The sequence below is a fragment of the Dryobates pubescens genome, chromosome 1, assembly GCF_014839835.1.
Source record: "Dryobates pubescens isolate bDryPub1 chromosome 1, bDryPub1.pri, whole genome shotgun sequence".
NCBI classification, from domain to species: Eukaryota; Metazoa; Chordata; class Aves; order Piciformes; family Picidae; genus Dryobates; species Dryobates pubescens.
The window spans coordinates 45,177,482-45,465,839 of NC_071612.1; the positions used below are offsets into that span (position 1 = coordinate 45,177,482).

The 288,358-nt window shown below is 48.6% G+C and overlaps 1 protein-coding gene across 9 annotated transcripts; it reads right to left on the minus strand.

The window, feature by feature from the left end:
• Positions 1-6,580: 6,580 nt before the first annotated feature.
• On the minus strand, positions 6,581-224,983 carry EPHA5 (EPH receptor A5). Of its 9 annotated transcripts, none has more exons than XM_054164822.1 (18): positions 224,794-224,983; positions 207,487-207,551; positions 179,599-180,262; positions 110,059-110,214; positions 104,119-104,454; positions 71,590-71,714; positions 69,350-69,509; positions 63,308-63,410; positions 50,483-50,551; positions 42,845-42,912; positions 40,186-40,311; positions 38,905-39,090; positions 34,504-34,565; positions 32,673-32,882; positions 27,342-27,491; positions 20,738-20,931; positions 15,196-15,351; positions 6,581-7,301 (listed from the first exon to the last, which is right to left on the minus strand). In XM_054164822.1, the coding sequence occupies exons 1-18, from the start codon at positions 224,918-224,920 to the stop codon at positions 7,196-7,198; spliced, it is 3,063 nt and encodes a 1,020-aa protein (XP_054020797.1). In that variant the 5' UTR covers positions 224,921-224,983; the 3' UTR covers positions 6,581-7,195. The 9 variants fall into 9 exon arrangements, with proteins under 9 accessions (XP_054020797.1, XP_054020794.1, XP_054020816.1 ...); XM_054164819.1 differs by having other exon boundaries at positions 63,308-63,413; XM_054164841.1 differs by lacking the exon at positions 104,119-104,454 and having other exon boundaries at positions 63,308-63,413.
• Between the last annotated feature and the right edge of the window lie 63,375 nt (positions 224,984-288,358).

Sequence of the window (288,358 nt, forward strand, 5' to 3'; positions counted from 1 at the left end):
GACTGCTCTCAATATTATCATCTCCCAGCCTGGACTGGTATTGAGGGTTGCCCCAACTCTCCCTTGTCTCAGAGGTTCCTCTGTCCCTCAGGAAGCACAAGATCAGCACCAAGGTCTGCATTTAGGAGAGAGGGGGGAAAAAAGAAAAATACAAGAATTGATTTCCTTTCCAAGGGGAAAATCCTGAGGCTTTGTGGAAGGGTGAGGGGTGTGTATGTGATCCACAGCTGGATGTCACTGATAGTCAAAGGCTTTTAATTTTATTAAAAAATAGACATTTTCAGCATCTTGCACTACAAAGCCAAAGAGAACTGAAAAGAAAAGCAAAAAGAAGCCCAGCCATGTGCACAAACAAAATGCACAGAGAGCACCCAAAGAGGAGTGAGATGGAGGGAGGTGGAAGGGGAGAAATAAATACAGCAAGGCTACAGTCTCCGAGGAGTTAAAAACAGGCAGCACCAAGCTCCAGCCCTACCTGCCCTAAGCCACTGCAATAAAGGATTGAGAAGCAAGCATGAGACTGCTGCTGGCATCCTGAATCTGCCTTAGCAATTAATTTTAAGATGACAGCCATCCAAGGAGTCGCAATTCCCTGATCACTGGGACTTTCAACAGTATCCTCAACACTGAATACAAATATTTACCTTCATTTCCACACCCTTCAACAAAAAAAAATTAACTTCATTTTCATGCCCTGCCCCCCCCCAAAAAAAAAAAAACCAACCCCAAAAAATTATCTTCACTTTCATACCCCCCAGAAACTTTCCCTTCATTTTCATATCCCCTCAAGAAACATACCTTCACTTTTTGGTTCTTCCTGGTAACACAGAAGGAACCCCAATAACTTTTCAAACTGATTTTGGGGGTGTTTTGGGGTTTTTTCAGTCATTCCTTTGTATGCTCAGGTAATTTATTTGTTTTCCTGATGGCAGCTACACAACAAAAAGTGTCCATCTCCACCAGTCATGCTTGGGAAAAACCTTCTTCCACAATGAAAAGCCTTTTTATCTCCTAGATCTTTTGGAATACCTTCCTCATCATGAGCAGCAAAATATACCAGGAAAAAAAATATATCATTTTTGTTTGGCCAGCTACAACACACTGGAAAAGCAAAGACCTAGGCCTGACCCGAGGCAGGAAAGCCACCTACAGTGCTTACAGAGGATAGCCAGTAAAAGATCACTGTCCCCTCATTCTGCTGCACCTCAAGATAGCTATGATCATGGAACCATAGAATGGTTAGGGTTGGAATGGGACCTCCAAAGGTTATCCAGTCCAACCCCCCTGCACTCAGCAGGGACAGCCTCCACTAGATCAGGTTGCTCAGAGCCTTGTCCAGCCTCACCTTGAATGTCTCCAGGGATGGGGCCTCAAGTACCTCCCAGGGCAGCCTGTTGCAGTGTTCCAGCACCCTCCTGGTGCACAACTTGTTCCTAACATCCAATTTAAATCTGCTTTTCTCTCATTTCAAACCATTGTCCCTCATCCTGTCACTGCAGGCCTTTGGAAACAGTCTCTCTGCAGCCCTCTTGTAGCCCCTTCAGGTACTGGAAGGCTGCTCTAAGGTCTCCCTGGAGCCTTCTCGTCTCCAGGCTGATCAACCTCAGCCTGTCCTCATAGCAGAGGTGCTCCACCCCTCTGATCATTTTCATGGCCTCCCCTCCAGCAGGCTGATGTCCTTCCTGTGTTGAAGGCTCCAGATCTGGACACAGCACTGCAGGTGAGTTCTCACCAGAGCAGAGCAGAGGGGCTGAATCACCTCTCTCCATCTCTGGCTACACTGCTTCTGATATAGCCCAGGGTGCCATTGGCCTTCCAGACCAGAAGTGCTCACTGCTGTCTCATGTGCAGCTTCTCATACACCAGCACCTTCAAGTTCCCTTCTGCAGGGCTGCTCTCAATCTCGTCATCCCCCAGCCTGGATTGATACTGAGGGTTGCCCTGACCTAGGTGCAGGACTTTGCCTTGTTGAACCTAATGAGACTCTCCTCAGCCCACCTCTCCACCTGTCCAGGTCTCTCTGGATGGCACCCATCCCATCCTTGAGTCTTATCAACTATACCACTCAGCTTGATAACATCTGCAAATTTGCTGAGGATGCCTCAGTCTCACCCAAAATATTTGCAGTTCGGGGGTGGGAATCATAAAACCCCTCTCCATTGTCTCTGGAATTTGCTTGTGGACATAGACACTGTTAACTTTTGGACCCTACTGGTTAAAACCCCATTTCATTTCAGTTGTAGCTGGGAGCCATTATGGCCTATTACACAGAGCCCTGTGGCAATAACAGCTCTTGAGGTAAATAGAAAAAGGTCTTTATTTGTTCATTGGAGGAACTGGGAGGAGGTGCCCTATTTACAAACACAGAACACTTTGCTTTCCATTAGTTCATCCTCTTTGGATGTTGCTCTAGCATCTGCTGTGCATCCCAGACAGAGCTCATACACCTTTACAATCCCACAAATGCTGAAAAATGCAAAAAAGGGGTTTTTTTGGCTGTTGTAACCCCATAAGAAAGGGCCAAATCCAACTCTTCCAGCAGAGATGAGGGGCAGGAAGTGCAGTGTGTTTGCTCCTAACATCTCTCTGGGTGTAGCCAATGGGTGTGGCTGGCAACCCAAGGGTTCCTCTTGATGAAATGAGTAGAATAGAATAGAATAGAATAGAATAGAATAGAATAGAATAGAATAGAATAGAATAGAATAGAATAGAATAGACCAGACCAGACCAGACCAGGTTGGAAGAGACCTTCAAGATCATTGTGTCCAACCTATCATCCAACACCACCTAATCAACTAACCCATGGCACCAAGCACCCTATATCAAGTCTCCTCCTGAATGCCTCCAGTGATGGTGACTCCACCACCTGCCCGGGCAGCCCCTTCCAATGGGCAATCACTCTCTCTGTATAGAACTTCCTCCTATCCACCAGCCTAAACCTTCCCTGGTGCAGCCTGAGACTGTGTCTTCTTGTTCTGGTGCTGTTGCCTGGGAGAAGAGACCAACCCCCACCTGGCTACAACCTCCCTTCAGGTAGCTGTAGAGAGCAATAAGGTCACCCCTGAGCCTCCTCTTCTCCAGGCTAAGCAACCCCAGCTCCCTCAGCCTCTCCTCACAGGGCTTGTGCTCCAAACCCCTCACCAACTTCGTTGCCCTTCTCTCGACTTGTTCCAGCAAGTCAACCTCCTTCCTAAACTGAGGGGCCCAGAACTGGACACAGTACTCGAGGTGCGGCCTAACCAGTGCAGTGTACAGGGGCAGAATGACCTCCCTGCTCCTGCTGGCCACACTGTTCCTGATGCAGGCCAGGATGCCATTGGCCCTCTTGGCTGCCTGGGCACACTGCAGGCTCATGTTCAGCCTACCATCCACCAGTACCCCCAGGTCCCTCTCTGCCTGGCCGCTCTCCAGCCACTCTGACCCCAGCACTGCATGAGTTGTTCCTGTCTTCCCAGGGGCTCTCTTCCCCAGTGCTGCATGAAGGGAGGCAATCCCAACAATCCCAAGCCATTCTGCTGACAGCTCTAATAATCTTATTTATTGGATGGCAAATCTCTTCTTAGGCAGCTGAAATTGTGCTGCCTTGATTCCTCCCTGCCTTTTGTGGTCCAGGGAGTGCCGATAGGAAGTGACAGGATGAGAAACCACACCGTCAGACCTCACTGTGGCTCCTCTTCCTCCCATTTCTTCCCATTTCCCAAGGAGTCTGGAAGCAGCTTACAGAGGAGGAGGTCATTTCAGATCAGGCAAATATTGCTTGAAGAAGCCCTGCTGAAATCAAGTCAGCCCTGCTGCTGAGGACAAAACCCCACCCAACCTTCCTCTTTCCCTTCCTCTTTAGAAACAGCTCTGCATCAAATCTCATTCAAAGGCTTGGGGTAAATGGAACAAAGACCTTTGCAAGAGCTGAATGTGGCATTCAACACTTGCTTCTGCAAGGTGTGAAGGACTGGATGAGCTCCTCAGGCTCAGCTCTGCAGCACCAGGAATGAAGGAAGCCACAGGCAAAGTTACCACTAAGAAAGGAGGCTACAAGACGCTTCCCAAGCTCTAAGGAAGCAATGTACCTACAAACCCAGCAAACACCTGCCAGTCAGTTTTAAACCCTTATCTTCACCAAAGCCTTCCTGCAAAAAAAGTTCAAGCTGTGAATCACAGGATCAGTCACAGAAGGTTAGAGGGTGGAAGTGACCTCGAAAGGACAGCCCCAAGCAGTTGCTTGGTGAGTTTTTTCAGGGGATCAGGCTGTCCTCAGATCTCTCTGAAAACAGCATGAGCTTTAATTCACACATACAATCTCAGCTCCAACCAAGTCCTGATCTCAGCCCATGTCAGTCCCAGACAGATGGAACCTGTCTCCCATGGGATGCCATTGATGTGACCACGTTGGGCTGCATTGCTCTTACCTCATCTCTGTGTTCTGTGGTTCATATCCAAACTGAAAAATGCCCAGAGAGACAACCTGGAACAGCACAGTACCCTAAAAAAATCCCACCACCACTTTGGAGGAGTTGCTGCAAAATCTCCGTGCCAGGTGGCCATGACCTCACCTCCACACTGCACCCCAGGACTTAACTCCTGTAATGAGAAGAGGAACAGCAGGATCCCTTCCTTCCAGCTAAAACCATCTTGTGGTTTCTCTCCTGGGCAGGTGGTGAGGGCTGCACCGGGTGGTGGCTACCAGGCTGGAACACTATTCATAGAATCAGAGAATAGTAGTAAGGGATGTAAGGGTAAGGGTAAGTAAGGGTAGTAAGGGATGTCAGAGATCATCTACTCCAAGCCCCTGCCATGGGCAGGGATGCTGCTCAACTAGACTCAGATGCTCAAGGCCTCATCCAGTCTGGCCTTGAACACCCCCAGGGATGAGATACCCACAACCTCCCTGGGCAGCCTATTCCAGCGTCTCACTGTTCTCATACTGAAGAACTTCTTCCTAAGGTCCAGTCTAACCCTGCTCTGCCTCTGCTTCAAACCATTCCCCCTTGTCCAGTCTCTAGATACCCTCATGAATATGTCCCTCTGCAGCCTTCCTGTAGGATCCTTTCAGGTATTGGAAGGCAAGGTCCCCTCAGAGTGTTCTCTAGGCTGGACAACCCCAGCCCCCTCAGCCTGTCCTAATAGCAGAGGTGCCCTTGGATCATCTTTGTGGCCCTCCTCTGGACTTACTCCAATAGTTCCATGTCCTGTTTCCAGGTGCAGGAGGCAATCCCATGCTGTCTTTGAGCAGGACTCATACAGGTGGAAATTGATGTCACATTGTCACTGGAAGCCACTGAGAGCCAAGTGCTTTATTTTTCTTCTTCTAGGTGTCTTCAAGTCCATGGTGGAAAGGAAGATGGGAGCAACATCTTTTAATTAAGCAGACTCCTTCTACCTGTTCTGTAGGACAAAAGCCACTTCTGAAAATGGTCTACATGCCTTTGGCCAAATAAGAGAATCTGCTTGGTTGTGGTCTCACACCAGGCTAATGAGAGAGGAAGCAGAAATTAAAGGTATGGATTTCAAAGGGGCAAACCCTTGCTGTATTCCTAGTCTGGGGCACTTAACATCTTCTGTTTAGCCCACAGACCTGTGTGGAACAGGCTGCTCAGGGAGGTAGTTGAGACCCCATTCCTGGAGATACTCAAGGTGAGGCTGGACAAGGCTCTGAGCAACCTGATCTAGTGGAGAATGCCCCTGCTCACTGCAGCGGGGTGGGACTGGATGACCTTTGGAGGTTCCTTCCAAACCAAACCATTCTATGGTTCTATGATTCTGTGCTGTGTCAGGGCCTCTGTGATCTTTAGCTTTGCAATTAGCCCTGTCTCTTGCTCTGATGAGATGCTGGATGCAGGTCCCCCATCCCAAGTGTCTGTGTGGGTTGGTGGGTTGCTTTCTGGCATCTCCCACCCCGAGGAGAAGCTGCCATGTTTTTCCATGTCTGTGCTGTCTTCTCAGGGAGGTGGTGGAAGGGACCTTAAAGATCATCCAGTTCCAACCCCCCTGCCATGGGCAGGGACACTTCCCCCTAGACCAGGTTGCTCAAGGCCTCATTCAAACTGGCCTTGAACACTTCCAGGGAGGGGGCATAGAGGCCTCTTCCAACCGAAACAATTCCATGATTCCACCTGATCCATGGAACCAAACCTCCTGCAGGCTTCAGACGTTGCTTAAAGCAAACTGCAGAGAAAACAAAAAATAATATAACAAAACAGCCCAAACCAAATCAAAATAAACAGAGCATGGCAGTAACACAAAAGAGAGACAAACCAAAGAGAAGGGGACCAAAAGAAAAAGAAATATATAAGCCAAACCAAGGAAAGAGCCCAGGACTTATAGTTGATGTGTAGGAAACTGTACAGTATATACATCTTCACCATGAATGTCCTCCCAGAAAAGCAAACACAGGGCAGGGGGGAGTGTGTGCAAAAAACCCCAAACAAAACCAACCAACCAACCAAAAAACCCCAACCCTATATTAGCTTTGCCACCCTGGAGCAAGCAACATGTTTACACACCAGCCTCTGGAACTTCATGCTGTGTAACAGCATTTATTATTATTTTCCATCCCTCCCCCCCCTCCCCACCCCCCCTCCTCTTTCCTTTACATTTACAAAACAACATCTCTATGGAGAAATACTCTAATCAATATTGCTCTTCAAGACACTCCTGGAGACACCTCTGACTCCAAGCTGAAACTCCAGTAAACTGCAGCTTGTGTTGGAGCCTGGCGGGTGGATGGCCACAAAACTCCTCTGCTCGAGGCAGTCCTTGGAAGCATGACCGTGTGCTGCTGCAGTTCAGGATGGAAAGGTGCTATGCATATTTATAGCTCTCTCTCTCTCCCTCTTGATACAGCTATCTCCCAGCTCGTGGTGGGAAGGCTTCTGGTTGTCCTTGCTGAAGCTTAAGAGATGGGTTCACCTCACGGGACAGCAGATTCGTTTCCATGTTCCATGCATCTTACATCAACGTCAGGAAAATGAGGACACAAAGAAGGAGGAAAAAAAAGGGAAACCTTTTTGAAGTCAAACACTGCTTTAGAAACACTGAGGCAGAAGCCAAGGTCTTTCTTTCAGTTGTAGAAAGCACTGCATTTCCCTTTTTTTCTCTTTTTTTTTCTCTTATTTTTTTTTTCTAGTCAAAATAAATCTCAGGGCTAGTGTACAAAGTGCAGGACCGACCCACGCCAGGAAGTGACTTTAAAACCCAGTTACAACGGCACCATCCCATTCACCAACTGGACCTTCATCTCTTGAAGGCTGCTCATTATCTTCTTCTGGTGACCAACAAGTGTCACTCCCAGCCGCCTCAAATCCCTGTGGGAGAAAGCAGACGTTGGTTCCAGGGCCTGCCCGGGCAGACGCCACCGCGCACACCGCTGCTGGCGCCGCCGCCGCTGCCAGCGCCTACCTCTGGCCACCGGCAGCTCCCAGGAAGGCTGCAGAGGGACTGCTCATCAGGGTGTCTAGAGACAGGACAAGGGGGAATGGGTTGAAGCTGAGGGAGAGCAGGGTTAGGCTGGAGCTTAGGAAGAAGTTCTTCAGCACGAGGATGGTGAGGCTCTGGAACAGGTTGCCCGGGGAGGTTGTGGGTGCCTCCTCCCTGGAGGTCTTTAAGGCCAGGTTGGATGAGGCCTTGAGCAGCCAAAGTCTAGCTGAGAGGTGTTCCCTGCCCAGGGTGAGGAGGTTGGAGTAGATGGTCCCTGAGGTCCCTTCCAACCTAAGCCATTCCATGAACCTATGAAATTTAATTTCCCCCATATTTTCGTGGGGTTTTTTCTTAATGCTTGACACCATCTCAGGTAGGTGACATGATCTGGCTGAGATCACTGGCCAAGGAGACAAGCTGGGCAGCAAAGTGTCAGCATCACCTTTGGCCAAGGACTCTGCTAGGTGTAATAAGTCCTATTTCCAAGAGAAAAAGCCACCTAAGAAAGGCTGTGTTACAGTTCTCTTCTCCTGGGAGAGGCTGGTGGTTGATCTCAGATATGAGTAAGTGAGGGGTGAGGTCAATCCATGCTTCCTGCCTTTTCAGACTAGGCAAAGGCAAAAGGCACACAAAGAGCAATTCAAGAGCCAGCTCCTAGAGAGAGTTCTACAGCAAAGACCTCCAGCATGGGCCACCACCCCAATGACCCCCTCAAGCCAACAAGAATTGGCAATATTCCCTCTAGGTCTTTGCAAATCTTCCTGTAAACCCACATTTGATGTTATTATTTTTCAGGGGGGTGTGAATTACCCAAGTCAAAGGCATTTGTGTTGAGTCTGTCTACTGGGCTGCCACAAGGGAAATCTGCTGCCCTGTGTACACGACTTTAGGAGCAAGGTCTCCACTGCAAGCCAGCAGGACGTGGCCTCCTCAAGCACAGAGCTGCTTTTTGGAGCTCTCAGAACGAGGATGGTGCATGCAAGGGCTGACAATCAATAGCAACACCCAGGAGCACAACCGTCATCTAAGACACAATGGAAACCTGGCCTAAGCTCACAGTAGGGCTGCACACTGGGCTGGAGGTGGACAGGTGCAATGACCACCAAAGCACTTTCACAGGCTCACAGACTGCTTTGGTTTGGAAGAGACCTTCAAAGGTCCTCTTGTCCAACCCCCCTGCACTCTGCAGGGACACCCCCAACTAGAGCAGGCTGACCAGGGACACATCAAGTCTGATCTTGAATGTCTCCAGGGATGGGGCCTCAACCACATCCCTGGGCAGCCTCTTCCAGTATTTCACCACTCCCATCGTGCAGAACTTCCTCCTGATGTCCAAACTAAGTCTCCCCTGCTCCAGTTTCTAACCATTGCCCCTCATCCTATCACCACAGGCCCTTCTAAACAGTCCCTCCCCAGCCTTTCTGTAGGTCCCCTTCAGATATTGAAATGTAGCTCTAAGGTCTCCCCAAAGCCTTCTCTTTTCCAGGCTAAATAACACCAGCTCTCCCAGCCTGTCCTCATAGCAGAGGTTCTCCAGCCCTCTGATCATCTTTATGGGCTCCTCTGGACCCTTTCCACCAAGTCCATGTCTCTCTTGTTCTGGGGGCCCCATAGCTGGACACAGCACTGCAGGTGAGGTCTTACCAGAGTAGAGCAGAGGGGCAGAATCACCTCTCTCCATCTGCTGGCCACACTGCTTTTGATACATCCCAGGCTACCATTTGCATTCTGGGCTGCAAGTCCCCATTGCTGGCTCATGTCCAGCTTCTCACTCACCAGCACCCCCAAGTCCTTCTCTGCAGGGCTGCTCTCAATCTCACCATCCCCCAGCCTGGATTGATATCAACAACTTTGCACTTTGCCTTATTGAACCTCATGAAATGAGGTTCATGTAATATTTTCCATGAGGTTTCATGCAGGTGCTTCTCTCTCAGCAGCTTCATGTTCTGGACAGAGACTGCTGTGTGAATAGAATCAACTGCCCCTGTCCCTAAACCACACTGTTCTGAATAAAAAGCAATCCTGAGCCAATATTGATAGGTTGACATGTAAGCCAGAGGAAGTCAGAAGTTAGACCTGTTGTCCTCCAAGGACTGTCACCTTTTCAGCCTTTTGATTTGGAAAGCAGCAGATTTTCTGCCTCAGGCTGAACCCTTCATTTCCTCATCACTCCCTTTTTCAGGGAAGTACCTCATCAGAGGGGAAATCACAACAGAAGGGGAACAGAGCAAGGGAGGTCAGCCAGACACAGCAGCAATGCTCCTTACCTGGCTACTGCAGCTGCAGAAGGTGGCTACCTTCTCAGGAGGGGACACACACTTTCATTTCTGCCTCCACTGACTTGTGAAACTACTTCAGCAAGCCACCTTAATAATGACAGCAAATGTGGTGCTGCTGTTGTTACATGCAATTTATTTTATGTACACAGCACAGCTGGAAGTTCACGCCAAAGAAAACCACAGAACAACCCCAGAACCCCAACCCAGTACAGGACCTAATTTTCAGAAGAGCCAACATCCATCTTCCCCCTGCTGAGTGCTGCTCTGCTGGCATTTTCTTTCTGAAAATTCAGCTTTTTTTAACTCTCTGGGTTTTTTTTAATCCCCCTTCCTTTTCTCCAGATATTGAAAAGTGCAAGCTGAGCTCTTTGGAAAACTCAGCACCACAGACTTGGCCCAGATGGATCATTTCTGATACACTTACATGTTATGCCCACCAAAAAAAAAATAAATAGCCTGAAACCACGAGAAAGGCATCACACACAGCTCCACCAGGCTAATAAAAACTCCTCTTCTCACTGCACAGCTCTTTTCTGCCTCTGAGTAGCTCCCTCAACTCAATAGCGTGGAGGAGCAGCTCATTGATTTACAAGAGAGCAAGAAGAAAAAGGAGTTTCTGGTTTCAATCCATTAGCTGCTCGCCAGGGGATCCAGTCTATTACTACTTTTTTAATATAAAATCTTCTCCAGTGTGGAGCTGCCAGCCAAAAGCACAGGGACTCCCCAAAGAGGGGGACAAAAACCCTACCATGGGGGTCTTTCACCTCCACAGACAGACCAGAAGACAGCAGCACCTGTACGCTCACCTAGTATGCAATACGCAGCTTTAATCCAAAGCTGCCCTGCACATTGCAAAAGGCAGCAAGAAGAACTCCCAAAGCCCTCCCATGGAATGCTGGAGGTTTAAGTCCCATTTTCCAAGTGTGACTTGAAGCACATTGCATGGTCCCACACATCCAGCACTGAAGGGCATAAGCCAAACCAGGTGTACAGACCAGCCCCTTTAAGCACAAAACCCCCCCAGAATAAATCAACCCCTGTGCCAAAGGGCTGCTAAACCACTGTTCTGCACCTCCAGTCCAGAGCTGCCTGGCTCATGTCACTGCAGCCAACTAGTCATGTCACTGTGCTTAGCTCCACAGAGGAGCTCTGTGTGGCCATCTACTGGGGCTTTGCAAAGCAAAAGAAATCAGACAGAAATGCTTCTCAATGATGATCAATATCTAAAGGGTGAAGGTCAAAAGCATAGGTCCAGGCTCTTTCCAGTGGTGGCCAGTGACAGGACAAGGGGCACAAACTGGACCCAATAGGTTCCACTTGAACCTCAGAATAAAACTTCTTCATTTTGAGGGTGCCAGAGCCCTGGACCAGGCTGCCCAGGGAGGCTGTGGAGTCTCCTTCACTGGAGACTTTCAAAACCCAGCTGGACACATCCCTGTGCAACCTGATCTAGGCGAGCCTGCTTCAGCAGGGGTGTTGAACTGGATGATCTCTGGAGGTCTCTTCCAACCCCTACCATGCTGAGATTCTTTGATTTTTGCAATTTCCTGCAAGAAAAGGCACAGCTAAGAGCTGGGGTGGTGAGGGCAAGACACCTGTGATCAGGATCCAGGCTGCACCTTGCAGTGTAAGTGACCTGCTCCCTCAGTGCTGGGTGTTGTGTGCATGCTTGTGGCAGCAGCACAGGAGCTCCCCTGGGCCATGCAGTTATGTGCAGCCGTGTGCTGTCTCCCTGCTTCAAAACACTTGACCCCCTCTGGCAGTAAACCCCCTCTGCTTTTCATTTCAGGGAGAAGTCTCCCCTTTTCCATTCTCTTTCATTCACCCAGGGCTCAGGGTGGAAGCAGGCAGGACTGTGAGTCATTTGCCACCACAGTGCTAGGAGGCTGATGAAAGCTGACAACAAAGTCCAGGAAGTAAAGGGGAAAATTGGAGTGGGCTCCCCCCAGACATCCTGTGCACAGCTGCAGCATGCTGCTCCCTTACCGCCGCCTCGCACGAGAGCCAACTGCAATGTGCCAAGGACAGCCAGGTATCCCCCTCTTCCCTGCAGCCTCCTCCATTCATAAGGCTTGAATTCAGGGTCTCCATGTTGCAAGAAGTAGGTTTAAAACATTTTATTTACAAACAGAGCTACTTACACACCATGGACCAGTTTGTCACACACAGTGTCGACTCGGACTGGATTGCCACATAAGACGCAGACCCCACCCGCACAAGTCATGCAAGCAAAAGGGTTAGGGTCCTGAAAGACCTCCAGGGCTGGCAGCCATCAGCCTACCACAGATAGTGTGCATTTCAGCTCCCATCCAGGTCAGATTTCACCACTCTTCTTCACGTGGTGGAACTCTACAAATGACCTATGCAGACTGGGACTACTCAGAGAGTTAGTTAGTTGTCAGTTTGAACGAGGGGAAAGAAGAAGAATGAACTCAAAAGACCTTCAGAAGATGCCAAAGGGAGAGGAATGCCCTTGCCAGGGACTTCTGCATAAAATGAAGACCTGGTAAAAAATATTTGTTAAGAGTTGACCTGCTCTCATTCATTATTCCCACCCTACTTGGCCCTAAGAATTGGCTTGTTGAACAGCAAACAGAGTATTCCAATCTCAGGACTGAGATTTCAGGTTCAGAATAAGCATCCAGAGCAGGTGAACTCTTAAACTGCTCTGCATCCAGTGCCAGCTTACAATAAATAAATATTTTATTTTAGAAGAAGAAGGGAGGGGGGGAGGGAGTACAATGCAAAGCAACACAGCACAGAGTATTACAAATATTCAGAGCTCTTCATCTAAGAACAAACAACAGGGGCTCCTGAGATTCACTGAGTACAGAGCTTTCAAAAGGTGTGTAAGTCCACATGGTTAGGAAGTGGTCCAGCCAAGGTTCAGACTGGAACTCATGTCATGGATCTAACTATTCTGCAGTATTGTCCTGGTATGGTTTTTCTTGCAGTGGATTGAAAGAGCTCCAGACACACTCAAAGTCACTAGGTGGTCCACAAGTTTAAAGAGCAGGTCTGGTCCACTGGAAAAGTTGCCTTCAAGTCTGATATCCAGTTGGAAAGAGGGGGTGGAGGGTGAGGCTCCACTTTTCACAGGGTGATTCATCCCTTTGCAAGAATTACAGCTAAAGGTAGACATCACTGAATACACACACACACACACACATTTTCTGCAGGACGTTTGCTAAAGCAGGCAGAGCTTGGGGCAAGTATATATTCACTGACCTGGGGAAAATCTTCACTGATCTGGGGCAAATCTTCACTGACTTGGGGAAAACATTGACAGATCTGGGGCTATATTCCCTGACTTGCAGCAAATATACACTGGTTTTAGCTTTTTTAAGCTATTTTCATTCCAAAATCCATTCACTAACACCACTCTTGTCTGCAATAACACATGAAGCCATTCAGTGAAGGCAGCAGAGTGCTGTGAGCAGGATTTTCCTGTGGGTGCCAAAGTTGGGGGAATTAAAAGAGCCCCTGCCAATGCTGAACATCTACCACCTCAGCTAGGTCCACAAGATGGGTGCCCACAGCCACCAGTCGCATCAGCATGATGCCAATCCCTCCTACAGCACCACCAATTTTTTTTTTCCTAGTAGATTTTAGGAATTCTTTACATTCATAGAATCAGAGAACATCTCATGCTGGAAGGGACCTCAGAAATCATCTACTTCAACTCCCCTGCCATGGCCAGGAACGCCTCTCAACTGGACTCTGCTGCTCAAGGCCTCATCCAACCTGGCCTTGAACACCTCCAGGGACAAGACATCCACAACCTCCCTGGGCAACCTGTTCCAGACTCTCACCACCCTCCTACTGAAGAACTTCTTCCTAAGATCCAGTCTAACCCTGCTCTGCCTCAGCTTCAAACCATTCCCTCTTATCCTGCCTCTAGACACCCTGATGAAAAGTCCCTCTGCAACCTTCCTGGAGGATCCCTTCAGGTATTGGCAGGCAGCTCTAATGTCCCCCTGGAGGCTTCTCTTCTCCAGGCTGAATTATCCCAGCTCCCTCAGCCTGTCCCCATAGCAGAGGTGCTCCAGCCCTTGGATCATCTTTGTGGCCCTCCTCTGGACTCTCTCCAACAGCTCTGTGTCCTCCTTATGCTGGGGACACCAGAACTGGACACAATACTCAAGGTGGGGTCTCACATCATTGGTCTAAATGAAGCCCTGAAAGCTGGTGCTTCTGGGCATTGCCATATCAGAGTAGATGAGGAACCATGGAGTCCTCAAAAGCCAAAGTAACATGGCATGTCATTGCAGGACTTGGCTGGGACATCATATGTAAGGGTCCCAGGCACCCAAGAAAGCATCTAGGTGGGAATTCATGCACTCTGACTACCTTGACAGCTGCTGGAGGGGATTGAATCCCTAGCTCATGGTTTTCATGTTAATGTCTGAAGATAGACTGGATGAGTCCAGGTGTAAGGGACAGATATTGGTGGTGTGAATGGAGCAAATAAAACCTGAGTGAAAGCAGATAACACACCTGGACTCCCTCCATGCATGTAACACAAAACTGAACTCCATGGAGATGCCACTGACCTGCAGCAGGTGCAGAGGATAAGCTCCAGAGCAAGCCCTGAAGCAGGCAGGAGAAATGCTGCAGCTCTGGGGGGATTTCTCTTGTTTCATCCCTAATGCTGAGGACCAGTTCTGTATGTGCACTGATGATCTGTGTGTGGTTGGATGAGCCACAGCCTTCTCCAAAGCGTCACCTGCTCTAATGCCTGCAGTAAACCAAGCTCAGACTAACCCATCTAGAAAGGCAGGCTTGAGGCAACTCAGAGTAAGTAGCAGAAGAACAACCATAATTACACAAGCAAGGAAGGCAATTAAAGGTGGAGCAGAGCAGATCAGCAGCCTCCAAGGCCTTTACCACGTCATCTGAGCACTGTCACCCCAACTGCAGTCACAGCCATGTGCAAAAAACCAAGGGCACCTTCAGAAGGAAGACACTCAGCCAGGAAGCCTGTCCCCTGGACCTCTGTGGTTTGCTGCTGCTCTTCTGCTGCCATCAGCTGTACCTAAGCTGGTTTTTGTTCATGTTGAATGATACTTCCAGGCCTTACTGGGCTTGGTTGTGTCCAGATCAACTGGGACCCCAGCTGATCTGGTGTCCAGCTGGTATAACTCAGTGGGGACTCCAGCTCTTAACACATTTAGCGGTAGGGTGAGGGTTTCTTTTACTTGTTGGCAACCCCAAATAATCAAATGCTCTTAGAGAGATGATGGCCTGACAATTATTCCAACTCAAGCATGAATTTCTACAAGGAGAGGAGCCAATGTCCTGGCTGCCCACGCAGCGACCCTGGGTTTTAGTCTTGCCTGCTCTTGGTATCAATACAGAAGCAAGAAGAGAAACTGCTGACTGCAAACACAGGGCCATGGTTTCCCCTTCTGCAGCCTCACCCCTCTGAATTTTTTGCATGGTTTGTCTTCCTCCACTCTGCAATTCCAACCAACCAGGTGAAAATGATCCAGGCACTACTCACTCTAGGGTCACCTGAGCCACAGCGTCCATGGAACTGTATCCGTTCTCCATGAAGATCTCCGTGTACCGGCCCATTTTGATGGCTTCCAGCCACTCTCCCACCGACCTGTAGGCACTGCTCCCCACTGGACTGTGCTCTACCAGCAGATTGGACACCCTAAAGGCAAGCAGAGACACAGAAGGTGTCGAGTCATACTCAAAGGGACTCAGTTGCCCACACTTTTAGAAGGTGGAGCTGATTCTCTCACTGTGTTTTCAGTGACTGATGCAGCCTAAAAGCCTCCCAGGAGGCTTGGTGGGGAACTTCAACATCTCTGCTATGAGGAAAGGCTGAGAGACCTGGGGCTGTTTGGTCTGGAGAGGGGAAGGCTGAGAGGGGATGTTATCAATGTCTACAAACACCTGAGGAAGACAAGAAGGGGCTCTTTTCAGTGGTGTCCTGTGATAAGACAAGGGACAAAAGGTACACGTTGCAACACAGAAGGTTCCACCTCAACATGAGTAGAAACTTCTTTGGTGTGAGGGTTTGGAACCCTGGAGCAGGCTGCCCAGAGAGGTTGTGGAGTCTCACTCTGGAGACTTTCAAGACCTATCTGGATGTGTTCCTGTGTGACCTGCTCTAGGTGATCCTGCTTTGGCAGGGAGGCTGGACTGGAGGAACTCTTGAGGTCCCTTCCAACCCCTACCATTCTATGATTCTATACCACCTTGCCTGTAACTTCACTCACTTTTGAGCTAGTTCCTGGTATTTCTGATCCTTACTGCAAGCAGAAGAGGACTACTGCCTGTTCTCATTAGCAGGCTCCTCTTCCATCAGGTTCCCCAGTTAGTCTTACTTCAAAGCCTTTGGTTTCACTTCTCCTGCCTTGTTTTCCACCTCCTCCTTTAAAGCTCCTAATTAACTTAGGACAGTCCAAAGCCCAAATTGCATTTCCCAGCAGAGGCCATCAATGTCAGGCTGTTGCCAATACTTCAGGAGCCAACTGGATGGGGATTTTGAATTACAGACTCATAGCAGAATTGAATTACAGAGTCATAGCTCAGGCTGGAAGGGACCTCAGAGACCAACTACTCCAACCCCCCTGCCGTGGACAGGGACACCTCTCAACTGGACTCTACTGCTCAAGACCTCATCCAACCTGCCCTTGAACACCCACAGGGAGGAAGGATCCAACAAACTCTCTGGGCAGCCTATTAAGTGTCACCACCCTTGTACTGAAGAACTTCTTCCTAAGATCCAGTCTAACCCTGTTCTCCCTCAGCTGCAAACCATTCCCCCTTGTCCTGTCTCTAGACACCCTGATGAAAAGTCCCTCTGCAGCCTTCCTGGAGGATCCCTTCAGGTTTTGGAAGGCAGCTCTAAGGTCCCCCCAGAGTCTTCTTTTCTCCAGGCAGAACAACCCCAGCTTCCTCAGCCTGTCCTCTTAGCAAAGGTGCTCCAGCCCTTGGATCATCTTTGTGGCCTCCCCTGTACTCACTCCAACAGCTCTGTGTCCTTCTTATGCTGGGGACTCTAGAAATGCATCACAGAATCATAGAATCATACTATCATAGAATCACAGAATCATAGAATGCAGTCTTAGATGCAATATTGGAGATGAGGTCTCAGCAGAGCAGAGTAAAGGGGCAGAATCCCCTCTCTCACCCTGCTGGCCACACTCCTCTTGCTGCAGCCCAGCCCCCAGCTGCCTTCTGGGCTGCATGAGGGCACTGCTGGCTTTTTTTTTTTTGGTTGGTTATTTTTTGGCCATGTGGGCAGCATCTGGAGAGCCCTGCAGAGAGCAGCAACGCTCTAAACACTCCATCGTTGAAACCAGAGGTAGAGTCCAGCTCCCACATCCTGGTTCAAGCCCTTGCAGCCTCAATTGCTACCTGCTCAGTGATGCCATGCACGGAAGCAGCAGCTCAGGGAAATAATAACCCTTCAGCACAGCAGAAACACCACTGCAGTGCCTGGCACAAGCAACTTGAGCCACAGACAGGTCTACCACCCTACTAATGATGTGCAAAGAGCAAAGGGGGCCTGTGCAAGGTCAGCACAAGAAAAGAAAAGAAGTTTGTCCTTTCCTTTGTAAATCACAACATGCAACACACATAAGCCTTGCATAAAAATTACTACCACAGGTTAACCACCCCCCTGTTTTCTAGATTAGCTTCTGATGGTAAGGATCACATCTGAAAGACTTCCTACAGCACTGAGAGCTTTGAACTGCTGGAGTAGTCCAGAGGAGGTCACAAAGGTGATCAGAGGGCTGGACCACCTCCCCTATGGGGACAGGCTGGGAGAGTTGGGGCTGTTCAGCCTGGAGAAGAAAGGGCTCCAGCAGGACCTTAGAGCAGCCTTCCAGTACCTGAAGTGGGCTACAGGAGAGCTGGGGAGGGACTCTTGACAAGGGATCGCAGCGGCAGGACAAGGGGCAATGGCTTTGAGCTGGAAGAGGGGAGACTGAGGCTGGAGATTAGGAAGAAATTCTTTCCAGTGAGGGTGGTGAGACACTGGAACCAGTTGCCCAGGGAGGTTGTGGATACCTCCTCCGTGGAGGTGTTCAAGATCAGGTTGGCTGAGGCCTTGGGCAACCTGGTTTAGAGGAAGGTGTCCCTGCCCATGGCAGGGGGGTTGGAACCAGATGATCTTTAAGGTCCCTTCCAACCCAAACCATCCAATGAATCTATGATTCTATAGCACTTTAAGAATCTTCATATGTTTTATGAGCACATTAGGATTATTTGTTTATTTAATGGCAAGGCTGAAGGGCCCAATAAAATGTGAATACTTGCAGTACCCAGCAGATAATGGCTTCCCATAACATTTTATACACATGAGGAATTCAAAACTCCTAAGTAATCATAATAAGAAGTGGATTTTCCATCACTGATGTCAGGAGGCACCTACTGATATGCAGAAGCTGTAATGTAGAGAGTGACTTTTTCCCTTATTTGCATTAATGAGAATTTCCATAAAGAACACATTAGACAGAACCCTTCCATCCTTTACAGCTGCTCTGCACTCAAATTATGACTCCTTTAGAATTGCTGTGGTCTGTGCAGGGCAATCCATGATGCCTAGAAACACTGTCCCAAAGCCTGTCAGTTCAGCTGCTCCATCCATATGGAAAACACCCACAGCAGCTCTGAATTGCCTGAGCCTGTTGGTAGAATAAAACATCAGCAAAGTGCTCAGCTGCTCACAGAAGTGGTTTGCTGCCTGCTTTTCTCTTTTCTCTAGAATCCAGGCTGGGGGATGAGGAGACTGCAAGCAGCCCTGTAGAGAAGGACTTTGGCAGTGCTGATGGGTCAGAAGCTGCACATGAGCCAGCAATGGGCATTTGCAGCTCTGGAAGCCAATGGCAGCCTAAGCTGCATCAAAAGTTGGTGGAGAGAGATGATTCTGTCCTTCTGTTCTGCTCTGGTGAGTCCTAACCTGCAGTGCTGTGTCCAGCTCTGGGCTCACCAACACAGGAGACATGGATGTGCTGGAGTGGGTCCAGAGGAGGCCATAAAGATGAGCAGCAGACTGGAGCACCTCTGCTCTGTTCTGCTCTGGCGAGTCCTAACCTGCAGTGCTGTGTCCAGCTCTGGGCTCACCAACACAGGAGACATGGATGTGCTGGAGTGGGTCCAGAGGAGGCCATAAAGATGAGCAGCAGACTGGAGCACCTCTGCTATGAAGACAGGGGGATGTTCACCAAATTAGAAAGAAGGCTCTGGGGGGACCTACAGGAAGGCTGGGGAGAGGCTGTAGCAATAGGATGAGGGGCAATGGTTTGAAACTGGAGCAGGGTAGATTTAGGTTGGACCTCAGGAGGGTGGTGAAACACTGGAACATGATGCCCAGGGATGTGGTTGAGGCTCTCTCCCTAGAGACATTCAAAATCAGGATCAATGTGGCCTCTTCTAGTTGGAGGTGCTTGCAGGGGCACTGGACAAGGTGACCTTTGAGAATCCCTTCCAACCCAATACAATTTGTGCAGCTCTGAAAGAGTGCATGAAACTGCCAGATAAAAAGCCTGGAAAAGGCCTCTTCTGAGATGAAAGTAAAAGAGAACCATCCCATATTTCTTGCTATCATCAACCTTCTCCTGCAGGTTTGCTGGACTGACGTTACATCTGATTGCTAATAGAAGTCATTTGTTGTTCTTCAGATGGGAAATGAGGCATAGAAAATAGTCTGAGGAGTCAGATCTGTCTTGTATTTGAAAACCAACAGAGATCTGATCTTTCTGCACAAGGACAGGCCAGCACAGGGATGTGAGGTCCTGCTGCAAGATGGGGTGAGATGGCTCACATGAGGCTGTGCAAGACTCACTTGGAAAGTGTGGAGATCATAGCACCACAGAATGGTTTGGGTTGGAAGGGATCTTGAAAATCATCCAGTTACAACCACCCTACCATGGGCAGGGGCACCTCCCACTACACCAGGGTGCTCAAGGCCTCATCCAACCTGGCCTTGAACACCGCCAGGGAGGGGGCATCCACAAACCAAACTGGGCAACCTGTTCCAGAGTCTCACCACCCTCACTGGAAAGAATTTCTTCCTAATCTCCAGTCTAAATGTACCTTTCTGCTTTGGTCCACAGCACCAGTCTAACTTCAACTTACATTCCTCTCAATCCTGTCCAAGGAAAACAAAGTGCCTTGCTTTGACTCCTCTGAGAATAACCTCCTCTAAAGCACCTCTTTCTGTGTTAGTTGTGGAATATAGAATCATAGAATGGTTTGAGTTGGAAGGGACCTCCAAAGTTCATCCCTCAGCCTGTCCTCCACTGCCATCAGTGGAGCACTGATGATTTATATTCTTCTGTCATTCATGATCTTACAGAGACTGAGTGACCCCAACACTAGAACTCACTAAAATAATAAAGCCCCTGTACTTGGCACTAGTGAGGCCACACCTTGAGTCCTGGGTTCAGTTTTGGGCCCCTCACTCCGGGAAGGACATTGAGGGGCTGGAGAAGCTCCAGAGAAGGGCAAGGAAGCTGGGGAAGGGTCTGGAGAACAGGTCTGGTGAGCAGCAGCTGAGAGACCTGGGGGTATTTAGTATGGAGAGGAGGAGGCTGAGGGAAGACCTCATTGCTCTCCACAACTGCCTGAAAGGAGGTTGGAGTGACATGGGGGTTGGTCTCTTCTCCCTAGTATCAGTATCGGGTTATAGAAGGAGAGGAAATGGCCTGAAATTGTGCCAGGGGAGGTTTAGGTTGGAGATTAGGGAAAATTTCTTTGCTGCAAGAGTGGTCAGGCATTGAAACAGGCTGCCCAGGGAGTCACCACCTCTGGAGGTGCTCAAGAAAGGTGTGGATACGGCACTTTGGGACATGGTTTAATGGCCATGGTGGTGTTGGGTTGATGGTTGGACTGGATGATCTTAGAGGGCTTTTCCAGCCCCCACAATTCCACGATTCTCTGGTTCCGTGACATAACAAAGCTGGAGGAACATCCACCCCCAGAGGTGCATGGGCTAAATAACAAGCAGTCACTGGCCCTCAGGGCTGGGTTACTCAGACACCAATCTGACTTGGAGAGCTGTCTGTGGCCCCAGTGCGTACCTGCTGGACGCATTCACCAAGGTCTTCAGGCTGCTGGGGTTCCGGATGAGCTTGTCCAGCATGCTGACGATGTCGTCGAACTTGGGCCGGCTGTTGCGGTCCTTCTGCCAGCAGTCGAGCATCAGCTGGTAGAGAGCAGCAGGGCAGTCCATGGGACTCGGCAGGCGGTAGCCTTCCTCCACAGCTTTAATCACCTACAGGACACAAAACACCATTCTGATGCATTCCTCTCAGCTTGTCTTCCAAATGCAAACTGGCTTCAACAGAGAGCTGTGTGACCAGCAAGGAGATCCCACCACCCCCCCAGCTCAGCACGCAGGCGGCAAAGCAAGTCGAGCCCCACTGTCTTTTGTAGTTTCTACAGGATGGGTGGAATACGTGAAGTTTCAGTGCTGCAAAATGACTCCAGCCAGCCAAGGCACTGCTGCAACCACAGGGGACAAGACTACCAGCATGCACCTAATCAAAGCTCAGCTGAGGTCTGTAGGTTATCACAAAATGGTGAGGGTTGGAAGGGACCTTTGAAGATCATCAAGTCTAAGCCCCTGCTGCCAAGGCAGGGTCACCTAAAGAAGGTCATACAGGAATACATCCTGGTGGGTTTTGAATGTCTCCAGAGATAGAAACTCCACCACCTCTCTGGGCAGCCTGCTCCAGGGCTCCACCACCCTTAAATTAAAGAAGCTCCTCCTCATCTTTAGATGGAACTTCTTATATTCAAGTTAGTGCCCATTACCCCTTGTTCTGTCACTGGGCACCACTGAACAAAGCTTGGTCCCACCCTCCTGACACCCACCCTTGAAGTACTGATCAGCGTTGATAAGATCCCCCCTCAGGCTGTTCTTCTCCAGACTCAAAAGCCCAAATTCTCTCAGTCTTTCCTCATCAGAGAGATGTTCCTGTCCTCTCAGCATCTTTGTTGACCTTTTCCATACCCTCTCCAGCAGGTCCCTGTCCTTCTTGAACTGGGGAGTCCAGAACTGGACACAATACTCCAGATGTGGTCTCACCAGGGCAGAGTAAAGGGTGAGGATGGATTGAATACATAAATTTTTGGTCACTGCAAAATGATTCTGGCCAGCCAAGGCACTGCTGCAATGAGCTTGCACTTAAAGCTCAGCTGAGGTCTGTAAGTTGTCACAGAATGGCAAGGGTTGGAAGGGACCTCTGGAGATCCAATCCCCCTGCTAAAGCAAAGACACCTAGATCAGGTTGCCCAGGAATGCATCCAGGTGGGTTTTGAAAGTCTCCAGGAAAAAAAAACTCCACAGCCTCTCTGGGCAGCCTGCTCCAGGGCTCTGGCTCCCTCACAGCATGGCAGTTTTCCTTATGTTTAAGTGAATATAGAGAGAAGGAAACTCCTCAGCCCACAGAAAGTGGCCTACAGGGTTTTCTGGTATCTTCTTTCAGCTCACTAGTTTTGTTTATTCAGAAGTTGGCTTCTTTTTAAATGAAAAGGCGTGTGCTAGACCACAAATTTGTATTATAGTAATCAAAGCCTGCCTGCATTTCAGAGGGGCCTCTGAGCACTAATTGATGGATTGCTTCAAGGCAGAAGCAGAGGAACCAGCTCATATATCATTCAGTACTGTCTGGGGCCTGGCGCTCCTTAGCGTGGCCACATTTCTGCCAGGAATTGGAAACATCAGCCCAAGAAGATGGAAATTAAAACCAAGGCAGGTTTTGGCACTGCTTCCAAATCAAAACCATCCATGGGTCTATATCCAAAATGAATGGTATGCTGACATGCTGCCTGCCCTCTTAGAATCATGGAATGCTAGTGGTTGGAAGGGACCACCACAGACCATCCAGTCCAACACCCCTTCCAGAGCAGGATCACCCCTGCAGGGCAGGTCACACAGGGATGCATCCAGTCTTGAAAGTCTCCAGTGAAGGAGACTCCACAACCTCCCTGGGCAGCCTGCTTCAGGGTTCCAGCACCCGCACTGTAAAGAAGTTTCTCCTGATATTAAGGTGGAACCTCCTGGGTTCCAGTTTCAGCCCTTTGCCCATTGTCCTATCACAGGACACTACTGAAAAGAGCCTGGCCCCTTCTTGGCACCCACCCTTCAGACATTTGTAAACATTGATCAGATCCCCTCTCAGCCTTCTCTTCTCCAGGCTAATCAGCCCCAGGTCTCTCAGCCTTTCCTCACCACACAGATGTTCCAGTCCTTTCAGCATCCTCGTAGCCTCCACTGGACTCTTTCCAATATTTCCCTGTCCCTGTGGGACTGGGCATCCCAGAACTGGACACAATGCTCTAGGTGTGCCTCACCAGGGCAGAGTATAGGAGAAAGAGAACCTCCCTAGACCTGCTGAACACACATCTCTTGATACACACCAGGATGCCATTGGACCTCTTGGCCAGGATGGCAGATGGCCAAGCCATGGATAAATTCTTGTTCACCAGGACTCCAAAGTCCTTCACCATGGAGCTCTTGAAATGCAGAAATTAATAAACAGGGGCAGAATTGAAGGGAGCAACTTGTCTGAGGCAGATTTACAGCAAGGCACCAAGCCCAGCAGCTGCCATTTTGAACCATTACATTTTCCAGGAGAAGGTAGCTTGAGTTTCAAGCCACATGGGGATGTGCCTGTGCCAAGAGACTCTCAGCAGCACATCTTCACACACTCCACTCCCAAGACTCCTTGACCAAAAGGAGCTGGAAGCAGTTATTTGCTTTGTGGAAAACCACAGCATTTCACTCTTGGGAGTCCCAAGGATCTGCTCAGATGCCTTTCATTCTGAGCAGTGTCTGTGGCCAACACAGAAGTGGTTTTCTAGATCTTTAGTTCCTAGATGAGCAGTAAAGGAAGAACTACGTCAGCCTGGAGCTGCATTTCAGAAGGCTCCAAAATGCAGGGCTACACAGGTCCCTTTCAGATTGTCACCCACTTTTTGCCAAGTGCAAGACTCCCAGGAAACAGAATGGTTTGTGTTGAGAGAGACCTTAAAGATCATCTAGTTCCAACTTCCCTCCCATAGGCAGGGACACCTCCTACAAGACCAAGCTGCTCAAGGGTCCTTCCAACCTGACCTTGAACACTTTCAGGACCTCCATGTCTCTGGGCAACCTGTTCAAGTGCCTCACCACCCTCAGGGGCAAGATGTCCAATCTAAACATAGCTTCTTCCAGTTTGAAGCCATCACCCCTCATCCTGTCATTCCATGCCTTTGTCAAAAGTTCCTCCCCAGCTCTCCTGTAGCCCCCTTCAGGTACTGAAGGGCTGCTCTAATGTCTCAGAGCCTTCTCTTCTCCAGGCTGAACAGCCCCAACTCTCTCAGCCTGTCCCCACAGGAGGGTTTCTCCAGCCTCTGATCATCTTTCTGGCCTCCCCTGGACCTGTTCCAACATGTCCCTCTTGTGTTGGGCTGGACACAGCACTGCAGGTGGGGCCTCAGCACAGTGGGGTAGAGGGGCCGAATCCCCTCCCTCCACCTGCTGCCCATGCTGCTTTGGATACATCCCAGGACATGGTTGTTTTCTGGGCTGGTGGTGCACACTGCTGACTTATGTTGGGCTTCTCATCACCCAGCAGCTCCAGGTCCTTCTCCTCAGCACTACTTTCTATCTATTCTCCACCCTGCTTGGATCTGTGCTTGGGATTGCCCCAACCCAGATTCATTGTTTTGCACTTGGCTTTGTTGAACTTCACGAGGTTGGCACTGGCCCACTTCTCAGCAGTAGCAGGAACCTCAAACTCCCTAAAGATGTATGGGGTAGAGAAGAGGCTAGGCAAGGCTTTGTAATCCTCTCTAAGGGCAGCAAGCATATCTGAAGATCTGTCCCACAAGACCTGCAGTCCTTTGGAACCCATGTGAGATCTCATCTGTTGGTGGAGCACTTGCACTTCTCTCCACCTAACCTGTGCTTGCAAGGTACAGCCTGGATTTTTGCTCTCAGCATAAAAAACCCAGCCCCACCAGGCTATGCTACCTCCAATTTCTGTTGTTCACATCATGAATTTCAGATCAAATTTGCAGCTGTCCTATGAGAAAATAAGCAAACAAATAACAACAAGAAAACCCCAAACAACAAAGCAAGAAAAAGCCCCAGTGTGGCACAGCCAGGAGAACAACATTTGCCATGTCCACGTCTGTATTTATAACAACAATGGATCATCCTCCAGCTGTAGAAGCAAGAAAATAGGAGCAAGACGAGGAGCAGACCATCTGGCACCAGCTCAGAATATCTGAACTCCATCTGCAGTGGGGTTATGGATGTTTGATATTCCTGGCAGTAACATCACAATCAATAGTGTTAACTCAATTTACAGGATGTTCTTCGTTCTGGCCATCCAAGGTAAATGGTATCATAACATTCTGACGAGCTGGGGGGCTGAAACACCCTCTGAAGGTGCCTTCTGGGGTCTGGCAATAAGAGGAGCAAAAAAGCTTTCACTGAAAGGGTTCTTAAAGACAGGAGCAGGCTGCCCAGGGAGGCGGTTGAATCCCCGTCCCTGGAGGTGTTTCAGAGAGGCAGAGATGTGGTGCTGAGGACCATGGTTTAGCACCAGCCTTGGGAAAGTTAGGTAACCATAGAATCATAGAATGGCTTAGGTTGGAAGGGACCTCAGAGACTCATGGAGTTACAGATTGCATTGGGTTGAAAGGGACCCTCAGAGATCATCTTGTCCAACCACCCTGCCATGGGCAGGGACTCCTCTCAACTAGACTTGGTTGCCCAAGGCCTCATCCATCCTGGCCTTGAACACCTCCAGGAAGGAGGCAGCCACAACCTCCCTGGGCAGCCTATTTCAGAGTCTCACTCTGGGCAAGAGATCCTAACTCCTTCTGGCCTCAAAGCTGAGGTCAGGACGGAGACTGTCCCTTCAGGCATCTGTGCTACAAAGGATGGCCTTGGGGTGGGGGACTCAGGCAAACACTGGTGCCCAGGAGCAAGGGGACACAACTCAAAGGGTGCTGTACAAACAAAGTGTGAGAGCTCGCCTTGGCACAGGCTTACAAGATGCTCACGGCAGGAGCAAAATGATGCTCCTGAGGTCAGCAATGAAGAGCAACCAAGAGGCAGCTCTCTGGACTGCTGTCACTAGATCAAACCACCCAGCTTTTGTGCAGGGAGAACAAAGCCCCTGCCATTGCTCCCCTGAGTTTCTGCAGGGGTTTGAACATGCAATTGAAATGCTGCCAGCTGATCAGCATCTATTCCCTGGCAGCCCTTGGTCATTAAGCAGAGGAGGAACAGGCTCCAGCTCTAACAACATTAGTGAAGCTCCAGCAGCCTGGGAAAGAGGGAAGCAGCTTGCCTCCATGCAGACACATTTCCCCCTGTGCACAACCTGTTCTGGGCTGCTGCTGCAAACACCAGAGCAGCAAATAGGAGGATTGTTTGTGCCTGGCATGGGGGAGACAAAGTCATGTTTTCTACAGTGGCTCCCCCTGCCTTGCCCCATCCCTGCCTCACAGAATCACAGAATGTTAGGTGTTGGAAGGGACCTCCAGAGGTCATTGAGTCCCTGCCAGAGTAGGATCACCCAGGACATGTCACACAGGAACACATCAAGGTGGGTTTTGTGGGTTTCTCCAGAGAAGGAGACTCCACAACCTCTCTGTGCAGCCTGTTCCAGGGCTCCAGCACCCTCACACCAAAGACGTTTCCCCTCATGTTGAGGTGGATCCTCCTGTGCTCCAGCTTGTACCTGTTGTTCTTTGTCCTATCACTGGACACCACTGAAAAGAGCCTGGCCTTCTTGTTGCCACTCACCACTCAGATATTTATAGACATGATAAGATCTCTTCTCAGCCTTCTCCAGGCTAAACAGCCCCAGGTCTCTCAGCCTCTCCTCATCAGGCAGATGTTCCAGTCCCTTCAGCATCCTTGTAGCTGTCCATTTGACTCTCTCCAACAGATCCCTATCTCTTTTGAACTGGGGAGCCCAGAACTGGACACAGTATTTCAGGTGTGGCCTCACCAGGGCAAAGTATAGCGAGAGGATAACCTCCCTAGACCTGTTGGACGCTTTTCTTGATGTACCCCAGGATGCCATTGGCCCTCTTGGCCACAAGGGCACATTGCTGTCCCATAGAGAATTTGCTGTCCACCAGGACTCTAAGGTCCTTCTCCATGGAGCTGCTTTCCAGCAGGACAACCCCTAACCTGTACTGATGCCTGCTGTTGTTCCTTCCCAGCTGCAGGACTCTGCACTTGTCGTTGTTGAACCTCATGAGGTTCTCCTTCACCCAGCTCTCCAGCCTGTCCAGGTCTCACTGGAGGGCAGGACAGCCTGACAGGGTGTTAGCCACCAAACCCAGTTTGGTACCATCAGTGAACTTGCTGAGAGTCCACTCAATGCCCTCATCCAGGTTATTGATGAAGATACTGAACAAAACTGGGCTCAGCACTGGTCCCTGGGGAACAATGTTGGCCACAGGCCTTCAACTGGACTCTACACACAACCCTCTGAGCTCTGTTGTTGAGCCAGTTTCCAACCCACCGAAGGGTCCAATCATCTAACCCGCTGGTCTTGAGGTCACCTACAGTGAGGTTTATAGGAGCCAGCATCAAAAGCCTCCCTGGCTGCAGAAATTCTCCAAGTGTTCCCAAGTCCCCTCAGGCAACAGCTCCCCTAACATGCTTACATCTTGGTTTGTCATCTCCCAGTAGGGCCTCTCTCCGTAGGACATCACCTCCCACATCACAATGCCATAGCTCCAGACGTCGCTGGCTGAGGTGAACTTGCGGAAGGCAATAGCTTCGGGTGCTGTCCATCGGATTGGGATCTTCCCTCCCTAAAAGGAGAGGAAAAAGAAGAGTAACATAAATCAAACCCAAAACCAGATTGCAGAGGAAGGGAGACAATCAGGGAATCACAGATCGGTTTTAGTTGGAAAAGGTCTCTAAGACCATCAAGTCCAACCACTGACCTAACACCACCATTAAACCATGTTCCAAAGTGCCATGTCCAAACATTTCTTGAACATCATATAAGAGTTTGGGTTGGAAGAGACCTTTAAAAGTCATCTAGCCCACCCATCCCATAGTCAGCAGGGCCATGGAATCATAGACATGGAATCATAAAATGGCTTGGGCTGGAAGGGACCTGCAAGATCATCTTGTTTGAAACCCCCTGCCATGGGCAGGGACACCTCCCTCTAGACCAGGTTGCTCAAGGCCTTGAACACCTCAGGGAATGGGCATCCACAATGTCCCTAATATGCAATTCCCCCTGCAATTCCATTAACATCCTCAGGAGCTATCTTCCTGCATCACTCTGCAAGGTTTTTGATGAAGACACTCAAGTGTCCTCATGTGTGTCAGCCCACCTCATGAGAGCGAACATCACTCCACCAACAGAGGCCTTCTCGTGGGCACACAGTTAAAGGAGATGCTGTGTGGCTACCTGCTCAACTCCAGACAAGCCATTTGTCACTTTTCATGTCCAATCATCCTCCCCTTTCAGGAAAACTTCTGCAATTAAGAACAAACACCTCAGTTTGTGCAAACATGACATCCTGGTCACCAAACTGGAAAAGCATGAATTTGAGGGGTGACCACTGGCTGGATAAGGAATTGGCTGGATGGCTGCACTCAGAGAGCTGTTGTCAATGGCTCGATGTCCAAAGGGAAACCAGTGATGAGTGGCATCCTTCAGGGAGCAATTCTGTTTAACATCTCTGTTAGAGACATGGGCAGTGGGGTTGAGGCATTCTCAGCAGGTCTGAGATGCCATCAAGCTGTGAGAAGTGGTTGACACACTGGAGGGAAGTGGACTTGGAGAGGATTGAGAGCTGGGCCCATGAATTCCATCAAGGCCAAGTGCAAGGTCCTGCACCTGGATCAGAGCTATCCCAAGCACAAATCCAGGCTTGATGAGGAGTGGCTCGAGAGCAATCTGGAGGAGAAGGACTTGGGGGTGTCAGTTGGTGTCAAACTCACCATGAGCCAGCAATGGTCACTGGCAGCCCAGGAGGCAGCCCTGTGTTGGGCTGCATCCAAAGCAGTGAGAGCAGCAGGGCAGGGAGGGGATTCTGCCCCTCTGCTCTGCTGAGACCCCACCTGCAGCAGTGTCCAGTTCTGGTGCCCACAAGAAGCACAAGAAGGACATGTAGCTGAGTCTGGACTGGAGTGGGTCCAGAGGAGGCCACAAAAAGCATCAGTGTGTGTTCTTCAAACAGCTAAGTTTGCTCAGAGCCCCATCTAACTTGACCTGGAATGTTTCCAGGGATTGGGCATATACCACCTCTCTGGGCAACCTGTGCCAGGGTCTCACCACCATGGAAATGAGAACAAACCATCACCCTTAAGGGCACATAAGGACGTGACTGTTTGAAAGGGCTTGTGATGATAGGATGAGGGGAAGTGGTTCGAAACTGGAGCAGGGGAGATTTAGGTTGGACATCAGGAGGAAGCTCAGCACAATGGGACTGGTGAAATACACATTATTTGAGGCCCCCAGCCCTGGAGACATTCAAGATCAGACTGGATGTGTCCCTGGGCAGCCTGCTCTAGTTGGAGGTGTCCCTGCTGCCTGCAGGAGGTTGGACAAGATGACCTCTGAGGGTCCCTTCCAACTCAGTGCAATCTGTGAAGCTGTGAATGTGTGGATTTTCAGTCTGGAAAGAGACGTTGGATTCTGAAGTAAATCTGGTTGACAGCACAGGGGCCCTTTCCACATTAGCTCAGCCCATAAGCATTTGTAGGCTGCCTACTAATTGGCTGTCCTGAAGGTTTATCGCTGGAATGCTGGGGCATGTGTAGGATCAACATCTCAATTACGTGGCAGGGATTGGTAAGGGAATACATTTCCTGCATCCTGGAGAGCCAGCGGGGGAGGCACAGACAGCTCTGCAGCTGAGGAAGGCTTTGATCTGAGGAGGGGCTCATGCAAATTGCTGCAAAAGTAATGCTCCTTTCTTGTTCCTTTTACACTGAATGCAGTCCTGATTATGGATTCACAGAATGGTTTGGGTTGGAAGGGACCTTCAAAATCATCCAGTTCCACCCCCCACAACATGGGCAGGAGGGACCTTTCACTAGACCAGGTTGCTTAATGCCTCAGCCAACTTGGTCCTGAACACCTTCAGGGAGGGGGCATCCACAGCCTCCCTGGGCAACCTGTTCCAGTGTCTCACTACCTTCACTCTCAAGAATTTCTTCCTAATCTCCAGTCTCAATCTTCCCTCTTCCAGCTCAAAGCCATTGCCTCTCATCCTGTCACTCCAAGCCCTTGTCAAAAGTCCATCGCCAGCTTTCCTGTAGTCCTCTTCAGGCACTGGAAGGTTGCTCTAAGGTCTCCCTAGAGCCTTCTCTTCTCCAGGCTGAACAGCCCAAACACTCTCAGCCTGTCCTATGGGGGTAGGTTCTCCACCTCTCTGATCCTTTTTGTGGCCTCCTCTGGACCTGCTTCAGCAGCTCCATGTCCTTCCTGTGCTGGGGGCACCAGAACTGGATACAGTGCTGCAGGTGGGGTCTCCACAGAGCAGAGCAGACTGGGCTGCCAGTGACCATTGCTGGCTCATGGTGAGTTTGTCATCAGCTGACACCCCCATGTCCTTCTCCTCCAGACTGCTCTCGAGCGACTCCTTGCCCAGCCTGGCTTGGGATAGCACTGACCCAGGTGCAAGACCTCACATTTGGCCTTGTTGAATTTCATGAGGTTGGCCTGGGCCCAGCTCTCATTCCTCTCCAAGTCCCTCCTCACCCAGCCTATAGATCCTGCAGAGAGCTCTGCAGAGCAGGCACATAAATCTGGGGGTGTAAGCACCATCCTGCTTGGCTTCTGCTGTGGGACTGGAAACGATGCCACAGCTGTCAAATGTGCTTTGCTGTCCTGCTTCTTCCTTTCCCCTCTTTTCTACCATTTCAGAAATTAAACTTCAGACCAGCTCTGAGAAGGAAGAGGGGAGGGAAAAGGGAGTTTGGATGAAGGAATACTTTTCTCACTGGCTTCAAAGAGTTGTCTCCCTTGATTTGTATCAGAATACATTTCCCTGTGATGTCCCTTTCCTCTCAGCACTGAGCTAAATATTGGAAGGTCTCCCTTAGTGCCCCCTGACAGTGTTTGTTATGGGGGAAAAGGCAGCATTTGGAACTCATTTTCAAAGCAAAGTGGAAAAGGTGCCATCTCCCAGGAATTATTTCTTCACAGGCTTATCAGCACATGCCTTAAGTGAGGAGCCAGATCCTCAGCAGTGCCAATTAGGAGATAGCAGTCTGCTGCAGCAGGGATGGCCAAGAGCCCTCCAGCCAGCAGGGTGGTTCTGCTCCGGCTGTGTGCCGAGTCCCATCACAGGGCTGTGACTGCCAAGAGCTGAAAGGGCCTTCCCAGACCTCCACAGGAACTGGGAAGGCAACCCAGAGAGCTCCTGTTACCAGTAAAACAATGCTCTTGGACAAACACACTAACAGGACACGTCGAGGCATGCCAATCACTGTCATGAAGAGTGAAGGCACTCTTTGAGCCTGTGCTGCCGAGTAGGGCTCCTGCCCAGCTGTTCTCCACAGTGCTGGGGTCATGCTGGGCATGAAGGCTGACTCCAAGGAATGGACCAAGGATGGAAAGGGGCAGAGCACTGAGGCTGGAGCTGCTCTTTCTCAGGCTGGTGGAAATTACTTTCAACAGTGTCATTTGCAAGGGGCACTACACACTTACCCATGGTTTAAAGGGGTCCAAGTGTCCAGAAGACCGTGGCTTAGATCTCTGCATGGGTGCATAAACAAAGGTGAGAGGAAAAGGGCTTAAGCTGTGCCAGGAGCCATTTAGAATGGACATTAGGTAAAACTTCGCTGCAATAGTGGTCAAGCATTGGAATAGGCTGGCCAGGGAGGTGGTGGAACCACCATCCTTGGAGGTGCTCAAGAAGCATGTGGATGTGGCACTTCAGGATATAGTTTAATGGTTATGGTAACTGGGTTATGGTTAGACTCCATGATCTTACAGGTCTTTTCCAACCTTAATGATTCTGTGATTCCATGATTCTAAGATTCTATGATTCTCTTTCCTCCCTTTGGTTTAATCTAAAAGGACAGAATAGATAGAGTTTGGAGTGTGGCACCTTTGCCAAGTTTGCTATTTTGGCTCAAGTGTCCGAAATGAACTTGGTTTGAGAGCAGCCCTGAAGACTTGGGGGTGTTGGTTGATGAGAAGCTCACCATGAGCCAGCAGTGCCCCTCAGGCAGCCATGGGCCGGAGTGCATCAAGAGGAGTGTGGCCAGCAGGGCAAGAGAGGGGATTCAGCCCCTTTGCTCTGTTCTGCTGAGACTTCAATACTGCATCCAGCTCTGGTGTCCCCAGCAGAAGGACACAGAGCTGTTGGAGTGAGTCCAGAGGGGGTCACAAAGATGATCCAAGGGCTGGAGCACCTCTGCTGGAGAAGAGAAGACTCTGGGGAGAACTTAGAGCTGCCTGCCACTACCTGAAGGGATTCTACAGGAAGGCTGCAGAGGGACTTTTCCTCATGGTGTCTAGAGACAGGACAAGAGGGAATGGTTTGAAGCTGAGGGAGAATAGGGTTAGACTGGATCTTAGGAAGAAGTTCTTCTGTACAAGGGTGGTGAGACCCTGGAACAGGTTTCCCAGGGAGGTTGGAGATGCCTCCTCCCTGGAGGTGTTCAAAACCAGGTTGGATGAAGCCTTGAACAGCCAAGTCTAGTTGACAGGCTCCCTGCTCACAGCAGAGGGGGGGGGAAGTAGGTGATCTCTGAGGCCCTTTCCAACCTGAGCCATGTTATGATTCTATGATTCTCTGAACACAGAAGTTGCTAGTTAAATTCAGTCTTATTTGGCCACCCACACCCCAAACCACCACTGGCAAAATGAATGTGACAATGGCTAACTGCTAACTCCCCTTGTGCAATGTTTATTGGTTCTGGACTTGCAGAAGTCTCTTTGCTAGGGAGTCTGAATACCCAAATGTAGGAGGGAATATGGATTTCTCGAGCTCAGTCAGATCAGCAAGCTCAGAACTCACCCTGGTTGTGTAGGCCGCTTCGGGGTCATCTTCTAGCACTCTGGAGAGGCCAAAGTCTGACACCTTGCAGACTAAGTTGCTGTTGATGAGGATATTCCTGGCAGCCAGGTCCCTGTGCACGTAGCCCATGTCAGACAGGTACTTCATTCCCGACGCAATGCCTCGCAGCATCCCCACCAGCTGGATGACCGTGAACTGTCCGTCGTTCTTCTGCGGAGGGAAGCAGGCATTTCATCAGCAGGGACTCAGCACCAGCAGCACTGCCTCTGCAGGAATCCAAGTGCAAAGGCAAGTCTCCAGGTAAGGAAACTAGGGACATTAATCATTCATTACCCTCCTGCTCTGGCTGTGAAGCTTTGCAAAGTTTCGCTGCTTAGATGAGGATCTCAAGAGAGAAGGCTAAGGAAATACGCTACTGGAGATCAAGGAGTGAGCTGTGTTCTACTGGTGACTGAGCTATGTGCCTGGGGCTCAACACCTGGAGGCATCTCTATAAAGAGATTGGGGTGGGATGGCTCTGAGTCACCTAACTGCATGGCACCAAGTTGCGTAGAAATCATTGATTCATAGAATGGTTTATATTGGAAGGGACCTTCAAGATCATCCAGTTCCAACTCCCCTGCCATGGGCAGGGACACCTTTCACTAGACCAAGCTGCTCAAGGCCTCATCCAACCTGGTCTTGAACACCTCCCACAAGGGGACATCCACAACCTCCCTGAGCAACCTGTTCCAGCATCTCACCACGCCCACTGGAAAGAATTTCCCCCTAAACCCTTCCTGCAGGGGTCTACATGTCAATATTTGGTAGCAGAGGTTCTCCATGCTGCCATACTGCATTAGTGTGATCAGCAGGACCAGGGAAATGACTGTGCCCCTGTACTCAGCGCTGGTGATGTCACACCCTGAGACCTGGCCTCACTACAATAAGGGCATTGAGATGCTGGAGCAGGTCCATAGAAGGGCAACAAATCTGGTGAAGGGTCTGGAGAACAGGGATAGTGAGCAGCAGCTGAGGGAACTGGGGGTGTTTAGTCTGGAGAAGAGGAGGCTGAGAGGAGACCTCACTGGTCTCCACAGCTCCCTGAAAGGAGGTTGCAGTGAGGTGGGGTTTGGTCTCTTCTCCCTAGCATCAGCTGATCAGAGAAGAAATCAACTGAAATTATGCCAAGGGAGGTTTAGGCTGCATATTGGAATAAACTTCTTGGCTGAAAGGGTTCTCAAAGCCTGGAACAGGCTGCCCAGGGAGATGGTTGAACTCCCCCATCCCTGAAGGTGTTTCAAAGAGGCAGAGATGTGGTGCTGAGGGCCATGGTCTAGCACCAGCCTTGGTAGAGTTAGAGAATGGTTGGACTGGATGATCTGAAAGGTCTTTCTCAACCAAAGTGATTCTATGGTTCTATGATTTCTAACCACTTCCCTTATTCTCCCTTCACTTAGGTTTCCTGGAAAGACTCTGACAAGTCTGCTGTTTGCCATGATCAATGTGGGTATGCTCTTGAGACACACCAGAGTTTGCAGGTTCAGTTAATCATTTTCATGCTCCAGATTGCCTTCTAAAAGAACCATCATCCTCTCCAATTTATTCTTATCTCTTTGTACCAGTGCACGCACCAGGTCCTGCTCAGTGCACACACCAGGTCCTGCTCAGTGCATGCACCAGGTCCCTCATGACACTGTATAAACACAGATCAGACAGCTGAGCTACTCCTGCCTCCAGACAGCATCAACAGCTGGAGCAGAACCCAGCAACCATTTTTATTGACGTTAAGCATGTGCAAAGAACTCCAAAGTGTAACCAAGGTCCTCTGGCAGAGGGGTCTGAGTGTTACCTTTAAAAATGTATCCAGAGAGCCATTCTCCATGTACTCAGTCACTATCATTACTGGTTTGCCTGGAAGAGGAAAAGTGTACAAGTTTGTTAGCAATTTACATCAAACCCATGAGCAATAAACAAGTCTTTTCATACTGCATCTGAATGGCAAGAGGCAGCCCTGGAAGAGGACACGTACTCCAAGATGCTGCTGTACCAGAAGATGACCATGGGGTTTGCCAAAATAGACAGAGGGGAATTGAGGAGGAGGAGATGAAACAGTAAGCCTGTATTATGGGCAGTGTTCCAAGCCTGAGAGTGTTTAGGTGATGTTTGAGGAAGAGATTGCAAGTTGAACCCAGGCAACCTCTCTGCTCTGTTAAGACCTCATCTGGAGTGCTGTGTCCAGCTCTGGAGCCTTCAACACAGGGAGGACATGGACCTTATGGAGTGGGTCCAGAGGAGGGCCATGAAAATGATCAGGGGGTTGGAGCACCTCTAATATGAGGACAGGTTGAGGGAGCTGGGGTTGTTCAGCTTGGAGAGGAGAAAGCTCTGGGAAGGCCTAATAGCAGCCTTCCAGTACCTGAAGGGGGCTACAAGAAGGTTGCAAAGGGATTGCTCCCAAAAGCCTGCAGTGACAAGATGAGGAGCAATGTTTTGAAATGACAGAAGAGGAGATTTAGATTGAATGTTAGGAATGAGTTCTGCACCATGAGGGTGGTGGAGTACTGGAACAGGTTGCCCAGGGAAATTGTGGATGCCCCCCTCCCTGTAGGTGTTCAAGTCCAGGCTGGAAAAGCCTTGAGCAATGTGGTTTAGTGGAAAGTGTCCCTGTCCATGGCAAGGTGGTTGGAACTAGATGATCTTCTAGGTCCCTTCCAACCTAAACCATTCTATGAGCCTATGAATTTACAAACAGGAGAAACTGAGGTGATCTGAAATATATGCCTCAGTGGTAGCCATCAAACCCAAGACCAGGAAAGGATGGGATCACAGAATCACAGAATCACCAAGGTTGGAAGAGATCTCAAAGATCATCAAGTCCAACCTGTCACCACAGACCTCATGGCTAAACCATGGCACCAAGTGCCACGTCCAATCCCCTCTTGAACACCTCCAGGGATGGTGACTCCACCACCTCCCTGGGCAGCACATTCCAATGGCCAATAACTCTCTCAGTGAAGAACTTTCTCCTCACCTCGAGATTACGTCCCTTGTAATTCAAGTAATCCCATGAGACTACTCCTGTAAGAACATATGGAAGGAAGAAAAGGAGTTGTTCAGCCTGGAGAAAAGGAGGCTGATGGGAGACCTTCTCACTCTCTACAAGAGAGTACCTAGTACCAGGTGATAAGAGGAAAGGAAATGTGCTCAAGTTGCACGAGGGGAGATTTAGTTTGGACATTAGAAAGAAATTCTTAACTTAAGGGTTCTCAAAGACTGAAACAGGATGCCCAGAGAGGTGACTGAACCCCTCATCCCTGGAGGTGCTTCAAAGAGAGGCAGAGATGTGGTGCTGAGAGCCATATCACAGTACAAAGGTATGTTAAATGTGGGATGAGCATGAGGTGGAAATCCAAAAAACATTCTCAGGAGAAGACCTGGTCTCCTATTGTTGACAGGGATAATCATGGGTTTTTTTTTTCCAAATACATTTGATTAATTTTCATGCCTGACTCATTTTGGTGGTAATTATATGGAGTTTTTGGTGGGGTTTTAGATCTAATTTCTCGCTAGCTTGCCACAGTGACACAGCAATAATTAACGCGGTGCGCTCCAGCCCTTGCAAATTCAATCAAATCTTAGAACAACATGCAAATTATTCTTTATTTAAAGCAATTTCCATGAGCTGGCACCAAGCACCGACAGAAGAGGAGCTGTCAATTATTTGTGAGGGGCACTATCAACGTCTTTTGTAGACAGGATCGACGAGAGCTGCCACGTGGTGGAACACGCATGTGGAGGTAACTGCTCCTCAGCTTGGCACATGTTCTGCCATTTAGATTGATCTTCATCTGCCCACTTTCCCCTTATTTTAACTATTCACCTAATTTACTGCTTAATTGCCTATATAACGAAGATAATTGTAAACTTGCCAATCAAAACACTGATTGCTGTGCAGACACTACCTTTGCAGTGAGAGGGACCTGCACTGCTCCTGCACTTAAAGTATCGTAGCTACCACCGGGGCCAAAGCTTGCCACAAGCGTTGCTTTTGATAGGAGACATGCACCTTGGGGACAGGAAATACAGCACTGAGCCCTAAAGAAAATAATGAGCCCTATCTTTAAGGATGACAGCCATCTGTTTGCACACAACATGGGCTGTATGCAGGAGAAAGGAGTTCAGGTAATATCAATATAGGTTAGCAAACACAGAATCATAGAACTGTTTGGCTTGGAAAACACTTCCAAGATCATTGAGTCTAACCATCAACCCACCACCACCACAGCCATTAAACCATGTTCCCAAGTGCCTTGGCCACATGGTTCTTGAACACCTCCAAGGATGGTGACTCCACCACCTCCCTGGGCAGCTTGTTCCAATGCCTGACCACTCTTGTAGGAAAAAATCTTTCCTAATCTCCAACCTAACCCTCCCCTGGCATGTCAGTGGATAGGCAGGGAAAGGAAATCCCAGGTATATCTCTTTTTTCCTTTTATTTTTTTTTTGCTAATACCCACTAAACCTCCTCTGTAGCACAGGGCCCCTTATCTCTGACACTTCAAGGCAGTGCTGCAGCAAGACTGGCATCTCATTATGCCACCACTGTGGGGAACCCCCTTCAGAGTCCTGCTTTTCATTGCGGGAGGGGAGGGAAAATGAGGGAAGATGTCCCTGCCCATGGCAGAGAGTTTAGATGATCCTTGACATCCCTTCCAACCCAAACCATTCTGTGATTCTGTGAAAAGCAAACCAGATTTCTGGCACTTGTGTTTCATTATCCAGCTGCTGCAGGCTGGCAGCCATTGTGAAATAAATTAGCCCCCTATCCAAGAACATGGAAATAAAGACACCAATAGAGCAGCTTTCAGCAAAGTAAATTAAAAGGAAACCTTAGGTCTTCTGAAGCACTGGGTTGATTCTCCCTGTCAGCAGGGCTTCCTCCTGCTGGTATCACAGGGCCATAAAACATGTGTAGGTGTCATTCATATCAATGTGCCAATGCAACATGCATGCTTATCAGTGCAACCAAGGGGGATGTGACAGCCTTGGGGGTCTGGCAATAGGAGAAGGAAAAAAAGCTCCTTTCACTGAAGGGGCTCTCAAAGCCTGGAACAGGCTGCCCAGGGAGGTAGTTGAATCTCCATCCCTGGAGGTGTTTCAAAGAGGCAGAGATGTGGTGCTGAGGGCCATGGCCTAGCACCAGCCTTTGCAGAGTTAGAGAATGGTCGGACTGGATGATCTGGAAGGGCTTTTCCAGCCAAAAACTATCTTATGAGTCTATGAAGACAGGAGTGTCCTTACCTTTGTAAAGCAGAAATAGCCAAGGGCTTGTCTGAACAGGGACAATGAAGACAATTAATCTAAATTAACTGAGGTGTGCCTTTGAAGTAGGGTAGTTAAATGATATGAAGCCCCAGTGCGGATCTTCTCCTTCAGAATTAAAAATGGCCTAATTGAATTTAGCTTAATTTACTTCCAAAGTAGAATTATGATTCAGCAAGCACATTTTGCCCTAAAGATGTGAAACTACAGGAGGTTGGTGACTAAAACACTGAAGAGAAGAAGCTAAACAAGACTTCAAGACAGCAGCAGAGTTTGGGAGTCATAAAGGTTGTTTCATAGAATGGTTTGGGTTGGAAGGAACCTTGAAGATAATCCAGTTCCAAACCCCTGCCATGGGCAGGGGCACCTCCCATTAGACCAGGTTGCTAAAGGCCTCTTCCAACTTGGCCTTGAACACCTCCAGGAAGGAGGCATCCACAGCCTTCCTGAGCAAACTCTTCCAGTACCTCATCACCCTCACTGGGAAGAATTCCTTCCTAATCTCCAGTCTAAATCTCACCTCTCCCAGCTCAAAGCCACTGCCTCTTGTCCTGTCACTACAAGCCTTTGTAAATTATCCCTTGCCAGCTTTCTTGTAGGCCCCCTTCAGGTACTGGAAGGCGGCTCCAAGGTCTCCCTGGAGCTTTCTCTTCTCCATGCTGAACACCCCCAACTCTCATAGTCTGAGCCCCAGCTGGAGATATTCAAGGTGAGACTCGACAGGGCAACCTGATCTAGTTGAGGATGCCCCTTCTTACTGCAGAGGAAGTTGGACTAGATGACTTTTGGGGGTTCCTTCCAACCCAGACCACTCTATGATTCTGTAACTCTCAGCATGAACATCTCATGGTCTCATTCCCCAAGTCTTCCTCCCCTAACCAATTCTCCCATCATCCAAGGTCAGAAGTCCACAGCAGCTTGTACTTACTTTTTGTGACAACACCTTCCAGGTGGATGATGTTGGGGTGGTCAAACTGCCCCATGATGCTTGCCTCTCCCAAGAAATCTCTCCTCTGTTTCTCTGTGTAGCCCACCTTCAGGGTTTTGATAGCCACAGGGAACTCACGCTTCCCCTGCAGCTTCAGCCGCCCGCTGCAGACCTCTCCAAATTCACCTGCAGAGAAAAATGAGACAGCAGAAGATGACAGCACCTCAAAAGCACACATTGCACATAGTCACCTACAGAGTGCAGCCCAGACCCTAGACATAGGTGACCAAAAGCACACAGGGCTGTCCCACACTCATGCATGGGGAAAGTTGAACATCACAAGATCAGACTTGATGTGACCCTGGGCAGCCTGATCTAGGTGGAGGCACCCCAGCTGACCACAGGGGGGTTGGACAAGATGACCTTTAAGGGTTCATTCCAACCCAATGCAATCTGTGAACCATCTCAAGCAACCAGCCTACAACAAGCTAAGCAATTCCTAAGCACAAGAAAAGTAGGAGGAAAAGTGTAATTTTCCCAGATTCAAAGAGCTCTCCTCTAGATTCCATAGGACTGCTTACTCATTTCACGTTTTTGTCTACTGGAAGAATGAGTTCTGGCACATCACCTACAAGGCTGCAGAGAGGCTGTTTCCAAAGGCCTGCAGTGACAGGATGAGGGGCAGAGGTTTGAAATGAGGGAAGAGCAGATTTAGATTAGATGTTAGGAACAAGTTCTGCACTATGAGTGTACTGGAACACTTCAGCAGGGTGCCAGGGAGGTAGTTTAGGCCCCATCCTTGGAGATATTCAAGGTGAGGCTGGACGAGGCTCTGAACAACCTGATCTGGTGGAGTATGCTCCTTGTGACTGCAGGGATATTGGACTGCATGATCTTTGGAGGTGCCTTCCAATCCCAACCATCCTGTGATTCTAGGATGATATAATTTAGACTGGATATTAGAAAGGAATTCTTGACAGTGAGGGTGGTGAGACACTGGAACAGGTTGCCCAGGGAGGTTGTGGATTCCCCCTCCCTGGAGGTGTTCAAGGCCAGGCTGGACAAGGCTTTGGGCAACCTGGTCTAGGGGAAGGTGTCCCTGCCCATGGCAGCAGGGTTGGAACTGGATGATCTTCAATGTTGCTTCCAACCTAAACCATTCCATGAATCTATGACTTGCACAGTTCTATCCCTTGAAGGTTACCTAACAGCACAAACATTGCACAGCCCTGAAGTGTTAGGAAAGCCAACACCCCATGCTGATGCGCTGCATTTCCATACCAGCTCCAATAACTCTCTCAATGGTGATGCATGACGCTTCAATCTCCTTCGCAAACTCGTGGACAGCTTGGTTAGGGTCCTCATAGGTGTGGGGATCGATATAAGTCCTCACTCCTGGCAGCTTAACTGCAAACACAAATGAAGACAGTTACAGGCAGGCGGCATGAGAGAAGATGGGCAGCACACGCTCCTATCCCTTGCACTCCACTTTGCTGGGAAACACAGCAGCAGGGAAAGCCAGTCTGGTGGGAACAAACGAGGAGTGTTCTTGGGCAGTGATGTTTAGTTTCTGTGACACCAGTCATTGTATTCAGGAAAGCAAACAAGGAAACTGAAAACCCTCTTGGTGCTACCTTATGGGCCGGGCCAGGGTCTTGTTTCTCTTCAACATCAGGAGAAACTTCTTCACAGGGAGGGTGCTGGAGCCCTGGAGCAGGCTGCCCAGAGAGGCTGTGGAGTCTCCTTCTCTGGAGACTTTCAGGACCCCTCTGGATGTGTTCCTATGTGACCTGCCCTGGGTCATCCTGCTCTGGCAGGGGGAGTTGAACTAGATGATCCTTGGAAGTCCCTTCCAACCCCTACCATTCAGTGAGTGATTACAGGTTGTGCAAAAGGATTTCTTTCCAGATCTGGAAAGGGTACAGCAGGAGGCAAAGCACAAAAAGCCAAATGTTAAAAGAATAGTTTACAAGTCAAGCTGGATGGGCAGGGGGAAGGAGGGTGATGGAGAGCTGCAACAAATTATACCCTAGCAGTCCTGCATCAGATAATCACTCAGCCACATTATTGCAGAACCAGCGACTGAGATGTAAATGAACTCTGGGGAGACTTCAGGGCTACATTTCAGTATCTGAATGGGACCTACTGGAAGGCTGGGGAGGGACTGTTTAGAAGGGCCTGTGGTGATAGGATGAGGGGTAATGGTTTGAAACTGGAGCAGGGGAGATTTAGGTTGGACATCAGGAGGAAGCTCTTTACAATGAGAGTGATGAAATACTGCAACAGGTTACCCAGGGATGTGATTGAGGCCCCATCCCTGGAGACATCCAAGATCAGACTGAATATATCCCTGGTCAGCCTGCTCTAGTTAGAGGTGTCCCTGCTGAGTGCAGAGGGGTTGGACAAGATGCCCTTTGAGGCTCCCTTCCAATCTGATGCAATACATGAACCTTTGGAGTACAAAGCCTGTGGGTTGTATCAGTGGAAATATATAACACTAGGCTTTGCCTCCAGGACTTGAGAGAGGAAAAAGTATTTTCATTATCCCTGTTCTAAGTTTGTTTTGACAATGATTAAGGCTACTCCCAGCAAGAACTGCTCATCAGTCTAACGAGACAGGGACATTACAATGTCTCTTAATTGATTTGCTTCCTGCTGCCTTCATTACACTGCAGTAATGGAAATTTCAGTGTCACTGAAGATGTGTTTGCTTTCTCCACCCCTTTCCATCCTGGACTGGATTAGCAATAGTGCAACTAGCAGAACCAGGGAAGTGATTGTCCCCCTACACTCAGCACTGGGGAGGTCACAACTTGAGTCCTGGGGTCAGTTGTGGGGCCCTCACTATAAGAACATTGAGGTGCTGGAGCAGGTCCAGAGAAGGGTAATGAAGCTGGTGAAGTGTCTGGAGAACAGGGCTGTTAAGGAGCAGCTGAGGGAACTGGGGTTGTTTAGTCTGGAGAAGAGGAGCCTGAGGGGAAACCTTATTGCTCTCTACAACTCCCTGAAAGGAGGTTGAAGTCAGGGCAGTTTTGGTCCCATCTCCCTAGGAACAAGTGAAGAAGGAGAGGAAATGGCCTCAAATTGCACCAGGTAAGGTTCAGGTTGGATCTTAGAAGAAGCTTCTTGACTGGAAGGGTTCTCAAAAGTCTGGCACAGGCTGCCCAGAGAGGTGGTTGAATCCCTGTCCCTTCAGGTGTTTCAGAGAGGTAGAGATGTGATGCTGAGGGCCTTGGTAGAGTTAGAGAGTAGTTGGACTAGATGATTTTAAAAGTCTTTTCCAACCACAACCATTTCATTATTCAAAAGGCACCTGACTGCTACCCATCCCCAGATCTCACAGCACTTAATGAAGGCAGGCTTTTCAATCAGTGGCTCTGGATGTACTGGAAGACTGGTAGTGACCATAAGATGGATTTTCTAGCACCCTTGCAGAGGGTTTTTTTGTCTGTGAGGGCATTAACACAACATTTCTGAAAGCTTCCTGAGGAGCATTCCTCACACTTCTGCAGAGATATCCAAGACAAAGAGCAGCTGTGAGCTCGGTCCGCAAAGCTGGCTGGAGTGGAGCAAGGATTTCCAATGTGTATTCTGGACAGGAAAACACAGAGTCTTTGTGGCCATCCAGGCAAAATTGATGGCACTTTGGGTCACACAGCAAAGCAGAGGGACAGAACCCAATGGCTCACTAGAGAGATCTGCTCCAAGCATATAGGTGTGGAGAGCTGCTGACAAAGGAGGGCTGGTCCAAGGCTCAGTTCTCCATAGGGCTTAGAGCAGGGGCAGCTGGACACTTTTGAATGACAGAACAAGCAATTTTTTGGGAATTAGCAGCAAAGCAACACACATTTATTTATTTATGTATTCAACCTCCTCTCAGTTGTGTTTCTCATTACCACAGGGAGCCAAAACCACCCCAACATGCTGGATCTTTACTCACTGTGGCCATTATGAAAATGCATCTTTTCTTCTTCTGGATCTTGCTTAGCCTTGCTATAGCCACATCGCCTGGAACAAGAGAAAATCCAGAACGGTGTTTGTGTCTCTGCTGGGGCAGAAGCCCTGCTCTTCCCTTCCAGTCACACACAGCCCCAGAGCAGCCACGAAGCCACCCTCTCCAGTGGCTCTGTCGCTGCTGTCCCAGTTTTAGCTCATCAAACCACTTGCAATTTCCATAAGGGGATTTGGGGCCTAAGGCCCAACTGAGTTGCAATTGGTCTTGTGCCACCAAATCCCACAGATGCTGCTCAACAACTCCACTCTCCCACAGAGCTAATTCAGCAGTCACTAAGAACAAAAAAATTAAAGCAAGGACAGGAAGGATGATGGAAGGGGAATGGGATGGAGCATTGGAAAGGCAGAAGCAAGGCCTCTTGGGCCACAGAGCTTTTGCAGGCACTGTTGTATGGGTTGCATGCTCCCCTTCTTCCACTGGGCATTTGCACAGGACTTTACATTTGGATACTTTAGAAACAGTCTTGGGTAAGCACCAGGCCACACCTTGAGTCCTGGGTTCAGTTTTGGGGCCCTCACTACAAGACAGAGCTCTAGGGGCTGGAGCGGGTCCTGAGAAGGGCCAGGAAGATGGTGGTGGGTCTGGAGAACAAGGCTGGTGAGGAGCAGATGAGGGAACTGGGTTTGTTTAGCCTGGAGAAGAGGAGCCTGAGGTGGGGAGAGACAACATTGGTCTCTACGGCTTCTTGAAAGGAGGTTGGAGCCAGGTGAGGGTTGATCTCTTCTCCCTAGTATCAGGTGATAGAAGGAGAAAAGGGCCTGAAAATGTGCCAGGGGAGGTTCAAGTCAGAGATTAGGAAAAATTTCTTTGCTGCAAGAGTGGCCAGGCATTGGAACAGGCTGCCCAGGGATCAGGGCACCATCCCTGGTCACCAGCCCTGGAGGTGTTCAAGAAATCATGTTGTAGACATGGCACTATGGGACATGGTTTAATGGCCATGGTAGTGCTGGACAGCTGGACTTGATGATCATAGAGGTCTTTTCCAACCCTAATGATTCCATGACTTACACATTACACACATGCAAAATAATGGCTTATAAGACCCCCAAACCTGCTGCCTTCAAGGGTCTCTTCTGTGCATTCCTGGCTCTGGTGGGGTTTCCTGCACACCTTCTGTCTTTACACAAGGGAGCTAGCTTAACTGCAATCCCCTCTGCTCAGCAGCCACAGACTTCAAGAATCCTTCTGAAGCCTAACATGGAATTGCAACCACAGAGGTGGGAGTTACATCTGCCCCAGGGCATCTTCCCACTAGTCTTGGGCTGCTCTTCCCTGACTCCTCTCTCATTCTTGTCTCTGTTTTTCTAGGTGATTCCTCCTTGGAGGTGTTTAAGGCCAGGTTGGATGAGGCCTTGAGCAACCTGATCTAGTGGAAGGTGTCCCTGCCCATGGCAGGAGGTTGGAACTAGATGATCTTGAAGATCCCTTCCAACCTTCCATTAACTAGCTGATCCAGAGGCACTTCTGAGTCCAGCTTCCCTTACACGATGATGTAAGAAGCAGCAGGGTGACTGCACAGGCAAAGAAAACCGCTATGTTCACACACAGACACATGGAAAAATATGGGGTGAGGTATGCAGGAGGCACATGTATATGTCAGTCTGTCCAAGGGGCCTCCAGAATAGCTGGAGAGGGACTTTTTACAAAGTCATGGAGTGACGGGACGAGAGGCAATGGCTTCAAACTGGAAGGAGCTTGATTGAGATTAGACCTTTGGAAGAAATTCTTCACCATGAAGGTGGTAAGGCACAGGAACAGGTTGTGCAGAGAAGTTGTGGAGTCTCCAAGCCTGGAAGTGTTCAGAGCCAGGTTGGACAGGGCCTTGAACAACATGGTCTAGTAGGAGGTGTGGGTTAGAACTAGATGATCTTTAAGGCCCCTTCTAACCCAAGCCATTCTGATTCTACAACAGTCTACAATAAGTGGATACAGGAACTGGCTCACCCTTCAAGCTAACTGCATGGACTTGAGACAGAGAGACACTGCTTGGTAGAGTGCAAACACTGCAAGAGACACTTGCAAGGCAGCCAGTGCACAGCGGGATCAGCAGCCAGCACACCTCAAAGAAAGCCCTGGGTTGCCAAGAAGCCACTAAAAGCTGAGAAACTTGGGAGTCTTCTCTTTTCCTTGCCCACGACCTTTGAGATGGGGGTGGGGTGAGCACTCCAGTCTCACTCGCAGCAAGGCGCAGCGCACAATTAGCAGAAACAAAACTGCAGTTAGGAGGAGGCACTAACAGGCATCTGCATGAAACATGCCCTCAGCGTGAAGTCCTATTAGAGGGAACTGCTGTCTGCCTGCATGCAAGGGGCCAAGCAGCCTTTTGGCTAGAGGATTTTGGCATTCAGATTGTGAAACACTCACGAGCACAAACAAATGCCCCAATGCAATGGGGTGGACACTCTGCTGCAGAGCTGGCCACCAGAGGGGTGAGGAGGGGAAGAGCAAAGAAGAGCTCCCAGGGCTGCTGTGAGGAAGGGGAACAGGAATGGAAGCTTACCTTGGGGAGAAGGTGTGACCTGTGCCAAGAGGAGAGGAGGAAAAAAAGCAGACTGCAAAGGTTGTGCAAGTGCAGGAGAATGGACCAAGACAAGGTGCAGAAGACAAGGTGGGGAGGGTTGACAGGCAGTGTTGGGGGACAAGCAGGGAGATAAATGGGTTGCACTTAATAAACAGCCAGGTTGTCCATTCAGGGCTTGATAGCAACAACAACTAAGCTGGGACCACCACACCTCAAATGTGAAACGCACAAAGGTGGCAGCAAGGTGCCCAAAGACATGGCTCAGTTATCTGCCTGTTTCTTGCTTTGCTCTAGCAGCACAGTAACCCCCCCCACCCCCGCCACCGAGATGAGATCCTGCCTAATTCACTCAAACACTAAGCACTGTGTACACAGAAAGCTTGAGAGAAAGATTCTTTGCAAGGCACATTTTTGGTGTTCACCATATTTGGGGGAAAATGGATCCTTCTCTTTCTTTATCACACTGCCCTCCCGCCCCCTGGTAGGTATATCAGATAGAGGTATGAGCACCAGCACCAGTTTCCACTTCTGGCAGTTCCATGGTGGTTTTTTCTGCTGGAAGTTGTCCAAAGACACAGCAGTTTTCTGCAGCAGTCATTGTCTGGGCTTGAGGCACAGAGAGGTTTGAATTCATCCTTCTGCCAAAGGCAGGCACACTCAAGGGGCCCATGCAAACCCTTTGGCACCAGCTGTCACCCCTCTCTCAAACGTGCTAACCACATGCAGCACCACCTCACATCAGCAGACAACACCAGGATCTGGGACCCCAAAGCATCATTAAACCAAGCCTAGATGAGACAAGCCACAGTGAAATGACAGCTAGTGGGCTTCAGCTGTCAAGCCACAGGTGGTGTCAGCAGCAAAGCTTGCTGTGAATCCTTGCCTGTTGCAACCAGTTGTGCCCTTTGCACATTTACTGCCTTAAGGTGCCCAGAGAAACCAGCCACATACACAATGACTTGAACCAAACCACACTTCTTCCTTTCTTGATCTTCTGGTGCTTCAACACACACAAGCAGTTCTTTCTCCTTTCTTCCCAAACTACACTTAAAGAGCAGGTCCAGAGGAGGGCCACAAAAATGATCAGAGGGTTGAAGCACCTCTCCTACAAAGACAGAGTTGGGGCTGTTCAGACTGCAGAAGAAAAGGCTCCAGGGAGTCCTTAGAACAGCCTTCCAGTACTTGAAGGGGACCTACAGGAGAGCTGGAAAGGGACTGTTTAGAATGGGTTGTAGGGAGAGGATGAAGGGCAATGGTTTCAAACTGGAGCATTAAAGATTGAGGATGGACATCAGGAAGAAGTTCTTTACCATGAAGGTGGTGGAGCACTGCAAGAGGCTGCCCAGGGAGATGGTGGAGGCCCCATCCCTGGAGACATTCAAGGTCAGGCTTGATAGGGCTCTGAGCAGCCTGATCTAGTTGGGGATGTCCCTGTTTATTGCAGGGGTGTTGGACAAGAGGACCTCTAGAGGTCCCTTCCAACCCAGCGCATCCTATGATTCTCTTCTATATCCCACAATAATCTGCAATTCCAGGTTAACAGCCCTGACTCAATACAGAAACCTTCCTGGCAGATACAATGATCTAAATATTGTGGCTTTGCAAGACATCTTGAAAGAAATAGCTCCCACTGCTTTGTGAAATCATCCAGTTCTGTCAGTGCATTTGCTCTTTATATTTGGTGGAAAAGCTGTGAGTCAGAAGCCTCCTGATGGAAGAGTTCTCCTCCAGTCCATTGTCATTTCACAAGCCATAGATTTCCCCTCTCTTTTCTGTATCATCAACAGCATAAATATCCTGATGTTCACTTCATCTCCCACTGAGCTGGAGACACTCAGCCAGTGAGTTAATTCAGCAACGGAACACCTGAATCTCAACTCATTTACTCCTGGTATGGATTAGTCCCACTTTCTCCCTTGTGAGAAAAGGCTGAGGGAGCTGGGGATCTTTAGTTTGGAGCAGAGGGGTGACCTCATTCATGTTTATAAAGATGTGAAGAGCAGTATTGGGAGGATGGAGCCAGGCTCTGCTCAGTGATGTCCAATCATAGGACAAGGGACAATATGCGCAAGCTGGAGCAGAAAAGGTTCCACATGAACACAAAGACAAACTTTTTGCACTGTGAGGGTGACAGAGCCCTGGAGCAGGCTGCCCAGAGAGGTTGTAGAGTCTCCTTCTCTGAAGATATTCAAAATCCACCTGAATGTGCTCCTGTGTGACCTGCCCTGGGTGCTCCCACTCTAGCAGGGAGGTTGGACTGGATGATCTCTGGAGGTCCCTTCCAACCCCTACCATTCTGTGACTCTGTATCTAGAAGGCAGTTCTCTTCCTTGCACACCTCTTCCAACAGAAGAATCAAGAGAAGGGAAAAAATAGATGCCATTAAACACTCTTAAGGCATCATGTCTTATTTAACAACTACTTGCAGATTGGCAGGCAGCTGGTAAAATATTGATGGGGCAGATTATAAAAGTGAAGTTGTAAAATGATCCCTATATAGCTTTATAAAATATACAAAGGACAGGTGGGAAGATGAAGAATCCAGCTGGGAAAGAGATGTGGGCTGCCTGGCATGGCAGAAAGCAATTCATGAAGAAAAACCCTTCAGAAAATGAGGCAAAAGAAGCAGCTCACTCCCCATGGGCCATGGAGATCTTCGTGGCTGACCCTGTACCTTGCAGTGCCCTTGGTGGGTGGGGTGTGGTCTCTTGGCCACACAAGGCATCCCCAAAACCCACAGAGTGCCCAAGAGAAGGAGTTTTCATCTCCCTAATTGAGGCCACCACTCTGGTCACAACCTAGGCAGGACACAGTTGGGGGACTTACAACACAGGAGAGACATGGACCTGCTGGAGTGGGTCCAGAGGAGGCCACAAAGATGATCAGAGGGCTGGAAAACCTATCCTATGAAGACAGGCTGAAGGAAGTGGGGCTGTTCAGCCTGGAGAAGAGAAGGCTCCAGGGAGACCTTAGATTCTTCTGTCTGCTCTCCAAACCTTATAACCGAGAGAAAGAGATCAAAAGAGATGTAAAAGTTCTTGAGACCAGAAGCTAAGATCTCCAGCTCAGTGAGAGATACACTAGACAGCTGGCCCCAGAGGAAGCAGGGCAGCTTTCCTTACAAGGGTTGCAGGCTCACTGTCTTCTCAGATGCTTTCCCAGTCTCTTGCTGTCCCACTCCACATGGTGTGACCTTGCCTTTGACCTCTGATGAATTTGGACACCTTACAAAGGAAGTTTCCCAGTTCCATTGGAGGTATTTTTAGCCTTTAGTCTTTCCCTGCCTTGGCTCTGCATGGTTCCCTGCTTTCCTAAACAACCTCCAGAACAATTAAAAATAATTTAAACAAGAAAGCATTTCCCCCTCCTGCAGGAAGCTCCCTCTCAAGTGATCTCCATAAATCTCTCTAAAGAGCTTGTCGTGCCTTCCCACAGCACAGCTGATGGTGTCCATGCTTCAAAGTCAGTTTTCTCACATCCCCCTCCCTGCTTGCTGCCCCATTTGTCTCTCACAGTTCAGGAGGACACTTGCAGAGGGTGTTTGCCAGATCAGCCAAGTTTACCCTATGCACCTCTCATCTCCGTAGCCATCCAGTCCATCCCCTGCCTCCTCTGAGAAGCATTTTCTATTGTTGCCACTCTCTGCTTGGGAGCCTGGCTGAGGATATTTGAAGAATGACTCCCAGTAAGGGACTACTTGTGCACTGGTGGCACAGGCAGAACAGAAGCACCAGGAAGCTTTCTTTTAGTGCACTCATTGATGAACTGATGGCTCACAGGAATGACCACACATACCTGAAGAACATCCTGCAGCCCAACACTTTGCTTTTAAGGACTCTAAAGTCACCAAAATGGATATATTCAAGGTCAGGCTGGATAAGGCTCTGTGCAACCTGATCTGCTGGAGGATGTCCCTGCTGACTGCAGGGGGTTGCACTGGATGACCTTTGGAGGTCCCTTCCAACCTAAACCATTCTAGGATTCTACAAAAATCAATCTTAAAATGCTCCAGCAGGAAGAAAACCAAAAGCCTTCTCCTTTAGGGCCTTTGGGCTTCTATCAGAGCAAAAATCCAGCACTAGAGGACCCCAAAGCGGTCAATCTTGGTGACTGCTCCTGTCTCACAGCCAGGAACTGCACCGTGGCCTAGCTGCCACTATGCAAGACCTCAGCATCCCTCAAATAACATTGCAAAGGAGTTTCACACCTTGTGCCAGGCTATGCCTCAAAACCTTCCCAGTTTAACAACAACATCTCAGTGCTCCAAGAGTCTCAAGCAGCCATCTGAACAGGGTGGTGATTTCATGAGTCTCCTAGGAGCCCTAGGAAGATCTTTGTCTGCACATATTACAGCTGAACCACCTTCCCTTCCAGCAGCAACTCAGCTGGTGTCCAGTCAACCCAACAGACATGAGAATGACCCTTCCTTAGGTGAGCTAGAAAGAGAGGGGAGTGCACCAGAGAGCAGTAACTGGTGAGGCAACCCAGGCGGTGGCAGAATAGGGCAGCATGCAGCATGGCTGTACAGCTCTTGAGGCCCACAGAGATATGTCCACTGCTGGTGGAGCATATCATTGGCAATCAGCATGGTGTCATTGCCTGGTGTGTCACACATGGGGATGTATGGCGATGACACAGCTCATTTCACTGACATGCAGCTCACATGCCACCAGACACCCTGCCACTCACAGGTCCTTCCTTGGGACAAATGCCCTCTCCCAGCCCCTTTTGGAGACGAGAAACAGAGTCTGATGTTCAGCACACTTGATGTTTTGACACCGTGACATGGCTGGGGTGGTGTCTGCATGGATCACTGCACAGCACGGCGGGGCTGGGTTTTGCCCCTGGGACTCCTGCTTTTGCTGGAGACGAACTCTGCTTTGGGTCATGCTATCTCCCCGTGTTGAGATAGACAAGCTTGGAGGAGAGGTCAGATGAGAAAACAATCTCCAAGCCAAGCAGGGGAGGGGGAGGCAGACTGTGCACAGAAAACATGGAGGAAGGACACAAAAATAGGTGCCAGCACAGGTGGGAACACTGACCATGTAAGGCTCGGATAGGCAACAGCACGCAGAGAAGAAGAAACCCACCCACAGCCATGATCGCAGCAACTGAAAAGTAGAACAAAAAGGCCCAGGATAAGGAATAATCCCACTGCCCTGGCAAGGTGCAAGCACATTTCAACATTTTTATATCCACTTCTTCCTTCTTACTTATTTCTTACTCCTAAAGCCGGGTTGGCTGAGGTCTTGAGCAACCTGGTGTAGTAGAAGGTGTCCCTGCCCATGGCAGGGGGGTTAGGACCAGATGATCTTCAAGGTCCCTTCCAACCCAAACCATTCTGTGATTCTATGAATCTACTGTAATTATTTTCTTGTACCTTATCACCCTGAGCTGCAAGAATTTCATGGCATGTGCTACCTTTGGAGATGTTCAAGGCCAGGTTGGATGAGATGTTGAGCAGCCTGGTCCAGTGGAAGGTGTCTCTGCCCATGGCAGGATGGTTAGAACTAGATGATCTTCCAACCTAAACCTTTCTATGAATCTATAAAAAAGCACCCTGGGGAGAGCATACAGATCCTGGTCCTGCAAAGCAATCAACCATGTTGCACCAGGGGAGGTTTAGGTTGGGCATTAAAAGAAACTTCTTGACTGAAAGGGCTCTCAACAGGGAGGCGGTTGAATCCCCATCCCTTGAGGAGTTTCAGAGTTGCAGAGATGTGGTGCTGAGGGCCATGGTTTAGCACCAGCTTTGGCAGAGTTTGATAACAGTTTGTGTGTGGTACAGTTACAATTTCCTTTCAATCAAAATAAAAGCACTGGCTGAAGGCAAGCCAGGCCTTTGCAGACCCTTGTGCATGTATCCAACTCCCCCATCTGTTTCTGGGTCTCCTTGTGTCAGTGAAGCCCTGCACATTCAGTGCACATCTGCAGAAGCAGGACTTCAGGAGTCATGGGAGAATATTCAGCCTAAATGAATTCAAAGTGTGGCACTGAGTGTCTGCACAGCTCACTGTGAAGGCTGCAGAGGTTTGAAATGAGGGAAGAGCAGATTTAGATTGGATGTTAGGAAGATGCTCTGCACCATGAGGATGCTGAGACACTGCAACAGGTTTCCCAGGGAGGTGGTTGAGGCTCCATCCCTGGAGACAATCATGGTCAGGCTCTGAGAAACCTGATCTGGTGGAGGATGACTGAAGGGGATTTGGACTGGATGGGCTTTGGAGGCCCCTTCCAACCCAACCTATTCTATGATTAGTCTAATCAGGGAAGGGGTTCACCTGCAATGAGTTTGCAACCCAAAGCTGGCTGTGCCTCAGTAACCACCCTTCCTCCTTGTCAGAGAACTTACATGGACAATTTTAATGTTATCAAACCTGCAGCTTAAGTCACCCTGAAAAAGAACACAGTGCAGAAGAAACAACAGGGAAGAACTTCAGGACCATCTAGAAGGGGCCCACCAATGCAGACATACTCCAGTTAAAGTCAGCTTCAGATCTCACTCATCATTTCTTCTCAAATCATCATAATCTGTCATCCTTACCAACAAAAATAATAATAAAACAGCCTATTTAGAGAAAATTAACATTCTGCAACTGCACTGCCTGAAATTCTTGATGTGAAATAACTTCAGGCATGCAATGATCTCCAGAATTACAGCTTGGATTATGTGCTTACTTAAATTAGAACCCATGAAGAATGTCTCCATAAGCTCCTTTCCCACCAGCAAAACAACTTGCTAACACTTGCTAAACACTGATGCCAATTTTTCTTTATGTTCTTTTAACATAATTAACAATATTTTGTGTTTTCATCATGTCCCATTTGGTGCAGTCCAACTGAAGCAGCTCAGCCTTCACTAAGCCTCTGCTTTGTACTCCCCAGAGCTCAGTGCAGGGGCCAGTTCTCTTTCAGGTCTTTAGCAATGCTCTGCGTGAGGGGATTGAGGCACCCTCAGTGATATTGCAGGTGACACTAAGCTGGGTGGCTATGTCAATCTGCTGGAGGGTAGGAAGGCTCTGCAGAGTGATCTGGACAGGCTGGATCAATGGACCAAGGCCACTGGGATGAATAGAACAGAATAGAATAGACCAGATCAGGTTGGAAGAGACCTTCAAGAACATCGTGTCCAACCTATCATCCAACACCACCTAATCAACTAAACCATGCAACCAAGCACCTTATCAAGTCTCCTCCTAAACACCTCCAGTGATGGTGACTCCAGAACCTCCCCGGGCAGCCCATTCCAATGGGCAATCACTCTCTCTATGAAGAACTTCTTCCTAACATCCAGTCTGAACCTCCCCTGGTGCAGCTTGAGACTGTGTCCTCTTGTTCTGGTGCTGGTTGTCTGGGAGAAGAGACAAGCCCCTACCTGTCTACAACCTCCCTTCAGGTAGCTGTAGAGAGCAATAAGGTCTCCCCTGAGCCTCCTCTTCTCCAGACTAAGCAACCCCAGCTCCCTAAGCCTCTCCTCATAGGGCTTGTGCTCCAAACCCCTCCCCTGCTTTGTTGCCCTTCTCTGGACTCGTTCCAGCAAGTCAACATCTTTCCTAAACTGAGGGGCCCAGAACTGGACACAGGACTCAAGGTGTGGCCTAACCAGTGCAGTGTACAGGGGCAGAATGACCTCCCTGCTCCTGCTGGCCACACTGTTCCTGATACAGGCCAGCATGTCACTGGCCCTCTTGGCCACCCTGGCACACTGCAGGCTCATGTTCAGCCTACTATCCACCAGTACCCCCAGGTCCCTCTCTGCCTGGCCGCTCTCCAGCAACTCTGACCCCAGCCTGTAGTGCTGCATGAGTTGTTCCTGTCTTCTCAGGGGCTCTCTTCCCCAGTGCTGCAGGCACTCATCCCAACAATCCCAAGCTATTCTGCAGTGTACAGGGGCAGAATGACCTCCCTGCTCCTGCTGGCCACACTGAGATACAAGACCAAGTACTGGGTCATGCACTTGGGTTACAACAACCCCATGAATGATCCAGGCTTGGGACAGAGCAGCTGCAAAGCTGCTCAGTAATGGAGGACCTGGAGGACTTTCAGCAGCTGGCTGAAGATGAGCCAGGGTGTGCCCAGGTGGCCAAGAAGAACGTGAGCATCCTGGCCTGGATCAGTGATGCCCCTGCACTCAGCACTGGTGAGGCCATACCTTGAGTCCTAGGTTCAGTTTTGGGCTCCTCACTACAAAAAGGACATTGAGGGACTGGAGCAGGTCCAGAGAAGGGCAGCGAAGCTGGTGAATAGGGCTGATGAGGAGAAGCTGAGGGAACTAGGGCTGTTTAGTCTGGGGAACAGGAGCCTGAGGGTAGAGAGCGATGAGGTCTCCAAATGCCTAAGAGGAAGTTGGAGTGTTAGGAGAGGAAATGGCCTCAAGTTGCACTAGGAGAGGTTTAGATTGGCTATGAGAAGAAGCTTCTTAACTGAAAAGGTTCTCAAAGACTGGAACAGGCTGTGCACAAAGGTGACTGAATCACCATCCCTTGAGATGTTTCAGTGAGGCAGAGATGTAGTGCTGAGGGCCATGGTTTAGCATCAGACCTGGCAGAGTTAGAGAATGGTTGGACTGGATGATCTCAAAGCTCTTTTCCAAATAAAATGATTCTATAATTCTACCAATTCAATTTAATCTTGGAGGTCCAAACCCCAAAAGCACAGAAAGGGAACCCAAGCATTATAGATTTGGAAAGAATTTTCCTATTTGGGGTTTACACTTGCAGGATTTGTTTCCAGGGAACTGTTACATCTCCAGAAGATCCCTGTTGCTCCAACTGCTCTGCTTACATTTTAGCTATCAGGCCCTTTTCCCCAAGAAATTTCCTAACAGTTGTTGCCACCAGACCTTCCCACATTGCCCATCATGCATAGTAAAGGCTTTGGAAACAGCAGGTCAATTAACCTGACACCAAACCACTTCCTTACAATAAAGAGAGCTTCTTGTTTTGTACAACAGAGTCTTTTAAACACCTCACCAGCAACTGGGCTGCTTCAAGACCAAATCAGTTCCCTGCACTGAATCACAGAGTTTTTTTGGGTCAGAAAAGACTTCTAAGATCATCAAGGCCAACCATCAACCCAACACCAACATGGCCATGAAACCATGTCCCAAAGTGCCATGCCCACAAAGTTTCTTGAACACCCTCAGGGATGGTGACTCCACCACCTTCCTGGGCAGCCTGTTCCAATCCCTGACCACTCTGGAAGCAAAGGAATTTTTCTTAATCTCCAATCTACCCCTCCCCTGGCACAATGTCAGGCCATTTCCCCTCCTTCTATCACCTAATACTAGAGAGACCAAACCCCATCTCACTGCAACCTCCTTTCAAGGACTTGTAGAGAGCAATGATATTGCCTCTCAGATCTTGCTTGTTGCCTTGATAGTGCAAGTAAAATCTGCCCCAATGCAGCCATGCTCCTGCACGCCCATCACATAATGCTGTTGAAAATACCCCAAGCTGGAACATTAGGGGAAATTCAAAGCTCTTAGAAACAAACTTAACTGAATCAGCAGACAACCATATTTACTTTCCAGTCCCAGGAACACTTGGAGAGGGAAAGGAATGGACTACTTGGTCTGAACACTTAGGACAAAGGAATATTCAGCACTGCTTCTTAAAAGGATGGCTTGATTAGGCAGGTAAACCTCAGAACATCAGAGAATGGCAGGGGTTGGAAGGGACCACTGGAGATCACCCAGTCTAATCCCTGACACCAAAGCAGGATCACCCCTGCAGGGCAGGTCACACAGGGATGCATCCAGTCTTGAGAGTGTCCAGAGAAGGAGACTCTACAAGCTCTCTGGACAGCCTGCTTCAGGGCTCCAGCACCCTCAGTGTAAAGAAGTTTCTCCTGATCTGGAGGTGGAACCTCTTTTGCCCCTTGTCCTGTCACATTAAAAAGAGCCTGGCCCCTTCTTCTTGGCACCCACCCTTCAGATGTTTGTAAACATTGAGCAGATCCCCTCTAAGCCTTCTCTTCTCCCAACTAAACAGCCCCAGGTCTCTCAGTCTTTCTCCACAGGAGAGACATTCAAGAACACCTTTCAAGCCAAGCTGGCTTGAAACGAGATGTGACTTCTGCTTTGAGCTCTGGCCCAAAGAAAGCCCACCTGAACATAGTCCTGTGCAACCTGATATAGGCATACCTCTGTTGGACTAGATGATCACCAGAGGTCCTTTCTAACCCCTGCCATTCTGTGATTTTGTGAAAGGGCTGCAGATGGCCAGAGGCAATGCAGAGGAGCCTGGAGCTTCAGCAGCATCTCCTGGACCTTCCTGGTCTGCTGGCACTGCCCTGCTTCTTAGCTAGACCAACTCTACTGCTTTTGGTTATCTCAGGGACACAAATCCAGCACTCCTCCAGTTGTGGCAGAGGTGACCCCCACAATGTCTCTGTGGTTTCCAAACCCAAATATATGGAGAGTAAAGTTCAATACAGCTTGGCTCAGAGGCCTTACCAACACCCTTGGCATGGGTTCAAACCCTACAGGCTCTTAATGAAATGAGTATCTCTATGATGGGCCCCAACAACTGTGCCTGCAATCAAGGTAATTAATTGACCACAAGCCTGCAGATGACCCAGAGAGCATTTGGAATTCAACTCCATTTCTGGTGGCTAGATGGATCTTGGAAGAGGCTCTGCCAAATATAGCTGTGGCTTTTAAGAGTTTTCTCTTGAAGACTTCTGGAGTCTTGATAAATGAAAGGCTCGTTTGCTGCTTTTAATAAGCTGCTCTAATGGGATGTTCTTCAGAGGCTTGCAATTACAGGCTGAAATACTTGAGGGTGCCTGGGAAGATGTTTCTAATCCTTCACACAGCCTTGTGTGATGGCAACAGTTGCTTCCTTCATCTCCAGGTCGGGAGGCCAGCACTACACTAAGCATTTTGTAAGTCAACAGGCTTCCTACAGACATCAGAGCAGCAGCACTCCACACTGTGAACTGCTAGCAGTGAGTTCCTTCTTTGCCCAGCAATTTATAATATGTAAGGAGTTACCTGCTCTAGCTGAGGAGCTACACCTATGTCAGGCATTACAGCATCTCCCTGTGCTGCTGGAAAAGAACTGGGCATGCAGAAGCCCAAGCAGACCTTATAGAATCACAGAATGGTTTGGGTAGGAAGGGACCTCCAAAGGTCATCCAGTCCAACCTCCCTGCAGTCCACAGGGACATCCTCCACTAGATCAGGTTGCTCAGAGCCTTGTCCAGCATGACTTTGAATATCTCCAGGAATGGGGCCTCAACTCCCTCTTTGTTCAACCTGTTGCAGTGTTCCAGCACCTTCATGGTGTTCCAGCACCCTCATGGTGCACAACTTGTTCCTAACATCCAACCTAAATCTGCTCTTCTCTCATTTCAAACCATTGCCCCCCATCCTATAATTGCAGGCCTTTGGAAACAGTCCCTCTGCAGCCTTCTTGTACCCTTCAGGTAATGGAAGGCCTCTCTTGGGTTATCTGTACAAGCCCTAAGAGGAGGGAGAGCAACGCTTCCAGGGACACTAGCTGCACTGAGAATGAGCTCTGAGGTCATACCTTGCTATGTCTAAGCTGTAAGTGTAGCAGTGCAGCTAACACTACTGGCTGGGAAAAGGAGCCCTGAAGGAACAGAGAGGCTGTTAGCAGAGAGGAGGTCACAGCAACCTTGACCCAAACTCACAACAGGACTAGACCCTGCCTGCTCTTGGCAGCTGGTAATTTGGACTTGGCTTGGCTACTCGTGGGGAATATTTGGCAGCGGGGCAGCATCATAAAGTGGCTCTAAATCATGGGAGACAATGTCCTGTAGGAAGAAGGAAGAGCAGGCAAGAACACAGAGATAAAAATCCTTTAAAAAGCAACAACACAAACCAGTGACTCAGGCTAGAAAAATGCTCTATGAAAAATGTTATCTCCAAGCTGTCTTCCGTTTCCTACGGAAATATCCCCAGAAGCCTGCTTTGTAAAGCCCTGACACATCTTGGAACAGAGCATGAGAGGGAGCTGGTGGAAAAAATTCATTCATTTTAACCTTTCACATCATAGCAGGTTGCAAACACTGGCTCAGGACCTAGGCTGTACACTGCTTTCTGCTCCCTTTTTAACATGATGCAATTCTTTGCGGGCAGAAAGGAGCTCTCTGCCACCACAGGGGCCGGCAGTTAAAAGTCTAAAGCAGCTAAGGTCAGGGATGGATACCCTGGTGCAGAAGCATCTAATTGCCACCACCCAGGTGGCAAGGTTTGTCTTTGGTTTGTCTTTTGAAGGCTCCTTCCTTGCCAGAAAAGAGATTTTCTATGCAAGCATGACACAGGGCAAGGGGCAGTGTTTTGTTGCTTCATAACTTGGTTGTCTTTTTTTTTTCCCCCTTCTATCAAAAGCTCCCTCTGGTTCTTTGGAAGATCACTTGAGATGGAAAGGTCATCCATCTGATGATGGGTAGCCGGCCATAAACGCAGATGCTCAGTACACTTCCTAGTTATTCTGAGCATCTTTTGCAAACATGGACAGCATTGGCATAGCAGCATCCTCATTTGACTCTTTTGGAAGCCCAGGGCTTTGGTTTAGTGCTAATGCTCCAGGGAATGGAGAAACCTGAAGTTTCTTCACACTCACCCTAAGACCATGCCTGCATCAGAATTTCAAACAGGGCTTAGGTTGAAGGACAGAAGAGGGAGAACTGCTCTTGAGCAGTGGCTCTTCTTTCCAGGCTGGTGCAAACATGGCTTCCTACCTCTGTTTGCAGGATGTCATGGGATGACTGCAGCACATCATTGCTCCTTGCAAGACTAAGGTACCTGGCATTGTTCAGCCTGGAGAGGAGCAGGATCTGGGGAGACCTTAGAGCAGCCTTCCAGTACCTGAAGGGAGCTGGGGAGAGACTTTTGACAAGGACTGGTAGTCATATGGTTGGGGAAATGGCTTTGAGCTGGAAGAGGGCAGATTGAGACTGGAGATTAGGAAGAACTTCTTGAAAGTGAGAGTGGTGAGACACTGGAACAGGTTGCCCAGGCTGTGGATGCCCCCTCCCTGGAGGTGCAAGGCCTTGTGCAACCTGCTCTAATGGGAGGTATCCCTGCCCATGGCAAGGGTTTGGAACTAGATGATCTTTAAAGTCCCTTCTGTCCCAACCCACCCCATGATTCTATGGTTGTTTGGCACAGGCTCCACATCAAAGGTCCGTCAGGGTTTTAGATCAATATATCCTTCAATCAGGAGCAGTGATGCTAAGTGGCAGTGAGCTGATCTAAGTTGGAGGTGTCCCTGCTGTGTGCAGGGGGGATTTGACAAAATGACCTTTGAGGGTCTCTTCCAGCCCAGTACAATCTGTGACTCTGTGAATTGAAGCACTGCTGGGAAAGCAAAATTTCCAGCCTTGCTTTATCTGTTGAAGGCATCGTGCTTGCAGGAAGAACACATAACCCTAACAACATACAGACAGTAACAACTCCCTGCTCTTTAATTCAGTGCTTGCAGCTGGTTTAATAATAGATTTTCAATCCACTTCTCTCTTTTATATTTTTTTTCTGTTGATTTAGTGACCCCCTTTGATTTGCAGTCCTGATGGCTATATTATTAATATTGCCCTTGCTGCAAAGAGGGAGGGAACTTTAAAAAGCCATCAGCTATTTTGCCTGGCATCGATGACCTTGTTCAGAGGACACTCTTCAGAGGAAGAGTTTTCTGGAGCATCTGCAAGTAAATCAGCTCTGCAGCACAGCTTAATTGTTTAGGGCAAAGCTTGCTTGTTTTGAAATTCCCAGGAACTTCCAGCTTCAGACAGAAAGCACACTGCCACAGATGGACGCTGGTGTGTGGAAATGCCACTGTGACTACTGCTCAGTTGACCTTTGCTTGAGGGCCAGCTGCCAACGGGAGATGCCAATCTGTTACTTGCAGAGAAAACTGCAGAGATGCTTGAAAGCAAAAAAAAAGGGGGGGAAAGAAAAAAAAAAAAAAAAAAGGAAAAGGCCTGGAAACTTTGGCCTCCAGGGACCTAATGGAAAATAGAAAGCCTACAGAGCCCAGCAAAATTCCCAGTCCTATGAGCACAAGAGGACATCCCCCTCTCACTGCAGGGCTGCTCACAAGCTCCTGCTTGCCTTAGCCTGGCACTTGGCAGCAGAGCCACAAAGAAATGCCATACAGCATCCTAGTGAGCAATACCATCATTCTGGGGTGGCCAGGGCTTCCCAGGGAGCCTGGAAACAGCACAGAGCCAACAGCAAGAAGCCTGTCTGCAGGAGCTGGCCACGCTACATCCTTCCTGTCATGGTTGGATTCAATGATCTTAAAGCAGCCCCCAACACAAGAGAGACATGGACCTGCTGGAGCTGGTCCAGATGAGGCCACGAAGATGATCAGAGAACTAGAGCAGCTCTCCTATGGAGACAGGCTGAAAGAGATGGGGCTGTTCAGCCTATGGAAGAAAAGGCTCCAGGGAGACCTTAGAGCTGCATTTCAATATCTGAAGGGGACCTACAAGAAGGCTGGGAGGGACTGTTTAGAAGGGCCTGTGGGATTTAGGTTGGAGATCAGGAGGAAGTTCTGCATGATGAGAGTGGTGAAACACTAGAAGAGGCTGCCCAGGGATGTGGTTGAGGCCCCATCCCTGAAGACATTCAAGATCAGCCTTGATGTGTTCCTGGGCAGCCTGCTCTAGTTGGAGGTATCCCTGTTGCCTGCAGGGGGGTTGGACATGACAACCTTTGAGGTCCTTTCCAACTGGATGCAATCTGTGACTCCTTGAATTTGTCTTTTCCATCCAAAATGAGTCAGAGCAAGAGTAAAAGGGCTTTTCTCCTTAGCTGTGCTACCAGGCAGTACATGCTCCCCTGCCCTAGCAGAAAGACAGAGTCTGGCCTTTGCATGGCTTGCTTGGTGTGTAAAGCAGTGGTGGTTCCAACTGGAGCAACTCCCGCAGCTCAAAATGTCTGATTATCTGATAGCAAGACTTGAGAAGCATTAGGAAAGGAAATATAACCCTCTGGAACAACATTAACTGCTCCAAAGATGGAGGAAAGCATCTTCCAGGAGCAGGCTAACAGCTTCAGAAAAGGATTATCCCACAACTTGGAATGTGTTTATCACCCCTGCAGCGTCACAGCAGGAGGCTCACTCCAGGAATTGTCTCAAAATCATATCCAAGGCAAAATAGTGAGTGACAAATTTCAGCATCATCTCTGCTTCTTCCCAACAGGAGCTATTTTTTTTGTTTTGCTTTGTTTAATTTCAAATTGGCTGTCAGCTTTCCAGGCTTCTGGGATTTATTTTACTCTTCTCAGGAGTCACTCAGCACATTAGACAGGCTTAAAATTCAGAGGACGTCAAAGCCACCTAGAAGCTTTGTGGTTTTGAAGACAATCCCTTAATGATGGACCACACCTCAGCACTGGCATCTTTTCCACCACCTCCATCTAGTTGAGGGTCTTGGCTCTTGCCAGTTTAGGAGAAGGGTTGAAAAGATAAAAATGGACCAAGAGCTCAGCTCCCTGTGCCTGCCCCTTCCTGTACATCCACCATGGAGAAGCTCCTGGGACTAGATGATCCCCAGAGGTCCCTTCCAACCCTTAGCATTCTGTGATTCTGTAACCTGCAGCTGCCCTGGTGTTCACACAGAGAGGTGTGATTAGAGCAGCAGCAGAGGTGGCAACAAAGCTCTGGCCAAAGGAGACAAGGGCTTTTATAAACACACCAAAAGACAGAGCCAAGAGGAAACACATCCTGGAAAGCCTACTAGGGCAAAGGATAGAAGGGTGTAACTAATGAGAACTGCTGACAAATGGCTCAGGCTTTGCAACCACTTGCTTTGACCAGAGAGGAATATATGTCCCTTTACCAGTGATTCAACATCATCCCCTACTCCCCCAGAATCCGTCTTGCAGAGGTGCCAGGCTACATCCATAGGTTCTCTATAGCCACACATGCATCCATACAAGTGTGCACCCAGGTTGGTGGGGGCCAAGCTCCACATCCGCCTGCTCTGCTCAGGAAGGCTTTGACTCAACACCTTCAGCCTTTAACCAGAGACTTGAACTCTTGCCTGCCAGAGACTTGAACTCAGAGCCAAGTCTCAGCTACAGCTTTCCTGTAGCCCCTGGTGTGAATGGCCCACAGCCATTCAACCTGACCACACCTCTGCATGCTTCTCCTGCATTTATTTTTCCATTTTTCAGCCAAACAAGTCACTCAAAGCAGATGACAGGAGCTCCAACAACTGAGCTAGAAGAGACAGCCAGTCTCAGACCCTGAGCAGAGCTGAACCTGGCAGCACACTTACCTTTTAAGACAGCAAATAACTGTGCCACTCCATGGATGCCTTATGTCTGGGGATGGAGCTGCTCAGCTCTGTGTTTGCAGGTTGGTAGCCTACCTCCTCTGGGAAATAAGATCCTCAGCCAATATGTTCAGTATCAGTGCAGTTCCTCAAGCTCCTCAGCCAATATGTTCAGTATCAGTGCAGTTCCTCAAGCCCCTCAGCCAATACGCTCAGTATCAGCAGAGTTCCTCAAGCCCCTCAGCCAACATGCTCAGTATCAGCAGAGTTCCTCAACCTGTGACACAACACCCTGTCACTTACAGCCACCTTGCTAGACATGAGTGTAAGAGTGACCTGCATCATGAAAGGAGCAGTGGGCTGATGGGTACCTCAGGAGGGTACATGTTTATTCTGCACTGACAACAAATTCAGCCTGATCAACTGATGCACCTCACATTGCTTTGCATAAGGGATGCTGCATCGTTTGACTACTGCTATTAAAAGTAGTAGATGAAAAAAAAGGCACTTTGTGTGCTGGCTGCTACCCAAATCCAGTGCTGCAGGGTAAAGTGATCTTGATCCAAGACAGACTTTCCCCCACTACCACAATCCCTTGTTCCCCACCAACTTCCATCAGCTTCCATTAAGAGTTGTCAAAGATGCTACAGCCCAGGCTTTCATCACTTGCCTATGTTTAAGCACATGAGAAGTCCATGGGATTGCTTGATGGTTTGAAGCTGAGAGTCTCCCACAATGGTGGGAACTCACTAGCATGTGGGGAAGACATTAGTCTCCTACACATGAAAAATGAAATCCAGACTTGACCAAAACTTGGGATGTTTTTAGCCATTCTGGGTTTCTTCTCCTTGTCTTTCCAAGTGTTTTCCTGAAGTCAGGTTTCCTCTGAGAGAAAAGGCTGTTGTGAGCAATGAGTGCAAAGATATGGGCTGCTGGATATTTCCGCCTGGAGAAGAAAAGGCTTCAGTGAGACTTTAGAGCAGCCTTCTAGTACCTGAAGGGGCTACAGGAGAGCTGGGGAGGGACTTTTGACAAGGGCTTGTAGTGATAGGACAAGAAGGAATGGATTTGAGCTTGAACAAGGGAGACTTAGACTGGAGATAAGGAAGAAGCTCTTGACAGTGAGGGTGGTAAGACACTGGAACAGGTTGCCCAGGGAGGTTGTGGATATCCCCTCCGTGGAGGTGTTGAAGGCCAGGTTGGGTGAGGCCTTGAGCAACCTGGTCTACTGGGAGGTGTCCCTGCCCATGGCAGGGTGGTCAGAACTGGATGATCTTTAAGATCCTTTCCAACCCAATCCATTGTTTGAATCCTCTGTGATTTTTTTCCCTGCAATAACACATTCTGCTGAATTTTTTTAAAGGGAAGTGTGAAAATACCCCTGTGAGAAGCAGGTTGAATCAGCAGGGTCAGTCCATACAGAGCTGTAAACCATCAGGAAGTGAACTACACCTGGGAGCAAGCCTCTGCCATTCCTGCCTGTCCAGACAGATCAATCGGCCCATAGCTTCCTCCACAGGCTGCTTTGGCCTCAGTCATGTTCATCAGCTGGTCATCAGAGGAAAGTTCTGGCAGAAGTTGGAGAAGTATAAACACACATCTGCTCCCCTTACCTGCCACTGAGGAGGAAGCCAAGCACCACCGCCAGCAGAATGACTCCCACTGTTACAGACACAACAATTATGGGGATCTGGCTCTGGTCACTGGATGCAGCCACTGCTGAGATGAGGAACAGAAAAATGCAGATTAAAACAAGAGGCAGCACTCACAGGAGTCTTTTGAGCGAGGCTGCCAGAGAGGTTTCAAGTCTTACCAGCCGGTCGCTCCTTTTACAGTTTGTGCTTTCCCCACTTTGCTGTCTGCTTCCAGTTTGGAAAGGAAACGAGTGGAAAGAAACCAAGAACACAGGCAAAATCCAGCCCCAAACCCAACAAAATCCCATCTCACCACTGAATTCAGAAGCCAAAACACTGCAGCCTTTTGGGTTTGCAAAGCCAGGTTTATCACCCTCTGCTCAGTCCTAGTTAGACCACAGCTGGAAGGCAGTTGGAGTAGATGATCTCTGAGGTCCCTTCCAACCTAAGCCATTCTATGATTCTATGGAATATTGTGTCCAGCTCTGGGCTCCCCAATTCAAGAGGGACAGGGTACTATTGGAGACAGTTCAATGGAGGTTGTGAGGATGATGAAAGGACTGCAACATGTGTCTGAGGAGGAAAGGTTGAGAGACCTGAAGCTGTTAAGCCTGGAGAAGAGAAGACTCAGGGGATCTGATTGGTGCCTACAAATATCTGAAGTGTGGCTGTCAGGAGGATGGTGCCAGTCTGCTCTCCATGATATTCAGTGATAGGACAAAGGGCAATGGACATAAACTCAACCACAGGAAATTCTACCTCAACATGAGGAGAATCTTCTTTGGTGGGAGGGTTCTGGAGCCCTGGAGCAGGCTGCCCAGAGAGGTTGTGGAGTCTCCTTCTGTGGAGACTTTCGGACTCATCTGGATGTATTCCTGTGTGACCTGCCCTGAGCAATCCTGCTTTGCAAGGGGGTTGGATTGGATGATCTCCACACCCCCATCCATACTATGACACTATAAACAGTTAAACCTATCTCCTTGTGACACCTGTACAGCATGGCCAGAAGGTGACTTCTGCAAAACAGGAATATGCTAAGACACCTACACTGGTTGGTCTTTGCATGGGTCATGGGAAGCAGAATTCTCCTAGCCCATGCCTTGTAAAAAGCCCTCCTGCCAAGAACAGGAGACAAGTCCTGGGATAAACATGCTAGCAGAAAGGTCATTAAAACTGTTTGAGAACTGAGTTTTGGCAGTGAGCGGGTGAATAAACTCCTGCAGCCTGCAAAATGGAGATGCTAATACCACTTGTTTTAGCTGCTTTGCACTGCATAGGGAAGGAGCCCATCTCTCCCCAAGGCTTTTTCATGGAGTCCCAAAATTCCAGGTTGTAAGGGACCCCAAGGACCATCTGGTCCAACCTTTCTAGGTTATAGTAGAATTGAAATGAGCTGACCCAGCACCCTGTCTTCAAACTATCCAACAGAGAAGAATCCACCACTTCCCCTGGGAGATGATTCCAATGTCCAACTGTTCCCAGGGAAAAACATTTTCTTCTGGAGTCCAATGGGAATCTCCCCAGCAGTAACTTGTCCCCATCACCTCTTGTCTTCTCCACGGGACTCCTTGTAAAAAGGGAGTCTCCATCCTCCTGGCAGCCACCCTTTATGTCTTGGTCCATGATGATAAGGTCTCCCCTCTGCCTTCTCTTCTCCAGGCTGAACAAACCCAGCTGTTTCAGCCTCTCCTCGCATGCAGAGCTCCCAGGCTCTGATCATTCTCTTGGGCCTTCTCTGGACACTTTCTAGCCTCTCCACATCTTTTTGTTTTTTTACAGCAGGGACCAAAACTGCAGGCAGTGCTTCAGGTGTGATCTGACCATCACTGAGCAGAGGGGGACAATGACATCTTTATCCCTGCTGGGGATGCCTGTGTTCATGAAAAACATCCTTTTGGCTTTCTTTGCCCCTGCAAAGACCCCACCAAGACCCCAACATTTTTTCATATGTAGGGTTCCCCAAGTCAGAAATGAGGCCTCCTTCCCCTGCCCTCTCCTCTGCCAGCTTGTTTAGTTGTGTGTATTATTCCTAATCTCCAGTGGGGCAGGGGACAAATCTGGCTCCCTCCCTGCAACAGCATCTCCCTGGCACAGGTGCTGATGCTCCATGGGTTAAAGCCTACAGCTCCTGCCCTTGTGCCAGCTCTGGATGAAGCTTCATCCATCCCAGGGAGCAGCAGGAATCGATTGCACGCTGAAGAAGCCTTTAGCCAAACGACTGAAGTAAAAATGGGTCCTTAGCAGAGGATTAATTTTATGGAGGCTATAAAATAATGGAATATAGCCCCATATTAATTGTTTAAAAGAAATAAAGACCAAAAGGTATGGCATTAAACATTGATCTGTGCTGCACTTCAAGTAGCTCTTTGTACAGGAGCTCTGTAGCCTGCACCACCATTTCAGCTTTAAATATTTAATGTTTAACTTCTCCAAACCCAGTGCCAGCATCCAGAGATGTTTTTTTTTATTAACCTCATGGATTTATGGAAGCTCTTCAAGATGATGCTTGATTGCTGTCTTGAAAAAGTAATTACAAACAAAAACATTTAAAGGAGAACTCTATGCTGTGACTGGTGGGTAGAGAGGGTTTTTTTTTTGTGCAGACTAAGGGATGGTGAATTGAGATAAATCTTGGTGTGATCCATGGCAGCTAAATAGCCTAAACTTGTGAGCCAGGCTGGGACCTTGGTGCCATTACAAAGGCATGGAATGACAGGACATGGGGTGATGGCATCAAACTGGAAGAAGCTGGATGTAGATTAGACATTAGGAAGAAATTCTTCCCCATGAGGGTGGTGAGAAACAGGCTGCCCAGAGAGGTTGTGGAGTATTTGAGCCTAGAAGTACTGAATCCCAGGCTGGATGGAGCCTGGAGCTACCTGGTCTAATAGGAGATGTCCCAGCCTATGGTGGGGGTTGGAACAAGATAATGTTAAAGGTCCCTTCCAACCCATTCTATGTGTCTATGATTTAAAGGCAATGAGGGACCTGCATGACTTGTCCTCAACTATGAGATGTTTCCCTTCATGCTTAGCTGATCAGCTGCATTAGTTCACCAATTCAAGCTGAAAACAAGGCCTTGTAGAGCCAGGACAAGAGGGAGTGCATTGAAGGTGGAAAAGGGGAGATTTAGACTGGAGATTAGGAAGAAATTCTTTTCAGTGATGGTGGTGAGACTCTGGAACAGGTTGCCCAGGGAGGTTGTGGATGCCCCCTCCCTTGAGGTGTTCAAGGCCAGGCTGGATGAGGGCTTGAGCAACCTGGTCTAGTGGAAAGCGCCCATGCCCATGACAGGAGGGTTGGAACTGGGTAATCTTTAAGGTCTCTTCTAACCCAACCCATTCTCTGATTCCATGAAAACCATCTTTTGGCAAGGTTAGTCTGATTAAGGATGGAAAAATTCAGTGGCACTAATAAATGCAGTCCTGCCTACACTGTGATGCTTTGCACAACTGCAGAAGCAGGATGTGAAAGCAGCAGGACAGAACCAAACAGCAGAACATAAACCAACCCCAAAATCTGGAGAAAAAAAAAACAACTGAGCAAAATAAGTTCCACCTTCCCCCCTCCATTGCACTTCTCAGGCTGTTTTAGATTTTCTTCAAGTGTATTAAATATAGCTTTAAAGAAATTGGAAGCAAAACCTATTCTTTGGGCCAAATGGCTTTGGAGGTTAGTTGGTTTTTTTTAACTCTCACAACAGCCACGGCAAGGTTTTCATTTGTGCTTGAATCAAAACAATTTGCTTTGGCTCTGAACAAGAGGTTCAGATCAGAACTGCAGTGGGGCAGTGAGATTTCAATCTGTGCTTGCTGTCAGATTCTCCAGGCTGTGCAGAAACGCAGTGGGTGGCTGGTCACAGTCCTGGCACCAAAACTGACTTTGTACAGGGCCTCAGAAAAAGCAAATAAATCACTTTGTAAAGGGTCTGAAATGTCAAACTGAGGTGGTTTTTTGCATTTGCAAGATACTAAGCCTTGTGCTGTATTCAATTCTACCAAGCATTTAAACATCTGGTTATGTCCTGCTTCAGGCAGAGCTCAACTCCAACAGAGGAACAGTTCCCAGCTACCAAACCAAGAACCATGCAGTGGTTGGACCAGATGCTTCTTTCTAGCCTGGCATTCTGTGATTCTGTGATTCAGTGAGTATCCCACCTGCCCTAACTGGTCCCTTGATGAACTCTATGATCTCTAAAGGCTCCTCCCAACCCCTAGCATTTTGTGATTCTGTGACTACACTGGCAGCTCCTTACTATCAGAGAAGTATCTCTTACCCAGCTTTTACAATGCAGAAAAGTCTTGGGTAGAGGTGTGACTAAATGACCCAAGGGCCTTAAAAGTGTTTCAAGGTATCACCAGTTGATGTCCTCAAAAAGTCCTGATTAACACAGTAATTTCCCCCTCTACTCTGCTATTTCCACCTCTGCTCTGCTGAGACCCCCTACCTGCAGCACTGCATCCAGTTCTGGTGCCCCCAGATAAGAAGGACATAGAACTGTTGGAGTGGGTGCAGAGGAGGCCACAAACATGATCAGAAGAATAGAGAACCTCCCCTATTGGGACAGGCTGAGAGAGACTCCAGGGAGACCTTAGAGCAGCCCTCCATTGACTGAAGGCTACAGGAAAGCTGGGGAGGGACTTTTGACAAGGGTTTGGAGTGACAGGATGAGGGGCAATGGCTTTGAGCTGGAAGAGGGGAGACTGAGACAGGAGATTAGGAAGAAATTCTTTCCAGTAAGGGTGGTGAGACAGTGGAACAGGTTACCCAGGGAAGTTGTGGATGTTCCCTCCCTGGAGGTATTCAAGGCCAGGCTGGATGAGGCCTTGAGCAACCTGGTCTAGTGGGAAGTGTCCCTGCCTATGACAGGGAAGTGGAACTAGCTGATCTTTAAGCTCACTTCCAAGCCAACCCATTCCATGATTCTATGATGATTTACACAATGGGCTTTATGCAAGTGCCATTGTTGTCTGGTAGCTACCAACAGCACTGGATGAAATGTGCAGGTATCCATCTATTCCTCATTAATAGCCTGGAACACTATTACTCTAATGACTCTAAACTAGAAACTTTCCATCTGCAAGCAAAATTTCCTTTGTTATAATCTAGGATAATTTCTAGCTTAACAAGATCTTGTTGCTACTTATAGAGCATGATTAATGGCTAATATAATAAGAAATACATTAAATAGCCCATTCTTAGCCCATTAATGTTTGCACCAGGATGCAATTTGCACTCTATTAGCTCAGTCACTTGGCTCCACAGCTACATCTGCATGTGGATAATGCTTCCCTTAAAAATCTATTACAGCTTCAAAGGTAACAGGCATTGAGAAGAAGACTTGGCAGCTTCTGCTCCAAGATGATCAGGGGGCTGGAGCACCTCTGCTATGGAGACAAGCTGAGGGGGCTGTGGTTGTTCAGCCTGGGGAAGAGAAGGCTCCAGGGAGACCTTAGAGCTGCATTTTAAGACCTGAAGGCCTCCTGACTTTATGTCCCACCTAAGTAAACAGGTTGAAGAAGCAAGCCTATCCTTAAGCCACCTCACCTGGAGCTCCAGGGAGACCTTAGAGCTGCAATTCGATATTCGAAGGGGACCTACAGGAAGACTGGGGCTGTTTAGAAGGGCCTGTGGGGATAGGATGAGGGGCAGTGGTTTGAAACTGGAGCAGGTGAGATTTAGGTTGGAGATCAGGAGGAAGTTCTGCAAAGTGGTGAAACACTGGAACAGGCGGCCCAGGAATGTGGTTGGGGCCCCGTCACTGGAGACATTTGAGATCAGACTGGATGTGGCCCTGAGCAGCCTGCTCTAGTTGGAGGTGTCCCTGCTGCCTGCAGAGGGGTTGGACAAGACGCCCTTTGAGGGTCCCTTTCAATCGACTGCAATCTGTGACTCTAGGTATTTTCAAAATCAAGAGATGAAGTCAGGACAAGGAAGAGCTCTTTCCCAAAATATCGATCTGCTGACTTGCTTCTGGCACACACTGCAAAGCCATGGGTGACAGGAATTAACAGGACTTACAGACAGGGCTGGTTTCAAACTCAAATCTTCGGCTGAAGCCACCGTAGCCAGCAGCCGTCCGGGCGCGGATCTGGAAGACGTAGGCTGAGCCTGGCTTGAGGCCATCCGCCGTGATCACCGTCTCCTTGGATCTGATGATGGTGTAGCTCGTCTCCTGGTCCTATTCCCACCCACCCCACCAAGAAACACAAACACACAACAGTGATTCTCAGAGAGGACAACAAGAGACTCTTAACACCCCACACAGCTACATTACAAAGCATGACCGAAACGTGCACTTTGCAGGATCTCCTCCTTACACCACCCCTCTGAAGGCCCTTTCTGCTGTACAGGATTGGGGCTGGAACATCTCTCTTACAAGGAAAAGCTGAGACACTTCGGGGGTGTTTAGCCTTAAGAGAAGGCTGTGAGGGGATTGTATGAATGTTTCTAAATATCTGAGGGGTGGGTGTCAAGAAGAAGGGGCCAGGCTCTTTACAGTAGTGTCCTGTAGGGGCCTGAAGAGGCAAAGGACTCAAACTGGAACACAGCAAGTTCCACCTCAACAGGAGTAGAAACTTCTTTGGTGTGAGGGTTTGGAGCCCTGGTGCAGGCTGCCCAGAGAGGTTGTGGAGTCTCCTTCTCTGGAGACTTTCCAAACCCACCTGGATGTCTTCCTGTGTGACCTGCCCTAGGTGATCCTGCTTTGGCAGGGGGCTTGGACTCTTTATGATCTCTGGAGGTACCTTCCAACCCCTACTATTCTATGGTTCTAAATATAATTTATTATAAGAGACAAAATCAGATCTCACAGAACTGTAGAAGGTATGAAACAGAGGGACTATCCACCCAAAATGACAATAGGGCGACCAAACTGGCACCTGCAGTAGGAATAGCTTTTAGGATGTACATGGCCCAGTGCAATGGAAATTGGCAGGGGTGCTGGACTCTGTGATCTCTGGAGGTCCCTTCCAAGTCCTCAGATTCTGTGATTCTGTGATCCTACAAAGATCAATCCCAAGGCAGGGGGAAGGGGGAAAAAGCCCCATCACCTTAGGAAGGAACTTTAATTTATAACAAAAGGTAATTATGCCTAAAGGAGGTAAATACACTATGCAATTTGGCATTGCCAGAACCAGAAATTAAACCTTGGGAAAGGAAGGACAACCTACAACTCCAGAAGAACACTGAATTTTGCATTGTTCTTCTGAAGCAAGGAAGTAGGAAGAAAAATTGCTGAAATAAATCTTCATTTGCATCAGTGTGTAATGTGAAAGAGCCTCAGTGCTTTGATTAACATTTCCCTCAAATGCTTGGTAATTACTCTTGGAATTATTTACTGTAACACAATCCAGACAAGAGCTCATAAATTAAGGTCTAGAAATTTGGAAACTGCTTTTCATTTGCTATTCTCTCTCAGACCCAAATTATGATGTGGAAATGGGTAGTGGTCAATGGCTCGATGTCCAGATGGAGACGGGGGACAAGTGGTGTCCATGAATGGCCTGTACAGGGACTAGTGCTGTTCAATATCTTCATCAATGATACAGACATTGAGATACCCTCAGCAAGTGTGCAGATGGCACCAAGCTGAGTGCTGTGGATAAGACTGAAGGACAGAATGGGACCTGAACAGGCTGGAGAGGTGGGCTGAGGAGAATCTCATGAGGTCCATTAAGGCGAAGGGCAAGGTCCTGCACCTATCTTGGGGCAATGCTAGTTATCAGTCCAGGAGGTTCCACATGAACATAAGGAGAAACTTTTTCACTGTGAGGGTGCTGGAGCCCTGGAACAGACTGCCCAGAGAGGTTGGGGAGTGTCCTTCTCTGAAAACATTCAAAACCTGCCTGGATGTGTTCCTGTGTGACCTGCCCTAGGTGACCCTGCTCTGTAAGGGTGTTTGGACTGGATGATCTCTAGAGGTCCCTACCAATCTGTGAAGGAATAGCCAGATGTTTCTGGGAAGGGACATATGCTCCATCCCCAACCTCTCTTATTTTTAGCAGGCTCTCCCTTAATGTGCTATGGCCAGAGAGAAATCTGCCAGGCAGATTTAATGCACTCATCCAAGAGCAGTGGCACGCTGATGGAAAACAACACCCTCATTTCAAGTCTTCCTAATCATTTACTGCAAAATCAATCTGACATTGATTTATGCATAAAAGTGGCTCCATTCCCTTCCCTGACTCAAACAATTCTAAGAAAGAGAATAGGACATAAAGAGAAGGCACTTGGGGTGCTCAGCAATTGCCCTGCCGCACCTTTTCAAAGTACTTGATTTCGTATTCCAGGATGATGCCGTTGGGTCGCTCTGGCTCCTGCCAGGAAAGGGAGATGCTATTTTTAGTGATCTTCCCCTTTTTCACACTACTGACTGGAGAAGGTGCTGCAAGACAGGGAAAGGAAAAAAAACAACCAAACAAAAAATACCAAAAACAACAAACCAACAGAAACAGAAAAGAGACAGAAGGCATGGTTAGTAAAGAGTCAACCTGTGCTGAGGTCAGACCCCACAGTGCACCCTCAAACGCCAGGCAGCTTTCAGCCCCTCCAGGTCTGCTTTCACCTCTGTGCTGTTTGCACATTTTCAGCTAGGCTCACACAGATTTTCATCAGCTGAGGATCTAAACCAACACCACCCACACCCCAGCAAGCTAACAACATCAACTCGTTGGAGTGAATCCAGAGGAGGGCCACAAGGATGATCCAAGGGCTGGAGATCCTCTGCTATGAGATTAGGCTGAGGGAGCTGGGGTTGTTCAGCCTGGAGAAGACTCCAGGGGTGCCTTAGAGCTGTTTTCCAATACCTGAAGGGATCCTACAGAGAGGCTGGAGAGGGACTTTTCTTCAGGGTATCTAGAGACAGGACAAGGGGGAATGGTATGAAGCTGAGGCAGAACAAGGTTAGACTGGAGCTTAGGAAGTTCTTCAGTACAAGGGTGGTTAGAATCTGGAACAGGTTGCCCAGGGAAGTTGTGGATACCTCCTCCCTGGGGGTGTTCAAGGCCAGGTTGGATGAGGCCTTGGACAACCAAGTCTAGTTGAGAGACATCCCTGCCCATAGCAGTAGATGATCTCTGAGGTCCCTTCCAAGCTAAGGCACTCCAGGATTCTATGAACTACCATCAGCAGCTTACACATCAACCTTGTCTTTTCAAGCATTTGTCAAGCCCACCTACGCCACAACCTTGCCTTGTCAAATCTGCCAAATCTGTCAAATCCCTATCAGAATTATGCACTGGTTACCCACTGCTCTCTTTCAGCTCTTTTGAAGGCATGTGTTTATCAGGAGACCTTAGATTATGTGGGTTCCTCAACTATGTCCTTTTTAGCTTGTGCACTAGTTACAGGCCAGGCATCTCTCAGCCCCCTCCTTCCAGAAGCAAGGAGCAGAGTGGCTGAGACCATTACAACATTTCTAATTCAATTGCTCTCCGTAAATATCACCAGGGTGTTGCAGCTCACAGAGTGATGCTAATTTCCTTGCAAATGGCAACTGTAAATATTTTAATGGCAATCAGGGGTTGGGAAGTTCGTGGTGTGCTGGAGGAAGCCACAGCATGAGGGCACCTCCAGCAGCTCAGCTTAGTATTTTAAGATGCAGCCCTGAAAGGTTATCTGCCCTTTGCAGAGCACCACAAACAGGCTTGATCCTTTGTTTTCAGGCTGATATCTGCAGAGACCTTCCCAAGTTGTGGTTGCTACCACTCCTGTCAGTTCCCTAGCAAAAAGTTGCTATGGGCAATGCAACCCTAACACCCCCAGGTATTTCACAAAAAAGAATAGGGAAAAACAAAGTGGAAAAAAAAAAAGGCTTAAGCCTAAGGAGCAGAGATTTAGACAGGAGATTAGGAAGAAGTTCTTTAGAGTGAGGGTGGTGAAGCACTGGAACAGGTTGCCCAGGGAGGCTGGGGATGCCCCTTCCCTGGAGGTGTTCAAGGCCAGGCTGGATGAGGCCTTAAGCAACCTGGGCTAGTATAAGGTGCTCCTGCCCATGGCAGGGTGGTTGGAACTGGATGATTTTCAAGGTCCCTTCCAACCCAAACCATGATTCCATGAACTCCATGAAACAGGGGAGAAATTAATTTTTTAATTTATCGGGCCATGAGCAGCTTCTCCAGAGGAAATCCAGCCCACACTTGGCCTTTCAATCACTCTCTGGACATGTTCATTGTTGGCAAGGATTACAGAGGGGCTGAGGAGACCCACAGAAGAGACCTTTGTGGCCATATGGGGCACTGAGCGCAAGCAGCAATAGCAAATGGCCACTTTTGATCTTCCACAATGTACTGGAAACTAGAAAGACCACAAAGATTTCTGCTACACACAGGACTAGCTGATTACCATAATACTAAAAATATAACCTACCTCACGAAGTAAAATAAAGACAACAAACAAATTAATCTTGCCAGGTTTGAACTTCAGCCAAAGAAAGAGCAAGGGAAGAGCTCCAGACAATTATCCCTGGACTGAAGGCTAGCAGCAAGCCTCCTCTTAAAGCAAACTCCCGCATCTCAGACCCCTTTCAGCCTGTTTATCTCCCTCCTGCTTTACGAATCTTTCCTCTCCTTGACTCTTGGAGGATACTGAAAAGTGTTGGCCATTTCCATATTGCTTTTTGCTGGAGAGCTGGCATCAAGCTGCACATGCAATGCATGCTTTTGAGCTGTGAATCCACCACTGTGCTCACAACTGCTCCACTGAAGCAAGTAAAAACCACCTTGGTGTGAATGATGATTGTGTTATTTATGCAGGCACCACGCTGTGATCACCAGCAATTTCTCATCCTCAAAAGTCACCTTACCCTTGGCTGATGTCCTCCACAAATGCTTGGGCTATGGTTTTGGGCAAATTTTTAAGCTGTCTGGAGAAGAGGAAGCTAAGGGGAGACTTAATTGCTTTCTACAGCAATCTGAAAGGAGGTTGGAGCCAGGTGGGTGTTGGTCTCTTTTCCCTAGTATCAGGTGATAGAAGAAGAGGAAGCAGCCCGAAATCGTACCAGAGGAGGGTTAGGTTGGACGTGAGTAACAATTTCTCTCCTGAAAGAATGGTCAGGGATTGAAACAGGCTGCCCAGGGAGGTGGTGGAGTCACCATCCCTCGAGGCGTTCAAGAAACATGTGGCCATGGCACTTTGGGACAGGTTTTAATGGCCATGGTGGTGCTGGGTTCATGGTTGGACTGGATGACCTTAGCAAGGTTTTCCTACTGAAACAATTCTGAGATTCTATGATACTGAATAACAACTTAGACTCAAATGGCTCTTCTGATGTAGGACTTCCCACTAATTCATCCAGGTTCCTAAATATGCCTTGTGTGTGTGAAACGCGTGGGCATGCAAGTCAGAGCTGAGCATTAAACCTTTCTAAGCTGTTCTTAGCAAAAGCAAACTTGGGAAGTGAAACAAGGGGAGACCTCCACGCTCCCTGGTATTGAGCAGCTCTCAGGAAGGTGAAAACCTTGCAACTCTCAGTGTCAAGATTGCCTGAACAAATAATGGACTTCTTACCCCCCTTACTGGGGCTTCCTGAAGCGTTTAAGTATGGAGCCTCACAAGAGAACAATGAAAGTGCTCCTGAATTCTGCTGCTAAACCTTTCCCTGGGAGGTTCAATGGAGCTTAGCTTTCATTCAATCCAGAGAAGAGCAGGCTCCAGGGAGACCTCAGAGCAGCCTTCCAGTACCTGGGTAGGGCTAAAAGAGAGCTGAGGAGGGACTCTTGACAAGGAATTGGAGTGACAGAATGAGGGGCAATGGCTTTGAGTGGGATAGAGGAGAATTAGACTGGAGATTAGGAAGCAATTATTTACAGTGAGGGTGGTGAGGCACTGGAACAGGTTGCTCTGGGAGGTTGGGGATGCTCCCTTCCCTGGAGGTGTTCAATGCCAGGCTGCATGAGCCCTTGAGCAACCTGGTCTAATGGGAGGTGTCTCTGCCCATGGTAGGGTGGTTGGAACTGGATGATCTTTGAGGTCCCTTCCAGCCTAAACCATTCTATGGTTCTACGTATGAATCTCTTCATGCAGTTTCCCACCACGTTCTGCAGTGGCTCTGCAGAATGCTCTGTTCTACTGGGGATAGAAAAAGGAGGAAAAATAAGACAAGGTGTAACTCAGCTCTGGAAGGAAATGAGCAAAGGAGTCACTGTACCCTTTCTGAATGTCCTTTCAAAGAAGCATTAAAGTGTAACCAGGAGATAAGGGCCAATTAAAGTCACCTCAATAAATCCCAGTGGTGCTGGGCAGGTGGGGCAGCTGCTCTGCATCCTTAGCACACAGAGATTGCCATGCTCTGAGGGAAGGAGGGCAGGAAGGGAGAAGTCTTTTAGAGTTTTCTTTGTCAAACCAAAGGTAATCCAAGCCAGGCCAATGGACAAAGCCTGCAATCATTCCATCTTAAAAGCCTGCAACTGGATACTGTGCTATGTGATCCCAGGAAAAGCAAAGGATGACTTGAGGCTTGCTTTGCAAAGGTCACTGTTTCTGCAAGGGCAGCATCTCTTAAACAGAAGCCAAGCCATGCAGTGCCTCCCACGTGGAGAAAAAATACATTCACATCAGAGTCAAGGTACACAGAGCTGTAATCTGATGTGTTCTTCATGCAAGCAGGCAGAAGCCTTGCTCAGATCCCTGCCTTGCCACCCCAAAGGGTGGATGCACATCCTGAGCTCTCTGCCTGTTGCTTTACAAGGAAGCCTGCACAGATGCACTATTTCTCAGCCAGATACTCCAAAATCCAGGAGGGGCATGACATCACTGCTGGAGAGGTTTGCCATTCTTGAAAGCAGCCAGGAATGTGATTCACAGATTCACTGGTTGGAAGGGACCTCAAAGATCATCCAGTTCCAACCAACCTACTATGGCAGGGACACCTTCCACTATGATCAGGCTGCTCAAGGCCTCATCCAACCCTGCCTTGAACTCCTCCAGGGAGGGGGCATCCACAGTCTCCCAGGGTAACCTGTTTCAGTGTCTCACCACCCTCACAGGAAAAAATTTCTTCCTAATCTCCAGCCTCAAGCTCCCCTCTTCCAGCTCAAAGGCTTTGCCCCTCATCCTGTCACTCTAAGCCCTTGTCAAAAGACCCTCCCCAGCTCTCCTGTAGCCCCCTTCAGATACTGGAAAGCTGCTCTAAGATCTCCCTGGAGCCTTCTCTTCTCCAGGCTGAACAGCCCCAGCTCTCCCAGCCTGTCCCCATAGGGGAGGTACTCCAAAACCCTTGGATCATCCTTAAGGCCCTCCTCTGGACCTGCTCCAGCAGTTCTATGTCCCTCTTATGCTGGAGGCACCAGAACTGGACACAGTGCTGCAGGCGGGGTCTCAGCAGAGCAGAGGAGCAGAATCTCCTTCCTCACCTTGCTGGTCTTCCAAGTGACGCAATTGTATGATTCGATTCTGTGATATTGCACTTGAGACAGAAGTTTGAGTCTAAGTCACAGCTTGACTTTTGCCCTTTAAGTTTAGTGCCACCAAATGTTCTACAGTTTGCCTGATAATGGGTTTCAAAACTTTCTGTGCCCTGAGGACAAGCAGTTGCAAAGCATGCCTGGCTAGGGAGGTGTCAACCCATGGCAGGAGGTAAACAGGTTGGACCTCAATTTGCAGGTGCTTGTAGATGCTTCTGAAACTGTGTCCAGGGAATGGCAGGTCCTTGGACCACATAGAATTAAATGACTTTTCATTGAATTCTATCTTACTTATTGCAGAGAGGTACATTTTAGCCCCAGGATTAACTCCAAACACCTTGCCAACCTTGTCCAACCCTACCCCACGGTTCATAAGTGGAGATCAGCTGCTTTTGAATTATTTTTTCCAAGGTATTTCTTGAGCAGCTGGGAACTTCCCGCTGGTCCTTTTCACACATCAAACATCAAAACCAGAACACAATCTTCACATTTCCTTGGCAACAAATATCTAGTGTTTCTTCACGTCTTCTACCTCCCAAGATGAACACCTGAGGCAAATGCCAGCTCTTAAACCAATTTACAGTCTCTGTTACCTACCTCCACTCTGAATACCTCTGAAACCTGAGCTGCCTTGATCTGTGCCTTGCAACAAAGAGGTCACACACGAGAGGAACTCAAGTCAAGCAGTCAGTGGTCCCATCAGAAGGCAGGGCCTCATCTGTGTAACATGAGTCCATGGCTAACACAAGCAATCAGATTGATCTCCTATGAAAAGTGGTGACCTTTCAGGTGGTTCCCTGCCCAGTCCCTAAACGATTAAATCCTTGAGCTCGTCAGCAGAACATGACTTGAAGCCCAACATGGTCACAGAGCCAAGGTGCTCCTAGACCTTGCTGCCTCCCAGCTGGACACAGGGTAGGCTTTGTGCAAGGTGAAACCCAGTCTGATGCCTAATTCTCATGGAGAGAAACTGTTACTTGAAAAAGCTTCCCTCAGATAACTTATGGATGCCATCTGTCTGGAATTCTGCAAGGCCTCTGACATGGTCCCCTACAACACCCTTCTTGCCAAGCTGAAGACATATGGATGTGATGAGTGGATAAGGAATTGGCTGGATGGTCACATCCAGAGGGTTGTGGTGAATGGCTCTAAGTCCAGATGGAAGTGGGTAACAAGTGGTGTCCCTCAGCGGTCCTCATCAATGACATCGGCAGTAGGATTGGGTGCACCCTCAGCAAGTGTGCAGATGACACCAAGCTGAGTGGTGTGGTTGACAAGATTAAAAGATGGGATGGGTGCCATCCAGAGGGACCTGGACAGACAGGAGAAGTGGGCCCAGCTGAACCTCATGAGGTTCAACAAGACCAAATTCAGAGTCCTGCACCTGGGTCAGAACAATCCTCATTATGAATCCAGGCTGGGGGATGGTGAGACTGAGAGCAGCCCTGCAGAAAAGAACCTTGTGGTGCTGGTGGGTGAGAAGCTGTACATGAGCCAGCAATGGGAACTTGCAGCCCAGAAGGCCAAGAGCAGCCTGGGCTACATCAGAAGCAGTGTGGCCAGCAGATGGGGAGAGCTGATTCTGCTCCTCTGCTCTGGTGAGACCTCACCTGCACTGCTGTGTCCAGTGATGCCCCCAATACAGGAGAGACATGGACCTGATGGAGAGGGTCCAGAGGAAGGACACAAAAATGATCACAGAGATGGAGCACCTCAGCTATGAGGACAGGGTGAGAGAGTTGGTGTTGTTGAGCCTGGAGAAGATTCCAGGGAGACCTAATAGCAGCCTTCCAGTACCCAAAGGGGCTACAAGAAGGCTGCAGAGGGGCTGTTTTCAAAGGCCTGCAGTGACAGGACAAGGGGCAGTGGTTTGAAATGAGAGAAGAGCAGATTTAGATTGGATGTTAGGAACAAGTTGTGCACCAGGAGGGTGCTGGAACACTGCAACAGGCTGCCCTGGGAGGTACTTGAGGCCCCATCCCTGGAGATATTCAAGGTGAGGCTGGACAAGGCTCTGAGCAACCTGATCTTGTGGAGGATGTCCCTGCTGACCGCAAGGGGATTGGACTGGATGACCTTTGGAGGTCCCTTCCAACCCAAACCATTCTATGATCACCAGCAGCCCTACTGCAGAGAAGTGCTCATGACAAGATGACACCAAACAGAACAAACCCTTCAATTCATCTCTGGTAGAGAGATAAGAGAAGTGATCTACAGGCAGTTTGCATTAGAAGGGGCACAATGGTTCAGCAGTCATTTCTGCCCTCTGTAACAGCTCAGCAGATACACCTGTTTGAGTCTGGATCCAGAGTGGACTCCAGGATCTGAAAGGTCTTTTCCAACTGAAAAAATTTCATAATTCTATGATCTATCACTGCCAACTTCTGCTCCAGCAATCCCAGCTGCTTCTTGTGCTGGGCACACTGGAACTGGGTGCAGTGCTGCAGGTGGGGTCTCAGCAGAGCAGAGCAGAGGGGCAGAACCCCCTCCCTGTCCTGCTGCTCTCAGTGCTTCCTTCTGGGCTGCCAGTGACCATTTCCAGATCATTTCTTGGAAGGCCTGTCACAGACAGCTGTGGAATACCAAGCACATTCACCTAGAGCAAAGGGAAGTCTGGCTTCCAGATTCTTCACCCGCCAAACACGTTGGGTGCCTTACCAAGAACATCAGTGCAAGAGGATCTTAAGGACTCTCTATATGAGGAGGCTACCAAGGGCACCACTCTCTGAATGCCTGCAAACACTCACCTGTATTTTGCAGAGACTCCAAAGCCAGAGTCACAGACCCCAAGGTGCAAAATCCCCTTCATTAAGCTACAGAATGTTAATAAACCCCATAAATTAAAATAAATAAATCACAGGCCTGGTAAGACTGCCCACAGCCATGGTCCACTGCTCAGGAAACTTCTTTCCAGTGGCCAGGCTGAGCTCACATGCACCCACACCTCCAGCAGCATCAGCCCTCAGTCCTGCTCAGGCAATTCCTGGTAGGCTGTCACTTGTCACAAAATCACAGAATGGTTTGGGTTGGAAGACCTTAAAGATCACCCAGTTCCAACCCCCTGCCATGGACAGGGAGACCTTCCATAAGACCTTCTCCAACCTTGCCTTGAACACCTCCAGGGAGGGGGCATCCAAAATGCACAGATCTTTATCCAGATCCTGCGAAGGGTCAGAGAGGCAGGCTGCCCAGAGAGGTAGTGGAGTCTCCTTCTTTGGAGTATTTTGAAATCTGCCTGGATGCCAACCTATGCAACTGCCCTAGGTGACCCTGATCTAGCAGGGGGGGTGGGACTTGGTGATCTCAAGAAGTCCCTTCCAACCCCTACCATTGTGTGATTCTGTGATATTAGGGCATCAGGCTTTTCCTGAGCTCAAGCCTTCATCCAAGGCTGAAGCCTAACTGAGATGAAGTGTTGGAGAAGCATGGAAGAGAAGCATCAACAACTATCTCTAAGAGGGACATGGAGCTGCTGGATTGGGTCCAGAGCAGGGCCATGAAGATGATCAGAGGGATGGAGAACCTCCCCTATGGGGACAGGCTGGGAGAGTGAGGGCTGTTCAGTGTGGAGAAGGGAAGGCTCCAGGGAGACCATAGAGCAGCTTTCCAGTACCTAACTGGAGCTACAGAAGAGCTGGGGAAGGACTTTTGACAAGAACTTGTAGGATGAGGGGCAATGGGCTTGAGCTGAATGATGGGAGATTGAGACTGGAGATTAGGAAGAAACTCTTTAGAGTGAGGGTGGTGAGACACTGAACAGGTTGCCCAGGGAGGTTGTGGATGTCCCTTCCCTGGAGGTGTTCAAGGCAAGGCTGAATGAGGCCTTGAGCAGCCTGGTCTAGTGGGAGGTGTCCCTGCCCATGGTAGGGGAGTTGGAACTAGACAACCTTCAAGGTCTCTTCCAACCTAAACCATTCTATGAATCATCCTACAGGGCACAGATTCACAGGGAACTGTATTTTCTAGGGCCTCTGGGAATCAAGACAGGAAGTTATTCTCAAAGCTGGGGAACAGTTTGTGGTGAAGACCAGCACCAGATTCTTTCACACCACAGAAGAGCTGTGATTTCCCTCTGTTCCATTAGTGGTTTAGTTGTGAAGCCTAAGAATAAACACTCTTGACACACGAGGCTCTCATTACCCATTCACTCCCATCAAGGTGATAAGGACTCCAGCTCTGATCCATCAATGTGCTTGGGGAAAATGGACTACCACTGCTGTCAGCACTTTGCTGCATTATAGCCACAGGGCTCAGCATTTTGCAGTAGAATCTCCTCATTATTGACTGCATTTATCAGGTTAGCTTCCAGTACATCTCACCAGCATCCCTCCCATCATTAGGAACTTAATATCTCATCTGCATGTAAGCAAAAGCTTCCTTCTAAACCCCACAGGTCATTAAAACCAAAACTAGAGCTACTGAAGAATCACAGGATTCTAGAATGGTTTGGGCTGGAAGGGACCTCCAAAGGACATCCAGTCCAATCCCCTTGCAGTCACCATCCCTGGAGGTGTTCAAGAGGGGACTGGATGTGGCACTTGAAGCCATGGCTTAGTTAGTCATGAGGTGTCGGGTGACAGGTTGGACTTGATGATCTCTGAGGGCTTTTCCAACCTTATTCATTCTATAATTAGATCAGGTTGTTCAGTGCCTTGTCCAGCTTCATCTTGAATATCTCCAGGGATAGAGCCTCAGCTCCCTCCCTGGGCAACCTGTTGCAGTGTTCCAGCATCCTCATGGTGTACAACTTGTTCCTAAAATCCAATCTAAATCTACTCTTCTCTCATTTCAAACCACTGTCCCTCATCCTGTCACTGCAGGCCTTTGGAAACAGTCTCTCTGCAGCCCTCTTTTAGCTCCCATCAGGTACTGGAAGGCTGCTCTAAGGTCTCCCTGGAAACTTCTCTTCTCCAGGTTGAACAAGCCCAGCTCCCTCAGCCTGTCCCCATGGCAGAGGTTCTCCAGCCCTCTGACCATTTTTGTGGCACAAAACCTGCATCTTTCTGCTCTCCTGCCACAACTCACCTTCTTAATTCCCCTGTTGGCTCCTTTTCTGACACCATCCTTGCTGTATCATTCTTCCAGCTGCTAGCAAACCCTATACACAGGAAATTCATGACCCATTTTTAAACTGTGTGGGAAATTCCCTTCCCTGCGCAGGCTGCCACGCTGGGTGAAGGACCATTCAGTCCTGCTGATGAATTCCAATATTAAAGCCAAATTACTAAAAACTCAGTGAAATCACAGGTGGCCAGATCAATTCCTGCTGTTTTCACTTTAGGAACAGCTACTGAAGAACTGCAGCATGGGGAAAATGGGCAAAGTCCTTCATTCCAGTGGTAGCTAGTTTGAGATTTCCTGTGGTACCTGGTTCCTCCTACCACTGTTCTCTCATACATAGAAGAAAAGCATGAGCCTGTCATAGGATCATAGAATGGCTTGGGTTGGAAGGGACCTCCAAAGGCCATCTAATCCAACCCCTATGTAGTGAGCAGGGTTATCCTCCACTAGATCAGGTTGTTCAGAGCCCTGACCAGCCTGGTCTTTGGCAGGACACTGAGCTGGCCACAGCTTTGCCCAGCCACACTCCATACCTTTTCCCCAGTGAAGATCAGAAAGCTTGAAACTATGAACTCATGGAATGGTTGGATTGAAAGGGACCTTGAAGATCATCCAGTTCCAACCCCCTGCCATGGGCAGGGACACCTTCTACTATACCAGGTTGCTCAAGGCCTCATCCAGCCTGACCTTGAACACCTCCAGCAAAAAGGCATCCACAACCTTCCTGGGCAACCTGTTCCAGGGTCTCACCACCCTCACTGGAAAGAATTTCTTCCTAATCTCCAGTCTCAATTATTAAAAATAATACTGATAATTTTTAAAAACCCAAAAAACCACAAACAACAAAAAAAACATACACAAAGAAAGAAGCAGGTTCTGTTGGAACAACCCCCCAGAACAGTAACAACTCCAAGTGACTAAAACTGAGTTGAAAGGTTTCCAGTGACCCAAAAGCCCACTGCCACCCTCAGTTTCAGCCTGACAGGATGATCCTCAGTCACCTAGGCTGTGGGAGGCTCCCACTGTTTTTAAAGGAAAATGGAGGCAAGAGCTCCCAGATCTCATCCTGGCTGCCAATCCAGACATCCTGCATGGGTTTGTGGTGCTGAAGTGTGACTGTGGGTACCCATCTGCCCTAAAATCTCAGGTTGGCCAAGGTCAGTTGTAGGAGGTTCAACAAGGCCAAGTGCTGGGTGCTGCACTTGGGTCACAATAACCCCATGAATACTCCAGGCTTGGGGCAGAGTGGCTGGAGGCTACCCAGCAGAGAAGGACCTGAGAGTGCTGGCTGACAATGTTGGATTGCTGGTTGGACTCAATGATGACAGAGGTCTTCTCTAACCTGCATGATTCTATGTGTCTGTGTTCCAAGCACTGAAATGAAGCTAACCAGAAAATCTGGCCCAGAACAAAGTGCACTGCAGGTGCTTGGGAAAACATCTCCTGATAGTTCAGCTCCCTGAAGGGTAATCTTCAGAGTGTGAAACACTAGAACAAGGAAGGGAAAGGAAAGTGGAAAAGAGGGAAAGAGGGAGAGGGGGAGAGGGGGAGAGGGGGAGAGGGGGAGAGGGGGAGAGGGGGAGAGGGGGAGAGGGGGAGAGGGGGAGAGGGGGAGAGGGGGAGAGGGGGAGAGGGGGAGAGGGGGAGAGGGGGAGGGGGGGAGAGGGGAAGAGGGGAAGAGGGGAAGAGGGGAAGAGGGGGAGGGGGGGAGAGGGGGAGGGGGGGAGGGGGGGAGGGGGGGAGGGGGGGAGGGAAGAAAGGAAAGAGACAGGCAGAAAGGAAAGGAAAGGAAGGCAGGAAGGAAGGGCTGCAGCTTGAACAGGGGATTTCCCAGGAGGCAGAGAAGTGATTGCTTGGGTCACTGGGGAAAAGCAGAAAGTGCTTGAGGGAGCTGGTGGCTCCCTGCTGTGCCCCATTTCCAATGTCAGGAAAAATACTGTGCATTTTGAAGGAATCCAAAAGGGAACTGGAAAACAGGCATGAGCTGAGAAAGCTATAAGCAGAGATCAAAATGAGCAGAGCTGTTCAGTCCTGGGGAAAAGCAGAGTGAAAGAGAACACGAGTCTCTAAGCAAGTAAAAGATTGTCATATTTGGAGCAAGACAAGCACAGAACTGAATTTTGGAACAGCTTTCTAAGCTGAAAAAATGAAGAAGCACCAGGGAAAAGCATCTGGTGAACCTGTGGCATCTGCAACCTTTGGAGGTCAGGTAGAACATAGAATCACAGAGTGGTTTGGGTTGGAAGGGATCTTAAAGATCATCTAGTTCCTATGGCCATGCCATGGATAGGAACACCTTCCTTAGTCAAGGACTTGCCAAAGAATCACAAAATCACAGAATCACCCAGTGGTAGGGGTTGGAAGGCACCTCCAGAGATCATCCAGTTCAACTCCTCTGCCAGAGCAGGATCACCCAGGGTAGATCACATAGTGGGTCTTGAATCTCTCCAGAGAAGGAGGCTCCACAAACTCTCTAGGCAAGAAAAGATAATATTTTGCTTTCTGGCTCTGCCAGAGACTTGCAGCATGACCATGGACAAGTACTCACTTCACCTGTGCCTGCTGTTACCTCTGCAATAAAGACCCTGGTAATTCCTGTATCTGTTTTGACTCGAGGGGTAGGAGCTAACTATTCAGCTGCTGCCAGCAGAGTCTTTGCTGTGGCCTGCAGGCACTGCTGCAAGGCAAATGAAGAAAAGAAAAATACCTGCAAGCACTACTGCTGGCAGCCAGATCCTTCTGGTTAAATCACAAGCAACTGGGCGACACCACACGGAGCTCAGACGCAGAACAAAAACCCTACGTGAGCAATAGAAAGGAAAAGGACAGGGAAAGTGGTGGGAAAGGCTTCTTTCCATAATTTAATAACTCTCTCCAGCTTCTGTTTCCAAATGGAAGTGCTGGGGGTGTGCTCCAAGAGCAGTGCTGTGAAGCTGCAGAGATCACAGCCCAGCAGCACAAAGCCCAGGATGAACAGCCCCACGGATGCTCCAGACTGGTCCTGCACTTGCATCACAACAGCCACATGAATGCTGCAGGCTTGGGGCAGAGTAGCTGGAAACTCTTCAGGACCTCGTGGTGCTTGTTGACAGCCAGCTGAAGACAAGCTAATGTGTGCTCAGGTGGACAAGAAGGCCACCAGCAACCTGGTCTGTATCACAAAAAGTGTGGCCAGCAGGACCAGGGCAGGGATTGTCCCCCTGTACTCATCACTGGTAAGGTCACACCTTGAGTTGCAAGATCCATTTTGGGGCCCTCACTACAAGAAGAACATTGAGGGGCTGGAGTAGGTCCAGAGAAGGGCAACACAGCTGGTGAAGGGTCTGGAGAACAGGGCTGGTGAGGAGCAGCTGAGGGAACTGGGGGTGTTTAGTCTGGAGAAGAGACCTTAGAGCAGCCTGCCAGTATTTGAAGTGGGCTACAGCAGCGCTGTGGAGGGCCTTTTAACAAGGGCAGGAAGTGATAGGACGAGGGATGGTAAGACACAGGTAAAGGCTGCCCAGAGAAGCTGTGGAGGCTCCAAGTCTAGAAGTGTTTGAAGCCAGGCTGGATGGGGCCTTGAGCAGCTGGGTCTAGTACAAGGTGTCCCTGGCCCATGGCAAGGTGGGTGGAACTAGATGATCTTCAAGGGTCCTTCCAACCCAAACCATCCTATGTTGTTCCTAACACCCAATCTAAATCTGCTCTCCTCTCATTTCAAACCATTGTCCCGTGTCCTATCACTGCAGACCGCTGCAAAATGTCCCTCTGCAGCCTTCTTGCAGCCCCCTTCAGGTACTGGAAGGCCACTATTAGATCTCCCCAGAGCCTTTTCTTCTCCAGGCTGAACTCTCTCAGCCTGTCCTTGCAGCAGAGGTGCTCCAGACCCCTGATTATTTCTGTGGCCCTCCTCTGGACCTGCTCCATCAGATCCATGTTTTTCTTGTGTTGAGGGCTCCAGAGCTGGATGCAGAACTGCAGGGGAAGTCTCAGCAGAATGGAGGGACAGAATCACCTCTCTCCATCAACAAGCTGTACAACACCTTATCTGCATAGGGCCAGGGCTCAGACTACTTAGGCTGAAGAGACAGAAACTGAACCCTTTGGGTTTCTCCACTATCCTACTCCCCAGGACGTTGCCTATCAGGATGACTTTTCTCTCCTTAAAACGTGGCCTGCATAGCTGTGAGCTGCTAACATGATGTGGCATTAAGAAGGTGAATGATGGATGCTGTGCATCAGGCAGGATGATTAAGGAAGTATGTGGTAGATGCTGGGGTATATTAGCTTCTCTGCCTCCTGACATGAGAATTGATCACCCCTAATCCATGGCAGAAACAAACCAGAGGTTAGCTCCTCTCCAACAATTCAGCTCCTGTTCTCCTTTGTTTACACCACCTCCACCCCCTCCCCTCTGTAGAGCAAAGCCCATTAACTAGCACTGGTTTTAATTGAAATGAGATCCTAGCAAGGTGCAGAATTGATCCTGTTTTGACAGGGCTGCCTTCCAAAGGGGAGCAAAGGTGAAGCATTCCCATTATCAAGGGCACAAGAAGAACAAAGGCTTAAGTTTGCAACAGGATTCAATAGCACTGAAGTATTCAAATGGTGCTAAGCTGGAGAGATGGGTAAAGAGAAGCCTCATGCAGTTCAACAAGGATAGGTATAGGTTGTTCGTGCCCTGCATCTGGGGACAACAACCCTCTGCACCAGTACAGATTAGGGGGAGACCTGGAAACCAGCTCCATGCAGAAGAACCTTGGAATCCTGGTGGACAAGAAGTTATCCATAGGGCATAATGTGCCCTTGTGGCCAAGAAGGCTAATGGAGCCCTGGGGTGTATTAAGAAGACTGTGGCCAGCAGCTAAAGAAAAGTTCTCCTCCCCCTCTACTCTGCCCTGGTGAGTCCACATCTGGAATATTGTGTCCAGTTCTGGGCTCCCCAGTTCAAGAGGGACAGGGATATACTAGAGAGTGTCCAACAGACATAACAGGATGATGAAGGGATGGATTATCTGCGTGCCAAGGTAAGGCTGAGAGAGCTGAGGCCATTCGGTCTGGAGAAGGGAAGGCTGAGAGGGGATCTGATCAATGTTTATAAATACCTGAGGGCTGGGTGTCAAGAAGAGAAGTTGTGGAGTCTCCTGCTCTGGAGACTTTCAGGACCCATCTGGATGTGTTCCTGTGTGACTTGCCCTGGGTGACCCTGCTTTGGCAGGTGGGTGGGACTTCCAACCCCTACCATTCTGTGATTCTATGACTGTACCTCCCCAAAACGTGAAATCCTCTCAGAGTGCTACATGGTTCGGCAGCTTCAGCAGAAAGAACAAGATTCCAAATGGTTTAGACTCTGTATAACGAACACTGGCCTCAACCCAAACCTATTTTATGCTCATTTAACGTGAATTTGCAAATTTTTAGGCAGCAGGTAAAGCAAGGTAATCCATTTCAAATCAATCTTCGCAGACTTGAAGGCCAGAAGAGGTAATTTAGCCCTCCCACAAAACACCACTGAGTTTTCATCTTCCTTTCAATCAATACTGATCCTCCCCTGGGGACACATGACCAGCCTGCACCATGCACTGACCTGCTGCCCATCTTGCCCTGGCTCATTCATTACAAAGCCACATTTGTATATCCTAGGAAAGTCTACCTGAGTGAAGGAAGCACAGGGTTTGGAAAAGGGAGCAAACTTGGTTGGAAGAGGGTAAGAATGACCACTTGCAGCCCAGAAGGCCACTCACAAAGCAGTGTGGTCAGCAGAGAGAGAGGTGATCCTGCCACTCTGCTCTGGTGAGCACCTGCAGTGCTTTTCCAGCTGTTATGCCTTCAACACAAGAGAGACATGGAGCTGTTGGAGTTGGTCCAGAGGAGGGCATGAAGGTGATCAGAGGGCTGGAGTACCTCTGCTATGAAGGCAGGCTGAGAGTTGGGGCTGTTCAGCCTGGAGAAGAGAAGGCTCCAGGGAGAGATTAGAGCAGCATTTCAGTATCTGAAGGGGACCTACAGAAAGGCTGGGGAGGGATTGTTTAGAGGGGCCTGTGGTGGCAGGACAAGGGGCAATGATTTGAAACCAGCACAGGGGAGATTTAGGTTAGACATCAGGAGGAGGTTCTGCACAATGAAGGTGGTGAAACACTGGAACACTGCCTAGGGATGTGGTTAAGGCCTCATCTCTGGAGACATCCAAGGTCAGACTTGATGTGGCCCTAAGTAGCATGACCTAGTTGGGGACGTCCCTGCTGCCTGCAGGGGGGTTGGAGAAGATGACCTTTGAAGGTCCCTTCCAACCCAATGCAATCTATGAAGTCTCTACAATTCCCTGAAAGGATGCTGGAGTGGGGTGGGTGCTGGTCTCGTTTCCCTAAGAACAAATGATAGGAGGAGAGGAAACGGTCTCAAGTTGCATCAGGAAAGGTTTAGCTTGGATATGAAAATCAACTTCTTGGCTGAATGGGTTCTCAGAGACAGGAACAGGCTACAGAAGGAGCTGGTTGAATCCCCATCCCTGGAGGTGTTTCAGAGAGGCAGAGATGTGGTGCTGAGGGCTATGGTTTAGCCCCAGCCTTGGTAGAAGTAGAGAATGGCTGGACTGGATGATCTAGAAGGGCTTTTCCAACCCAAATGGTTCAATGACAACTGAAGCCAAGGGATTACTCTACACTGCTCTAGAAATTAGTACTGAAGACAAGAAGTTTGAAAACCCACAGAAATCACTACAAGAGACACTTGCTGAGAATCTGAAAGACAAAGCAGCAAAGGACTCTTGAAATACAGACATAGGCACATGCACACTTCCATGAGTCATCCAGAAGAAAATCAAGAAGAGCCTTAAGCAAGGCTGCACTGCTTCAAGTGTGCTTTTTAAAGCAGAATGTCCCCTGAAGCCTGCCAGTGCATTTCCAAGCAATTTGGCAACATTTAGCAGTCTATATAAATGATGAAACCAGCCTGATTTTACACAGCCTGCAGATACTGAGCTGCCTGAACTACCACATCTGAGCAGGGCAAACTGTCCACCCATGGTATTTGTGCTATGGAGCACCACAGAATTCAGCTCCATGGATTAGCTACAGATGGGCCTTTGTCTACCAGTGATGACTGCATCTGAGACAAGCAGAAATACATTTTTCTCAGTGTTCTCATCTATTCAAAATGTTACACAGCTAAGAAAACAAATGCAAATCCCAGCCAGTTGTAGAGCTGCCAGGCAACTGCTTGTAAAGACCTTAGAGCAGCCTTCCAGTACCTGAAGGGGGTCTACAAGGAAGCCAAGAAGGGACTTTTGACAAGGGATTGTAGTGACAGGACAAGAGGCAATGGCTTTGAGCTAGAAGATGTATTCAGATATTGAAATACAGCTTTAATGTCACCCCAGAGCCTTCTATTGCCCAGGCTGAACAGCCCCAACTCTCTCAGCCTGTCCCCATAAGAGAGGTTCTCCAGCCCTCTGCTCATCTTGGTGGCCCTCCTCTATAGCCATTCTAGCAGCCCCGTGTCTTTCTTATGTTGAGGGCATCAGAGCTAGACACAGCACAGCAGGTGAGGTCTCAGCTGAGCAGAGGGGCAGAATCAGCTCTCTCCATCTACTGGCCACATTGTTTTGGATGCAACCCAGGCTGCCATTGGTCTTGAGTCTTGTATATGCTGTACAAATAAGGCCCACAGGTTCCCCCCAGCATTATTGGGGTGCTGCTCATTCTAAAGCTGGTGAAGCAAGCTGCGCCCTCTTGTTTACTGTGAGACCATGGACTCTGGAGTCTGGCTGTGACATTTAAAAGGGCCATTAAATGCTCCCTCCTGTCTCGAGCATGAATCTTGTCTAACACACAGTGTATTAGAATCTCAGTGATCTAATTTTCAACATCATCTCTTTCCTGACAAGACCCTGGATGGTCACTATGATAAAGCTCCAGGAACTCAAGAAAAAAAAAAACTTTCACTGGCTCAGTAATAAATCTACTTCTCTCTGCTCCATCTTTTCCTCAGTCAGACACTGACATCCTGCGCCGTGACTATGGACTGAATGACTGAAGTGTAAGCTCCGGCAGCTGGGGAAGTGCAACCCCATGGACCAGTAAAGGCTGGGACTGACCTGTTGGAGAGCAGCTTAGGGAAAAGGGATTGGGGGTCAGGAGCCAGAAATGTTCCCTTGAGACCAAGAAGGCCAAGCACATCCTGGGGTGTATTAGAAGGGCTGTAGTGAGTAGGTCGAGAGAGGTCCTCTTCCCTCTCTCCTCTGCCCTGGTGAGATCATATCTGGAACATTGTGCTCAGTCCTGGGCCCCTCAGTTCAAGAAGGACCTCAAGGAACTGCATGAGAGAGTCCAGTACAAAGCCCTCCAAGGAGGGGGCGTCCACAACCTCCCTCTTTCAGTGTCTCACCACCATCACTACAAAGAATTTCTTCCTAAGCTCCAGCCTCAATCTCCCCTCTTCCAGCTCAAAACCATTGCCCCTCATCTTGTCACTCAAGCCCTTGTCAAAAGTCCCTCCCCAGCTCTCCTGTAGCTCCCTTCAGGTACTGGAAAGCTTCTCCAAGATCTCCCTGGAGCCTTCTCTTCTCCAGGCTGAACAGCCCCAGCTCCCTCAGCCTGTCCCCATAGGGGAGGTTCTCCATCCCTCTGATCATCGTTGTGGCTTCCTGTGGACTCACTCCAATAGCTTCTTGTCCTTCTTGTGCTGGGGGTACCAGAAATGGATGCAGTACACCAGGTGGGGTCTCAGCAAAGCAGAGCAGAGGGGCAGAATCATTGTCATGCTTTCCAGGGTGGGGGGGGGTGGGGGTAGGGGGTGGGGGGGTGTGTGTGATGAGGCCCTGGAACAGGAGGTTGTGGATGCCCCCTCCCTGAAGGTGTCCAAGACCAGTTTGGATGAGGCCTTGAGTAACCTGGTCTAGTGGGAAGTGTCTCTGTCCAAGGCAGGAGGTTGGAATTGGGTTGGAACTGGGTGATCTTTAAGGTCCCTTCCAACCCAAACCATTGTGTGATAAAGATCAGAGACCCCCAATGTTATTTTAACAGGGCTGTGGAAAACATCTGGTGCCTCTCCAAGCACTCTGCCACCACCTGACAGGACAACTGCTCAGATGATAGGAGCATCTCGCTGGCAGGCTCTTAAGTCCCCTAAACTAGATTAATCTCCATGCAGCACAGAGCAAAGCTACAGATACTGCCCATAATGGTCTGAAGTGGCAGCTCCTATGATAGATACCTGCATCCTACCTGCAATTATGGCTGTCTCTTAATAGCATTAAGATGACTGCAAGATACTAATTACCAAAGAAGCATTTTGCCATTGCACTCCATCATCCCTTACTCCTGACAAAGTCACTTTTAAATAAACAGGGATTTGGGGGTTGATGTCACCAAAGGAAAAAGAGTTTTGGTTTTTTTTCCATCTGCTTTCACTCTCCAAGTGTGGTGGAACAACAATTCCCCATTTGTTGCAGCCCTGTCAGGGCTTCACTGCAGCCATTTCACTGCTGTTGAGAAACATTTTAGCAATCAGTGGGAGGAAGCACAGGATCATAAGATAATTTTGGTTGGAAAAGCCCTTTCAGATCATCCAGTCCAGCCATCATCTACCTCTGCCAGGGCTGGTGCTAACCCATGGCACTCAGCAGCACAGCTCTGCTTCTTTGAAACACCTCCAGGGATGGGGATGCAATCACCTCCTGGAGAACCTGTTCCTGTCTTGGAGAATCCTTTCAGTCGAGAATTTCCTTTGAACATCCAACCAAAACCTCCCTTGAAGCCACTTCCTCTTGTCCTATCACTTGTTCCTAGGGAGAAGAGACAAAGCTCTCCTTTCAGGGAGCTGTAGAGAGCAATGAGGTCTCCCCTCAGCCTCCTCTTCTCCAGACTAAAGAACCTCTCTTCCCTCAGCATGGTGTCATGACCTGTTTGCAGACTCACCTCTACTTAAGAGTACCAGCAGATCCAAGCTGTTCCCTGTGCCTCACGCTGATGTCATTAGATAAAAACTCTAACTCCCATTTCCTGTAGAGATACTGATGAACAACAAAAGTTGATAACTGGACCCTGACCCTAAATGTGTCCCTGTCCCTACACCTGACCATGGAAGATGAAAAGCTTCTTTCCAAGCAGACATGTGAGAGGGATCCAATGAGAGAGTTGCACCAGGACACGGAAGGACATCAACAAGACCCTGTCTGGCTGCAGCAGGAAAAGAATGAAGCCAGTGAGAAGCAACTTCTGCCTCTCCCCTTCCAGTGTTACCTCCTGACATTAAAATAAGCAGACCACACCAATTCTGGTGCCCCCAGCACAAGAAGGACATGGAACTGCTGGAGCAGGTCCAGAGGAGGCCACAAAGATGATCAGAGGGCTGGAGAACCTCCCCTATGGGAACAGGCTGGGAGAGCTGAGGCTGTTAAGACTGGAGAGAAGGCTACAGACCTTAGAGCAGCCTTCCAGCACCCAAAGGGGCTCCAGGAGAGCCAGGGAGGGACTTTTGATAAGGGCTTGTGGTGACAGGATGAGGGGCAATGGCTTTGAGCTGTGGAAGAGGGGAGAGTGGAGATTAGGAAGAAATCACCATAGTGAGGGTGGTGAGACACCAGAACTGGTTGTCTAGGGAAATAGCAAACACCCCCTCCCTGGAGATGTTCAAAGCCAGGTTGGATGAGGCCTTGAGCAACCTGGTCTAGAGGAAGGTGTCCCTGCCCATGGCAGGGGGTTGGAACTGGATGATCTTTAAGGTCCCTTCCAGCCCAAATGAATCTACAGTATTGCAAGCCCAGTCCACACCATAGCATGATTCCCTGAGTGGGATCCTGCAGCACTGCAGGCCCCAGGAAAGGTACAGTAATGGCACAGATATTTTTCCACTGTTCACACTAACACAGAGACAAATGTTGGGTCTGCCTCTGCCTGCCTGTTTCTGCAGGGCTGTTTTATGACACAGTTAATGGTTTGGCATTAACAAAACAGCAGCCATAGCCTCATGCTGCAGCAATTGCAAATGATCCTTCCCTTCCCTCTTGGAAAATGAGGAAGGGAGGCCTCTGGGTGACCCCTTTAGAAGCATTTTATTTGTCATGGTGGGGAGGGATGCTGGAATAAAGACCTCAAAGTATAAGTGTGCAGATGATGTCATGATGGACAGCTACCTTGTTTAGCATCAACCTATGTCACAGATTTATGACTGTGCTCTTAACAGATGCTCTTCATCTTCCCTCTTCCCCCCACCATTTCCTTCTAATTGGAGCTCAGTCTGTGAGCTGTAATTAAAGCTCTCAGAAATGCTGCCAGCCACTGCACCTTTTTTTTCTTCCTTCTAAGTTACTACCAGCATCTTCAGGAAGACCTCATCAACCTCTGATAAAATACAGACTAATGAACTGCTGGATGATCAGAGGGCTGGAGAACCTCCCTTATGGGAACAGGCTGAGAGAGTTTGGACTGTTCAGGCTGGAGAAGAGAAAGCTCCAGGAAGACCTCAGAGCAGCCTTCCAGTACCTGAAGGGGGCTACAGCAGAGCTGGGGAGGGACTTTTGATAAGGGATTATGGTGACAGGACAAGGGTCGATGGCTTTGAGCTGAAAGAGGATATATTGAGACTGGAGATCAGGAAAAAGTTCTTGAGAGTGAGGGTGGTGAGACACTGGAACAGGTTGCCCAGGGAGCTTGGGGATGCCCCCTCCCTGGAGGTGTTCAAGGCTGGATTGGCTGAGGTGTTAAACAACCTGGTCTAGTGGGAGGTGTCCCTGCCCACAGTAGGAAGGATGGAACTGCCTGATCTTGAAGGTTCCTTGCAGCCCAAACATGTAATCACACAGAATCACAGAATACATCTGGTTGGAAGAGACCTTTAAGATCATGCAGTGCAACCCTTGACCCAGCATTGAAGGGTCAACACTAAGCTATGTCCCTAAGCACCAGGTCCACATGCTGCTTAGACACCCCCAGGGATGGTGACTCCACCACTGCCCTGGGCAGATCATTCTAATGTTTGAGAAGCCTTTCAGTGAATTAGTATTTCCTAATATCCAGCCTGAATCTCCCTTGGTGGAGCTTGCAACCATTTCCTCTGGCCCTGTTGCTCACCAGCAGGGAGGAGCAGCAGCCCCCTCCTCACTGCAACCTCCCAGTCTATCAATCCATGAATCTTCTCCCACACCCTCCTCAGGATGGGCAGAGTCAATCTTCCCACCTTCCACATAATTAAAGTCACCCTCATGATGTGCTTTCCCTTCACCACTCCCTCTTTCCCGACACAGGCATCACCTTGTCATAAGCTCTGCTCCTTCTAGCTGATTTATTCTGTTCCTAATGGCTAAGCAGCCCCAGCTTCGGGGAAGAGCTGCAGCAGTCCTAGGCACATCTCTGCACCAGGCTGCCTTTTGCTTGCCTCCTCCCATATGACATTAAAAAGCAGCACTGCAAACTCTCAGAGAGTCCCAGATTGCTTTGGGCTGAAAGAGACCCTCAAAGGTCATTTTGTCCAACCACCCCTGCAGGTAGAAGCAATATCTCCAACTAGAGCAGGCTGCCCAGAGCCTGATCTTAAATGTGTCCAGGGACAGGGCCTCAAACACATCCCTGGGTAGCTTCTTCCAGTATTTCACCAGCCTTGTTGTGCAGAACTTCCTGCCAATGGCCAACCTAAATTTACCCTGCTCCAATTTCAAACCATCATCAAGTTCAAGCATAACCTACGAAGTCAAATGGGTTAGGAGCCATGTACAGGCCCCCTTCCCAGAAGCACATCAGTACTTCCATGAGGCAGGAGACTTGAGAGCCCCATACTGCAGATATTTGAATATTCTCCCACCAAACCACCATTGCAACCCTTTGGGCACCTTCCTGGGACTCAGCCATAGGGACCTAAGAGCAGAGAGAGGGCTGTGTGACCATGGACCACAGCATCCCAGGGGAAGAGAGCCTGACACAGCCCCAACAGCCACCCCTGGCTTGGAGGCAGCCTCCTCACCAGCACTTGCCAGATCATAAAAGTGCTTGGGTTGGAGAAGACCTCTAAGATCATTGAGACCAAGCAATGAACCAACAGCACCATGGCCATTAAACCATGCCCCAGAGTGCCAGGACCACATGTTTTTTGAACACCTCCAGGGATGGTGACCCCACTACCTGCCTGGGCAGCCTTTTCCAATGCCTGACCACTCCTGCAGCAAAGAAAGTTTTTCTAATCTTCAACCTAATCCTCACCTGGCACAATTTCAGGCCATTTCATCTCCTCCTACCATCTGAGACCAGGGAGAAGAGGCCAAACTACACCTCACTCCAGCTTCCTTTCAAGGAGCTGTAGAGAGCAATGAGGTCTCCCCTCAGTCTCCTCTTCTCCAGACTAAACACCCCCAGTTCCCTCAGCTGCTCCTCACCAGACCTGCTCTCCAGACCCTTCACCAGCTTCCTTGCCCTAAATGAGATGCTGTGTCATGATCAGGGTTCCAAAGTTAAGAGAGGCAGAGAAACCAGGAGGAGTTGAAATCTTTGCTAAGCTCTCAAGAGAATAAACAAAATGTCAACATCTTTAGCACTTCATTACTGCCATGGCTTGATTTTGTTAAGAGCTTCTTTTGGACCCTCATCAGCAAATGGTTGCCAAGCCACTCCAAATACTGCCAAAGGCCAAATAAAACCAAACTTATTGACTGAAGAGGTAGCATTTGCTGTCCTCCTTCATAAGAATGCAAGAGGATAGGGATTTGAGTCCCATTCCATCACCTGGGCAACTGGAATTTGCAGCCACTTGGAAAGGACACTGTCACAATGTGAACAGCTCTGGTTTCAGCAGATAAACCACAGGTCATCAACCAAAGGTACTGAAGGCAATGCCTTGCTCTCAGCTGGATTTGGATCAAAGATGAGCTCTCCTGACTGATGATAGAAGAGAGGGAAGAAGGGGACTGTCACGGTTGCAGATATGATTGGGGACCCTACTTCTGCTCACTGAACACTTCGGATAAACACGCTGCTGACTGACATTTCTGTTTCTCGTGGTGAATTGAAAAAGGAACCACAGGAACTACAGAATGTTGGGGGTTGGAAGGGACCTCCAAAAATTACCCAGTCCAAACTCCCCTGACAGAACAGGGTCACCCAGGGCAGGTCACACAGGAACACATCCTGGTGGGTTTTCAATGTCTCCAGAGAAGGAGACTCCACAACCTCTCTGGGCAGCCTGCTCCAGGGCTCCAGCACCCTCTCAAAGTTTCTCCTTCTGTCCCTGTGAAACCTCCTCTGCTCCAGCTCGCACCCATTGCCCCTTGTCCTATCATTGGGCATCACTGAGCAGAGCCTGGCTCCATCCTCCCAACACTGCCCTTTACATCTTTATAAACATGAATGAGGTAACCCCTCAGGCTCCTTTGCTCCAGGCTAAAGAGACTCAGCTCCCTCAGGCTTTCCTCAGGAGGGAAATGTTCCACTGCCATCATCATCTTTGTGGCTCTGTGCTGGACTCTCTTAAGCAGTTCCCTGAGGTCCTTCTTGACCTGAAGGGCCCAGAACTGGACACAATGTTCCAGATGTGGCCTCACCAGGGCAGAGTAGAGGGAGAGGACAGCCTCTCTTACCTACTCACCACACCCTTTCTATCCACCCCAGGATGCCCTTGGCCTTCTCGGCCACAAGGGCACATTGCTGGCTCATGAGCATCCTTCTGTCCACCAGGACCCTTTCTCCTATGCTACTCTCCAACAGGTCAGTCCCCAGATTACACTGGGGTTACTCTTCCCCAGATGCAAAACTCTACATTTGGCATTGTTGGATTTCATTCAGTTTCTCCATACCCTACTCAGCAGCCTGTCTAGGTCTGTCTGAATGGCAGCATAGACTGAGTGGGTGTCACCACTCCTCCCAGTTTGGTGCCATCAGCAAACTTGCTGGCAGTGTTCTCTGTGCCCTCATCCAGGTCATTGATGAATATATTGAATAGGGCTGGTGCCAGTACCAACCCCTGAGGGACCTCACTAGACACAGACCTCAGCAGACTGCTGAAACTAAATCAGAAAAAAAAACTCACCACTCAAACTGTGTCCAGTTCTGGGCCCCTCAGTTTAGGAAGGAGGTTGACTTGCTGGAACGAGTCCAGAGAAGAGCAACAAAGTTGGTGAGGGGTTTGGAACATAAGCCCTACGAGGAGAGGCTGAGGGAGCTGGGGTTGCTTAGCCTGGAGAGGAGGAGGCTCAGGGGTGACCTTATTGCTCTCTACAACTACCTGAAGGGAGGTTGTAGACAGGCAGAGGTTGGTCTCTTCTCCCAGGTGGCCAGTACCAGAACAAGAGGACACAGTCTCAGGCTGCGCCAGGGGAGGTTCAGGCTGGATGTTAGGAAAAAGTTCTATATACAGAGAGAGTGATTGCCCATTGGAATGGGCTGCCTGGGGAGGTGGTGGAGTTGCCATCACTGCAGGTTTTCAGGAGAAGACTTGATGGGGTGCTTGGTGCCATGGGTTAGTTGTTTGGGTGGTGTTGGATTGGTTGATGGGTTGGACGCGATGATCTTGAAGGTCTCTTCCAACCTGGTTTATTCTATGTATTCTATGTATTATTATTCTAACCCATCTCTGGTGGCCTCCCATAAGGTCAATTTGGTGAATAGGTTAGAAAATATCTCCAATGCAGCTCAAAGGCTCAGCATGGGCAGAGCCTGCAGCAGAAAGAATCTCAGCCCTGCTCTGTGTCTTCTGGCTGGTCACAGCATGTCTCTGTGCCTCAGCTTCCCATAACCAAACCCAGATGCCTGACCTACCTCCCTGATGAAGGCCAGTGCAGGAGCTGTTGGCAATGAAACAGCAATTTCCCACCACTAGACAGCCCCTCCAATGGTGCTGTACCCAGCAGGTCTGGGGAGCAGAAAGCTGAGCCAACTTGCATTTATTTACTGCACTCATCTGCATAATGACCATGCATTTCCCTTCCACTCCTTGTCCTAAATGCATAAGTGGACACTCTGCAAGCTGCATTTAAAGCAGCAGTCACTCATTAAGATACAGGAGGAGTGTGAGGCCACGACAGACACCCAGTTTTTATCCAAGCACAAGCAACACCTATCAACTGCCTGACTAGTTTATGACCACTTGCTTTGGTTTGTTAGAGAGGTTCTGCAGAAGCTGCAAATGGCACTTGAAGCTCTAGCAAGGCTATCCTGACTCTTGGTTTGAAACTGGAGCAGGGGTGATTCAGGCTGGATATCAGGAGGAAGTTCTGCACAATGAGAGCAGTGAAATACTGGAACAGGCTTTCCGGGGATGTGGTTGAGGACCCATCCCTGGAGACATTCAAGGTCAGACTTGATGTGTTGCTGGGCAGCCTGATCTAGTTGAAGGTGCCCCTGCTGCCTGCAGGGGGGGTTGGACAAGATGACCTTTGAGGGTCCCTTCCAACCCAGTGCAATCTGTGAAGCTGTAAAACTTCCTGTGCTCCAGGCTGCACATGGTAGTTGCACGGACAAAGAGGAGCTCTGCACCCTGAGCTGTGTTCCTACAGCACAGCTCCCTCCCTGCACCATTATTCAACCACAAATGCTTCAAACTGCTCTGGGTCCTCTGCTTAACTGTGGAGGAAGATTACTACCAAGAGCTTACTTGGTAGAGTCAGAGAGGCAAGTGGGACGTTTATTAACTGCCTACAAAATTCCCCTGCCATTTCTCTAAGTAGATTTTAGCCTTTTTTTTTTTTGGCTATTTTTGTGTCCTGGCTGTCTTAAGAGCACTTTCAGAAATACCATCTCCACAGAGTGTAGGAAAATGTGAAATTAATTTTAATGCTACAATTAGAAAGAACTGATCAGACAAAAGAATGATCAGCTTGCAGGCAGAGGAAAGAGCTGAACAGGATTTTACTAGCAGGAAAAAAAAATCTGAAGCTGCATTGATGGAGAGGGGAAAAAAAAAGAGAGAGAGAGAGAGAAAAATCTATACATTGATGTCATCTGGGCAGTGAAACCATTTGAGATGCTTTACTTCTGCTCTCTGCCAAGTACTGTGCTCAGCACAATCCAAAAGAGAGCTCCTTGGCCCCAAAGACTGTTTGAAGGTGATTAGGATGAGATTAATAGAAGATTACTGGGCAATCCTTTAAAAATCTGCCAGCAAAATGGGAAATCAAACTTTAAAGCAGCACTATCACTCCTGCAGGGTGAGCGTCAGGAGTGCTCTGTGACACCACAGCTTTCCTACAGCTCTGACCTTCTGCAGCTCTCGCCACATCTGACTGCAGCACAGCCTGCTCTGTGCTCTTGGGAACAGAGCAAGAATTGCTCCTCGTGCACCTCCAAATCCAGTGCCCTTACAGTGGAGCGTTACAGGCAAGCCCTGCTCACCACCTTGGCTGTGGAAAGGGAGTTTGCAAAAAATAAGCATCTACCTAAGCTTTTTCAGGCCTTGGGTCAGCATTTCTGACTTAAAAGTGGAGCTGGAACTCCAGTCTTGCTCCCCATGTGAGATGCTTACAATATGCTGCATCTGCTCCACCATTCTCTTGGGTGAGTAGAGGCCCTCCCCAAGCCCACTCAGACAACTCTGTGAGACCTGAAAGCTGCAAGAATCAGCCCCTGAACCTCACAGGACTTGAAGTTCCCCATTCCAAGAGGCGGGCTGAGACCAAGCCTAGCAGGGCAGCCATCTTCTCATCTCATGTGATTTCCTCACAGTCTGGGCAGGGCTGCAGTCTATTGGTTTCAAGAGTACACAGCTGCTGACATGAGATATCAATGAGCTCCATGTTGCAGGTTTCCCTTCCTGAACTGCCCTTGGCTGCTTTTCAAAGATTGAATTGAACACTAATCACACAGAGTCACAGAATCCCACCATGGTGGGGGTTGGAAGGGACCTCCAGAGATCACCTAGCCCAACTCCTCTGCTAAAGCAGGGTTACCTAAACCAGGTCACACAACAACATGTTCAGGCAAGTTTTGGAAGTCTCCAGAGAAGGAGACTTTAAATTATCTGGGCAGCCTGCTACAGGGCTCCAGAAGTCTCACAGCAAAGAAGCTTCTCCTGATGCTCAAGTGAAACCTCCTGTGTCCTAATTTGTGTCCACTGTCCTCTTGTCCTACTACTAGGCATTACTGAAAAGAGCCCAGCCCCATCCTTATGATCCCACCCTTTAGCTCTTGCTGAGCATTGAGAAGATCCCCTCTCAGTCTAATCCTTTCTCTCCACACTCACCAGCCCCACAGCCCTCAGCCTTTCCTCCTCACAGAGATGCTCCAGGCTGCTCAGCATCTTTGTAGCCTCCACTGGACTCTCCAGCAGATCCCTGTCTCTCTTGAACCAAGGAGCCCACAGTTGGACAGAATATTCCAGATGTGGTCTCACAAAGGCAAAATAGAGGGGTAGGAGGACGTCCTTAGATCTGCTGGTCACAATCCTCTTCATGCACCCCAGGAGACCATTAGACCTCTTGGCCATCAGGGCACATTGCTGGCTCATAGAGTACTAAGGAGAACAGTTTTCTCTCTTGCCCCCTCCCACTGCAGCATCCCAGCCTGCACACTCAGGGTGAGAATTCACAGATTGCATTGGACTGGAAGAGACCCTCAAAAGTCATCTTGTCCAGCCCTTCAAGGATCACAGTGGTCAGCACACCTCCCTTCTTCAAGTGCTTTCCATCTGCTCCAAACATCTAGTAGGGATTTTTTTGTTCAAGCAGCAACCTAGCCTTGCATCTCAGGCAGCAGGATAGGTAGCCAAGTCCTGTCCTCCATCACTTTTGCTTAAACAGAGTTGCTGTAGCTTGTATTTCTAGTTTGGCCTCAGGCATGCAGACTCCTTGAGGCATTAGACCCCTTAACTCCTCCTGTTAGCATGTCTGGGCCTTTCTTCCACTTCTCCTCCAAAAGGCTCAACAACATCACACAGGTCACAGGAGGGGATTGAACATTGGCTTCCAACTCTTCAAAGAGAAAAAAGGCAGGAGGCTTATCTGGAAACACTGCACAGAGATGGTGTCTAAGCAGAAAGGAGCCCATGGCATTTGGGATACCAGCAGGAGAGCTGCCCTGCTCTCCACCCACCAGCTACAGGTCAGTTCCATGCCTGAAGCCATGCCAGCTCCATGCTTGAAGCCATGCCAGCAGGGGAGGTGCTGGAAATGAAAAGCAAAAGGAAATTGCCTGGCTCTTTAGCCTTGGCTTAAAGTGAATCCTCTGGGCAGCTTTTAAGCCTAGAAAGGTTTTAAATGCTGCATCTTCAAGCTGCACTTCTGAGCAAGTGTAGAGTTCTGCACCTTGGGAGGAACAACCCTCTGCACCAGTACAGGTTAAGGCTTGACCTGCTGGAAAATAGCTCCATGGAGAAGGACCTTGGAGAACTGGTGGACAAGAAGTTCTCCACGGGTCAGCAATGTGCCCTTGTGGCCAAGAAAGCCAATGTACATTAAGAAGAGTGTGGCCAGCAGGTCAAGGGATTTCTCCTATTGCTGCAGCTGGCCTTGAGTCACTTCTTTGAGGGATTCAACTTCAACACAACAGCCTTCCTTGAGAATACAGCCACCATCAGAACACTCCAGAGCTGCCTCTCCTGGTGGCAATTTTGGGGGGAAGATTCACAGACCTCATTCAGTTAGAAGGGACCTTCAAAGGTCATCTTGCCCAACCCCCTGCACTCAGCAGGAACACCTCCAACCAGAGCAGGCTGACCAGCCATACATCCAGCCTGCTCTTGATTGTTTCCAGGGATAGGGCCTCAACCACATCCCTGGGCAACCTGTTCCTGTATTTCACCACCCTTCTTGTGTGGAACTTCCTCCTGATGTCCAACCTAAATTTCCCCTGTTCCAGTTTCAGTCCACTGTCCTTTGTCCTATCACCACAGGCCCTTCTAAACAGTCCCTCCCCAGCCTTCCTGGAGGTCCCCTTTAGATATTGAAATGTAGCTCTAAGGTCTCCCTGCAGCATGAGTGGGATGAGACTCTTTGAAGCCCCATGTACCCTTACTTGAGACAGGACAGAACAAGGTGAGGCTTGTTCAGAGGTATCCAAGCACCTGGCCTGTATCAGTGATAGTGTGGTCAGCAGGACTAGAGAGGTAGTTGTCCCCCTGTATTCAGTACTGGTGAGGCCACACTTTGAGTACTGGGTTCAGATTTGGGTCCCTCATTCCAAGAAGGACATTGAAGGGCTGGAGTGGGTTCAGAAAAGGGTAGTGAAGCTGGTGAAGGGTCTGGAGAACAGGGCTGGTGAGGAGCAGCTGAGGGAACTGGGCACGTTGAGCATGGAGAAGATAAGGCTGAGGGGAGACCTCATTGCTCTCCACAGCTCCCTGAAAGGAGGTTGGAGTAGGGTGGGTGTTGGTGATAGAAGAAGAAATGGCGAGATGTAGGGCAGATGTAGGTTGGATATTAGAAGAAACTTCTGATTGAAAGGGTTCTCAAAGACTGGCTCAGGATGCCCAGGGATGTGGTTGAATTCCCATCCCTCATGGTGTTTCAGAGAGGCAGAGATGTGGTGCTGAGGGCAATGGGTTAGCCTTGGTAAAGTAAGGTGGTGGTTGAACCAGATGATTTGAAAGGGCTTTTCTGACCCAAACCATTCTATGATTCACAAAAGAAAACAGTGAAGAGCATTAGGACCCTGACATTCACTCATCTACATTAAAGAGGTGCCCTCAGCAGATGTCAAACTGCCATTCAGTGATATTCCTCCAGATTTCCTGCCACAGCCACATCAGAAATCCCAGCATGCATTTATTTCCTCTCCTGGAGATATACCCAAAGGATTTGTCCCACACTTCTAGGACCCAGCCTAATTACTATGATAGGTCTCTGATGAAGCGTGGAGCAACCACACTGTCTTGTTGCTGTCTAACAAGCCCATGCATGGACACCAAGGGAGCAGGAAAGAAAGGCAGCCCTGCTGCAGGCAGCCTCTGCAGTGAGGATCAGCCCATCTCCACCTGGCTGTTAGGCTGCATACCACACTGGACTGCCTGGCTAAGCCTTGTCTAGAAGCAGGAGGTAAGGAGTGGTTCCGGTGTGAGTCATCAGGGGCTCATATGCCACCAGTTCACATTCCTGGAGGGCTCCACCAGTCCTGAATTATAGGGTAAGACACAAGCCCAGAAGGCAGAGGGAGAGACCCTAAAACACAGAGCCTGAGGGACAAGAGAAGAACAGAAATGTCTCCAGGGCTTGCAGGAGCTGTGTGATGTGCCTGGTGTGCTGATGTGCATGGAAGGAGATGTAATCATCTTCTTGCCTTCCATCACATCTGCACATGACAGCAGACAATGCAAATTCCCTGCCTGCATCCAAGGCAACAGCACCTTTCAGCTGCTGGGCAAAGGACAGATCTGAGCTCTGGGCAAAGGGACAAACTAGCCTCCTTGATCTCTGCAAAACCAGGACACAGCAAGCAGTGATATCTTGGACCTGCCTGCTTAGAGCAGCAGTGACAACATGCCACACTTCAACAGTCTGAGTCCTGTCCCTTCAGCATCACCATGCAGAAGAGAGATACATTTCCTAAGTCTCTCAAAACTATTTTCTCAGGGCAACTATCTGCAAAGTTAGGATGTTCGAACCACTTCCATTTGGAATTAGAATGATAAAGTGGGTTTGGGTTAGAAGTGACCTCCAGTCCAACCCCCTGCAGTCAGCAGGCACATCCTCCACTACATCAGGTTGCTCAGAACCTTGTCCAGCCTCACCTTGAATATCTCCAGGGATGGGGCCTCAACATCCTCCCTGGGCAACCTGTTGCAGTGTTCCAGCACCCTCCTGGTGCAGAACTTGTTCCTAACATCCAATCTAAACCTTTCCTCTCTCATTTCAAAATATTGCCCCCCATCCTATCACTGAAGGCCTTTGGAAACAGTGCCTCCGGGAAGGCATCTCTAAGGTCTCCCTGGTACCTTCTCTTCTCCAGGCTCAACAACTCCAGCTCCCTCAGCTTGTCCTCACAGCAGAGGTGCTTCAAGCCTCTGATCACTTTTGTGGCCCTCCTCTGGACTCACTCCAGCAGGTCCACATCCTTCTAGTGCTCAGGGCTCTCACAACCCTTACAAATTTCCCTTTCCCAGCAGGAGAGGCAACAGTTTGCCTTTCTGGTTTAGCTGGTGGGTACCCCAAAATGCAGAGAAGTGGGAAGCTCTCTGGGCAGCTGAGAGCAGAAGGGACAAGCCACAAAGCCTCCAAGCGTGTCCTGCTGGAAGGAAGCATGCTGAACACCGCAGTGATTAGAAGCTACGAGACACAGCCACCACCACCGCTCCCACACACGCTCGCCCTGGAAGAGGTCACGCTCAGCCCTCCACGCTGGAGGACTTCCCACCCATTTCCAGAGGCGGTCAGCAGCAGGTCCGCCCGGCCGGGGTTGCCAGCCCAGGCAGCTGCCCGCAGGTCGAAGCTCCACTTACCTGCCTGGTTTGTGGTGACATTGACGGCCACAAAGTGGCGCGCGGCGGGGGTCTGGTCGGACACGCCGTTCACCGCCTCAATCTCAAAGGTATAGTTTGTGTGGGCCAGCAGATCCACCAGCATGACCGAGGTGTTTTTCAGGCCGCTTTGCTGGGGGAGGTACCTGACATGAGTGCCACAGGCCTCACACAGCCCCGAGGGGGAGCTGCACTTCTTGCATGCAATAAAATAAGACACATCTTTCCTTCCACCAGTATCAGCAGGGGGGATCCATTCCAGAAAGACACTAGTCTCGTTAACATTGGAGATGGCACTCCGAGGAGCAGAGGGGGGTCCTGGGTTGCAAAGTGAGAAAAACACAGGGTAAAAACACTATTAGCAGTCAGCCTGCTCGCTGCTACTCACCTGCCAGGAAGCACAGGGGCACCATTTACAGCAGCACCTGAGGGACGGGCACAATACCCACCTCACCCACCTCAAGGTGTTGAGAGGAGGGGGATGCATGCAGCTGGCTCAAACCCAGCAGGAGCAGCACTTCGCCCTGGGGTGTTGCCTTTGGTGCTCTCCTTGCTCTTCCTCTGAAGGGAGCTGCAAATCTTTGCTCTGCCCAAGTCACTGCTGGCTTCTCCAGGGGCAAGATTCTCCTTTCTTGCCCCACTGCCCTGCTATTACCGGATCCTAAGAAGCAGACCCTCACAGGGCTACTCATGATGCTTTGGTACTCAGCTCAGGTGCCAAATCTTTCCTCTGTGTGCATCCGTCTCTCCCCAGCAGCTATTTGGCCACAGTGAAACCTAAGCCTGGACATCTAAATCACCTCTAAGTAGCCCACAACAGATGGTGATCTCCACAGGCCAATGGAAAGATGGCCATATCTGGCCACCCAACAGCATTCTTCTTGGTCTCTGCCAAGCTCTATCATGGTTGGTTAGCCTCAACACGCCTGCTTAACCTCACCACGCCTGCTTATTTTGCCATGCCTCCCTGCTCAGGATGGCAGCATGGTCCTGGCAAGGCTAACTGAGGAGACAAGGCTACTGCAGAGGCACCATAGCTCCTGCAAAAGGCAAGCTGCTTTCTTTTGCCCTGCTGAGAAAGGCCATGGCTGGGCAAGCAAAGCCCACCTGCAGACACTTTCAAGAGTGTTTACTTGCAGAAGATGCTGCAAGCTTTAGGTTTTTAACAGGCTCCAGTTGTAGATGAAGGGCAAACTGCAGATACATCCTGAAGACCAGGTGAAAGGACAAGCAGGAACCTCGTGCAAGAGATCCACAGCTTATATACTCAGGGAATGCTAATGAAGGAAGAAGAAAGGGGATGGATTTTAGTCACAGCAGCAGCAGAAGGCCTACAGCAAAGACTGGGATTTTTCCAAGGGAGGCAGATGAGGGAAGGCAGCAGACTGTCCTTTGGTCTGAATGAAGCTGTCAAATTCCACAAGCAGCTCTATGAAAAGAACCCATCGAGGAGCTTCACCAGCTAGAAATCCATCTGAGTTCTACAGCTTGTCTCAGGCTGTCATCATCTGGTTTTGTTGTGATAATTAAACTGGGTTTGTTATTGAAAACAGGCAGCCTTGCAAAACTGAAATTACCTTCTGAAGCAAGAGCATTTGCCTCTATTTCCCTTCCCTATTCCCTTTCTGAAGTCTCTAACATTAGCGCTGATAAAACACTGCCATGACTTCGACTGGAGATGCTCTGGTTCAATGAGGAATTTGCTGCCAGGGGAAATCAATCATCCTGATAGAGTTTTGTTTGCTTTTACAATTCAGGGAAAAAGCAGCTGAATTAAAAACCTGAAGTCAGTTTAGGAAACGGCAGGTCAGCTTTGGTTAGCCTTGTGAACACTCCAGATGACCACAAATGGGGAGCAAGCCAACCTGGAATCCCCCACTGCAGGCAGCCAGCAATAATTAGCTGATGACACCAAGATACAGCCCAAGTAAGGGCTATTTTCTATCTAATGGAAACTAGGAAACCCATCACTGGAGCTGTGAGGAGGTTTTATGGATATATTGCACACAGGGATGGGGTTTTGCCAGTTAAATTGCCCTACATTTACTTCCACTGGTTGGCCCTGGGCAGCCTGGTCTAGTTGGATGTGTCCCTACAGGGGGCTTGGACAAGATAACCTTTGGGGGTCCCTTCCAACCCAACACAATCTGTGACTCTGTGAATGCCCTTTTATTTCTACCAGTAAGAAGAACCTGGGCATTAGAAAAACTTGCTGGACAATGTGTCTTTAACTGGGGATAAATTATTACTATTAGGAAGCCACCAGAGGTTTTTACTTGCTTTGCAGAGAGGTGTCAGCTGCTCTTCTTGAGGGCTTAAAAACATCAGCTTCAATGGAGCTGCTTTGAAGCTGGCCTTCATAACCTATGAAAGATCTTTAGTAGTCTATGGATATCTAGCAATACCCAGTTTTAGGATTCTTTAAGTAGGTTAAGTAGATATCTAACAAGATAAAGCTTAGATCCACCACAGGTAGAAGAACAAAGCTGGGTTTTACCTTTAGAAAAAGTGTGTGTGGGGGGGGTGTCAGCAAAAACCTGTGGTCTGTGCTACACTCAGTGGGTCTAGCTGGGGGCACACAATTTTTGCCCCTATGTATCTGAAACAAACTAAACAAGAACTTTGCAAGCTGCAGGACAGGTCAGACATGGCAGGAAAAGGGAGAAATCAGGGATTCTGATCCCTCCTTGGACTCCCATTGCTCCCCTTTGCCTTCTACAACAAGGGGAGAAGCTCTACATTTTGGCTGCGGCTCTAAGCTAAGGGCTGGGGGAAACCCTAGCTCTGCTAAGGAGGCCTGGTTTCATTTCCCACCTCCTTTTGCCAAGGACAAATAAATTAGCAAACTAATATCTTTATTTCCTTATAAATGTACTACTTTCTCTCCTAAGCAGGTAAGATCTGGCCCTTCTGCACCACAATTTGGTAGCGAACACTTACTGAAGACAAAGATCTTGATGGGGTTTTTCTTGCTGCTATTTTCAGCTGCACCTATTCTAAAAAGCATAACCTGAGAGAGAGATTACTCTTGAGAGACAAACATCTGTATGTCCACACTCTAAGTTCAGTGTAAACTCTTTGTGGGTAAAGAATTACACTTAGTAGTAGTAAGTAAACCTTTCAGCTTGTCCCATGTTTCTTAGCGTTAAAAATACCTCCCCAATAGGCTCTGAAAAGCAACAGGGCTACTTGCCAGGGAGGGAGGAGAAGGAGGGGGAAAGGAAAAGAGAGAGGGGAAATCCATGTTTTCATTTGAGAGAAGTGCTGTGCAAGGAGATGAAGCTAGGATTAAGGAGAAATAAAGCACTGTGACCTCCTGCCAAACACATCATAATATGAAGAGAACTCTCAACTGCTCATCATGACCAAACAGGTTTGTCAGGTTTCGTTGGGTTTTGTGGTTGTTTTTTTTTTTTGTTTGAGGGCAATAACTACTTCAGGCTGCAGCACAGCACTGTTAATTTCAAAATTGCCAATCATTACTTATAAACCATGCTTAAGGAACTGGAAAAATGAAATAAAACTGTGGTTTATTTCCCACGCACCCCCTGCTGTACTTAACTGAGGGTGGTGTAGAAGTTTTCTTCAGTGCTGCTGCTTGTAGTGGGGAGATTCGTGCAGCCTGGGACTCAAAAGTGTTTACTTTAAACCAGGAAAATGTGAATTTATAGTTATACTGGCAAGGAGGGAGGCTCTGCAGATGCAGAGCAGAAAATGGACATTGATGTATTCTCTGGAATTAACTAGATTTCAAGTTGAGGGAATCCTATGAATATTATTAACTTCTGCAGTAATAAATAATAATAATAACAATAATAATAACATACAAAAAGCTTGCAAAGTTTTCCTCCCAGATATGGCTCAGGTTTGTCCTGCTTTCTGTTTCAGTTCACAGTGAGATGCTTCCTTCCAGAGCTAAGTGGACTGCCAGGGTCATTGCCTACACTTCACTGTCCCTGCCTAAATTTACAACCTGGGGGAGCATGTGAGCCCTCCTCATCACATCCAGGAAAACAGTCATGGATTTAGGATAAAATCCCAAGAAAAGGTGAGTAGAGCAAGCAAGAAGGATGCAGAGAAGACTCAGATGTGGTCTGCTTTTGAAGTGTAAAGTGGAAATGCCATCAGAGAGAATGCAACATCCTCAACTACTCTGGGTGACAGAAACTGGGCAGTGTTTTGGTCAGCAGCAACTCTCACCTGCCCCAGCAGCACTGAAGATCTGGCCAAGCCATATCCTAATAAGAGCTTCAGACATCTGCCTGTGTTTTAAACCACCTAATAATAGGCTTTTAATGTTTTAAACTACCTAATAGTAAGCATTTCATGTTTTAAACTGCTTAATAGTAAGCATTTAATGTTTTAAACTACCTAATAGTAAGCTTTTTAAAACAAAAAGGAAACAAACAGTGGAACAAACCTACTCAAATATTAAAACCACCACCAAGCTTTGCAAAAAGAACAACAACAACAAAAACCCCAACACAAACCCAAGCAAGCACTCTCCTTTACCTATGGTTTTTAAGTCAGGCCAAGGGGCAAAATGGACATCAAGAAGCTCTGGTATCAAAGTTATTCAGGCTGTACCCCACCCTTGCTGCCCTTCCAAAAGACACCAGCAAATCTAATGAACACACTGAGAAGTGCTTCTGTGACTCACTGCCCCAGCCCACTTTGATCCCACAGTACCAGCTACTGCCACAGTGCCCTGAGGCTGTCTTCTCCTCCCCTGCAGCAACACCTCCCAACAGCTACATGCTTTCTGCTCCTTTGGCTGGTAAAAAGGAAATGCAGAGTTCAAGGGCCCAAGTTCTGCTCCTGCAGGCAAGCAGAGACCTGCTGAGGGCAACTCGCTTTGAGAGAGTGCCTCAGCAACAGGAACAGGCTTCTTCTTTGGCTTTTTGAAGTGCAAACTTGGGAAGCTAAGAAGGACACCTGTGTTCACTGGGATGAAGGCACAAAAAGCCACTATTGTGAAAGGCAACAGTATGAAGTCACCTCTGTGCTCTTGCTCCGTGGCAATATGAACATGCATGGACTCACAAACCTACTTTTACCTCCATCACTTCAGTTCCTTCCAAGCTCTGTCTGCTCCTGCCCCAGCAGTTCAGCTTCTCCTGGGTTCTTTCTAACCACTTTTGCACTGCAAAAATCCCATTCAGAGCACAACAGGCCAAGGTCAGCAAACACCCGTGGCCTGAGCTACACTCGCTGGGACTAGCTGGCGGTACACAAATTGTGCCCCAGGTATCTGAAACAAACTGAACAAGAACCTTCCAAGCTATAGGATAGGTCACAGATTGCAGGAAAAGGACAAGATCAGTGATTCTGACCCCACCTTGAACTCCCAATGCTCCCACTGGCTCCCTACACCAAGGGCAGAAGTTCTGTATGTTGACTTCGGGTTTGGAGATGGCATTTCCCCCCACAGAGTTTTGAGGCTACCCTGAAGAACACACATCTTCAGCTGGACTGGACAAGTGTTGCTCTCTGCTTGCTGGTTCACCACCTATGAGCTAAGAGACGAGACTAAGAAGGACCACACAGACTCCATCTATCCATGCATTGTCTCCTCTGCATGTGTGCCCTGGTTAGTACCCAAGCACACACCAGTGTGGAGGGCTGAAGGCCATGCTCTTGGCTGAGTCCACCCATAAAGAGACAGCAAGAGATGGAGCATCCCTTTGCTGCAAAAATTCTTCCTGGGTTTAAGTGCCAGCTTTTGAAGCAAAAAGCTTTGAAAAGTCCTTCTATAATCAGGGATATGGTAGGCAAAAGCCAGTGAGACTACAAGTGTGGTCAAGCCTAGTTCAGACTCCAGCCCAGAGCCCAGGAAAGGACATTCATTTGGATCATGAGGTCTGGTCACAGCACAGGAACAGCTCCAAAGGATTAAACCCAACCCTAGAAGCATCTGCTTACTTGTACAGGCCATGGTAGGTGGGTCTGACTCCTTCCTAAAATAGTGTTCTTCACACAGGCAAGATGTGGATGCTTCATCAAGGGTGTAGCTGTGAGGGGGACATTTGCTGCAGGATGGACTGTGGGGTGAAGCTTTGAAGAACCCAGGTCTGCATACTGTGAAAAGAAGAACCACAAGCTAAGCTCTCCCAGCATAAAATTAGTCTCTTCCCATTTTCTTTTTATTTTTGTTTAATAAAAACACCACCACCACCACCCCCCAACCATACCTTCAGCTAGAAAACAGACAAACAACTTGCAAGCTATTTGGTTTGCAGATTTAAAATCAGCTGTGCAACTACCAGGCAGTGCATACTTAAATATCTGCATGGAAGGAGAATGAGAAGCCCTGCATTATTATTTTATTTATTTATTTATTTTCTTTCCCTTACCATCTCCCTTGCTGGGTATTCATTTTCCTTCCTGAATGCATTAGAGGGAACAACTTCTGCTGGGTTCTGCTTTATAGAAAATGTTTATTGCATTTGGGTTTGCTGATTTTAATTTTTTTTTTTAATTATCATTATGATTTTTTTCACTGAGCCTTAAAAAAAGCCCAAACCAAACCCAAACCAGGTAAAATACATCTGGTGGTTTTCATTTCAGATGTTGCACACCCAGAAATCGATGTCCCTGGCAAACAAACAGCAGCACTGTGGTGGAGGATGAGCTCAGGATTGACAGTTTGAAGACACTGTGATAAGGCTGCTTCCCTAGGGTCTTCTCCCCTGCAAACCTGTGATGAATTTTAAAGTGCTCCACATAAAACAGACTTGTTCTGGGGCCTTAAAAACCATCTCATTCAATTCCCCTTGCAATGGCAGGGACACCTTCCACTAGACCGCTTTGCTCAAGGCCCCATCCAACCTGGCCATCAGCTCCTTTGGTATTGGGCAACCAGTTCCAGTACCTCACAACCCTCACTGTCAAGAACTTCTTCCTAATCTTCTCCAATCTCAATCTCCCCTCTTCCAGCTCAAAGCTCAAAGTCACGCAGACTATTCCTCCCAGCTCCGATATATCCGTGTGACAAGGCACAGAGGCCCTTTTCTCTCACAGAGATAATAGATGGGTAAAGGGAGCTAGGGAGTGCTGTTGGGTTTTTTAATTATTATATTTTTAACAAATTTGAACTGTTACCTAGTTCCAGACTCCTGAAACAAGTGCTCTTGATTCATGGGTTTATAGAATGGTTTGGGTTGGAAGAGACCTCAAAGATCATCCAGTTTTGACCCCCTAGCCCAGGTTGCTCAAGGCCTCATCCAGCCCGGCCATGAACACCTCCAGGGAGGGGCCACCCACAACCTCCCTGGGCAGCCTCTTCCACTGTCTCACCACCATCACTGGCAAGAATTTCTTCCTAATCTCCAGTCTCAGTCTCCCTTCTTCCAGCTCAAAGCTACTGCCCCTCATCCTGTCACTCCAAGCCCTTGTCAAAAGTCCCTCCCCAGCTCTCCTGTTGCCCCCTTCAGGTACTGGAAGGCTGCTTTAAGGTCTTCCTGGAGCCTTCTCTCCTCCAGGCTGAACAACCCCAACTCTCTCAGCCTCTCCCCACAGGGGATGTTCTCCATCCCCCTGATCATCTTTGTGGGCTCCTCTGGATCCCCTCCAGCAGTTCTGTGAACTGGACACATTTCTCCAGGTGGGGGTCTCAGCAGAACAGAGTACAGGCAGGTCCTCCCACACCTTCCCTCAGCTCCCTTTTCTTCCCACAGGAGAGGCAGAGAACAAGTAGTAGGACTGAAAAGATTCATAGAGGTTTTTAAATCCCTAATTTCAAAAACTGCTGATCATCCAACTCGTGCTCCACAGCCAGCTGGCTGTGAGCTCTGCAGGACACAGCTCTCCCGCCTTGTGACCATCCACCAGCACTGGTGAGTAGACCAAGAGCTGAATTTTCTCTTGAAGGCTGCTAACTCCACTGCACATTCCCCAGTCTGCAGCACAGAGCTAAGTTCTTTTATTTACTTCACAGCTACCTTCCAAAGCTGCCCTACCTACATCAAGGACTTTGACAATCTCTGGGAAGCCTTCAGGGAGAGACCACCAAATCATGGTCTCTACTCTGTCCTGGTGAGGCCATGTTTGCAGAAATGCATCCAGTTCTGGGCTCCCTGATTCAAGATGGACAGGGACTTGCTGGAGAGGGTACAGAAAGGGCTACAAACATGAGAAGGGGACTGGAACACATCTGTGATGAGGAATTTGGGCTGTTCACAGTCTGGAGAAGAGCAGCCTGAGGTGGGGATCTCATCAATGCTAATCAATACTTCAAGGGTGAGTGTCAGGAGGATGGAACCAGACTGTTCAGTGGTGCCCAGTGACAGGACAAGGGGCAACAGGCACAAACTTGAACATAAGGAGTTTCATCTAAAGATGAGGAGGAGCTTCTTTAAATTAAAGGTGGTGGAACACTGGAACAGGCTGCCCACAGAAGCGGTGGAGTCTCCATCTCTGAAGACATTCCAAACCCACCTGGATGTGTTCCTGTGTGACCTTTTCTAGGTGACCCTGCCTTGGCAGAGGAGTTTGATTCAACGATCTCCAGAGGTCCCTTTCAACCCCTGTCATGCTGGATTTAGTGAAACGGCTCCTCTCTACCCTCCAATTTTTATTTCCAAACAAATCAAACCCAGTCACAGAGGCAGGGAACCAAGATGGGGGAAGGAAAGCACAAAAGCCCCGTGCCACATAAAATGATGCTCAAGGCCACAACTTGTGTGTGCTGGATGTAATTACCCTTCCAAAGAGGAATTGAATTCATCTCATTAAGTCCCATCATACAGACACAAAATCATTACAGCACAAGAGTTTATTGTGCTTCTGTTTTTCCTGTTGCAAAGCAGCAAATGCAAAGTAAGTCACTTTGCCTTGACAGCCTACCAACGAGGGGCAGCTTGCTAACGGTGGTGGTGACATGGGGCTGAGGTCAAAGGCAGTGTCTGGTTTGCGTGAGGAACTGCAGAGCCAACAGATGCACAACAGCCAATAACCCATCTTTTAATGAGGGGTGGCAAATAAACTGAGCTGCACCAATCTGCCTATCATCTGCAGGCTCACATGGTTCAGACAAGTCCCTCCTCTATCCAAAAAGTCTGAGGAGGAACATTCAAGAGCAAGGTTCCAAGCTGAGGCCTCATAACAAACAGCCAGCAGAGCAGCGTGCAGTCAGGTCCAAGGGAAACAGTCTTGTGTTGGCCAGAAGGGAAGGGGTTGGACTTGATGATCTTCAAGTGGTTCCTTGAAACCCTACCATTCTGTGATTCTGGGAATGCAGGCACAGGAGAAAATAGAATCATACAATTGTTTCAGCTAGAAAAGCTCTTTAAGATCATGGAGCCCAACCACTCACTAACTCTATCAAGGCTGGTAGAGTTACAGGGAGTACTGAGTCCAGCTCTGGAGCCCTCAACACAGGAAGGATGTGAACTTGGTAAGAGCAGGTCCACAGGAGACCACAAAAATGATCAGGGGGCTGGAGCACCTCTGCTATGAGGACAGACTGAGGGAGCTGGGATTGTTCAGCCTGCAGAGAAGGCTAAAGGGAGACCTTAGAGCAGCCTTCCTATACCTGAAAGGGCCTACAAGAAGGACAGAGAGGGGCTGTTTCCAAAGGTTTGAAGTGACAGGATGAGGGGCAATGGTTTGAAATGAGAGAAGAGGAGATTTAGATTAAATGTTACAGAATCACAGAATCACCAAGGTTGGAAGAGACCTCATCAAGTCCAACCTGTCACCTTATTAGGAACAAGTTCTGCACCATGAGGGTGCTGGAACACTGCAACAAGTTACTCAGGGAGGTAGTTGAGGGCCCATCCCTGGAGATATTCAAGGTCATGCTGGACAAGGCTTTGAGCAACCTGATCTAGTGGAGGATCTCCCTGTTGACTGTAGGGGGGTTGGCCTGGATGGCCTTTGGAGGTCCCTTCCAACCTAAACCACTCTATGATTCTAAACCCTCAGGACCACATCTCTGCCTCTTTGAGACACCTCCAGGGATGGAGATTCAACCACCTCCCTGGGCAGCCTGTTCCAATTCTTAACAACCCTTTTGGTGAAGAAACATTTCTTGATGTCCAATCTTAAACCTCCCATGCTGCAACCTGGGATTTAGTGAAACGGCTCCTCTCTACCCTCCAATTTTTATTTCCAAACAAATCAAACCCAGAGGTCTCATCCAACCCCTACCACTCTGTGATTCTATGACACAAAAGATAGGACAGCTTTGATGAGGTGCTTCAGGCAGCAATAAACAGGAATTCTGTGATTGAATGGATGCTGTGAGATGAAAGCTGACCCAGGAACATCTTACACCTTACAAAATGTCCAGCTGCCCTACACCTTCCATCTGCACCCACCTCAGGCTACAAATGTTGGAAGCAAAGACCAGCTCCAAGGCTCTCCATAGCCACATCGCCATGTCACTAAAAACACCTGATTAATAGAGGTGGGAATTGCATTTTTGTCACTGGAGATGGAGAAACTTGGAGACACAACCCTACAAGCCTTGAAACACCAGGAGATATGAACAAGGTCCAACCTATTACTGCTCGCTTTGTACCCCCATGATGCCTGGAGGATAATCTCACAGTACTTAAGTGCTTAGGATCAGCAAAGTGACATTTCATATATCCCAGAAGATAAAGCTCCAACAGAAATCACACTGTCTGCCTTACAGAGCACCAAGTCAGTCTCCACAGTCATCAGGAACGACATGAGCAGCTGCTTAGCCACAAATGAAGCAAGAAAACCTGTACACTGTGCTCAAGGGGCGAAGGAAACTACCAGCATCCCAGTCTGTATCAGCAATGGTGTGGCCAGCAGGACCAGGACAGTGATTGCCCCCTGTAATCAGCACTGGTGAGGCCACACCTTGAGCCCTGGGTTCAGTTTCAGGGCCCCCACTACAAGAAGGAAATTGAGGGGCTGAAGCAAGTCCAGAGAAGGGTAAAGAAGCTGGGGAAGGTTCTGGAGAACAGGTCTGGTGAGGAGCAGCTGAAGGAACTGGTCATGTTTAGCCTAAAAAAGAGAAAGCTGAGGGGAGACCTCATTGCTCTCTACAATTCCCTGAAAGGAGGCGGGAGTGAGGTAAAGGTTGGGCTCTTCTTCCTAGTATCAAGTGACAGAATGAAATTACCTGAAATTGTGCCAGAGGAGGTTTAGGTTGAAGATGAGGAAAAATTTCTTTGCTGCAAGAGTAGCCAGGGATTGGAACAGGCTGCCCAGGGAGGTGGTGGAGTCACCATCCCTGGAGGTGTCCAAGAAATGTGTGGTCGTGGCACTTGGGAACATAGTTTAATGACCATGGTGGTGCTGGGTTGAAGGTTGGACTGGATGATCTTAGAGGTTTTTTCCTACCCACAGAATTCTGTGATTTTATAAGGACTGCTAGTCTAGACAGAGCAGTGGTTATCCAATTGAAGGAACAATGGGTACAAGGTGGAGCACAGCAGGTTCCACCTCAACATAAAGAGAATGTTTTTTTGCATGAGGGTGCTGGAGCCCTGGAGCAGGCTGCCCAGAGAGGCTGTGGATGTTCCCTCCCTGGGGATGTTCAAGGCCAGGTTGGTTGAGGCCTTGATCAACCTGGTCTAGTGGAAGGTAGAATAGCATCCCTGCCCATGTCAAGAAGGTTGGAACTAGGTGATCTTCAAGGTCATTTCCAACCTAAACATTTCTATGATTATCAATAAATAAGTCCTTTCAGTTCCCCCCTTTGAAAAATGCCACCACTTCCACTAAGTGCCCTACTAAATTGTTACAGGGCTATTTATGACATGAGCAGAGTTGCTGGAGAACCAAGAACTGTCCCTAATGACATTAATGGGCTTGTTCTCCACAATTTCAAAGTTCACCAGATGGCATCACTCCAACAAATCCATCAAATTCCCAAGGAACCTACACTGACAAGCCAGAAAAAGACCTAAACCCATGCATTTGGAAACGCCCCTGATGACAAGGGCATGATGACATGATCCTAATGGGCTGCAATTCTGCTGCTCATTCCCACTCTGCTCTGAAGAAGACTCTGAAGCAATCAATTCGACAGAACTCGAGTCAAATCTCAACTCCCAGCAGCACAAGAGAAGAGCAGGGAAGGACACTTACCTTGGCAAGTATGCAAACCACAGAATGTTAGGGGTTGGAAGGGACCTCTGGAGATCACCTAGTCCAAATCCCCTGCTGAAGCAAGATCACCTGGATCAGGTTGCACAGGAACATGTTCAAGCTGGTTTGGAATCTCTCCAGAGCACAAAACTCCACAACCTCTCTGGACAGCCTACTCCAGTTCTCTATCACCCTCACAACAAAGAATCTTCTCCTTAAGTTCAAGTGAAACCTCTTGGTTTCCAGTTTGTATGTGTTGTCCTTGGGATAGGAAGGGTCATTTCCTAGTAAACACATGTTCATTACCAGCAGCTCCATGCCCTTGCAAGCATACCCAAGGGTTCCTTCAGTCAGACTAGACTAGACTGGAATAAACCAGGTTGGAAAAGACCTTCAAGATCATCAAGTCCAATCTATCATCCAACACCACCTAATCAACTAAACCATGGCACCAAGTGCCTCATCCAGTCTCTTCCTAAACACCTCCAGTGATGATGACTCCACCATCTCCCTGGGCAGCCCATCCCAATGGCCAATCACTCTTTCTATGAAGAACTTCTTCCTAACATCCAGCCTAAACCTCCCCTGGTGCAGCTTGAGACTGTGTCCTCTTGCTCTGGTGCAGGTTGCCTGGAAGAAGAGACCAACCCCCACCTGGCTACAGCCTCCCTTCAGGTAGTTGTAGAGAGCAATAGGGTCCCCCCATGAGCCTTCTCTTCTCCAGGCTAAGCAACCCCAGCTCCCTCAGCCTCTCCTCATAGGGCTTGTGCTCCAAACCCCTCCCCAGCTTTGTTGCCATTCTCTGGACACCTTCCAGCAGCTCAACATCTTTCCTAAACCGAGGAGCCCAGAACTGGACACAGTACTTAAGGTATGGCCTAACCAGTGCTGATTACAGGGGCAGAATGACCTCCCTGCTCCTGCTGGCCACACTGTTCCTGATCCAGGCCAGGATGCCATAGGCCTTCTTGGCCACCTGGGCACACTGCTAGCTCATGTTCGTCCTACTATCAACGAGTATCCCCAGGTCCCTTTCTGCCTGGAAGGCACCCTCTCAGCCCAGAAGGCACCTGCGCTTCTCCTTGCTCTCTAGATACAAGAGACAGATCCAGGTTACTCCATGCTCCATCCAACCTGGCTTTGAACGCTTCCAAGCTTGGAGCCTGCACAACTTTTCTGAGCAACCTCTTCCAGCTGAGGGTTGGAATCGAATGACCTTTGAGGTCTCTTCCAACCCAAAGCATTCTGTGATTCTGATATCTTCAATGTTTAAGGGCTTGTTTGCTCCTAGCTTTATGATCATCTGTCTCAGGAGGCACATTTTGTAGGTCTGGCTGCAGACAATTTGCTTTCAAATGGTTGCTCTGTAATTTATGGCTGAACATATGTCACCCCAGACACATCTATTCAAATTCCATCAGCAGGCAACAGAGATGGATCTTTTAGAGCCCTTTTGACCAAAAAACACAGAGAGGAAGCATTTATCTGGAGTTGCCTGAACTAAGGATGTTAAATGGGCTGATGCACATGAAAGGGACTCTGGGGAACTGGGGGTTTTGTGTGCAGTTAAGACAGAATCACAGAATGGTCAGGGTTCATAGATCTATAGATTGGTTTGGGGTGGAAAGGACCTTAAAGATTATCCAGTTCCAACCCCCCTGCCATGGGCAGGGACACCTTCCACTAGCCCAGATTGCTCAAGGCCTCAGCCAGCCTGGCCCTGAACATGTCTAGGGATGGGACAGCCACAACCTCTCTGGGCAACCTCCACCACGGCTCCAGCAACCTCACAGTGAAGAAGTATCTCCTTGTGTTGAGGTGGAACTTCCTGTGTTCCAGCTTGAGTCCTTTTCCCATTGTCCTATCATAGGACACCACTGAAAAGAGCCTGGCCTCTTATTCTGGACACCCACCCTTCAGATATTGATAAATATTGATAAGGTGCCCTCTCAGCCTTCCCTTCTCCAGGCTAAACAGCCCCAAATCTCCCAGCCTTTCCTCATCACACAGATGTTCCAGTCTCTTCGGCATCCTCATAGCCTCCATTGGAGCTTCTCCAGTATATCCCTGTCCCTCTTGAACTGGGGAGCCCACAGCTGGACACAATACCCCAGATATGGTCTCAGAAGGGCAGAGGAGAGGGGTAGAAGAACCTCCCTTGACCTGCTGACCACACTCTTCTTAATGCACCTCAGGGCATCATTGGTCTTCCTGGCCACAAGGGCACATTGCTGTCCCATGGATAATTTCCTGTCCACCAGGACACCAAGGTCCTTCTCCATGGTGCTGCTTTCTAGCAGGTCAACCCCTAACCTGTGCTGGTGCAGGTGTTTGTTCCTGAGGAACACCAACAGATGCATTAGAGAGCAGCTCAGAACTTCTGATGCTCTGCTGCTCAGCCTAAATACTAGTCACCATTGGGCTTTGTTTTATAAAAGGTGTTTAAGTGGTGAAAAACCACCACAAAGTTCATCACTCTGCACAGAAATTGCCTCATCCAGCTGAAGTTAGAAATAAATAGCTGCAGTTAAGGATGTCACTGCAATTGTTGATGTGATGCATTCAGTTTGCAGAACACTGCTCTGAAATGTTCCCCTTCTATAGCAGGGGAATTCATTACACTTGTATGGGAGACTTTCTCCTCCCTGCTGAAATGACTCCTGCTCCCTGCCTTCTTCCCCACCCCATGTGTTATTTAAGAAAGCATTTTCCAACCACTGCTTCTCCTTATGCATCTTTTATCTTGAAAGAATTATAGAATGGTTTGGGTTGGAAGGGACCTCCAAAGGTCATCCAGTCCAACCCCTCTGCAGTCAGCAGGGACAGCCTCCACTAGATCAGGTTGCTCAGAGCCTTGTCCAGCCTCACCTTGAGTATCTCCAGGAATTGGGCCTCAACTCCCTCCCTGGGCAACCTGTTGCAGTGTTCCAGCACCCTCCTGGTGCAGAACTTGTTCCTACCATCCAATCTAAATCTGCTCTTCTTTCATTGCAAACCATTGCCCCTCAACCTGTCACAGCAGGCCTTTGGAACCTGTCCCTCTGCAGCCTTCTTATAGCCCCCTTTCAAGTACTGAAAGGCTGCTTAAAGGTCTCCCTTCTCTTCTGCAGGCTGGACAAGCCCAGTTCCATCAGCTTGTCCCCATAGGAGGGGTGTTCCAGACCCCTGATCATTCTTGTGGCCTCCTCAGAACCCTCTCCATCAGGCTGATGTCCTTCCTGTGCTGAAGGCCCCACAGCTAAACAGAGCACTGCAGGTGAGGTCTCATCAGAGCAGAGGGGCAGAATCACCCCTCTCCATCTCTGGCCACACTGCTGTTGATGCAGCCCAGGCTGCCATTGGCCTGGCTGGCCAAGTGCCCATTGCTGGTTCATGTGCAGCTTCTCATCCACCATCACCCCCAAGTCCTTCTCTGCTGGGCTGCTCTCAATCTCATCATCCCCCAGCCTGGACTGATATGGAGGTTTGCCTTGACTTAGGTGCAGGACCTTGCACTTTGCCTTATTGAACCTCATGAGATTCTCCTCAGCCCACCTCTCCAGCCTGTCCAGGTCCCTCTGGATGGCTTCGTGCCCAGCAGTCCCTACCTTCAGAACCAAACATAAATATGTGAAACAAGTGCTAATAAAAACATACCACCTTGCTTCAGGTGTTCCTGTCAGTTTGTCCAGGTGCTATTAGCCCAGGCTGACAGGGAAGCAGAGCTGAGATATTTCAGTTGTGCCTTGACATTTTGATTCTGTTTGTTGGGTGGATTGTGCAGGGATCTGGCTTTTTTTTTCCAAGACCTCTATAGCTGTCAGTCTGTGCAAACAGCATTTGACAAGATGTCCATTTAGCAGGATGGGAGGGCAAAGCAAAGGAGGACACATGAGCTGGAAAGCCCAGGCAGGTGTCTGGGCAGAGCTGCACTGCAGTGCAGAAACTGATGCTCTTCACATACCAATCAACTTGAAAAAAAACAAAAGAGCAGCTTGACATGCAGGCTCTGAGGCAGTTTGCATCCTTTAATCAATAGCTCTTTCAAGAAGAGTGGCCAAGAACAATATAAACAAAGGCAGAGGAGAAAGAAGACAAAAGGCCAGCACTGGAGAAGGAATCAGGAGCACCCTAAGTTCATTCACAGTAAAGTTTTGTTTGGCTGCTCTTATTTCTTTGTTGGAAGGAGAGAGGAAACCCAAGAAAGCTTTGATTACTGCTGAGAAATTAGATTGGAGAAGAGATCTTAACAGGAAGCTTTGCCTTCCAAGGCTGCCCTTTTCCAGCCTGAGGAAAGAAACAGAAAGTGATGAAGCTGTCTCTTCCAGCTCTCCTGTAGCCCCCTTCAAATACTGGAAGGCTGCTAGAAGGTTTTCCTGGAGCCTCCTCCAGGCTGAAGAAGCCCAGATCTCTCAGCCTTTCATCACAGGGGAGGTGCTCCAGACCTACGATCATCACAGAATCATAGAATTGTTTGGGTTGGAAAAGACCTCTAAGATCATCACCTTTGACCTGAGACCACCATGGCCATTAAAACACATCACCAAGTGCCATGTAGGGACACAGCACTTGAGCAGCCTGGTCTATTGGCAGGTGTCCCGTGGCCTTGGATTTAGAAGATGCCTCCAGGCTTGTCTCTCCCTGGAAAGAGCTTTGGGTGATGGGCTACAATGAAACCCAGCCAGAATTAGATCCAAAGGTGAAACAACAGCAACTAGATCTTGTTGTTGGTCTTGTGCTTTAGGCCAAGTCAGCTGCTTGTTCATTCCCAACCCTCCAACAGATGGGGAGAAGAATCAGAAGAAAAATGGTAAAACCTCACAGGCTGAGATGACAGCACAAGATCAGACAGTGCTGAAGCCACCACATGTAATGACAGCCACCAGACAGGTCTAGAAATGACCAGACATGCCCAAAAGGGAAAGGTGTGAGAGAGGCTGTGTCAAAAACCACCTGAGACAAACATAATCACAGAATAGCAGGGGTTGGAACGCACCTCTGAAGATCATCTAGTCCAACTTCCCTGCCAGAGCAAGGTCACCTAGAGTAAATCACAGAGGAACACATCCAGGCAGGTTTGAATGCCTCCAGAGAAGGAGACTCCACAACCCCTCTGCGCAGCCTGCTCCAGGGCTGTGTCACCCTCAAATGAAGAGTTTGTTCTTTATGTTTACATAAAGAACTATGTTCCAGTTTGTGTCCATTGCCCCTCATCCTGTCACTGGACACCACTGAGAAGAGTCTGGTGCCATACTCCTGATACTCATCATTGATAAGATCCCTTCTTAGGGATCCCCCCTCTTTTCCATGCTAAACAGCCTCAGGTCTCTCAGCCCTTCCTCATAAGGTAGAAATTCCAGGCCCCTAAGCATCTTAGTAGCTCTTGACTTGACTCTCTCCATCAAGTCCCTTGTTCTTCTTGATCTGGAGAGCCCAGAACTGGACACAGTACTCCACATGAGACCTCACCAGAGCAGAGGGAGAGGAGAACCTCACTAACCTCCCTCAATCTACTGACCACACTTCTTGAGGCATCCTAGGATGCTATTGGCTTTCTTGGCCACAAAAGCACATTGCTTTACTTATGGTGACCTTGTTGCCAAAAAGGACTCCCAAGTCCTTTTGCTCAGAGCCTAGCCTGTCCATCCCTGGTCAGCTCTTACCTCCACAGTATTACAGGAAGGCTGCAGAGGGACAGGTTCCAAAGGCCTGAAGTGATAGGATGAGGTGCAATGGTTTGAAATTGAAGAGCAGATTTAGATTAGATGTTAGGAACAAGTTCTGCACCTCAAGGCTGCTGGAACACTGCAACAGGTTGCCCAGGGAGGGATTTCAGGCCCCACCCCTGGAGATATTCAAGGATGCGGCTGGACAAGACTCTGAGCAAGATGATCTAGTGGACGATATCCCTACTGATTGCAGGGGGTTTGGACTGGATGACCTTTGGAGGTTCCTCCCATCCCAAATTCCATGATTCTGTGATTTCTGGACATAACCTCTGGCATGAAGAAATGAAAGGTGACCTCAGTCAAGCAAAGCCACCCTGCTGACCTCCTTCCCTCGCTGTTCCATTGAGGTAGAAAATCAGTATTAGTGGAGCAGTAAAGTGCTTATAACTGTGGCTGCAGACCCAGTGATCTACACTGATGTAGGTAAATTGCTGACCTCTCTATCACTGCTATTCACCATGCAAAAAAGCCCCTGGGCTTGCTCTGCAGCTTAATAAAACCTGTGGGGAATTGGCAGCAGGCTTTGCTTGCTTCCAGCCAGCCTTTAATGTGGAAGCCTGGATTTCCTGGAGGGAGAACTGCATCGTTTAGAATAATTAGTGATTTACATATAGAGTTGTCAACAAAGATACAGGGGATGAAGTTACCAAGATGAAGGCTTGCACCTAGCTCAGCTGCTAAGTTGGATTTGGATTTCATGTCAAAACTCTGTGGTTTTTAATTCTGCTCACACTTAGGCAAGTGGCCTGAAGCAGCCAGCTAGAGGAGAGCACTAAATCCAAGGATTTAAATCACTGCTTCCTCCCTTCCCTGGCAGATTTAAAGAGCAAGCTGGCACTAAGGCTTCCAAAATAATATACTGCTGAACCTGACACAGCAGAGGACTCAGCTTCCAACCTCACACTAGTCCAGGTGACTGCACAATTACAATTAACCTCCTGCCCGCTGTGCCTAATGAGGAATGAGCAGCTGAATGGCAGGCTCAGAAGAGCACACCGCCACACCCCCCCAAAAAGGCATTATTTCTGATTCTCACAGATGTAAAAAAAATCCTTCTCAGTTAGGAAAAAAGCCAAGAGATGCTAATTTTAGGTTTGCTTCCATGAGAAATTAATAACCCTTGCTAATCCACATGCAGGCAGGTGCTGTCAGGCTTCTAGCAGCAATAGGATTCATGGAAGGCTCCTACCCCCACAGCACTGTAAGCAGGAAAGTGCTAAATGTCCTCTGCTCCTATAAATCTGGGTGCAGAGCACAGAACATGAATTTTGTCCGTGCTGGAGAAAAACAAAGGTAACAGAACCTCAAAATAGCATGCAGGAGGTTTTGGCACACTTACAGAACCATAGAAAGGTTGGAAGGGACCTCTGGAGATCATCCAGTCCAAGACCCCTGCCAGAGAAGGATCACCTAGGGAAGGTCACACAGGAACACATCCAGGTGGGTTTTGAAAGTCTCCAGACCTGCTCCAGCCTGCCTTTACACAGAGTCTCTTTATAGAAAAGAAATAAACACAAACAGAATGTAACACAAATGGGCTAAGGGGGCTTCCCCTGCCCCTCTCCTCTGCCCTGCTGAGACCACATCTGGTGGATTGTGTCCAGTTCTGGGCTTCTCACTTCAAAAAGGACAGGGATATACTAGAGACAGTCCAAAGGAGGCTACAAGGATGACTGGGGGACTGGAACATCAGTCTGATGAGGAAAGGCTGAGAGACCTGGGACTGCTCATCATGGAGAAGAGAAGGCTGTGAAGGGATCTGATCAATGTCTATAAATATCTGAGGGGTGTCAAGAAGAAGGGGCCAGGCCCTTTACAGTGGTGCCCAGTGACAGGACGAGGGGTGATGGATACAAGCTGGAACACAGGAAGTTCCACCTCAACACGAGGAGAAACTTCTTCACTGTGAGGGTGCTGGAGCCCTGGAGCAGGCTGCCCAGAGAGGTTGTGGAGTCTCCTTCTCTGGACACTTTCAGGACCCATCTGGGTGTGCTCCTGTGTGACCTGCCCTAGGTGACCCTGCTCAGGCAGGGGGGTTGGACTGGGGTGATCTCTGGAGGTCCCTTCAAAGCGCTTGCATTGGTTCTGTGTTCCTGTATTAGGACAGTTCAACCTGCTGCCTGATCAGGGAATCAGCTCCATGAATTCTAAAGCCATGACATTTCCACTAATCTCCCCTTTTCAGCAGCAGAGGAAGCCACGGCTTTGCTATCTTCGTGCTGATCATTTGCAAGCTGAGTTTATTATCTGCTAGGCTCTGGATTTATCTGGGAGCTTTAAAAAAAAAACCACAACCCAAAATATACTGCCATGCTCTAGGAACTTCTGTGTGGCTTCCTCAGAGAGCTGTGTGTCATCCTGGAGATGGAGATGAACAAATGGGGAAAGTAGCTGTCATCTCTTTTAGAGCAGAGCAAAAAAAATATAAATAACCAGATTGCTATCTCTGATTTCCCTTCAAGGAGGCTGCTGCTTAAAAGGTTATAAACCAGGACACTTCAGCTCCTGCCTTCAACTTCTCATCTTGCCTTCTGCAGGTCAAATGTTCCTTTTGTTGTCAGATTGCTCAAGCTTGCCCTTCTGGATGGTGGGATCAAAAGCATCCTGATGAAAGTTGCAGATGACACCAAGATGAGTGGGGAGGTTTGCACCAGAAGGGAGAGACAGAGACACCCTCCTCCAGATATACCCAGACAGGCTGAAGGAGTGGGCTAGCAAGAACATGGAAGTGTGGACGTGGCACTCTGGGACATGGTTTAGTGATCATGGTGGTGGTAGTTTGGAGGATGTACTCAATGATGTTAGAGGGCTTTTCCAACTGAAACACTTCTGTTATTCTGTAGGGAGAATAAATAATGAAGTTCGCCAGGGACAAGAGTAGGGTCTTGCAGCTGGGAATGCACACAAGGGAGAGGATTCTGCCCCTCTGCTCTGCTCTTGTGAGACTCTACCTGGAGAACTGCACCCAGTTCTGGTGCCCCCAGCATAAGAAGAACGTGGTCCACATGAGGTCCACAAAAATGATCACAGGGCTGGAGAACCTTCCCTATGGGGACAGGCTGGGAGAGTTGGAGCTGTTCAGCCTGGACAAAAGATTCCAAGGAGACCTTAGAGCAACCTCCCACTACCTGAAGGAGGATACAGGAGAGCTGGGGAGGGACTTTTGACAAGGGCTTTCAGTGACAGGACAAGGGACAATGGCTTTGAACTGGAAGAGGGGAGATTGAGACTGGAGATTAGGAAAAAATTCTTGACACTGAGGGTGGTGAGACACTGGAACAAGTTACTCAGGCAGGTTGTGGATGCACCCTCTCTGTAGGTGTCCAAGATTTCCCTCTCACTCTGCTCTAGATTAACAGCCCCAGGACTCTCAGCCTCTCCTCCTCAGAGAGATTCTCCAGACCCCTCAGCATCTTTGTTGCCCTCTGCTGCAGTCTCCAGTAGTTCCCTGTCTCTCTAACACAGATGGAGCCTCTACTGTAATTAATTCTAAGTTCTGTCTAAAACAATCCTGAGCTCTTCTCTGCCATTGTGCACCCCTGCAGTAGTCTCTGTGATGTAAGATCTGCAGATTCATCCTGGAATTTGCTTTACAATAGCTGTCCTGCTCCAAAACTTGCCAGCTGTCTCAGATAACCAAACATCACTCTGATGTTTGCAGCTTCACCTAGAAATTCCGTACAGGAGCTACAAGGAATTCTGCCAGTTGTGAGCCAAATCAACCACTTCCCAAAAGCAAAGCTGACAAGAGCTGCAGGGTTGATTTGGGGTTTTTTTTTGGTGTGAATCCATGGTTTGTTGCTTTCCAGCCCTATAATGACACTTAGCTTTTTCATGATCCATGCATGAAGATGTAGTTTTTCAGCTTAATGACAACAGCATTACAATCACTCCACATGTTTAAGGGAACAGTCCCAGTTCAGTTGGTAGTAGGGGCAAGAAGAAGTGGCATGCTCTGTTAGGAAGCCACACACCATGAGCCTGCACCCAAACCCTCCTTTATTTCATAGAGTGGTTCAGGTTGGAAGGGACCTTAAAGATCATCCAGTTCCAACCTCCTGCCATGGGCAAGGACACCTCCCAGTAGACCAGGTTGCTCAAGGCCTCATCCAGCCTGGCCTTCAACACCTCTGGGCACAGGGCATCCACAACCTCCCTGGGCAACCTGTTCCAGTGTCTCACTATTTGCTTACCCAAATTTCATTGTCCACCAGCACAAGGAAGAAAGCTTAGCCTCTGATGCCAGCTCCTTGGGGCAAAGCCCACACAGCTCCTTTCAGAGCCTGACTGTGGATTTTCCCTTTCCATTCTCAAAGCAATACTTTAGCAGCTCCTTGGCCTGTGGTTATACTAAGCTCTGGCACTGCAGTCACCTTCTTCCTCATAAAATCAACCTTCTGGGTCACATTTTCACATCCTGGGCTGCATCAAAAGCAGTGTGGCCAGAGATGGAGAGAGGCGATTCTGCCCCTATGCTCTGCTCTGGTCAGGGCTCTGCAGAGGGACCTCGACCGACTGGACAGATGGGCAGAGTCCAATGGGATGGCATTTAACAAGTCCAAGTGCCGGGTGCTGCACTTTGGCCACGGCAACCCCATGCAGAGCTACAGGCTGGGGTCAGAGTGGCTGGAGAGCTCCCAGAGAGGGACCTGGGGGAGCTGATTGACACCCGCCTAAACATGAGCCAGCAGTGTGCCCAGGTGGCCAAGAAGGCCAACGGCATCCTGGCCTGCATTAGGAATAGTGTGGCCAGCAGGAGCAGGGAGGTCATTGTGCCCCTGTACTCTGCATTGGTTAGGCCACACCTTGAGTACTGTGTCCAGTTCTGGGCCCCTCAGTTTAGGAAGGACATTGAAACACTTGAACATGTCCAGAGAAGGGCAACAAGGCTGGGGAGAGGCCTTGAGCACAAGCCCTATGAGGAGAGGCTGAGGGAGCTGGGATTGTTTAGCCTGGAGAAGAGGAGGCTCAGGGGTGACCTCATTGCTCTCTACAACTACCTGAAAGGTGGTTGTAGCCAGGAAGGGGTTGGTCTCTTCTCTCTAGCAACCAATACCAGAACAAGAGGACACAGTCTCCAGATGCACCAGGGGAAGTTTAGGCTCGAGGTGAGGAGAAAGTTCTTCACCGAGTGAGTCGTTTGTCATTGGAATGTGCTGCCCAGGGAGTCACCATCCCTGGAGGTGTTCAAGAGGAGATTGGACGTGGCACTTGTTGCCATGGTTTAGTCATGAGGTCTGTGGAGACAGGTTGGACTCGATGATCTTTGAGGTCTCTTCTAACCTTGGTGATACCGTGACCTCACCTGAAGTGCTGTGTCCAGCTATGGGGACCACAACACAAGAGAGACAAGAGAGACATGGATCAGAGGGCTGGAGTATCTCTGCTATGGGGACAGGCTGAGAGAGTTGGGGCTATTCACCCTGGAGAAGAGAAGGCACCAGGGAGAAATTAAAGCTGCATTTCAATATCTGAAGAGGACCTACAGGAAGGCTGGGGAGGGACTGTTTAGAAGGTCCTGTGGTGATAGGATGAGGGGCAATGGTTTGGAACTGGAGCAGGGCAGATTTAGGTCGGACATCAGGAGGAAGTTCTGTACAATGAGGATGGTGAAACACTGGGACAGAGTGCCCAGGGGTGTGGTTGAGGCCCCGTGCCTAGACACGTTCAGTATCAGACTGGATGTGGCCCTGGCCAGCCTGCTCTAGTTGGAGGTGTCCCTGCTGCCTGCAGAGGGGTTGGACAAGATGACTTTTGAGGGTCTCTTCCAACCCAGAGCACTCTGTGACTCCGTGAATTTTGCAGGCCATCCTCTAAAAACCCCAAAATTGAGCCTGGCATTTTAAAGGTCTCAAGCCACAGGGTATTCTCACTACTTAAATGCCAAAACACTTTGGCCTCTGATGCCCCCCAGGAAAGTAATTACCCCACAGACCTCTCGGGATGCAGACTCCTCTTGGCCTGAAGGACAGGAGAAGGCTACCAGAGGGTCACCAAAGTCAGCCCTATACATACAGCAGCACAAGGCTGCAGTTAATAGCCTGCCCACAGAGAAGCTGCCACTCTAGCACTCAGTAACCCAACCACACTCAGCCACACACAATCCATTATCCTGCCAGCCAATTTCCTAACCTCTCTTTCAGGGGAGAAGAGAAAACCCCAACACAAAAGCATGTAATGGAATAAAAGGGTGGGCACATTTGGGTGCCACAGCAGAGCAGAATTGATGCTGCCCACACAAACCTGGGGTTGGGAAATAATGTATTTATAGAAGTACATTAAGACCAATTTAGAAGAGGTTGATTAGATAAAGTAATGCTCACTCAGGCAAGCCTAAACAATTTTCTGATTTCATTGAATCAGCAATAATGTACTCCTACAAATGCAATAAATATATATCCAATCATCCTCTCGTTCAGTGACTTCTCCCTTGTTCCTTTTGCAGTTGACAGCATTTGGTTTAGGTTATTTTCAGAAAGGAACGAAAAAAACAACAACCAACAACAAAACCATCACCAAAACCCAAGCAAACAAAATAACCCCCACAAAAAAGAAACAACCCAAAATAAACCCCACAACAACCACCACCAAGCAACCACAACACACCAAACCCAACTCCCCCCATTTATAAACCTTTCTCTTCCTGGTCATTTTATTTTATCTTCGTGCCCTGAGGCAATATTGAAGCAGCAAATGTTTACTTGGTAACACCACCCAGAACGCTTCCAGATGGGACCACAAAGGAAAACTATTGTTCTCCTGGAAGACCTGGTATAGGATGAGAGGGAACAGCTTTGAGCTGGATGAGGTGAGATTTAGACTGGAGATAAGGATGAAATTCTTGACAGGAAGGGTGGTGAGACACTGGAGCAGGCTGCCCAGGGAGGTTGTGGATGTCCCCTCCCTGGAGGTGTTCAAGGCCAGTTTGAATGAGGCCTTGAGCAACGTGGTCTAGTGGGAGGTGGCCCTGCCCATGGCAGGGGGCATGGAACTGGATGATCCTTAAGGTCCCTTCCAACCTGAACTATTTTATGATTCTATGACTGTCAGACACTGGGAGAGCCTACTGTGAAAAATGCAAGAGGTTCCTTCTCTTTTCACCCATGTGCATGGGGAAATCAAGCTGCTCTCCATGCACAGCAAGGTCTGGTGCTGCAGCTGGAGCCAGCTCCCCTCACACCTGGCTCTAAACCAATGAAATAACATTTTAAAAATCACTGCAATTTGTCATCCAGAAAACAAAAGCAGGTTTCCCAATCATGACTGTTTGATTGTCATGACCTCATCTGCAGCACTACTCCAGCTCTGGAGCCCTCAGCACAGGAAGGACACGGACCCGATGGTGCAGAAAAGGGCCAGGAAAATGGTAAGAGGGCTGGAGCACCTCTGATGTGAGGACAGGCTGAGGGAGCTGGGGCTGTTCAGCCTGGAGAAGGGTTCCTCAGCACTAACTGCAACTAAGTCTAGTTGAAAGGCAACCCTGCCCATGGCAGGGGGTTGGAGTAGATGATCTCTGAGGTCCCTTCCTACTTGAGCCATTCTGTGATTCTATGAACAGGATTCTGCACCAGCAGCCCCCAGGCAGTGCTGGTTTCCCTGCATCCCACAGCCCCTGGGTGAGCCCCAAACACAGGATTCAACCAGCTGGCACTCGGATAGACTGAGAAAATGAGGGGCTGCAGGCAAATGAGGGTCCTAGCAAGTCACCTAAGCATGCAAAATCCTTTTGTTTTCTGCTGTGCAGAGGCAACGTTTGCTATCAGGCCAGCAAGTGCTCCCCTCTGGGGTTCATGGCACTGTGATTACTTCTGATCCAAGACTGCCTTCAGCTCAGCTCCCTGCCACGCAGCTATTTGGATCACAGACTCCCCTGGCCTCCCCCCTCTTGTCTCCACTCTCTTCCATTATTTATTTCTGCTTTACAAGCAATTAATATTTCCTGATAGCAACCTGGAGTGGGGGGCAGAATTGTATTTGTCATCTGCTTTCCCTGCAAGGATCTGCTGCTGAGGTACAAAGGCAGGTAAAATGTTGCTGCAGTGATTTCACAGAAGATAGGCATGGGGACATTTCTGCTGAAGGCCAGAAACTCTGCAGCTGCATCTGTGCCCAAACTCAATTCACAAGGGTACAAATCTGCTACAAGCCTGCATCATAGAAATCACAGAATGACAGAATCAGTTTGGTTGGAAAGGATTACAGAATCATAGAACAGTTTGGGTTGGCAGGGACCTCCAAAGCTCATCCAGTCCAACCCCCTTGCAGTCAGCAGGGACATCCTCCACCAGATCAGGTTGCTCAGAGCCTTGTCCAGCCTCACCTTGAGTATCTTCAGCTATGGGTCCTCAATTCCCTCCCGGGGCAATCTGTTGCAGTGTTCCAGCAACCCCATAGTGCAGAACCTGTTCCTAACATCCAGTCTAAATCTGCTCTTCTCTCATTTCAAACCATTGACTCTTGTCCTGTCACTCCAAGCCCTTGTCAAAAGTCCCTTCCCAGCTCTCCTGTAGGCCCCATCAGGTACCTGAAGGCTGCTCTATGGTCTCCCTGGAGCCTTCTCTTCTCCAGGCTGAACAAGCCCAGCTCCCTTAGCCTGTCCCCATAGCAGAGGTTCTCCAGCCCTCTCATCATCTTCATTGCCTTCCTCTGGACCCACTCCAACAGGTCCACATACTGCCTTTGTTGAGGGCTCCAGAGCAAGATCATTGACTCCAACCATTACCTACTATCAAACCATTTAAGAGGAGAGACATTTTTCATCTCATGATACGAATTCAAATTTAATAAAGGTCATTACTGCAGCAGGCATTTATTATTGTTTTTTTTTTTTGTCCCAGAACCAAGGCTAGCAAATTTCTGGATTCAGTAACAGGAGGTTTCTGAGATGCTACCCAAGCTCTCTCTATGCTAGAAAGAAAATGGGCAACTTTCTTTCCAGTGAGGGTGGTGAGACACTGGAATAGGTTGCTCAGGAAGGTTGTGGTTGCCCCTGCCCTTCCTCTGGAGGTGTTCAAGGCCAAGTTGGATGAGGCCTTGAGCAACTTGGTCTAGTCAAAGGTGTCCCTGCCCATGGCAGGGGGGTTAGAACTGGATGGTCTCTTCAAAGCCAAACCTTTCTATGATACTTTCTCACAGACAAGGAGTGACTGCAGAAAGCACAAAATCCATAGTGAGGGAGAAGGAAAGTCCTGATGGGAAGGTCTGGGGGGTTTGCCGGAGGGGATAACCCCCACCCACCCACCCCAAACAAAAATAAAGAATCAAAACCCCACAACTTTGCATAGGAAAAAAAAAAAAAAAGAGAGAGAGAGAGAAAGAAATGCAGGAGCAGGAATTGCTGGTGCCAGTTAACACAGCAGTGCTGTTCCCTGGAACTACACTGACCTTGCCAGGGAAATTAACATAGTTCCTCCTCCTGCCTGCTTTTTGCCTGCTTTTGAAGGATTTTATGACAAGCAGCAGCCCATAATGACTCATGTGTGTACAGAGATGAAGCCCAATATAAAGCTCTTACCATTACTGGGCAAAGGTGTGAGGAGGGCAGACAATTGCCCTGTCCTAACCCCTCCTGCAGCCAGCACAGCAAGCAATTTACCGGCACTACACAACTTCATTCACTTCCCTTGCTGAGTGACAGCCCTCACAAGTCTTGTTATTGGCCTGCTACCAGGTGGCAAGGTAATCATCTCATCTAACAAGGGATAAGGAGAAGAGAAACTTCCTCAATTCCATTACCTGCAGGACCCTTCCTCCCCCAGGATGAAGATTTGAGTGTGTTTGTGGCACAGATGTCAAAAGCATTTCTGACCCTTTTTAATAACTGGCAACCCTTGCCTCTAGGTGAATGCAGTGGGACAGTTCTCCTGCAGACACACAGATTTGCTTCCAGGAGCTCAAAACCATCAACAGCTGGAATTTCTGGAAGTTTTGAGGTCTAACCCACCTCCCTGACTACCAGGCAAGGCCTCTGGGCAGAGCATGCCGTCATTCAGCCCAGGTGCCTCCAGCACGCTGCTAGGAGAGGTTTTCTCTACAATGACAAAAGGTTGCTTTCACACAGGATAACACAGGATCACAGCATGTTAGGGGTTTGAAGGGACCTTTGGAGATCATCAAGTCCAACCCCCCTGCCAGAGCAGGACCATAGAATCTAGTGCAGGTTGCACAGGAACACATCCAGATGTGAGGAGGAGATTCCACAATCTCTCTGGTGGGCCCATTCCAGTGTTCTGTGACCCTCACAGTGAAAAAGTTCTTCCTCATGTTGAGGTGAAACCTCCTGTGCTGCAGTATGATTCTATGATTGCCCCTTGTCCTACCACAGGGCACAACTGAGCAGAACCTGTCCCCTCCCTCTTGACACCCAACCCTCAGGTATTTATTAAATGCCCTCTCAGTCTGCTCCAGACTAAAAAGCCCCAGGGGTCTCAGCCTCTCCTCACAGGACACATGCTCCAGTCCCTTAATCATCCTTGTAGCCCTTCAATAGACTCTCTCAAGTATATCCCTGTCCCTCTTGAACTGGGGAGCCCAAAACTGGATGGAATACTCCAGGTGAGGTCTCACTAGGGCAGAGTAGAGGAGGAGAAGAAAATTCCTTGATCTGCTGTTCTTAATGCACCCCAGCATCCCATTTGCCCTCTTGGCCACAAGGGCACATGCTGACCCATGCAGAACTTGTTATCCACCAGGACTCCCAGGTCCTTCTCCACCGGGCTGCTCTCCAGCAGATCACCTAACCTGCACCAGTGCAGTTTATTATTCCTTCCCAGGTGCAGGACTCTGCACTTATCCTTGTTGAACCTCATTAGGTTCCTCTCTGCCCAGCTCTCCAGTCTGTCCAGGTCTCACAGGATCACAGACTGGTAAGGGTTGGTTGGAAGGGACCTCCAGAGATCATCCAGTCCAACCCCGCTGTTAGAGCAGGATCACCCAGGGCAGATCACACAGGAATACATCCAGGTGGATATTGAATGGCTTCAGTGAAGGAGATTCCACAACCTCTCTGGGCAGCCTGCTCCAGGGCTCCAGCACCCTCTCAGTGAAAAAGTTTCTCCTTCTGTTCCCATGGAACCTCCTCTGCTCCAGCTCGCACCCATCGCCCCTTGTCCTATCATTGGGCATCACTGAGCAGAGCCTGGCTCCATCCTCTCAACACTGTCCTTCATATAAACATGAATGAGGTCACCCTCCCAATCTCCCCTTCTCCAAGCCAGAGATTCAGTTCCCTCAGCCTTTCCTCACAAGGGAGATATTCCACTCCCCTCCAGCATCTGTGCTGGACTCTTTCAAGCAGTTCCCTGAGGTCTTTCTTGAACTGAGGGGACCTGAACTGGGCACAATATTCCAGATGAGGCCTCACCAGGGCAGAGTAGAGGGGAAGGAGAACCTCCTTTCAGGGAGCTGTAGAGAGAAATTAGGTCTCCCCTCAGCCTCTTCTTCTCTAGACTAAACACCCCCAGCTCCTCCTCACCAGTCCTGTTCTCCAGACCCTTCACAAGCTTCAGACCTAAACAAGCTCCAGACACTTGATGTCCTTCTTGGAGTGAGGGCCCCAAAACTGACCCCAGGACTCAAGCTGTGGCCTCCCCAGTGCTGAGACTGTTCCTTTCTCTCAAGATTTTAGTTACAATTTTCTGTATCTGGTTGTGCTGGAAGAGGAGAAGTTTTCATCCCCTGTTTTTTGTTCTTGGCTGTGGTGTGACAGGATTTTTGTGATGAAAAAGGTTAATTTATGCCTTGTAAACTGTTCTCATGGCTTGGCTTAGTTTCAGTCCTTGCCCTGCTCTCCCTTCTCATTTGCACCCCAGGAGAATTTTGACAAGAAGTCCCAGATGCTGCTATAAATTAACCTAAAGGAGCAGCTGTGGTGCTGTATGGGAGATTTTTTGAGGCTATCTGAAGTATGTGCATCAGAGAATCATAGAATGGTTTAGCTTGGAAAGGACCTTAAAGATCTTTTGACTAACTCAGAGTGAAAAACAAGCAATGTTCTTACTAAGGTGGGAAGAGGATGCTCTCCAGACCAAAATCTTTGGAGGGAATCTTATTTGAGCACCAGTCCCTGAGCCAAAAATGCACAAAGGAAAGAATCCATCAAAGTATTTCTCCAGAAATAGATTCACAGAACGGTTTTGCTTGGAAGTGACCTTCAAGGTCATCCAGTTCCAACCCCCTGCCATGGGCAGGGACACCTCCCACTAAGCCCAGGTGGCTCAAGGCCTCACCCAGCCTAGCCTGCAACACCTCCAGGGAGGGGGCATCCACAACCTCCCTGGGCAACCTGTTCCAGTGTCTCAACACCCTCCCTGTCAAGAATCCTTCCTAATCTCTAGTCTCAATCTCCCCTCCTCATGCTTCAGGTTACATTCTGACTCATTTTTAGAACGCCCAAAGTTCAGCTTTTGCCAGGTCTCTTCCCCCCGCCCCCCACCTCATTAAAAGTGAAACTGCATTCCAGGTACAGATCAATGATACAGAGCAGTCAGCTCTTGTTAGAAGGGGACTTTGTACTTAACTTCACCCTGTCATCTTCTGTTGCTGTATTGGATTTGAGTGCATATGGCTTAATAGACACAGCAGATGCTGCTTCACTAGGTGGTTTAGGAGCTGATGCTTCATCATCTGAAGGGGTTCAAAAAAAACCAAACAAAAGAAAGGCTCACCTGGGAAAGAACAACCCCATGGACCAGTAGAGGCTGGGGACTGACCTGTTGGAGAGCAGCAGATGGGAAAGGGGCCTGGTGGACAGAAGGATGCCCATAAGCCAGCAATGTGCCCTTGTGGCCAAGAAGGCCAAAGGCTTCCTGGGGACTATTAGAAGGGGTGTGGCGAGTAGGTCAAGAGAGGTTCTCCTCCCCCTCCACCCTGGTGAGACCACATCTGGAACATTGTGTCCAGTTCTGGGCCCTTCAGTTCAGGAAGGACCTCAGGGAACTGCTTGAGAGAGTCCAGCACAGAGCCACAAAGATGCTGAAGGCAGTGGAACATCTCCCTCCTGAGGAAAGGCTGCGGGAGCTGGGGCTCTTTAGCCTGGAGCAGGTGAACCTGAGGGGTGACCTCATTTATGTACATAACGATGTGAAGGGCAGTGTCAAGGGGATGGAGCCAGGCTCTGCTCAGTGATGCCCAATGATAGGACAAGGGGCAATGGGTGCAAGCTGGAGCAGAGGAACAGAAGGGAAAACTTTTTCTCTGAGAGGGTGCTGGAGCCTTGGAGCAGGCTGCATAGAGAGGTTGTGGAATCTCCTCTGGAGACATTCAATATCCACCTGGATGTATTCCTGTGTAACCTGCCCTGGATGATGTTGCTCTGGCAGGGACAGTTGGACAGTACAATGCCTGGAGATCTCTTCCAACTTTTATCATTCTGTGATTCTTTGATGATCCATTATTTTGTGGATCTGCCCCTGATCCAGAAGAGGAAACACTCTGGAGGAACTAAGTTGCCTGGCTCTAAACCAAAGAAGGGGCTCTGCTGGTTCTTCACTGGAGAAGGGAACAGGGCTCCTTCCTTTCAAGCCTCTATCAGAAAAGAGTGAAAACAATATTGAAATTGTATCTTGCACAAAGAGCATCATTTGCCCTCCACCTTTCTCCTGCCATGGGGAGGACTGAACCCAACGCACTCTGACTCCTTCCAAGGCTGCCCTGCCAGCCTCTTCATGCTCTAGTCATTTGCTCTCCATTTCACTCTCCCATAGGGTTTGGCAGGTGGATAGAGATATAAAAACACAACTTAACACACATTAGCCTTTAACAGCTGCCTCTGCCACCTGCAGAGCTACCAGCAGTCACCCAGCAGGGATATCGGAGGCTCAGGAACATGACAGATGTATCACTGAGTATGGTGCTACTCATCCTTGAGTAAGGGCAACCCTCAATATTGATCCAGGCTTGGAGATTATGAGATTGAGAGCAGCCCTGCAGAAAAGGACTTGGGGGTGCTGGTGGGTAAGAAGCTGGACATGAGCCAGCAATGGGCACTTGCAGCCCAGAAGGCCAATGGAAACCTGAGATGCATCAAAAGCAATGTGGGCAGCAGAAGGAGAGAGGTGATTCTGCCCCTCCACTCTGGTAAGACCTCACCTGCAGTGCTGTGTCCAGCTCTGGGGCCCCAAAACAACAGGGACATGGACCTAGTGGAGAGGGTCAAGAGGAGCTCATAAAGATGATCACAGGCCTGGAGAACCTCTGCTGTAGGGACAGGCTGGGAGAGTTGGTGTTGTTTAGCCTGGAAAAGAGAAGGCTCCAGGGAGACTTAGAGCAGCCTCCCAGTACCTAAACAGACTACACAGGAGCTGGGGGGACAACCAAGTCTACTTGAAAGGCATCCAGGGGAGTTTGAACAGATGATCAATATCTTCAACACCTCCAAGGAGAGGGCATCTACAACCTTCCAGAGCAACCTGTTCCAGTGCCTCACCACCCTCACTCTAAAGAATTTCTTCCTAATCTCCAGTCCAAATCTCCCCTCTTCCAGCTCTAAGCCATTGGCCCTTGTCCTGTCACTCCAAGTCCTTGTCAAAAGTCCGTCCCCTGCTCTCCTGTGGCATCCTTCAGGTACTGGAAGGCTGCTCCAAGGTCTCCCTGAAGCCTTCTCTTCTCCAGGCTGAACAGCCCCAACTTTCCCAACCTGTCCCCAGAGGGGAGGTGCTCCAGCCTTCTGATTTCTTTGTGGCCTTCCCTGTATGCTTTCCAGTAGCTCCATGTTCTTCTTGTGCTGGGAGCACCAGAGCTGGATATAGTAACACCAGGTGTGGTCTCACCAGAGCAGAGGGGCAGAATCACTTAAAAGTCTTTTCCAACCCAACCAGTTCTATGGTTCTATGAAGCTCCAGCCTCTCCCTGGAGAGAGTGTTAAATATCAGCTGCTTTAGACTTCTGCTTCTGGAAACATGAGATGCTGCCACCAACATGAGGTGAGAGAAGAAATTTGTGCAGAAATAGCTCACTGGAGCCCAGCCAAGCTCTGACAGAGTTTGTCTCTGTAGTGCTATCAGAAAGGAACCTGCACTTTTCAAAGGAGAGAATTAAAGGAGAAAAAAAGACACACAGAAGATCTTCAAGGCTGATCATGGTAGCAATACAAAGGGACTAGAAAGAATCCCAAAACATAACCCATGACAAAGTCTTCCCAGAAGGTGCAGTGGCCCTGGGAAGTTCCCTATCTGGGTCTTCACACAGGCCAAGCCAACAGCACAACTCAGCCCAGAGAGAAGTTCAGAAACATCTACGTAAGTCCCTCTACACTCTGCTCCTTCAACACCTCCCTGATCTAGGGTCTCCCTGAAGCTCCAGGCTGAACCATGCATTGCCACATATATATAGAATCACAGAACTGATTTGGTTGGAAAGGACCTCTAAGATCATCAGCCCTCCACTCTACAGCACCAGCCCGCCAAGCCACCAAGCCTCTTCACGCCATGGCGTTGTTTTGTTGCGGAGGGTTTTGATTCTCCGAGTCACAAACTCTCCATAATGAAGCTGTTCAGCATTATGTTTGAACAACCAAGGCAGGGGCTGCCTTCACCAGTGCTGTAGGGATACCGGGGCCTGCCAGCGTGTCCTCCCCCAGCATCCACCCCAGCTCTCTGAACCAACTGCCACAGGCTCCAGGAGCTTGCCCACACCACAATTTTCACACTTAGCAGCTGTAAAATTGTTGAAGCGCTCTCTTTCCACACGGCTGCTCTGTTATTAGTGCTCACTTTGCCATGCCACCTTAGTTACGGGCTTTAAATGCCACTTTCAGCACTTCCCGGGGTAACCTTGGCCATGAAATCGGAAAATCAGATCATTTTCTGGTCTGTTTTCTTCTTTTTTCTCCGGATGAGATTAGATTTTGCCACGCTTGACTGACAAACCTCATTTGGATTCTGGAGGAGACCAAAGCCCTGACCTCCTTAGGAAGTGGGAGGCAAAGATGTCTCAAGTAATGATGAGAAAGAAAGAGCTAAATTCAACATACCACATAACAGGCAATTAGTAATTAATTTGCACTGAGAGACAAACAGGCTTGCAAAATATGTTCTGAGAGAGCCTCCCTGTCAAAGCCTAACTGGCTCAGGTTGGAAGGCACCTCAGACAGCATCTATGCCAAATTCCCTGCCATGGGCAGGGAGACCTCTTAACTAGACTTGATTGACACAAGGCCTTAAATACCTCCAGGAATGAGGCATCCACAACCTCCCTGGGCAACCTCTTCCAGAGTCTCACCATCCTTGTACTGAAGAACTTCTTCCTAAGATCCAGTCTCACCCTGCTCTCCCACAGCTTCAAACCATTCTCCCTTGTCCTGTTTCTAGACACCCTGATGAAAAGTTCCTCTCCAGCCTTCCTGTTGGATCCCTTCAGGTATTGGAAGGCAGCTCTAAGGTACCCCCAGAGTCTCCTCTTCTCCAGGCTGAAGAGCCCCAGCTCCCTCAGCCTGACCATACAGCAAAGGTGCTCCAGCCCTTGGATCATCTTTGTGGCCTCCTCTGCACTCTCTCCAACAGCTCTGTGTCCTTCTTATGCTGGGGACACCATGACTGGATGCAGTATTGGAGGTGGGGTCTCAGCAGAGCAGAGGAAAGGAGCAGAATCCACTCTCTTGCCCTGCTGGCCACACTCCTCTCGATGCAGCCCAGCACACAGCTACCTTCTGCGCTGTATGAGGGCACTGCTGGCTCATGGGGAGCTTCTCAGCACCCAACACCCCCAAGTCTCTCTCTTCAGGGCTCCTCTCAACTCACTCTACACTCAGCCTGGATTTGTACCTGGAGTTGGACTGACCCAGATTCAGGACCTTGCACTTTGACTTGTGGAACCTCATACAGATGGTACTGGCTCACTTCTCGAAGCCTGTCAAGATCCATCTGGATGCCATCTCTGCCCTCAAGTGAGTCCAGAGCACCGCACATCTTGGTGTCATTTGCAGACCTGATGAGGTTCCCTCATTGCCACTGCCCACATCCCTGACAAAGACATTAACAGCACCAGACCCAGTACAGACCCTTTATGAACTCCACTTGTGTTTGGTCTCCACCTGGACATCAAGACATTGATCACAACTCTTTGAGTGCAGCTATCCACCCAGTTCCTTGTCCACCCAGCAGTGCTTCTATGCAGTCCACTTCTCTTCATATTAGAGACAAGGACGCGTGAGAGTCAGTGCCAAACCCCCTGCACAATCAGGATGCCTGGTTTCCTTTCTCTTACAGTGATGCTAATCCATCTCATCTGTGTTATCTATTTCTGTTGGATTTATCTCAGCAAACCACAACTATGACAACCAGAGAGGTGGGGGTGGGCTCTTAAACCTTTTAACTCAACCCAGCAAAGCAGGAGCCCGGCAGTGTTTGCAAGCCTTATTTTCTAAGCATGGTTAAGTGATTATTTGACCTTTCTGTTGCTATTATCTCCCGACAGCTCATTGTGTTCCAAGCATGTTATCAGTGTCGCTTCACAAAGGCTGCCAGGCTGCACATCAGCCATAATGAACAACAGACAAATGTCAACAGATTTCATTTCCAGGCTTTAGTCATGCTCCTGCTGAAAACTTAACATCACATTCAAGAGAGCGATGGAATAGCATTCGAAGTGACAGGGCAAAAGCACATCTGCTCCACCAAGGAATGGACTTTAAACTGGTACATACTCAGGCTTGGTCCACAGATCTTGAGGAGAAAGATTTGGGGGTGCCAGTTGGTGACAAACTCACCATGAGGCAGCAATGGTCACCTGCAGCCCAGAAGGCAGCTGGGTGCTGGGCTGCATCCAAAGCAGTGAGAGCAGCAGGACAGGGAGGGGATTCTGCCCCTCTGCTCTGCTGAGACCCCATCTGCACCACTGCATCCAGTTCTTGTGCCCCCAGCATAAAAAGGACATGGAGTGCTAGGGAGGTTCCAGAGGAGGCCACAAAGATGATCAGAGGGCTGGAGTACCTCCTCTACAGGGACAGGATGAGGAGTTGGTGCTGTTCAGCCTAGAGAAGAGAAGGCTCTGGGACGACCTTAGAGCAACCTTCCAGTACCTGAAGGGAGCTACAGGAGAGCTTGGAGTGACAGGATAAGGGGCAATGGCTTTGAGTTGGAAAATAGGAGATAGAGACTGGAGATGAGGAAGAAATTCTTGACAGGGACAGTGGTGAGAGAATGAAACAGGTTGCCCAGGAAAGTTGTGGATGCCCCCTCCCTGGAAGTGTTCAAGCCAGGTTAGATGAGGCCTTGAGCAACCTAGTCCTAGGGAAAAGTGTTCCTGCCCATGTCTGGGAGGTTGGAACTGGATGATCCTTGAGGTCCCTTCCAGCCTAAACTATTCTTTGAATTTATGAATCTATTAAGTGATGACCTGGAGGTAGCAGCCACTGACACCCTGAAGCTTACTGCTGGTTAATCAGGAATAAAAAAAAAAATGCATGAGAGCAGCAGAAGTGCTCAGCACTCAGATGCTCATTAAGATAATTATTCTCAATACCATCAAAGAATCATAGAATGATAAGGGCTGGAAGGGACCTCTAGAGGTCATCCAGTTCAACCCCCTTTCAAAGCGGGACCACCTAGGGCAGGACATCCTCATCCTCTAGATCCCTACCATTTAGATACTGGTAAACAATGATAAGGAGTCCTCTCAGCCTTCTCCAGGCTAAACAGCCCCAAGTCTCTCAGCCTTTCCTCCTCACACAGATGTTCCAGTCCATTCATTGGAAAAGGGTAAAAAGTCAAACAATATGCAGAGCCTGGAAATATTAGCAAGAGGAGGACTAAAACAAAAGCCCCAAGAAGGCTTATTCAAAGCATCACAGAGAAGTGTGGCAGAGAAGAGAAAGCTTGCAATGGGGCATCATCAGCTCTCCAAAGCCAGCTTCAAAAACCCCCTCCAAAGCTGCCATGCCACTGCCACAGCAGGACAGGAGTCCAAGAGGCCATATTCCTCAAGTGCCTGGTCTTCTTCATATCCTTCCAGACAAGAAACAGGATAAAGCACTTCCACAGTGTCCTTCCAAGCCCTTAGCTCTTCCTTCCTTGTTTTGACTTCTCTCTTTCCCAACCAACTCATCCTCCCTGCCTCCAGTAGAGGCATATTAGGAGCATGACATTTCCTATTTGATGCTACAAAGTCCTTTATCTATGCTGGCCTTGTGTTTGATCTTCACCTTTTCTGCTTATCCTATGCTTTTGTTATGAATAAAATAAAAATTAAAGCCAGTAAAGGTAATAAAGTAAAATGAGCTCAGGAATGAATATCTTGGGCATTGCTCACAGAAGGAAATTAGAACAAGTTCTGTAGAGTTGCATTTTTTATTGAGCAGGATATTAATCCACAGATGCCTTCAAGACTCAAATTGAAGCATCTTTTTATCACTTGCAGTGACACAGGGGACTGGCAGGAGAAAGAGATGTGGATAGTCTTGAAAATAAAGCCTTCAGATACTCCAGCGATGGAGGACATCAGTGGGCGAGTAATAAACACCAACCTGACCATGACAAAGTTCTGCTCATTCTCAGATGTCTTCATAAAAATCATAGAATCAATAAGGTTGGAAAAGATCTCAGAGATCATCAAGTCCAACCTGTCACCCAACACCTCATGACTAACTAAACCATGGCACCAAGTGCCATGTCCAATCCCCTCTTGAACACCGCCAGGGATGGTGACTCCACCACCTCCCTGGGCAGCACATTCCAATGGCTAACAACTCTCTCTGTGATGAACTTTCTCCTCACCTCGAGCCTAAACTTGCCCTGGTGCAGCTTGAGACTGTGTCCTCTTGTTCTGGTGCTGGTTGCCTGGGAGAAGAGACCAACACCCTCCTGTCCACAACCTCCCTTCAGGTAGTTGTAGACAGCAATAAGGTCATCCCTGAGCCTCCTCTTCTCCAGGCTAACCAATCCCAGCTCCCTCAGCCTCTCCTCACAGGGCTTGTGCTCGAGGCCTCTCCCCAGCCTCATTGCCCTTCTCTGGACACATTCAAGAGTCTCAATTTCCATCTTAAACTGAGGGGCCCAGAACTGGACACAGTACTCAAGGTGTGGCCTAACCAGTGCTGAGTCCCCTTGACATATTGAAATGTAGCTCTAAGGTGACCCTGAAGCTTTCTCTTCTCCAGGCTGAAAACCCCCCAATTCTTTCAGCCTGCCCCCACAGCAGAGGTGCTCCAGCCCTCTGATCATCTTGGTGGCCTCCTCTGGAGCAGGTCTATATCCCTCTTGTTTTAGGGACCCCAGAGCTGGATACAGCACTGCAGGTGAGGTCTGAGCAGAGCAGAGGGGCAGAATCACCTCTCTCCATCTGCTGCCATGCTGCTTTTGATGCAGCCCAGGCTGCCATTGGCCTTCTGGGCTGCAAGTGCCCATTGCTGGCTCATGTCCAGCTTCTTCACCACCAGCACCCCCAAGTCCTTTTCTGCAGGACTGCTCTCAGTCTCATCATACAGCCTGGACTGATATTGAAGATTGCCCTGACCTAAGTGCAGGACCTTGCACTTTGCCTTATTGTACCTCAAGAGAGTCTCCTCAGCCCACCTCTCCATGACTCTCTGGATGGCACCTATCCCACCTTTCAGTCTTATCAACCACACCACTCAGCTTGGTATCATCTGCACACTTGCTAAGGGTGCCTCAATGTCTGCCTGTATGATTGATGAAGATACTGAATAGCACTGGTCCCAGTACAGATCTTTGAGAGACACCACTTGCCTCCCACCTCCATCTGGACATCAAGCCACTGACCTCTTTGAATGCCATCATCCAACCAACTCCTTACCCACCACACAGCCCACCCATCAAATCCACATCTCTCCAGCTTAGAGAGAAGGATGTGTTGATCTTCAGAGGGACTAAGTAACTTGCACTTCAGCTTTTTATCTACCCAACCTTTCATTTTGGACACTCATAAAATTAAAACTCTCTGCTTCTGCCTGTAGCAGAGTGCTGTCTTTTCTTCTCTGAATTACAAACAGCCTGCTTTACAAGCTGCATAATTCATGGATATGGCAAAGGCAAAAAAAAAAAGAAAGAGAGGGGGAAAGGAGGGGAAAAAACAGAGGAAAAAAAAGCACCTTAGCATGATTAATAAGTTTCCCATTCTTACTTAGGTCACAGTCACTCCTGCAAAGACATCAATAAAATGTTTTAGAGTTAAGGAACAAATCAGTCACTGACAAGATAAATCACAGCAACAGCCAACTGCTTCCCAATTACACTGGAGTTTTGCAGAAGTCGTCCTGGAGAGATGCCCTTAATTGGCATTTGGAGTTGAGAGCACTACCACCAAGCTGGCAGAGCAGTCTACCTTGACTTCAGCAAGGGTTTTGATGATGTCTCCCCCAGCACCCTCATAGGTAAATTCAAGGACACTGGGTTAAGTGGTTGGACCCTTTGGTGGGTTGGAAATTGGCTCAACAACAGAACTCAGAGTTGTGATCAGCAGCACAGAGTCCAGCTGGAGGCATGTGGCCAGTGGTGTTCCCCAGGGGTCAGTAGTGGGTCCAGTTTTGCTCAGTATCTTCATCAATAACCTGGATGAGGGGACTGAGTGTACCCTCAGCAAGTTCACTGATGGTGGCTAACACCCTGTCTGGCTGTGCTGCCCTCCAGTGAGACCTGGACAGGCTGGAGAGCTGGCTGACGGAGAACCTCATGAGGTTCAGCAAGGACAAGTGCAAAGTCCTGCAGCTGGGAACAACAGCAGGCATCAGTACAGGTTAGGGCTTGTCCTGCTGGAAAGCAGCTCCATGGAGAAGGACCTTGGAGTCCTGGTGGACAGCAAATTCTCTATGGGACAGCAATGTGCCCTTGTGGCCAAGAGGGCCAACACATGAAGACAAGTGTCCACAAGTGTTCTGCCCTGGTGAGGCTACACCTGGAATGCTGTGTCCAGTTTTGGGCTCCCCAGTGCAAGAGAGACAGGGATCTGCTGGAGAGAGTCCACAGAGAACTAAGAGGATGACTGGGGGGACTGGAACATCTCTGCTGTGAAGACAGACTGAGAGACCTAGGGCTGTTTAGTCTGGAGAGGAGAAGTCTGAGAGGGGATCTTCTCAGTATCTATAAATACCTGAGGAGTGGGTGTCAAGATGCAGGTGCCAGGCTCTTTTTAGTGGTGCTCAATGATAGGACAAGTAACAAAGGATACAAGCTGGAACACAGGAGGTTCCACCTCAGCACAAGGAGACACTTCTTTAGTGTGATGGTGCTGGAACCCTGGAGCAGGCTGCCCAGAGAGGTTGTAGAGTCACCTTCTCTGGGGACTTTCAAGACCTATCTGGATGCATTCCTGTGTGGCCTGCACTAGATGATCCTGCCCTAGATGATCCTGCTCTGGCAAGGCTGGACTGGATGATCTGTGGAGGTCCATTCCAATCCCTCACAGTCTGTGATTCTGTGAAATGTTAAAGCCAAACAGGCTTTATCATCCTAATCTCATCTCAGCCAGTCATGAACTTGAGCCAGGAAAACCTAACCAAGTTATTCCTGGAACAAGCCCCTCAGCTGAAGCACTGAGCACTTGGTCTCATCTGCACAAGGTTTGTTTCTGCTCTCCTGCCACTCTTGCTAGGTCTCCTCTTTTCATCACTCTGGGTATTTTACATTACATGACCCAGGAGGATTCACAACCTCCAGCCTTCTCAGCCTTCTTCTCTTTTTTTTTTTTTTTCCCTTCTCTTCTCTAATTAGCTTTGCAGGCTTCTCATTTGCCAAGCAAAGCTTGGAAATGAAAACCAAAGGCTCACAAATCTGTGAGGCAAGTCAAGGAGCTCCACAGATAATCAGGGATTGAAAATTCGTAGTTATCCAGCAAACTACACAACTTCTGCCTGCCTCCATCTGCAGCACTGCAGCACCACTAACTGCCAGGAGCAACAACACTCAACTAACCCTCCACCCATCTCCTCTCCCTCTTTGCCCACAGTCCCATAGCTCCTTCTACATGACCACCATATGGTAATTCCAGCTGGTCACTCTTGGCTTGAGCCAAAATGGAGCCCATCAGTTGGAAATGATCCCCAATCCCTTAACAGGCTACCCAAGGAGGTTGCTTCCCTGGAGGTTCAAGGCCGGGTTGGATGAGGCCTTGAACAACCTGGTCTAGTGGAAGGTGTCCATTCCCATGGCAGGGGCTTGCAACTGGATGATCTTTAGGGTCCCTTCCAATCCCAACTATTCTGTGATTCTGTGATCTTAAAGGTTTCTCCCAACAGAGACCATCTGTGATCTTCCCCTCCCACAACCAGAAAGCCTCACAAAGCCACAGGCTGGGTTAGCATGGAAACTGTGAGCTCTACAGGAGCCAGGCTCACAACGTTTGCCGCATGAATTCTTTATGTCCCTAGTTAACAGGGGAGAAGCCTTCCTGAAACAAATCAGCTCCTGTTCAGTTCATTACTTCCCATGAAAACAAAAACAAAAGAAAATTACAGCTTTTCCCACAAACACCAGCAAATTCCCATCCATTGCTGCCTGTGGAGGAGATAAAGTCAAGGATATTTTGATGTAAGCAGGCGCACACCAAGCCACCTCCTGGTTTCCACCACTCACTCTTCATTCTCCTATGTTCTATCTGATTTCCCCTCCAGCAGGACCCCTCAGCAGTGTATTATGCAAAGCAGGATCATGACTGCTGTTTGCAGTGTCCCAGGCTCCTCTGCTGATTTATGCAGCCTCCTCTTTCTGCACAGACTCACAGCCATAATCGAGAGCAGCAGCTCCTAAGGGAGCTCCCCGAGCCCTGCAAACAAACCTAATAACCTCCCTCTCACTTCCACAAGCTCACCCAGAAAGTCATGGAAGAGTATCCACTACAAGGCTCTCGTGCTGCTTTTATTTCTGTGAGGAACCAAAGGAAGGGTTGTGGATTTCTTTCATAAAATGCTTTTGGTTGTAAAAGCCCATTAGGGCCATAGGTGTAACCCAGCACACCACCTGAGCACACTGCTGGGTCCTACTGAACTATCTGCTGAACACCCCCAGCTCCTTTTCTGCTGGACAGTTTCCAGCCACTCTGTCCCAAGCCTGAAGCATTCATGGGGTTGTTGTGACCCAGGTTCAGGACCCAGCACTTGGCCTTGTTGAATCCCATACAATTGGCCTGGCCCCATCAATCTAGCTTGTCCACATCTACCTGTAGAACTTTCCTAACTCCAAGCAGCTTGCTGCTCCCTCCTAGCTTAGGGTCGTCTGCACACTCACTGAGGTTGCCTCAGTCCCCTCACCCAGATCACTAATAAAGACATGAAAGAGAACTGGCCCCAGCACTGAGCCCTGGGAAACATCACTTGTGAATGTCCACCAACTGGGTTTAACTCCATTTCCCACCACAATTTGGGCTACTTCATCAGCAATTCCCAAGCAATGTGGGAATAGTTCCTGAAGCCAAGATACCAACAAAAGGAGTTTCCTCCAAAATTCTGCTGATTTTCCCAAAGGTACAAATGGATCCTGTCAGCTCCAGAGATCAGGACAAACATCATTATGCACCTCAACGCAAGAACATTCACCAACTGTCTGTTAACCCCCCAAAACTCAAAGAAGCTATTGAGAAGCAAACCAGCAGTCCAGAAGCATTGGTAGTGCCACCTTTCTGTTAAGAGCAGAGGACTCAGCATCCCCAAAGGTCCAGACCTCACTCAAGGTCCTCACTCTCACATGCAGCTGTGAGAAAGCTCTGGAGAAGCAAACTCAGATGCTTGGTAAAGTAAAGCCTTCCCTCACCCAGGTGGAGCTGTCTCTTTCTTCTCTCACCCCCTGGAGCTCATCTTGCTGTGCACATCCTGTCCTGCAGCCTGGAGCTTTCACAGAATGGTTTTGCTTGCAAGGGACCTTAAAGATCATCCAGTTCTAATCCACTGCCAGGGGCAGGGACACCTCCCACTAGACCACCAGGCTGATCAAGGCTTCAGCCAACCTGGCCTTGAACACCTCCAAGGAGGGGGAATTCACAACCTCCCTGGGCAACCTGTTCCACTGTCTCACCACCCTCACTGGAAAGAATTTCTTCCCAATCTCCAGTCTCAACCTTTCCTCTTCCAGCTCAAAGCCATTGCCTCTCAACCTGTCACTACAAGTCCTTGTCAAAAGTCCTTCCACATCTCTTCTTTAGCCCCCTTCAGGTACTAGAAGGCTGCTGCTCTAAGATCCCTAGAGCTTTCTCTCCTCCAGGCTGAATAGCCCCAGGTCTTGCCTCTTCCTTCCCTTCCAAAAGTCATAATTCCAGCTGCCAGGGACCCCAGGGACACTGCAAACCATTATCTCAGGGCAGAAGGCAACCTACATTCTAGCACATTGCTCCTCCTCAACATGGATCCCACAGAAAAGCTTCCCCACCAGTGGGCTTGGGAAGGTCTTTAAAGGCTGGAGAGGGTTTCTCCCCCAGACAGGAGTAGTGAGAAGGAGGGAGAGGGGAAGTATAAGCACTAGGAGTGAACAAGGGGGTGTGCAGGGAAAGGCAGGGCCCAGTGGAAGGTAGCAGAGGGTGAGTGGGAGGGATAGAGCAGCTGTGTGCTTGCTAATTATAGCTGCATCCCAAGCAGCTCCTGCAGCATGCCATGGAGCAGAGCTGAGAGCCAGGCATGCCAAGGGAGCTGGGCTTCAATCACCAAAATCTGATGGGGGACAGCAGCAGAAGATGGACATGGGAAGCAGTGAAATTGAGGGATCTATTTTCAGACTTTAGGAGGGGCTGTGAGTAAATCATTTCAAGACATGCAGGGCACTGAGCTTGTGACCCCCTGCCTGGGGAAGGAGCTGCATGGTCTCCACTTCTCTATCACCAAACTCAGCACCCATCCTGCAGCAGCAGCCACCTCTCTGTGCCTCAGCATGCTCCTACTCCTGCAGCACCACACCACTCTGCAATCTTCCCCAGGTGGCCAAGAAGGCCCCCAGAATCCTGGCCTAGATCAGCAACAGTGTGGCCAGCAGAAACAGGGAAATGATTGTGCCCCTGTACTCAGCACTGGTGAGACACACCTTGAGTGTCAGGTTTAGTTTTGGACCCTCACTCCAAGAAGGACACTGAGGCGCTGGAGCAGGTCCAGAGAAGAGCAACAAAGACAGTGAAAGGTCTGGAAAACACATCTGGAGCACAGATCTGGAGCAGCTGAAGGACCTGGGGTTGTTTAGTCTGGAGAAGAGGAGGCTGAGGGGAGACCTCATTGCTCTCTACAGCTCCCTGAACAGAGGTTGCAGTGAGGTGGGGGTTGGTGATAGGGGGAGAGAAAATAGCTTCAAGTTGCACCAGGGCAGGTTTAGGTTCAGAAGGTTCTTGACTGCAAGGGTTCTCAAAGACTGGAACATGCTTCCTCGGGGGGGGGGGTGGTTATTGAATCCCCATCCCTGCAGGTGTTTCAAAGAGGCAGAGATGTGGTGCTGAAGACCATGGTTGGTTTAGCCCCAGACTTGGTAGAATTAGAGACTGGTTGGACTGGATGATCTCAAAGGGCTTTTCCAATGATTCAAATCACTCTTCCCTCAACTTTTTTTTTTTCCCTTCCAGGAGCAGCTTTCATACTGGGGGCCACCATACCCAGCAGACAATATGCCAGTTGACAGAGACCAAGTGCCACGAGGCAGCAGAACATCTACAGCTGCTCATTTCTCATGGCTTCAGAGTGGCACTGCCAGGAGAACACACACCCTGACTGCTGTGCTCTCTCTTTTGATTATTAGAAGGGCCTACTAGCAAAGAAATGAAGCTGTGAATGCTGAAAGGGATTTGAAAGCAGCAATAATTAAAGAGCAAGGCCTGGGCTCCAGAGCTGCCCTTTGTCTGCCCTGGCCCTGCCTGCCAAGATGGAAGTAAAGCAGTGGTGCTTTACACAGAGTTGTGTGTCATGGCACCCAGTAGCATCCCAGGTACACCAGCCCCTCGCTTGGAATCATGGAGTTGTTTGGGTTGGAAAATACCTCCAAGCTCCTAAGATCATCAAGTCCAACCACCAACCCAACACCACCATGGCCATAGAACCATGTCCCCAAGTGCCATGACCACACATTTCTTGAACACCTCCAGGAGTGGTGACTCCACCACCTCCCTGGGCAGCCTGTTCCAATACCTAATCATTCTTGTCACACAATTTCATGCCATTTCCTCTCCTATCACCTGATACTAGGGAGAAGATACTTACTCCTACCTCACTCCAACCTCCTTTCAGGGAGCTGTAGAGAGCAATGATGTCTCTCCTCAACCTCTTTTTCTCCAGGCTGAACAGCCACAGCTCCCTCAGCCTGTCCCCATAGCAGAGGTACTCCAGCCTCCTGATAAATTTCATGGCCCTCCTCTGGAGCCCCTCCATCAGCTCCATGTCCTTCCTATGTTGAGGCCATAGAGCTGGATGCAGTAGGGAAGCGGTCACCTGGCCAGGAAGAGCAGAGGTGCCAATGCTCAGCCCTGTATCCATTCCCTGCTTTGCCAGCCACTGCCAAATGAAGAGGAGCTGATGGCAAAGGCTGCTGTCAGAGCTTAAGCTGCTCTCCCAAGGAAACCATTAGCATCTTTTATTTACAGACTTCAGAAACACCCCAGGGAAGGCCATGCAGCCTCCTTCATGGACCATGGGAAGTGTAGATCTTTTTAATCACCACCACACCACTTCATCTTCCAGTCTGGGACAGCTTCCTCTCTTTGTTCCTCTGAAGCAGCTGCAGTGATTTAGCTACCCTGTGGCCAGCACTGCCTCTCAACCACAATATTTACTATAAGCATGGCTACAGACAGGCACTGAACACACAGGCAGCTCTGTCCTGACCCTTGGAGTAAGGCCTCCTCAGCTTTGTCAGACAAGGAAACTAAACAAGGAAAAGAAATTCCTCTGGGTCAAATGATGACAGACCCACAGAAGCTGTATCAACAGGAGCTTAATGAAGAAGCCACCAAGATTTCTATACAATAGAAGACCACCAAGATGATCAGAGGGCTGGAGCAAGTCTCCCATGAGGACAGGCTCAGATGTTTGGAGCTGTTTAGCCTGGAGAAGAGAAGGCTCTGGGGAAACCTTAGAGCAGCCTTCCAGAACCTGAAGGGGCTACAGGAGAGCTCAGGAAGGAATTTTTACAAAGGCAAGGAATTAAAGGATGAGGGGCAATGGCTTTGAGCTAGAAGAGGGGAAATTGAGACTGGAGATTAGGAAGAAATTCTTTCTAATGAGGGTGGGGAGACACTGGAACAGGCTGCCCAGGGAGGCTGTGGATGCTCCTTCCCTGGAGGTGTTCAGTGCCAGGCTGGTTGAGGCCTTGAGCAACCTGGTCTAGTAGGAGGTAGGAGGTAGATGGTAGACTGAACATGAGCCTGCAGTGTGCCCAGGCAGCTAAGAGGGCCAATGGCATCCTGGCCTGCATCAGGAACAGTGTGGCCAGCAGGAGCAGGGAGGTCATTCTGCCCCTGTACACTGCACTGGTTAGGCTGCACCTCGAGTCCTGTGTCCAGTTCTGGGCCCCTCAGTTTAGGAAGGAGGTTGACTTGCTGGAACGAGTCCAGAGAAGAGCAACAAAGTTGGTGAGGGGTTTGGAACATAAGCCCTACGAGGAGAGGCTGAGGGAGCTGGGGTTGCTTAGCCTGCAGAAGAGGAGACTCAGGGGGTGACCTTATTACTCTCTACAACTACCTGAAGGGAGGTTGTAGACAGACGGATGTTGGTCTCTTCTCCCAGGCAAGCAGTACCAGAACAAGAGGACACAGTCTCAGGCTGCGCCAGGGGAGGTTCAGACTGGATGTTAGAAAAAAGTTCTATACAGAAAGAGTGATTTCCCATTGGAATGGGCTGCCTGGGGAGGTGGTGGAGTCGCCATCACTGGAGGTTTTCAGGAGAAGACTTGATGGGGTGCTTGGTGCCGTGGGTTAGTTGTTTGGGCGGTGTTGGATTGGTTGATGGGTTGGACGCGATGATCTTGAAGGTCTCTTCCAACCTGGTTTATTCTATGTATTCTATGAGGTGTCCCTGTCTATGGCAGGGGGCTTGGAACTAGGTGACCTTTGAGGTCCCTCCCAAGCCAAACCATTCTATGATTCTATGCTTCACATACATAAATTCAAACATGAAATTCTCTGCTTTCATCACATGAAACAGAACATTTTGATTGTTTGTTATGAACAGCATGTTTGGTTTGGAAAAAGAAATAATAATATTAAATAAATAAAGGCGAAACAAAAATGGCACAAGAAAAAAAAGGCTGGAGCTTATTTAGGAATAAACAAATGCTCTCATGAAAACAATGGCATATTTCTACTCCATTTAGCACTGCAGGAAGCCTCAATGTGCCAGGCTAATGCAGCTACGAAACTCCATCTCTCAATGCCTTGCAACTAGCAAGATCCAAGTAGTGGCACCAACAACAGCTCCGTTTACAAGATCAAGAAGCAAGGCACAGGCTGTGACACAGAAAATCCCCCAAACTGAAGCTCAAAACTCTCCTGTGAGGCTTAACAGACAGTAAGACTCTACCTGCAGACTACTTTGAGCAGAATGTAGGCATCAAGATCTAGGGCATTGTCCAGTTCTGGTGCCCTCAACACAAGTCAAAGATGAAGCTGTGGGAGCAGGTCCAGAAGAGGACACAGAGGATCACAGTTCTGGAGAACGTCCCCTACTGGGACAGGCTGAGAGAGTTGGGGCTGTTCAGCCTGGAGAAGAGAAGGCTGCAGGAAGACCTCAGAGAAGCCTTCCAGTACCTGAAGGGCCTACAAGAAAGCTGGGTCCTGTAGTGACAGGATGTGTGACACTGGCTTTGAGCTGGAAGAGGGGAGATCGAGACTGGAGATTAGGAAGAAATTCTTTCCACTGAGGGTGGTGAGACACTGGAACAGGCTGCCCAGGGAGGTTGTGGATGTCCCCTCCTTGGAGGTGTTCAAGGCCAGGTTGGATGAGGCCTTGAGCAAGCTCTGCCCAGAGCAGGGGCACTGGAACTGGATGATCATTAAGGTCCCTTCCCATCCGAGCCATTCTCCGAATCCACGAACTAGATGATCTTTGAGGTGCCTTCCAACCCAAACCATTGTATGCTTCTATGATAATAGAGCTTGGGGCTTTTCTCTGGTACTTCACAGACCACGCAGGACAATCCAGACCATACAGAGACTGTCACTTCAGCTCCCTGATCACCTCTGCTGTAAATAACTTTTAATAACAAAAGTGTGAGTCCATCAAATTCCTGCAGGCAGTAAACAGCTTGGAAATGAGGGTGAGCCAGGTTCCCTTGCAGGGAGGTACATGCTTGGGAGAGACAATCACACAGGGGCCGAGCAGATTTATAGCAGCTGCTTTGGCATTAAATCACCCCTGAGCATTTAAAAACATTAAGTGGAGTCCCTATTAAAAACCCTTGGCGTTTTTATTTCTCCAGATTAACAACACTTCCAGGACCAAATTCAATCTAGAGCTTCAAACTCCACCACTGACACAGCTCTATCTAAGTGTCATTAAGGAACTAGGCACCACTTTTTGGAGAGGGAGCACACCATCAAGCATGAGGAATTCCAGGAACTCACCCTGGAATGGCAATTCGAATCATGTGCAGTTTACTCTTCCCTTCTCTTTCTGCCTACAGTCTAATATGGGACATGAAATATAGAATGTGTGGCCAGGGAGGTTGTGGATTCCTCCTACCTGGGGGTGTTCAAGACCAAGTTAGATGAGGCTTTGAGCAATCATGTCTAGTTGAGAGGTGTTCCTGCCCATGGCAGGGGGACTGGAACTAGATGATCTCTGATGTCTGTTCCATCCTGAGCCATTCTGTCATTCTAATGAGTACAGTCACTGGATCTTCTAGGACACGTGGTTTTGCAAGAACAAGACTGGGGAGCTTGATTTCCCCCTGAATGTTACATGACTTGGGCAATTTCTTTCTTTGCTTTGTTTCCTCACCACCAAAATAAGGACAATGACATCACCTATAGACAACAGAAATAGCTTTGGCAAGGACTTGCAGTGACAGGACAAGGGGTAATGGCTATGAGCTGGAAGAGGGGAGATTAGGAAGAAATTCTTGACAGGGAGGGTGGGGAGACACTGGAACAGACTGCCCAGGGAGGTTGTGGATGCCCCCTCCCTGGAGGTGTTCAAGAATCTATGAATCCATGAACAAACCAAGTACTTCAAAAAGCAAAACCTAACAGCAACAGAAGAAAAATGGCTTTTGCTATATTCTGGTGCAGACTGAACATTTCTTTTTCTAGCAGTGCTTCATGTCATGTAAACCTGAGAAGAGGGAGGGGAGGGAGCCAAACTCTTCTATTATTTATCAGGCACACAGTCTTGTCTTTGCCCCTATGAGCTGTTCCAGAGATCTATGGACGCAGCATCCACAGAAGATTTTCTCTCATTAAGACTTTCAACCACGCTGATCTACACCACAACACCGAATTCACACACCACTGACTGCTGTGAGCTTTTTGTCCTTGTTTTTATCCCAAGAAAGCTTTAAAAAGACCTAAATCTCCTTTGCCTTCATGTCCTCAGCAGCGTGCACCAGAGCAGTCGATGCGTGGCGCACGTTTGCTGAAGCTCATCAGTTATTGATGAGGCTCTTAAGGACCAAGCTGACAAAGCCCCTCCACTTCTGGTGATCTACATAATTATATCTTAGGTACAATTTACCTTATCATTCTGCTGCCTATAATCAACTTTCAAGCAACCACTGTGTGGATACCCCTCTGTTTTCACCTGAAGCAATCCAAATGACTCTCCAAATGCAGTTTTCATGGAAGAGCAGAGGTCTCCTGAAAGGCATCTCAGCTGCTTGTTTGAAAGCAGGGGGGTAATCAGCAGGGGGAAAGAATAACACCCATTGGATGTCCCCTCCAACTCAAACCATTCTATGATTCATTGTCACCTCTTTACATTCCTGTGACTTCTCCTTGGTCTACTTCCTGACAGCACCTAAAGCAAGGATCAGAGACATCTCCTAAATGCTTTACAGACATGTGGAGTCTGGGTCTTTATCCACCTGCCTGATCACAGGATGGTAGAGGTTGGAAGGGGCCTCCAGAGATTCACAGATTCATAGAATGGTTTAGGTTGGAAGAGACCATCAAGATCAACCATTTCCAAGCCCCCTGCCGTGGACAAGGACACCTCCCATTAGACCAGGTTGCTCAAGGCCTCATTCAAACTGCCCTTGAACACCCCCAGGGAGGGGGCATCCACAACCTCCCTGGGGAACCTGTTCCAGTGTCTCACCACCCTCCCTGTCAAGAATTTCATCCTAATCTCCAGTCTAAATTTACCTTCCTGAAGCTTAAATATCATTGAGTGCAACCCCTGCTGCCAAGGCAGCTTCACCTAGAGAAGATCACACAAGAACATATCCAGGCAAGTTTGGAATGCCTCCAGAGATGTCTCCACCACTTCTCTGGGCAGCCTGCTCCAGGACTCCATGTGGTCGTTTGAGGCTGTGCCTTTAAGAACAAACACTGCTGGAACACACTGGCTAATGTTTTTGGTACTAGAACCAAAACATTCTGATATTCTAAACGAATTTCATTGGTTGATAAACAAAAATTCAGCTTTAGATTGTGAAGCGGTTGGAAAATTTTTTCCTCAGTTCAGTTCGGTTTGGGAGTTGGGGGGAGTTGGGTGTTTTCAGCCTGTTCTCCCTGCCTGCTTCTTCTGCGAACTGCTGGACTTGGCCTTCAGATAAGCAAACACTAATCCTGCATGGGCTTTTGAAGCTTGCTAACAACTCTTTTCCTTAGTAACTTGCCTTTCTCTCTCTCTAACCCCTTTTTGGGGAAAAAGGGAGGTAAGGGGGGGAGAGAGGGGGTTCCAAAGAGGGGATCCCTCCCTGAGGGAGGGATTTTTGTTGTGTTATTTGTCTTTGCTGTGTATTTCTGTATATATATTGTAAATACCTGTATATATTGTGTTATATATAACCTGCTTTCCATATATGCTTGTAAATATATAGCTTTTGCTCTTCGACTGAGTTAGCTGTGGTTTCTTACTCTGTGGAGGAGGGAGAGCTAAGCCCTCTCTCAACCTACCACATTTATTGGCTTCCCAACTCGGGGCTTGCTGACAAATTAGTTTGATTTATTGCTTGCTTAAGTCGAACGAGCAAACATGAAGGTGTTTTGGCTTTTTGAGCGTCTGTTCTTCTCGGTCTTTGGTGTATTGATCTACAAGTATTGCCTGGGTATGATTATCGATAAGATAGGTAAATATATAATGCAAAAATTATATTTGTGGTTTAAGTACAAGATTCGGCTTCTGTATGATCAGTGCCTGGAATTCTTTTATGTTAAAAAGTACAGGAATGTTACATCTAGCACACTCCCTATTGAGATAAAAGAGTTTAAGATTCCGCTCGGTGAAAGGGTAATTTTAAGTGATGGCTGGGATCCAAAGCTGATTTTCTTGATGTGTGTAGTCCTGCTGATGATGATAATTAATGTGTATTTGTTGGTAGCACTGTACCGGGAGAAAAAAGTGTCCAAGGCATGTTTTGTTATAAAACGGAGGGTTAAGAGACGAAAACGCCACTCTGGCTCTGTTTCAGGAACATCCAGTGAGGATGATAATGGAGAATCTGTGTCAGTTAAAGATAAAGCTAAAAAGTCAATCGGCAAGGCAGCTCTGAATAGCAATGGTGATGATTCTGGCAAGCAGCCAGGGGCTACAGTAGCCCCAAACATGGCGGCTCCTGTGTCCCAGGCAGCCACCATTAACGAGGCAAAGTCATTTCCTCCTTCTTCCATGGCAGGAGCGGAAGCGTCCTCCAAAGCAGCTAATCTGTCTCAAAGCTTATCAGCTTCTGATAATAAGGCAGCTGGAAACCCAAACACAGCTCCAGTAAAGCAAGTAGCAGTTTTAACAACAAGGAAGGGTAAGACTAAAGCTGATTCAGGAGCTGACGGGGATGCACAGCAAGGTTCTTCTGCTGGGGAGGAAGAGAAAATCTGTCTTAAAAATATAGCTGAGTTATTGAGATCATCAGAGGATCGAGATGCATCTCTTGGTAGGACAGCAGCTAGTGGTGGTGCTTCTCAGCTTAAAGGGATCTTTGAGAGGTTGTTGGGACCACAAGTTGAGGAACAGGAGGCAGAGGAGCAAGAACAAGATGACATAACCGACTGCTCTTCACCCCGGGAGGAGCTTAGAAATGTAAGAAAAGACTATCTCAGAGCAGATAAGGAGCCAGTTCTCGCTTGGCTTGGTAGATGCTATGATACAGGTGCTCCAGCTCTAATGGTTGGAGACAAGTCAGCAGCCCAGCTAGGAACTCTCTCAAAGGATAATGGAATAGATAGACATCTAGGCAAGGCTCTCGGTAAGGTTAATCTGTGGATACGCCTTCTAATGGCGGTTCTCATGAGATACCCTTCCCGAGATGATCTTCCATGGAATCCTAAGCCCTGGACTACCATAGATGAGGGAATCAAGCGTCTGAGAGAATTTGCTGTTAGAGAGGTACTCTATGGTGAACATGAATCTCTGAATCCTGATGATGTTCCTGTAGGAAATGGTCTTACTAAAAAGCTCATCAAGCTTGCTCCTTCCAATTATGCAAACATTCTGGCAAGCAGAATTGTAGCAAGAAATTATGGTGGAGCTCCTCTTACGGTTGGCCAATTCACTGATCAATTGAGACAATTGGATGATAGCATGACACGTGTTTCTTTGGTTTCAGCCATTGAAACTCTGTCTGGAAAACTGGAGAATTGCATGAAAGAGCTAAAGGATGAATTTAAAAACACCATCTCCCAATTGGCACAAAGAGATGATTCCAATTCTTCCTCCAGGTGGGTACAGGTTTCATCTGTGAGGAATAGACATCCTCCAAGGAGGTCATTCCAAAACAGATCAAACCAAAACAGACCACCAAGGCAGTCACGTAGGACTATTTGGATTACCCTGCGTGATCAGTTTGGTGAGAACATGAACAGGTGGGATGGTCAACCAACTTCTAATCTTTTCAGGAGACTGAGAGAACTGCAAAGTGGCAGAACCCGAGGTAGCAATACCAGAAGGGTAGCTGTTACTTCTACAGTTCCCCAGGACAACTCTAGTAGCTCCAACAGTGGCTCCAGTTCTAACACTGCACAGTGTGCTCGTTGCACCTGTGGACATGTTCCCCATAACTAGGGGTGCCCTGCCTCCCGCCAGGGGGAGGAGAGGGGTAATACAGATAACAGAATCTATTGGGATGTGTACATCCAGTGGCCTGGCACTTCACACTTTCAGAAGTACAGGGCCTTGGTTGACACAGGAGCTCAGTGCACCATATTGCCATCAAATTATCAGGGATCAGAGTCCATAACTATTCTGGGAGTCACTGGTGGATCTCAAGAGTTAAGTAAAGTGGAGGTTAATATAAGCTTAACTGGTAAACAGTGGAAGAAGCATACAGTTGTGACCGGACCTGATGCACCTTGTATTTTGGGAATTGATTTTCTGAGAGAAGGGCGTTTCAAAGACCCTAAAGGTTACAAATGGGCTTTTGGAGTAGCTTCTGTAGAAATTGATGGACAAAAACTGAAGCTGTCTGCTAGACCTGAGCTTTCTGATGAATCTGCAGTTGTGGGACAACACAAGATTCAGGACATTAAGTTGCCGGTTGCTTCTCGGACTGTGCATCACAGACAATACAGAACCAACCGTGACTCTTTGTTGCCCATTCAGAATCTGATTCGTCAGTTGGAGAGTCAGAAAGTCATCAGCAAAACTCATTCACCTTTCAACAGTCCAGTGCGGCCTGTGCGAAAGCCGAATGGAGACTGGCGTCTGACAGTGGACTACCGAGCCCTGAATGAAGTAACTCCGCCTATGAGTGCAGCAGTACCAGACATGATGGAACTCCAGTATGAGCTGGAATCCAAAGAGGCCAAATGGTATGCTACCATAGACATTGCTAATGCCTTCTTCTCTATTCCCATAGCAGAGGAATGCAGGCCTCAGTTTGCTTTCACCTGGAGAGGAATCCAGTACACTTTCAACAGACTGCCAATGGGCTGGATCCACAGCTCCAGCATCTGTCATGCAGTAATCCATGATGCTCTGGAGGAAGGTGGTGCTCCAGAACACATCCAGTTCATCGATGATATCATCGTCTGGGGTAAAACTGCTGAGGAAGTCTTCGAGAAAGGTAACAAAATCATGGACATTCTCCTGAATGCAGGTTTTGCCATCAAGAGAGACAAAGTGAAAGGTCCTACCACAGAGATCCAGTTTCTGGGAGTGCAGTGGCAGGATGGACGCCGACACATTCCAGTGGATGTGGTAAATAGAGTCTCTACCATGGCAAATCCCACGAACAAGCAAGAAACTCTACGTTTCTTGGGGATAGTGGGATTTTGGAGACTACACATTCCTGGATACAGTCAGATTGTGAAACCTCTGTATGATGTGACTCGAAAGAGGAACAGTTTCCACTGGGGACCTGAACAACAAGCAGCCTTTGACCAGATAAAGCAAGAAGTAGTCCAAGCAGTGGGTCTGGGACCTGTGCGAGATGGTCCAGACATTAAGAACATTTTGTACACGGCTGCAGGTGACAATGGTCCAACCTGGTGCTTGTGGCAAAAAGCTCCAGGTGAGACACGTGGACGACCTCTTGGTTTCTGGAGTCGAGGTTACAGAGGTTCAGAGGCTAATTACACTCCAACAGAGAAAGAGATTCTAGCTGCCTATGAAGGAGTGAAAGCAGCTTCTGAAGTAATTGGAACTGAGTCACAACTTCTCTTAGCTCCCAGATTGCCAGTTTTGAATTGGATGTTCAAAGGCAGAGGTTCCACACCACATCATGCCACAGATTCCACCTGGTCTAAGTGGATGGCCCTGATAACACAGAGAGCTCGAATGGGAAATCTTGAAAGACCTGGTCTGGTGGAGGTGATCTCAAGTTGGCCTGAAGATACCAACTGTGCTAAACCTCCAGAGGAGAGAGTAACTCGTGCTGAGGAAGCTCCTCCTTACAATGACCTTTCTGATGATGAAAAGAAATATGCTTTGTTCACAGACGGTTCCTGTCGTCTCGTCGGGAACAAGCGAAGGTGGAAGTCTGCCGTGTGGAGTCCAACACGCCGAGTTGCAGAGGCGAAGGATGGAGAAGGAGAATCCAGTCAGTTTGCAGAGGTAAAAGCTGTCCAGCTAGCTCTCGACGTGGCTGAACGTGAGAGATGGCCAAAGCTTTATCTCTACACCGACTCATGGATGGTAGCCAATGCTCTATGGGGTTGGCTAAAGAACTGGAAAAAGAATGGCTGGCAGAGGAAAGGAAAACCCATCTGGGCAGCTGAACTGTGGCAAGACATTGCTGATCGAATCGAGAGAATTCCAGTGAAAGTGAGACACATTGATGCTCACATTCCCAAGAGCAAAGCTACTGAGGAACAGCAGCACAACCATCAGGCAGATTTAGCTGCAAGAGTTTCTCAAGTAGACAAGGACTCTGAACTTGATCTCGACTGGAAACACCGAGGTGAGATATTCTTAGCTCGGTGGGCTCACGATTCATCAGGACATCAAGGCAGAGATGCAACCTACCAGTGGGCTCGTGACAGATCCATAGACATTTCCATGGATGCTATCACACAAGTCATCCATGACTGTGACATTTGTGCTGCTATTAAGCAGGCAAAGCGAATTAAGCCCTTATGGTATGGTGACAGATGGTCCAAATACAGGTATGGTGAAGCTTGGCAGATTGACTACATCACTCTACCACGTTCTCGTTCTGGTAAGCAGTACGTGCTTACTATGGTAGAGGCAAACACTGGATGGCTGGAAACTTACGCAGTCCCACATGCAACTGCACGCAACACCATTCTCGGTCTGGAGAGACAGATCCTGTGGAGACACGGAACTCCAGAGAGGATTGAGTCAGACAACGGATCTCACTTCAAGAACAACCTTGTAAAGAGCTGGGCAAAAGAGCACGGTATTGAGTGGATTTTCCATATTCCTTACTATGCACCAGCTGCAGGGAAGATTGAACGCTACAACGGTTTGTTGAAGACCACTCTCAAAGCCATGGGAGGTGGATCTTTGAAAAACTGGGAGAAACATTTAGCACAAGCAACCTGGCTGGTGAACAGTAGAGGTTCAGTGAACCGAGCTGGACCTGCACATTCTGATCTGCTACAGAAAGTAGAAGGTGATAGAGTTCCTGTTGTTAGGGAAAAGAATCTGTTAGGTAAAACTGTTTGGGTATTTTCGCCCTCAGGAGAGGCTAAACCTGTCCGAGGGGTGGTTTCAGCAGAAGGTCCGGGTCACACTTATTGGGTAATGCAAGAGAATGGTGAAATTCAGTGTATTCCACAAAGAGATTTAACTTTAGCTGAGAGAGTTTAATTTCAGAATGTTGTACAGCTACAGCGCGTCCAAAGGAAAGAGTCCCTGAGGAATCTACGGTGCACGAACCCTGAGAACCCTGAGAGCCCTGAGTCAACTGAGAGAGTCCCTGAGTCCCTGTTTCCCTTTTTCTTCGCTTCGTCTGCGGAGAGACAAACTGTTTTCCATTTTCTTGATTTTGGATTTTCTTGGACTTCTGAATCATCTACATCTGAGTATAGCCGGAATGGACGATGAACTTAACTTACGAACTGTAAATATTGTTCTGGATTGGATGGACAGTACGAACAGCCAATGAAATTGTTTAGAAAGGGGTGGACTGTGGTCGTTTGAGGCTGTGCCTTTAAGAACAAACACTGCTGGAACACACTGGCTAATGTTTTTGGTACTAGAACCAAAACATTCTGATATTCTAAACGAATTTCATTGGTTGATAAACAAAAATTCAGCTTTAGATTGTGAAGCGGTTGGAAAATTTTTTCCTCAGTTCAGTTCGGTTTGGGAGTTGGGGGGAGTTGGGTGTTTTCAGCCTGTTCTCCCTGCCTGCTTCTTCTGCGAACTGCTGGACTTGGCCTTCAGATAAGCAAACACTAATCCTGCATGGGCTTTTGAAGCTTGCTAACAACTCTTTTCCTTAGTAACTTGCCTTTCTCTCTCTCTAACCCCTTTTTGGGGAAAAAGGGAGGTAAGGGGGGGAGAGAGGGGGTTCCAAAGAGGGGATCCCTCCCTGAGGGAGGGATTTTTGTTGTGTTATTTGTCTTTGCTGTGTATTTCTGTATATATATTGTAAATACCTGTATATATTGTGTTATATATAACCTGCTTTCCATATATGCTTGTAAATATATAGCTTTTGCTCTTCGACTGAGTTAGCTGTGGTTTCTTACTCTGTGGAGGAGGGAGAGCTAAGCCCTCTCTCAACCTACCACACTCCACCACCCTTAACTTAAAGAAGTTCCTCCTCCTGTTTAAATGGAACGTTTTATGTTCAAGTTTGTTCTCAATGAAAAGCTGTTTCCAAACTGCCTCAGAAAGACCCAGACACATCAGGGTTACTCATTTTCACAAATTCACAGATTGCATCTGGTTGGAAGGGACTCTCAAAGGTCATCTTGTCCAACCCCCCTGCAGGCATACGGACACCTCAAACTAGAGCAGGCTGCCCAGACATCAAGTTTGACCCTGAATGCCTCAAGGGACAGGGCCTCAACTACATGTTTGGACAACCTGTTCCACCACTTCACCACCCTCACTGTGCAGAATTTCTTCCTGATGTCCAACCTAAGTCTCCCCTGCTCCATTCTCCAACCATTTCCCCTCATCCTATCACCACCTTCTAAAGAGTCCCTCCCCACAGCTTGTGTTCATTTCATCTTCTCTGACACAACCAACACCATGAGTTCTGCACCAGACTGCAGAAACCCTGCCCTTCAAATCCCTCCTGGTCCCAGCTGGGAGGAGACCAGTAGAAAGGCAGTCACCTAAGCCGGGTGCTCTCTTCCTCCAAAGGGGAAGGCTGGGAGGGAAAAACAATGCAGAGAGCAAAACAAGAGGGGTGGAAGGGAAGTGAGTCAGGGTGGCCGGAAACCATCGGCCGGTGGATACGAGCACAGCGGAGACTGGAGCACTCCTGGGCAGCTGAGGGTGGCTGCTGGTGGAGCACAGCAGTGTTTAAGGCAGGACCCTGTCATGCTGTATCCTCCAGCCACCTCAGGGCACGATAATCCCCTGGGGCACCACCAGCACAGTGTCACTGGGGAAGGTGTGCCCAGCTGTGTGAGAAGGCCACACCATCTTATCAGAGAAATGTGGAATTGTTTGGGTTGGAAAATACCTTTAAGAATCACGGAGCAATAAAATTGTTTGGCTTGGAAAAGCCCTCTAAGATCATCCAGTCCAAACATCAACCCAAGACCACCTTGGCCATGTCACAAAGTGCCACATCCACACACTTCTTGAGCATCTCCAGGGATGGTGACTCCAGCCTGTTCCAATCCCTGACCACATTTGCAGCAAAGAAATTTTTTCTAATCTTCTCCCCTAGCCCAATTTCAGGCCACACTCATCAAGCTCAACCATTCTCTAATTCTGCCAAGGCTGGGGCTAAACCATGACCCTCAGCATCACACCTCCACATCTCTGCAACACCTCCAGGGATGGGGCCTCACACCATATCCCTGGGCAACCTGTTCCAGTACTGCACCACTCTCATTGTGCAGAACTTCTCCTGATGTCCAGCCTAAATCTCCCCTGCTCCAGTTTCAAACCACTGCTGCTCAGCCTATCACCACAGGCCCTTCTAAACAGTCCCTCCCCAACCTTCCTGTAGGTCCCCTTCAGATACTGAAATGCAGCTGTCAGGGCTCCCCAGAGCCTTCTCTGATCTGGGCTGAACAGCCCCAACTCTCTCAGCTTGTCTCCATAGCAGAGGTGCTCCAGCCCTTGGATCATCTTTTGTGGTCCTTCTCTGGACCTGCCTCAACAGGTCCATGTCCTTCTTGTATTGAGGGCCCCAAAGCTGCACAAAGCACTGCAGATGAGTTCTCACCAGAGCAGAGAGGCAAAATCAGCTCTCTGGATCTGCTGGCCACACTGCTTTTGATGCAGCCCAGAGGGCAGTGAAAGGCCTGGCAGAGCTCTTTCAGACTCACCTTTTCAGGCAGGCAGTGCGGCAGAGAGCGATCACTGCAGCTCTCCCGGCTTTCCAGGTGCTGCTCTGAAAGCTGTAGGCACCTGCAGCACTGTAATCTCAGGGTATGGGAGTGATTCAACCTCCTGCATGCTGAACAAGGAAGGCAGCAGCATCTCAGAGGTGAAAGGGCCTTGCCTTTAGAGAAAAGGAGGGTCAGAGAATCAGTCTTCTCTAGTGGACTCATTACCAGCTGAGAACACAGGAGTGCTGGTGTCTTGAAAAAGGCCAAACTCTCTGCACCACAAACAGGCTCTACAAGGTAAAGCCACCACTCTCTGGACCTTGTGCAAACTGGTCAGTCAGCATCTCCTCTGCTTGCAGCTTCAGTATTCAGGATACTCCAGAGCAAGTGGCAGGAACCCTAGGACTAGAAGGTAGCCATGGCCACCTCATATCTCACCCTTATGCTTGAAGGAGCCTTGCTAGAAAGAGCTTTCTTCAGCATCAACCTTCAGGGTGGGAATAGAGATGCCTGAGATCTATGCTGGGATGCTGTAAGCAGCCACAGGGTTATAACAGCAACATAAGGTCAGGACTTCAAGGCTGAGTGGGCTGTTGCTAAAAACTTTGGTAACTCTTCAATCCCCTGCAAGGAGACAGGAGCCAGGTGTGGGGTGGTCTCTTCTCCCTAGCTACACGTAATAGGAATAAAGGAAGTGGCCCAAAGTTGCATCAAGGGAGGTTTAGGTTGGACATTAGAAGAAACCTCTTGGCTGAAAAGGTATTCAAAGACTAGAACAGGCTGCCCAGGGAGGTGTTCAAGAAATGTGTGCACATGGCATTTTGGCACATGGTCTAACGGCCATAGTAGTGTTGGGTTGATGGTTGGACTCAATGATCTTGGAGGTCTCTTCCAACCAAAACAATTTTATGGTTCTAGGAAAATCATTTGTACCACCTATGGTCCTGGAAGCCCCTGCCCAAGCAAGACAGAAGTTAAATGTCAGAACTGGAGTCCTTTCGACACTTCAGCAGCATCAGAGGGCCCACATAATTTATGTATCACAACCATGATGTGGCAGGATGAAAAATACTACAGCAAGGATTTGTTCTTGCAAGGGAAAACATTTGCAGCAGCACACAACAGCCCCACAGAAGAAAAGCAGGATTGTTGTGATGAATAATGCATATTGCCTATGGTACTAATTAACCTTCTACTCCACCAAGATATTATGGAACAATGAGGCTAATTTGAATGTGGCCCCACACTTTTCCCAATGGCATCTGGGAAATCAATCATTGGAACACCTGAAAAATGGAATTCCTACAAAACAGAAGCCTTTACTGCACACAATGTTTTTGTTTCTCTCTGGTCACAGCCCAGGTTGGTTTTGCATCCACACACACACATGGACAGAGACTCCGCAGCCAGAAGTGCTCCTGCTTGGCTGTCCACATCTCCTCATCCATCTGCCAGCACCACTCAGGCAGTGATAACCTGCCTCCAACTAAAGCCCACAAGGTCTCTACAGGCTCTAGATGTCCTACAGACGTAACTGCAGCGCGACTGTCACAGAATCACAGAATGTTAGGGGTTGGAAGGGAACCTCTGGAGATCATTAACTCCAACCCCCCTGCCAGAGCAGGATCACCTAGGGCAGGTTACACAGGAACACATCCAGGTGGGTTTGGAATGTCTACAGAGACGCAGACTCCACCACCGCTCTGGGCAGCCCACTCCAGGGCTCCATCACCCTTAAATTAAAGAAGTTCCTCCTCATGTTCAGACAGAATTTCTGATGTTCCAGCTTGTGCCTGTTACCCCTTGTCCTGTCACTGGGCACTACTGAAAAGAGCCTGGTCCCATCCTTCTGACATCCACCCCTTAAGTATTGATCAGCATTGATGAGATCCACCCCCAGCTCTTCTCCAGACTAAAAAGCCCCATTTCTCTCAAAACCCCCTGGGTTCCTCCCCCATCAGAGTGGCAAATCATAACAAACTTGCTGAAAATCAGCACTGAAGCTTCTAAGCAAAACTTTCTGTGCCTCCACCTGAAAAGCCTGACTGTAGTTTGGGCTGCTCTTGCTTTTCATGTACAAGTCATTTTCCTGCTAGCTCAAGGTTACAGCTGGTATTAGAGTAAGCACAGATACCACATCAGATGCACTGTGCCCTTAGTTGTGTACACAAACTTAGCCACACAGGCATGGCCAAAGACACAAAAGAAGGCATCATGCACAAGCATCTTAATAAAAACCTTCAGGAAAGAAAAACATCCAAAGGTTACAGTCACAGGATTCACAGTCAGAGATCACATTGAGTTGGAAGAGACCCTCAAAGGTCATCTTGTCCAACCCCCCTACAGGCAGCAGGGACACAGCCACTAGAGCAGCCTGCCCAGGGACACAGCAAGTCTGATCTTGAATGGCTCCAGGGATGGGGCCTTAACCACATCCCTGGGCAGCCTGTTCCAGTATTTCACCACTCTCATTGTGCAGAACTTCCTCCTGATGTCCAACCTGAATCTCCCCTGCGCCAGTTTCAAAGCCATTGCCCCTCATCCTGTCACTACAAGCCCTTGTCAGAAGGCCCTACCCAGCTCTTTTGTAGTCCCCTTCAGATACTGGAAGGCAGAACTCCAGGCAGAACAGCCTCAACTCTCCCAGCCTGTCCCCAGCCCTCTGGTCATCTTTGTGTTCCCCCTCCAGATCCACTCCAGGAGGTCCATGTCTCTCTTGCGTTGGAGGCCCCAGAGCTGGACACAGCACTGCAGATGATTAAGGAATAAGTTTTCAGATCAATACTTAAAGGGTGGTTTCAGGAGGATGGGACCAGGCTTTGTTCAGTGGTGCCCAGTGACACAACAAGGGGTAACAGGCACAAGCTGGAACATCAGAAGTTCCATCTGAACATGAAGAAGAACTTCTTTAATTTAAGGGTGATGGATCACTGGAGCAGGCTGTGCAAAGAGGTGGTGGAGTCTCCATCTCTGGAGACATTCAAAACCCACCTGGGTGTGTGGTCTTCTTTACGTGAATCTGGCTTGTCAGGAGCGTTGGACTAAATGATGTCCAGAGGTCCCTTCCAACCCTACCACTGTGATTCTGTGGTGTGGCAGAAGGCACTGTCGCCCCATTTACCCCTGCACTTTGCAGACACCATCTCCGAGGCAGTGCGTGACTGGCGGCCTTCCCCATCAGGGTGACAGAGCTGCTGTCAATGCCATCAGCCATGCTCAGAGCTCACTCAATAACAGACTCACACAATCATTGCGCTTGTCCCCAGGCACCACATTTCCAGCTGGCAACCATCCCACACACCACAGAGTGAAACCCCCACGTAGCACAGCAGCAAAAACAGGCCCAGGAGATGTTTGACCTGACTGCTGAGTATTGAGTTAGTGGCGCATCGAGAAGATGAGATCCAGACCTGCTGAGGATGCCAAGTGCTGAGCACACAGCACTGCAGCAGCACCTTGAGAATGGCTTCTTAACATGCACCAAGTCCTCCAAGCAGGATCCAAGAATTGACAAGTCATTTTGAACTGTAGTAGGAGTGAGGAGTGACTGAAAACTTCTTCCCTACTCCTTGCACAAGGAGCACACTGTAGAATCATGAAACCACAGAACCCATGGGGTTGGAAAAGACCTTTAAGATCATCCTGTTCAACCCCTCACTCCAAGAAGGTCATTGAGGGACTGGAGAAGCTCCAGAGAAGGGCAACAAAGCTGAAGGGGCTGGAGAACAGGGCTGGTGAGGAGCAGCTGAGGGAACTGGGGGTTTTTAGTTTGGAGAAGAGGAGGCTGAGGGGAGACCTTATTGCTCTCTACAACTCCCTGAAAGGAGGCTGCAGTGAGCTGAGGGTTGGTCTCTTCTCCCTAGTAACAGGTGACAGAAGGAGAGTAAATGGCCTGAAGCTGTGCAGAGGAGGATTAGGTTGGAGATTAGGAAAAATTTCTCTGCTGCAAGAGTGGTCAGGCACTGGAGCAGGCTTCCCAGAGAGGTGGTGGAGTCACCATCCTTGGAGGTGTTCAAGAAACATGGACATGGCACTTGGGAACATGGTTCAGTGGCCATGGTGGTGTTAGGTTGATGGCTGGACTTGATGAACTTAGAAGTCTCTTCCAACCCAAACAATTCTGTGATTCTAGACTCTCAGGTCTGGACCAAACTAGCTTTGCACATGAGTGATGGATTAAATCTGTGGAGCCTACAGTTGCCTGAATCTGCCTGTGAGGGCCCACAGTGCTGTGACCCCAGCCATGACCACAGGCACTACCCCATCTATGCTCCCTGCTGTGGGCTCTGTCAGAGGATGCTGTGGCTGTCACCACAGCAGAGCAGGTCCTGGCTGCTGTGACACTTGATTCGTCTGGGCAGCAGCATGCCTGGAAGGTTGAGTGCCCTCTTTTAGTGGAAGTATGCAAGACAATCAAGGGCAGCTAAGCAAACGAGTTTTGACAGATTAAATCATGCTTGAACTGTGAGAGCAGAGAAAAAATCATGTAAAAGCCCTGCTAAAAATAAATAAATAAAACAACCCAAAGCAAACAGAAACCCACAAAGGCTTCACAAATAAATAAATAATGGGGGCCAGCCTCGTGCACAGGAAGGGGAGAAAAGCTTTTAGCTGAGCCTGACTGAAAACTTGGGTAGGTGTGGTGGTTTGGCTCTGGCCTGGAGGCCAGATGCCCACCAGAGCTGCTCTATCACTCCCCCTCTTTAGTGAACAGGGGAAGAAGGGAAAGAAAATATAACAGAAGCCAGGAATAAGATAGGAGCAATTTAGTAACACTAATAAGCAAACAGCAATAGACTGCACAGAAGCAAAAACCAGAGAGAGAGATGTCAGTCTCTGCTTCCTATCAGCAGGACGGTGGTCGGTCTCAGGAAGCAGGGCTCTCTAAGCTTGGTGGTTCCTTGGGAGGACAGATGCCATGGACCAATCCCCCCACTTCCCTCTTTCACTTCATTCTTGTACCTGAGCTGACGTCATATGGTCTGGAATACCTCTTTGGCCAGTCTGAGTCAGCTGGCTCAGCCATGTCCCCTCCCAAGATTTTGCCCACCCCTCAAGGTACTCTTGGGGCAGGGAAATGTTGAAAGGACACAGCCTGGATACTGGATTCAGCCGCAGCCAAAACACTGCTGTGTTATCAACTACTGCGGCAAAAACCACAGCACTAGAAAGACGCTGTGAGGAGAATTAACTCCAGCTCAGTTCAACCCAATACAGTAGGGAAGAGAGAGATCCTTTTGCAAGGCAAACATCTGCCACCTTCTGCAGAGGTCACCCAGGGAAGCAGCGGAGTCACCATCACTGCAGGGGTTTAAGAAATTCATGGACGTGGCACTTTTGGACATGGTGTAATGGCCATAGTGGTGTAGGGCTGAAGGTTGGACTTGATGGTCTTGGAGGGCTTTTCCAACCCAAACAATTCCATGCTTCTAGGTTTGTAGTCATTTCCATGCTTTTCACTTCAAGGATGAATCTCCTGCCACTCACCTGCTCTGCCACTGAGAGACCATCAATTGTTCAGGCAACAAAAGCAGTCCCCAACCCAGGTGGGACAGGAAGTGAAATCCAATTATCAGGACAGTTGCCCTTATCAGCACACAGCACTACAGCATGGTGGAGGTTGGAAGGGACATCCAAAGATCATCCAGTCTCCTCTGAAGTCCTTCAAAACCCACCTGGACATTGTGATCCTGGGCAACCAGATTTAGGGGTTTTGAAGGACTACAGAGAAAGAGACTCCATAACCTCTCTGGGCAGCCTGTTCCAGGGTTCTAGCACCCTTGAAGCAAAGAAATTTCTCCTCATGTTTAAGAGAAACCTTCTGGGTTCCGGTTTATGTCCATTGTCCTATCAATAGGCACCACTGAAAAGAGCCCAGCCCCGTTCTATTGATCCCCATTCCTTTAGACACTGATCAGCATTGACCAGATCCCCTCTCAGGACGCTCTTCTCCAAGCTAAACAGCCTCAGGATTCTCAGCCTGTCCTCCCAAGAGAGATCACACTATCACCAAGGTTGGAAGAGACCTCAAAGATCATCGAGTCCAACCTGTCTCCACAGACCTCATGACTAGACCATGGCACCAAGTACCACATCCAATCCCCTCTTGAACACCTCCAGGGATGGTGACTCCACCACCTCCCTGGGCAGCCCATTCCAATGATGAAACAACTCTCTCAGTGAAGAACTTTCTCCTCACCTTGAGCCTAAATCTTGTGCTCCTCACAATCTTTGTAGCCCTCCATTTAACTCTCTCCAGTAGTTCCCTGTCCCTCTTGAACTGGGGAGCCCAGAACTGGACACAATAGTCCAGGTGTGGCCTCACCATGGCAGAGTACAGGCAGAGGAGAACCTCCTTTGACATGCTAACCACACCAATATGCATGCAAAAGCCCTGAGCAGCATCTGCTTTGGTCCTGGAGGATCCTGTGAGTGGCTTTCCCACAACACTCTGAACCTTCAGTCAATTTTACCTCAAATTACCTCCACAGACACTTGGCTCAGGAGCTTTCCTCCTGGATAGATAATACTCAATCTGTTGTAAGTCAACCATAGCAATGAAGGAAATCCCACCAGGTCATGGGGCATCCATGGACCTTGGCAATTAACCATGGCACCTCCCTATCCTCCCAAATTCTTTCTTCCCTGCTGTGGATTTCTTCCAGTAATTAACATGCCCGATTGCCTTGGATTTACATGAATAAAAGGCTGGCTCCTGTCCCAAATCCCATCATCACTGCTGCTCCTCTAGCCAACATAGAGCCCCAGCACTGATGAAGTCCACAGCCCTGCGTCTGTCACTGCCTGCCTTGCAGTCGCTCTGCAAAGCAGCTGGGAGCTGGGAAGCTGCAGCCCACAGGCTGCTTCTACTGAATACCAAATGAGCTGGTCAGGAGCAGCTTTCCCTTTGGCTCTGCAGTAATTAAAAAGCTTCCTTTCTAGGCAGCTTTTGAAGGCTATGCTGTGACCCCTGGTCACCACTGTGATGGAATGACAGACTGGCTAACCCTGGGTAAGACCTCAAATGGCATTATTTGGGGAATTAAAAACTACAGCACAGGAAGTTCCACCTCAACATGAGGAAGAACTTCTTTACTGTAAGGGTCACAGAGCACTGTAACAGGCTGCCCAGAGGGGTTGTGGAATCTCCTTCTCTGGAGACTTTCAAGAGCCATCTGGAAGCATTCCTGTGTGACCTATGCTAGATTCTATGGTCCTGCTCTGGCAGAGGGGTTGGACTCAAAGATCTCCAGAGGTCCCTTCCAACCCCTAACATCCTCTGATCCTGTGATTGAAGCACAGCTGACCATTTCACTTGGTGGATGATAACCATGGTTCTGGTGATCAATAAAGATTATGGTGGCTCCACATACAGGCTGAAGAGCCCCAACTGTCTCAGCCTGCCTTTGCAGCAGAGGTGCACCAACCCTCTAATCATCATAGAATCATTTCATTTAGAAGAGACCTCTAGGATAGAGTCCAACCATCAACTTAAGACCACCATGGCCATTAAACCATGTCCCAGAGTGCCATGGCCACATGTTTCCTGAACACCTCCAGGGATGATGACTCATCATCTTCACACAAATTATACCATCTAACATAAATAAGGTGGAATGAGGGTTCTGACAAACAAGCTTTGGCATAGTCTGGGCAGTCAGAGAGGTTGTAGCCACCTTTCTGTTACAAATCCCCAATCAGGCACAGAACTCATGGCTTATTTGTTCCCAGGTTAGAAGAGCATCTGGACAAGCCCTTCATTGGACATGTGAGCTCATGGCCAAACTATCCAGTTCTGCAGAGGCAACAACAGGACAGAGGGAACAGCTAGGGACAGCCACATCTTAAATCAAGACAATTAAATTCACAGCAGCCCTGTACTTTAGCCTTAATATTGCTCTAGAGTCCTTAAATATTTGGAACTCCCACAATTCATAAGCATGCTGGGTCTGAGCAAGGCAGCAGCACAGGAGGCCAATGGCATGCAGAGGAGTGCCACAAAGATGATCAGGGGCTTCAGCACCTCTGCTATAAGACAGGCTCAGGAAGCTGGGGTTGCTCAGCCTGGAGAAGAGAAAGCTCCAAGAAGACCTTAAAGCAGCCTTCCAGTACCTGAAGAGAACCTACAAGAAGGCTGCAGAGGGACTGTTTCCAAAGGTCTGCAGCGATAAGATGAGGGGAAGTGGTTTGAAATGAGAGAAGAACAGATTTAGATTGGATGTTAGGAACAAGTTCTGCACCACAAGGGTGCTGGAACACTGCAACAGGTTGCCCAGGGAGGGAGCTGAGGCCCCATCCCTGGACACATTCAGGGTCAGACTCGACAAGGCTCTGAGTCCAGCCTTCAACTCAAGACCACCATGCAGATTAAACCATGTCCCAAAGTGCCATGCCCATACATACATGCCTGTACACCTCCAGGGATGGTGACTCCACCACCTCCCTGTTCCAATCCCTGACCACTCTTGCAGCAAAGGAATTTTTTCCTCAACTCCAACCTAATCCTCCCCAGATGCAATTTCAGGCCATTAGGGTTACAAATGTAGAAGGTAGTGCAGAAGGTTCCAACTCATTAGCCAAGCATGATACACTGCACACCCACAGATGCCGTGCCTCTGATCAGGAAGGCAAACACACAGCCAAGATAAAAGCAATACTGAATCAATTCTGCTGCAACACAGCTTTGATCTGTAGAAAATGCTTTCCTGCTCCTGTTAATGATTGCAGGTGCAGAACAGAACACCTCAACAGGTCCAGATCAGACAAGAGAAGCAGGGTTTTGTTTTGAAAGGAATTCTAAGATCATCTACTCCAACCACCATCTAACTGCCAAATCTCCTCCTGTCATTTGTTCCTAGGGAAAAGAGACCAACCCCCACCTCACTGCAGCCTTCTTTCAGGAAATTGTAGAGAGCAATGAGGTCTCCCCTCAGCCTCCACTTCTCCTGACTAAACAACCCCAGTTCCCTTAGCTACTCCTCACCAGCCCTGTTCTCCAGACCCTTCATCAGCTGCATTGCCCTTCTCTGGACCTGCTCCATCACCTCATAGCCTTTCTTGGAGAGAGTGGCCTAAAACTAAATCCCTGACTCAAAGTGTGGCCACACCATTGCTGATCCAGGCTAGGATGCTGCTGGCTGCCAATCAACACCCCTAGGTCTTTTTCTGCTGGGCAATTTCCAGCCACTCTGCCCCAAGCCTTAAGCATTCATGGGGTGGTTGTGACCTAGGTTCAGGACTTAGCACTTGGCCTTGTGGAATCTCGTACTGTTCACCTTGACCCATCGATCCAGCCCAGCCAGGTCCCTCTGCAGAGCCTTCCAACCCTCCAGCAGATCAACACTGACACCCATCTTATTGTCATCTGCAGACACAGTGAGGGTGACTCAATCACCTCACCCAGATCTTGGATAAAGACATTAAAGAGAACTGTTCCCAGCACTGAGCCCTGAGGAATGCCACAAGTGACCAGTCACCAACTGGATGTAACTCCACTCTCCAGCACTCTTTGGCCCCAGCCATGCTCACAGCCCTCTAGAGAACATCCCCATTTCCCCTGCAGTCCCAACTGCCTGTTGCTGAGATGCAGCATCCAGGTGCTTTTCCATACCTCTGGACAGACACCACACAACCTGCCGCCAAAAACTGCAGCTACCTCTGACACTGGCTGCTTTTGTGTCTAATTAAAATCAACCAGGCACTCCAGCTGATAATTATCTAAACACCTTCCATGCTCCACTCCCAGCCAATTTGGTTTTAATCAGCAAAATGCATGAGAAGTATGAACGATGGGCACAGATCTCCCTGGAGGGGGCAACTCTAGTTCCAAATTCAGTATTTTCCATGTACTGAATATTTCCATCAATGTTTTGCTTGCCATGTAATCACCTCCCAGTAGAACAATTAAAAAGAGATTTTTTTGTTGTTTATTAATTTATTTATATCCCTGGCTTTTTCTTGTTTTCCACTCCACCACAAAGGTAACAGCAGGCTTGCCTTATTCACCTGAGTCCTAGCTGGGAAGTCTCCCAGAAGACAAACAGGATTTAGCAGCAACTAGCATCCATAACAAGGAGTTTAGAGAGAGACTTCCCAGAAGCACAGAACAGTGGGGGTTGGAAGGGACCTCAGCTACTCCTCATCTACTCCAACCTCCCTGCCAAAGCAGGGTCACCCACAGCAGGTTGCCCAAACCTCACCTGGATTACTGCATACAACTCTGGAGCCCTCAACACAGGAAGGACTTGGACCTGATGGAGTGGGTCCAGAGGACAGCCTAAAATGATCAGAGGGCTGGAGCACCTCTGCTGTGGGGACAGGCTGAGGGAGCTGCAGGCTGCAGAAGAGAAGGCTCCAAGAAGACCATAGAGCAGCCTTCCAGTACCTGAAGGGGGCTACAAGAAGGAAGCAGAGGGACTGCTCCCAAAGGCCTGAAGTGATAGGATGGGGGACAATGGTTTGAAATGAGAGAAGAGCAGATTTAGATTGGATGTTAGGAACAAGTTCTGCACCAGGAGGGTGCTGGAACACTGCAACAGGTTGCACAGAGAGGGAGCTGAGGCTCCATGCCTGAAGGTATTCAAGATGAGGCTGGGAAAGGGTCTGAGCAACCTGATCTAGCGGAGGATGTCCCTGCTGACTGCAGAAGGGTTAGCCTAGACAACCTTTGGAGGTTCCTTCCAACCCAAACCATTCTATGATCACAATGTCCAGGCAGTTTTGGAATCTCTCCAGAGAAGAAGACTCCACAAGTTCTCTGGGCAGCACCTGAGGGGAAGAGACAGGCAAGCAAGTTGTGGATGAGACTGAAGAAAAGTTGCCCCACATCTGCACCTACATCAGATGCAAAGCCCAGAAGCACTGGATGCTTTGGAGCAAAATTCAGGCTCAAAAGAAGTATTCCATTTGCAGCAGCACAGTTCTGTTTCCTAAAAATAAAGGACCAGGGAAGGCAGATGCTGAGCTGCAGCCTCCCCACCTGAGGACAGCACAGAGTGATTTGGTCAGGATGCAAGTTTTATTTGTGGTACCAGCCCTGTGTGTCACTCAAGTCATGCCCCTGGGACAGCTGCTGTGCAGACAGAGAAGCACCATGGTCAGCAGCCCTGGCTCTGCCATCAGCATCTCTGTCAGCCCTCACTTGCCTCCCAGCCCTGCCCAGATGGTGCCTTCTCCTACTCACCAGCTGAGGAGAGTGCTACCTCTGCCTGCCTGCTCCCACACAGCTGAGAAAACCAAAAATCAACCCGAGCAATTCTCTCCAAATAGCCCTGCAAGAGCTGATCAACAAGAGGACAATCACAGCTCTGAGAAAGGGCCTTCAGCATCTGCACTGATTGCACCACTCTGGGAGGAAGATGAGAACCTCTGCTTCACCCCCATCAGACTCACAGATTGCACTGGCTTGGAAGGGACCCTCTAAGGTCATGTCCCCTGCACTCAGCAGGGACACCTCCAACTCAAGCAGGCTGTCCAAGGCCACATCAAGTTTGATTTTTAATGTCTCCAGGCACAGGGCCTCAGCCACAGCCCTTCTAAACAGTCCCTCCCCAGCTCTCCTGTAGCTCCCTTCAGGTACTGGGAAGCTGCTCTAAGGTGACCCAGGAGCCTTCTCTTCTCCACAATAAACAGCCCCAATGCTTTCAGCCTGTCTCCAGAGCAGAGGTGCAGAGTCCTCTGATCATCTTGGTGGCCTCCTCTGGACCCTCTACAGCAGGTCCATGACCCTCTTATATTGAAGGCTGCAGAGCTGGACACAGCACTGCAGGTGAAGTCTCACCAGAGCAGAGGTAGAATCACCTCTCTCCACCTCTGGCTACACTGCTTTGGGTACAGCCCAGGCTGCTGTTGGCCTTCTGGGGTGTAAGTGCCCATTGCTGGCTCATGTGCAGCTTCTCACTCACCAGCACCTCCATGTCCCTCTCTGCAGGGCAGCTCTCAATCTCATCATCCCCCAGCCTGGACCGATATTAAAAAGTCACTCCAACCTAGGTGCAGGACCTTGCATTTTGCCTCATGAGATTCTCCTCAGCCCAGCTCTCCACCACCTGCCCAAGTCCCCCTGGGTGGCCCCACCCCATCCATCAGCCTTATCAACCACACCACTCAGCCAGAACAAAATCACCCCAAGAACTGCTTTGGCATCTGAACTTCTGTTCTATGTCAGCTGACCTGTGTCAATCAGTTTTCATTCCATCCAGAATAAAAGTGGATGTGTGGACATGGCACTTGGGTTCATGGTGTAATGGCCATGGTGGTGTTGGGTTGATGGCTGGACTCGATGGTCTTATGTTCCAACCCAAACAATTCCATGATTCTTTAAGCAGAATAAATAACATGAGGAACTCTATGTGCTGGTAGATGCTCTGTGTTTTTCTTTCCTGGACTGCCTGACTGGTGTTTGGGAAAGGCTCTCCCTGCTCCTGGCTGACACAATGATGGTCTCAGCACTCTGTGGTTGTAGCTCCGACAAACACCTAAATAACTTCTGACCTTTGCTTTGTAAATCACTTGGGTGCAGCTCACCAGCAGCCTCCCTGTTTGCTTCTGCTTAGGCAGAAGCAGCTTATTAGTGACTGTGCTTTGGGGAACACTCAGGCCTGACTTTGTTTATTCAAATTTCTCCCTCAAAGATGACATTTTCCAAGCTCCAGTGTCGCATCTGGACAGAGCCAGGCTACACTCTCTTATTAGAGATGAGGTAAATCCCAGTTACCCTCACAAATATGTGCACCACTGAAATCCCTTTTGCCTACAAATCATTAATTGGCACTGATGTTCTGAATTCATCATCTTGTCAGCAGGGTTCCTGTTTGAAGAAGGCACTGACAGACACAGCTGAGCAATTCCTCTCGCTGGGGACAGTGAGGTTGTAAATATGACATGGTCTGATCTCCCTGTACAATGTGTTGGCTGTACAGACAGCAAGGAAGTGCTGTTAAGAACCCAAACTACATGGATTTTTACAAGATCTTGCACCTGGGTTGGGGCAATCCCAAGCACAAATCCAGGCTGGGTGAGGAGTGGCTCAAGAGAAGCCTGGAGGAGAAAGACTTGGGGGTGTCAGCTGATGAGCCAGCAATGGTCACTGGCAGAAGGCAGCTGTGTGCTGGGCTGCATCCAAAGCAGTGAGAGTATCAGAACAGGGAGGAGATTCTGCCTCTCTGCACTGCTGAGACCCCACCTGCAGCACTACAGTTCTGATGCCCCCAGCACAAGAAGGACATGGAGCTGCTGGGGGGAGTGCAGAGGAGGCCACAAAGATGATCAGGGGGCAGGAGAACCCCCGCTATGGGGACAGGCTGAGAGAGTTGGGGCTGTTCAGCCTGGAGAAGATAAGAGCAGCAACACAGTACCTGAAAGGGGCTACAGGAGAGCTGAGGAGGGGCTTTTGACAAGGGCTTGAAGTGATAAAACAAGGGGGCATGGCTTTGAGCTGGAAATTAGAATATTGAGTCTGGAGATTAGGAAGAAATTCTTTCCAGTGAAGGTGGTGAGACACTGGAACAGGTTGGCCAGGGAGGTTGTGGATGCCTCCTTCCTGGTGATGTTCAAGGCCAGGCTGGATGAGGCCTTGAGCAACCTGGTCTAGTGGGAGGTGTCTCTGCCCATGGCAGTGGGGTTGGAACTGCATGATCCTTGAGGTCATTTCCAACCCAAACCATCCTATGAGTCTCTTTTGGCAGCATGGCCTATTTCCCACAAGTGCCCTGGGACATCTGAAGAGGTAAATCATGGCTCTTTGGGGATGTTGTAGTGAAGGAGCAGTGTCAGGGTTCATTATTCCCAACAATCAGTTGCTGTGCCAGGTAATAAGAGAAATAGGAGGAGCTGCTCTGTGAATTTTTACACTACCTTCTGGAGCTGTGACTTGGTGCCACTAAAGAGCTGATGGTTATTTGCTTTGGTTCAGCTGGTGCTGTCTCAATGGCTGCTTGAGGAAAATGCCTGGTTTCAAGTACCCTTGTCATGGTGGGTCTCCTCCTTGTCAGGCAGAATTCAGCTAGAGATGAGGGCCAGAGATAAAATCCTATGAAACTTGATGTAGCACCACTAAAGTTTCTGTCATTACCAGTTAAGAATTTTGACCAAACAACTTCTTCTGTGCCTCTGTCTGTGGCCCTGCACTGCCTGAGGCTGGGTCTCTGTAGCTTCAGTTGGGTTTGCTTGCCTTATAGAGCAGGGCTCATCAGCAAGCTGCTGCTGCAAATTAATAAAGCTACTGTGAAAAGGCCACCTCCTGGTACTTCTTTTTGTATACACAGAATTGTTTGGACTGGAAAAGCTCTTTCCGATCATCCAGGCCAACTGTTCTCTAGCTCTAGCAAGGGTGGGGCTTGGTTGAAGGCCAGGCTGGATGAGGCCTTGGGCAACCAAGTCTAGTTGAGAGGGGTCCCTGCCATAGCAGGGTGGTTGGAGTAGAGGATCTCTATGGTGCCTTCCAACCTGAGCCATCTTTGAATTTATGATCTGACCCACACTTATCTGGGACAGCCTGGATTTCCTGAACTTTGGCTAGTGTTAGCTCCCCTTGTGCATTATCAAACACTAAATCATAGAATCACAGAATCCTAAAGAGTTAGGTTGAAAGGGACCTCTAAAGGTCATCTAGTCCAACCCCTCTGCACTCAGCAGGGACATCCTCCAATAGATCAGGCTGCTCAGTCTTGTGCAGCCTGACCTTGAATATGTCCAAGGATAGGGTCTCAATTCCCTCCCTGGGCAACCTGTTGCAGCGTTCCAGCACCCTCATGGTACAGAGTATGTTCCTAGCATCCAACTCGTCCTGCTCCAAAATAGGAGCAGTATCTTTATTGGCACAGGAAAAGTAAAGCAAAGGTGGCTTTTTGCTACACCTTCAGGTGAAGGAGACTCCTGATCAGGAAGCACACCCCACAAGCTGTTCCTCCAAAAATAACCATCCCCTGTGTTTCTCTCCAAGTCAACCCTTGAAGTGTGTTATCCTCAGGGGCACAGTGTGTGAATAAGGACTAAAGGATCAAGGCAACAGTTTGCTCTGGAGGTACAATGTGCTCTGCTCTGCACTAACACTGCAAACACCACTCAGGAGGGTCTACAGCCAGGTGAACAGAAAAAGCAACCCTGAGTGTACTGCTTCGTTCAAATATTTCCCTTCAGTTTTCCCTTCCTGTTTATTTTTAATTTTAAATGTCCAAACACATTTTAAGATGAACCTTTCACGACAGGAGGGCAACATTTATAAGCAAGCATGTAATAAATTAAGTGATAAAATGAGATAGGATCACAGAATCCCTGTGGTTGGAACAGACCTCGAAGACTGTGTCCAACCACTCCTTAACTCATGCTAAACCATGGCCCTCAGCACCACATCTCTGCCCCTTTGAAACACCTCCAGGGATGGGGATTCAACCACCTTTTGGGCATCCTGTTCCAGACTTTGAGAACCCTTTCAGTTGCTTCTCATATCCAACCTAAACCTCTCCTGGTGCAAGCTGAGATCATTTCCTCTCCTCCTATCACTTCATACTAAGGAGAAGAGACCAAACCCCACCTAACTCCAACCTCCTTTCAGGGAGCTGTAGAGAACAATGAGGTCTCCCCTCAGCCTCCTCTTCCCCAGACTATACACCCCTCATTCCCTCAGCTGCTCCACACCAGACCTGCTCTCCAGACCTTTCACCAGCTTTGTTGCCCTTCTCTGGACCAGCTCCAGCACCTTAATGTCCTTCTCAGAGTGTGGGGCCCAAAACTGAACCCAGGACTGAAGGTGTGGCTTCACCAGTGCTGAGTACAGGGGGACAATTCCTGCCCTGGTCCTGCTGGCCACACCATTGCTGATCAAGGTCAGGATGCTGGTGGCCTTCTTGGCCACCTGGGCACACTGTGGCTCATCTTCAGCCAACTGTTAATCAACACCCCCAAATCCTTCTCTACTGGGCAATTTTCAGTCACTCTGCCTCAAGCTTGCAGTGTTCATGGGGTTGTTATGACCCTGATTATCCACCCTTAGAGGATCTTGTGCTTCTTTGAAAGTCTTCCTTTCCCAGTTCTGGGCTTTACATACCACAGCTCTCCTGCTCAAAGTCCCTGATGGTTCAGGAGACCTGTGTTAAGTAGCAACTCAGGAACCTTGGCCAGCTACTTGTGTGAAAACCTCAGCATACATGGAAGCATTTTTATCAGCAGGGATTTAGGCTTAACTCTGAACAGCTGAGCAGCTTTGAATTCAATTATTTACCAGAGAGGAAAATCAATCACCTCACACCACAGCAAATCCTCATTCCCCCCACAGAGTGAGAAAGGGAGAAAAACAGACTCCTTTAAAAAGAAAACCAAAACACATCTTGCACAGGGAAACAGATTTCAAACATTTCATAGCACAGGGAATGGCACAGGAGAAAATCAAGCTGAAGTAACAGAGCTTCTATAATTCCTAAGGAACCCCAATATTGAGGCAAAATAATACAAGGATTTAAATAGCCCCTAAGATTGCAACTGCCTCCTGAACTCAACAGCACAGTGCTCCGCAGGGAACAGGGACATGCCACATTCTCCTCCTCCACAGCCCGGCACGCACCAGAAAGACCTCTACAGAGGCATCAAGTCCCACCACATCCAGCCAGGGCCTCTGTCTTCATCCTGGCACAGCCAAAGGACCTCAGTGGAAGTGAGGAGCCAGCCCATCACCGCCCACTCAAGCAGGCACCGATGCCACGGGAGCGCAGAAAGCCAAGGCGGCGCACAGCGCCGGGCAGCCCCCGGGGCAGCCCCTGCAGGCCCTTACCGTGGCAGGTGTTGTTCTTCTCCTCGTAGCCCGCCTTGCACAGGCACTTCCCGATGGGCACCAGCCACTCCCCCTCAGCACTGCAGTGCATCCTGGGGGCCTCCTCAGTCACTGAGTGGTCAACGCAGACCCCGGCCACCTCCAGCAGCTGCGAGGAGTCGGCTCCCGTGATGGTGTCGGGGAAGCGAGCCAGGTTGCGGACCACCGAGGGGCACTTCTTGTAGTACACTCGCACGGAGACCAGGGCGATGCAGGCCCCCACGTCCTGGAAAGCCAGGTAAAAGCCCTTCTTGCTCAGGGGCCCAACGTCTCTCACCTCCGTGTTCAACTTCATAACTCTGTCACCAAGGTCCAGCTCGGTGAAGCTCTCGTCGGCGGCGATGGTGTCGATCTTGATGTACTGGTTTTCTCTGATCTTCCTCCCGTCCTCGTCGTCTGACTCAAAGTAATACATGTTGAAAGTCTCCTTGCACGTCCCAAGTCCTCCTGGAAGGCTGTTACAGTCCCTCAGGGTGAATTTGAGCTCGATGAAGATGCGGGATGCCCCTTCATTAGAGATCCAGCTGGTCAGAAGCCAGTTGTTCTGATTCTGTTCCATCACCTTGCACACTTGGTAGGTGTGTATGGGAGCGTAGTTCTCATCCACCTCACCGATCTCTTCCCACTGTGGGGAAAAAGGGAAATGTGTTAAAGTCACAGCTCCCACAAAATCTCAGCTTTCCCATCTAAGAGGGCCTTGAGCTTCAGAAAGACTGACATAGAATGGGGAAAATAAATAATCCCAGCATGGTAGTGGTTGGAAAGGACTTCTGGAGAACATCAAGTCCAATCCCCCTGCCAGATTCACCTAAAGAAAGTCACACAGGAACACATCCAGGTGGGTTTTGAATGTCTCTGTAGATGGAGACTACACCACTTCTCTGGTCAGACTGCTCCAGGACTCCAGTACCCTTAAATTAAAGAAGTTCCTCCTCATCTTTAGACGGAACTTCTGATGTTCAAATTTGTGCCTGTTAACCCCTGTCCTGTCACTGGGCACCACTGAACAAAGCCTGGTCCCACCCTCCTGACACCCACCCTTCTAATTACTGATCAGCATTGATGAGATCTCCCCTCAGGTTGCTCTTCTCCAGAGGAAACCACCTCAATTCTTTCAGTCTTTCCTCAAGACAGCAATGTTCCAGACCCCTCATCATCTTTGCGGCCCTTTGCTTCTCCAGTAAGTCCAGAACTGGAGCCCAGAATAGGACACAACACTCCAGCTGTGGCCTCACCAAGCCAGAGTAGAGAGGAAGGAGAATCTCCCTTGACCTGCGGCCCACATTGCTCTTGATGCACCCCAGGATGCCATTGGCCTTCTCGGCCACAAGGGCACATTGCTGGCTCACGGTCAGTCTGCTGTCCATCAGCACACCCAGGTCCTTATCCCCATTCTCTTCAGACAAAGCTGCCTCTCCCCAGAGACTTCAGGCAGCTGCCCCCTTCTGCTTTTACATCCCTCCCCAAGCAGGGGATGGGAGCATGAGTCAACACACCTTCTGCCTGGTCCCACTAGAGACATCAGACAAGGATGCCACAGAATGGTAGGGGCTGGAAAGGACCTCTGGAGAACACCGAGTCCAACCTCCAAGCTAAAGCAGGGTCATGTTGACCAAAAAAGGAATACAGAGTACAGGATGGAAGGCAGCACCTGATGGTTACTGGAAAAGAAAACTCACCAGCTTAAAGAGACAGCACCCAGCTGAAAATACGGGCATGGGAAAAACCAAGTACAAGCAAAATCTGTGCAATGTCAGAATGCCTCTCTGCAGCACCCCATTTCTTAGGTATAAATCAACCCCATCTGCAGGATTAAAACAAAAATGCAGGTGTTGATTTGCGCTAAATGCTCTCCCTCTGTCTTTTAGAGCCCTAAGAAGAGAAACACAAATGCATTCCAATGGCCTGGTGTTAAATTATTTATAGGAGACCTATTTCTGAATCAGGGATTTCCAGCAAACTGCTGCTGGTGAGTTAACAGAAGCTAAAGGTTGCACTCAGCTCCATCAATAGGAAGCATGCAATTCATGCAGGCTGGCTGCCTAGAGAGAGGCCCAAGATCTCACACATCTAACTACAACTCCAAGAGCTCAAAAAGCACTCAGTGGAGTGGCCTTGGGTTAAATGGACAATTTTAAACCACATTCACCAGCTGTCTTGATACTCAGCCTTCTTTCTAATCCCCAGGATTCCAGGACTGCAATTTGCTACCACAGCACAGCGCACACACACAAAAAAGCTGCTGCTCCACAAAAACAAATACTGACAGCAGGGATGAGCATTTCAAAGCTTTTGTTTATTTGGTTTGCAGGAAGCATTCTTTTTTTCTTTTTTTTTTTAGCAAGGAGAATTTCTGTTACTGGTTTTCAGTAACTCAGTTCAACTCTTTAGTGTCTGCAAAAGAAGGTGTGGAAATTTCAAGCCTCTTTCATAGAAACATTGAATTGTTTTGGTTGGAAAAGCCCCTAAGATCATCAAGTCCAAGCATCAACCCAACACCACCATGGCCATTAAACCATGTCCCCAAGTACTGTGTCACAGAACCACATAATTGCTCATCCCACACAACCTGGCACTGCTGAAGGCAAAATTATGCTGTTAGCAAAATACTAGGAGTCTTAAAGGGCAAAAGGGAGCTTAAGATTTACCTGGAGCCTTCCCAGCTGGACTCCTTCCCTCCTCGGACCACAGAATCATAGACTCGTTTAGGTTGGCAAAGCCCTTCAAGATCATCCAGTCCAACCATTCTCTAGCTCTGCCAAGACTGCTGCTAACCCAAGGCCCTGAGCACCACACCTCTGCCTCTTGGAAACAACTCTAGGGATGGGGATTCAATCACCTCCCTGGGCAGCCTGTGTCAGGCTTTGAGAACCCTTTCAGTCAAGAAGTTGCCTCTAAAATCCAACCTAAACCTCCCCTGGTGCAACTTGAGGTCTCCTTCGATGCCTTGATCCTAGGGAGAAGAGACCACCCCCCACTGCACTGTAACCTCCTTTCAGGGAGTTGTAGAGAGCAACATCTCTGTGTCATGCAACCTGCTGCTGTTCCCACCACTCATTTCACAGACTGCCTGGGTACAAGAAGCCTCCATCCTTTCCTATTTAATTTTCCACCCCACCACATGGAGCTCAGCATCATGTGCAAATTAATTCTGGTATCTGCTGGCACAAAAAAGCAATATTGAGAATGCATTTATGCATTTTCACCTTTTTTCTTTTTTTTTTTTCCCCTTTTGGGCACAGATCCCAGGCTTTGAATGAGTGAAAGCATCTGAGATACCCCACATAGAATGGTTTATGCTGGAAAAGACCTTTAAGATCAAAGTCTAATCCAGCACTGACAAGTCCACCTTTGCACAACCCCCAACTGGTTCCAACCTCCTTTTAGGGAGTTGTAGGTCTCCCCTCAGCCTCCTCCTCTCCAGTCTAAATAACCCCAGTTTCCTTGGTGACTCCTCAGAGGACCTGTTCTCAAGACCCTTCACCATCTTTGTTGAACCTTCTCTGGATATGCTCCAGCCCCTCTAGGTCCTTCATGTAGTGAGGGGCCCAAAACTGATTCCAGCATTGAAAGCCTGGCCCACAGCCAGCAGAGGGTAATCTTACCCCCAAAACCTGCTGCTAAACCCAGCAAGAGCACAAAGTGCAGCAGAGAGCTCACCATGGGATTATGCAATCCCCAATCCAAGTCAGAAGAGGAGCCCTGCTGCCCTTCCAGAAGGACAGCCCAGCCCAGGATCCAGCTCTCTGCCATTTCTCCTGTCTTCCATCCCAGGAAGATTTGGGCAGTCTCTTTGATTTCCTTATATGCAGCTGGTGTTAAGACCTGGCTGCCAATCAGTGGCCTCCAGCCCCCTCCCATACACACGCTCCCTAACGCTCCTCAGCTTCATCTGGCAGCCTGCTTCTCCCATTCCCTTTGCTGCTCTGCTCCCATCACAAAGCCCAAAATCTTGGTTGTTTTCTTTTTTTAGCTGCCTGCTGGCTTTCCACCTGCTCTCCTATCACAGAACTAATGCAAATAATAAGCAGGCTCTCCTCTGCACTGTCTCAGTGACTTCAGCGAGGTCACCTAAGGCTACATCTCCAGTGAAAGCCAGGCAGAGCACTAAGCATTCCTTTTTTTGCCTCTGCACTGCAGAGGGTTTTGCAGGGCTGTGCCTGCTGTAAAATAGGCTGTATCACCATCTCGCCTCTTCCATCCACCACTCACAGACAGGCCAGTCCCGAAATTCAGCTCCTTCAAAGCCTGCCAAGTTTTATCAACACCTCCTGCCATGTACAGCATGGCTCAGACATTCAGCTCCAGAGCTGTGTGACTAAAGGACAATCTTTCCTTTGCCTAGGGGTGGTTCAGTCTTCAATAAAAGAAGTTTTGGATTATAGAATTGTTTCTGTTGGAAAAGATCTTTTAGATCATAAAGTCCAGCCATTCTCCAGCTCTACTAAGTTGGGTAGTTTGGTAGACAAGGAGTTGGATATGAGCCAGCAATGGGCACTTGAACCCCAGAAGGCCAATGGCATCCTGGGCTGCATCAAAAGCAGCATGACCAGCAGAGGAAAGAGGCAATTCTGCCTCTCTGCTCTGATAAGATCTCACCTACAGTGCTACATCCAGCTCAGGGGCCCCAGCACAAGAGAGACATGGACCTGATGGAGCGGGTCCAGAAGAGCCCACAAAGACGATCAGAGGGCTGCAGAACCTTTGCTATGGGGACAGACTGAAAAAAAACAGGGCTGTTGAGCATGGAGAAGAGAGACCTTAGAGCTGCATTTCAGTATTGGAAGGGGACCTACAGGAAAGCTGGGGAGGGACTGATTAGAAGGCCTGTGGTGATAAGGTGAGAGGGGATTGAAACTGAAGCAGGTAAGTTTTGTGCCAGAGGAGGTTTAGGTTGGATTTTAGAAAAAACCTCTTGACTGAAAGGGTTCTCAAAGCCTGCAACAGGTTGTTCAGGGAGGTGGATGAACACCCATCCCTGGAGGCAGAGATGTGGTGCTGCAGGCCACAGTTTAGCACCATCCTTGGTAGAGTTAGCGAATGGTTGCACTGGATGATCTTAAAGGACTTCTCCAACCAAAAGGATTCTATGAATCTATGACTTTGAGAGAGAAGAGCAATTAAAAGTTGAAGAAATAGATTTCAGTGCATGCTTCTGATGAAATATATATGAAATGTACATGACTGAATTTATTGCCTGTTCAAAGAGCTGCATGATCCAAGCTGTTGAAAAATGAAGAGACAACAGGACAAAGTCACCTCGGACCGTGCAGTGCTACACACGAAGGTGCAAAGGGAAGAGAAATGAGGATGGGACGGAAGTTTTGCTCAGACTTTGATCATTTGCATGATCAATGAAAGGTGTCAGCAGCAGAATGCAAATGGCAGGAGAACCCAGCTGGAGGTGAGCACAAGCAAATTGAAAAGGAGCAGCAGAGCCCCTCTCCAACATCTCTAATCAGAGACTGCTCTGACCACTGCACGGAGCATAGCCATGGGGTATTTGCAAACCCCTCCTGTTCCCCACAATCCTGTGGCTTTTTTGTGTGTGCAAATGTTTGAAATTCTCTGTCCATCTGCATTCACAGACTCAGAGAATGGTTTGAGTTGGAAGAGACCTCAACGGTCATCCACTTCCAACCCCACTGCCATGGCAGTGACACCTCCCACTAGACCAGGTTGCTCAAGGCCTCATCCGACCTGGCCTTGAACATCTCTAGGGAGGGGACATCCACAACCTCCCCAGGCAACTTGTTCCAGTGTCTCACCACCCTCACTCTCAAGAGTGAATCTCCCCTCTTCCAGCTCAAAACCATTGCCCCTCATCCTGTCCCTATAAGCCCTTGCCAAAGTCCCTCCCCAGCTCTCCTGTAGTCTTCTTTAGGTACTGGAAGGCTGCTCTAAGGTCTCCCTGGAGCCTTCTCTTTCCTAGGTTGAACCACCCCAACACTTTCAGCCTGTCCCCATAACAGAGGTTCTCCAGCCCTCTGGTCATCTTTTTGGCCTTCTCTGGACCTGTTCCAGGAGCTCCATGTCCTTCATGTGCTGGGGGCACCAGAACTGGATGCAGTGCTGCAGGTGGGGTCTCAGCAGAGCAGAGAGGCAGAATCCCCTTCCTGTCCTGCTGCTCTCACTGCTTTGGATGCAGCCCAGCACGGGGCTGCCTTCTTGGCTGCCAGTGACCATTGCTGCCTCATGGTGAGTTTGTCACCAACTGACACACACAAGTCTTTCTCCTTGAGACTGTTCTTGAGCCACTTCTCACCCAGGCTGTATTTGTGCTTGGGACTGCCCTGACCCAGATGCAGGACCTTGTTGAAGTTCATGAGGTGGGCTTGAGCCCACCTCCAGTGTATCAACCACACCACACAGCTAGCTGTCATCTCAAACGGGCTAAGAGTGCCTCAATCCCACTGCCCCTGTTGCTGACAGAGATGTTAAACAGCATCTTTTTCACAGCAGCATCCATTTCTAATCACCATCCAGCAATTGAGGGGAAGACAAGGCAGATGAGCATGAAAACGGCAATGAAGGAACACAAGACTATTAAATCACTTTTCCCTGAATCATGTAACACTCCGTGCAGAACAATCTCACAAGTGCCAGAACAAACGGCACTGGCATCGCATGGTTTGAACACCGAGAGTCCAGCAGAACTGGATCTGCAGAAGGACTCACAGCATGGCAAAGATTTTGGAGTCATAGAGTAGTCCAGGCTGGAAGGGGCCTCCCAAGGATGTCTAGTCTGACCTCCCTGCAGTCAGCAGGGACATCCCCAACTGGACCAGGCTGCTCAGGGCCTTGACAAGCCTCACCTTGAATATCTCCAGGGAAGGGACCTCAACCATCTCCCTGGGCAGCCTACAAGGAAATTCTTGGCTTCTTCAAAGCTTCTGGGATACTGTCCATGCTGCTCATAGAATTATAGAATGGTTTGGGGTAGAAGGAGCCCCCAAATATCATCCAGTCCAAGACCCCTGCACTCAGCAGGGACACCTTCCACTAGATCAGGTTGCTCAGAGACTTGTCAAGCATGACCTGGTCTAGTGGAAGGCATTGCTGCCCATGGCAGGGGAGCTGGAATTGGATGACCTTCATGATTCTTTCCAACCTAAACCATTCTATGAATCTATGAACCAAAAGAATTTCATGACTTGCTACAATGAGAATAACACAAACCGCTCCATTTATTTTTAATTCAAATAAATCACTTATTATTGTCCTCAGCTGCCTAGGCTCAGAGAATTGTTTGGGGTGGAAAAGCACTCTAAGATGACCCAGTCCAACCATCAGCCCAACAGCACCATAGCCATTAAACCAGGTCCTGAAGAGCCATGTCCACACATTTCTTGAACACCTAATTTGCTGAAAGTGAGGAAATATTTCTTTTTAAGAGTTTTCAGTAAAAGAGAAAGGAAAACTTCATCAAAAGGTACATTTAATGAAAAGAAACCAGATTGAGGTGCATTTAAAGCACATAAAGCAGGACTAAGGTGCGTTTAATGAAAAGAAACCAGACTGAACTTCTCAGGTGTCTGCTATTTCAGGCAAAGCCACGTAACTGTCCGTGTGCTGTGCTGGCAAAGGCCAATCTCTCCAGGCATACCCCAAATTTGCCTTGATTATAGATGGCCCCATTCACCATATCAGACCCTTGAGCAGCTGCATTATTTTGCCTCTGCTCCCCTGGTCTCTAATCTCCCCAAAGCTTTTCACAGCCCTAATATTCCATTGATGGCTGAAGGCCCTGACAACTGCACACATAAATCAATTTTAAATCTTCCCATTAATCATCTTTCTGTAATCAGCAGCTATTCAGCACAAATTTACATCTCATTTCTGTTGGCCAAACAGCCACATTAGAGCTTTGAAGCTTATTCAGGCTTAAATGATTATATTCCCCTAATAAACACTGAAGTCCTCTCTCAGCCCAGCCGCTGTGAGCTGCATTAATGACACAGCACAGCAACGGGGGCCATCTGAAGTCAGCCTTTGGCCGTGCCAGAAGCAGTAGCAGCAGCCCCCACACCAGGCACATTTCTCTTTTTTTTTTTTTTCCCTCTTTTTTTTTTGCATTTCCAATACAGTCAGCCAGAAGGGGGGGGCGGAAAATCAGAATGAGAAGGCTACTCTGCCTGTGCAGCCTCTCTTGTGGGAACTGGCGTGCACAGCAGGCACATGCACCATGCAATTTATTGCACCTCCTCTTAACAGCTCCATTTGCCACCTCTTGAATATGTGAAGTTAGCAGGAAGAAAAGTGAAAACTCAGATTTGCTGATTGCTGCATGCTGAGCACCTTACAGCTGTCACCAAAAACAAAGCAGGCTGCGGGAGCTGAACTCTATACAAAACCCACTTCCCCCATTTGTCAGGCAGGTGGAATGCTGTTCCCAGCACCACCAGACTGAGCCTGAGCTTGCTTTCCTTCCATCACCTCAGAATGGAGCAGGACATTTTTCATATCTAACTATCACTTTTTTCATAGGATCATAGAATGATCTGGGTTGGAAGGGACCTCAAAAGGTCATCCAGTCCCAACCTTCCTGCACTGAGTAGAGACATCCTCCACTAGACCAGATTGCCCAGAGCCCTGGGGTGCTCTCAGCGCTTTGTGCGACAAAGAGTGTCACAGCACCTGCACTCAGCACTGGGGAGGCTGCATTTTGCATCCTGCATTCAATTTTGGGCCCTTACTAGGAGAAGAACATTGAGGGGCTGGAGAAGATCCAGAGAAGGACAACAAAACTGGTGAAGGGTCTGGAGAACAGAGCTGATGACGAGCAGCTGAGGAACCTAGGGGTGTTTAGCCTGAAAAAGAAGAGACTGAGGGAAGTCCTCTCTACAACTCCCTGAAAGGAGATTGAAGTGAGGTGGGGGTTGGTCTCTTCTCCCTAGAAACAAGTGACAGGATTAAGAAAAAAAGGCTTCAACTTGCACCAGGGGAGTTTTACATGTTAAAAGAAACAACCCCAGCTCCCTCAGCTTACCCTCATAGCAGAGGTGTTCCAGCCATTGGATCATCTTTTGGCCCTCCTAAGAACTCTCCCCAACAGCTCTGTGCTCTTCTTATGCTGGGGACACCAGAACAGGATGTAGTATTCAGTAATGGAGGTGGGGCCTCAGCAGAGCAGAGGAAAGGGGCAGAACCCCTCTCTTGCCCTGCTGGCCACACTCCTCTTGCTGCAGCCCAGCACACAACTACCTTCTGGGCTGCATGAGGGCACTGCTAGCTCATGGGGAGCATCTTAGCACCCAGCACCCCCAAGTCTCTTCAGGGCTGCTCTCAACTCACTCTGCACCGAGCCTGGATTTGTGCCTGGAGCTGGTAGATGCAGGACCTTGCACTGTGACTTGAGAAGCGAGCCAGTGCTAACTGCAGGAAGTTCAGCAAGCCTGCCAAGATCCTTCTGGATGGATCCCTGCTCTCAAGTGAGTTCAGAGCACCACACAGCTTGGCATCATCAGCAAACCTGCTGCGGGTGCCTCAGTGCCACTGCCCATGTTGCTGACAAAGATGTTAAAGAGCACTGGACCAAGGGCATATCCCTGAGAAACTCTACTTGTCACTGGTCTCCATCTGGACATTGAGACACTGACCACAACTCTCTGAGTGCAACCATTCAGCCAGTTTCTTATCCACTGAGTGGTCCATCTATCAAGTCCATGTCTCTCCACCTCAGAGACAAGGACAGCATGTGGGACAGTGTCAAATGCCTTGCACAAGTCTATGTGCTCATTTGTTAGTGATGGATGTTCGATATACTAACCCTCTCAGAAAAGATGCATTGCTGGAGACATTCCATACTTCATCAGCTTTTTTTTCCTCACCTGCACCCTCCTGCTACCCCAGCCCTCCTCCAGCATCTGACAATCACTGAAAAACCAAGTGAACATCAACAAGCCAGGGGAAAGAAAGGAAATACAATGGTCTGCTAAATACTGAGCTGTCTGCAGTGCAAATGTAACTGCTGCTTCAGCAGCCAGCTGTGAGGACACCAAGTCTAGGAGAGCTGCTTAAGTGATCAGAAGAAACTGAAAAACCTATTTACCTAACCTTAGGAGGCAGGGAGAGATACACAGGTAGCTAAACCATGAGCTAACTGGATAGCAGTGCTGTGACACCTACATGTTATTAGATTGCTCTTCATCTAACCAAAAAAAGATCCAGGAATTGAAACTAAGTAGTTTTGAAGAGAACAGAATGTAAATAACATCCTGTGCTGCATCAGAAACGGTGTGGCCAGCAGTCTTCTCTCCAGGCTGAACAAGCCCAGCTCCCTCAGCCTATCCTCACAGCAGAGGTGCTCCAGCCCCTGGATCATCTTTCTGGCCTCCTCTGGACTCACTCCAACAACTCTGTGTCCTTCTTACGCTAGGGACACCAGAACAGGATGCAGTATTGGAGGTGGGGTCAGAGTAAAGGCACAGAATCCCCTCTCTTGCCCTTTTGGCCTCACTCCTCTTGCTGCAGCCCAGGATATGGTTTGGAGGCCAGATTGGATGAGGCCTTGGCCAAACAAGTCTAGTTGAGAGGCATCCCTGCCCATGGCAGGGGAGTTGGAACTGGATGGTCTCAAACCATTCTGTGAATTGCAGCAAGAACCTTTTACTGCTCAGCAAGATTATCCTTGTCTGCTGCCTGAATTTCTAGTTAGAAAAAAGTTTTAAGTCTAGGAATTCCCAGGAGGAAATGCACAGGAACTAGAGATGACATTCAAGGTCAGGCTGGACAAGGCTCTGAGCAATCTGCTGTAGTGGAGGCTGTCCCTGCTGACTGCAGGAGTGTTGAACTGGATGACTTTCAGAGGTTTCTTCCAACCCAATCCATTCTATGATTCTGTCACTAATTAGCTATGCCTGCACTCATTCTGCAAACTGGACTCACTGACCACTTCACACAAACATGAAATTACAGCCCCAATCTCTTCATTCTTTAGCAGTTACACCATGAAATCAATTTCCTTTCCATCTTTCTCTCCTTCGCTTCAGGCTCTTTCAGTGAAACTGGACGCATGCTGCACAAAGTTGAAGTCTAAAAGGAAAAGGATGAAAGAATGCACTTTAAACCAGTGCAATTATCAGAGAAAGAGCTCATGAGCATGGGAACCAGCACTTCTAGGCTTAACTGACATCTTCCTTCTTTCTGAAACACATAGCCACTTGTAGGGAAACAGCTGAAGAAATAGCCCTCTAACATTGAGGAGCTGCCCACACAGTACATCATACATAAAGCTCTGCAATAATGGCTGCTCTCATCCATAACTTACTGTGCACACAAACACCTCAAACAGGAAGCAGGAGAAGAAATGGGCCACCCAAGGAATGGAGTAAGCCAGTGAGGGGAAGGGCACAAACATCTGCTCTTGCATCTCCACAGCTTTCCCTTGCCTCAGGTGTAGATGATGGAGGACCAGACCTGAAGAATTCTACCAGTCACACACACACACAAGGGGAATGTTCATGTTTGTGTGGACTGAAGTAGCTGGAGTCAAGGTCACCCAAGCACACAGGTGACTTAAGTGAAGTCTCCTCTGCTCAGAGATGCAGGATTCTGAGATGCTGCAAGGTACTTGGCTTTGCAGGCATGATGCTTTCACTTGCACTGAAGCTGCTGCTGAGCCAGGACTGAATCACAGAATGGTTTGAGTTTGGAAGGGACCTTAAAGATCATCTAGGTCCAGCCCCCTGCCATGGGCAGAGACACCTCCCACTAGACCATATTGCTCAAGACACAATCTATGAAAGGTCTCATCAGACAAGCAAGGCTAAATCAAAGAAGAGATCTTTCTCCAGATGCACTGTAGGTCAAGGCTACTGACTTGAGAGAATTGTGGCTTTTTAGTCTAGACAAGAGCAGCCTGAGGGGGGACCTCATCAATGCTGATCAATACATAAAGGCTGGGTGTCAGGAGGATGGTACAGGCTTACCATAAGCCAGCAATTTGTCTCTGTGAGCAAGAAGGCCAGTGGCATCCTGAGGTGCATTAAAAAGAGTATGGCCAGTAGGTTGCAGGAGGTTCTTCTCTACTTGGCCCTGGTAAAGCCACATCTGGAATATTGTGTCCAGTTCTGGAATACCCAGCTCAAGAAGGACAGAAACTTGCTGGAGTGGGTACAGCAAAGGGCAACAAAGATGTTGAGGGGACTGAAACACCTCTGTAATGAGGAAAGATTGAGAATTGGGGATCTTTCATCTGAAAAAGAGCAGCCGGGGGGGATCTCATCAATGCTGATCCGATCAGTACTTAAAAGGCTGGATCTAGGCTTTGCTCAGTGGTGCCCAGAGGCAGGACAAGGGCTGATGGGCACAAACTGGAACATAAGAATTTCCATCTAAACATGCAGAGGAACTTTTTAATTTCAGGATGATGGAGCACTGGCACAGGCTACCCAGAGAGGCAATGGAGTTTTCATCTCTGGAAACATTCAAAACCTTCCTGGATGCGTTCCTGTGTGAATTTCTTTAGGTAACCCTGCTTTGGCAGGGAAGCTGAACTCAACGATCTCCAGAGGTCCCTTCCAACCCCTACCATTCTGTGATTCAGAGTTACAGGACTGCAAGGACCCTGGATCAAGATTCTGCACTGTGGAGACCACAAGAGAGAACTCCACAACATTAACAGACCCAGTGGCCCTCACTCTTATCAAGCTACACCACCGGTACCTTCCATTCACACAGTCACAAATCTGCTCTTATTTCTTGAATAACCAGCAAATCCCATAATATTATGCTTATTTTCAACTGATTGTTTTACTCCAGCAGCAAGGAAATTGTAACTCGGTAAGAAATAGCACGTCTGGAATGTCAATGGTTTGCAATTAACATATTTGAACAGCAGGGAGTTGCCCAACTTTCTTTCTTTCTTAATATCATTGTGATTACTTCTGTATTTAACTGCAGTGGGGGAGAAAATGAGGCCACTTCTCACATTTAAATCTGTGCAGACAAGAGAAGAAAAGAAGTTTGCTAAGTAACAGCTTTGGTCACAGAATTGGGGGGGGAAATCAACAAAACTGTTTTCATAGAAACATAGAAGGGTTTGGGTTGGAAGGGACCTCAAAGATCATCCAGCTCCAACCCCCTGCCATGGGCAGGGACACCTCCCCCTAGACCAGCTTGCTCAAGGCCTCATCCAACCTGGCCTTGAACACCTCCAGGGAGGGGAAATCCACAACCTCCCTGGGCAACCTGTTCCACTGTTTCACCACCCTCACTGTCAAGAATTTCTTTCTAATCTCCAGTCTCAGTCTGCCCTCTTCCAGCTCAAAGCCCTTGCCCTTGTCAAAAGTCCCTCCCCAGCTCTCCTGTAGCCCCTTTAGGTACTCAAAGGCTGCTCTAAGGTCTCCCTGGAGCCCTTTCTTCTCCAGGCTGAATAGCCCAAATTCTCCCAGCCTGTCCCCATAGGGGAGGTTCTCCAGCCCCCTATCATCATTGTGGTCTCCTTTGGACCCACTTGAACAGTTCCATACCCTTCTCCTCCAGGCTGCTCTTGAGCTACCTCTCACCCAGCCTGGAATTGTGCTTGGGACTGCCCCAACGCAGGTGCAGGACCTTGCACTTGGCCTTGTTGAGCTTCATGAGGCTGGCTTGAGCCCAACTCTCCAGCCTGTCCAAGTCCCTCTGGATAGATCCCTTCCCACTAGTGTGTCACCCACACCACACAGCTTGGTGTCTTCTCAGACTTGCTGAAAATACCTCACCATCCATGTCGCTGACAAAGATGTTAAACATCACTGGTCCCAGTACTGACTCAAGGGACTCCACTTGTCACTGGTCTCCATTTGGACATTGTTTCATTGACCACAGCTCTCTGAGTGCAGCCATCCAGCCAATTCCTTACCCCTTTGCTGCTTTATTTTTGAACAGACAAAAGAAAGTCAGGAAAAAAAGCAGGGGACAGCCTGAGTTTTCAAGGCAATGATCAAGACTCTGCTGATTTAGAGTCATTCCCAGTTCAAGAAAGCACAGGACACCAATGGCATTGGGACCCATTTGGAATCTCAGCTGCTTGCTTTATCTGTGGTTAAAAGGGACACTCTGTGGTCTTCCAGCATGGACAGATGGACCAAGGAATTAATCTGTGAAAAGCCCCTCACATACAAAAGAAGCTCAGCATAAATTGTGGCTAGTGCCAAAGACCCTCTGCAACACTTACAGATTGCAGATCATTATTTCAGTTGGAAAAGCCCTGTAAGATCATTGAGTCCAATCATTCTCTAACTCTACCAAGGCTGGTGCTAAGCCACGGCCTTCAGCACCACATCTCTGCCTCTCTGAATCACCTCTAGGGATGGGGACTCAACCACCTCCCAGAGCAGCCTGTTCCAGTCAAGGAGTTGCTTCTCATATCCAACCTAAACCTTCCCTGGTTCATCCTGAGGCACAGAGACTTGTGCATATCCAGCTTCAGTGAAGTCAACCTCTGGGGAAAACCATCACATGTTAGGACTGGAGGAGCTAACCCAGCAAGCACTCAGGGGTAGCACTGTGCTCAGGAGGGGCAGGGAAGAGAGGAGACCAAGAGGTTTACCTGGGCAAGCTTTACAAACACCAAGTGAGGGCTGCATAAGATTCCCTACTTCCTCTCCAACACCTTCACAGCAAAAGCCTTTCACAAGCATTATCCAGGCAGCATCATAGCCAACCCCCCTGGGGGCTGAAGACATTTGCCAGTTCAGTGCTCTGAGAAACAGGCTCTGCTAGGCTTAGTTACAGTGACTCCAAACAGAGCAGTAGGGGTTGGAAGTGACCTCCAGAGATCATCCAGTCCAATGCCCCTGTCAAAGCAGGGTCACCTAGAGCAGGTCACACAGGAATGCATCCAGGTGGGTCTTGAAAGTCTTCAGAAAGGAGACTCCATAACCTCTCTGGGCAGCCTGCTCTAGGGCTCCAGCACCCTGACACCATAGAAGTTACTTCTCATGTTGAGGTGGAAATTCCTGTGATTGAAATTACCTCCATTGCCCTTCATCCTGTTACTGAAGCATTTTGAGGCTCAAGCATTTTGAAACTGGTTGCAGAGGCCTTGGGAAGCTGAGCTTGCAGCTAGCCTCACCAGCACACAAATTCAATCAGCATTAAAACTAATAAAGTAGGACAACAAACACATCCCCTTGCAGTCTTCGATTGCCTCAGCCTGGGATTTATCTGAGTTGCTGAGACTCGCGGAGCCATCAGGCTCTGGCCGACAGGCACGAGGCGCTCCCTGGCTTACTCAGCTGCCCTTGCACAGGGAGATACAGAGCCATAGCACTGCTTGGGCTGGAAAAGCCCTCTAAGATCATCCAGTCCAACCATCAACCCAACACCACCATGTTCACTAAACAGTGTGCCCAGGTGCCATGTCCACATAATTCTTGAACATCTCCAGGGATGGTGACTCCAATGGTGACTCCACCACATCCCTGGGCAGCCTGTTCCAATGCCCTGGATGATCAGAGGAAGAATAGTTTCTGCAGAAGAGTGACTGAGTAGGCAGGAACCATCCAGCAGGGGAAAGATGTGTTTTAAAAACAATTATCCAACTCTAGCCATTCTCTGAACCTATAAATTTGGAGAAGAGTGAATTAATCATGGAATCATTGCAGTTGGAAAATCCCTTTTAGAGTAAGTTCAATCACTCTCTAACTGCCAAGGCTGATGCTAACCCATAGCCCTCAGCACCACATCTCTGCCTCTTTGGAACACCTCCAGGGATGGGGATTCAACCACCTCCCACTTTCAGTCAAGAAGTTTTTTCTTAATATCCAACCTACACCTCCCCTGGCACTTCCTTTCTGTTCCTCCTACCACTTGACACTAGGAAGAAGCAGCAAAATTAATTGTCACAACAGTCACCATCAGGAAAATGCAAGCTCCACACAAGGAAGGGGTCAGATACCTGAAACTGCAAAAAAGGTTTAATTTGGTCAAAAACCCATTTCCACTTTGAACTATTCCATTTGTTCCCACCAGCAGCTGCACTCTGCGTGGTGTAATTCTGCAGCAGAGCAACTACAGTCACTCCTTTTGCAGTGATCTGTTCAAAGCCTCCTACACCATCACCTGATACTACTTCTCAATGACCACAACATATTCATAGCTTTATATATATGTGCGTGTATCTTAGAATAGAATAGACCAGACCAGACCAGGTTGGAAGAGACCTTTAAGATCATCGTGTCCAACCCCTCAACCAATCCAACACCACCTAATCAACTAAACCACGGCACCAAGCACCCCATCAAGTCTCCTCCTGAATGCCTCCAATGATGGTGACTCCACCACCTCCCCGGGCAGCCCACTCCAATGGGCAATCACTCTCACTGTATAGAACTTCCTCCTGACATCCAACCTAAACCTCCCCTGGTACAGCCTGAGACTGTGTCCTCTTGTTCTGGTACTGGCTGCCTGGGAGAAGAGACCAACATCCGTCTGTCTACAACCTCCCTTAAGGTAGTTGTAGAGAGTAATAAGGTCACCCCTGAGTCTCCTATTCTCCAGGCTAAGCAACCCCAGCTCCCTCAGCCTCTCCTCATAGGGCTTGTGCTCCAAACCCCTCACCAACTTTGTTGCTCTTCTCTGGACTCGTTCCAGCAAGTCAGCATCCTTCCTAAACTGAGGGGCCCAGAAATGGACACAGTACTCCTCATCCTGTCAAAAGATGTAGCTGTACTGTAGCCCCCTTCTGGTATTGGAAGGCTGCTCTAAGGTCTCCCAGGAGCCTTCCCTTCTCCAGGCTGAAGAGAACCAACTCTCCCAGCCTATCCTATAGCACAGGTTCTCCATCCCTCTGATTACCTTAGTGGCCTCCTCTGGACCCTCTAAAGTAGGTCCATGTCCCTCTTGTGTTGAGGGCTCCACAGCTGGACACAGCACTGCAGGTGAGGTCTCAGCAGAGCAGAGGGGCAGAATCACCTCTCTCCATCTGCTGCCATGCTGCTTTTGATGCAGCCCAGGCTGCCATTGGCCTTCTGGGCTGCTAGTGTTCACTACTGGCTCATGTCCAGCTTCTTACTCACCAGCACCCCCAAGTCCTTCTCTGCAGGGCTGTTCTCAATCTCATCATCCCCCAGACTGGATTGATGTCAAGGGTTGCCCTGACCTAGGTGCAGACCTTGCACTGTGCCTTGTTTAACCTCACTGGATTCTCCTCAGCCCACTTCTCCGGATATTGAACAGCATTAGTCCCAATACAGATTCTTGAGGGACACCACTTGCCTCCCATCTCCATCTGGGCACCCTTTGGATGCCATCATGAATAAAGCCCTCACCCACTGCACAGCCATCCATCTGTATTTTTAGGGATGTAAACTAAACTCCAGAATTAGCACAGAGAGAAAAAGCATTTTGAAGGTGAGTACAGAGGAACACTCAGCTCCTCAATCTGGCATCAAAACAAAGCCAAGAGGAAAGCAGAAGGAGGTGGTACAATGAAATGACTTCATCTCACAGGATTATACTCATGATTATGACTTGAATTGTGTCACTTGGGAGGATTTGGTGACAAACTGAACAATCTGGTGGTGCTGTCGTGACTTGTAATCACAACACTGGCTCCAACTTAGGGGCTTACTGCACATTTGCATTGCAATCAGCAAAGCATTCAGAGCATGGCTTCAAATCAAGTCTTGCAAGGAGGTCCAACAACTGCCCAACAAGCCTTTGGGAAGTTTGAGACCAAGGCAAAGCTCTCAAGCGTGAGACCTCACCTGCAATGCTGTGTCCGGCTATGGGGCTTCCAGCACCAGAGGGGCATGGATCTGATGGAGCAGGTCCAGAGCAAGCCATGAAGGTGATCAGAGGGCTGGAGTAGTTCTGCTTTGGGGACAGGCTGTGAGAGCTGGGGCTGTTCAGGCTGGAGAAGAGAGGGGAGACCTTAGAGCTGCATTTTAGTGTCTGAAGGAGACCTATAGGAAGGCTGGGGAGGGACTGTTTAGAAGAGCCTGTGGTGACAGGACAAAGGGCAATGGTTTCAACATGGAGTAGGGCAGATTCAGGTTGGACTTCAGGAGGAAGTTTTGCACAATGAGATGGTAAAGGCTGCCCAGAGATGTGTTTGAGGCTCCATCCCTGGAGACACTCAAGATCAGAGTGGATGTGTCCCTGGGCAGCCTGCTCTAATTGGAGGTGTCCCTGCTGACTGCAGGAGGGTTGGACAAGATAACCTCTGAGGGTCCCTTTCAACCCAATGCAATCTGTGAACCTTTACAGATTTTGAAGAATCTAAAGCTAAAATAAAGCTAAAACAAACTAAAGCTGAACAGCCAGCAATGTGCCCTTGGTGCCAAGAAAGCAAATGGTATTCTGTGGTGCAACAAAGTTGGTGAGGGGTTTGGAACACAAGCCCTATGAGGAGAGACTGAGGGAGCTGGGGCTGCTTAGCCTGGAGAGGAGGAGACTCAGGGGTGACCTTATTGCTGTCTACAACTACCTGAAGGGAGGTTGTGGACAGGCAGAGGTTGGGCTCTTCTCCCAGGCAACCAGCACCAGAACAAGAGGACACAGTCTCAGGCTGCACCAGGGGAGGTTTAGGCTGGAGGTTAGGAAGAAGTTCTATACAGAGAGAGTGATTGCCCATTGGAATGGGCTGCCCGGGGAGGTGGTGGAGTCACCATCACTGGAGGTGTTTAGGAGGAGACTGGATGGGGTGCTTGGTGCCATGGGTTAGTTGATTAGGTGGTGTTGGATGATAGGTTGGACACAATGATCTTGAGGGTCTCTTCCAACCTGGTTTATTCTATTCTATTAAGAAGAAGAAGAGTGTCATCAACAGGTCAAGGGAAGTTCTCCTTCCCCTCTACTCTGGTGAGGCCACATCTGGAGTAGTGTGTCCAGTTCTGGGCTCTGGAGGTCAAGAGAGTACAACTGAGGACCTCGATGCTGAGGATCTTGGAGCATCTCTCAAGAGGAAAGGATGAGAGGCTTAGGGCTCTTGAGCCTGCAGATGAGCAGACTGAGAGGGGATCTTCTCAATGCTGATCAGTACCTGAAGGTTGGAGATCAACAGGATAGGGCTGAGCTCTTTTCATTGCTGTGCAGTGATAGGACAAAGGGCAAAAAATGGAACCCAGGAGGTTTCACTTTTATGAGGAGAAACTTCTTTGCTGTGAGGGTGCTGGAGCCCTGGAGCAGCCTGCTCAGACAGTTTGTGGAGCCTCCTCTGGAGACAATGCTGAGCAGACATTAACCAGAGCAGAATTTATTTTGAGGCTGAATATGGACCATAAAGCCATCCAAGACCCCAAGTAGAAAACTGCATTTCCAATGAAAAAAGGCCCTTCTGCCTATGCTGGCATCCAGTTTGCCTAAAAATCTGGAGGGAAAAATTCTAAGTCCTCTTTTTCAGAGCCAGAGAGTTTTCCCACCCCACTTGGTATCTGCTGGGTACAGCTTGGTATTAGGGATATCATCCCAAGGCCTCATCCAACCTGGACTTAAACACCTCCCTCAGCTTCAAGCCATTCCCCTTTGTCCTGCTTCTGGACATCCTGATGAAAAGTTCCTCTCCAGCCTTCCACTAGGCTCCCTTCAGGTATTGAAAAGCAGCTAAGGTCCCCCTGGAGTCTTTTCTTCTTCATGTTAAACAACCCCAGCTCCCTCAGCCTGCCCTCATAGCAGAGGTGTTCCAGCCCTTGGATCATCTTTGTGGCCTCCTCTGGACTCTCTCCAAAAGCTCTGTGTCCTTCCTCTGCTGGGGACACCAGGACTGTATGCAGTATTGGAGGTGGGGTCTCAGCAGAGCAGACATGAGCAAGAATAACACCAAGCCTGCAGCTCTTCCTCACAGTTCCAGTAGAGCTGTAAATGGATTAACAGTGTACAGCAGCATCTGAAATCAGATTAAGAAACACTCCATGCTCTCTTCTGTTGCCAACTCCATCTTCTGCTCAGCATTATGAGCTGTCAATATTACAGGAATAATCATTTCTGTTATAGGAAGAGCATAGAAGGCAAGCCCCAAAATATTTTTGATGAAAACAAATGAGAGTTATACAGCTTAAAGGTTCAGCCCTTCCCTGGCTTTAGAGCTGCAACTTGCAGCCCAGAAGGTAGCCATGTGCTGGGCTGCTTCCAAAGCACTGAGAGCAGCAGGACAGGGAGAAGATTCTGCCCCTCACCTCTGCTGAGACACTACCTGCAGTTCTGGAGCCCTCAGCATGGGGGACATGTAGCTGCTAGAAAGGGTCCAGAGCAGGCTACAAAGATGATCAGAGGGCTGGAGAACCTCTGCTCTGGGAACAAGTTGAGAGAATTGGTGCAGTTCAGCCTGCAAAAGAGAAGGCTTCAGAGAGACCTTGGAGCAGCCTTCCAGTACCTGAAGGGGGCTACAGGATAGCTGGGGAGGAAACCAAGTCTACTTGACAGGCACCCCTGCCTACTACAGAGGAGTTGGAGTAGGTGATCGCTGAGGTCTCTTCCAACCTGAGCCATTCTGTGGATCCTGTGATGATTCCAGTACCTGAAGGGGGCCTACAAGAAGGCTGAAGAGGGACTTTTGACAAGGGCTTGTAGTGACAGGACGAGGGGCAATGGCTTTCATCTAGAAGAGGGGAGATTGGGAAGAAATTCTTGACAGTGAGGGTGGTGAGACACTGGAACAGGTTGCCCAGGGAGGCTGTGGATGCCCATGCCCTGGAGGTGTTGGAGGCCAGGTTGGATGAGGCCTTGAGCAAGCTGGTCTAGGGGGAGGTGTCCCTGCCCATGGCAGGTAGTTGGAACTGGATGACCTTTAGGATCCCCTCAAAACCAAACCCTTCCATGACTCTACAATTACACTTCAAGGTAGCATCCCAAGGAGCATCATTATTCCCAGAAAGCAGCACAGCTGTTTCATGGCTCCTGGTTTATCCTGTTTCAGCCCAGGACCAGATCCACAGGATATTATTTTCTGTGTCTCAATACACAGATAGATCACACACACTGAAATCACTATGATGGGCAGTCTTAAATTGAGACCAAGCTTGAGGAAGGGATAACTTGTCTAACCACTTCAACTCACCAGCCTAAAATAGAATCATTTGGATTTTTTTTTTCCCCTGCTCATTTTGCTCACTCAAGAATTTAATAGTATCAGAGCAGTGGCCTGGCACTTGTGCAGTAATGAACACAAAGGGACACGAGTAGGAATGCACAACTCAAATGCTTTTCAGAGCTTTTGGCATGGAGCAGGTATGTAATAATGCCTTTCTTCTTGGAAGCAGCAAATGGAGGCAATCAAGGGCTGTGTTGGGGGTGTTTTCAGCCCGGTCTGACAGATGCAGTTTGTACAAAGTCATCAGCAATCTCTGCTCCTTGCCATCACCACCAGTCTCCTGGGAGCTGCCCCAGAGCTGCCCAGCTCAGCAGGCAATTTCTTGTCCTCCTCCTCCATCACCATGCTGATGCGCAGCCCCCACTCATGTGGAGGCAGGGGGGCTTGTTTCCCACCAACCCTAAGGCCTGATCCTGCCTCCACTATAGCTACCTGTCAAATCAGCCATGATCCAAGGTGAATCCATGATCCAGATCTCCCTTATTAAGATCCCTAAGCCCATGGAGGGGTAGGTGAGGAACAAATTAACATGTCATTCACTCCTAACTCTAAATCACTGCCACATGCTTGGTGTGTTTGTAGTCAACCACCTCGAAGCAGAAAGGAGGAACAGTGATTTCCCATCTATAGATGGGAGAAGCAACTGCTGTCTCCCACATGCTCACAGCTCCCCATGGCCTGGAGCAGGCTTCAGTTCTGTGAGGGTTTAGATTAGTATTTTTTTTCATAGAATCACAGAATGGTTTGGGTTGGAAGACCCCTCCAAAAGCCATCCAGTACAACTTCCCTGCAGTCAGCAGGGACATCCTCCACTAGATCAGGTTGCTCAGTCTTGTCTGGCGTGACCTTGAGTATCTCCAGGCATGGGGCCTCAGCTCCCGCCCTGGGCAACCTGTTGCAGTGCTCCACCACCTTCATGGTGTAAAACTTGCTCCTAAGAGCCAATCTAAATCTTCTCTCATTTCAAACCATCGCCCCTCATCCTGTCACTGCAGACCTTTGGAAACAGTCCCTCTGCAGCCCTCTTGTAGTCCCCTTCAGGTACTGGAAGGCCACTAAACTCAGCACTTGGGGTCCCTTCTCTGGTCCTGCTGGCAACGCTATTGCTGATCCAGACCCAGATGCTGGTGGCCACACACTAGCTCAAATCAGGTGGCTATCAATGAACATGCTCAGTTCTCTGCTGAACACTGCCCAAAGCCTGTAGTGCTGATAGGGGTTGCTGTGGCCAAAGTGCAGAACCCAGCATCTGCCCTTATTGGAACTCTTCCAATTACCCTTAGCCCATCCATCCAGTCTGCCTAGATCCCTCTGCAGAGCCTCCCTAACCTCCAGTAGATCAACACTTCATTTGTCATTATGTGCTCTCCTGAGACCCTACCTGGAGTACTGCATCCAGTTCTGGTGCCCCCAGCATACGAAGGACATGGAGGAGGCTGAGAAAAGATCTTTACAACTCCCTGAAAGGAGGTTGGAGTGAGGTAGGCATCCCTCTGTTTGACCACATAACAACTGGCAATGGCCTCAAGTTGCTCCAAGGGAAGTTCAGGCTGGTTACTAGGAAGAATTTCTTCACTGAAAAGCTCTCAGACATTGGAACAGGCTACCTAAGGAGGTGATGGTGTTCCTCTTCTAGAGAGATCTAGCAGAGGAAGCAGCAAGTTGTACAGTACAAAATTTCACCCACATCAGCTAAAAAAGCCTGATGCATGTTATATAAACCCCAGGCTGCTGCACACTCCTGCTGCAATGGCCACATTGCACTCTGCAGAACTGCAGGCTCTCCAGGACAGCGCCACACTTCCCTGTTTTCAGCACACCCTTACTACCAACAGTGCTGCAACTGGCAGCAAAGCAAGAGGGAAAACAATGGGTTTAGAAGAGAAAGCTCTTCAAAGCTCTTTTATCCCCAAACGTAATTCTTAGACACTAGAGACACACACACACAAAAAAAAAGACTTTTAAGCATGACAGGAGATAATTGCTTGCCCAAAGAGCCTGTGAGGAGGAACCTAATGCTGACAGCTGTATTTGCAACATGAGATATGGAGGACTGCTTTCGATTATTTTTTCTGTGCTGGATTTTCCACCCCAGGACAGGAAGATATTATTGCAGTGATACTGCTCTAGCTGAGAGAAAAATTTGCTCTATTCTTAACCTTACCAGTATGGAGTAATTGGGACAGGCTGGGAAAGGTGGGGTTGTTCAGCCTGGAGAAAAAAGGGCACCAGGGAGACCTTAGAGCAGCCTTGCAGTACCTGAAAGGGGGCTACAGTAGAGCTGGGGAGGGACTTCTGGCAAGGGCTTGTAGTGACAGTATGAGGGGCAATGGTTTTGAGCTGGAAGAGGGGAGACTGAGACTGGAGATTAGGAAGAAATTCTTTCCAGTGAGACACTGGACCAGGATGCCCAGAGAGGCTATGGATCCTCCCTCTCTGGAGCCAGGTTGGCTGAAGTCTTGAGCAACCTGGTCTAATGGCTGGTGTCCCTGCCCATGGCAGGAGATTGGAGCTGGATGATCTTTGAGACCCCTTTCAACCCTAACCATTCTATGAATCTAAATTTATTTAACGGCTCCTAAGGGTACTCCAGGCATATTAGATCTCCTTTTATAAGGGCCATCTCTGGCCAGATGTTGCTCCCAGGAAAGTCTTGATTAGTATCAGTGGACAACCTACAGGTACCTAGCTGAGAGGACAAGTAAAGACATTTTCCTCATGGTGAGCTGGAACCCCCTGTGTCCCAGTTTGTGTCCATTGCTCCTTGTCTTGTCAAGGCTTTCTTGGCACATGCAGCTTTGCCTTTTATCTACCAATCTGTCTTCATCTCAACCCAGGAGTTTTCTTCCCCTTCCGATCCTCCCATCCCACTTGGAGTAAGTGAAAAAGCAGCTGCAGAGTGCTAGGATTAATCCACAACAACACATCCCCCTGATTCCTCTTCTCCACTGGTCACAGCCAAGCAGCAGCAAAAAATACCAACACCACCAACCCCAAACAAAACCAAGCCCACAAAAAATAAAAGAAAGGAAAAGGCAAGCAAAATCCACACAGGCTGCCAAAAGCACTGCCCTGAAAATGCCAATTATAATCATAGCTACATGACACAGCTCACTGGTGCCAAGAATCTTCCTTCTCCTTTCACTACCAGCTATCCCTCTCCCTTTATTTTATTTTTATTTTATTTCTGTCCCTGAGGGCAAAAGAGGAGGAAAAAAAAAGCAAGCAGCCTGCCTTCAATTGCAGGATTCCTGGATAAAAATCTCTATCTGAATTAAGATGGACAGAGAGCAACATAAATCTATTCACAGCCTTACTGAGTAATCTAACCCACTGTTATTTTTAACTTCAAAAGAGGCACCCTAGGGTACCTGTTCTCAAAAGAAAGAGAAACAGAAACACTGCTCACAAAAATAAAATGATAAAAAATTACAAACATCAAACCCTCTGCTGTCCTACATAAAAGAGAAGCAACTCGCAGGATCAATCCGGGTGAATTTACCCCCCAGCTTTCAATATTTGGCCTTAGTAACCAGCAAAAGCAGGGGCAACTGACTTCCCTCCTGCTATTCATAGATTAATAGAATAGTTTGGGTCAGATGGGGGCTTAAAGATCATTCAGTTCCAAGCCCACTGCCATGGGCGGGGATACCTCCCACTAGCCCAGGTTGCTCAAGGCCCCGTTACAACCTGGCCTTGAACATCTCCAGGGAGGGGGCATCCACAACCTCCCTGGGCAACCTGTTCCAGTGTCTCACCACCCTCCCTGGAAAGAATTTCTTCCTAATCTCCAGTCTCAGTCTCCCCTCTTCTAGCTCAAGGCCAGGTTGGACAAGGCCTTGAGAAACCTGGTCTACTGGGTGGTGTCCCTGCCCATGGCAAGGGGTTGGAACTGGATGATCTTCAAGGTCTCTTCCAAGTCAAACCACTCTATGAGTATATTTGATGAGGAGAAGATGGGAGAGGACCCATTACACAAAAGCAAAGCAGGTGTGTGGTGCTTCAATTTGGATGGAGAAAGAGCATTTCTAAGGTATAAAGAAAGGAGTTTTAAAATAAACCCTGAGAGGAGGGAGAGCCTGAAACAAGTCAGTCAGTGCTGTTATAGCACTGATTCTATGAGTCACCCAGTCCAACCATTCTCTAACTCTGCCAAGGCTGGTGCTAAACCACAGCCCTCAGCACCACATCTCTGCCTCTTTGAAACACTTCAGGGATGCAGATTCAACCAGCTCCTTGGGAAGCCTCTTCCAGGCTTTGAGAACCCTTGCAGTGCAGAAGTTGCTCCTGAAAGATCCAAGCCCTGGTGCAACTTGAGAGCATTTCCTCTCCTCCAATCACCTGTAACATCAACAGGCTGCAAAAGGGCCATTTCTATGCTGACCATGCTCCACTGGCATGGAGACAGACGTTCCTCTGAACTCTGTGGCCATGTGGACCTCCAGGGCTTGGCTCATGCTCTAACAGAGCTAAGTGCAGGTTGAAGAGCTGACTGTACAACTGCTGCAAGCTGCTCAGCCTGCACAGCCAGGGAAGGCCTCCTGGGGCAGCCAGGAAGGCAAGCTACCACAATTCAGAGCAAAGCAGCAGAAAGAAGAAAGAATCTCCTCCTGAACAACAGCTGGCTCTTCAGTCCAGGAGACACCCTTTCAATCCCTGCTTGCCCACAGGTCATTTCAGTCACATCATTTCCTTTCCATTGGTCATTCAATACTTGCCTGTGAAGCAAAGGGGGAGCTTTCTTTACCTTCTGTTTCCATGGGGGAAATTGAGGACAGCGAGGACACCACCACCTAGCTAGATAAAGCTCTGCAGAGACACCCCTTGGCTCAAGAGCATCTCTGCCTTCCCTTAAAACCCACTGTTGACAAGATGAGCTGGCGTGCAGTGTTGAGCAGTGGACAAAAGGTCTGAAACTGAGGCAGGCTAGGCTTTGGTCGGACATCAGGAGAAATTTCTTCACAATGAAAGTGGTGAAACACTGGAACAGGTTGCCCAGGGATGTGGTAGAGGACCTGCTCCAGCACCTCAACATCCTGCTTGAAGTGAAGGCCCCAAAACTGAGCCCAGATACATGGACCTTCCGAAAGCCTCCCACAAAAAACATTGAGATAACAAATTTGGAAGAGAATGCCACAAAACCCAGCTTGCACGTCTCCACTTGCAATTAAACCTCACTCCTCTTGCAGATTTAAATCCTCAAGTGAGTGCTATTTATCATATTTATAAAGTACAGCCCATTTTAAAAAGCAAAATAACAACAATTAAGCAAACAGAGTGTGACTGCAGCAGAGCTGAGAGAAGGGAGCCCGCAAAGATATTTTTCAGCACTTGTAAAATACTGCAAATACATTAAGCCAAAACACAAAAAAAAAAAAAAAAAGAAGAAAAAAACAAAAAGGAGACAACTGGACCAAGCTCCTGAAATTTGATGATGTCCCATGAAAACCAAAGAAGATTTCTGGAACTCCAAAAGCTTTCTGCCTGATAGACTTTTTATTTCTAGAAGTTAATTTAAAGGGGGGGAGGAGGGGGGGGGGAAGTGTTGCTATTGAGTCAGTAACAATTAATTTGGCATTCATGAGTGCACTTCCAGGTGCTGTTTGGAAATTACTGAGCTTGTAAATATAGAAAGGTCTCTCTAAATAATTGAAAGACAGCTGAGGCTTACGTAGAGGACCTTTAGTTTTTCATTTACTCATCTGCATACGCAGACTCCAAAGTCTTCTCAACTCCTCAGACCCAGTGATTATGATATCAGTGGTCACAGAACGAATTTGTAGGCTGGTTTGGGTTGGAAGGGACCTTAAAGATCATCTAGGTACAGCCCCTCTGCCATGAGGCAGGGACACCTTCCACTAGACCAGGCTGCTCAAGGTCCTGTCCAGCCTGGGCTCAAACACCTCCAGGGAAGAGGCATCCACAACCTCCCTGGGCAACCTGTGCCAGACTCACCACCCTAATACTGAAGATCCAGTTTAACCCTGCTCTCCCTCAGCTTCAAACTATTCCCCCTTTTCTGTCTCCAGACACCCTGATGAAAAGTCCCTCTCCAGCCTTACTGTAGGATCCCTTCAGGTATTGGCAGGCAGCTCTAAGGTCCCCTTAGAGCCCTCTCTTGAGGCTGGACAACCCCAGCTCCCTCAGACGGTCTGCAAAGTAGAGGTGCTCCAGCCCTTGGATCATCTTTGTGGCTTCTCTGGAGCCTTCTCCTCTCCATTAATCCATTTATACTCCAGAACTTACTTCAGGCATCAAATTAGGAGGCCAGGTTATCTCGGTTTCCAACATAAGTGATGGTAGTAGGAGGCAGAAGCTCTTCAAGGTGATTAAAACACCGGACCAGGAGCTGAGTTATCAGCTCCCAGACTTTTATCACAAGCCTCAGAAGCATTTCTCAGCACCCCTCCTCTTTCCAAGCCAACATCAGTGTCCCAGGCCCTGCCTTTCAGAAGAAAGCTTCTAGAAAACTGTGCTGTAAAATTACCCCAGGGGCTCCAGGACAGAGCAGGGATTTATAATTATTAAATAAAGAAAGAATAACGACAATATCCTCATGGATTCTTTTGGTGAGGGGAGTAGTGCAGGGGGCTGACTCATGATTATGGGGGTTTTAATCCTTGTGGTTGACTCTGCTGCATAAATAAATCAATCCCCTAGCCACACTTCTGCATTTTTCCAGTCATAGCTTGGTTTTTTGTTTTGTTTTATTTTGTTTTCCCTTCCACTGCTGACAAATCACTCCAGGGAGTTTATAAGCCCAGTTGTCTGCTTTGCAAATGGAAACAATCAGGATAATTTATGAGAGGAAGCAAACAACAACAGAGACTTACCCCGTTTTTTGGGTAGGCAACCCAGCCCAGATCCCCCATTACCGTGCGCGAGTCCAGTAAATTCACTGCAAAGAAGAGCAAAAAGGAAGAAAAAACAACACAACAGCTGTTAAGGAAACACAGAAACAGAGGTTTGGTCAGGTTGGAAGAGACCTTTAAGATCATCAAGTCCAACCATTAACCCAGCACTGCCAGGGCAGCACCAAAGCATGTCCCTTAGCACCACAACTCAGAGAGACAGCGCTTGCTCCATTCCAACCCCCGCCATGCTGTTTTCAACACAATCAGGCCTTCAATACAAAAATGAAACAACAGGCAGAGTTTCCTTGACTGTCATGAATTCTACCACCCTCATGGTGCAGAACTTGTTCCTAACATCCAGTCTAAAGCTGCTCTTCTCTCATTTCAAACCATTGCCTCTCATCCTATCACTGCAGGACTTTGCATACAGTCCCCTGCAGCATTCCTGTAGCCCCCTTCAAGTACTGGAAGGCTGCTCTAATGCCTCCCCAGAGTCTTCTCTTCTCCAAGCTGAACCCCAGCTCCCTCAGCCTGTCCCCACAGGAGAGGTCCTCCAGTCCTCTGATCATCGTGGTGGTCCTCCTCTGGACCGGCTCCAGGTGGTCCATGTCCCTGTTCGGTTGGGGTCTCCAGAGCTGGACACAGCACTTCAGGTGGTCTCAGCAGAAGCAGAGGGGCAGAATCACCTCTCTCCATATGCTGCCCATGCTGCTTTGGATGCATCTCAGACTGCCATTTGCTTTCTGAGCTGCAAGTGCTCATTGCTGGCTCATGCCCAGCTTCTCACCCACCAGCACCCCCAAGTCATTCGCTGCAGAGCTGTTCTCAATCTCATCATCCTTCAGCCTGGACTGATATTGTGGTTTGCCCCAAGCTAGGTGTAGAGCCCTGCACTGTGCCTTATAACGCTCCAGCTGAAGTCAAGTACTCGTACCAAGCTCTCTTGCACCATCCTGTATTTTCTTTTTATGGGATGAATAGAACTCCAAAATTCCTCAAAATAAAGCACACAGAGATGATCACTTTTTATAGCTGTATCCAGCTGTAAAAAGCAAGAGACAGGAGTGCCACTGCCAGAGGGGCAGGTTTGTTCAAACCCTTTCTATCACAGTCACCACAGATAATCTTAAAGACCTTTTCCAAGGGGCCAACTCCAGGCACCAACCCAGGCTCAGTGTAAAGTGGGTTGAGAGGAGCCCTGAAGAAAGATTTGGGGTGTTGGGTGCTGAGCAGCTCACCATGAGCCAGCAGTGCCCTCATGCAGCCCAGAAGGTAGCTGTGTGCTGGGCTGCACCAGGTGAAGTGCAGCCAGCAGGGCAAGAGAGGGGATTTTGCCCCTTTACCCTGCTCTGCTGAGACCTCACACCCAATACTGCATCCAGTCGTGGTGTCGCCAGCATAAGGAGGACACAGAGCTGTTGGAGAGAGCTCAGAGGAGGACACAAAGATGATCCACGGGCTGGAGCACCTCTGCTATGAGGATAAGCTGAGGGATCAGGGATTGTTCGCCTGGAGAAAAGACTCCAGGGGGAGTTTACAGCTGCCAACACTGGAAGGGATCCTACAGGAAGGCTGGAGTGGGACTTTTCATCAGGGTGTCTAGAGACAGAACAAGGAGGAATGGTTTGAAGCTGAGGGAAAGCAGAGTGAGACTGGATCTTAGGAAGAAGTTCTTCAGTACAGGGGTGTTGAGAGTCTGGAACAGGTTGTCCTGGGAGGCTGGGATGCCTCCTCACTGGGGCTGGATGAGGCCTTGAGCAACCAAGTCTAGTCAAGAGATGCCCCTGCCCATGGCATGGATGTTGGAGTAGATGAACTCTGAAGTTCCTTCCAACCTGAGCCATTCTATGACTCCATGATTCTCTTATTAAACTGTGCAGAACCATCTATTGCTCTCCTAAATTGCAAGAGATGCAAACCAAGTATTGATCTACATGGTACAACTTAATTAAAACTTGTCCTGGAGATGCTACTAATGAATGTAATTAGATGGTGTGTTTGATGCCACAAACTTCTCCCTGACATGCTAATTAAGGAAGAAACCAGGAAAAAAAAGTGTTTTTATTCAAAGATCAGATCCTCCAAAGAAGTTGTCACAGCTAAATATTGGATTATCCTCCTATCAACAGCAAGTTTTCAATTGCTGTTATTAACTTCAATTTCAGCACAATGCTCTACCTCTGAAGAGATGACACAACCCAGCCAACTCTAGCTCCAGGCACTGGGAATCTTCTTACTACTGAGGCAGCCAGCAGAGCTGGGTACTAAATCTCCAGATCAAAAAGAATCACAGAATGGCAGGAGTTAGAAGGGACCTCTGGAGACTGACCCAAGCCCCCTGCCAGAGCAGGATCACCCAAGGCAGGTCACACTGGACCACATCCAGATGGGTCTTGAGAGTGTCCAAAGGAGACTCCACAACCTCTCTGGGTAGCCTTCCCCAGGGTTCCAGCACCTTCACTATAAAGCAGTTTCTCCTCATGTTGAGTCGGAACTTCCTGTGTTCACTGCGTGCATTCATTGCCCCTTGTTCTGTCACAGGACACCACTGAAAAGAGCCTGGCCCCTTCTTCTTGTCCCCCCACCCTTCAGATATTTGTAAACATTCACAAGATCTCCTCTCAGCCTTCTCATCCCCAGCCTAAACAGCCCCAGGTCTCTTAGCTTTTCCTCATAACACAGATGTTCCAGTCCCTTCAGCATCCTCGTAGCCTCCACTGGACACTCTCCAGTAGTTCCCTGCCTTTCTTGAACTGAGGAGCCCAGAACTGGACACCATACTCCAGCTATGGTCTCAGTAGGGCAGAGTAGAGAAGGAAGAGAAATTCCCTTGACCCGCCAAGCTCTTCTTGATGCACCCCAGGAGACCACTGGCCTTCTGTCATTGCTGTCCCATGGAGAACTCCATTTCTCCCTTTCTTTAGGAGAATTCTGCACAGAGTAAATCAACCAGGAGAGGATGGGACACATCTGTGGACAGGTACTGCACAGCATCCCACAATACACACTCCAGGAAGACAAAAAAGTAGCATGTGACTTAGAGCTCATTCTGTCCCTTGGACTGCTCTGGAGACCAGAGAGGCTCCCAGCAGAGATAGTTGCTTCTTGAGTATCTTCTGAAGGCCTGCCTTACATCAATCTGCTCTGAGGGGTGCCTTTACTCAGCAGTTACTCCAAAGTGCCTGCAGGGACTGAAATGCTTTATGTTGTGAACCCTCACACATCTGGCACAAACACCAATTACCTCTGTTCCATCCAGAGGTGACCTACCTCCATCCTCACCATCAGCACCCTACCCTGTCATTTCCAGCACATCTGTCCTTGCACCATTGCCAGGTCCCAACACCACCCCAATCCAGCTTCAAACCAGGCCAGAGCCCCATCATCCCTTCTCCAGTGAGTTGGCTTCTCCACTGTCCCAGCAACCAGATGTGGTGGTGCTACAACACTTTCAGGACACTCTCAGGCATCTGTCCCATCCCATCAGAGAGGCCACCAGCACATGGACCCAGTACAAAAGTCCATACAGGCTCAGCACCACCTCCCTTCCCACCACCTTCCAGGCTAGCAGGATGGTTATTTTTGCTGACATGGCTCTCACCCAGAAGCTGCAGATTAGGCAGGCTGGGAAAGAACCAGTAGGCAAACAGCAGGGAGCAGTGAAACCATTCCAGCAGGGAGCTCACAGAAGGGTTACTACCATCCCATACAGATCATAGAGCAGTTTGGGTTGGAAAAGCCTTTCCAGATCATCCAGTCCAACCATCCTCTAACTGCCAAGGCTGGTGCTAAGCTATGGCACTCGGCACCTAGTCTCTGTCTCACTGAAACACCTCCAGGAATGGGGCCTTGACCACCTCCCTGGGCAGCCTGTTCCTGTCTTTGAGAACCCTCTCAATCAAGGAGTTTCTTCAAGATGCTTCCTTAACTCACCATATGGCTACTTGGGAAGAGATGCAGCTTTTTTTGCACCTGAATAAAAAAACAAACAAACAAACCAAAAACAAAACCCAAGCAACCAAAAACCAAATCCATCAGAAATTTTCTTTGGTTTGAACCCCAGCAAGGCAGAGTAAGAGATGAGATCAGAGGTCTTCTCCAGAGCAGCAGACTCAGTTCTTCCCCATCAAACCTGTGACAGCCACCAGCATGAACTTGGCCTTGAGTAATAACTAACTAACCAACCCAAAGACTCACAGATTGCACTGGGGTCTCAACCACATCCCTGGGCAATCTGTTCCAGTATATCATCACCCTCATTGTGCAGAAGTTCCTCCTGATGTCCAACCTAAATCTCCCCTGCTCCAGTTACAAATTACTGTTCTTCATCCTGTCACTACAAGCTCTTGTCTAACATCCTTCCCCAGCTTCCTGTAGCCCTCTTCAGATATTGAAATGCAGCTCTAAGGTCTTCCTGGAGCCTTTCTTTCTCCAGGCTGAGCAACCCCCATTCTTTCAGCCTGTCTCCACAGTCAGTCCTTGTCTCTCCCCCTTGTTGGGAGCCCTGGAGCTGGACATGGTACCCCAGGTGAGGTCTCACCAGGTCACCAAAGGAGTTAAATGAGGAAAGGCTCCAACTATAAGGTTAAGGCATACTTCAGCAGCTTTATTGTCAGCTCCTGGCTAGCCTGGCACTCCTGGAGTAGCCCAAATGCTGCAGATACTCTACAGGCATAACCCTAAAAGGTACTCAGTGGCCCTTGGGTCACAGAGATCTTTCTCCACTGAAGAAGTCCCTGTGCTCAGCACATCAACTTAAAAGCCTAACAAAATACTAGAACTCATTTATTCCTACTTCCTTTCTCCTCAGCACTGGCCAGGTAGGTCACAAAGACCAAAGAAGAAACCTCAGAGCCCATAAGCAGACACTTATCCCCTGTACCTCTGCCAGCAAAGCTTGGAAGAAGCCCATGCAGACTTTCCAAAGTGCTTGCTGCTCATCTCCACCCTCAGCCCAGCCACCCCGCAAGCCCTAATTATTTCTAATGCTCAGTCAAGAGGAACACAAACCCACACAGATCTATATCATCATTAACTCCCATGCCTTCAGGGGAGGATAAATGATGATTAAAGTCTGAAGTCACACCACAGCCTTTTTCTCCTCTGTTTTTTTGCTACAGAATTGCAGCCTGGAGAGTCCACAGACACTCTGCCTCTCAGACAGCTTGGTTACTGCAGGTGAGCAAACAAAAGCAGAAGTGGCCTGAACCTTTGTCTTGACCTCCAGTTGGTGAATTAAGAGGAACCTGACAGGAAGACTGGAAATGACTTTGGTGTGTGTCCACAGGGGGGAGATTGAGAAGGATTGGAAGCCCTGCCAGATGTGAAGGGCAGTGTCAGGAGGACTTAGCCAGGCTCTGCTCAGTGATGTCCAGTGACAGGACAAGGGGCAATGGGTGCAAGCTGAATCAGAGGAGATTCCAAAGGAACAGAAGGAGAAACTTTCTCACTGTGAGGGTGACAGAGCCCCAGGGCAGGCTGACCAGAGAGGTTGTGGAGTCATGGACATGGTTTAGTGGCCATGATGGTGTTGGATCTTGGTCTTTTCCAACCAAAACGATTCAATGATCCTGTAAATACTTGCAAAGTAGCACATTTTGAAACCAAAACATTCAAAGCAAAACCTTTTGTTTAAACAGCCAAAGCAAAATCCTCAAATCATAGAACGGCTCAGGCTGGAAGGGACCTCAGATCATCTACTCCAACCACCCTGCCGTGGGCAAGGACACCTCTCAGCAAGACTTGGTCACACTCGCACAAGGCCTCACCCAAACTGGCCATAAATACCTGAAATTAAAACTCTGCTTGCATCCCTTTGTTCCAGAGTGACCAGGAACCTTTGCTCTTGCGTGACAAAAGGTGTGGCTCAAGTGCTCCTACACCCTCCTCAAGGCTCCTCCTGCAGCTCCGGCCCCTTCGCCCAGCGGTCCCCAGAATGTAACCACCCTTGGAAAGGTCACAGCTACATCAAGGTAGACCACACTGAGCTTATGAGAGCAACTCTGTTTCAAAAGGCCGGTGAGAAACCTCCCGTGGGAATGCTCACACGCTGCCAATTAAGCGGGAGCTGAAACACTCTGCTGGATGGAGGGTCAAGGTGCATGACGAGAGGTGACAGCAGTGCTGTGCACTGAACCCTCACCAGGAGGCCTCCTGAATAGCATCACAGGCTTTCCAACAAGCTTCACGCCTCTGCTCTCCTCCTCCTTCCCTCTGCCCAAGGCAGGGGGTAGAGCTGTCAAAGACATCATCATTAATGGAGCTGCTTTCTCCTTATGCTGCAAACCTCCCCAGCCTTCCTCTTGCACTCCCAGGCTTCGAAACACTACCAGGACACACTGACTGCAGAGGACTCTTTCTATTCACAAGTCCAAGTTTTCCTGCTCATAAATCTTCATTGGTTTTACTGCAGTATGGTTGCCATTCATTTCCCAACTTTTTTTCCTCCCTTTTGGGCCAAGTATTTCTTCAAACAGGATCAGTTCAAGGCACACCAACACGTGACAGCCAAAAACAGCCCAAGGAAGCAAAAACAAATTGAAAAACAACAACAACAAAACAAACAAACAAAAAATAAAGGACAAAAAATAAAGAAAACCTACAACCAAACAAAGTAAGTCTTGAAAGAATTCAAAGCATTCAGGGAGCAGATGCTTTGTATTCAATATCTAGGCTGACTTGGGACAAAACTCACACAGCAAAGAACCTCTGAAACATCTCTACTCAGCTCTGCTGAGACCCCACCTTGAGCTCTGTGTCCAGTTCTGGTACCCCCAGTATAAGGACATGCAACTGTTGAAGAGTGGGCCCAGAGGAGGCTATAAAGATTATCAGAGAGCTGGAGAACCATCTCTGTGAGGACAGGCTGAGAGCATTGGGGCTGTTCTGCCTGGAGAACAGAAGGCTCCAGGGAGACCTTAGAGCAGCCTTCCAGTACCTGAAGGATGTTACAGGAGAGTTGGGGAGGAACATTTGACAAGGGCTTGTGGTGACAAGACAAGGGACAATGGCTTTGAGCTGGAAGAGGGCAGATTTAGAATGGAGATCAGTAAGAAATGCTTTCCAGTGAGGGTGCTGAGATCCTGGAACAGATTCCCAAGGAAGCTGTGGATGTCCCCTTCCTGGAGGTGTTAAAGGCCAGGTTGGATGAAGCCTTGAGCGACCTGGTCTAGTGGGAGGTGACCCTGCCTATGGCAGGAGGGTTGGAACTGGATGATCTTTGAGGCACCTTCCAACCCAACCCATTCTATTATTTCCATCAGTGGAAACCAGCTACAGCAGAATGCCAGCTGAAGCAGTACCTGTTATTGATAGCCCCCAGGAGGCAGAAGGTATTCACCACTTCATGAACTCACAAACTAACATTAACAGCAGAATGAGTTTTTATTACACTGGCTTCACTCAGCTCCAAGTATTCTCATAATTCCCCTTTCAGAGCAAGAGCCAAAGCATCAGAATCTGCACCACAGATCCATACTTTGTAAGGTCAGGTGGACAACTGTAGCTGCAACATCAGCCAGAGAATTCCACCCGCTAATTTCCGAGTTAATTCTACAAGGGACTTCAACCTCCCTGGGCAACCTGTTCCACAGTCTCACCAGCCTCATACTGAAGAACTTCTTCCTAAGATCCAGTCTAACCCTGCTCTGCCTCAGCTTCAAACTATTCCCCCTTGTCCTGTCTCTAGATACCCTAATGAAAAGTCCCTCTGCAGCCTTCCTGTAAGATCCCTTCAGGTACTAGAAGGCAGCTCAAAGGTCCTCCCAGAGTCTTCTCTTCTCCAGGCAGAACCCCCCCAGCTCCCTCAGCCTGTCCTCATAGCAGAGGTGCTCCAGTCCTTGGATCATCTTTGTGGCCTCCTCTGGACTCACTCCAATAGTCAGTAAAATGCTTCCAGCCTCACTCCTGAGATGCACTGCAAACAATGCTGCACCAACACCACCACAAAGCCCCAGTCTGGCTACAGGACAAATCTTTTGAGGAAGCTATCTGGGCAAGGACCAACCTGCCATTAGAACAAAAAAGACACTTCCACTGAAAGCACCTGCAACCAGCAATCTGACAACAAGGCTGCCTGTAAAAACAAAATAGCAGTGCTACCTGCAGCCCCAGGACCTCAAACCACTTCCACGGCATCTGCAAGCCCTTGAAGGAGGCAGGCAGTTTCTTCAACACCCCGCCTTGGTATCAGTGATCTTAAAAGTCTTTTCAAAAGTAAAGGGTTGCATGATTCAATACTTAAAGCAGGCACTTTATTGAGCGCAGGCACAAAGTCAAGCCCTGAAATCCCAACAGCCTCCCAACATCTGCTGGCAATGTTGAGCCAAAACCTCACCTTCTTCCCTAAATCAGAGCACTACAGAATCCTAGAATGGTTTGGGTTGGAAGGATCCTCAAAGATCATCCAGTTCCAAACCCCTCTCCATGGGCAGGAACACCCCCACTAGACCAGGTTGCTCAAGGCCTCATCCAGCCTGGCATTCAACACCTCCAGGGAGGGGGCACCCACAACCTCCCTGGGCAACCTGTTCCAGTGTCTCACCATCCTCACTGTCAAGAACTTCTTCCTAATATCCAGTCTAAAACTCCCCTCTTCCAGCTCAAAACCAATCCCCCTTCAGTCACCTCCTCTCCAAGCTGAACAGTCCCAGCTCTCTCAATCTTTCTTCACATTCATAAAAGGTATCCAGAAAGCCATGGAGATCAGATTCTGCAGTGCATATAACCAACCTCAAAAGAAGGAAAGCAGCTTGGCACAGGCGCATCCAGAGCTGTCAAGGCTGTCAGCTCTCTCCACCAGTGGACTCCAGCCCACACTGCCCAGCACCACTAAAGCCTTGCTGTTGACAATAATGACTGCTCTGCTGCCACTGAGCTCACTCAAGTAGAAAAACAAGGAGCTGACATAATGCTGGGATAGCATTCAGGAGCAAAAAGATGTTTTCAGATGATCTGTTGGCTTTTCAGGCTTTTCAGACACTTTATGCCTTCTAGTTCTGCTCAAGGAAGAGGGCAGAGGTTGTGACAGGGAACAGCACATGGCCACCAGACTGGGGGGAAACTACATATGGTAGTAAAGCAAAGATGGACCAACTAAACTGACATGGGGGGTTGGTGAGAAATCAAGTTAAAGGGAAGTGTACAGCTAATTTCACAGCTTCAGAGGTTGCATTGGGTTGGAAAGGACCTTTCAAAGGTCATCTTGTCCACTTTCAAACCATTGCCCCTTGTCCTATCACCACAGGTATAAGGCTCCAAGGTCTCCCTGGAGCCTTCTCCTTTCCAGGCCAAACATCCCCAATTCTCTCAGCCTGTTCCCACAGCAGAGGTGTCCCAGAACTCTGATCATCATCGTGGCCTCCTCTGGAGCCGGTCCATATCCTTCTCATGTTGGGGGGTCCAGAGCAGGACACAGCACTGCAGGTGAGGACTCAACAGAGCAGAGGGGCAGCATCACCTCTCTCCATCTGCTGGTGACATTGCTTTTGATGCAGCCCAGGTTGCCATTGGCCTTCTGGGCCCATTGCTGGCTCATGTCCAGCTTCTCACCCACCAGCACCGCAAGCCCCATCTGCAGGGCTGCTCTCAATTTAGTTTCACTGATTTAGCTCATGCAAAACAATTCAAATGATTCAAGTCCACCCAGAAATACACCACCATGAAATGCACTTTACTGATACTGAATGATTAATTTCTTCCCAGGTGTTTGTCTATCCACTCAGAGAACCACAACCCAAGGAATCTTTGGATGTCCCCTTCCTGGAGGTATCACAGTATCACTAAGGTTGGGTGTTCAAGGCCAGGTTAGATGAGGTCTTGAGCAACCTGATTTAGCAAAAGGTGTCCCTGCCCATGGCAGGGGGTTTGGAACTGGACGATCTCCAAGGTCCCTTTCAACCCAAACCACTCTATGATTCTGTGAATCTACACACATAGCTCAGGGCAGCCTTGCTTGTTTGGTTTTGGGGTTTTTTTTGTTTGTGGTGGGTTTTTTGTTTTGTTTTTGTGCCAGGAGGCAGAGCCTCACTTCCCTGACATCCCTGAGTAATACTGAAATCTCATCACTGTTCAAGACCCGGGAATTTACAGGAACAGACCACTGCAAACAGAGCTCAAAGGCTGAAAGATTGGGCAGGTCTCATCTGACCCCACCTACATCACTCTGTCCAGCTCTGGAGCTCCCAGCACAAGGAGGACATGGAAGTCTGAGACCAGGTTCAGAGGAGGCCACAACAATGGTCAAAGGGATAGAAGCATTTCTCCTATGAAGACAGTCTGAGAAAGTTGGGGTTGTTTAGCCTGGAGAAGAGAAAGTTTCAGGGAGACCTTAGAGCAGCCTTCCAGTATCTGAAATGGGGCTACAGGAGAGCGACTTTTGACAAGGGCTTGCAGTGACAAGATGAGGGGCAATGGTTTTGTGCTGGAAGAGGGGAGATTGAGACGAGATTGGAAAAATTCTTGACAGTGAGGGTGGTGAGACACTGGAACAGGTTGCCCAGGGAGGTTGTGGATGCCCCCTGCCTGGAGGTGTTCAAGGCCAGGATGGATGGGGCATTGAGCAAGCTGCTCTAGTGGAAGGTGTCCTGCCCCTGGGAGGGGGTTGGAACCAGACATTCTTTAAAGTCCTTTGCAACCCCACCCATTCTCTGAATCCATGATTCTATCAGGGATAATTCCCTGAGGGTCCTAGTGGATGGAAGGTGACCATGAGCCATCAATGTGTTCTTGGGGCCAAGAAGGCCAATGCCATTCTGGGAGGGGTCTTACAAGGGGTGTGGTTAGTAGGTCAAGAGAGTCTCTCCTCCTCTACTCTACTCTGGTGAGGCCACATCTGGATACCGTGGCCAGTTCTGGGACTCTCAGGTCAAGGAGGACCTCAAGGAACTGCTTGAAAGAGTCCAGTACAGAGCCACAAAGATGGTGAAGGCAGTGGAACATCTCCCTTGTGAGGAAAAGCTGAGGGAGCTGGGGCTCTTTAGCTTGGAGCAGAGGAGCCTGAGGGGTGACCTCATTCATGTTTATAAAGATGTGAAGAGCAGTGTCAGGAAGATGGAGTCAGGCTCTTCTTGGTGATGCCCAACGACAGGACAAGGGGCAATGGGTGGAAGCTGAGGATAAGAAGTTCCATGCAAACATGAGGAAATCTTTTTTCACTGTGAGGGTGACAGAACTCTGGGATAGACTGCCCAGGAAGGCTGTGGAGTCTCCCTCTCTGGAGGTATTCAAAACCCACCTGGATACATTTCTGTGTGACCTGCCCTGGCTGACCCTGCTCTGGCAGGGGGGTTGGACTGGATGGTCTTTCGAGGTCTCTTCCAGTCCCTAACATTCTGTGACTGTTCACTGCCCTTTTATAAACCCCTACCATTAGACAGCAGAGCTCTCACCCATAAACTCAGCTGCTGGTTTCCATTTGAAAGCCATGACTGAGTCATTTTACAGCCTCCTGAAAAGCCATCTATCACACATCAGGCTGATCCCAAAAAGACCATTAGACACGAGCTGTCCTTCCTCATACCTGTAATTTGACCACAGTAAATTTAGAAGCTAATGGGATTACACCTGTGAGTAAAATAAACACAGGGCTGTGAGGCTACATTCTGCTGGCACGGAGAGCACACAGGGAACCATCCCAACACACAGGAAAAAAGAGCAGATAACTCCTCAGAGCCTCTTCACAAAGCAGGAATGTCCAAACTGACCCCTTCTGCACACACAAGGTATGGGCATGCTAGCAGTGTTGGAGTCACACTCCATCAGGTCCATGTCTCTCTTGTGCTGGGGGCCCCAAAGCTGGACACAGCACTGCAGAAATCCTCCAGAACGACACAAAACCCAGCAGCTCTGTGAATCCATGGCAGCCACTGCCAATCATACTAAAAGCAACCCAATAAACAAAACCTTCTGCTCATGAGTGATTTTATTCAAAGCACCAGACAAATTGACACAAAAATTAAGGCTATTTTCACCTGCTTCTATTAAGTACTCCAAAATACTCCTTGAAAAAGACTTTACTCACTGATTAAAGCCAAACATTTTGATGTTATACCTAAATATGCCTTTCTGCAGCCAGACACAGAACAGCAATTATACAATCAGTATGAAAACAACACACACAAGGCACAAGCTGAGAACAGGGAGGCTCATCCCAGGCCCTGCCATGAATAATCTGCAAAGACCAACCTTCCCTTATTCTTGCCTGCACTAGACCCACACATTGAAAGTGTGCTCATTAATTCATTCATTCAAACTAAAAATGATACATGAAGAGAAAGATTTTAAAGGGGAAAAAAAGGCAACCCTCAATATCAATCCAGACTGGGGGATGATGAGATTGAAAGCAGCCCTGCAGAAAAGGACTTGGGGGTGCTGGTGAGTGAGAAGCTGGACATGGGCCAGCAATGGACACTAGCAGCCCAGCAGACAAATGGTAGCCTGGGCTGCATCAAAAGCAATGTGGCTAGAGGTGGAGACAGCTGATTCTGCCTCTGCTCTGCTGAGACCTCACCTGCAGTGCTGTGTCCAGCTCTGGAGCCTCCAGTGCAAGAGACACAAACCTGCTGGAGAGGGTTCAGAGGAGGGCCACCAAGATGATGAGGGCTGAAGCACCTCTCCTATGAAGACAGGCTGAGAAAGTCGGGGCTGTTCGGAGTGGAGAAGGCTCCAGGAAGACCCTAGAGCTGAAAAGGCCCTACAGGAAGGCTAGGAAGAGGCTGATTAGAAGGGCTTGTAGTGACAGGACAAGGGGCAATGGTTTGAAACTGGAACAGGGGAGATTTAGGTTGGATATCAGGAAGAAGATCTGCACAATGAGAGTGGTGAAACACTGGGACATGTTGCCCAGGGATGTGGTTGAGGCCCCACCCCTGAAGACATTCAAGATCAGACTTGATATGTCCCTAGTCAGCCTGCTCTAGTTGGAGATGCCCCTGCTGCCTGCAGGGGGGTTGATCAAGATGATCTTTGAGGGTCACTTCCAATCCAATGCAATCTGTGAATAAAGTAATCTTCAAAAAATCCTAAAAGTAATTAAGAGGGAGAGGACCAAACAGAGGAGTTTGTATCTAAAGAATCATAGAATGGTTTAGGTTGGAGGGGATCTTGAAGATCTTCTATTTCCACCTCCCTGTCATGGGCAGGGACACCTCCCACTAGACCAGGTTGCTCAAAGCATCTTCCAACCTGGCCTTGAACACCCCCAGGGAGGCATTCAAGGCCACACAACCTCCCTGGGCAACCTCATCCAGTGTCCCACCAATATCCTTCTAACCTAAAAATAAATACATTCCAAAGTCAGACTTTAATTTTGTCTTTCTCACCTTTCTATTGAAGTCAACATCATCATTTCAAACTTTTTTTTTCCCTCTTCTGATGTGCTTAACAACACAGCTGGTTGCTCCTGCACTGCCTCATCAGCACACACACTGCTGCTGAAAAGCCCTAACATTCAAACCACTTTGCATGCAGTGACAATTATGCAAGGAGTTCCTGTGCTAGAAGCCATCAGATGGAACATGCCCCATCCTTGTAATAATTTGCCCACATGACACTTTTTAAGGTCATCTGGGTGACGTCCAAATGAGAATTGCAAACTAATCCAGAGCCACAGGCGATGCGTAACAAATCACGGAGTTCAGAGGGGAGGAGAGGAGGGAGGAAGGTCTTTAAACAATTACTTCATTCTGGCTTTTACAGAAATTATTTGTATAATTAGGCACCCCTGCCCATGGCAGGGGGTTGGAATAGATGACCTCTGCTCTTGTGAGACTGCATTTCAAATACTGCATCCAGTTCTGGTGTCCTCAGCAGAAGGAGGATACGGAGCTGCTAGAGTTAGTCTACAGGAGTGCCACAAAGATGACCCAAGGACTGGAGCATCTCTGCCATGAGGATAGGCTGAGGAAGCTGGGCTTATTCAGCCTGGAGAATAGAAGACTTTAGGGCCACCTTAGAGCGGCCTTCCAGTACCTGATGGGATCCTGCATGAAGGCTGCAGAGGGACTTTTCCTAAGGGTGTCTAGAGACAGGACAAGGGGGGATGGTTTGAAACTGAGGGAGAGCAGGGTTAGATTGGATCTTAGGAAGAAGTTCTTCAGTACGAAGGTGGTGAGACCCTGGAAGAGGTTGCCCAGGGAGGCTGTGGAAGCCTCCTCCCTGGGGGTGTTGAAGGGCAGGTTGGATGAGGCCTTGAACAGCTGAGTCTAGGTGAGAGGTGTCCCTGCCCACGGCAGATGATCTCCGAGATCCCTTCCAACCTAAGTTATTTGATGATGCCACCTCCCAGACCCTTGTAACTGTAACAAAGATTTCAAGCATGTCTCTTTAAACTGTAGGAGGTGCAAGCAGCCCTATCACATACTGCCGGCTCGCCTCTCACACCCTGGTATCATAAGAAATTAAATTTTCAAGCAATAATGCACTCCTGGAATAGCAGCACTTCAGAATTCTGTAACACTTTTGGGTGTGCTCATGAGAATCTCTCTTCCCAACTAATTCCTGAATTTGTAAAAGCAAAGGGAAGATGGAAATGCCTGGTTCCCATCAATGAGCTCTGCTAAAGAGTTAAAAATAGTGGCCAAAGAATACTGGAAAAATGCATGAGGCAGCACTGAGCTTCCATTCTTCACTACATGCTTTAATACAGAAGTGATTTTGGTATTAATTTTATATATAAAGGTGCTTTTAATATGTAAACTGAGATTGAAATTAAAAGCCATTTTATTTCCCTATTATGAGAAAACTGGGGGGGGGGGGGGAGAGCCTGTTTTCCCAATGTATATCCTTCAATCCTTAACAGAAGGTATCTCTGAGGGTGACGAGGGTTATAAATGGGCTGGACACTCAATAATTCACCATATTGCTTGGACTCAATGATCTCAAAGGTGTTTTCAACCCAGTGCTATGATTCTCTTAGTGACAAGAGCTTCTGAATCTCAGCTACCTTGCAAAAAAGCTATTTTGATGCTAAGGAACTCAAAACATTGAATTTACATTTTTTTTTTCCTTCTCCTTCCAATCTTAACCTAGATTTTCAAAGCCTTTTCTCCTACATGTCCCTCCACTAGAGGGTAAAACAGAAAATCTTGCACTGGGAATTGTTCACAGCATAGATCTCATCCTGTGAAGTCATTCTGGAGTACAGTAAGAGACACAAAAACGTGATGTGAGGTGAAAGGAAAGGAAAAAAGAGCAAGAGAGAGAGAGAGAGAAAGAGAGGAAAAAAGAAAACAGTAAAGGTAGGGGTTTGTAATTCTCTATGCTGCTACATATGTGTGAGATGCCCACACAGCAGAGGGTACCAGCTAGGTAGTTTAACTGTGGTGAGTGGAATCCTGGAATCTCAGAATCCTGTAATCATTCCGGTTGGAAACTCAGATCGATCTGGACTCAGATCAAGTTCAGTCATCAGTGTAGGATTTGGGAGAATAAAAACCAAAATGAGAAAACAAAACCAAACACCACCACCAACTTTTGAAATCGTGATTCCCAGGTCTAAGATGGCCACCTCCAGCCGAGCAAAAGTAAAGTTCCCAACCAGCTGAACAGGACAACTAACCTCGGAAGAGGCTCTCTCTCATCCAAGCCCAATTGAACTTTCAGAGCCCAAACTGGTGATGAGCCTCAGTGGCACAGAGCGAGGCAGGGGGACCATCAGCTGCGCTCAGCCTCACATACTGCAGGGCTGAGCCGTTCCCAGAAGCGGAGCTGCTCAATAGTAACGGGCAGTGGAGATCTGCTGCGAGCAGCACTTGTCACAGAATGCTTGTTTACAAATAAATCTCCCAGCAGCGAAGGGCAGCGGGCACCCAGGAAGTTCAGGTCTATGTTCAGAGCCCTCCCCTACCAGCAGCCTTTAGCTTTGCATTCACCGAAGAGCTAGAAATTAGAGAGCAGCAGTCAGAAGAATAAGGTGGGAGAGAGCGTGAGGCAAGCCCTCACGCTGCTCGTCAGTGCCGTAATGCTCCTCTGCAACCTCCCTGTGAAGATGCCACCAAACCCCTTTGCTGGGCAGCTTCCTTAATCCTTCCCAGTCCCTATTTCCCAGCGTGTATGAGTCCCCTGCTCATGCAGAGTCACCTTTTCGCTCGGGGAACGGTCCCTTTAGACTCCCTCAGCGCTACCCAGAGATGTTCCGAGAACTGGCAAGGCTGATGGAGACGGGGCTCGGAGCATCTCCCAGCCCGTAGCGGGGCAGCGGGGAGGGTGCAGGACAACGTGCCTCCCAAGAGGCGGGTAGGTAACAGGGAAAGCCCTTCGGAAGCAGCCACGCCACCTCCCCAGCATCCCTCCCACGGGTGAAATCATTCGAAATCGCGACGAGAGCAGAGGAATTGGGCTCACCATTACCTAACCATCAGCCAAAGCCGTTTCCATCACCTCCCCAAGCCAGTGCACTTGTGCTATTTTCACACACACAGGAGCAGCATTTCCCCCCTTTTTCCAGACCTTAATTTTAAAGAAAACTGTGATTATTTTCGCTCTCCAAAATAAATTCCACCTCAGGCCATATCTTTGAAATTCTGGGACGCTTTTGCTTCCCTAAGCCCTGCCATCCTTCCTCTTCTCCCCTCTAAAGGAGTTTCACAAATAATAAGGGGGCACCACGAAAGCCAGCCCTGCTGCTACCCAAGCCGCTGGCATCCCCTTCGGATGCTGAACTTCACCCATCGCTGTCACATTACAGACTGCCCAAGGATCCACAATTAAGGAGATTTAATAAAAAAGCCCCCCAAGCAGTTCCCGAGCACCACGGACAGGGAGGCTGGGGGGAGAAAAACGTAAAAAATCAAAACCCCACTTTGGTTTGAAAGCCTGAAAGCACCCTGCTAGACAAGAAGCCTGAACACGTTGATGTCCACGGGGGACGAAAAAGGGTTTAAAAAAACCCAAAACCCCTCGCCCCCAGCAGCCCGACTCCGCTGCGTTGCGGGTTATAGAGCACCGCTGCAAGCCACTAGCTACCCACCCGGGCAAACCCACCTGGGAAACATCGCATGTACCCTCCTCCCCAAAAAAAACAGAACCCACCCGTGCCAAAGCATCTGTGTAAGCCTCCTCCGAGCCTGCCCGCACCCTACGGCACCGCTCCCTGCCCCGGGACCTCCTCCCCGAGCCCTATCGGCCGGTGCCGGCTGCCTTCCCCCAATACTACATTCACCTCCCAGCCGGCTGAGCGCCCCCACCCTGCACCCCCACCCAAAATGTTCCCAAACGGGGCCGGGTGAGCTGGAAGCGGCGCAGCATCCCCGTCCCCACCAGCCCTGCCACCCCGTTCCCGCCGCTCACCCTCACTGCCGGGGCTGGCCAGCAGGCTCCGGAGCGCAGCGCACAGCAGCAGCGGCAAGAGGCACGTCCAGCCGGCAGCCGGCTCCCCAGCGCGGCCAGCCCAGCCGCCGGCGCCCCGCGGCCCCATCCCGCCGCCCCCTCAGCGCATGGGGCGGCGGCTCCCACCCGCACCCCGGCTCGGTTCAGGACGGGGCGGACGGGCAGGCAACGCCGTTCGGATCCGCTCCCGTCCAGCCGCGGCCGCGACTGGGAAGCCGAGGGGCGGGGATAAGGGAGGCGGCCCCGCACCGCCACGGAGACGCCCCCGACGGGGCGGACCCGCTGCCAGCATCCTTGCCGCTGCCATCCCGTGAGGGCGGAGGTGGGGAAATGGTGCTGGCCGCGCCTCGGGGCATGGAGGGGACCGCACCAGAAATGGCTGCTCTATGAGAACCCCTCCTGGGGATGAGCGGGGAGCAGCGCTCGCCCTGCCAGGTGTCCCTCGGGGAACTGGGACCCCCCAGTGCCCCCCTTTCATCCCCCAGACGCCACGGGTCACCCCCAGCTCAGCGCACAAAGCCGGGGAAGACCGAGGGCAAGGCTCTGTCCTGGCCAAAAAAGCCCAAGTGCCCGAAATTCCCTCATGGAAGGGGTGATTTTCAGGTGTGTTTTACCCGCAGATGGCCAGCAGAGCACGGATTTGAATCCAGCATTGACAACGAGCTTCACAGAAATTGTCACTGAGGATTTGGGGGTTTTTACCACTCAGAGCCCAATGACATAGTGATTCCCAGAGATTTACACAGTTACATACACACAAACCCCAGTCAGTACCTCCCCTGAGGAAACTACCTCCAGATAAGGCAATAAACACAAAATCCCAGCTTGGCAGGTGCACAAGCAGCAAGTTAATGTTGACCCAAACCCATCTCACCTGGTGCTGCCTCCTCCATTTCACCCAAATGTTTTGTCCCTGACATTTTATATTCTAAAAGCTGTAACCTCAGAGTGAGCACCCACAAAAGAGTTACTCCAAAGGACAAGGCTTAGGACCAAGGCTCCAAGCAAGTTGCAATTAAAATTACAAAATGCCCACAGCCAAGTTGTCTTCAACTGGGGAATTGTCAACAAGACATCTTTCTACACCACCAACACTCAAGTAGCCAGGTGAGTAATGCATTTCCCTGTGCTTTTGCACCACCCCCAACCTCAGATGCTACCAAAATCTGACCAGTCCTGAGCTGTAGATGAATATTTTCAAAAATGTTGGCTAGCTCAAGGCAGAAAACCTTCTTGCAAAAGGAGCTTTGCATTTTTACTGCCACCCGGAGGACAAGGAAGGGGCTTTGCTTTACAGAATCACAGAATGGTGAGGGTTGGAAGGGACATCTGGAGATCACCTAATCCATGCCCCTTCCTAAAGCAGGGTCACTGCGATCAGGTTGCACAGGAACAAGTGCAGCTGGGTGGATGTGCTGAGGGGGCTGGGCTTGTTTAGTCTGGAGAAGACTCTGGGGGGACTTTACAGCTGCCTTCCAATACCTGAGGGGATCCTTAAGGAAGGCTGCAGAGGGACTTTTCATAAGGGTGTGCAGTGAGAAGACAAGGGGGAATGGTTTGAAGCTGAGGGAGAGCAGGGTTAGACTGGATCTTAGGAGACAGTTCTTCAGTATGAGGGTGGTGAGACTCTGGAACAAGTTGCCCAGGGAGGTTGTGGATGCTTGCTTCCTGGGGGCATTTCATGCCAGATTGGGGTTGTTTCAGGCCAGAATGGGGTTACTTCAAGCCAGGCAACCAAGTTGAGTTGAAAGGTGACCCTGCCCATGGTGGGGGGAGTTGGTGCAGATGATCTCTGAGGTCCCTCCCAACCTGAGCCAGTCTATGATTCTATGAACATGAGGTATATCAGCCAAATGAAATGCATGGCATGCTTCTGCTTACAGCAGTGCATCAGATCTTCACTAATTAAACTGTCTTGCTGGTCTGTAGTTCAAAAGGCACCAAGGTTTGCCATTTGACCACTCCTGCAGCATGCTGGCATAGCCAGATTTTCAGCTGGGATAAATCAGAGGCTAATGCCAGGCCTGCATCACCTTTAGGATGGGAGTAGCACTATGTGGTACACCCATTCCTAAGGATTCGCCATCTGTGGAAGCAGCAGTAAGTTTTGGCACCCAGAAATCTGGGCAGGAGAACATCAGCAGAACCAGCACCTTGCTGGCATAGTAACAGAGATCAGATGGCAAAGAACAAGTGAAGTATTAAGCTTGGATGGGAGTCTCCCCTGACTGAGGGGCAAGATTGCTGTAAGCTAGACAAGTCTCTTATCACAGTCTCATGTCAAAACTGTTGTTTGCTCCTGATTTTCGACTGCTATTTGACAGTCATTAACTGCTGTTTGGACTGCTAGGCTGATAATTTAGAGGCATTTCAGATGATATGTTAGTGACATCTTAATTTTCTGGGAAATACTGAGATGAGCTTCACATGATTCATGAGCTAGTTAAGAATAGCCACCATGCTCTCAATTTCATGCTAGCTGCCTCTTTTCCTGCAGGAAACCACCTCTTATTTCAAGAAGTTTGGTTCGTTCTCCACACTGCTTGTGGCACAGGAAGAGTGTCTCACCCTCATCTCTCAGGACATCAGGTCAGTACTGATTAAAAAACCCAAACAACTAAATACACCTTTATAAAAGGATTATTGCCTCTTCCCCAGGAGGAGGGGGACCTTAGGCACTATCTAGTAGAACCTATTTGGTGGGGGCTCAGTTTTCTACCACCCTCCTGGTTTTGCCACCAAAACCAAAGCTATCTGCAGCAGGCAAGGCTCTGCTGCCTCTTATCTCAGCAGTGCATGCAGTGGACAGAAATTTGAGCAAACTCCTGCAGAATTCCTGGTAACCTTTTTGGGTGATCAGAGAGAAGCTGGTTTGTCTGATGGGATCCCTTCCTATCTCCCACTAAAGAATGCATCTTTTATTGCTTTGAGTAAATTCACTCTAAAAATCACAAAGTGTGAGCCACAGACTATTCAGGATCCTTCTGGAGCAGGTCCAATGGAGGCCACAAAGATGATCAGAGGGCTGGACAGCCTCCCCTATGGGAACTGACTGAGGGAGTTTGGGCTGTTCAGCCTGGAGAAGAGAAAGCTTCAGGGAGACCTTAGAGCAGCCTTCCAGTATCTGAAGGGGGCTCTAGGAAAGCTGGGAAGGGACTTTTGACAAGGGTTTGTAGTGACAAGGGGCAATGACTTTCAGCTGGAAGAGGGGAAATTGAGACTGGAGATTAAGAAGAAGTTCTTGACAGTGAGGTTGGTGAGACAGTGGAAGAGGCTGCCCAGGAATGTGCTTGAGGCCCCATCCCCAGAGATATTCAAGGTCAGACTTGATGTGGCCCTGGGCAACCTGCTCTAGGTGGAGGTGTCCCTGCTGCCTGCAGGGGGGTTGGACAAGATGACCTTTGAGGGTCCCTTCTAACCCTGTGCAATCTGTGAGCCTAAACCATCTCAGGCTTGTGCTATTTCTCCCTATATGCAGCCTGGTTCTGGTGTTAGGTTCAATTTTTCTTTCCTGCAGCTCTGCCCCTCACATTTATGCTTCTTCACCTATGCAGAAACTATTTCCTCTTAATCATCATTCAATTAAGGTCTATATTTCATCCTTTAAAACTTTTTTTTTTTGTCTTGAGTCATTTCTACAGAGTTTTAGCAATACTCCTATACTCCAGACTCCCTCCAGTTCTCCCAACCTCTCCCTCATAACAGCTTGCCCAAAAGAGAAGAGTCATTGTACTAAAGCCAGAATAAACAATGATGTTTAAAATGCTTTTGCATATCATAGAATCACAGAATGGCTCAGATTGGGAGGGACCTCAGAGATCCTCTACTCCAACTCCCCCACCTTGGGCAGGGACACCTCTCAACTTGACTTGCTTGCTCAAGGTCTCATCTAACCTGCCCTTGAACACCCCCAGGGAGGAGGCATCCACAACTTCCCTGGGCAGCCTATTCCAGAGTCTCACCACCCTCATACTGAAGAACTTCTTCCTAAGATCCAGTTTAACCCTGCTCTCCCTCAGCTTCAAACCATTCCCCCTTGTCCTGTCTCTAGACACCCTTAGGAAAAGTTCCTTTGTGGCCTTCCTGTAGGATCCTTTCAGGTTTTGGAAGGCAGCTGTAAAGTCCCCCAAGTCTTCTCTTCTCCAGGCTGATCAGCATCAGCTCCCTCAGTCTATTTTCATGGCAGAGGTGCTCCAGCCCTTGGATCATCTTTGTGGCCTCCTATAAGCTAACACCAACAGCTCTTTGTCCTTCTTACTCTTATCCAGAACTGGATGCAGAGCCTGAAACTAAGCAACAACTTTCCCCCTGTAACTTCCTACGTCATATCTAATTTGCTGTCATATATTACACATATTTTGAACTATTTCTTAAAGCAGACACCTATTCAGTTAGTGCAGCTGAGATTATTTCACTTAGATATGCAAAAGATCATTTCCCCCCACCCACACCAAGTTTAATATAATTTCTCTCCTGTCTACATAGTTCCCATCATAAAATTTCTGTGTTCTGACTGGTTCCTAACTCTGCACAGCCAATTCATTTTGTTAGCCTGCTGTTTATCCTATCATCCACAGGATACACTTGAACAATAAATGAGTCCATCCTTCAGAGCATTTCAGAAAACAAAAAACTGCCAACCAAATCTATTCTCTCTATCATTATCCTTTACTGAAGTCTAAGGGCATAATACTTATTGCATCTCCATATTCAACAGAGCCACCATCTGAGCAAAGACTCCACTTCAATGCTGAAAGCAAAGTATAAACAGCCCCACTACATCCTTCCCTTCATTGCATTAATGGAAGAGAAGCCCTCCTGTAATGCAATAAACTGTTTAGTTAGTTAGACATGCCACCATTTCCACTTTCCTTTGAAAATCCCAGAATCACAGACTGGTAGGAGTTGGAAGGGACATCCAGAGATCATCCAAGTCCAACCCCACTGCCAGAACAGGGTCACCTAGGGCAGGGCACACAGGAACACATTCAGGTGGTTTTGGAATATCTCCAAAGAAGGAGACTCCACAATCTCTCTGGGCAGCCTGCTCCAGGGTTGCAGCACCCTCACAATGAAAGAGTTTTTTCTTCTGTTCCTGTGGAACCTCCTCTGCTCCAGCTTGCACCCACTGCCCCTTGTCCTATCATTGGACTTCACTGAGCACAGCCTGGATGCATCCTCCCAATACAGCCCTTCACATCTTTATAAACATGAATGAGGTCACCTCTCAGGCTCCTCTGCTCCAAGCTACAGAGCCCCAGCTCGCTCAGCCTTTCCTCACAAGAGAGATGTTCCAGGCCCCTCAGCATCTTTGTGGCTCTGTGTTGCACTTTCTCAAGCAGTTCCCTGATGTCCTTCTTGAACCAAGTGGTCCAGAACTGGCCACAATATTCCAGATGCAGCCCCACCAAGGCTGAGTAGAACCTCTCTGGCCTAAGGTCCACACCTCTTCTAATCCACCCCAGGATGCCCTTGGCCTTCTTGGCCAAAAGGGCATATAGCTGGCTCATGGGCATCCTGTTGTCCACCAGGACTCCCAGGTCTGTTTCCTCAGAACTGCTCTCCAAAATAAAGTTCTTTCATTTCAACACCACTAAATGCATATTAAAAGCAACAGCACTGAGAGGCAGCTATGCAGCTCTGTGCAGTAGATATATTTGGATTTGTACCATGAAGGCAACTCTAATTTTAACACAAAATGGCTGTGTGCAGCAAACGCCACAGCAGCCTCAGCAAGGCTGCAGAAAACAACAGTCAGAGCCTCAGCAGACAGCAGAAAAAAGCCTGTACCAAGGGCCAGCAAGGGGACAAGGAAGTCAAATGCATCAAGTGCAGGAGTCCACCCCTTGGCCAGCTGTGGTAACTTAGTGATTGTGCCCCTCAGCCACTGCTGGAACCACACAGATTCACAGACTGCACTTGGTTGGAAAGGACCTGCAAAAGTTGTCTTGTCCAAACCCCCTGCAGGCAGCAGGGACACCTCCAACTAGAGCAGACTGACCAGAGACACATTTGAGTCTTAACTTGAATGTCTCCAGGGATGGGGCCTCAACTACATCCCTGGGCAACCTGCTCCAGGATTTCACCATCCTCATTGCAGAGAACTTCTCCTGATGTCCAACCTAAATCTCCCCTGTTCCAGTTTCAAACCATTGCCCTTTGTCTTATCATCACAGGCTCTTTTACATAGTCCCTCCCCAGCCTTCCTGTAGGTCCCCTTCAGACATTGAAATGCAGCTCTAAGGTCTCCCTGGAGCCTTCTGTTCTGAACAGCTCCCACTCTCCCAGCCTCTCTTCACAGGAGAGGAGCTCTAGTCTTCTGATCATCTTTGTGGCCCACTCCAGCAGGTCCATGTCTATCTTGTGTTGGGGGCCTCAGAGCTGGACGCAACACTGAAGGTGATGTCTTAGCAGAGCAGAGGGACAGAATCCTGTCTTTTGACCTGCTGGCCACACTGATTTTGATGTGGCTCAGCAACTGTGCAGATGATACCAAGCTTAGTGGTTTGGTTGATAAGATGGGTGCCAGCCAGAGGGACCTGGAAAGGCTGGAGAGCTGGACTGAGAAGCATCTCATGAGGTTCAATAAGGCAAAGTGCAAGGTTCAGCACCTAGGTCAGGGCACCCCTTGATATCAATCCAGGCTGGGGGATGATGAGATTGAGAGAAGCCCTGCAGAGAAGGACTTGGGGATGCTGGTGAGTGAGAAGCTGGACATGAGCCAGCAATGGGGACTTGCAGCCCAGAAAGCAAATGGCAGCCTGGCTCTTCATACTTCAGTGAAGAGAAAGATAATTAACCAAGAAAGCAGCATGTGCATGAAAGAGGAGTAAGCAGCAAAAAGAGCAGTGTCTGTGCAAGTTCACAACCCTGGAGCTCGTATGGTCTCAGCACCAATTTGCCTTTTGCCACCCCCACAAGATGCAGGAGCTACTGGCAACTGTGCACTTGGGAAAATCTGCTCACTTCATTTGCAGCCTGAAATTACATTCAAAGCCGTGAAAATCCATGGGAAAATCATGGGAATATTTGTTTCAGTCAGAAAAGGCTTAGACAAAACATGACATTTCAAACATGACATGAAAGACCTTGAGGGGCTGGAAGAGGTCCGGAGAAGGGCAGCAGAACGGGTGAACAGGTCTGGTGAGGAGCAGCTGAGGGAACTGGGGGTGTTTAGTCTGGAGAAGAGGAGGCTGAGCAAAGACCTTATTGCTCTCTACAACTCCCTGAAAGGAAGTTGGAGCCAGGTGGGGGTTGGTCTCTTCTCCCTTGTATCAGGTGATAGGAAGAGAGGAAATGGCCTCAAATTGCACCAGCGGAGGTTTAGGTTGGATCTTAGAAGAAATGTCTTGACTGAAAGGGTTCTCAAAGACTGACACAAGCTGCCCAGTGAGGTTGTTGAATCCCCATCCCTGGAGGTGTTACAAAGAGGCAGAGATGTGGTGCTGAGGGTCATGGTTTAGCACCAGCCTTGGTAGAGTTAGAGAATGGTTGGACACAATCATCCTAAAGGTCTTTTCCAAGTGAAACAATTCCATGATTCTCTTTTGGAGCCCCTCACCAGCCCTCAGTCATGATTACAGATCTTCCCAACACCCCTGATCTGGCAGCACACCATCCTCTTTGTAAATGTTCTGTCACTACTCCTCTCTCTTACTGCTCTGAGCCAGACCCCAGGTGTTAAAACCCCACTGCCCATCTACAGTCAAAGGAATGGTTCCTGCCCCACTGTCCATCTACAATCAAAAGAACGGTTCCTGCCTTGCAGGGTTCAATGTAGATCACTTCAGATGCCAAGGTGGCTTAAACTGGCCAAAATGGAAGCACACACTGGTGAGCAGCAGCAGATAGAGCTGGCTGGTACTCACAGCCCACCTGACTGCAAGTACTGAGACGTTTCTTCACATCCCATAAGAGGAGAGCATTCAGAGGAACAAATGAAATGGCTTTGGAGAGATTTATAGAGATTTCTCTAATGCAGAAAGTGGAGTAGAGGAGAAAGTGCAAAGGCTAATTTGATTACATCGTTAGCCCTGTACAAATTTAATAATGGCCTCACTTCTACATCTCTCACCCTAAGCTATTTACAGGCATCCACTGACTGCAGTAGCTCAGAGTTTCACACTCTTCAATCATCTTCCCAACACACCCTTGTGAAGAACAGAAGCACCTCTGTGCCAGGGGAAGCTTAGGTTGGAGATTAGGAAAAATTTCTTTGCTATGAGAGTGGTCAGAGATTGGAAGAGGCTGCCCAGGGAGATGGTGGAGTCACCATCCCTGGAGGCGTTCAAGAAATGTGTGGACATGGCTCTTTTTAGGACATGGTTTAATGGTCATATGTTGGTGGATGGACTTGATGATCTTGGAGGTCTTTTCCAACCAAAAGAATTGTATGATCCTATGAAAATCATCCTGTACTACCTATGGTTCTGGAGGCCTCTACCCAAGCAAGACAGGAGTTAAATATTAGAGTCCTTTTGACACCTGAAATGTTTTCCTCACCAGCACAGATAGACAGAAGCAAATGAGATGTTTAAGATCCAGATAAAAATTACTTAATTGATTATGGCTCCACTAGATCAGGGATGAGGTTCTTAAAATATTAATGAAATTATCTTATTCTTGTATCAGAATTAGAATCAGCAGATATGAAGACAAACTAGCTTATCTCCTCAGGACATTCAGTCACAAGCTTTAGCAGACTCTGCAGAAGCTCAGGCAAGTGACAGGGGTACCAGAGTGCTTTGGGAAGAGCTAGCTCTCCAGTAACTTGCTCAAGGTCACACAGCAGGTATGCAGCAGACCTGACCAAGCTCCAAAGCTATTGGAGTATCCATTTGTTTTTCATCCTCACTTTTCCTTTTCCAGCATGTCATTTCAGATCAGGATCTGCACTAGCAACAACAGGCATGACTGTACTTCAAAGGTTCACATTCAGCACTTCATAGAATGATTTGGGTTGAAAGGGACCTTAAAGATTATCCAGTTCCAATCCCCCTGCCATGGGCAGCAACACCTTCCTCTAAATGAGGTTGCTCAAGGCCTCATCCAGCCTCGCCTTGAATACTTCCAGGGAGGGGGCATCCACAGCCTCCCTGGACAACCTGTTCCAGTGTTTCACCACCCTCACTGGAAAGAATTTCTTCCTAATCTCCAGTCCCAATCTCCCCTCTTCCAGCTCAAAGCCATTGCCTCTCCTCCTATCACTGCAAGTCCTTTCAAACAGCACCTCCCCAGTTCTCAGGTAGCCCCCTTCAGGTACTGGAAGGCTGCTCTAAGGTCTCCCTGGAGCCTTCTCCAGGTTAAACAGTCCCAAATTTCTCCCCACAGGGGAGGTTGTCTAACCCTCTGATTGTCTTCGCAGCCTCCTCTGGACCCTCTCCAGCAGCTCCATGTCCCTCTTATACTGGGGGCACCAGAACTGGATGCAGTGCTGCAGGTGGGGTCTCAGCAGAGCACAGGGGCAGAATCCCCTCCCTGTCCTGCTGCTTTCACTGCTTTGGATGCAGCCCAGCACACAGCTGCCTTCTGGGTTGCCAGTGACCATTGCTAGCTCATGGTGAGTTTGTCAGCAACTGACACCCCCAAGTTCTTCTCCAGCCTGCTCTCCAGCCACTCCTCACCCAACCTGCATTTGTGCTTGGGATTGCCCTGACCCAGGTGCAGGACCTTACAGTTAGCCTTGTTGAACTTCCTGAGGTTGGCTTGAGCCCACCTCTCATTAAATGCATATTCTTTCAGGGTGCAAAAAATTATGGACATAATGATGAAAGTCCTTCTATTAGTGCATGGTTTCATGGTGAAGTACAGGAATCTCCTCCATGCAGCACTGTCCAGAGCTCAGTTCCTTTCTGAAACGTGCTTCATGAGGTCAGTAAAGCCAGCTTTGATTTCTCAGGGCAGTCTGGATGGCAAACCTGAGCTGCTTTGATTACTGGCAGACTGGTTTTGTTAGCCCGAGCTGTGTTCCACCATGAGCCCATTTCAGCTCGCTTCACTCCTCCAAGCAGAGCTGTTTGATGCAGACTCCTAGATTTCAACCTGCCCCTAATGATCTCCTAAATAAATCCCATCATTGTCAGTCACTTCATATCTCCAGTACTTGCAAATGCTTAGCAGTTTCAGCTGCCAACACATTCATTTATATTCTTGTGAGATGGCATCTGGATCACAGCTATAGTCTTTGAGTCCTTTCCATCAGCTAATTGCAACTGGTTTTGAAATGCAGGAGCATATTTATTTCTCTCCTGCCTTTGCAGTGTTCAAGTTGTGCCTTTAGGTAGGTCTTGTGTTCCAAACTCAGAAAGAGTTGGCTTGCAAATCTCCAGTGTGTGCTCGGAGAAGTGCTTCAGCAAGTATAACCGTATTTATTTTTGGTATGTGCTTGAGGTAATGTTTAAACAACAGGATGACAAGGGGCGAGCAGGGCCAGCTTTGGGGACAGGCTGCCTCACACTGGACTCAATCTTAAAGGTCTTCTCTAACTGGATTGATTCCATGACTCTATGTGGCAAATTCAGATGCAAATAATCATGGAATGGTTTGGGCTGGAAAGGAGCTTCCAGATTATCCAGTTCCAATGCCCCTGCCATGGGCAGAGACATCTCACCAGACCAGCTTGCTCAAGGCCTCATCCAGCCTGGCCTTGAAAACCTCTAGGCAGGGGGCATCCACAACCTCCCTGGGCAACCTGTTCTAGTGTCTCACCACCCTCACAGGAAAGAATTTCTTCCTACTCTCCAGTCTCAGTCTCCCTTCTCCTGACTCAAAGCCATTGCCCCTTGTCCCACCACTACAAGGCCTTGCCAAAAGTCCCTCCCCACCCTTCAGGTGTTCCATGATTCTGTGAGACAAATTAGAATAGAATAAACCAGGTTGGAAGAGACCTTCAAGATCATTGTGTCCAACCTATTATCCAACACCACCTAATCAACTAAACCATGCAACCAAGCACCCCATCAAGTCTCCTCCTGAACACCTCCAGAGATGGTGACTCCACCACCTCCTCAGGCAGCCCATTCCAATGGGCAATCACGCTCTCTGTGAAGAACTTCTTCCCAACATCCAGCCTAAACCTCCCCTGGTGCAGCCTGAGACTGTGTCCTCTTGTTCTGGTGCTGGTTGCCTGGGAGAAGAGACCAACCTCTGCCTGTCCACAACCTCCCTTCAGGTAGTTGTAGAGAGCAATAAGGTCCCCCCATGAGCCGCCTCCTCTCCAGGCTAAGCAACCCCAGCTCCCTCAGCCTCTCCTCATAAGGCTTGTGCTCCAAACCCCTCACCAACTTTGTTGCCCTTCTCTGGACACCTTCCAGCAAGCCAACATCCTTCCTAAACTGAGGAGCCCAGAACTGGACACAGTACTCAAGGTGTGGCCCAGGGACTTAGAATCCTACTCTCATTCAGCTTCCAGCATTTCCTCTCATATTCCGCCCAAGAGTTGCTAACAAAATACTACTCAGGAGCTTTGTTGTGCTAGGTTTTGAACAAAAAATTGAAAGAAAGGGCAAATCCAGCAGCCAACAAATTTCAAAACTGAGGTTTGGGCCAACCCTTGAGATCAATCCAGACTCGGGGAAGAGGAGATTGAGAGCAGCTCTGCAGAGAAGGACTTGGAGGTGCTGGTAGATGAGAAGCTGGACATGAGCCAGCAATGGCCACTTGCAACCCAGAATGCCAATGGCAGCCTGGGCTGCATCAAAAGCAGTGTGGCCAAAGGTGAAGAGAGGTAATTCTGCCCCTCTGCTCTGGTGAGACTTCATTGGGAGTGCTGTGTCCAGCACTGGAGTCCTCAGAACAAGGACATGAACCTGCTGGAATCATTCCAGAGGAGGGACACCATGATTGTCTGAGGACTGGAAGACCTCTGCTATGGGGACAGGCTGAGGGAGCTTGGGCTGTTCAGCTTGAAGAAGTGAAGGCTCCAGGGAGACGTTAGAGCTGCATTTCAATATCTGAAGGGGACCTACAAGAAGGATGGGGAGGGACTATTCAGAAGGGCCTGTGGTGATAGGACAAGGGGAAATGGTTTCAAACTGGAACAGGAGAGATTTAGGTTGGACATTCTGCACAATGAGAGTGGTGAAACACTGGGACATGTTGCCCAGGGATGTGGTTGAGGCCCCATCCCTGGAGACATTCAAGATTAGACTCAGTCTGTGCAGCCTGCTCTAGTTGGAGGTGTCCCTGCTGAGTGCAGGAGGATTGGACAACATGATATTTGAGGCTCCCTTCCAACCCAATGCAATCTGCAATTACTAGTGTACTGGACAGTACTGTGGTGTAAACACACCATGCACCATGACATGGCTATAAATGAGCTCTGGCACCTTGTTACCCATTATTTGTCCTTTTTAAAGTACTCCTCTTTGCTCTCTGAGCTTCATTCCCTTCTCTGTCTCCTGTAAGATGTTTTGGGCTGTGGCACTTTTGCTTAGAGCAACTGAATATATTGGTTGGAAGAGACCTTCAAGATCATCCAGTCCAGTCTTTGACTCAGCTCTGAAGGGTCAACACTAAACCATGTCTCTAAGCACTAGGTCCACATGCTGCTTGAATGCCTCCATGGATGGTGATTCCAGCACTGCCCTGGGCAGACCATTCCAGTATTTGAGAACCCTTTCAGTGAAGTAATATTTCTTAATATCCAGCCTGAACCTCCCCTGGTGCAGCTTGAAACCATTTCTTCTGGTCCTGTCTCTTGACATCAAGGAGAAGTGGCTGGCTCCCCCTCACCCCAACCTCCCTTCAGATGGCTGCAGAGAGCAATGAGGTCTCCCTTCACCCTTCTCTTCTCCAGAGTGAGCAACCTCAGCTCCCTCAGCACCTCACCTCCTTGTTCCTGCTGGTCACAGTGCTTCTAATACAAGCCACCATGCCGTTTGCCTTCTCGGCCGCCTGGGCACTCTGCTGACTCATGTTCAGTCAACTGTCAGCCAGTACCCCCAGACCCCTCTCCAGGTTGCAGCTTTCCAACTACACATCCCCAAGTCTGTAGCTTACCATGGGGTTGTTGTGACCCAGGTGCAGGACCTGACACTTGTCCTCCTTGAACCTCATCCAATTAGCCTTGACCCATCGGTCTCACCTGTCCAGATCCCACTGTAAAGCTTCCCTTCTCTCTAGCAGCTTGGTGTCATCTGCAGACTTACTAAGGGTGTCTCAATCCCCTCATTCAGATCATTGATACAGATATTAAAGAGGACAGGCCCCCAGTACTGAATCCTGGGGGACACCTCTAGTGAGCAGACCACAAGTGATCTCCCCTTGATTCACCGTTTGGTGGCTTCTGTCATCCCACATGCACATTCCTGGCTTACACTTCTGGCTGCCTTTGTTTTCTGGCTCTAGTTCTGCCCCCAGCTAAACAGAAGAGTTAGGTGATTGCAATTTCATTCAGTCAGGAGGTGCAGGAGATGGGTGCACACAAACAGCACGTCAAGAAAGGAGTGGCAATCAGATTACAGCTATAGCCTGCAGCAAAAGACTTCATAATGGGAACTTGGAATAGGTCTCTGGTATAGGGCACATAATAAACATTCTACCCTGAGTGCAATAGTTACCCAAAGACATTTACTGCGGGAAATAGAGCCTGGTATCAACATTTAAACTTTAATAAAACCATTCCAAATGGACAGATTGCAGGCCTCCTTTAGACAGTGAAGCTAGAGAGGGAAGTGAATAATGAAAGAAGCAAAGAGAGCAGAAGTCATTTACATAAAGATTTACTGAAAGCTCACCCTTAGCTTGGCTTTTGGACAATGTGTCATCCACATCCAAGAACTAGCCAGAGAACAATAAACATAAACCCTCTGCTTGAGGACAGGAAGGCTCTACGAGGGACCTGGACAGGCTGGATCAATGGGCTGAGGCCAGTTGTATGAGATTCAACAAGGCCAAGGGCTGAGTCCTGCTCTTGGGTAACAAGAACCCTGTGAACACTCCAGGCTTGGGGCAGAATAGGGGGCCACTAAGATGACCAAAGGACTACAGAACCTCCCCTGTGGAGACATCTTGAGAAAGTTGGAGCTGCTCAGCCTGGAGAAGAGATGGCTCCAGGGAGACCTTAGAGCAGCCTTCCAGTACCTGAAGTGGGCTACAGGACAGCTGAGGAGTGATAGGATGAGGGACAATGGCTTTGAGCTGGAAGAAAGGAGATTGAGAATGGAGATTAGGAATTAATTCTTTCCAGTGAGGGTGATGAGACACTGGAACAGGTTGCCCAGGGAAGTGCTCAAGGCCAGGTTAAGGTTAGGATGTGGGTTGGGTTAGGGGTAACAGTTAGGGTTCAGGATAGGTTATGGTTAGGATTAGGGGTTAGGGTGGTCTAATGGAAGGTGTTCCTCCCATTGCAGGGGGATTGGAACTAGACGTTCTTTGAGGACCATTCCAATTCTGTTAATCACTAAATGTCTGCTTTTAATCACACACCACGTAGGGTTGGACTCTAAAGTAAAGGCTTCAAAGTCACTTAGAAAACAGTGCCCTCAAGCTGACCCAAATAGTCCATTTCCAGGAATTCAGCTCCAGTAGAAGGCCTGAGCCCTTTATTCAGCTCCCATTTTTCTACACTCAGCAGAGACCTTTCTCACTCCCTCCCCAGCTCTATGACAGTACTAGGGTGAGGGCAGGATGCAGCAGAACAGATGCTGTGGCAGGAGTGTTTACATGAAGCTGCTGACAGCAGATGCCAGCTTGTAAAAATCAGCCAATAAAAAGCACCAGCAGCACTGTTTACAAGCACTCTGAGCAAGGTGGGCTGCCAGCAAACTGGAACTCACACTGCACTGACAAGCCAGGTTGGGACACAGCCTTTGGCAAGGCAACGTCAGCTTGAGACCACCACAAGGGCGATTCTCATTCAAGCAGAAGGGAGTCCACAAAGAGATGCCCAGCAGCCTCAGTCCTTCACACTTCCACATTCCAAAAGAATCTTTAAACAATGGACAGGCCACACCTTGAGTCCTGGGGCCACTGTTGGGGTCATCATACAAGGACCTGGGGTGACACTTGACAGCAGCACAAGGTAAGCCAGTGTGTGCCCAAGTGGCCAAGAAGGCCACCAGAATCCTGGCCTGGATCAGCAATGGGGTGGCCAGCAGGACCAGGGTAGTCATTGTCCCCCTATACTCAACACTGGGGAGACCCCAACTTGAGTCCTTGGTTCAGTTTTAGGGTGCTCACTGCAGGAAGGACATTGAGGTGCTGGAGCTGGTCCAGAGAAGGGCAAGGAAGCTGGTGAAAGGTCTGGAGAACACGGCTGGTGAGGAGCAGCTGAGGGAACTGGGGGTGTTTAGTCTGGAGAAGAGGAGGCTGAAGGGAGACCTCATTGCTCTCTACAAGGTGGTGGAGTCGCCGTCCCTGGAGGTGTTTAAGGGGAGATTGGACGTGGCGCTTGGTGCTATGATCTAGTTGTGAGGTCTGTTGGAACAGGTTGGACTTGATGATCCTTGGGGTCTCTTCCAACCTTAGTTACTGTGATACTGTGATACTGTGATACAACTCCCTGGAAGAAGGTTGGAGTGAAACAGGGACTGGTCTTTTCTCCCTTATATCGGGTGATGGTACAAGAGGAAAAAGCTACATGGTGCACCAGGGGAGGATTAGGTTGGAGATTAGGAGCATCTTCTTCACTGAAAGGGTTTTCAAAGACTGAAACAGGCTGCTAAAGGAGTCCTCTTCATCCTGGGAAGTGCTTCAAAGATGCCATGGTTTAGTACCAGCATCAGGAAAGAGAGAATATGATTAGACTGGATGATCTTAAAGGGCATTTCCAACCCTAAAGGATTCTGTATCCAAGTGGATGCATCAGGTTTGCTCAACAAATATCACTTGAAGAATTTTATTACTGGGCATCTAAGAGGGAAATCATAACTCCTTCCTCATGCCTATTCTATACCCAGGTCTAAGCAGAAGATTGAGTTCAGTGGTCATTTGCTACAGGACTCAAACTTCACACTCAGAAGCCATGAGGCATTTTCAAGGGCCTGAGCTCATCACATACCATGCACTGCAAATTCTCAACTGGGTATTTCTTAGCTTGATTAAAAAGATACAAGTTTGACCTCAACACCATGCTACAGGAATTAAATGCTTAATTTAATTATTTGCATGTTGACAGACAAGATTTATACCACCACATACAGCACCAGCAGGAGGGAGGGGAAAAAAAGGTCCATAGGACCAGTACAAAACAGTGAGACTGTAAAACCAACTAGCCACAACAGCTCTGGTAGAAGAATATGGCCAAGCTGATGTTAGCTCATTTCCATGATCTTTTTGTTGTTGTTAGAGTACCTCCTATAAATTGGTGTCTTCAGTAATTCTGTAAGAAGGACAAAGGAAATGTTACCAGCAAGGAAAGAGAAACTCCCAAAGAAAAAGCTAAACCCATGAAGAGGCTGGTTTTCCCTCCCATGAACAAGCACTTCCCGACCACTGAAGATTTTCTTCAGATGCTGCATGTGACACAGCTACAGGCACCAAAAGTCATTTTTTTTGCACTGTCTCACATAGTTCACATATGTTGCTTTTCCAAATCCTTCAGGTATGATCCATATTTGTATTTTAGAAGCTTTGGAGAAGGTCTTCATTTCAACTCCCCCCTCTGCTCTGCCCTGGTGAGGCCACAGCTGGAGTAATATGTCCGGTTCTGGGCTCCCCAGTTCAAGAGGGACAGCAGGAGAGTCCAACAGAGGATATGAGAATGCTGAAGGGACTGGAACATCTGTGTGATGAGGAAAGATTGAGAGATCTGGGGCTGTTTAGTCTTGAGCAAAGATCTAATGGATGTTTACAAATATCTGAGGGGTGAGAAGCAAGAAGAAAGGGCCAGGATTTCTTTGGTGGTGTCCTGTCACAGGACAAGGGGCAAAGGACACAAACTGGAAACACAGGAAGTTGCACCTCAACAAGAGGAGAAACTTCTTTGGTGTGAGGGCACTGAAGCCCTGGAGTAGGCTGCCCAGAGAGGTTTGGCATCTCTTTCTCTGGAGACTTTCAAGATCCATCTGGATGCATCCCTATGTGGCCTACCCTAGGTGACCCTGTTCTGGCAGGAAGGTGAGACTGGATGATCTCGAGGTCCCTCCCAACCCCCAACATTCTGTGATTCCATGAAGTCTAAATAGCTAAGGAAACAACTCTTCAGAAGTGGGTGGATGCCAACAACTCCCATTTGACATGAACACCTATAGTGGTAGCATGGATAGAACAAGTCCATCCTATCTCTAGTATAACCCCCACACAAACTATGCTGCTGGTGGTGAGACAGGTAGGTTCAGAAGTCTTTCATTTGGCCAAGACCACTCTTTCCCTTCTGGGCCCTATCCTTTCCCCATGAGATTAGAATCTGCCAATTATGGTGTGAATGGCACAAGGATCCTTAGGGATCCTAGAAAAGGACCATAAGTCCCACCTTTCAAAAGGAAAACCAGGATGACCCAGGGAACTGCAGGCCAGTCTCATCTCTATCTAGCAAGATAATGGAGCAGATCCTCCTGGAAACTCTATTAGAGCACATAGAAAATTAGATATAGAGCAGCTCAGGAAAAACAAACAAACCAAGCCCCAAACTAAAACAACAAAAAACAAACCAAACAAAAACCCCCACAACCCAACAAACAAGCAAAGCCACATTACTTCTCAAGCATAAAGTAAAAAAGGAAACCACAGAGAAGTCTTTACTCCTCACTGAAGTATTTTTTTCAGCTCCCCAAAAAGATAGATCTTGTTGTCCACATGGTGTTTTAAGCATGCTGTGGTAACAGAGAAGCAGAGCTAAAAAACCCTAAGCTATCCATGGAAGAGGGTTACTTAGGGAAAAGAAACCAAAAGGCTTAGTAACATGACTGTCACTAGCTAGAGACCTCTGGTAAAGCTTTGCATAACAGCACCTAAACCCAGCAATGACACCATTCACAGCTCAGGCCTATAGCTTACTGCTTCCAGCAAAACAAAAGAGAAATCATTTATCACAAACCTTGAGCTGAAAACACCTCACTTTTCCCAAGCAAACAAGAGTTTATTTCTCCATCTCCTTCTCACAGGGGGGAAAGAAGAAAAAACCCCACCCCACACCACATGCAGAGCTTATATAGCAATTACTCCTAATTGCTGCTTGGTCACAGCTGGGAGGTCTCAGGCACTATATATTGCTTGGGTGCACAAAGGAGCTTCTTGTTTGTTCCTTATAAGAGACTTGGAGAGTAGAGGGTGGTTTGTTGCTCTTTTGGTGTTAAATGTTGGAGTGAGTTATAGAGGGTTGGTTAGAAAAGGCCTTTGAAATCATAAAGTCCAACCATTGCCTACTTTCATATACTCTAGTGCTAAACCATGACCCTCAGCGCTGCATCTCTGTCTCTTTTCAACATCTCCAGAGGATGTTAATTAGTTTTTCCAACATGTTGAAGAAAATCCTGGTTTAGTTTGAAGCCTTTGGCTTCTGGTTTATTCCACTCACCAGCAAGAGGATTTCAGCACTTTGGATGTACGTTTTTATTTATTAATCTTCTGCTGGTTCATCATGGAGGAGGCTGAAGCTGTTGTGGAGAAGGCACTGTGGTTCACCTAGCATTGTGGATTCCTGGATACAGTCCAAAGGTATGTGATGTTGTTGATTCATATTGGGTTTGGATTTTAGGGGGAAAGAGGCTACTCCTAATCATGGCTTATAATATCTCAAATATTCCTGCCTGCTTTCCTTACCTTTTTTTAACTCACTTTTTTGCTTTGAGGCTTGCAGAAATTCTTGAGAGCCTAGTAGCCACTGATGAAGGGAATGATTTTTCTTTTTCCAGAGGCCTGAAAACGTGTTTGCTTAAAATAAAAGTCATAACTGATTAAACTTGCTCTCAAGCTTAGTCTCTGAAATACCTAATGTTCCTTTAATGTCTCCCTTTATAATTCCAGTTTCGTAGCTGAGATTATTATAGAAGGTACTAATTGAGGTTTTAATGAAGGTTGATCTTTTTCTAGTGTAGGAGAATTAATAGACAGGGAAAAAAAATAATTAATCGAAGCCCAGGCTTGATGTGGCACTGTGGAAGGAGATTGTTCTGACTGTAGGCAGTGTTGTGTTTAAAAACATAATTTAAATTGTTTTCTTGAAGGGTTGAGATGTCTTTAGGGTAGCTCCTGATGTCAGGAGTGTTTAAATGGCTCAAAAGGATTAACGATAGCCAACTTGGAAAATTTTAGCCCTGCTCTAAGTTTTGAAAGCATCTGAGCATCTCTGGGTCTGGGTGGGCAATCTGTAGACAACAGTCTGGCATGAAATCAGGATTTCTTTTCTTTTTTGTAATTTGGTTCTGCTAGCAAAAAGTGCTGGAGGGGGTTTAACTTCAGGTAACAGCTTCCTGCTCTGTAACATAGTTGTGTACACATGTTGCTCAATTTCTAGGTTGACCAGAGCAGCAGGTTAAAAAGAGCATTCAGTAGACTCATTTCAGATGGAAAAGCCTTTTAAGATCATTGAGCTGGCTCCTGTACAGTGGGCTGTTTGTTTGTGGTTGGGGAATAACTTCCTTCTTCTGCAGTCCTGCTTTTCAGTGCGGTGCAATGGTGGTTCAGCTCTATTTCGTGTACTTATACAACATTTAACTGTCTATCAAGGGCAGAAAGTCATGTGGGGGCAGGTAGGGAGACACCAAGTAGTTAAGCAGTGGTATGATTGAGGTTGGTGTTTGTCTGTCTATGACAGATATTGGCACTGCTTTGTGGAAGTGGGATGAGTATTTGAGTGGGACGGGAGTCAGTCCTTTCAGGTCAAGAAAAACAGAAGTTTTTCTCCCAGTGACTGTGATATACAGAGTTCACAGGTTTATGGAATGGCTTTAGGTTGAAAAGGACCTTAAAGACTGTCTAGCTCCAAACCTGTGCCATGGGCAGGGACACCTCCCACTAGACCAGTCTGCTCAAGGCCTCAGCCAACCTGGCCTTCAACACCTCCAGGGAGGGGATATCCACTATACCCACTATATTCCTGGGTAACCTGCTCCAGTGTCACCAACCCTCACTCTCAAGGATTTCTTCCAAATCTCCAGTCTCAATCTGCCCTCTTCCAGTTAAAAGCCATTGCCCCTCATCCCATTACTCTTTGTCAAAAGTCCCTGCCCAGCTCTCCTGTAGCCACCTTCAGGTACTGGAAGGCTGCTCTAAGGTCTCCCTGGAGCCTTGTCCTCTCCAGGCAGAACAGCCCCAACTCTCTCAGCCTGTCCCCATAGGGGAGGTTCTCCAGTGCTCTGATGATTTTTGTGGCTTCCTCTGGACCTTCTCTAATGCTATGATGTTCCTCTTACACTGGGGGCACCAGACATGGATGTAGTGCTGCAGGTGGGGTCTAAGCAAAGCAGAGGGGCAGAATCCCTTCCCTGTCCTGCTGCGCTCAGTGCTTTGGATGCAGCCCAGCACACAGGTGCCTTCTGGGCTGCCAGTGACCATTGCTGGCTCATGGTGAGTTTGTCATCAACTGACACCCCCAAGTCCTTCTCCTCCAGACTGTGCTCAAGCCCCTCTTCACCCAGCCTGCATTTGTGCTTCATGAAATAAATGGTTGCAAGTATTTCCACTTGTCAGGCTTCTGGTATTTTCTACCTTTTTTTGGGGGGGTTTCTCTATCACTTTGTGGTCTTGCTTCAGGCAGAATATTCAGTCACTTTCATCTCAGATAGTGAAAATGCTCGTGGGGTCTCCCCAGTCTCCATACTCCAAGTTGAGGAGAAATTGCAGGAACAGAGCTAGTAGTAGCTGTACAATATACTTAAGTTCATAGAACTGTTTAGGTTGAAAGAGACCTTTAAGATCACCGAGTCCAACCTAAGACCACCATGGCCATTAAAACATGTCAAGTGCCATGTCCATGTTCTTCTCAACTTTTTCCTAACCAACACGGTCTACTTAGTGAAATTACTTCTTAGTCACTTATTTCTCAGCGAAGTAAGAAGAGATTTGCCTTGGCTTAGGAGGTTTCCCTGCGATAAATGTTGTTTGAGCAGTGCATTGGACTTGTGCTCTAGTTGTTCAGTGGCTGACTCAGATACTCCTGGTTTTCCAAATTGGAGGGGCCTGTAGCTAGTGGTCAGTGGGTGGAGAGAGGTTCTCCTTCCCCTCTACTCTGCCCTGGTGGGGCCACATTTGGAATATTGTGGCCAGTTCTGGGCCCCTCAGGTCAAGAAGGACCTCAGGGAACTGCTTGAGAGAGTCCAGCACAGAGCCACAAAGACGCTGAAGGCAGTGGAACATCTTCCTTACAAGGAGAGACTGAGGGAGCTGAGTCTCTTTAGCCTGGAGCAGAGGAGCCTGAGGGGTGACCTCATTCATGTTTATAAAGATGTGAAGGGCAGTGTCAAGGGGATGGAGCCAGGCTCTGCTCAGTGATGCCCAATGATAGGACAAGGGGCAATGGGTGCAAGCTGGAGCAGAGGAGGTTCCAAGAGAACAGAAGGAGAAGCTTTTTCACTGTGTGGGTGCTGCAACCCTGGAGCAGGCTGCCCAGAGAGGTTGTGGAGTCTCCTTCTCTAGAGACTTTCAAAATCCATCTGGATGTATCCCTGGGTGATCCTGCTGTGGCAGGGGTTTTGGACTGGATGATCTCTGAAGGTCTCTGCTGACCCCTATCATTCTGTGACTCTCTGATATGGATGATTTGACTTGGAAAGGTCAAAATAAGACTATTTTAAGTGAATTCTGGCTTGCTGTGCAGGTCACTCAGACTTTGGTCATAGAAGGTGAGTTAAACTGCAGGGGTCTAGCTCTTAGTTGAGAACTGCATAAGGCATTTTAACTTTGTATGCAAAAAAAACCTACTTTGCAGGAATACAGGATATTTATTTGGTTGTTAGGGTGCAGGCAAGCTGCCAGCAGCCTGAGGGATGCCAGACTGGTGTGTAAATGTAACTGCAGGACATGCTTGTTCTTAATAAAATCAAATTCTTCCTATGCTTTTTCTCATTCAAGATGAATGCTAATCCCTTAAAATCTTAAGGCATTCAGGTGTGGGATGCTGCACATGGGTTAACAACAAGCACCTGAAGCAAATTTAGCTGTGCTCACACAGGCCAGCAGCATTGCTTGGGTTTGAATTTCCTCCAAGACTTCTGAAGCTTCTGAAAAAGCTTTGTGTTGTCTTTAGCAGCAATTCTGTTCCTCATCTTAAACATATTGGAGGCATCTATAGCATATGAGATGAGCAGAACAGATTGTGGCCCACCTACCCCCTGATTTGAATAGGATTCTTACAAAGTCAGTTTCTAGCCAGGGGATTAAAATGGTGTTCTTAGCACTCATGTATGTTAATTAGATGTGAGCATGCTGTGGAGAAAACAAAACTGTGCCCGATATGTACGTTCCCTCAAATGCCAGCAGAGTTGATTGGTGGTGCTTCCTCTTGATGGTGGCTGGAGAAGTCTTGCCCATTATTTTTCCCCCTCCCTATTAGGTTTCTTTGTCTTCTGAAATGAATTGTAAGCTCTTTGTGTTTCACTGGAGAGCTACTGAAGGTGAGGGTGGTGAGACACTGGAACAAGTTGCCCAGGGAGGTTATGGATGCCCCCTCCCTGGATGTGTTTGAGGTCAGCTTGGATGAGGCCTTGAGCAACCTGATCTATTGGAAGGTGTCCCTGCCCATGGCAGGGGGTTTGGAACTGGATGATCTTTGAGGTCCCTTCTATCCCAAATCATTCTATGTTGTGGTCTGTGGTGTGATTTTGTCCTTAAGATCTACAGGACTTTGGTTTGTCTGAAGGGTTCCACAGGTCCTTACTGAGTGCAGAGCAAGGGTGACCTGATCTCTTGTTCCCATCCCAAGACCTGAAAGAAAATGTTTTGGGTGGGTTTTTTTGTTGTGTGGTGGTTTGGGTGTGTGTGGGGTTTGGGGGGGTTGGTTTGTTTGATTTTTTGGAAGGGTGTGGTGATGCTTGTTTTGGTTTTGTTGTTTTCTCTCCTGTGGTCAGCCATTTGACTCTAGACTTGACCACAATCGGTTGCATGGTTCAGCACTGCTGTGTCATGGCCAGTCCCTTTGCAGGATGGTGGTCTTTGTTTGCAGGATGAGCCTTTGAATGAGGCTCAATAAGGCAAAATGCAAGATCCTGCACCTAGGTCAAGGCAACCCTAGATATCAATTCAGGCTGGGGAATGATGAAATTGAGAGCAGCCCTGAAGAAGAGGACTTGAAGGTGCTGGTGGATGAGAAGCTGCACATGAGCTAGCAGTGAGCACTTGCAGCCCAGAAGGCCAATGGCAGCCTGAGCTGCATCAGAAGCAGCATGGCCAGAGATTGAGAGAGGTGATTCTGCCCCTCTGCTCTGGTGAGACCTCACCTGCAGTGCTGTGTCCATCTATGGGACCACCACCACAAGAAGGACGTGGGCCTGCTGGAGTGGGTCCAGAGGAGAGGGCTGGAGAACCTCTGCTATAAGGACAGGCTGAGTGAGCCAGGATTGCTCAGCCTGGAGAAGGCTCCTGGGTGACCTTAGAGCTTCATTTCAGTATCTGAAGGGGACCTACAGCAAGGCTGGGGAGGGACTATGTAGAAGGGCCTCTGGTGATAGGACAAGGAGCAATGGTTTGAAATGAGAGAAGAGCAGATTTGGGTTGGATGTTAGGAACAAGTTCTGTACCATGAGGATTCTAGAACACTACAACAGCTTGCCCAGGAAGGGAGCTGAGTCTACATCCCTGGAGATATTCAAGGTGATGCTGGACAAGGCTCTGAACAACTTGATCTAGTGGAGGATGTCCCTGCTGACTGCAGGGGGTTTGGACTGGATGACATTAGGAGGTCACTTCCTACACAACCCTATGATTCTATGGCCAGTCCTTTTCATGCTGGCAGGCAGCTTTCTGCCATCACTTGCTCCTGCATAGAGCCTCCTTATGTCAGGTCCAGCCTATTTGCCAATTTTCAACTAATATCGGATTTAAAACCATTTTCAGCCTGTAATTGCTAGAATGAAAATACCAAAGAAATTGATTTCTGCTGCTCCTCACATTATATTACTCTGGATTCTTGTCTAAGTGCTGAGGGGTTAAATATGATTCATGTAATCTACTTTCCCACTAATCATTTATTCAATTTCCTATTAGAACTTGGGCACGAGAGCCCAGAAAAGGAAAGGGAAGAGAGGACAACCTGGGCTGTCTATTAAATTGAATGCTGCAAACAACAACCAATCATTAATTATCTAATCAGCATTCTGTGGGTTGTTTTTTAGCCCTCATCTCATTACTGTAATTAATTGCAAGAATCATCTTGTGAAGTGGAGCACAATGAAAGTGTGTGCAACATAGCAGCACCCAATCTGGGTCTAAATCCCAGCATGAATACCAGAGGAAACTGGGAGATATTGCTAGGAGAAGGTGTCATTACAGAAGATCATCTTTCAATGTCACAATCTGGTGGGCTATGGTGCTGCAGGAGTAAATCAATAGTGTTGCACTGCAAGGACTGGGCTAGATCCATCTTGGTGCAATTAATCACAACTCCATTAAAGCTGGGAAGGAGGGGAGTGGCTCTTTAGCTGGCAAAAATTAATCTTTTCTGGAACTTACTAGGGGCTGGAGCATGCTGGCAAAGCTTCTTCACTCTGCTGTGTTTTGTGGACCTGGTAAGTAAGGATGTCTTACTGCTTAAAGCATTTAGGACTGTTAAGTGGCACCTTGAGTTCTGGGGTCAGTTTGAGGCCCTCACTCCAAGAAGGACATTGAGGGGCTGGAGTATGTCCAAAGAAGGACAACAAAGCTGGTGAGGGGTCTGAAGAACACAGCTGGTGAGGAGCAGCTGAGGGAACTGGGGGTGTTTAGTCTGGGGAAGAGGAGGCTGAGCAAAGACCCCATTGCTCCCTAAAAGGAGGTTAGAGTGAGGTGGTGTTGGGCTCTTCTCCCTAATATCAGGTAATAGGAGAGGAAATTGATTGAAATTATGCCATGGGAGCTTTAGTTTGGAGATAAGTAAAAATTTCCTTCCTATAAGAGTGGTCAGGGGTTGGAACAGGCTGCCCAGGGAGGTGGTGGAGTCACCATCCCTGAAGGTATTCACGAAATGTGTAAACATGGCACTTGGCAATGTGGTTTAATGTCCATGGCAGTGTTAGCTTGGCCATTTTACTCAATCTTGGAGGTACTTTCCAAACCAAACAATTCTATAATTCCATCCTTTTTCCGTTCAGTGGCAAAGATGTCCCTGAAGGACCGTGACAAGCTGTTGAACTTTGGCCAGGTTTTTGTAGCCCTTCTCTTCTCATAGTTGTAGCCCTACTGCCTGCCCTGTCCTAGCTTCCTACTCCCTCCCCCCCCTCTTTTTTTTTTGGCTTTTTACACAAAACCCCAAATTTGCAGAGAGACCCCACAATATCTGCTGGGCTCACAGCAAAGTTGGTTTATGACGTTAGCAATGCTGTCCATCGAATATTCTAGCAGCACAGCACGTTACTGTCCCTGCCCTTACGAGCCTCCCAATTGCAGCAAGTACTTTGTCATTTCTTTCTCTTTTTCATTTAATTTTTCATTATATACTTTTTTCCCTCCTTAGGATCAATGCCAGGATTCATTTAAAAGCTGTAACACGCAACATACAAGCCAAGGTCTCAACAACCATAGCTTGTGCCATTGATTTTTGGGTTTTTCCTGAACAGAATTCCCTGCTGACTGACTGCAGTGGGGAGTTGCTCAAATATATTGATAGCCTGTGTGCCTCTACAGAGAATTTAGATTAAAAGCACAATACCTTCTAGTTAAAAAAGGTCTCTGTGGAGTGTATTAACTTTGGGGGAAGGCTGGATTATACAAAGAATCCACAGAAAAAGCTGGCAGGCTCTAATATAGCTCTGCTGGTGGAATAGGGCTGCAGATAGAACAGGGAATGGCCTCGAGCAGCACCAGGGAAGGTTTAGGTTGGAGATCAGGAAAAATTTCTTTGCAAGTGTGGTCAGGGATTGGAACAGGCTGCCCAGGGGGGTGGTGGAGTCACCATCCCTGGAGGTGTTTGAGAAACATGTGGATGTGGCACTTCAGGGCGTGGTTTAATATTGTCGGCTTGATGGTTGGGCTCAATGACCTTAGAGGTCTGTTCCAAGCCAAGCAATTCTATGGTTGTAAGAATGTTGCAATGTAAGGGAAAACCAACCTAGTGCCTCCACCCCTCCCTGCTGAGACTTGGCAAAATAGTTGCCTGTTGGCCAACAGAGCCCCTTAAGATCGGGTAGAAGGCAGCTGTGCCTGATGGTAGCTTTCATGGATGATGTCCTTGAACTGCTGTTCAAGCCAGTGCTTAGCTTACTGGGACAGGTTGGCCCACATCCAGATTTTGTCAGTCTTAGAATCATAGAACTGTTTAAGTTGGAAAAGCCCTCTAAGATCATCCAGTCCAACCATCAACCCAACACCACCATGGCCAGTAAACTGTCTCCCAAAGTGCCATGTTCCCATGTTTCTTGAGCACCTCCAGGGATGGTGGCCATTCCCTCTCCTTCAGATGATATTAAGTAGAAGTGACCAACATGGCCTCACTGCAGCATCCTTTCAGGGAGCTGTAGAGAGCAATGAAGTCTCACCTCAGCCTCCTCTTCTCCAGGCTAAATACCCCCAGTTCCCTCAGCTGCTCCACACCAGACCTGTTCTCCAGACTCTTCACCAGCTTCCTTGATGTTCTCTGGACAAGCTCCAGCCCCTCAGTGTCTTGCCTTGCTGGCAAGTGCTCCAAGCCTGCCTTGGTGGTGATCCATGCCATTGTGTTGGTTCAGATGTGCTTTGGAAGGGTTGCCATGGCATTTTAATATTATTTATTGCACTCCTGAGTCCAGAGCATCCCTTCAATCCTCCCTCAAAGAAAATTCTACAGAGTCAATGCAGAATGCCTTGTTAATTCAGTTTTTAATGATGAATGCCCTGTGGCTCTCCCTTTGATAATCACAGTTTGCTTCCATGAGCAGGTCACAGCTCTTTTAGCTCACTGTGCCCCTTCTTAAGGCTGCAAATGCCTGCAGGTGACACTGAGTGTTAGCCAATGCTCTAAGTGAGCAGAATACCAAAAAGTGGAACTTTGGCCAGTGCCTGTTCTGTGAGTCTATAAATTAGTGGAAATACAGCTGAGCCAGAGAATTGCATTTAATTGTGATTCATAGAATGTCTTGGGTTGGAAAGGACCTTGAAGATCATCCAGTTCCAACCCCCTGCCATGGGCAGGGACACCTCCCCCTAGACCAGGTTGCTTAACACCTCCTGCAATGGGACATCCACAACCTCCCTGGGCAACCTGTTTCAGTGTCTCACCACCCTCACTGGAAAGAATTTCTTCCTGATCTCCAGGCTAAATCTCCCCTCTTCCAGCTCAAAGCCATTGCCCCTTGTCCTTGCTAAAAGCCCTTTCCTGGCTTCTTTGTAGGCCCTGTTCAGGTACTGGAAGGCTGCTGTGCTGTGTCCCTGGAACCTTGTCTTCTCCATGCTGAACAGCCCCAGCTCTCTCAGCCTGTCTTCACAGGATTTGTGCTTGGGATTGCCCTGAGCTAGGTGCAGGACCTTGCACTTGTTGAAGTTCATGAGACTGGCTGGAGAGCCCAGCCTCTCCAACCTGTCCCTCTGGTGTGTCAGTTGGGCCACACAGCTTGGTGCCATCTCAAACTTGCCAAGAGTGCCTCAATCCCACTGCCTGTGTCACTTACAAAGATCAGAAGATGTTTCAAGTCCCTGGCTAATTGGTTTTAAAGACTTAAATGCCCTTAAAGTATTTTTTCCTTGGAAAGGTGATTCTGATGTTTTATGTAGTCAGCCTGATGTTTAAAGTAATTTGTCTTCAGCGGTGCTCTCCTGCTATATTTAGCAAGTGTATTTTAATGCTAGGGTTAAATTATATGCCTTTTTCTGTTCTTTTTTTCCCCAGTAAGAATAAAGTGCAGCAGCTGTATGAATTACTAATTTCCAAAGTAATAAATATTATGAACTTACTCAAAGACACACAGGATAATATTTCTCTAGTTCTTAGACCATTAGCCAATTTTTACATATGCTGTGCTTGGCATGCTGTGGAGATGCCACAGAGGTGCCTGTGTTGTCTGTGTCTAGTGCAGCTGTTGGATCAGTGTCATTGCTTCATTTGTAGCTCACGGCAGCAAGCTCTGGGGATGTGTCCACTTCTGGAATTATCATAGAATGGTTTAGGTCAGAAGGGACCTCCAAAGGTCACCCAGTCCAACCCCTCTGAAGTCAGCAGGGACATCCTCCACCAGATCAGGCTGCTCAGAGCCAGAGCCTTGTCCAGCCTCGCCTTGAGTATTTCCAGGGATGGGGCCTGAACTTCCTTGGCAGCCTGTTGCAGTGTTCCAGCACCCTCACGGTGTGGAACTTGTTCCTAACATCCAATCTGAATCTGCTCTTCTCTCATTTCAAACTATTGCCCCTCGTCCTGTCATGACAAGCATTTCTAAACAGAAAATGACCTTCAGGTGGAACATCTGCTTGTTTGGATTGTAAAATTCATAAATTGTTTTGGTTGGAAAAGACCTCCAAGATCAAGTCCAACCATTGTCCTAACACCATGGCCATTAAGCCGTGTCCTGAAGTGCCATGTCTACACGTTTCTTGAACATCTCTAGGGATGGTGACACTGCCACCTTGCTCCTTGTAAAACCTGTTCTCCAGACTCTTCACCATCTACTTTGACCTTCCTGGACCTGCTCCAGCACCTCAATGTCCATCTTGGAGTTAAAGGCCCAAAACTGAACACAGTATTTGTGGTGTGGCTTCTCTAGTACTGAGTACAGAGGGACAATGATGTCTCTGGTCCTGCTTGGCCACACTATTGCTCATCCAGGTCAGGATGATGAAAATTCCAGAATTTCACATAAGCACAGAGTGCCAGGTTGGAAGGTACTCCAAGGGTCATCTGGTCCAAGCTTTCTAAGTAACAGTAGAGTTGAAATGAGGTGGCTCAACACCCTGTCAAGCTGAGTCTTCAAAGTGCCTGGTGTAGATAAATCCATCACTTTCCCTGGGAGATGATACCAATGTCCAACTGTTCTTATGGGGAAGTATTTTATTCTGGAGTCCAGTTGGCCTCCTGTCCAAATTTCCTCTTGTCTTTTCCATGGGACTCCTTTATAAAAGGAGTCTCCATCCTCCCGGCAGCCACCCTTTATGTCTTGGTCCTTGGCAAAAAGGGCTCCCCTAAGCCTTCTCTTCTCCAGGCTGAACAAACCCAGGTGATATTCTGAGTTCCCTTCCAACACCTATCATTCTGTGATTCTGTGGTGACTCTGTGACAGTTTGGTGACAATTGAGTTGTGATTCTCTAAGTTGTAGTTTTATTGAGCTGTTCTCTCTTTTGCTTCTGTGCAGTGGCTGAAATGAGATGATTTTTCAAGCTGAGGTGTTGAGGAAAGTTTTGAGTATTGTTAGCTGACATAAAGTGCAGGGTGTTTGGTACTGGCAGGAGATCTTTCCTTTCAGGGAACACTAATAGCTGCTGTTCCTCAGTGAATTGCATGGCCCTTTCCATTGCCTTTAATCCTGAACCTCAAAGAATAGATTTTTACCGTGTGCATGATCACTGAGTTTGAGAAATAAGCTCCAGAAGGACTAGGAGCTGCATCATCTCTCCATGTGGGATGATTAAACTGAAACAGCTCCATGGTGTTTTGTCAGTTGGCTCCCATCTTCAGTTTGAAAACCCAGACAGCATAGTCTTTTCACTTACGGCTCTGAATGTACTGGGGGGAGCTAATAAACTGTCATTTAACAGGTACAGAGGGGTTACAGGATAGCAGGCAGTGTTTTCCAAATGGGGTAACAACTGCTAGGAGAAAAACCCACCAATATTTCCTTGTAATAATGAAAGTTATCTTTTTACATCTGCTTGCTGGTCTGGAATCACCAAGGAGATGAGAATCTCTCCTGCAGCTAAAAGGCAGCAAACCTGCTGAGGGATATCTGCCAGTGGTTTGCACTCTGAATAACTGATGGAAATAAGCTCCTCACTGTGAAATATTGGATAGAACACTCCTTGCTGCTTAGGCTGATAGGAAGTGGAGGCTGAGGGGAGACCTTTAACACACTGTATAACTACCTGAAAGGACAATAGGGAGGTGGGTGCTGGTCTCTTCTCAAGTCACTAGTGATAGAACAAGGGGGAATGGACTCAAGCTGCATCAGGGGAGGTTTAGGCTGGACATCAGGAAAAATGCTTTCACTGAAAGAGTGGTCAGGCATTGGAACAGGCTGCCCAGGGAGGTGGTGGAGTCACCATCTCTTTGTGTTTAAAGGTCATTTAGACATGGTGCTAAGCAATATGGTTTAGTGATGGACTTGGTAGAGTAGGGTTAGTGGTTGGACTTGAGGGCGTTTTCCAGCTTGAATGATTCTATGAATCTTTCACCTCTCTAAAACCTCACTGTTTTGCTGCACCTGTGTGAAATTGGTGAGTCTTGAGCAACCTGACCATGCTCTGGGACAGTGATCAGAGAATCACAGAATTGTTTGGGTTGGAAAAGCCCTCTAAGATTGTTGAGTCCAACCATCCAACCCAACACCACCATGGCCATTAAACCATGGTGACTCCACCTCCCTGGGCAGCCTGTTCCAATGCCTGACCACTCATGCAGGAAAGAAATTTTTTTCTAATCCCCACCCCAAACCTCCCCTGGCACGATTTCAGGCCATTTCCTCTCCCCCTGTCACCTGATATTAGGGAGAAGAGACCAACCTCCACCTCACTGCAACCACCTTTCAGGTAGTTGTAGAGAACAATGAGGTCTCCCCTCAGCCTCCTCTTCTCCAAACTAAACACCCCCTGTTCCCTCAGCTGCTCCTCATCAGACCTGCCCTCCAGACCCTTCACCAGCTTCATTGCCCTTCTCTGGACATGCTCCATCCCATCAATGCCTTTCTTGCAGTGGCCCAAAACTGAAAGCAGCACTCAAGGTGTGGCCTCCCCAGTGCTGAGTAACGGGACAAACGCTGCCCTACTCCTGCTGCTGAAGCCATCAGGTTTGCTGCCTGAATTCCTCCAATATTTGTGTCCCTGTGAGATGTTGGCTGAAATTAGAGGGCAGAATTGGTGGCTGTGCAGAGTAATCCCTTCAGAAGCCCCCATGGCATGTATGGATACTGACTCATGAACCCTTGCTGAAAATAAATGAAGGCTGAGGTCAGAGTCAGCTGAGCTGCTGTGAGTCAGAGGATGTGAGTGCAAGAGGTGCTAGCAACAGCCCTGTGGCAAGGGTGTAAACAAGGCAGGGCATCTTAACACTGAATTACTTGGGAAGTGCTCCAAATACACACTAGAGTGTTTTACTTCGTAGGAGACTTTCATCTTTTCTAGGCCATGTTCCACTTAGAATCTCAGGACAAGAATACTGCTGTCTGATCTTCTTTGACCAAAGTCCAGTCTAGAAATGGCCTTTCTGAGCAAGGGTGACCATGAGTTTCCTTTCTTCATTGTCCCTGGACCTGTCATTCAGGTAGGGATGAAGATTAACACAGCATGAAACTACATAAAACCTCTCATGAGATTCAATAAGGCACAGTGCAAGGTCAGAGCAACCCTGGATATCAGACCGGGCTGGGGGATGATGAGGTGGAGAGCAGCCCTGCAGAGGAGTAGTTTGGGATGCTGGTGGATGAGTAGCTGGACATGAGTCAGCAGTGGGCACTTGCAGCCCAGAAGGCCAGTGGTGGCCTGGGCTGCATCAAAAGCAGCATGGCCAGAAGGAGAGACGTGATTCTGCTCTGGTGAGGCCTCACCTGCAGTGCTCAGGTGCTGAAAAGATGCAGAGATGTGGTGCTGAGTGCCATAGTTTAGCACCAGCCTTTGTAGAGTTAGAGAAGGGTTGGATTTAATTCATATATTCATTGAATGGTTTAGATTGGAAGGGATCTTCAAGAACATCTAGCTCTAAATGCCCCTGCCATTGGGCAGGGACACCTTTCCACTAGACCAGGTTGCTCAAGGCCATGTCCAACATGGCCTTGAATACCTCTAGGGATCTGTGAGGTCTTTTCCAGTCAAAGCAATTCTATGATTTAGATGACTGCAAGTAAGCTTTATAATAGCAGCTATCTTTCAAATACCAAATTCAACAGACAACTGTCACCAAAAAAAACACTAACAAAACAGTATCCCTCCCACCTTAATCCTCCCCTCTGTGTGATAGTTAAAATCTGCTTCAAAGCAGGACAAGGGTTGGAGCCAAATCTGTGCCAAGTGTTGGCATTGGCAGAGTGCAGTTCCTGGAATAACATTGCATCAGCAGGGGAATTGCTCATAGTAGATACCAGTCTGAATTTCTGTATTTCTGGAATTTGCTGAAGTGCACAGCTTGGAGAGGAGAAGGCAGGCTGTTGATATGTGTGACAATAGTTGTCTGTATTTCAGAAGCAACATGCTGTCCCTTTCCATAGCATCATCTCCCTAGCTCTAGCTAATCACTCCCAGGTTAAAATTAGAACAGGAGCCTGTGGTCAGACAGTTTTAACACTTCTGCAGCACTTAAACAGTCAACATTTGGTGGGGGGGAAGCTCAGGTGATCCATAGTGCACGCACTTTGCTAGCTGTCAGGAGGTTAATGGTGTGCCTCAAGCACCAGGCTAAATTAGGATGTGAACACCTTAATCTGTAGTTGCAAATGTCGACAGCAGTGGCACTTCATCAACTATTTTTGCAGTCTTATTTTGCTGCATACCTCCTGGATTTCTCAAGCCTGTGCCACCAACCCTCCCTCATCTCCACATAAATTAGCTAAATGACCTCTTCTAGCCTTGCTTGAAATGAAAATTGTCATCTGAAGGAGAAAATAGCTGCTCTAGATGTTTGCAGGGAAGGGGAGAGGGTGTTGAGGATTGCAAGCTGTGCTCCAATACAAAACCTTCCCCCCAAATAAAAATAAAACAAAAACTGTGTCAGAAATGAGCCTGCTCTGATATGCAGAGCGAAGAAATGAATAATTTTCCCTCCAGGAAAATAAATGAAAAAGGGAAAAAAACAACCCAGCAAAAGGCAGATGCCTTCTTTACATTTGCATTTACCATTTTTATGTCTGTAACACATTAACAAGCTTGTTAAAGGAGACAAAGAAAAGTTGCTGTAGCAGAGCCGGGATGCACCTGCACTTGTTACGTGTGCCTTGTAACACAGGGGCTGTGCCTTACAGATGAAGAAAGCTGACAGCCAGGTGGCTGAGTGGCCACTGTGTTGTGGAGGGTGCTGTGCCCTTAAAAGCTTGACTGCCAGGAAAGTATGAAAGCTGCATGGCAGAGACAGCTTCAGCATTCCTTTGGTACTGGTTGAGGGCGAAAGAGAAACTGAAATCAGAAACTGGGAATGAAGATATTGGCCTCAACAATTGGTGTGGAATCTGACTGTTGTTTCTGTTGGAAAAGCCCTTTCAGATCATCCAAGTCCAAACATTCTCTAACTCCACCAAGGCTGCTGCTAAACCATGGCCTTCAGCACTGCATCTCTGCCTCTTTGAAATACCTCCAGGGATGGAGATTCAACCAGCTCACAGAATCATGAAGGCTGGGAAAGACCCCTAAGATAATCAAGTCATCTGAGTAACACCTCCATGACCAGTAGACAGTGTCCTGAAGTGCCACATCTACTTGTTAACACATCCAGGGATGGTGACTCCTCCACCTCCCTGGGCAGCCTGTTCCATTCCCTGACCAGTGTGCCCCGGGGTCACATCAGAGCCAAGTCTTGCGGCCCTCCAAAAAAGCTGGGAAGAGTCTTTTTGCAAGGGCTTTTAGTGCTAGGACAAGGGGGGATAGATTTGAACTAGACCAGGGGAGATTTAGGTTAGACATTAGGAAGATTTTATTATTTTTTTTCACTGTGAGGGTGGTGGAAAACTGGAGCAGAGTGCCCAAGAAGATGGTATAGGCCCCATCCCTGAAAAATCTCATGAGGTTAAGTAAGGCCAAGGGGTAAGATCCTGCAACTAGGTGGAGGCAACCCTTGATACCAGTCCAGACTGAGAGATGATTAAGGGCAGTCCTACTTCCAATGCCCTGCCATGGGCAGGGACACCTTCCACTGGACCAGGTTGCTCAAGTTCTTATCCAGCCTTGCTTTGAACACCTCCAGAGAGGGGGTGTTGTAGTTTGAGTTGGGTGCCCCCCTGGTGCATTCACTTCCTGTGTCCAGAAGTCCAGCCCAGAGGGATGGACACAGGAAATTGTGTATTTCCTACCATAATTCTTTGCACCACTATAAGATCCAGTGCGGAGTCTGGCACTTCCTCTTTCCTTCCCTCTCCGAGACTTGGTAACTGGGGGAGAGATCTCCCGGCCATGGCCTGATTGGGCCCAAGGCCACAGGGGGATGGGCAGTCTCAGGCCTGGCCAGCTGAGACTAGCCCAGCAGAGGGAGGGGGAAGAAGGAGCCCTGGGGGTTTTGGATGCACCCTCAGGTGGGGATGGGATCTTTCTTTGTCACTGCGCTTTGGGTTTTCTGTAACATTCACTGCTTTCTATTTAAACTTTCATCACTTTTGCAATCCGTTTGCCTGAGTCGTTATTTCTGCCCGTGGTGGGAAGAGAGGGGGCTGCCTCAACCCATTACAGGGGGCATCCACAACCTCCCTGGGCAACCCATTCCAGCATCAGGTAATTAATATATAGTTTGAAAATGAAGACTATGTTAAGCATTTAGGGAGAGCAAACTCTTGTAGCTGGAGCTTTTCAAGTATTCTAAGACAACCATTAAGATTGTGATCAGTGAGGAACAGGAAACAGGAGTGTTTTGTAAAGTGACATGGAAACTGGTTTTGACATTGACAGATGTCTCAGGTCAGCAACCCACAGTACAACCTGCATATTAATAGAATCATAGAGGTCCCTTCCAACCCAGTCCATTCTAAAGGTCATCTAGTCCAAGTTCCCTGCACTCAGATCACCAATTAGATCAGGTTACTCAGAGCCTCATCAAGCCTAACCCTGAATGTCATAAAACCATAGAATAGAATCAGAGAATGGTTTGGGTTGGAAGGGACATCCAAAGCTCATACAGTCCAGCCCCCCTGCAGTCAGCAGGGACATCTTCCACTTGATCAGCTTGCTCAGACCTTGTCCAGCCTCACCTTGAATATTTCCAGGGATGGGATAACAGCTACCTCCCTGGGCAACTTGTTGCAGTCTTCCAGCACCTTCATGGTGCAGAACTTGTTCCTAACATCCAATCTAAATCTGCTGCTCTTTCATTTCAAACCATTGTCCCTTGTCCTGTCACTGCAGGAAGCAGTCCCTCTGCAGCCTTCTTTTAGCCCCTTCAGATACTGGAAGGCTGATCTAAGGTGTTCCTGGAGCCTTCTCTTCTCCAGGCTGAACAACCCCAGCTCCCTCAGCCTATCCTTGCAGCAGAGGTGCACCAGCCCCTTGATCACCTTTGTGGCCCTAGCCCTCCTCTGGCCCTGCTCTATCAGGTCCATGTCCTTCCTGTGTTGAGGATGCCAGAACTGGACACAGCACTGCAGGTGAGGCCTCAGCAGAGCAGAGGGGCAGAATCACCTCTCTTCATCTGCTGGCCATTCTGCTTTTGATGCAGCCCAGCATGTGATCCTTTCTTGGAAACCCAATGAGTAGCTCTGCTGAGTAGTAGTACCTGCAGAGACAGTGCAATCATTACAGCTGTCAGTAAAGCCGGCATCAGGGTGGCTCTGAAGAGTGATTAATAGGTTTTGACAATATCATTGCATCTCAGATTTAATCAGATTATGCATCTGTTAGGAATGGTGTGCTCCTAACATCTGCAGTCAGAGCCCATGATCTGCATCCAGATCATTAGTTTGGCAGCGGTGTGCAGCATGGTCTACAGCAGGCTGTGGAGAACTTAAAGCTTTGTGCTGTCTATGGTGGGTTTACAATCAGGTGTGTTCCTCTGCATGCCTCCTCTATGTGTAGGGATGCTCATAGGTGAAAACTTCCCCTATGGTAGAGCATGTAGTGCAAACACAAATCAAACTGCGTTTTTCATTGGGCAGGTACTTCCTCTCTACTCTGCCCCTCTGGGGCTGCACCTGGAGTATTGTATCCAGTTCTGGGCACCTCTGTTCAGGAGGGACAGGGAACTACTGGACAGTGTCCAACAGAGGGCCATGAGGATGATGAATGGACTGGAGCATCTCTCTCATCAGATGTTGAGAGACCTGGAGCTGTTTAGTCTGGAGAAGAGAAGGCTGAGAGGGGATCTGACCAATGGTGATCATAGCTGCATAGAATGATTTGTCCCTGGGCAGCCTGCTCTAGTTAGAGGCGTCCCTACTGAGTGCAGGGAGGTTGGACAAGATGACCTTTGAGGTCCCTTCCAACCCAATGCAATCTGTGAATCTTTGCAAATGTGTCTCAGGGCTTAAAAGCAAACTCTAGAAGTACACTGCAGGGTGAGAATGAGCAGGAGCTAGCTGTGAGCTTTAGTGCACAGTTTGACGCTGCCTCCCTAGGATTTGTTAGGCTGTCATCATTGCTACAGGAATGCTCCTCCTTTGCTGCCCTGCACCCTGGGATGTATGGGAGCAGAGTTTGGAAGCTACTTGCAGCTTTTGTGGAGAAAGAGGACTTCTAGTTTTGCCTCACTTATTTCTTCTTCCTCTCAGTGATTTCGTGATACGCAGAGTGTTCAGCAATCTCACACTTCCTTTGGAAGATAAGGTCCCTGCTTTGACAGGCTGAGAAGAATTAATTTTCCATTTAAATACCAGCTGTCACCCCAGACTGGTTGCATGACCATCTATATCTGCAGGGCAATTTTCTTCTCAGAAAAAAAAAAAAATAGAAAAGAGAAAAAGAAAAGAAGACACAGCAAAACAAACACCCAAGAAAGCCCACAGTGCTCTTATTTGCTCCCTGCATCTTTACAATGAAGGATTATTGTTGTCTGTTTAAAGAAACAATAGGTAGTTAAAAGCCATTATACCCATCAAACCAGACTAACAGCCTACAATTCTCTTGGCTGGTGTGAAAAAACTCTTAGTTACTAGGCAGACTTAACTCTCTCTTGGTGTCTCTTTGCTCTCAGAAGTGTTAAAATGTGGCCACATGTCTGCAGTTGAGGAATAATTGCACACTGCTGCAATGAAAAGATACCAGGGCTTCATCATTTGGTTAGCTAAATCATGTTGAGAATCTCTTGCTCAACAGTGTCATCTCCAAAATGATCTGAAGGCTTTACCATAGAATCACAGAATGTTAGGGACTGGAAGGCATCTCCGGAGATCATCCAGTCCAACCTCCCTGCTAGAGCGGAAGCACCCAGGGCAGGTCACACAGGAACACATCCTGGTGAGTATTGAATGTTTCCAGAGAAGGAGACTCCACGACCTCTCTGGGCAGCCTGCTGCAGGGCTGCAGCATCCTCACAGTGAAGACATTTTCCCTTCTGTTCCCGTGGAACCTCCTTTGCTCCAGCTTGCACCAGTTGCCCCTTGTCCTATCACTGAGCAGAGCCTGGCTCTGTGCTCCTGACACTGTCCTTCACATCTTTATAAATATGAATGAGGTTACCCCTCAGGCTCCTCTTCCCCAAGCTATAGAGCCCCAGCTCCCTCAGCCTTTGCTCAGCTGCAAGATGTTTCACTGCCTTCAGCATCTTTGTGGCTCTGTGCTGGACTCTCTCAAGCAGTTCCTTGATAATGAATAAGCTGGAGAAATTCTTGGAGGACATAGCCTGGCTGCATTTGGATCTGAGTAGACTCCGCTCTAGTGAGTCAGCAAAGACTCCAGGTAAACATTGCCTCAGTGAACACTGTTGGCTAGGAAACCATTCCCCTTTCCCTGGCATTTTGTTTGCCAGCAGGGAAACTCATCTGTGTGAGCTGGCCTGAATTTTGACAGTTGAGTTCTGGGACTTGGTGTGGGTACTGTGCCTGAAGGGCTTTCAGTATGTTCCCTACATGCTGTTAAGAGTGAGAAGTGCAGCTGGATTTCTTCTCCTTGAGCACCACATTTCACTGGTCAGGAATTTCAAAGCTCTCACAACTTTTAATAGAATGTGTGGAAAAAGCATGTCCACAAAGGCCTGCTGAACTTCAAAGCCTGAGAGCTGGTATTATACTGGTGCAGGGATTCATTAATTGTGCTTCATCTATTAACCTCTGTACCCAGCTTGCCATAGGGCACCACTAAAAGCCAAATTCTTGTGCTTTAGACACAGACTTTTCTGTTTGCCTGCTCTGTAGTCACCCAGCACCTCAGAGAATAAATCAGCTTCAGATTTTCCAAAGCCTTAGACATGGAAGCTTCTAAATCAATAGTTAGCCCTTCAAATGGGGACTTAGTAGTTAGTGTCGCTCAGGGGTCAGTACTGCGTAGCATCTCTGTCAGTGACATGGACAGTGGGGTTCAGCTGCCCTCAAAATCTGTGGATGACACCAAGCCGTGTGGTACCTCCTCCCTGGAGGTGTTCAAGGCCAGGTTGGATGATGCCTTGAGAAACCTGGGCTAGTGCGAGGTCTCCTTGCACATGGAGGGGTTGGAACTAGATGATCTTCAAGGTCCATTCCAACTGAAACCATTCTGTGAATCTATGAATTCTTGAGTCCAACCATTCCCTAACTCTTCCAAGGCTAGTGCTAAATCATGTCTCTCAGAACCACTTCTCTGCCTCTTTTCAACTCCTTCAGGGATGGGAAAGTTTTAATTGCTAAATAGCAATATTAGTTTCCAGTGTGGCTGCTATGCTGCTCAGTGACAAACTGGAAAGCCCAGAAAATACAGAAGAAGTCATGGAATACACATTGAATACATTTGGCTGCAATTAGGGAGCACAAACCTCAGATTGTAGATCTATTTCTGTTCCCTGAGGATGATCTAAGCTCACAAGGGATGCAGAATTCCCTGCAGACATAAAACTTACACGATCTGGAGAAGCATCACATCTCAGATTTTTGGCTGTGATGTTCAGACAAGCCTAAGTGAGTCTGTTCCAAATAGCACTGCAATTAAATCCACACAGAGAATTCCATGGCTGTGAATGAGCACTTGTGCAGAGCTACTAACAGCTCGGGTCACCAAGTCAGTGCTGCTAAAGCTTTGCTGACATAGTGCTGCACAGGACAAGGAACACTTGGGTCCTTCAGAGAGTTTCATAGAGTAAGACCCCTTCCAACCTAACCCATTCCATTAAAGATCATCTAGTTCCACCCCCCCTGCCATGGGCAAGAACACTTTCCACTCGACCAGGTTGTTCAAAGCCACAACAGCTGGCCTTCAACACCTCCAGGGAGGGGACATCCACAACCTCTCTGGGTGACCTGTTCCAGTGTCTCACCACCTTCACTGTCAAGAATTTCTTCCTAATCTCTAGTCTCAATCTCCCCTCTTCCAGCTCAAAGCCATTGACCCTCATCCTGTCACTACCAGCCCAGTGTGTCAGCCAGGTCACCCAGCTTGCTGTCATCCCAAACCTCAAAGTCACTGCCAGAGATTTTAAAGAGCACTGGTCCCAGTACAGACCTTACAGGTCTTTTCCAACCAAGATGATTCTGTGATTCCAAGCTGCCTGAGCTCTCCTATGGGCCTGCAAAGTCCATCAGCTGCTGTTGTACTTCAAACTACATCTTAGCCAAGCACTGCAGTGAAGATACAATTCCCAGCCTTGCTGATCTTTGACATCTGTTGGATTGATTGCTCTGAGCATTACAGGCAGAAGTGTACAGATGTAAAGAAACAAAGAGATGTGTGGCAGTTAGGAAGTGTGCAAGGTTCCTGTGGAAACCAGCCAGCATAGCAATGTGCTGTGGAAAGGCTGAAATTCACTACAACAGGGCACAGCTGGGGGGTGGGGGATGTTAGTTATTGTATCATTTTCTTTCCTTTTTTCCTGATTTTTTTTTTCTTCTGTTGTGGTTCCCTCCACCCCCTTTCTTTTTATTCCTGTCCTTCTGATTTTTCTTCTCCTTCCTCTTGGCCTTTCTCCTTCTCCTTCCTCTTGGCCTTTCTCCTTCTCCTTCCTCTTGGCCTTTCTCCTTCTCCTTCCTCTTGGCCTTTCTCCTTCTCCTTCCTCTTGGCCTTTCTCCTTCTCCTTCCTCTTGGCCTTTCTCCTTCTCCTTCCTCTTGGCCTTTCTCCTTCTTTGCCTTTATGTTGTTGGGTTTTTTTGATGGGAAATTTTCCACCAAGTTAGAATTGTTTCCTTTTATTATGCAGCTACAGTACTTACCATGCTGGAATCTTTGAAGAAGAATACAGACTACATTTGACCTTAGGAGGGAACACGATAAATTAGAGTTGCTTTAAAGAATTCAAATGAGATTTGCAATCTGGTTGGTTTGATTGAGCCAGGATGATCTTGTAAAGGATGGAGAGGGTGATTGTAGCAAGTTAGATGTTTGGCCGTTAAATAGTGCAGAAAAATCTTCTTTATGTCCTGTTTTTTCCCCTGTTGTAGAAACCATAACAAGTGATATCTTTGCACTCTGTTAGGAGAGAAATATTTATTTTTTGAGAGGATTTCCTCTTAGAGGGTTTGCATTTGCTCACTGAAATGCCTCAGAACACTGAACATGGGGTCTGTAAAGTTTCTTGTTTCTAAAGGCTACAGAAGTTGAAGGCTGAGTTTGACCAGCCTATGAGAAGTAGCTGAGTTTAGTCTGGAGAAAAAGAGGCTGAGGGGAGACCTCCTTGCTCTCTACAACTCCCTGAGAGTTTAGTGTGAGGTCAGGGGCAATCTCTTCTTTGTAGGAACATTAGGAGGAGAAAAAGTTGCCTGAGGTTGCACCAGGGGGGTTTAGATTGGGTATTAGGAGCAACTTCTTGACTTAAAGGGTTCTCAAAGACTGGAACAGGCTCTCCAGGAGGTGGTCAAATCCCATCCCTGGAAGTGTTTCCAAGAGGCAGAGATGTGGTGCTGAAAGTTTAGCTCCAGCCTTTGTAACATTAGAGAATAGTTGACTGGGTGATCAGAAAGGACTTTTGCAACCAAATCTGTTCTGTGATTCCATGATAGTAAGGGACGTTAATGGAGGCAGCCTTACTTGCAGGGATGACACAGGAGGACTGAGGGCAGAAGCCTGATATATTCATTGTGAAGGGACAGGCAATGGATAGGCTGCATGAGTTGGAGCTGTTCAGCCTGGAGAGGAAAAGGCTCCAAGGAGACCTTAGAGCATCCTTCCAGTATCTGAATGGGGCCTACAAGGAAGCCAGGAAAGGGCTTTTGACAAGGGCTTGTAGTGAGAGAATGAGGGGCAATAGTTTTGAGATGGAAGAGGGGAGATTGAGTCTGGAGATTAGGAAGAAATTCTTTCCAGTGAGGGTGGTGGGACACTGGAACAGGTTGCCCAGGGAGGTTGTGGATGCCCCCTCCCTGGAGGTGTTGAAGGCCAGGTTGGATGAGGCCTTGAGCAGCCTGGGCTAGTGGGAGGTGTCCCTGACCATGGCAGGGTGGTTGAACTGGATGATCTTTGAAGGCTTTTCCAGCCCAAACCATTCTGTGAGTGTATGAATGGTAGTCAACACTGGATGCTTCAGGGGAATTCAGAAACATCCTGCAAGCAAGTTTCCTGTAATGAAAGTTTCCTTCCATGTCTGAGTAGCTGTTGATTGAACTCCTAAAGTAACTTCATTTACTTAATCTTTTCCCTTTGCTCTGGCAATGTTCTGTAGATCGAAACAAATGCTGCTCTTCTGAATGCTGGTGCAGTTATCTTCCACTGGTATCTTCTGGTGCAGCTCTGAAGATTTGTGATGGGGGAAAGTGTTTTATCAGTTCTGCATCTAGCATTTGTTATTTTCACATGGGTCTGCAGTCTGATTCAGAATGGGAACAATAAATCTCAGAGGAGCCCCTTTAGCCTTATCCTCTGTGTAGCTCCTTTAAAGATATCCCATTTTCATGTAGCAGCAATTCTCATGAACAACAACAGCAACATTTCTTTTGGCATATTCTTCTTAAATTTGTGTTTATCAGATCCCTGGAGTTGTGTTGTTGGGAGTTGGTATGAACACTTATTTATGGGAATTGCCTTTTTTATGTTGAAAAACTGCATCATAAAACAGGAACTTCGGGAACTGCACTCAGTTCAGACTTCAGCACCTAAAGGCAGAAGATAATCTCAGAAGCCACACACTGTGGTAACCAGTACATACCGGCCTCACTGCTTTTAATGTGCTTGGGATGGGAAGTGTGAATGGTTCCCATGAGGTTAAATAAGCCCAAGTGCAAGGTCCTGTACCTAGGTCAGGGCAACCCTGGATATCAATCCAGGCTAGAGGGTGATGAGATTGCAGGGCTGCTCTCAGAAAAGGCCTTGGGATTGCTGGTGGATGAGAAGCTGGACATGAGACAGCGATGGTCATTTGCAGCCCAGAAGGCAAATAGCAGCCTGGGCTTCATTGAAAGTAGTGTGGCCAGCAGATGGAGAGAGGTGATCCTGCTCCCCTGCTCTGGTGAGACCTCACCTGCAGTGCTGTGTCCAGCTCTGGAGCCATCAACACAGAAGGACTGGGACCTAGTGGAATGGGTCTAGAGCAGGGCCATGAAAGTGATCAAGGGGGTAGAACACCTCTGTTATGAAGATAGGCTGAGGTAGCTGGGGTTGTTCAGCCTGGAGAAGAAAAGGCTCCAGTGATACCACCTAGCAGCCCTCCAGCAGGTCCATGTCTCTCCTGTTGGGGACCTCATAGCTGGACACAGCACTGCAGGTGAGGTCTCAGCAGAGGAGAGGGGCAGAATCACTTCTCTCTATCTGTTGGACACACTTCACCAGTGCTATTTACAGGGAGACAAGCAGTTCCCTGGTCTTGCTGGCCACAGTTTCAGATCCAGGCCAGGATGCTTCTTGGCCACCTGAGAACTCTGCTGGGTCATCTTCAGCACACCTGAGGTCAGGCTGGCAGTGTTTGCTGTCACACTTGTAAAGTTAGCATATTTCCACAGAGCACCTGCATTTATCATCTAAAGGGGGGATAGCCAGATCTTTTCAAGTACTTCTAACCTCTTCCTGTGCAGTTCTTCCATGTCATTCATATTGCTTTTGAGGTGAGGTTCCAAAGATAATCTTGGGAGCTCTTTTAGTGACCTCAATAGCAGTTCACCTCTCTCTCTTCATGTGTCTGTTACAGAATCACAAAACTCTTTTGGTTGGAAGGTACCTTAAACATCATCCAGTTCCAACCCCTCTGCTATGGCCAGGGTCCTGCAAGACCACATTGCTCAAGGCACCATGCAACATGTTTTTGAACACTTCTTAGCTTGGAACCTCCACAGCTTCACTGTTCCTGTGCCTCACCACCATAACATGAAATGTTAGGATGGAATGAGCGTATTGGCTATTTAACAATACCATAGAATCATGAAGTGGCTTGGGTTGAAAGGGACCTTGAAGATTATCTCATTCCAACCCCCCACCATGGGCAGGGGCACCTTCCACATATCAATGCTTCTCATGCTGCCTTGAGAACGAGACTGTTTCTGTGTCCTAATCTGGCAGTTGTTATGTGCTGAATAGCAAAGAAATGTTAGAACTGGTCCAAACTTGTGGTAAAACTCCAGTTTAGCTAATCCTCCGTCACTTTGACTAAATGCTGACTGCTTGTAAAGTCCCATCTGTTAACATTCAACTTCAGTAGAAGTCTTCCATATGTTCTCCTTGCAAGACTAGATTACTCTGTTAACTAATTAGAAGCACTGTTAAAATATTTACTCTCTGAACTTTCAAACACATGAAAAGATTAATGAAATTCTGATGATTTTTATTCCTCTCTTCAGAGTTCTTTTTATCAGAGAAAAAAAAAATGAAACTTAACTACAGCTTAATAAATCCACTGAAGCAGTGCTTACCCAAACCTCAATTCCTGTCCCTTAAAATGTGGAGCAGCTGTAAAGAACCTCCCTTCATGCCTGGATATCTGAACACTTGTGGAAGGAACCTTGAGTTAAATGGCAGAGACTCTTGAGTTTTTCACTCTAAATCTTCAGTAAGTGAAATCCAGCTCCTGAATCATAGAATCATTTTGCTTGGAAGAGACTTCCAAGATCATTGAGTCCAGCCTTCAACCTAAGACTGCCTTGGCAATTAAATCAAGCCCCATTCAACATAACATCACTACAGCCATTAAATCATGTCCCAGAGTGCCGTGGCCACACGTTTCTTGAACACCTCCAGGGATGGTGGCTCCACCACCTCCCTGGGCAACCTGTTCCAAACCCTGACCACTCTTGCAACAAAGTGTTTCCTAATCTCCAACCTAACCCTCCCCTGGCACAATTTCAGGTAATTTCCTCTTGTGCTATCAAAAGAGAATCTAGGGGTAGAAGCCCTGGTGTTGGTTGTTATAAATCCTTTATGTCCTTACCTTAGTTCAGAGTAGGAAATAGGCTCTAGCAGGCCATGGTTTGTGCTCTGGAGTAGATCATTGTGAGCTGTTCCCAAGCTCTGACTCCAGGAAGAGTTCCTCAGTCTCTGTGTATCTTAGCCTGTGCAGTTTATCTGAGCCTGCAGCCATTGCCAACTGGACCCTCAGTTTCCAATCTGCTGGGCTGCAAACAGCATTAAAAAATGTTATTGAAGTAGGTTCAGACTAGGCCACAAAGGTGGGCAGAGGGCTGGATCACTTCTCCTGTAAGGACAGGCTGGGGGGTGGAGGGGAGGTGTTCAACCAGAAGAAGAGAAGGCTTTGAGGACAGCCTTCCAGTATCTAAAAGGGGCTGTGGGAGAGCTGGAGAGGGACTTTTGACAAAGGTGTGGAGTGACAGGATGAGGGCTGATGGCTTCAAACTGGAAGAAGCTGGATTGAGAGGAGACAGCAGGAGAAAATTCTTCCTCGTGAGGGTGGCGAGGCACTAGAACAGGTTGCCCAAAGAATTTGTGGAGGCTCCAAGCATGGAATCGTTGAAAGCCAAGATGGATGGTGCCTTGAATCAACCTGGTCTAGTAGGATGTGTCCCTAGCTGTGATGGGAAGTTGGAACCAGATGACTTTTAACATTGCTTACCATTCAAACCATTCCATGATTCTGAGATTAAAAAAACCAACCAAAATAAACTCAAATTCCAACCCCTACTACTTGAAGGATCTGGTGAACTTGAAACTCTTCTCCAATGTGTAATGTTGCAATACCATTTGTTTTCCCAACCTAATGCATATGGTATTTGTTGAAATTGATTGTAAATGACATTCTCCCTGAGTGGCAAAAGCACTGAAAGCAGCCAGATGGTGAGCAGAAATGTAGAGTGTATTAACAGACCATGACAACTTGGGCCTCTAGCTTTTCTCATTGGCAAGGGAAACAACTCCTTTTCCAATTGAACATCTAAGTGCATTGGGGGGAAAAAAGGAGGTGGATTGTTGGGGTTTTTTTCGTGGTGAATTTACTAGCAGAATTATTGTATTTAGCTGGGTGGTTGGTTATTGTTTTCTCTTCCAGCTCTCTGGATTACTACCGCTTCTAATATACTGAGTGGAGGAGAAATGCACAGCATTTAAAGTCCATAGAGTTACAGAATGGCTCAGGTGAGGGAATCTCAGAGATCATCTACTCCAACACCCCAGTGATGGGCAGGGACACCTCTCAACTAGAGTCAGTTGCTTAAGGCCTTATCCATCCTGGCCTTGAACACACCCAGGGAGAAAATAGCCACAGCCTTTTGGGCAACCTGTTCTACAGTCTTGCCATCCTTGTACTGCAGAACTTCTTCCTAAGATGCAGTCTAACTATGCTCTTCCTCAGCTTCAAACCTTTCCGCCTTGTCCTGTCTCTAGACACCCTCAGGAAAAGTCACTCTGCAGCCTTCCTGAAGGATCCCTTCAGGTATTGGAAGGCAGCTCTATGGTCCCCCCCCGAACATTCTCCAGACTGGACAAGCCCAGCTCCCTCAGCCTGGCCTCACAGCAGAAGTGATACAGCCCTTGCATCATCTTTGTGGCATCCTCTGGGAGGAGGCTCCTCCAACACCTTTGTGCCTTTATGCTGGGGACACCAGAACTGGATGCAGTACTGGGGGTGGGGTCTCAGCAGAGCAAAGGGGCAGAATCCCCTCTCTTGCCCTGCTGGCCACACTCTTGCTGCAGCCCAGCACACAGCTGCCTTCTGGGCTGCATGAGGGCACTGCTAGCTCATGTTGAGCTTCTCAGCACCCAGCAACCCCCAAGTCTCTTTCTTCAGTGCTGCTCTCAACCCACTCAGCACCCAGCATGATCTATGCCTGGCTCAGATGCAGGAACTTGCACTGTGACTTGTTGAACCTCATGCACAATAACAGTTGGGACTGTTGCTAAATTATATCACAATATTTTAGTCTAATCTTCTTTGAGGGATCTGGTTCACTCCTGTAAGCTACAGAACCATCGAACTGTTGAGTTTGGGTGAGACCTTTGAGATCATCGAGTCTGCCCACTCACCTAGAGCTCACAGTCCTACCACTATTGCTAAACCCTGTCCCTCAGCAGCACATCCTGTAAATCTCTGTGAAACTGGTTTCACCAGGAAATGTTTGAAATTAGCTGCGACCTGAAGGCAAAGTAATTGTCATTTAATCTAGCATCTAGGGTTTTTTCCCTCTGGGTTGACTAACCTATGCTCTCCCAAAGAGAGAAATGCACTGGCATAATGGCACTAGTTAGGTAGTTGTTGAACTCGGTGATCTTCAAGATTTTTTCCAACAGAGACAGTCCTGTCTAGCTGTGGAGCCCTCAACACAGTAAGGATATAGACCTGATGGAGTGGGTCTTGAGAAGGGCTGCAAAAACGGTCAGAGGGTTGGAGCACCTCTGCTATGAACACAGGCTGAGAGAACTGGGTTTATTCAGCCTGGGGAAGAGAAGGCTTTGGGGATAACTCAGAGCAGCCTTCCAGTACCTGAAGGGAGCTACAAGAGGGCTGCAGAGGGACTGTTTCCAAAGGCCTGCAGTGATGGGTCAAGGTTTGAAATGAGAGAAGAGCAGATTTAGATTGGATGTTAGGAACAAGTTGTGCACCATGAGGGTGCTGGAACACTGCAACAGGTTGCCTGGGGAGGGAGCTGAGACCCCATCCCTGGAGATATTTCAGGTGAGACTGGACAGAGCTCTGAGCAACCTGATCTAGTGAATGTTATCCCTGCTGACTGCAGGGAAGTTGGACTGGCTGAGCTTTGGAGGTCCCTTCCAACCCAAACCCTCCTGTGATTCTATGATTCTGGCCCAGGATATCAAAAGACACTTAGCAATTCATAGGCTTTGGAGCTGGCTTAGAGTTTAAAATATTCTGATGGCACACTGGGAGGTAACAAAGACAGCCTGAGCTTTAGCTGGAGAGCTCACTGCCACATCAAATCAACAGGGGGGATGCTAAATAACTCAGAAAATCATTAACCTGCTGCAGTTAAAAGCAATAGCAAGATGAGTCCCACTTGGAGGGGTTTGTTGCAGAGACTTAAACTGATACCTTTTAGCTTTTACAATGAAGCCAAAAAGAAATGAAGAATTAGAAAGAAAGGAGGTGGGGGGAAAAGGAAGCCGGGTCTTTAAATAATTCAGTCATCTCAGACACCTGCTATGAATGCTCCGAGTCCTACAAAAAGAGAGGATGAATAAAGACAGAAGGGCTGTGAGGAGCTTGGTGTTTTCCTGCTGGAGCTAGAGCAATTCCACAGGAGATGACATTATAGATTAAGAGGAGATGAAGCTTTAGGCCATTGGCTTTCGCTTCCAATGCTATTACTTCACTATCATGCTAAGTTTATTCTGGTTGCACCTACAAACCCTGAGTGAAATCAGAGCCAGGTCATCCTCCACACATCCTAGAACAAAGAGCATCTTTGAACCAGCTGTGTGCCCTCATGGCCAAGGATGCCAGTGCTGTCCTGAGGTGCATTAATAGAAGTGTGGCCAGCAGGTCAAGGGAGGTTCTCCTGCCCCTCTACTCTGCCACATCTGGAGTATTGCATGTTCTGGGATCCCCAGTTCAAGACGGACAGGGAGCATCCAATGGAGGGCCATAATGATGCTGGGGGGACTGCACCATCTCTCTGAGGGGGAGAGGATGAGACACCTGGGGCTGTTTAGCCTAGAGAAGAGCAAACTGAGGGAGGATCTTATCAATTATTACAAATACCCAAAGGGTGGGGAACAAGAGGATGGGGCTGGGCTTTTTCAGTGGTGCCCAGTGCTAGGGGCAGCCCAGGAGGTTTCACTTAAACATGAGGAAAAACTATGTTATGAGGATGGTGGAGCCCTGGAGCAGGCTGGCCAGAGTGGTTGTATAGTCTCATTCTGTGGAGACTTTCAAAACCTACCTGGATGTAATGCTGTGCCACCAGACTGTGCTTTAGCAGGGGGGTTGGGCTAGATGATCTCTGGAGGTCCCTTCCCATCGCTATGGTTCTACAGTAGTGCCACAAAAGGGAATAAAATAGGACAGAATTGCACAAAGCTGCACCAAAAGCACTACTGAGTCCCAAAGCAGCAGTCTCCTGGTAGCCAACCTAAGTCTGTTTCAGTAGATCACAGTAAAACCAAGGTTTGAGCTAGGTCTGCTCAGACAAATAGACCACATCTCTGTGTTTGCTGCTGCAGTTAGTTACAGGGGAGCCATATCAGCAGTAAATGGTCTCTTGAGGTCCCCTTCAAACTGCATTTTCTTATGATCATAGGACAGGGTTTATCTTGGTTTATTTGTTGCAAGCCTGTAGGGACAAAATAAAATGGAAGAGATTTGCTGCATTTTCTGTAGCAGGCAGCACTGAAAAAAAGGAAAATATCTTTTCAATGGCTTGGCTGTAGAGTGGCTTTTAAAAAGCTGGTGCTTGGCATATCTAACAGAGGGTCAAACTTCAATCACATCTGCACTCACCATTGATTGGGCTGCTGCCAAGGATTTGTCCTGTACTCTTCATTATTTAGGACTGTCTTGAACAGCTGTTGAGATTCTGTTGGAAAGGATGTTGAAGAACTTTAAAAGACCTAGTACTAGAATCCAGCACAAATCCAGGCTGGGCAAGGAGTGGCTCCAGAGCAGTCTGGAGGAGGAGGACTTGGGGGTGTCAGCTGGTGATAAACTCACCATGAGCCAAAAATGGTCACTGGCAGCCCAGAAGGCAGCTGTGTGCTGGGCTGCATCCAAAGCAGTGAGAGCAGCAGGACAGGGAGGGGATTCTGCCCTTCTGCTCTGCTGAGACCCCACCTGCAGTACTGTGTCCAGTTCTGGTGCCCCTGGCACAAGAGGGACATGGAACTGTTGGAGCAGATCCAGAGGAGGGCAGGAAGATGATCAGAGCACTGGAGAACCTCCCCTGTGGGGGCAGGCTGAGAGAGTTGAGGCTGTTCAGCCTGGAGGAGCTCCAGGGTGACCTTGAGCAGCCTTCCAGTACCTGGAGAGGGCCACAGGAGGGCTGGGGAAGGGCTTGTAGTGACAGGATGAGGGGCAGTGGCTTTGAGCTGGAAGAGGGGTGATTGAGACTGAAAATTAGGAAGAAATTCATTAGGTTGAGGGTGGTGAGACACTGGAAGGGGTTGCCCTGGGATGTTGTCGATGTTCCTTCCCTGTAGGTGTTGAAGGCCAGGCTGGATGAGGTCTTGAGTAACCTGGTCTAGTGGAAGGGGTTTGGAACTGGATGATCTTTAGGTCCCTTCCAACACAAACCATTTTATGACTTTATGTATACAGCCAGTAATATAGGGTGGGACCTGAGCTCTGTGGTGCCAAGGGATCAGCAATCCAAGAGACAGATTTGTTGCAGATCTGCCTTATCCATCAATCTCTGTTCAGCAAAGTCTGTAAGCCTTGCTGAACTCCCAACTACATGCAGATGATTTCTTGCTGCTCCAAGAGATGAATCTAATTAGCTTTCTGCTCGCAGTCATTTAGAGAAGCCCTTCCCATTTGTCCACACTCAATATCCAAACACTAGATACAGGGGCTGGGGGAGAAATACTGCATAAGGTTTGTTTTGCTGCTGGTGGATTAGCCTTCAGTGGTGGGTGATAAAATGCAGTGTGACACAGAAAGACCTCACATCCCACAGCCATGTGGAATGTGTTGCCTAAGTGACTAGGGTGAATTCCTGAGGTTGTGCAAGAGCTGCTGAGCAGCACAGGAGTCTGTTGTGTTCTTCTTACACTGCAGCCATGGCACTCTGGAATTTAGGCAGAGAGGAGCAATGGCTGCCTGCCAGAATGAGCTATCTGCATGCACTTAAAGGAAACACATCCCCTGCTGAGCAGCAGAAGCTCTGGCACTACAAAGGGATGTGATGGCCAGGCCCAAAGAGTGGTGGGAATGGAGTTAAATCCAATTGTTGAATGGTCATCGGTGGTGTTCCCCAGGGCTCAGTGCTGGGCACAGTTCTTTTAAATGTCTTTATCAATGATCTGGACATGGGCATTGATGTGAGTGAGTTTGCAGATGACACCAGATTGGGTGGCAGTGTTGATCTGCTGGAAGGTAGGAAGACTCTGCAGAGGGACCTGGACAGGCTGGACTGATGGCCCAAGGTTGGTTGTATAAAGTTCAACAAGGCCACGTTCTGGGTCCTAAACCTGGATCACAACAATCCCATGAATGCTTCAGGCTTGGGGCAGAGTGGCTGGAAACTGCCCAGCAGAGAAAGGAATTGGGGGTGTTGGTTGACAACATTTAACATGAGCCAGTAGTGTGCCCAGGTGGCCAAGAAGGCCACCAGCATCTTGACCTGGATCAGGAATAGTGTGGCCAGCAGGACCAAGGAAGTGATTGTGCCCCTGTACTCAGCACTGGGGAAGCCACACCTTGAATCCTGGGGTCAGTTTTGGTGTCCTCAGTCTAAGAAGGACATAGAGGGGTTGGAGTGGGTCCAGAGAAGGGCAACAGAGCTGGGTCTGGAGAACAGGTCTGGTGAGGAGCTGCTGAGGGAACTGGGGTGGTTTAGTCTGGAGAAGAGGCTGAGGGGAGACCACATTGCTCTCCACAACTCCCTGAAAGGAGGTCGTTGATATCTTCTCCCAAATAATGAGCAATAGGTGGTTGTTGATATCAACATCAAGTTGCCCCAGGGGAGGTTTAGGTTGGGTCTTAGAAGCAATTGCTTGGCTGAAAGGGTTCTGAAAGGCTGGAACAGGCTGCCCAGGGAGGTGGTTGCATTCCCCCATTCCTGGTGGTTTCAGAGATGTGGTGTTGAGGACCAAGGTTTAGTACCAGCCTTGGTAGAGTTAAAGGAGGATTGGACTGGATGGTGTTTTACCACCTGGAATGGTTCTATTCAGGATAAGGGAGTTACAGTCAGTGGAATCCCATTATTCAGCCCAGTGTTCTGATCAGACTACAGAACATGGAAGTATGAATTGCAGGTAGTTGTTTCTGGTACTTTATGCTTGTAGCAACATAATAATATAAAGCATTGTCCCAAGAGGTTTTCCAGATGAAACCCAGCCCTGCCAGATGTGAAGAGCAGTGTCAGGAGAGCAGAGCCAGGCTCTGCTCAGTGATGTTTAGTGATAAGACAAGGGGCAATGGGTGCAAGTTGTAGTAGAAGGAGGTTCCACGGGGACATAAGAGAGTTTTCACTGTGAAGGTGACAGAGCCCTGGAGCAGGCTGTTTAGAAAGGTTGTGGAGTCTCCATCTCTGGAGGCTCTCAAAACCCACCTGGATGTGTTCCTGTGTGACCTGCTCTATGTGATCCTGCTGGGTTGGACTGGATGATCTCTAGAGGTCCCTCTGTGATTGACTGTCTTACCTATGCACCAAACAAGCACAGAAATTAGAAGAGCTTTTTCAGGACAAAAATCTTGAGTAAAGAAAAACCAATTACTGTCATGCTGGGCAAGGTATCTGTTCCTGGAGATGCTGTGGGGTTTGAAAAGCCTTCTGATTTATCTCATCTGTTTTTGTAAGCCACAGGGGACTGCACATCATGCTGCAGTTCTGCTTGCTGAGACTGAAGCTCCACCACTCTGCTGCTCCTGTCTGCTTGACAGTATCTTAGGGAGCCAGGTTTGGGTTGTGCATTTGGGCCATAGAATGAGGTCCCTCGGAAGAGCATTTTCAGGGCTAAGCAGATCCTTGGGGTCCCTTCCAATCTGGCATGCTGTGGTTCTGTGATTCTTCCAGCAGCATTTCTACGTAACTAATAAGGTCTCTGCATGGTTTTTGAGCATGTAGCCCACCCCACACACACCCACAAACACAAATGAACAGAATATTTATCACCACTCAGTTCCTTCTGGCCTTACAGCAGCCTGTGAAAGTCTGCACCAGTCCCTGAGCTCTGGCAGCAGCCTGTTTGTGCCATTCCACAGAGTCAACAACAGCTCTAACAGGCTGAGTCCAACCTGCACTGCTGCTTTTGCTGCCAGCAGGGAAGGACAAATCCTTTGACAAAATGGTCCCCTTCAGGGGCATGATGTGCTTTCAGTTCAGCTTGTTGATAGGGCTGGAAGCCAGACCTGCATTGTGTGGATTCATGGAGGCAGAATTTGACCTCTGAAGAGGAAGCATTCTATTGCAGAGTCACAGAATGCCAGGTTGGAAGGGACCCCAAGGATAATCTGGTCCAAGCTTTCAAGGTCACAGAGTTTAAATGAGGTGACCCAGCCCAGTAGCACAGTATAACCAAGGTTGGAAGAGACCCCAAGGATCATCGAGTCCAACCTGTCACCACAGACCTCACAACTAGACCATGGCACCAAGTGCCACGTCCAATCTCCTCTTGAACACCTCCAGGGATGGTGACTCCACCACCTCCCTGGGCAGCACATTCCAATGACGAATGACTCGCTCGGTGAAGAACTTTCTCCTCACCTCAAGCCTAAACTTCCCCTGGTGCAGCTTGAGACTGTGTCCCCTTGTTCTGGTGCTGGTTGCCTGGGGAGAAGAGACCAACCCCCTCCTGGCTACAACCACCTTTCAGGTAGTTGTAGAGGGCAATGAGGTCACCCCTGAGCCTTCTCTTCTCCAGGCTAAACAATCCCAGCTCCCTCAGCCTCTCCTCACAGGGCTTGTGCTCAAGGCCTCTCATCAGCCTTGTTACCCTTCTCTGGACACGTTCAAGTGTCTCGATGTCCTTCTTAAACTGAGGGGCCCAGAACTGGACACAGGACTCAAGGTGTGGCCTAACCAATGCAGAGTACAGGGGCACAATGACCTCCCTGCTCCTGCTGGCCACACTATTCCTAATACAGGCCAGGATGCCATTGGCCCTCTTGGCCACCTGGGCACACTGCTGGCTCATGTTTAGGCGGGTGTCAATCAGCACCCCCAGGTCCCTCTCCGTTTGGCAGCTCTCCAGCCACTCCGACCCCAGCCTGTAGCTCTGCATGGGGTTGCCGTGGCCAAAGTGCAGCCCCTGGCACTTGGACTTGTTAAATGCCATCCCATTGGACTCTGCCCATCTGTCCAGTCGGTCAAGGTCCCTCTGCAGAGCCTTTCTACCCTCTAACTGACCAACATCTGTTCCTAACTTGGTGTCATCTGCAAACTTGCTGATGACTGACTCAACCCCCTCATCCAGATCATCAATGAAGATGTTAAAGAGGATGGGGCCCAGCACTGATCCCTGGGGCACACCACTGGTGACTGGCCACCAGCCGGATGTGGCACCATTCACCACCACTCTCTGGGCTCGGCCCTCCAGCCAGTTCCTAACCCAGCACAGAGTGTTGCGGTCCAAACCACGAGCTGACAGCTTAGCCAGCAGTTTACTGTGGGGGACGGTGTCAAAGGCCTTGCTGAAGTCCAGATAGACTACATCCACAGGCCTCCCCACGTCCACCAGACGGGTCACCTGATCATAGAAGGAGATCAGGTTGGAGAGGCAGGACCTGCCCTTCCTAAATCCATGTTGGCTGGACCTGAGCCCTTGGCCATCCTTCAGGTGCGCAGTTATTGCCGCCAGGATAATCTGTTCCATCACTTTCCCTGGCACTGAGGTCAGGCTGACTGGTCTGTAGTTTCCAGGTTCCTCCATCTGACCCTTCTTGTGGATGGGGACCACATTGGCCAGTTTCCAGTTATCTGGGACCTCTCCAGTGAGCCAGGACTGGAGGAAAATGATGGAGAGCGGCTTGGCCAGCTCATCTGCCAGCTCTCTCAACACCCTAGGATGGATCCCATCCGGTCCCATGGACTTGTGAGTGTTCAAGTGGCCCAGCAGGTCCCAAACTAATTCCACATGGATTTCCGGGGCATCACACTGCTCCCTGACCCTATTGCCCAGCTCAGGAGGCCACTCATCCTGAACTCCTGCCTTGCTGTTAAACAACAGCACCCTGTCCAGCTGAAGTCTTCAAACTGTCCCATGGAGGGGAATCCACTGCTTCCCTTGGGTGATGATTCCAATGTCTAACTGTTTTCACAGGGAAGCATTCACCCCTTGTGTTCTCCATGGAATTCCTTGTAAAAAGGGAGTCTCCATCCTCCTGATAGCCACTTTTTATGTCCTGGTCGGTGGTGATAAGGTCTCCCCTCAGCTTTCTCTTCTCCAGGCTGAACAAACCCAGCCTTTCCTTCATGTACCTGGTCATCCAGCCTTCTTCCAGCCCTTCTCATCTTCTTCTACCAGGTGATCTGTGAATGCTGCCCATGTGTCACCCTGGTGCTGGGACAGCACCGTGTCATTTGTATCAGCTGCCTAGGTGTGTTTCTCCCCTGACTGCAACCATGGAATCTCATCACTGACTTTCTAGACATGTAACACAAATCTCTCTTCCCCTTCTGACTTGGCTTCTTGTGTGTTTGTGCATTGACAGCATAGAGGATGGTAATTTCCTCTTGCCCAGCTCATTCTTTGCTGCTCCCAGAAGTATCTTGGTACTCCACTGCTGAGAAGACTCAAAATGTCCAGCTTTTTTCTTCTTTGCTCCTATCAGATTCATAGGATGGTTTAGGTTGGAAGGGACCTTGAAGATGCTCTGGAATTAACACCCAGGTGCCATACAGGACAGGGTGGACTCTGCCATTGAGTGAGAGCATGGAGTGAGAGTCTGGCCACTAAAGTCTGTAAAGCAATTAGTAGCATGAGCAGCAGGCTTGCTCATGCTGTCTCCAGGAAAGCATACACCTGCAGATCCAGAGCTAGCATACAGAGGAAATGTGGCACTGTGTTGATGCACAAGCAAATCTCTCCTGAGGGCACACCTGATCTTCTGAAACCAGGCTTACCTGACAGGGAAAATGCAAATTCTCTAAGAAACTCTTAGATGCTTAATACAAAGTCCAGTTTGAAGTCATTAGCAGGTCACAGTGAGCAGTCTACATCTCCTAACACAGCCAGTGCTTACCCAAGCAGTCTAGAGAGAACTGCAGAGGAAACTCTGGGGTTCAGTGAGGTCTGATTATGGATGGCTCAAAGGCAGAAAGATTTGATTCAAAGTTTTGATTCCACAAGGCCAAGTGCTGGATCCTGGATCACAGCAACCCCGTGAACATTCCAGGCTTGGGGCAGAGTGTCCAGCAGAGAGAGATCTGAGGGTCCTAGCTGACAGCCATCTGAAAATGAGCCAGAATGTGCCCAGGTGGCCAAGAAGGCCACCAGCATCCTGGCCTGGATCAGGAAGTGTGGCCAGCAGGGGTAGGGAAGTGATCTTCCCCCTGTACTCAGCACTGGGGAAGCCAGGCCTTGAATCCTAGGGTCAGTTTTGGTGCCCTCAGATCAAGAAGGACATAGAGGGGTTGGAGTGGGTCCAGAGAAGGACAACAGAGCTGATGAAGGGTCTGGAGAACTGGTCTGGTGGGGAGCAGCTGAGGGAATTGCGGTTGTTTAGTCTGGAGAGGAGAAGGTTGAGGGGAGACCTGGCTCTCTGCAGTCACTTCTCTGGTCCTGCTGGCCACAGAATACCTTCCTATCCACTGGTACAGCTAGGAGAAACCCAGGGGTTTGTCCTTTCCTACATGAAGAATTCTGAATCCCAAATGGACCTTGTTGGAAAGCATTCAATGATGGGGCACTGATCATTTGTGGAGTGGATATAGCAATCCTCCTCCTTCCACTGTTGTAATGCACAGGGTGGCCAAGGGTCACAGAGGGAGAGAAAGCTTCACCCTAGGGAGAGGGCTGGCTGTGAGGAATTGGAACTAGGAAGAACTGTAGGGTTGAAATGTGGCCATGTGCTCTGAAGTTTACCACATGGCTCACCCTTCCCCTCAGCACATGCTTCTCCAGCTACAACCACCCTGGACTTTTTAGTCATGGTGCGGTTCCCTGCCACCGAGCTGATCAAATTATGGCAGTGTCTGGTTTACAATAGCACTGATTAAGCCACAGAGGAGGAAGCTAATTATAGAGGAGCAGGCTATTTACACACAGGGATGCTGCAGCAAGCACTGCAGGAGGCAGATGGAAGATTTGGAAAGGAAAAGAGGGGGGAAAAAAGAAAAAAGAGGAAAGGGCATATGGCAGCAAACCAGCATTTCTGTGGGGAGTGCTACAACCCTGCCCTCCTCCTCTCAGGGAAGGGCAGAGATGGTCTAAGGAGTGCTGTCAGCATTTGAGAGTACAGCTATAAGATCACAGGATCATTGAACTGGTTCATTGGGAAAAGGAATTGTTTAAAACTGGAGGAGAGCAGATTGAGGATGGAGATTAGGAAGATGTTTTTACAGTGAGAGTGGAGAGACACTGAAGCAGGTTGCCTAGGGAGGTTGTGGATGCCCCCTCCCTGGAGAGGTGTTCAAGGCCAGGTTGGATGAGGCTCTGGGCAACCTGCTCTAGTGGAAGGTGCCCCTGCCTATGGCAGAGGGATTGGAACTAGATGATCTTCAAGGTCCCTTCCTAACTAAACTATTCAATGATCCATGAATTATTGAGTCCAACCTTCAACCCAACACCTCCATGGCCATTAAACTATGTCCCCAAGTGCCATGTTCACATATTTCTTGAGCACCTCCAGGGATGATGACTCTACCACCTCCCTTGGCAGCCTGTTCCAATCCCTGACAACTCTTGCAGCAGGGAAAATGTTACTAATCTCCAACCTAAATCTCCCCTGGGACAATTTCAGGCTATTTCCTCTCCTTCTGTCATGTGAGACTAGGGAGAAGAGACCAGCCCCTACCTCACTGCAGCCTCCTTTCAGGGAGTTGTAGAGAGCAATGAGATCTCCCCTCAGCCTCTTCCAGAAGATGCCATGTTGGTGGGAATGTGATCATTCTGCTACAGACCAGAATAGCTCCAAATTGGTTTGAATGTCAACCTCTCAGCATATTCATCACTGAAGCAGGATTACAGAATTACACTGAGTCACAAGAGCAGAATAGAAGAGGTTGGGGGTTTGGGGGGAGGGTTATTTTAGTACAGAATGATCTCATTTGTATCGATCCTCAGCTCTGTAACATGTTTAAGGGTGAGCATACTTAGGGCCCAACCACATCGTAAAACCGAGGTCTGGAGTCAAATGGAGAGCTGAGGCACAGCCACACAGTGGGTACTTGTTCAGACAATTTATTGCAGCAAATGGATCTGATGATTCCCACTTTGAACACTGTATCCAGAGCTGTTGGAGTGAGCCCAGAGGAGGCCACAAAGATGATCCAAGGGCAGTGATCATCCTCTACTATGAGGACAGGCTGAGGAAGCTGGGGTTGTTTACCCTGGAGAAGAGAATACTGCAGGAGTGACCTTAGAGCTGCCTTCCAATATCTGGAGGGATCCTACAGGAAGAGTGAAGAGGAACTTTTCATCAGGACAAAGAGGAATGGTTTGAAGCTGAGGGAGAGCAGGGTTAGACTGGATCTTAGGAAGAAATTCTTTAGTATGAGGGTGGCAAGACTGTGGAACAGGTTGCCCAGGGAGGTTGTGGATGCCTCCTGCCTGGGGATGTACAAGAGCAGGTTGGATGAGGCCTCGAGCAGCTGACTGTAGTTGAGAGGTGTCCCTTCCCATAGAAGGGAGTTGGAATAGCTGATTTCTGAGATCCCTTCCAACCTGAGCCATTCTGTGACTGTCCTCAGCACACCTGCAGTGAAATATTTTCAGTACCAAGCAATTTAATATTCTACTTACAACTGACATCATTTTCCCCAGTGATCAAGGATGCTGCTGCCTTCCAACTTTAGAAAGGGAAGCATAAACTTCCAGAATGTGAATCTGACATTGCCTGGATTTGTGTCGTCTGTGACAGTTTGCAAAGGGGGTGTAATAAAGAACTGCTGCAGCAACAGTTACTGCACTCCTTCAGCAGGTGTGTTAAGGTCAGAGAAAGATTTGGGTTCAGTCAGGGCTAACCAGCTTGCTAAACTCCCTGGGAGAAAGGTTTTTGACTTGTCACCAGAAGGTGAAAACCAAAAAATATGTTTGTTGACTGGAAATTCATGGAAATGCTGCTTTGGGTCTCCAGGAAGCCTGCAGTGGAATCTGAAGCTGTTTGAGTAGGATGGCTGGCAAGCAGTATTATACAAGCTGAGCTTTTCCAAGACTGGAGCAAGCCAGACTTGCTCCTTGTGTAAGCTGGCACAGAATCATAGAGCTGTTTTGGTTGGAACAGACATTGAAGATAAGTCTAACCCTTCTTTAACTCTACCAAGGCTGGTACTAAACCATGGCCCTCAGCACCACATCTCTATCTCTTTGAAACACCTCCAGGAATAGAAATTCAACCACTTCCCTGGACAGCCTGTTCCAGTCTTTGAGAACCCTATCAGTCAAGGAGTTTCTTCTCACAATTAACCTAACCCTGTCCTGATGCAACTTGAAGGCCTTTCCTCTTGTCCTGTCACATATTACTGGGGAGATCAACCCTCACCTCACTCCGGCCTCTTTTCAGGGAGTTGTAGAGAGTGAAAAAGTCTCCCTTTAGCCTTCTTTTCCCCAGATTGAACAATCCCAGTTCCTTCAGCTGCTCCTCACCAGACCTGTTCTTCCAACCCTTGAAGAGTTTAGCTTGCAAATTACCACGTGATGCTTTTCTTGTAGGAGCTTAACAGGCATCTATGTTAAGAATGAGTTCTGCACCATGAAGGTACTGGAACACTGCAACAGGTTGCCCAGGGAGGGAATCGAGGCCCCATCCTTGGAGATATTTAAGGTCAGCATCTGAACAACCTGCTGTAGTGGAGGATGTCCCTGCTGAGTGCAGGGGTGTTGGACTGGGAAGACTTTTGGAGGTCCCTTCCAACTCAACCAATTCTGTGAGGGGCCATAGGGACTTACCTCTGGGACACAGAAATCCCTTGTAGTCACATCAGTACTTCAGCTCAGCAGAAGTGCAGATAGCACAAATAGGAGGAATCAGATTACTCCCCTTTGACTGGTTCTTGAAGGGCATTTAGCAGAGCATTTTCAGCTCAAGAGGATCAGTTAGCACAGCAGGAAGGGGGGGAAAGCCATAATTTCCTCTCTGTGGGAATGACCATTGAGAAGTCAGGTGGTAGGAGAGCTATCAGCATTTGCTTTGTGAGGGTGAGCTTTGAAACAGGGGTCATCTATTTAGTCTCTGCTTATAGAGAGCCTAAGTAGCACTCAGCTGGATTCTGAGGTGTTTTTCTGGCTGCAGCCCGGTAGGTAATTTTTTTGAAAGAGGAATGAGACTGAGGAGCAGGAGACGTTGTGGGAACTATCTCTGGGCTATCAGTAATTCCACCTCTTCCACACCATTACTAAAAGCCTGAGCTATCAGCAGATAGTTGCTGCTTGGGGTCCAACACCTCTGACTGGGATGCAGATGAGTCTGAGAGACAAGTTGTCAGTGTATGTCTGCAGAGGGGAAGGAACAAACTGCGTGCTCTGAGATGTTTGCCTTCAGCTGGCACAAGCTTGGCTTTCTTTGGACCCACAGGATCATTGAATGGCTTAGGTTGGAAGGGACCTCAGAGATCTACTCCAACCTCCCTGCCAACTAGACTCAGCTGCTCAAGGCCTCATTCAGCCCGGTCTTGAACACCCCCAGGGAGGAGGCATCCACAACCTCCCTGGGCAACCTGTTCCACAGTCTCACCACCCTTCTACTGAAGAACTTTTTCCTAAGATCCAGTCTAACCCTGCTCTGCTTCAGTTTCAAACCATTCCTCCTTGTCCTATCTCCTGACACCCTTAGGAAAAGTCTCTCTGCAGCCTTCCTTGTAGGATCCCTTCAGGTATTGGAAGGCAGCTGTAAGGTCCTCTCAAAGTCTTTTCTTCCCTAGGCTGAACGACTCCACCTCCCTCAGTATGTCCTTGTAACAGAGATCCTCCAGCCCTTGGATCATCCTTGTGGCCTCCTTAGGAGATCTGGAGAGGGATGTTTTACAAGGGCTTGTAGTGACAGGGCAAGGGGCAATGGCTTTGAGCTGCAAGATGGGAGATTGAGACTGGAGATTAGGAAGAAATTCTTTCCAGTGAGGATGGTGAGACACTGGAACAGATTGCCCAGGGAGCCTGTGGATGTTCCCTCCCTGGAGGTGTTCAGGGTCAGGTTGGACGAGGCCTTGAGCAACCTGGTCTAGCAGGACGTGGAACTGGATGATATTTAAGGTCCCTTTGAACTCAAAACTTCCTGTGGTTCTATGATTGAATCTCTTCTGAAATAGTACCAGAATCAGATTCTTCCAGCTGCAGCTGTAACACCACCTCTGATGTTTAACAAGCCACAAGAAGTGGATGAGGAGAATAATTTACTTGCCCCATAAAAGAGCAGGAGTAGTTACACAGAATGAACACATCACTCTGATGGTATTCCCATTCCACACAGTTCCCTGTGGCTTATTTCATTTTAGATTATTTTTTTCTTTTGAGGGAAATTAATTCAATGATGATACAGTTTCTTCTGGGTCAGAGAGACCAGGTTAGGCAGAAAGAAATGACTGCTCAGCAATAGAAAGATGATGCTTTCCTGGCTTTCAAGCCTGTTACCAGGACAAAAGATGGGTATAAATTTCAACAAACAGAAAATAAGGCAAATTGGAGAGCTGCTCCAGAGGGACTTTGAAATGAGACAAAAACAAATGGGTTTATGGAAGTGGAAACCAAAATACTGCATTTCTTAGATCACGTTTCCTGAAGGCATAAAAAGATATTAAGAAGTCATTAGCTATGCAGGCTTAGCCACCTGAGAATCTCTGGGAATGGCATTTCAGTTCTGCTTCTTAATGACCATGTGGGTTTGGGGAAGTGAAAGGACAACAGAATTAATTCTTCTGAAGGAGTTCTGTGCAAGGAAGAAGGCAAAGTGCTTCTAGCAGCTCCAAGATGAGCTCCTCATCCAAACACACACTTAAAGGTCAGGCCCTGTGTCAGATCTACTCATGGTGGCTGATATTTCAGCCTGTGCTGAGGCTACAGAGGTGCTGCTAGCAGCTTCCGTGGATGCCTTGTTATCTGTCTAGCAACCTTTCCAGCTGTCTGAGAGTTTTGTGTCTTCTACTTCTGTAAAGCTGTGGATTGCACCTCTCTCATTTTATGCTCTTTTGGGCAACGGCAAAACTTGTGGGGCAGGATGAAGACTACGTCCAGCTGGCTGATAGTATTGCTTGGCAGGCAGAGGGCTGCCTTCCCAGCAGGGGACACTTGCTCTGCATTCAGGAAGAATCTTACAATGCTAGGAGTTGGAAGGGACCTCCAGATATCATCTAGTCCAACCCCCTTGCCAAAGCAGGGTCACCTAGGGAAGATCACACAGGAACACATCCAGAAAGGTCCTGAAAATCTTCAGAGAAGGAAGCTCCACAACCTCCCTGGGCAGCCTGCTCCAGGGCTCCAGCATCCTCATAGGAAAGAAGTTTCTTCTCGTGTTAAGATGGTGCTTCTTGGGTTCCAGTTTGTATGCATTGCCTCTAAGATCGAGTCCAACCTTCAACCTGAGGTGACCTTGGCTGTTAAAACATTTCCACAAGTGCCATGTCCACACATTTCTTGGACACCACCAGGGGTGGTGTCTCCACCACTTCCCTGGGCAGCCTGTGTCAATCCCTGACCACTCTTCCACCAAAGAACTTTTTCCTCATGTCCAACCTAAACCTCCCCTGGCACAATTTCAGGCATTTCTTCTTGTTGGATGATGGCACCCAAAGGGTAGCAGTCAATGGCTTATTGCCCAGATGGAGATGGGTGACAGGTGGTGGCCCTCAAGACTCTTTACTGGGACTAGTGCTGTTCAATATCTTCATCTGTGATATAGACAGAGATTGAGGCACCCTCATTAAGTGTACAGAGGATACTAAGCTGAGTGGCGTAGTTGATAAAACTAAAGGATGGGATGGGAGCCATCCAGATCTTCTCTAGCTCAACCTACCTTGTTCAAGGAGGTTGGACTCAATGACCTCCAGAGGTGCCTTCCAACTCCTACCATTCTGCCTTCTGTAAAGGCAGACTTTCAGCAATAGGCAATAGCATGAAGGTCAGCAGGGCTGCTGGCTTCTGAGTAAACTCCCATTTCCAGCAACTCATTATGCAGAAACCATCTGAGCTGAAAAAAACCCAACCAAAAACAAAAAACCAAACCAGGGAGAGAAGGAGGAGGATACCAGACAATAAGGACATGTCTCTGGGGGGCAGCTAAGTTCTAAATCACTCATGTGGTGTTCTTGAAATGCCAGTGAATGTTTCCAAGCATTCTATTAAAATTTCATGATCAATAAGGCTGCAAGTGGCACAGTGCACAGCCTAAAATACCTGCTGACAATTCAGCAGCATATGAATGGAACCCAAAGTTATTCTGCAGCATCCAATGCACTGCCCTGTCCAGATCATCCCCTTGATTAGAAGTTACCTGTCAAAAGAGTGCTGAATGTGAGCTGAGTGTAGAGCAAGGGCAGCATTGCTTATTCTCTGAGGTATTTGCTGCCAGAAATAGGTGGCTGCTTATTCAAACATGGTCTAGCTACTCCAGAACATAGCCTCTCAACAAGAACTGGATGCTCAATGCCTCATTCTATCTGGCCTTAAACACCTGCAGGCAGGGGGTATTCACAAATTCCCTGGACAACATAATCCAGATTTTCACCACCCTCATACTGAAGAACTTCATAAGATCTTCCTAAAATCCTGCTCCCCCTCAGCTTCAAACCATTCCCCCTTGTCCTGTCTCTAGACACCTTGATGAAAAGTCTCTCTGCAGCCTTCCTGTGGGATCCCTTCAGGTATTGGAAAGCAGCTCTAAGGTCCCCCCAGAATCTTCTCTTCTCTAGGCTGAACAACCCCATCTCCCTCAGCCTGTCCTCACAGCAAAGGTGTGGCCTCCTCTGGACTCCCTCCAACAGCTCTGTGTCCTTCTTATGCTGGGGACACCAGAATTAGATGCAGTAATGGCGGTGAGGTTTCAGCAGAGCAGAGTAAAGGGGCGGAATCCCCTCTCTTGCCCTGCTGGCCACACTCCTCTTGCTGCAGCCCAGCACACAGCTGCCTTCTGGGCTGCATGAGGACACTGCTGGCTCATGGGGAGCTTCTCAGCAACCAACGCCACCAGGTCTCTTTCATCAGAGCTACTCTCCAGCCCCTCTGCACCCAGCCTGGATGTGTGCCTGGGGTTGGCCCAACCCAGATGCAGGCCCTTGATTTACACAAAGGTGCTGCTTGTTTCAGTTGAGTGTTAGATGCATGTTATGCCCTGTGAAATAGCACAAGCTCAGGAATAAAGAATGAGAGCATACTGTCACATCTTCTTATGCCTGCAGGTATGCTGTGGTTTAATGGCAATGCACTCTCCTGAGGTATGGGAAAACTGGATTTACATCACTTTTTATTCTTACA

Coding starts and splice junctions, on each gene's coding strand:
- EPHA5 (XM_054164819.1), bottom strand. CDS start 224,920: ATGGGGCCGCGGGGCGCCGGCGGCTGGGCTGGCCGCGCTGGGGAGCCG. Junction 69,510..71,589: donor AAATCAAGTACTTTGAAAAG/GTGCGGCAGGGC, acceptor GGGTGGGAATAG/GACCAGGAGACGAGCTACAC. Junction 63,414..69,349: donor GTTTGAAACCAGCCCTGTCT/GTAAGTCCTGTT, acceptor TCCTCATCTCAG/CAGTGGCTGCATCCAGTGAC.